Source organism: Ranitomeya variabilis, chromosome 1 (genome assembly GCF_051348905.1).
Source record: "Ranitomeya variabilis isolate aRanVar5 chromosome 1, aRanVar5.hap1, whole genome shotgun sequence".
NCBI classification, from domain to species: domain Eukaryota; kingdom Metazoa; phylum Chordata; class Amphibia; order Anura; family Dendrobatidae; genus Ranitomeya; species Ranitomeya variabilis.
Window position 1 is genome coordinate 113,521,979 of NC_135232.1, and position 288,358 is coordinate 113,810,336.

The 288,358-nt window shown below is 45.2% G+C and overlaps 1 protein-coding gene across 1 annotated transcript; it reads left to right on the plus strand.

Annotated features, from left to right (window-relative positions):
- Window positions 1-176,480: 176,480 nt before the first annotated feature.
- On the plus strand, window positions 176,481-181,238 carry LOC143806838 (uncharacterized). The gene is made up of 6 exons (XM_077287797.1): window positions 176,481-176,778; window positions 176,860-176,928; window positions 177,124-177,316; window positions 177,477-177,633; window positions 177,754-179,873; window positions 180,014-181,238. The coding sequence occupies exons 1-5, from the start codon at window positions 176,707-176,709 to the stop codon at window positions 179,390-179,392; spliced, it is 2,130 nt and encodes a 709-aa protein (XP_077143912.1). The 5' UTR covers window positions 176,481-176,706; the 3' UTR covers window positions 179,393-179,873; window positions 180,014-181,238.
- The last annotated feature ends 107,120 nt before the right edge of the window (window positions 181,239-288,358 follow it).

Below are 288,358 nucleotides of genomic sequence, written 5' to 3' on the forward strand. Positions count from 1 at the left end.
GCTTTTTTATATGAACAGCACTCAGACTTCTGTTATTCATTTGGGCGGTGCTTATTACTGATTTTTTTCACTGACAGAATTTTTCACTGACAGAATCTGTCTCTAAAATAGAAATCACGGCATGCTGGGTTATCACTCTGAAATCAGAAGACACTCACTGGTTTAAATCTCTGGATGCATAGAAAACATTGGACTGCACTTGGATGACATCCGTGTACTCACAATGGAGAATTTGGAGAAATTTTGTTCTCCTTCTTCTCATCCCCAAGAGAATCATATCACAGTACGCGGACACTTGGATAAAACTCTGAGCAGACTTTGATTGGAGGTTCATTAACATAATCAACCCGAGTCTCTTGAATGAAATATCTACGGTCCTGTGACCCTGACTTTTGGGAGGTTTTGCACACAAGTGTTTTTTGGATTTATGCTACTGCAGTGTTTGATCTGTTATTTCTTTCAGCCAAAGCCAGCAGCAGATTCATAGACAAGAAGAAGTGTAAAGTTGGCCATACACAATAGATAGCTGTTGTCCAAATGATCATTACAGCTATCCTTCCCAAGGCCGAGCACTTCGGTGTTTTTATGAAATAACCACTACTAGAATCACCTGACTGCATCTCACCACAGGACAAAAGGATTCGCCACTGAAATTGAAGAGGCTGCATCCTTCTCTCCCCGAATATCATCTGTCAGGGAAGAGTGGGGCAATCACCATACATATTAGGTAAGGTGCAGACAACCGTTTTTTCTCCATCAGCAAAAATTGTACTGATCACGCTAATCGCACTCTGATCAGAGTGGGATCCGATTTTCTTGGAGGCGGAGAGAAAAAGAAAAGTTTCTTCACCTTCCCTATTATGTTAGTACGTGGACTGTCATCGGATATGTCATCGGAGCGTGATCCAATTTCTTTCACAGACCCATAGACATGAATGGGCAAGTGCCTTCCTATTCTGGGAGGCAAATTTTTTCTCAGATCATAGAATAACATGGATGGGTCATCTCATCAATGTTTGATCAGCCGAGGTCCAACACCCGACATCCCTGCCAAACAGCTGTTATCGGTGTTGGCGGCGGTAGCTACCGGCCGGAGTTACTTATATGCCAAGATGCTCTGTATTCAGGTATTGGCCGAAGCTTGGTACTACACATCCGCCTCCTATTCAAATCAATAGAAGGCATGTGTGTAGTACACTGCGGAGGAGCAGCTCGGTAACCGAGTACTTCCGGCTGGTGCCTGCTGCCGCCAGCACCAATAACAGCTTATCAGTGGCGGTGTCAGACCCCTGCTAATCAGACATTAATGACTTATCCTCAGGATAGGTCAATGTAAAAGTAGTGGACAAACACTTTAAGTTTTGACTTTATATTTCCAATTTTGTTAATTTATTACTGGCTAGGGCTCTAAATAATGCATGAAAAACTGGCCCAAACATTATAGCTTTTTTTTTCTAAAAATTCTGTGTGCAAAATCACCAATATGTGGAATAAAAAATTAGTGGACTATGGTTTATGCATTTTTGTTACGACTCAGTGGCTATAAAATTTAGCAAAACTGCAAAGTGTGAACTTGATCTTGTTCTTTGACCTTTTTTGGTATAAACAAGAGCCTTGTCAAGCTAACCACATCCCTCTATCAATCTATCAACAATAAAAGAGGGAGGCAGCAAGTATTAAGTCTGTTCATATAAGCATGTGCTAGTGTGTGCAAAAGCTGTGCAATGCCAAAGATAACTGCAGCAGATAAAATCATACAATGTTTTTACACAATAATATTTCTTACTATAATATTTCTTTGCTGAGAAAACTGAAAACATTTTTAAATAATTGGTCTTTTTCCACCCCTGAACTCTGGCAATAGACTACAATATTCCTGCCATGTACAAAAATAAGCAGAATTGCATCATAAATCTTGTACGACCATTGGAGCTAAATCAGGAGAAAGAATAAAGTAAAGTTGTAATTAATCACATATACAAGCACCATTGTACTGGAAGAGACTGCATTATATTCATAATCATAGAACAAAGTGAGAGATACAGTTTTCATAGATCTATAATGTTTTTTCTGGTAGATCCACTCTGTAACCCGCCCGAAAAAGTGCTAACTATATGCTAAACAGAATGGCCTCATACACCGCACCGTAAAGACAACTTGCTGTTCATTTGTTCAGTCTTTTGAAGTTGTTTTAACCACTTCAAGTTTCCTAAGACATAAAGCAGCTAAAATAATTGACCTGTCCATTTTAAAAAAAATAAACAAAAACTGATGGCTAAAACATGTCGGAAAAGACGACTAAAAAGAAAAGCAAAAAAAAGTTACCTAAGGACAAAATGACAATAAAGTGTCCAGAAACGTCTTCCATCTGAAAAACTCCACAAATGCCTAGAAGTCTAAAAGAAGTCCTGTGCACACGTTCGGACAGTGTTCATACCCTTCAGATAGTAGTTAAAACCCCATACGGATTATACTAAATTTGGCCAAACCGGCTGATACCAACAGGCTCCGCTAAAGGTACCGTCACACTAGGCGATATCGCCAGCGATCCGTGACGTTGCAGCGACCTGGATAGCGATATCGCTGTATTTGACACGCAGCAGCGATCTGGATCCCGCTGTGAAATTGCTGGTCGCTGCTAGAAGGTCTGCACTTTATTTGGTCGCTAGGTCGCCGTGTATCGCCGTGTTTGACAGCAAAAGCAAGGATACCAGCGATATTTTACACTGGTAACCAGGGTAAACATCGGGTTACTAAGCGCAGGGCCGCGCTTAGTAACCCGATGTTTACCCTGGTTACCAGCGTAAAAGTTAAAAAAACAAACAGCACATACTCACCAGCGCGTCCCCCAGCCTCTGCTTCCTGACACTGACTGAGCGCCGGCCCTAAACTGAAAGTGAAAGCACAGCGGTGACGTCACCGCTGTGCTGTTAGGGCCGGAGCTCAGTCAGTGTCAGGAAGCAGAGGCTGGGGGACGCGCTGGTGAGTATGTACTGTTTGTTTTTTTAACTTTTACGCTGGTAACCAGGGTAAACATCGGGTTACTAAGCGCGGCCCTGCGCTTAGCAACCCGATGCTTACCCTGGTTACCCGGGGACCTCGGCATCGTTGGTCGCTGGAGAGCGGTCTGTGTGACAGCTCTCCAGCGACCAAACAGCGACGCTGCAGCGATCGGCATCGCTGTCGCTATCGCTGCAGCGTCGCTTAATGTGACGGTACCTTAACAGTCCAATGAGTTTGGGTGGCTCTGACTGATGATTGTCAGGGTAGATAAGAATCTAGCTTGTCTGATTTCAGACTTTAGATCCTTTTGTTCTCTAAGTGATAAGCTGTTGCCAGAGATGTCTTACTGCGGCTCTCATAGAGAACACAGGAACGCTCAGCAGAGTGAGCGATCATGTACAGTTAGGTCCATATATATTTGGACAGAGACAACATTTTTCTCCTCCGCCGTGTTTTACAGATGATGTGGTATACTTTGGATCATGAGCTGTACCATGCCTTTGCCATACTTTTCTCTTTCCATCATTCTGGTAGAGGTTGATCTTGGTTTCTTCTGTCCAAAGAATGTTCTTCCAGAACTGTGCTGGCTTTTTTAGATTTTTTTTTTAGCAAAGTCCAGTCTAGCCTTTCTATTCTTGATGCTTATGAGTGGCTTGCACCGTGCAGTGAACCCTCTGGATTTACTTTCATGCAGTCTTCTCTTTATGGTAGATTTGGATATTGATACGCCGACCTCCTGGAGAGTGTTGTTCACTTGGTTGGCTGTTGTGAAGGGGTTTCTCTTCACCATGGAGATTATTCTGCGATCATCCACCACTGTTGTCTTCTGTGGGCGCCCAGGTCTTTTTGCATTGATGAGTTCACCAATGCTTTCTTTCTTTCTCAGGATGTACCAAACTGTAGATTTTGCCACTCCTAATATTGTAGCAATTTCTCGGATGGGTTTTTTCTGTTTTCGCAGCTTAAGGATGGCTTGTTTCACCTGCATGGAGAGCTCCTTTGACTGCATGTTTACTTCACAGCAAAACCTTCCAAATGCAAGCACCACACCTCAAATCAACTCCAGGCCTTTTATCTGCTTAATTGAGAATGACATAACAAAGGGATTGCCCACACCTGTCCTTGAAATAGCCTTGGAGTCAATTGTCCAATTACTTTTTGTCCCTTTAAAAACAGAGTGGCACATGTTAAGGAGCTGAAACTCCTAAACCCTTCATCCAATTTTAATGTGGATACCCTCAAATGAAAGCTGAAAGTCTGAACTTCAACTGCATCTGAATTGTTTTGTTTACAATTCATTGTGGTAATGTCTATAACCAAAATTAGAAAAATGTTGTCTCTGTCCAAATATATATGGACCTAACTGTATATGGGAGAGCCAGGAAAGATAGCTGCCAGCCAAATGATCGGACAGCTGTCCATAGTGTATGAAGGCTGTAGTCAATTTCTTGTTCAGATGACATATATTCAGACAGCTGTGTACTTCTTCAGTACAATAATACATCTCCAGAACCTCCTTCAGTACAATAATACTCCACCAGAACCTCAGTCACTGCAGTAAAACATCACCAGAAGCTTTGTCAATGCAGTAATATATCACCATAACCTTAGTCAGTGCAGTAATACATCACCAGAACCTCCATCAGTGCAGTAAAATAGTAAAACATCACCAGAACCTCCATCAGTGCAGTAATTCTTCACCAGAAGCTCCATCAGTGCAGTAATATATCACCAAAAGCTCTGTCAGTGCAGTAATACATCACCAGAACCTGAGTCAATGCATATACATTACCAGAAGAATATATTTCACCTGAAGAGGCCATGCATGTACCAGGCGATACGCGTGGGGTCTTCTCCTCCACAAATTTTCTACTGCCAAAAATGGTTCCAAAGAGGAATTTTACATCTTAAGGCTGCCAGCACACTAGCAGTATTTGGTCAATATTTTACATCAGTATTTGTAAGCCAAAACCAGGAGTGGAACAATTAGAGGAAAAGTAAAATAGAAACATATGCACCAATTCTGCATTTATCACCCACTCCTGGTTTTGGCTTACAAATATTGATGTAAAATACTGACCAAATATTGCTACTGTGACGGCAGCCCAATACTCTTAATACCAGCAGGTTTGAACCCTGATAATTTTTCAATAATATTTTTTTTTTGCTAGCAAGGTTTTCTTGCTCTTAATAGGTTTTTCAATTTTTTTCCTTATGCTAACTTATGTATTTTTGTTTGGGATAATCACTTTATGGGTTAAACCTTCTGGTAGTCCACAACCAGCTGCATTTTCTTGTATTTCAGTCACAGATGCTGTTCCTTCAATACTGACTTGGTGTTGCGAATAGGGTTATTTAGCCTTCTACTGTCTTCATATTGTGCGTGTTTTTTTGCGCATCTATGAGTGCATGGGTTTAACCATTTAGTAAGAGTATATATGAATGTTCTGTTTTGTCATGAATCTTTGTTTACATTATTTTTTTCTGATGGTATTATATACTAATATACTGCCATTTGAATTTTTGTGAACTTCTGTGGAGGTAGGTTACTGCCATATCAAGGGCATAATCAGCTATTGAACCTGTTTTTGTTTTTTAAATGTTTTTATGAGTCTGTCTTGTTGCATGTGATTTGTTGTTGTTTACATTAATAAGTTCAAATTTTACATATTTTCATGGGAGTTCCCTATTTTTTAGCATGTATCTTTTTTTCTCTATTTTCTACATTACCAGAAGCTCCATCAGTGCAGTAATACATCATCAGAAGCTCCATCAGTGCAGTAATACATCACCAGAACCTCTGTTAGTGCAAGAATACATTGCCAAGTTTAGTACATCAGTCAATTGTAGTGTCAGGTCAGCCCCAAATACAATTGTAAGCAGATATCTCAAGTTTGAAAGTTTTTCTCTATCTGTGGGACAGGAAATTATTTTCAGATCATTGGGGGTCCAACTGCCATGATTCCCACTGATCCTGAGAAATGGGGATCTTAACAGCCTCAGTTAAATGGAGCACAGGCATCTGCACTACCGCTCTTTTCATTCTAATGAGAACGCAAAAGATCAGCAGAGTGCTGAGCTCGGTAATCTCTGGCACTCCTATTAAGAATGAATGGAGGGGTAGGCGGATGAATGACCTCTGCTCCAGTTTTCAGAAATGTTGGGGATTTCACCACCTATGGATAGAGAATAACTGGAAGCAACCTCATTAAGGAGCAATAAAGGGGTTGTCCGGTTTAAAACTACTAATCTGCAGTCACTATGCAGTATGTTCTCTTGGACTCAACGAAAATCTTAGTTTTGTCCCCTTCTTGTAAACCTCTAAGTATTATCCATTTAGACCATTGTTGTTTATTTATTTGTTTTTAGTTACTTGTTTTGTTGCTGTTTGATTTTAGATTATTTATTTCCAAACATATTTGGCCATTTTGAGTCCGTGGGTTCACCTGGTAATGATGCTCATCTCTGGATGCCCTCATCTCTCATCAGTGTTATGAGGAAGATGGCTATCGCGTTCACTAGTAATCATTATTTAATGTTAAGGTTTTAATATTATCTTGCACCTTCATTCACACATACGCCCCTATTATTTATTTTCCCATTCACATCTCAATTGTTGTTTTCTCACACTATACTGTATAGATATGCTACATTTTATTTGTTCATGCACATTTGTCTTTATTGCTAATTTTTTCCCACTTTCTATTAATGTACATTCGTGGTTTTCAGGCACAGTCAGATTTTGTGCTGTTTACATAATCTATCCACACCTTCTTGGCACCATTTATATTAGAGTACATGTAAAAATTCATCATGTGTTGTAATACACACGTTATCTTTTGCCTGTTAGTATATATCTCCAAAACCTTACTTTATCTTAAGATGCTTATATCGGAACCTCAGATACCCCTTTCGACCCTTATAGCCTCACATTATATTAATTTGGAAAAAGAGGCGAATTATCCACCATATGCAAAATATGAAGGAAGGAACACAGGTGTACACAGATAAACTTCTGCTTCAACGTTTCGGAAATATAATGCCTTTCTCAAGCCAAATCTGTTATAGAAATATATACAAAAAATATATATATATTGCACTGCTCAAAAAAATAAAGGGAACACTAAAATCCCACTTCCTAGATATCACTGAATGAAATATTCCAGTTGTAAATCTTTATTCATTACATAGTGGAATGTGTTGAAAACAATAAAGCCTAAAAATTATCAACGTAAATCATAACTAATATCCCACGGAGGTCTGGAGTTGGAATGATGCTCAAAATCAAAGTGGAAAATTAAGTTACAGGCTGATCCAACTTCAGTGGAAATGCCTCAAGACAAGGAAATCATGCTTAGTAGTGTGTGTGGCCTCCACGTGCCTGTATGACCTCCCTACAATGCCTGGGCATGCTCCTGATGAGGTGGCAGATGGTCTCCTGAGGGATATCCTCCCAGACCTGGACTAAAGCATCCGCCAACTCCTGAACAGTCTGTGGTGCAACGTGACGTTGGATGGTGCAAGACATGATGTCCCAGATGTGTTCAATCAGAGTCTGGGGAATGGGCGGGCCAGTCCATAGCTTCAATGCCTTCATCTTGCAGGAACTGCTGACACACTCCAGCCACATGAGGTCTGGCATTGTCCTGAATTAGGAGGAACCCAGGGCCAATCTCTCTAGCATATGGTCTCACAAGGGGTCTGAGGTTCTCATCTCAGTACCTAATGGCAGTCAGGCAACCTCTGGCGAGCACATGGAGGGCTGTGCAGCCCTCCAAAGAAATGCCACCCCACACCATTACTGACCCACTGCCAAACTGGTCATGCTGAAGGATGTTGCAGGCAGCAGATCGCGCTCCATGGCATCTCCAGACTCTGTCACATCTGTCATATGTGCTCAGTGTGAACCTGCTTTCATCTGTGAAGAGCACAGGGTGCCAGTGGCGAATTTGCCAATCCTGGTGTTCTGTGGCAAATGCCAAGCATCCAGCACGGTGTTGGGCTGTGAGCACAAACCCCATCTGTGGACGTCAGGTACTCAGACCATCCTTATGGAGTCCATTTTTAACCATTTGTGCAGACACATGCACATTTGTGGCCTGCTGGAGGTCATTTTACAGGGCTCTAGCAGTGCTCCTCCTGTTCCTCCTTGCACAAAGGCTGAGGTAGCAGTCCTGATGCTGGGTTGCTGCCCTCCTCTGGCCCCCTGCACATCTCCTGGTGTACTGGCCTGTCTCCTGGTAGCGCCTCCAGCCTCTGGACACTACGCTGACAGACACAGCAAACCTTCTTGCCACAGCTGCATTGATGTGCCATCCTGGATGAGCTGCACTACCTGAGCCACTTGTGTGGGTTGTAGAGTCCGTCTCATGCTACCACGAGTGTGAAAGAACAACCGACATTCAAAAGTGACCAAAACATCAGCCAGAAAGCATTGTTACTGAGATGTGGTCTGTGGTCCCCACCTGCAGAACCACTCCTTTATTGATTGTGTCTTGATAATTGCCAATACTTTCCATCTGTTGTCTATTCCATTTGCACAACAGCATATGAAATTAATTGTCAAACAGTGTTGCTCCCTAAGTGGACAGTTTGATTTCACAGAAGTTTGAATTACTTGGAGTTATATTCTGTTGTTTAAGTGTTCCCTCTATTTTTTTGAGCAGTGTACATAATTTTTTTTTGCCTAAAATGCAAAGGAAATGTGTCATGTTTAACTTTAGGCCTTTTAGAGATCATTTCATCTTCAACTTGTTTCACAATACCAGTAATTTTGACGGGGTGCTCAAATTCTGACATGCCATTGTAGTGCATAATGTATTTTGAATTACGGCCTGTATTATAGTCTGAAGCTGAATTCACAGTCCTGTAGGCTACAATGCAATGCAATGTCAGTGCATATGCAGATCTTCCTCTGATGCTTTGAATTCTGGTAAGTGTAGCCTTTACTTCTTGTTGGCCTAAAATATTGGCAGCAAACAATATACCTTCAGAAATAATTCAAAACTACCAATCTCATCTTCATTGAGTTCTCCATGAAAGCTGAAGAACATCTGGAAGCCCAAGGTTAGATATAATTGATATGGCCTGGGCATAAGTGATCCCAAGACTTTGAAATCACTCATCCCCAGACTGAATTTACACAACATGAATTCCCATTACTGTAAAGAACACCCGTGTCCATCAACTGCTGGAAATGTCAAACTCTTTCATCACTATTATCACTCAATAGTTGCAACAAGCTGACTCTGCAAGCTGAAATAACAGCTGAATATTTGCACTACGCATGAAATAAAATAAGTTATGGTGGCATTTTACATTTCTACAAACTTGCTTCCATGTATGATGGATATAACAAAAGAAAATGAAAAAGCCACATGGCCTCCAGAATCTTATAGTCTTTGAATGAATGGCATCACATAAGTATGTATTTATAGCATGTGTGCCTTGAAGTCAGCAAATGGAGATAAATAAGTTTTAATCCTATTGTTCCTTTAAATTTTATCCCTAATAAGTACAGTTTAACTCAGCATAGAATAATAATGTCTTGATAAAATAAATGATTAATTCTATATTGAGATGGTATTGGTTGAAGCTGAAGGCACAATACTTTTTGGTCCTTGGGCCAAATTGTCATACTGAACCAATCCCAAATGCTGCAATTTTTCTTTTTTAGAAAGGTATTGACATGAATCCATGACCAGAACCACCATCAGTGCATTAATACATAATCAGAAGTTTTATGTATTTCAGATGGATATGGAGAGTTTCTGCTCAGTTTCTGCTAAACAATATATGAACACACCCAAATGTACACTGAGTTTTTGGAGAAGAAACTCAAGCAAATCCTTATTATCAAAAAAACAAGCTTTAACATGAAGCATATTATGGATTGCTACATATGTACAAAATCAGAACCACTCTCAGTACATGAATGTAGTGCCAGAACCACCATCAGTATATGAATACATGACTAGGACCACTGTCAGTACTTGAATACATCACCAGAACTAATGTCAGCACATGAATACATGATCAGAACCCCTGTCAGTACAGGAATACATCAGCAAGTTTAGTGCAGTGATCAATTGCAGTTTCAGGTCAGCCCCATAAACACTTATACCATGTGAACTTCCAACTCACATTATGTCCTTAACAATGGTAAGGAGATACTTGGAGTTTCTGATAGCAATCATCCTCAGACTGCAGATCAAACAGTAGCCACAGTACTAATGAAAGGTAATCAGTATCACATAACATTTACATCTAGGTACCATATATGTGGCATCTTCTCTGATTGAAGTTGCTGCCATCTCTTTTGTCTCAAACCTTTTTGCAATAGTACAGATGCCATGATGAAATTTAATGCCTAGAGCTCATTATTGATGCCTTTAAAAAAAAGGTATGATTATAATACCCCATGACTAAAAATATCTTGCATGCTAGGCTTCTGAATAAATACACTAATTGCCAACTGCCTCTTATTATGCTTCCTGCGCAAAATGCCCCCCACTCTGACCCTCTGAGGGAGATGATAACTTCAGCTGGACAGCACACACACACACATACTGCCAGACTGGACAGCACTGCATGTCATCAGCCTGCACTGTCCATAGCATCTGGTTCCAATATCTTTTCTATCACCAATACCACCACAAAAGACGTCGAAGAAGCAGGTCCTGGTGGAGATGTGACATCTCCATAATACCCCCTCCCACACTGCCCTTTTCCATAATGTCCCCCAACACAGCCCCTCTCCATATTGTCTCCTCACACTGCTCCTATCCATAATGTTCCACATTGGGGTAGGGCCTGAAGAGCTCTGCTCTGCTGCTGTCCCAGCGTCAAAGAGTTCAAATGTATTCATGTCTGAAAAACATTGATACATTTCGAATCTTTCATACACAAGAAAAACTTGTGCTGCTTATTGAAACCTGTGAGATTTTGCAGGGTTACCACCTATAAAGCACTTTTGCACCTTGGATTTTTAAAGTACCCAGCTTGTAGCATCGATCTGTTTATTGGTGGTCATACATTTTTGGCAACTTTAAGCACCTTACACCGTGCATAGCTTCAATCCATTTACCTGCCTTATAAAACAGATACTTTGCTGGATCTCAGCTAGGAGGCAGAGAAGACTTTGGCCAAACCATTGGATCACAAGATTGGATCATTGGATTACCACAGAAGAACATAAAAGCAATCAATTACTACAAATCAAAACACGTAATGACAAGGTCAACATGGCTGCTACAGTATAACAGTTTTATAAATTGGTAATCAAATTGCTTGTAGTATGTGTGGGCAGTGCCAAGCTTCAGATGTTTGCCCAATCTCGCTTTTAAGAATATAAAATGCTTTTGTCATGACTTACATCTTACAATTTTTAATCAACTTCATTAAACAAGCTTCAATCAGAACCATAAGACTGACGTGTGGATGGAAGATTAGAGCCATTTAGAGTATGGGAAGAATAATCTTTGAAAATGTGTGCAAGTTTCTCCAACAATCTCAGACTCATTTTCCACTTGATCGCTCCATGAGTGAACTGTAAACTAACTATGACATGGGCTCATTAATTTGGCAGCAATGGCAAGATGTAGCCATTTAGCGCACCCAAAAAGCTATTGTTTAGGGCAGGGTCAGGTTAGAGGGCAACTTAAACATAGTTAAACCTCTGATGGGATAGAGACCATTAGTGTTACAAACTAACTCCTCTATTGCCAGAGCGACTGATCACAAAAATGATCCAAAATTCTCCCGATATTCGTTGAGTGGAGCAAAGTCATTTTTGTGTTAAAAACAGCTTCCATGGTCAAAAACTGCATTTAATCGGATATTTTAAACTTATCTATCAGAGATATTAACACCAAAACAAAATCTGTATGTATCCAATAATCAATGTTTTCATTAGTTTTTTTTTTTATATATTTTTGCTAATGTGGTCTTTTATTGACTAAAGATAAAAAAAAACAACATACCATTGTTTGGAAATCTGAAAATAGTTCTTACAAAAAATTACTAACACTTTAATTATAAATGATAGAAACTCATATTATACAGTATGCTGTCATTCTATTCTTCTGACAGTATTATGATTCTGGGTGTAAATTATCACTTCAGGTATCAGTAAAAATCCAAAATAAAGCAAACAAAACTATAACATTAAAATGTATAATTATGTACGGTAATAATTTTTCTTCCCGATATCTATATGAGTAGTATTCTCTCCCAATATGGCTTTTTGATGAAGTATTGACAATTTTTTAAAACTAATTATTCAATACATTGAGAGCCATCTGAATTATCACTTTGCCTGTGTATTAAATATGGTCATACGGGAATACAGTAATGACTGGTGCTACTATTGTGGTGACAAGTTATATCATTATCATAGTTGAGAATAAAGATTCCCCGAGCACTGGTCTACTGCCAATACAGTAATCCAGTGCCCTGACAATTTCCTCCTAGCTGCCAGCATGCTTGGTGCCTCTTCTGAATAGTTCACTTGGCGAAACGTTATCATTGTGGTGCAATGAAAATGCTCTGGATCTAGTAATGAGAAGAAGTGCCAGGAATACCAACAAGTTAGGAGAAGGTTCATGGGGCTTATGTCTGGAGGCTACCGACTACCAATACGGCCACTGGACTAGGGCCCTGCTTTTTTCTCAACTTTAGTCATTATTCTTATCCATTATTTATACTCCTTTACACAGTATTGCATTGATCTTCATTCATACCAAAGATGACATTTCAATGGTCCACATTTATCAAAAGTGGCACTAATTTAGCCCATGTCTATGTTAACTCTAGACTAATTTTTTGATTATTGTGAAAAATGTAACAGTATGTGTCTTTGTCAAATTTGTCACAACATGCACATCTGTTTGCTTTCACACAAATGACTCTAAATTCTGCCAGAAATGCTTAATAAATATGTCACAACAGATAAAACATTAACAAAGTGTAACACATAGCAGTAATTTCATGGTAGATTTTAGACATAATGAATTTCTATGTTGTGGTCAGAAGATTTCTGAACCATATTTAGATCCCTCAAGATGAAGATCTCAGACTAGAAATGTGGAAAGCCCAAATGTTGAACTTGTAAGTAAGTAACATGGATGCTAACGATGTTGTTGTGTGAAAACGTCAATCTACCAATATAAATTATTAATTATATATTTATCAGAGGAAAAGGACTGGTAATGTGTATAAGTTAGTATCTGACATTTTAATTGTCATCTAATTGCTTCTCGGCCATTCATACAAGGGTTAAATACTTTTTCAAAGATTTTAGCTTAGAAATATTTTTGTGGCATTTCCATGTGCTTTTTTTCCCCCAAGGTTTCAAACAAGGTCTGTGTTTACCATCCTGTCTGCAAAATTGGTTTCTATATAGAGTAAGTGTGACATGACATCAAAATATTCCCTTGAACTAGTAAGGGGGCTGCACCGCACTTTGTACTCAGACCAGACCCTCATTACCGATGTCAGGAGAAATTTACATAGTCATTATAGATGATTTCGGAAGGGAAATTGAGATCTTAAGTTTATCAAAACTATTTGGAAACCAATTCATATCTGTTGATAAAACGTATACATAGAGACCTGCTGCAAGCAGTTGTTCCAGATTGCTTAATGAGCTTGTTAGCCTTAATGGGGCCATACTATTGAGCATCAGAAGAACCTATTTATCAAAATCCAGGCTGCTGTGTTTAGTAAACTGGTATTTATTTGCCATATGGGTCTGTAGATCTATTTGAGCTGTAGAGAAAACAACCTAATTATCATTAAATTAGGAGTTATGCTAAGATATACAATTCTATTTAACAACCTTTGTAGCCCCAGGGTCGAAATACAGATTATAACATCTCATAGTGGTAAATTAGGGTTATCATTTGACCATGTTACTGCTAACGCTCTGCTGAGGCATTAGTATAGCTTCACCCTACACTTATACTGGGGATTTACTTTTGAAGAGTGCTGCTGAATGTAATGCCTCAGTAATGCTGTACAGGCTCTATACAATATCATTTTTTTTTATTATTTCTCATTAAAATAAATGTATGTGCTCTACCAGTTCTGATGAGGTCAGTAAGCCCCCATGCACATTAAATGCTAATCCTGGCAAGTTTGCACTAGAATCTTCTGCCTCGGATTGTTCACAGCATACAACCATTATTTAATCAAAAAGAAGAATGCAACTCCCTCATGGTTTTTGTCCTTGGAATCCACATTCAGAAAGAAGAACTCCCACACTGCATGCATTATGAAAGTAGAGTCTTTTCCTAAAACTTTCCCTTCTATTTACGTCCCCTTCTTCTATCATTCTCCAAACGGTTTGGTGTGGTTGATCACAACGTGTTGAAATGTAAGAGCTCTATGCTCAAGTATGGCTCTTTAAGCATGCAGCAGAAATATGCCAGAAACATAACCCCTGTTATAGATGAGTGACACCCCAGGGTCCTGGTTGTCACAGTGGCATTGCTTTCCTCAAGGGGAGAGTGATGTCACGCTTGGAAGCGAAGAAAGATGTTCTTTATCAGGTAAACATACAACATGTTCACACTCCAGGCCAGAAGGGGGGAGCTCTGATCCTGCTTATGGGTGGCTCCCCTATATATATATATTTTAGTCTGGTGGGAAAGTTAGTTAGTTAGTACCAGACAGCAGACTGGAACAGTCTGAGGCAAAAAGACGTGTGAGGGGCCGTGCAGCCAAGAGGGTGCTGCAGCTCCTGGATAGAGAGAATGCAGAGAGAAGAACACATTGTAGTGAGCGTGCAGGAGAGCGAAGCACAGGAGAGTGTCAACTGGGGAGGACAGCTGCAATTGGACTACCTCCCTGCAGAGCGCAGATTCCAGTAGCCGGACGACAGAGGTTGTGTCGGACTCTAGGAGGCACAGCAGAAACCAGCAGGACAGCTGGACTACACGTAACCTGTCTACCCTAATACCCAGGAGACACAGTGGCGCATAGAGCCCGGGTCATGATAGCGACCCTGTAAAAAGGCTCAAGCCACCTGTCATATGAGTTAGTGTCCCACCTTTAAGAAGGACAGAGAGAACAGCGAGGACTTTGAAAGATGCCACAGGCAGCAAGGGACTATACCACAGCGCTAGTAGGAAGGCTTCTAACTCCACCTGGTAAAGGGGTCTCTGAACTCGCTTCAAAGCCGGCCGGATCCTGCATGTACCCTTGATCTGGTGTCCTGGACTGTGGCTGCCTGAAGTCTTCAGGAAACCAGGTAAAGAGACTATAAACCTGTGTCCTATGTTTCTTACCGCACTACCCACCATCTTCATCTACACACTGGGAGCCCTGGGGACCCAACTTCATCTGTGGGAAGTTATACCATCTTAGCTGCCATAACATCACCCCAGAGGACCCCTTTAGCAGCGTCGGTCCCCACTGACCGAATACTACAAGTGGCGTCTCGAACACAAACTTTACCCCTTAAAGGACATTCCCTTTAACATGGGCTTCCAGGGCCACAGACCTTGTCGCCGCCACCATGATATCCCCCCTATAAGTACTGGACCCGGCACCGAGTACCCCTAGGCCCTGGCGGGCGACTCATTTTGGCATCATGAACAGGATGGACCGACCCAGTGAACTGGGTCATGTGCTCCTAAGAGACTGTGCTTAACTGTGTGACTATTGGACTGTAAATTGCCTCCAAAACTGCCGCCATTACAGCACCATGTTGCGTGCAGGAGGAAAAGGGCGCGTTGTTGTGGGCGGCACCTGGAGGATCGGTGCAAAAACCATGGCCGCCCCTCATTAATACTACTACATCCGGCGGAAGACCCGATGGATAGGCCCGACTCACTTACACACCCGACCAGGGTTTTGGGGCCCTTGGTGAAATGCCACCATATACTGAGGGTACCCCGGCCACCAGTCCTGCAGCCACCCCTGGACTCAATGACACCCTGGTGGGTCCCCTTCCAATCCCACTGACTGCGAAGCCTGAGGGAGTACGCTATCGGCTACGCTGGGACCGGGGGGACAGTGGCCTGGGTCAGATGGCAGCCCCACTTATCCCAACTTGTGGACCCCAGGCTAGCTTTCTGGAATCCATGGTGTTCACAGAGGGACCTGATAGCGCTCCAAGGGGAAATCCCCACTATAACATGGTGGGAGCACTGTAGACGTTGTGAGGAGCAGGAGAGGCAGCAATCCCTGGCCCGACAGGCAGCATATGAAGAAAGGAATATGCAGGCCAAAGCCCAGACCCCAGATACTGGACTAAAACCATTTGAGTCACCTGTTGTGACATTTGAAGGAAGCTTTTCCCAGTCAGGGAGTAGCAGCCGTCCAGAGCTACCCTGGCAAAATAAATAAACAGTTTCTGATTGCAAGTTTAAATATGACTGTGAATAGTTAAACGTTTGAAAGTTCATTTAACCTAGCCAGGTTTCCATTTAAAGAAAGTTCATTTGTTAAAGACACTGAGGCCATGGACAGTGAATGGTCCACAAACTTTCTCTGTAAATAGTTGGCACCTCTTTAGGTGCCTTCTACTGGTTTTACGTGGAATATTTAAAGAAACAGTTGCTAATGTTTACCTTAAAAATTGATTTGTTTACAGACCGAAGAAAAACCTGTTTGGCGTGGCCGAAGACAAGGTTTGGATGTTACACCTTGTAGCCTGCCCAAGCCCTATATTGGGGTTTATGATGGGGTCCCCCACATTGTTGCTGTTGTTCAAAATGTTGAGTTATTGACTTGAATATTAATTCCTAAAGATAGTATACCCCTAAAGGGTAGTCGCCATTTCATAGTATGTTGTAGTAGGTACTACTATGTTGTAGTATGTAGTATGCTTTTCATTAATTCCTCCGTGGTTTACAGCCCGGCCGGTAGCATTAGCACCACTCCGGTTTATAAACTATTTAACCCCTTGAGATGGATTGCAGCGTGGGACTTGACTGTACAACGGACAGGTATGGGATATTGCTGCTTTTTTATTTTGATTTTTTTACATTAGAACGAGGACTTCACTTGGATTGAGCATGCAATAAAGATGTTAAACCTGTGTGTTTCATTATTTCATCAAAAAACTTTATTCTTAATGTGAGTATGTATTTTTAACCCTTTCATACTATTGGATTAATAATGGATAGGTGTCTTATTGACCTCTCCATTATTAACCAGGTTTAATGTCACCTTACAATAGCAAAGTGACATTAACCCCTTATTACCCCATATGCCACTGCAACAGGGCAATGAGAGAGACTAAGTGCCGGAATAGGCGCATCTTACAGGTGCGCTTTTGCTGGGGTGGCTGTGGGAAGATTTTTTTAGCCACGAGGGGGGCAATAACCATGGTCCCCTCTAGGCTATTAATATCTGCCCTCAGTCACTGGCTTTCCCTCTCTGGCGGAGAAAATTGCGCGGGAGCCTGTTATGATCCCAATGGCTGAGGATCTCTGATATTCCGGCAAGAAAGCAAAAATATAAGTACTGCTCTAGGGAGGTGGAAACTGGGCTAACCGCATACCTGATCCTAACACAAACAACTAGAAGTAGCCGGTGAACGTGCCTACGTTGGTTCTAGACGTCTTGAGCCAGCCGGAGAACTGACTACCCCTAGAGAGGAAAAATAAGACCTCACTTGCCTCTAGAGAAATTTGAACCCCAAAGATATAGAAAGCCCCCAACAAATAATAACGGTGAGGTAAGAGGAAAGCACAAACGTAGAGATGAACTAGATTCAGCAAAGTGAGGCCCAATAGTCTAAATAGTAGAAAATAGATAGTGGACTATGCGGTTAGCAGAAAACCCTACAAAAACATCCACACTGAACATTCAAGAACCCCCACACCGACTGACGATGCGGAGGGAGAATATCAGCCCCCTAGAGCTTCCAGCGAGTCAGAAAATCAAATGTAAAGCAAGCTGGACAAAAACACTGAATAATGCAAACGATCCAAATGTACAAAACAGACTTAGTTTTTCTTGCATGAGGCAGACTGAAAGGAATCCGGAGGAGACCATATAGGTCTGGATACAACGATGCCAGGCAAGAGACTGAGTCCAGAGGAGACTCAAATAGGGAACACCCGCTGCTTAACGACACAGCTGGAGCTCAGGCCTGCAACAAGACATGCCTAACACAATACCGTTAGTGACCACCAGAGGGAGCCCAGAAACACAGTTCACAACAGTACCCCCCCCCTTGAGGAGGGGTCACCGAACCCTCACCAAGACCCCCAGGGCGATCAGGATGAGCAGCGTGAAAGGCATGAACCAAATCAGCTGCATGAACATCAGAGGCAACAACCCAGGGGTTATCCTCCTGACCATAGCCTTTCCATTTAACTAAATACTGGAGTTTCCGTCTAGAGATACGAGAATCCAGAATCTTCTCCACCACGTACTCCAACTTGCCCTCAACCAAAACCGGGGCAGGAGGCTCAACAGCAGGAACCATAGGCACCACGTACCGCCGCAACAAGGACCTATGGAACACATTATGAATAGCAAATGACGCTGGAAGGTCCAAGCGAAAAGACACCGGGTTAAGGATTTCCAAAATCTTATAAGGACCGATAAAGCGAGGCTTGAACTTAGGAGAGGAGACTTTCAAAGGAACATGCCGAGAAGACAACCAAACCAAATCCCCAACACGAAGTCGGGGACCCACACCGCGGCGGCGGTTGGCAAAACACTGGGCCCTGTCCTGTGACAATTTCAAATTGTCCACCACATGGTTCCAAATCCGCTGCAACCTATCCACCACAGAATCAACCCCAGGACAGTCAGAAGGCTCAACCTGACCCGAGGAGAAACGAGGATGAAAACCAGAGTTGCAGAAAAAGGGTGAAACCAAGGTGGCAGAACTAGCCCGATTATTAAGGGCAAACTCGGCCAGTGGCAAAAAGGTAACCCAGTCGTCCTGATCAGCAGAAACAAAACATCTCAAATAAGTCTCCAACGCCTGATTAGTTCGCTCGGTCTGGCCATTAGTCTGAGGATGAAAAGCCGACGAAAAAGACAAATCAATACCCATCTTAGCACAAAAGGATCGCCAGAATCTGGACACAAACTGGGATCCTCTGTCAGATACAATATTCTCAGGGATGCCATGCAAACGAACCACATTCTGAAAGAACAAAGGGACCAAATCAGAGGAGGAAGGCAACTTAGGCAAGGGCACCAAATGGACCATTTTAGAAAAACGATCGCACACCACCCAGATGACAGACATCTTCCGAGATACCGGAAGATCCGAAATGAAATCCATGGAAATGTGCGTCCAAGGCCTCTTTGGGATAGGCAAGGGTAAAAGCAACCCGCTGGCACGAGAACAACAAGGCTTAGCCCGAGCACAAATCCCACAAGACTGCACAAAAGAACGCACATCCCGCGACAAGGAAGGCCACCAAAAGGACCTAGCCACCAAATCTCTGGTACCGAAAATCCCAGGATGTCCCGCCAACACCGAAGAATGAACCTCAGAAATAACCCTGCTGGTCCATCCATCAGGGACAAACAATCTCTCTGGTGGACAACGATCAGGCCTATCAGCCTGAAATTTTTGCAGCCCTCGTCGCAAATCTGGGGAAATGGCAGACAAAATCACTCCCTCTCTGAGAATACCAGCCGGCTCAGAGACTCCTGGAGAGTCAGGCACAAAACTCCTAGAAAGTGCATCAGCCTTCACGTTCTTCAAACCAGGCAGGTACGAGACCACAAAGTCAAAACGGGAGAAAAACAACGACCAACGAGCCTGTCTAGGATTCAGGCGCTTGGCAGACTCGAGGTAAATCAGATTTTTATGATCAGTTAAGACCACCACACGATGTCTAGCTCCCTCGAGCCAATGTCGCCACTCCTCAAATGCCCACTTCATAGCCAACAACTCCCGATTACCAACATCGTAGTTCCGCTCAGCAGGCGAAAATTTCCTTGAAAAGAAGGCGCATGGCTTCATCACGGAGCCATCAGAACTTTTTTGCGACAAAACAGCCCCTGCACCAATCTCAGAAGCATCAACTTCAACCTGGAAGGGAAGAGAGACATCCGGCTGGCACAAGACTGGCGCTGAAGCAAACCGACGCTTCAGCTCCCGAAAGGCCTCCACGGCCGCAGGAGACCAGTTCGCAACATCAGAACCCTTCTTAGTCATATCAGTCAAAGGTTTAACCACGCTGGAGAAATTAGCGATAAAACGATGGTAAAAATTAGCAAAGCCCAAGAACTTCTGCAGGCTCTTAACAGACGTGGGCTGAGTCCAGTCGTGAATGGCACGGACCTTGACTGGGTCCATCTCCACAGTAGAAGGGAAAAAATACAACCCAAAAAAGAAACCTTCTGTACCCCAAAGATACATTTTGAGCCCTTCACAAATAGAGCATTCTCCCGCAGAACCTGAAACACCATCCTGACCTGGTTCACATGGGACTCCCAATCATCAGAAAAAACCAAAATATCATCCAGATAAATAATCATAAATTTATCCAGATATTTCCGGAAGATGTCATGCATGAAGGACTGAAACACAGAAGGAGCATTAGATAATCCGAAAGGCATCACCAGGTACTCAAAATGACCCTCGGGTGTATTAAATGCCGTTTTCCATTCATCTCCCTGCTTTATGCGCACAAGGTTATAAGCACCACGAAGATCTATCTTGGTGAACCAACTGGATCCCTTAATCTGAGCAAACAAATCAGACAACAATGGCAAAGGATACTGAAATTTAACCGTGATCTTATTCAGAAGACGATAATCAATACAAGGTCTCAGAGACCCGTCTTTCTTGCCCACAAAAAAGAATCCTGCACCAAGAGGGGACGAGGATGGGCGAATATGTCCCTTCTCCAAAGACTCCTTTATATAACTCCGCATCGCGGCATGCTCTGGCACAGATAAATTAAAGAGTCGTCCCTTAGGAAACTTACTACCAGGAATCAAATCTATAGCACAATCACAGTCCCTATGAGGAGGAAGGGCACTGGACCTGGCCTCATTAAATACATCCTGAAAGTCTGACAAAAACTCAGGGATCTCAGAAGGAGTAGAAGAAGCAATAGACACCAATGGAGAATCGCCATGAATCCCCTGACACCCCCAACTAGACACAGTCATAGCTTTCCAATCTAAAACTGGATTATGGGCCTGCAACCATGGCAGACCCAAAACGACAACATCATGCATTTTATGCAGTACCAAAAAACGAATCACCTCCTGATGTACAGGAGTCATGCACATGGTCACTTGCGTCCAATACTGAGGTTTATTCTCTGCCAAAGAGAATGCTAAGAGGAATAGGATTTTCCAAAGGCTCCAGGACAAAACCGCAGCGCTTGGCAAACGACAAATCCATCAGACTTAAAGCAGCACCAGAATCCACAAAAGCCATAACTGAGTAAGAAGATAATGAACAAATGTCACCGACAAAATAAACTTAGGCTTAAAAGTACCAATGGCGACAGGATTAACTTCCTTTTTTAAACGTTTAGAGCATGCTGAGATAACGTGTTGAATCACCACAGTAAAAACACAACCCACTTTGACGTCTATGATTTTGTCGCTCGGCTCTGGTCAAAATTCTGTCACATTGCATAGAATCAGGTGACTGTTCAGACAGCACCGCCAAAGGATTAACAGATTTGCGCTCCCGCAAATGTCGATCAATTTGAATGGCCAGAGCCATTGAGTCATTCAGACCTGTAGGGATAGGAAACCCCACCATCACATCTTTAATGGCTTCAGAAAGACCATTTCTGAAATTTGCGGCCAGTGCACACTCATTCCATTGAGTAAGCACGGACCATTTCCGAAATTTTTGGCAATATACCTCAGCTTCATCCTGACCCTGAGAGATAGCCAGCAACATTTTTTCAGCCTGATTTTCAAGATTAGGCTCCTCATAAAGCAAACCAAGCGCCAGGAAAAACGCATCAACATTCACCAATGCAGGATCTCCTGGCGCCAGAGAGAAGGCCCAATCCTGAGGGTCGCCGCGCAAGAAGGAAATAACAATCTTAGCTTGCTGAGCGGAATCACCAGAGGAACGAGGTTTCAGAGACAGAAACAATTTACAATTATTCCTGAAATTCAGGAATTTAGATCTATCTCCAAAAAACGGCTCAGGAATAGGTATTTTTGGTTCAGACATAGGACTATGGATAACAAAATCCTGAATGTTTTGCACCCTAGCAGCAAGCTGATCCACACTAGAAGTCAGAGTCTGGACATTCATATCTGCAGCAGAGTTTCAGCCACTCAGAGAAAAAGGGGATGAAAGAAGCTAGGCAAAGTGCAGCAAAAAAAAAAAAAAAAAACCTCAGAACTTCTTTTTAATCCCGCTTCTGCGATGCATTAAACATTTTCTTTTGGCCTGGCATTCTGTTATGATCCCAATGGCTGAGGATCTCTGATATTCCGGCAAGAAAGCAAAAATATAAGTACTGCTCTAGGGAGGTGGAAACTGGGCTAACCGCATACCTGATCCTAACACAAACAACTAGAAGTAGCCGGTGAACGTGCCTACGTTGGTTCTAGACGTCTCGAGCCAGCCAGAGAACTGACTATCCCTAGAGAGGAAAAATAACACCTCACTTGCCTCTAGAGAAATTTGAACCCCAAAGATATAGAAAGCCCCCAACAAATAATAACGGTGAGGCAAGAGGAAAGCACAAACGTAGAGATGAACTAGATTCAGCAAAGTGAGGCCCAATAGTCTAAATAGTAGAAAATAGATAGTGGACTATGCGGTTAGCAGAAAACCCTACAAAAACATCCACGCTGAACATTCAAGAACCCCCACACCGACTGACGATGCGGAGGGAGAATATCAGCCCCCTAGAGCTTCCAGCGAGTCAGAAAATCAAATGTAAAGCAAGCTGGACAAAAACACTGAATAATGCAAACGATCCAAATGTACAAAACAGACTTAGCTTTTCTTGCATGAGGCAGACTGAAAGGAATCCGGAGGAGACCATATAGGTCTGGATACAACGATGCCAGGCAAGAGACTGAGTCCAGAGGAGACTCAAATAGGAAACACCCGCTGCTAAACGACACAGCTGGAGCTCAGGCCTGCAACAAGACATGCCTAACACAATACCGTTAGTGACCACCAGAGGGAGCCCAGAAACACAGTTCACAACAGGAGCCAACACCAGTTTTTTCCGTGAATTAATACTTTAATTTAACACCTACAGCTCCAAAATTTTACACACACACACTACTAACATTGTTAGTGAGGGACATATAAAAATCTAACTGTTCTGTAATGGTTTACTGTATGTAAAACATGTCTTATATCCTGTTGGGTTCTGCAATGATTTTACAGGACCCGCCAATTGAATTATCGGCTATTCTGCCAACTAACTCTCTATGAAATATAAAGATATATAGATATATATATGTGTGTCAATGACATATATGTATATATATATATATACAGTATATATATATATACATATATCTACCTATACTATGTGTAGAAATTTATTTTATCTATTCTATTTTAACCTGTCAGTGTGATTTTACATTACACATCAGTGAATTACCGGCTTTTCTAAAGGACACCCGTGTGTATTTCTCGTAAGTCACACTGATGGTCAGTGTGGTGTGCGAGTTTTTCTCTCACCCATAGACTTGCATTGGCATATTTCGGGCGTAATACGGCCGAGAAAACAACAGATAATAGGAGCTGCCCCATAGATTAACATTGGTCCAAGTGCTATGCGATTTTTTATCGTATAGCACTCATCCGTGTTACGCTCTAGTGTGACTCCGGCCTAAGATAGATCCTCCAGCATAAGCGGACAGTTTACAGTTCAACAAGTATAAACTGCCAATTTCAGGCTAATTTTTTCCTGACAGGCAATGTCAGCAATAGAAGTGTTGGAAAGTTAAATTAAAATGTTTGATCCTTTTGTTCTCATTGGGGATAAACCACTGCAGGAGGACTCTGGCAACCTCTTTCTCCCTAACTTTTCTTAAAGGAAATATGTTATGTAATCCGAGAGCAGCACAATGCAGTGAAAGAGACACTGATTCCAGCGATATCTCACTTAGTTTACTGGGTTCAGCAGTTGTGACATAATTAGAGTTTTTAGATGTAGCGCATAGCAGAGCTCAAAAGCCACCCCCATGCACACCACAGCTTTCTGTGTACATTGTATAGCAAGCAGCTAATTAGTGCTGGGGAGCGGAGCTGGACTAGGATGCACATGAGCTGCAGTCCTATAGTGATAATATCCTACTGATAAAATACTCATTGTTTTGAAACCACAGCACACAGCTCAATAAATGACACATCCCCAAAAATAGTGTCTTATCCCCTGCCTCATGATGCCTTCAGATTACATTGCAAAAGCAGAATGTTAATGATCGTCCTCCAGCTATCTAAGGTCTATGGACATCTTCAGACTATAGAGCATTTCCACTGAAAACAGTTACACTTTATAAAAATAGTTTAAAAAAATGAATATTGTTTTTTCTGACATGCCTTGTGAGAATGTTGATGGGGTTCAGTCCTAAACTACAGATGATATTCTTTTTTTTAACATTGTGCAGTGTCTCAGATCAAAACCTAAAGAACAAAGTGGCTGATGTTTAAACCATAGACCAGCCCCCTACAAAGCGCTCACCATAGTGGCATGAACATTATTAACAACATACGTGAAATGTATACAATATACATATACAGGAATTCAATTTCTTTATGTCCTGAAGCATCAAGAATGCAGATCAGGGAGCATCAAAAGCTCACTGATATGTCATTGCTTTGATCTCTTGCAGCATAGACTTATAACAACCATGGAACAGCTTGTAGTTATTTTGACTTTACGTGGCTTCTTGTGTTTGAAAAATGAGCCCTGTCCATCCATTGACAGAAACAAAGACATTACGGTTCTCACAATCTCCATGGATATAATAGCGGAGGTTTTACTTTGTCTAGCTTTACTGCCGGATTCCAAAATGATGCATAATGCAAAGGGGAAGTCAACATGTACGGAGATGTAGCATTTTTTTCTGCATATTTGCGGTCTGATAATATTTGATGACATTTGTAAGGTCACCGGATCGTACATACAGATGAGAGTCTGGCACATGTGGTAATCAGATGTTATCTGCAGGTACAAACCATTTTTGTTGTAATCCAGAGCCCCCAGTGAATGGCAAAAATGCGAACAAAACTTGACACTTTCCATTTAGCCAAGAGCCTGCACTAATACAACACACAAATATGGGATCTGCCAATGGATGATGAAATTGCAACGTACAAACTCATTGCTTTGTCACTTTCCGCAATTAGCCGTGCTGCTTTGATATGTAAATGACCATGTCACAGTCCTACCCCTGGTGGTCCTCAACTAGAGACTGGTTTGTAACTGGAGAAATTGGTTTAGAATCCCCTAATCGTTGGGAGTTTGCTCTGAAGAGGTCTGGCTCCAATCATTTCACCATGTGTGTGAGGGCTCATTTTATTTCTCTGGGAAATTCACTTCTCTGGTGGTATTTTCCTTCAGGCTGCAGAAATACTCTGGGTGCAATAATAATTATAACATTATCGATACGTTCTCCTTTATGTCACTAAATTGTACGGGCGATTGTTTACTGTGCAGCACCATAAATAACTAGTAGAAAGCACATAAATCAGTAACATTTTTATTTTTCTTTCCCTGTATTGGTCTTACAATTATCACTTTTTTTATTTTAAGTGATTAAAGTGATTTTTGCATTTTTTTCCAACAAATATGACATTATTATCTTATCATTTTTAAGCCAACAGTTGATTTTTTTTTTAAGATATTGTCATTTTCTTGCTTGAAATAAAGCGATAATATATTTTTATTATGTTAAAACCTATTTCTAAAATAAAACATTTTTGCATTATTGTACAATGCTTATGTTGATCTGTGACATGCTCTAACTAAAAGGGTTGATATGAAGAACTAGAGAGTTGATAGAAAAATTGAGGTGAAGTCATTTCCGCAATCCAATATATATGACGTTTTGGTCAATAAATTAAGCCTTCTTCAAATATACTATTAAGTCAAAGTAACGTAAAGAAAATGTAACATATTGCAAAATAATAATAATAATGATAGCAAGAAAACATAAATAACGTAATACACAGATATATATATAGGTTTATATATATATATATAGGTTTAGCCAAATGTTGAAACATTAATGAACAGAGACACTGAGGTACATTGAAGGCAAAATATTAATATGGCTTATTCTGACTTCATAGATAGGCTGCGAGTGTGGGGCTCTTGTGACACCATTTCAGTGGTTGTCTGTATTAAACCAGTACTCACACAAAGAAACTTCATCAGATAGCTTGACTCGACTGCAGAGGCATGTATGAAGATTCCAGAAGAATTTTTATTCTCAAACTAAATTCTTGTATTATTCACAAAAGTATCAGCAGTAGCTGCAGCAGGTGCAGTATGTATAAAGGCAATTGTGAATCAGAGAACTACAGTGATGAACCTTAGATTATAATAGATGACAAACACTGACATGGGAGGAAGAAGTGAGGAGTAATTTACATCTCATTGGGGCTACTGGAAGAGAAATGACAAATTCCAAAAGATAAACTGATTCCATAGCAGTGTAACAGCAATACAATGGCAATGCAATAATACAATACTGTATGACTTCCAAGTTGTGGGACATGACATGGCTGATGTCACATATTCAAGTGTGTGCTAATGTGGCAAGTGTTGCTTCGACTGTGTATAAGGCCTCATTCAGATATCAATGAAATTCGGTCTGAGTCCCGACTGTAATCCACGGACTGGCGGTGGTTCTGCCGGCCAGAACAGAGCAGCCTCATATACACATATAAGGCCGCTTAGTTAGGGTCAGGAGACTCACGGCCAGTCCGTGGACTGCGGCCCGTGGTCAGACACAATTTCATTGATATCTGAATGAGCCCTTAGATGTATGATCACGTGGAAAAAGTTAGGAAATACTTATGCGCCCAGTAAGTCTAATAAGTATAAAGTAGGAAGAATATGGCATCATATACATGGATATGGATAGCCAGGATATGCCCGCACAGTGGTAGACCTAATGCATGCAGTGTCTGGTAGAATATACCAAGTAGCACAACAGAGTATGGAAGGTAGGATACATGATGTGATGAGATCAGTATACAAATATAAGGATATGTTCTTGAAGAAGGTCAGAAAAATATAGCAGCAAACTAATAATATATTGACCGCCATGGTAAGGCACTGAAACATGGTTCTGAGAGTGATGAAAAAGAAGCAGCCAGCCTATTGTGGACAACCCCTGAATAACGACAGGTGAAGAAATGAAGAAAAGATCCTCACCTCTTGGACTGGCACCACTCCTCTGTATTCAGTGCTGCAAACCCCTCTGTATTCAGTGCTGCAATCGACTGTTCAACATCTGACAGGGTTGTAACATGAGTCCTGCAGCCAGTCAGGGGTCACTGATCGACTGCAGCGCTAACATTTCATCTGAGTAGAACAAACAAGGTGAGTATCTACTTTTTTACCAACTCACTGTGTACATGAATAGTTTTTTTTTCAGTAGTGAATGCTACTGCATCTGGGGCAGAACTTTGTTTGTTGTTGGTGGGTTATTATTATTTGTTATGATCACTTTTTATTGTACATTACTTTTTATGATGTTTTTCTATGATGTGTCTCCCAAAAGGTTAAATGTGACCTTTTGGGAATTGATTTTCTTTTTACTTACCTTTATATTACCTTTTCCACAACAGTTACAGCATAAAACATGCTGAGGCTAAGATCACAAGACCGTATAAAAAATTGTCAGAGTTTCATCCAGAAAATTTGGATTTTTTTTTTTTTCAATTGTCATCTGTGTGCAATCTGTATGCAATCTATTTTTTTTTCAGCAAATGTTATTAATCATTTACAAGACCATTTATAGTTTCTGATAAAGAATTGCAATGAATCCGTAATTAAAAAAAAGGGTGCTATAGGGTGGCTCTGTATGACACTTGATTTTTTTTCTTTGTGTGCACCCATAGACTTGAATGGAAGAAACTCGCGCAGACTGTGAAAAAAATCGCTCATCTGCACTGATAACATTAGCCCGTGTGCAGCCTGTTTTTTCACAGACACCACTTGGACTAAAAATACAGTGGTGTGAACCTACGCTGACAAACATTTCCAATATTTTTAGAAATACATTTGATCCAGTGGTTCCTGCAAGCCTGTATAACTAGTCTGATAACAACCACATCTAACCACGTGATTACTGAAGCCAATCACATGGGTAGCCAGGAACGTCATCAACGCAGTAGGGTAGGCAAAAAGTGGCAGAGAGCAGTGTTGCTGGATTATATATACGCTATATTATTTTTATTATTTATTTTTCCCTTTAGGCCATTTTCTACACTTAGGCAAATTTCTCGTGATTTCTTTAATGCTTTAAGTTTATGTTATGTGCCATCAAATGTTGAGGCATGTACATCAGGTATAAAGCAATAAAGCAAAGTTAAAGCTATAGTCCATTATATGAGTCGTATAAAAAAAAAAATCTCATCTGAAAACAATTACTCACTATTTCTGTTTAACGAGTGTTTTTTTCCCCTGTCAATCCTCTAATTACTTCTTGATCCAATAATTCCTGACACACTTGCATAAACATTGTGATACAGGTGGATGTTCCACTATCTGCAACTATAATCACATAATCATGTTCTCATTCTGATGATGGGTTTGGTGTGTCAAAAAATATTCAGACTTGTAGTTCTACTGCTTCGTGACTGCATATATTTATTTTATTCTGCCTTTTTGCTATTATTATGAGATTGTCTAACTGCTTCATGATTGCATATATTTATTTTAGTCTGCCTTTTTTGCTATTACTGAGGGATTGTACACCTTAATAAACAATCCACATAAATGTCATAGAATGATATAATAGCGAAAATGTTCACATACCTGTATTTTACTTTTGGGGGGGATTTTAGTTTTTTTCATTGGTGCCGTACATGTCAACATTTTATACAGTAGGAAAATAAGTATTTGAAACAGTGCTGACTTTCCAAGTTTTCCCATCTACAAAGAATGGAGGTCTGTAATTTTTATCGTAGGTACACTTCATCTGAGAGACTCTAACAATGAAAAACAGAAAATCACATTGTATTATTTTTATATAATTAAACTAGATGGCAGCCCGATTCTAAAGAATCGGGAGTCTAGAATCCATATATACTTTATTTATTCAAATGTAAGAATAATTTGGTGGGCGGGGACCCTCGGCCTCCGATTTGGTTGGCGGGGCCCCACGGCCTCCGATTTGGTGGGCGGGGTCCCTCTGCCTCCGCTTTGGTGGGCGGGGCCGCTCGGCCTTCGATTTGGTGGGCGGGGCTCCTCGGCCTCCGATTTGGTTGGTGGGGCCCCTCGGCCTCCGATTTGGTGGGCGGGGCCCCTTATCCTCCGATTTGGTGGGCGGGGACCCTTGGCCTCCGATTTGGTGGGCGGGGCCCCTCGGCCTCCGATTTGGTGGGCGGGGCCCTTGGCCTCCGATTTGGTTGGCGGGGCCCCTCGGCCTCCGATTTGGTCGGCAGGGACCCTCGGCCTCCGATTTGGTGGGCGGGGCCCCTCGGCCTCCGATGTGGTGGGCGGGGCCCCTCGGCCTCCGATGTGGTGGTCGGGGCCCCTCGGCCTCCGCTTTGGTGGGCGGGGCCGGGCCCCTCGGCCTCCGCTTTGGTGGGCGGGGCCGCTCGGCCTTCGATTTGTTGGGTGGGGCTCCTCGGCCTCTGATTTGGTTGGCGGGGACCCTCGGCCTCCGATTTGGTGGGCGGGGACCCTCGGCCTCCGATTTGGTGGGCGGGGACCCTCGGCCTCCGATTTGGTGGGCGGGGACCCTCGGCCTTCGATTTGGTGGGCGGGGCTCCTCGGCCTCCGATTTGGTTGGTGGGGCCCCTCGGCCTCCGATTTGGTGGGCGGGGCCCCTTATCCTCCGATTTGGTGGGCGGGGACCCTCGGCCTCCGATTTGGTGGGCGGGGCCCCTCGGCCTCCGATTTGGTGGGCGGGGACCCTCGGCCTCCGATTTGGTGGGCGGGGACCCTCGGCCTCCGATTTGGTGGGCGGGGACCCTCGGCCTCCGATTTGGTGGGCGGGGACCCTCGGCCTCCGATTTGGTGGTCGGGGACCCTCGGCCTCCGATTTGGTGGGCGGGGCCCATCGGCCTCCGATGTGGTGGGCGGGGCTCCTCGGCCTCCGCTTTGGTGGGCGGGGCCGCTCGGCCTTCGATTTGGTGGGCAGGGCTCCTCAGCCTCCGATTTGGTTGGCGGGGCCCCTCGGCCTCCGATTTGGTTGGCGGGGCCCCTCGGCCTCCGATTTGGTGTGTGCTCTGCCTGGGGCCACTGTGCTCTGCCTGGGGCCCCATATGCTGCCTGGGGCCCCTGTGCTCTGCCTGGGGCCCCATATGCTGCCTGGGGCCCCTGTGCTCTGCCTGGGGCTCCTGTGCTCTGCCTGGGGCCCCATATGCTGCCTGGGGCCCCTGTGCTCTGCCTGGGGCCCCATAAGCTGCCTGGGGCCCCTGTGCTCTGCCTGGGACCACTGTGCTCTGCCTGGGGCCCCATATGCTGCCTGGGGCCCCTGTGCTCTGCCTGGGGCCACTGTGCTCTGCCTGGGGCCCCATATGCTGCCTGGGGCCACTGTGCTCTGCCTGGGGCCCCATATGCTGCCTGGGGCCCCTGTGCTCTGCCTGGGGCCCCATATGCTGCCTGAGGCCCCTGTGCTCTGCCTGGAGCCCCTGTGCTCTGCCTGGGGCCCCATGTTCTGCCTGGGGCCCCTGTGCTCTGCCTGGGGCCACTGTGCTCTGCCTGGGGCCCCATATGCTGCCTGGGGCCCCTGTGCTCTGCCTGGGGCCCCATATGCTGCCTGGGGCCCCTGTGCTCTGCCTGGGGCCCCTGTGCTCTGCCTGGGGCCCCATATGCTGCCTGGGGCCCCTGTGCTCTGCCTGGGGCCCCATGTTCTGCCTGGGGCCCCTGTGCTCTGCCTGGGGCCACTGTGCTCTGCCTGGGGCCCCATATGCTGCCTGGGGCCCCTGTGCTCTGCCTGGGGCCACTGTGCTCTGCCTGGGGCCCCATAGGCTGCCTGGGGCCCCTGTGCTCTGCCTGGGACCACTGTGCTCTGCCTGGGGCCCCATATGCTGCCTGGGGCCACTGTGCTCTGCCTGGGGCCCCATATGCTGCCTGGGGCCACTGTGCTCTGCCTGGGGCCCCATATGCTGCCTGGGGCCCCTGTGCTCTGCCTGGGGCCCCATATGCTGCCTGGGGCCCCTGTGCTCTGCCTGGGGCCCCTGTGCTCTGCCTGGGGCCCCATGTTCTGCCTGGGGCCCCTGTGCTCTGCCTGGGGCCACTGTGCTCTGCCTGGGGCCCCATATGCTGCCTGGGGCCCCTGTGCTCTGCCTGGGGCCCCATATGCTGCCTGGGGCCCCTGTGCTCTGCCTGGGGCCCCTGTGCTCTGCCTGGGGCCCCATATGCTGCCTGGGGCCCCTGTGCTCTGCCTGGGGCCCCATGTTCTGCCTGGGGCCCCTGTGCTCTGCCTGGGGCCACTGTGCTCTGCCTGGGGCCCCATATGCTGCCTGGGGCCCCTGTGCTCTGCCTGGGTGTAGGACACTGGTGACGTCACTTATCTCCGGACATTAGCTCCGGACATTAGCTCCGGACATTAGCTCCGGACATTAGCTCCGGACAAAGCCACGGAAGTTGGCACAAATTGCAGGAAGTAGTATTCTAGGCAATTATATATTAGATTGCATTGTATTGCAGGTAATAAGTATTTGATCACTGACCAACAGGCAGGAATTCTGGCTCTCTCAAACTCATTAGTTTTTCTTTAAGAAGCCCTCCTACTCTGCATTCATTACCTGTATTACTTAGAGATGGGCGGGCACCTGGATGTTCGGGTTCGGCTGAACAGTTACAAAAAGTTTGGGTTCAGGTACCAGTACCTGGACCTGGACCCAGACCTCATTCACTTCAATGTGGGGCCCAAACATCTAGTGTTTACGATGCTGTCATGTGCATGACAGTGCGGTAAACACCGCTTCTGATCGGCGGTAAAATCACCGCCGATCAGATAACCACGGTTCCCACACTGTCAAATGACAGCGCAAGCCTGCAGTTGCGATCGGAGGAATAAAGTTTACCTCTGGTCACTGGTGTCAGCTGATGGGAATACTGCTCCCATCAGCCAATGCCTGCTACTGCTAATAAAAGTGAGAGCTGGAGAAGCTGATGGAAGTATTCATCAGCTGGCACCTACGCTCTAAATAAATAATTAAAAAATTATGCCATGGGCTCCCCTGTATTTTTAATAACCAGCCAGGCAAAACTCATAGCTGGGGGCTGCAACTCTCAGCTGTCAGCTTCAGGAAGGCTGGTTATCAAGAATAGAGGGGTCCCCACTCTGTTTTTTTAATTATTTAAATAAATAATTTAAAAAACGACATGGGGTCTCCCCCATTTTTGACAAACAGCCTTGCTAAAGCAGACAGCTGGGGGCTGGTATTCTCAGACTGATAAGGGGCAATGAATATTGGCCCCACAGCCTTAAAATAGCAGCCCGCAGTCGCCAGGAAAAGGCACATCTATTAGATGTGCCAATTCTGGCACTTTGCCTGGCTCCTCCCACTTGCCCTGTAGTGGTGGCATGTGGGGTTCACATATGTGGGGTTGATGTCACATTTGTATTTTACGGTGACATCAGTCCCACAGATTAGTAAGAGGCATTAATAAGACACCTATCCATTACTAATCCTATAGTTGTATAGTAAATAAACACACACTCAGAATAAAGTCCTTTATTTGAAATAAAGAAAAATGCACTTTAACTTTTTATTTAATCAGGGATTTTTGTGTACTTACCGTAAAATCCTTTTCTCAAAGAGGCTCATTGGGGGACACAGGACCATGGGTGTATGTTGCTGCTGCTAGGAGGCTGACACTTAAGGTACCTTCACACTAAACGATGCTGCAGCGATATCGACAACGATGCCGATCGCTGCAGCATCGCTGTTTGGTCACTGGAGAGCTGTCACACAGACAGCTCTCCAGCGACCAACGATCCCGAAGTCCCCGGGTAACCAGGGTAAACATCGGGTTACTAAGCGCAGGGCCGCGCTTAGTAACCCGATGTTTACCCTGGTTACCAGTGTAAATGTAAAAAAAACAAACAGTACATACTTACATTCACGTCCCCCGGCGTCCGCTTCCCTGCACTGACTGTGATTGCCGGCCGTAAAGTACAGCACAGCAGTGACGTCACTGCTGTGCTCTGCTTTCACTTTACGGCCGGCGCTCACAGTCAGTGCGGGAAGCAGACGGCGAGGGACGTGTGACAGACAGCAGAAGGTGAGTATGTACTGTTTGTTTTTTTTACTTTTACACTGGTAACCAGGGTAAACATCGGGTTACTAAGCACGGCCCTGCGCTTAGTAACCCGATGTTTACCCTGGTTACCACTGTAAAACATCGCTGGCATCGTTGCTTTTGGTGTAAAACACGACAATACACGCCGATCTGACGACCAAATAAAGTTCTGAACTTTCAGCAACGACCAGCGATATCACAGCAGGATCCTGATCGCTGCTGCGTGTCAAACACAATGATATCGCTATCCAGGACGCTGCAACGTCACGGATCGCTATCGTTATCGCTGCAAAGTCGTTTAGTGTGAAGGTACCTTAAGTGAATGTTAGCTCCTCCTCTGCAGTATATACCTTCGTGCTGGCTCCACAAGAACCAGTTTAGTGCAAAAGAAGTAGGAGAAAACAATATTTAATATAAGGTACAACATGTGTAAAAAAGATCCAAAATATCAAACAGAGCCATCAGGCCAAAGGGTGGGAGCTGTGTCCCCCAATGAGCGTCTTGGAGAAAAGGATTATACGGTGAGTACACAAAAATCCCTGTTTCTCCTTCGCCTCATTGGGGGACACAGGACCATGGGATGTCCAAAAGCAGTCCCTGGGTGGGAAAATTGGCCCAATGGAACAAGCCACAAATACCAGTTTTCTACAGGTGTGCTACTACCGCCTGCAGACTTTTTATGCCCAGACTTGCCTCAGCTGAGGCCTTGCAAACCTGTTCAGCTGACTCCTGGTGCCGAAGGGCCCAAGAGGCGCCCACCGATCACGTTGAGTGCACTCTGATCCCTGAAGGAATAGGCTTGCCTTTGACACGATAGGATTCCTGAATCGCTGACCGAATCCACCTGGCTATCGTTGACTTTGAAGCCACGCATCCCTTCTTGTGACCTTCTGGGAGCACGAACAGTGCATCTGTCTGGTGAGAAGGTGCTGTCCTTGACACATACCTCCTGAGAGCTCTCACTAGATCCAAGGTGTGAAGGGCCTTTTCCACCTGGTGTACTGGTGCTGGACAAAACGAGGGCAAGACAATGTCCTCGTTAATGTGGATGGAGGAAACAACCTTTGGGAGAAAAGGAGGGGCTGGCCTTAGAACCACCTTGTTCTGGTGAAAAATAAGAAACGGGGCTCGGCAGGATAGAGCAGCCAACTCCGAAACCCGCCTGATAGATGTTATCGCGACAAGAAAAACAACCTTCCATGAAAGGTAAGTTAACGAGATATCCTGTAGTGGCTCGAAGGGAGATTCCTGTAGAACACCTAGGACCAGATTAAGGTCCCAGGCATCCAGGGGAGCTCTATAGGGTGGTACCACATGGGAGACCCCCTGAATGAAAGTCTTCACCTGCAGATTGGATGCAATCTTTCACTGAAATAGGACGGATAAGGCTGAGATCTGTTCTTTGAGGGAACTTGGTGCTATACCCGAGACCAGGCCAATTTGAAGAAACTCCAAAATGATAGGAATCGAAAAAATGAGAGGAGGATGATCGTGGTCTCTGCACCACACAAAAAAGATTTTCCAGGTGCGGTGATAGATGTGCGCTGAAGCGGGCTTTCGAGCGCTAATCATTGTGGTAACTAAATCCTGGGAGAACCCGGCCTGAGTCAGGACCCAGGATTCAATAGCCAAGCCGTTTAACACAGAGTCCCTGAATTTGGGTGGTAGATCGGGCCTTGGGAAAGTAGATCCGGACAATCTGGTAGCCACCAGGGGACCTCGGTGACTAGTTGCATTAGCTCTGCGCACCATGCCCGACGAGGCCAGTCCGGGGCGACCAGGATTACTGTGACCCCTTCTGATTTGACCTTCTGGATGATTTTTGGAAGCAGCGGCAATGGGGGAAACACGTACGGTAGCCGGAACTGGTTCCACGTAAGGACCAAGGTGTCCATGTTGATGGCCTTTGGGTCTTGGGATCGAGCGACGAACCCGGGGACCTTGTTGTTCAACCTGGAGGCAATCAGATCCACAGCTGGGGTTCCCTAGCGTTGAAAAATGTGCTGAAAAAACTCTGGATGGAGAGACTATTCCCCCAATGAGAGACCCTGCCAGCTGAGAAAGTCCACTGCCCAGTTCTCTATGCCTGGTATGTGAACTGCTGAGATCACTAAGTTGTTTTTCTCTGCCTAGCGAAGGACATGTTCTATTTTGCGTATGGTCGCTCTGCTGCGGGTGCCCCCCTGGTGATTTATATAAGCCACGGCCGTCGCATTATCCGACTGAATCTAGATTGGGTGGCCTGCCAGAAGATGATGGAAGTGCCGAAAAGCCCACCGAATCACCGTATCTCTAGGAGATTGGAAGATGTGACTCCCGAGGTGACCAACACCCCTGAGCCGTGTGGTGATGGAAAACCACTCCCCAACCAAGGAGACTGGTGTTGGTAGTGACCACCAGCCAATGGTCCGGGGAGAAGGGTTTCCCTTGAAGGAGGGAGGAGCTCAACATCCACCATCTGAGTGCCTGCCTGACCCGTGTGGACAGACTGCATGGGCGGTCGAGAGAAAATGGGCTCTTGTTCCAAGTTGCCAGCAGCGCATGCTGCAAGAGGCGAAGGTAAAACTGGGCAAACGGAATAGCTTTCGTTGCCGCCACCATTTTTCCTAGGACCCTCATGCCGAATCGAATGGAACAAGGAATTAGCCAACAGAGTGCCTGGACTCCCAGGCAAATGGCTAGGACCTTGTCTCGTGGGAGAATCACCAACCCTTGGGAGGTATCCAAGATCATTTCTAAGAAGGAAATCTTCTGAGCTGGGATGAGAGAAGACTTACTCAAGTTTATGAGCCACCCCAGGCTAGACAATGTATCTAAAGTGATGTGTGTTGTGAATTCCGTTCTTGGACTCCCTCCTGTGGTCATGAATGGTACTTTGGTTGGTTCTGCTCTTGGACTCCCTCTGGTGGCTTCGAGCGGAACTGCTGGTCACTGAGGTTGGCTTTATCAGCTGCTCTCGTTTATTGCTATGCTGCTTCCCTATTTAACTCCACTCAGATCGTTACTTCATGCCAGCTGTCAATGTTTCAGTATTGGTTCAGATCTCTCTTGGACTTTTCTGAGGACCTGTCTACTCCAGCAGAAGCTAAGTCTTTGCTAGTTCATTTGTTGTTACTGCTTCCTGAATATATTTCTTAGTACTGCTAATTTCTAGTCCAGCTTGCTATCATGATATTCCCTTGCTAGCTGGAAGCTCTGGGGTGCAGAGTGGCACCTCCACACCGTGAGTCGGTGTGGGGAGTCTTTTTGCTTACTCTGCGTGGTTTTTTGTAGTCTTTTGTGCTGACCGCATAGTTCCCTTTTCTATCCTCTGACTATTTAGTGAAATCTGGCCTCCTTTGCTAAAACCTGTTTCATTCCTGTGTTTGTGACTTTCCTCTTAACTCACAGTCAATATATGTGGGGGTCTGCCTTTACCTTTGGGGAATATCTCTGAGGCAAGTTAAGGCTTCTATTTCTATCTTTAGGTGTAGTTAGCTCTTAGGCTGTGAAGAGGCGTCTAGGGAGAGTTAGGTACGCTCCACGGCTATTTCTAGTGTGTGTGTGATAGGAGTAGGGTTTGCGGTCAGCAGATTTCCCACGTACCCAGAGCTAGTCCCGATTTTGAGTTTACTCATCAAGTCATTCCGGGTGCTCCTAACCACCAGGTCCATAACAGTACAGCTGGCCATAAAGTGTTAATGCATCTCAAAAGAGGGATAAGAGAAGCTCTGAACCCATTTTTTTTTCTTTGCAGTGTGTTTTGTCTCTCTTTTCCCCTTAACCTCTGGGTGGTTCAGGACTCAGGTGTAGATATGGATATTCAAGGTCTGTCCTCTTGTGTGGATCATCTCACTGCAAGGGTACAAAGCATTCAAGATTATGTAGTTCAGAATCCGATGTTAGAGCCTAGAATTCCAATTCCTGATTTGTTTTCTGGGGATAGATCTAAGTTTCTGAATTTCAAAAATAATTGTAAACTGTTTCTTGCTTTGAAACCACGCTCCTCTGGTGACCCCTTTCAGCAAGTAAAAATTATTATTTCTTTGCTGCGTGGCGACCCTCAAGACTGGGCATTCTCCCTTGCGCCAGGAGATCCTGCATTGCTTAATGTAGATGCGTTTTTTCTGGCGCTTGGATTGCTTTATGACGAACCGAATTCTGTGCATCAGGCAGAGAAAATCTTGCTAGCTTTGTGTCAGGGTCAGGATGAAGCGGAGATATATTGTCAGAAGTTTCGAAAATGGTCTGTGCTTACTCAATGGAATGAGTGTGCCCTGGCAGCAATTTTTAGAAAGGGTCTTTCTGAAGCCCTTAAGGATGTTATGGTGGGATTCCCCATGCCTGCTGGTCTGAATGAATCAATGTCCTTGGCCATCCAAATTGATCGGCGTTTGCGCGAGCGCAAAATTGTGCACAATTTGGCGGTGTCCTCTGAGCAGAGGCCTGAGCTTATGCAATGTGATAGAACTTTGACCAGAACTGAACAGCAAGAACACAGACGTCAGGATAGGCTGTGTTTTTACTGTGGTGACCCTGTTGTGAATTTGCTTTTTGCTCCCTCTAGTGGTTACTAGTTTTTTGACTCTGGTTTTTCTGTCATTCCTTTTATCCGCACCTGGGTCGTTAGTTAGGGGTGTTGCTATATAAGCTCCCTGGACCTTCAGTTCAATGCCTGGCAACGTAGTTATCAGAGCTAGTCTGCTGTGCTCTTGTCTACTGATCCTGGTTCCAGTTATATCAGCTAAGTCTGCCTTTTGCTTTTTGCTATTTGTTTTGGTTTTGTATTTTTGTCCAGCTTGTTCCAAATCTATATCCTGACCTTTGCTGGAAGCTCTAGGGGACTGGTGTTCTCCCCCCGGACCGTTAGACGGTTCGGGGGTTCTTGAATTTCCAGTGTGGATTTTGATAGGGTTTTCGTTGACCATATAAGTTACCTTTCTTTATTCTGCTATCAGTAAGCGGGCCTCTCTGTGCTAAACCTGGTTCATTTCTGTGTTTGTCATTTCCTCTTACCTCACCGTCATTATTTGTGGGGGGCTTCTATCCAGCTTTGGGGTCCCCTTCTCTGGAGGCAAGAAAGGTCTTTGTTTTCCTCTACTAGGGGTAGCTAGATTCTCCGGCTGGCGCGTGTCATCTAGAATCAACGTAGGAATGATCTCCGGCTACTTCTAGTGTTGGCGTTAGGAGTAGATACATGGTCAACCCAGTTACCACTGCCCTATGAGCTGGATTTTTGTATTCTGCAGACTTCCACGTTCCTCTGAGACCCTCGCCATTGGGGTCATAACAGTTTGCCAGGCCAGTATTAAATGTTTAATGCATTGCAGAAGAGGGATTATAAGAAAGAAGATTCTGAGTTTTTTTTTTTTTTTCTTCTTCCCCTTTACCTCAGAGTGGCTATGCTTGCTGCAGACATGAATGTCCAGACCTTGATTACAAGTGTGGACCAGCTGGCTACTCGTGTGCAGGGCATACAAGACTATGTTATCAGAAATCCTAGGTCAGAACCTAAAATACCGATTCCTGAACTGTTTTCCGGAGACAGGTTTAAGTTTAGGAATTTCGTGAATAATTGTAAATTGTTTTTGTCCCTGAGACCCTGTTCATCAGGAGATTCTGCTCAGCAAGTAAAAATTGTTATTTCGTTCTTACGGGGCGACCCTCAGGATTGGGCTTTTTCGCTGGCGCCAGGAGATCCGGCATTGGCTGATCTTGATGCGTTTTTTCTGGCGCTCGGTTTACTTTATGAGGAACCCAATCTTGAGATTCAGGCAGAAAAGGCCTTGCTGTCTATGTCTCAGGGGCAGGACGAGGCTGAAGTGTATTGCCAAAAATTTCGGAAATGGTCCGTGCTGACACATTGGAACGAGTGTGCACTGGCCGCTAATTTTAGAAATGGCCTTTCTGAAGCCATTAAGAATGTTATGGTGGGTTTTCCCATTCCCGCAGGTCTGAATGATACTATGGCACTGGCTATTCAAATTGACCGGCGGTTGCGGGAGCGCAAAACCGCAAATTCCCTCATGGTGTTGTCTGAACAGACACCTAATTCGGTGCAATGTGATAGAAAAACCGCAAATTCCCTCATGGTGTTGTCTGAACAGACACCTGATTTAATGCAATGTGATAGAATCCTGACTAGAAATGAGCGGAAAATTCATAGACGCCGGAATGGCTTGTGCTACTACTGTGGTGATTCTACACATGTTATCTCAGCATGCTCTAAACGTATAGCTAAGGTTGTTAGTCCTGTCACCGTTGGTAATTTGCAACCTAAATTTATTCTGTCTGTAACTTTGATTTGCTCACTGTCATCTTATCCTGTCATGGCGTTTGTAGATTCAGGTGCTGCCCTGAGTCTCATGGATCTCTCATTTGCTAAGCGCTGTGGATTTACTCTTGAACCATTAGAAAATCCTATTCCTCTTAGGGGTATTGATGCTACACCATTGGCAGCAAATAAACCGCAGTATTGGACTCAGGTTACCATGTGCATGACTCCTGAACACCGCGAGGTGATACGTTTCCTGGTTTTACATAAAATGCATGATTTGGTCGTTTTGGGGCTGCCATGGTTACAGACCCATAATCCAGTCCTGGACTGGAAGGCTATGTCAGTCTCAAGTTGGGGCTGTCGTGGTATTCATGAGGATTCCCTGCCTGTGTCTATTGCTTCTTCTACGCCTTCGGAAGTTCCGGAGTATTTGTCTGATTATCAGGATGTCTTCAATGAGTCTGAGTCCAGTGCACTGCCTCCTCATAGGGACTGTGACTGTGCTATAGATTTGATCCCAGGCAGTAAATTTCCTAAGGGAAGACTGTTTAATCTGTCGGTACCTGAACATACCGCTATGCGTTCATATATCAAGGAGTCTCTGGAAAAAGGACATATTCGTCCGTCTTCTTCCCCTCTTGGTGCGGGATTCTTTTTTGTGGCAAAAAAGGACGGATCTTTGAGACCTTGTATTGATTATCGGCTTTTAAATAAGATCACTGTCAAATTTCAGTATCCTTTACCGCTGTTGTCTGACTTGTTTGCCCGGATTAAGGGTGCCAAGTGGTTCACCAAGATAGACCTTCGTGGTGCGTACAACCTTGTGCGCATTAAGCAAGGTGATGAATGGAAAACCGCATTCAATACGCCCGAAGGTCATTTTGAGTACTTGGTGATGCCTTTTGGGCTCTCCAATGCGCCTTCAGTTTTTCAGTCCTTTATGCATGACATTTTCCGGAAGTATCTGGATAAATTTTTGATTGTTTATCTGGATGATATTTTGGTTTTTTCTGATAATTGGGATTCGCATGTGGAGCAGGTCAGGTTGGTCTTTAAAATTTTGCGTGAAAATTCTTTGTTTGTCAAGGGCTCAAAGTGTCTCTTTGGTGTACAGAAGGTTCCCTTTTTGGGGTTCATTTTTTCCCCTTCTGCTGTGGAGATGGACCCAGTCAAGGTCCGAGCTATTCTTGATTGGACTCAGCCCTCGTCAGTTAAGAGTCTTCAGAAGTTCTTGGGCTTCGCTAACTTCTACCGTCGTTTTATCGCTAATTTTTCTAGCATTGTGAAACCTTTGACGGATATGACCAAGAAGGGCTCCGATGTAGCTAACTGGGCTCCTGCTGCCGTGGAGGCTTTCCAGGAGTTGAAACGCCGGTTTACTTCGGCGCCTGTTTTGTGCCAGCCTGACGTCTCACTTCCCTTTCAGGTTGAGGTGGATGCTTTGGAGATTGGGGCAGGGGCCGTTTTGTCGCAGAGAGGCCCTGGTTGCTCTGTTATGAAACCTTGTGCCTTTTTCTCTAGGAAGTTTTCGCCTGCCGAGCGAAATTATGATGTGGGCAATCGGGAGTTGTTGGCCATGAAATGGGCATTTGAGGAGTGGCGTCATTGGCTCGAGGGTGCTAAGCATCGTGTGGTGGTCTTGACTGATCACAAAAATCTGATGTATCTCGAGTCTGCTAAACGCCTTAATCCGAGACAGGCCCGCTGGTCATTGTTTTTCTCCCGCTTTGATTTTGTTGTCTCGTATTTACCAGGTTCAAAGAATGTGAAGGCCGATGCTCTTTCTAGGAGCTTTGTGCCTGATGCTCCTGGAGTCGCTGATCCTGTTGGTATTCTTAAAGATGGAGTTATCTTGTCAGCTATTTCTCCGGATCTGCGACGTGTGTTGCAGAGATTTCAGGCTGATAGGCCTGAGTCTTGTCCACCTGACAGACTGTTTGTCCCGGATAAGTGGACCAGCAGAGTCATTTCCGAGGTTCATTCCTCGGTGTTGGCAGGTCACCCGGGAATTTTTGGCACCAGAGATCTGGTGGCCAGGTCCTTTTGGTGGCCTTCCTTGTCAAGGGATGTGCGGTCATTTGTGCAGTCCTGTGGGACTTGTGCTCGAGCTAAGCCTTGCTGTTCTCGTGCCAGCGGTTTGCTCTTGCCCTTGCCTGTCCCGAAGAGACCTTGGACACATATCTCCATGGATTTCATTTCTGATCTTCCGCTATCTCAGGGCATGTCCGTTATCTGGGTGATATGTGATCGCTTCTCCAAGATGGTCCATTTGGTTCCTTTGCCTAAGCTGCCTTCCTCTTCCGATCTGGTTCCTGTGTTTTTCCAGAACGTGGTTCGTTTGCACGGCATCCCTGAGAATATTGTGTCAGACAGAGGATCCCAGTTCGTTTCCAGGTTCTGGCGATCCTTTTGTAGTAGGATGGGCATTGATTTGTCGTTTTCGTCTGCTTTCCATCCTCAGACTAATGGACAGACGGAGCGAACCAATCAGACTTTGGAGGCTTATTTGAGGTGTTTTGTCTCTGCTGATCAGGACGATTGGGTGACATTCTTGCCGTTGGCTGAGTTTGCCCTTAATAATCGGGCTAGTTCCGCCACCTTGGTTTCGCCTTTTTTCTGCAACTCTGGTTTCCATCCTCGCTTTTCTTCGGGTCATGTGGAGCCTTCTGACTGTCCTGGGGTGGATTCTGTGGTGGATAGGTTGCAGCAGATCTGGAATCATGTGGTGGACAACTTGAAGTTGTCACAGGAGAAGGCTCAGCGCTTTGCCAACCGCCGCCGCGGTGTGGGTCCCCGACTACGCGTTGGGGATTTGGTGTGGCTTTCTTCCCGCTTTGTTCCTATGAAGGTCTCCTCTCCCAAATTTAAACCTCGTTTTATTGGGCCTTACAAGATATTGGAAATCCTTAATCCTGTATCTTTTCGTCTGGATCTTCCTGTGTCGTTTGCTATTCACAATGTATTTCATAGGTCCTTGTTGCGGCGGTACATTGTGCCTGTAGTTCCTTCTGCTGAGCCTCCTGCTCCGGTGTTGGTTGAGGGCGAGTTGGAGTACGTGGTGGAGAAGATCTTGGATTCTCGCCTCTCCAGGCGGAGGCTTCAGTACCTGGTCAAGTGGAAGGGCTATGGTCAGGAGGATAATTCCTGGGTGGTCGCCTCTGATGTTCATGCGGCCGATTTAGTTCGTGCCTTTCATGCCGCTCATCCTGATCGCCCTGGTGGTCGTGGTGAGGGTTCGGTGACCCCTCACTAAGGGGGGGGTACTGTTGTGAATTTGCTTTTTGCTCCCTCTAGTGGTTACTAGTTTTTTGACTCTGGTTTTTCTGTCATTCCTTTTATCCGCACCTGGGTCGTTAGTTAGGGGTGTTGCTATATAAGCTCCCTGGACCTTCAGTTCAATGCCTGGCAACGTAGTTATCAGAGCTAGTCTGCTGTGCTCTTGTCTACTGATCCTGGTTCCAGTTATATCAGCTAAGTCTGCCTTTTGCTTTTTGCTATTTGTTTTGGTTTTGTATTTTTGTCCAGCTTGTTCCAAATCTATATCCTGACCTTTGCTGGAAGCTCTAGGGGACTGGTGTTCTCCCCCCGGACCGTTAGACGGTTCGGGGGTTCTTGAATTTCCAGTGTGGATTTTGATAGGGTTTTTGTTGACCATATAAGTTACCTTTCTTTATTCTGCTATCAGTAAGCGGGCCTCTCTGTGCTAAACCTGGTTCATTTCTGTGTTTGTCATTTCCTCTTACCTCACCGTCATTATTTGTGGGGGGCTTCTATCCAGCTTTGGGGTCCCCTTCTCTGGAGGCAAGAAAGGTCTTTGTTTTCCTCTACTAGGGGTAGCTAGATTCTCCGGCTGGCGCGTGTCATCTAGAATCAACGTAGGAATGATCTCCGGCTACTTCTAGTGTTGGCGTTAGGAGTAGATACATGGTCAACCCAGTTACCACTGCCCTATGAGCTGGATTTTTGTATTCTGCAGACTTCCACGTTCCTCTGAGACCCTCGCCATTGGGGTCATAACATGACCCCACTCATGCTATCTCTGATTGTCCTAAGCGCACCAAGCGGTTCGCTAGGTCTGTCACCATTGGTACTGTACAGCCTAAATTTCTTTTGTCTGTTACTCTGATTTGCTCTTTGTCATCCTACTCGGTTATGGCATTTGTGGATTCAGGCGCGGCCCTGAATTTGATGGACTTGGAGTTTGCCAGGCGCTGTGGTTTTTTCTTGGAGCCTTTGCAGCATCCTATTCCATTAAGGGGAATTGATGCCACGCCGTTGGCCAAGAATAAACCTCTGTACTGGACTCAGTTGACCATGTGCATGGCTCCTGCACATCAGGAAGATATTCGCTTTTTGGTGTTGCATAATTTGCATGATGTGGTCGTGTTGGGTTTGCCATGGCTACAGGTTCATAATCCAGTATTGGATTGGAAATCAATGTCTGTGTCTAGTTGGGGTTATCAAGGGGTACATGGCGATGTTCCGTTGGTGTCAATTTATGCTTCCACTCCTTCTGAAGTCCCTGAGTTTCTGTCGGATTACCAGGATGTATTTGATGAGCCCAAATCCAGTGTCCTACCCCCTCATAGGGATTGTGATTGTGCTATCAATTTGATTCCTGGTAGTAAGTTTCCTAAGGGCCGACTTTTTAATTTATCTGTGCCAGAGCACGCCGCTATGCGGAGTTATATAAAGGAGTCCTTGGAGAAAGGGCATATTCGCCCGTCTTCATCACCGTTACATAGTTACATAGTTATTAAGGTTGAAGGAAGACTTAAAGTCCATCTAGTTCAACCCATAGCCTAGCATGCCCTAACATGTTGATCCAGGGGAAGGCAAAAAAAACCCATGTGGTTAGAGTAAGCTCCATCATGGGGAAAAAAATTCCTTCCCGACCCCACATACGGCAATCAGACTAGTTCCCTGGGTCAACGCCTTATCAAGGAATCTAATATATATACCCTGTAATATTATACTTTTCCAGAAAGGTATCCAGTCCCCTCTTAAATTGAAGCAATGAGTCACTCATTACAACATCATACGGCAGAGAGTTCCATAGTCTCACTGCTCTTACAGTAAAGAATCCGCGTCTGTTATTATGCTTAAACCTTTTTTCCTCCAGATGTAGAGGATGCCCCCTTGTCCCTGTCACCGGTCTATGATTAAAAAGATCAGCAGAAAGGTCTTTGTACTGTAGCCTCATGTATTTATACATTAACATAAGATCACCCCTTAGTCTTCGTTTTTCCAAACTAAATAGCCCCAAGTGTAATAACCTATCTTGGTATGGCAGACCCCCCAGTCCTCTAATAACCTTGGTTGCTCTTCTCTGCACCCGCTCCAGTTCAGCTATGTCTTTCTTATACACCGGAGACCAGAACTGTGCACAGTATTCTAAGTGTGGGAGCAGGGTTCTTTTTTGTGGCCAAGAAGGATGGTTCTCTGAGACCCTGTATAGATTACCGCCTTCTCAATAAAATCACGGTCAAATTTCAGTACCCTTTGCCTCTGCTGTCTGATTTGTTTGCTCGGATTAAGGGGGCTAGTTGGTTCACAAAGATAGATCTTCAAGGGGTGTATAACCTTGTGCGTATTAAACAGGGCGATGAATGGAAAACAGCATTTAATACGCCCGAGGGCCATTTTGAGTACCTGGTAATGCCATTCGGGCTTTCAAATGCTCCATCTGTGTTTCAGTCCTTTATGCATGACATCTTCCGAAAGTATCTGGATAGATTCATGATTGTATATTTGGATGATATTTTGGTCTTTTCGGATGATTGGGAGTCTCATGTGAAACAGGTCAGAATGGTATTCCAGGTCCTTCGTGCTAATTCCTTGTTTGTGAAGGGGTCTAAATGTCTCTTCGGAGTTCAGAAGGTTTCCTTTTTGGGCTTCATTTTTTCCCCTTCTACTATCGAGATGGATCCTGTTAAAGTTCAGGCCATTTATGATAGGACTCAACCTACATCTGTGAAGAGCCTCCAGAAATTCCTGGGCTTTGCTAATTTTTACCGTCGCTTCATCGCTAATTTTTCTAGTGTGGTTAAACCTTTGACTGATTTGACAAAGAAAGGTGCTGATGTGGTGAATTGGTCCTCTGCGGCCGTTGAGGCTTTTCAGGAGCTGAAACGTCATTTTTCTTCTGCCCCTGTGTTGCGTCAGCCTGATGTTTCGCTCCCTTTTCAGGTCGAGGTTGATGCTTCTGAGATTGGAGCAGGGGCTGTTTTGTCTCAAAGAAGTTCTGATGGCTCTGTGATGAAGCCATGTGCCTTCTTTTCTAGAAAGTTTTCGCCTGCTGAACGTAATTATGATGTTGGCAATTGGGAGCTGCTAGCTATGAAGTGGGCATTCGAGGAGTGGCGACATTGGCTTGAGGGAGCCAAGCACCGTGTGGTGGTCTTGACGGATCACAAAAATCTGACTTATCTCGAGTCTGCCAAGCGGTTGAATCCTAGACAGGCTCGATGGTCACTGTTTTTCTCCCGTTTCGATTTTGTGGTCTCATACCTTCCAGGTTCTAAGAATGTGAAGGCGGATGCCCTTTCTAGGAGTTTTGTGCCTGATTCTCCGGGAGTCCCTGAGCCGGCTGGTATTCTCAAAGAGGGGGTAATTCTGTCTGCCATCTCCCCTGATTTGCGGCGGGTGCTGCAGGAGTTTCAGGCTGATAGACCTGACCATTGTCCAGCGGAGAAATTGTTTGTCCCTGATAGATGGACTAGCAGAGTTATTTCTGAGGTTCATTGCTTGGTGTTGGCTGGTCATCCTGGGATTTTTGGTACCAGAGATTTGGTGGCTAGGTCCTTTTGGTGGCCTTCCTTGTCACAGGATGTGCGTTCTTTTGTGCAGTCCTGTGGGACTTGTGCTCGGGCTAAGCCCTGCTGTTCTCGTGCCAGTGGGTTGCTTTTGCCCTTGCCAGTCCCGAAAAGGCCTTGGACGCATGTTTCCATGGATTTTATTTCAGATCTTCCTGTCTCTCAAAGGATGTCTGTCATCTGGGTGGTTTGTGATCCCTTTTCTAAGATGGTCCATTTGGTACCCTTGCCAAATTACCTTCTTCCTCTGATTTGGTGCCATTATTTTTTCAACATGTGGTTCGTTTGCATGGCATTCCGGAGAACATTGTGTCGGACAGAGGTTCCCAGTTTGTCTCTAGGTTTTGGCGGTCCTTTTGTGCTAAGATGGGCATTGATTTGTCTTTTTCTTCGGCTTTCCATCCTCAAACAAATGGCCAAACCGAACGAACCAACCAGACTTTGGAAACCTATCTGAGATGCTTTGTTTCTGCTGATCAGGATGATTGGGTGACCTTCTTGCCATTGGCTGAGTTCGCCCTTAATAATCGGGCTAGTTCGGCTACTTTGGTTTCGCCTTTTTTTTGCAATTCTGGTTTTCATCCTCGTTTTTCTTCGGGGCAGGTTGAGCCTTCTGACTGTCCTGGTGTGGATTCTGTGGTGGACAGGTTGCAGCAAATTTGGACTCACGTAGTGGACAAGTCCCAGGAGAAGGCTCAACGTTTCGCTAACCGCTGTCGTTGTGTTAGTCCCCGACTTCGTGTTGGGGATTTGGTTTGGTTGTCTTCTCGTTATGTTCTTATGAAGGTTTCTTCTCCTAAGTTTAAGCCTCGTTTCATTGGTCCTTATAAGATTTCTGAAATTCTCAACCCTGTGTCATTTCGTTTGGTCCTTCCAGCTTCTTTTGCCATCCATAATGTGTTCCATAGGTTGTTGTTGCGGAGGTACGTGGTGCCTATGGTTCCCTCCGTTGATCCTCCTGCCCTGGTGTTGGTTGAGGGGGAGTTGGAGTATGTGGTGGAAAAAATTTTGGATTCTCGTATTTCGAGACGGAAGCTTCAGTACCTGGTTAAGTGGCAGGGCTATGGTCAGGAGGATAATTCCTGGGTTGTTGCCTCCGATGTCCATGCTGCCGATTTAGTTCGTGCCTTTCATTTGGCTCGTCCTGATCGGCCTGGGGGTCCTGGTGAGGGTTCGGTGACCCCTCCTCAAGGGGGGGTACTGTTGTGAATTCCGTTCTCGGACTCCCTCCTGTGGTCATGAATGGTACTTTGGTTGGTTCTGCTCTTGGACTCCCTCTGGTGGCTTCGAGTGGAACTGCTGGTCACTGAGGTTGGCTTTATCAGCTGCTCTCGTTTATTGCTATGCTGCTTCCCTATTTAACTCCACTCAGATCGTTACTTCATGCCAGCTGTCAATGTTTCAGTATTGGTTCAGATCTCTCTTGGACTTCTCTGAGGACCTGTCTACTCCAGCAGAAGCTAAGTCTTTGCTAGTTCATTTGTTGTTACTGCTTCCTGAATATATTTCTTAGTACTGCTAATTTCTAGTCCAGCTTGCTATCATGATATTCCCTTGCTAGCTGGAAGCTCTGGGGTGCAGAGTGGCACCTCCACACCGTGAGTCGGTGTGGGGAGTCTTTTTGCTTACTCTGCGTGGTTTTTTGTAGTCTTTTGTGCTGACCGCATAGTTCCCTTTTCTATCCTCTGACTATTTAGTGAAATCTGGCCTCCTTTGCTAAAACCTGTTTCATTCCTGTGTTTGTGACTTTCCTCTTAACTCACAGTCAATATATGTGGGGGTCTGCCTTTACCTTTGGGGAATTTCTCTGAGGCAAGGTAAGGCTTCTATTTCTATCTTTAGGTGTAGTTAGCTCTTAGGCTGTGAAGAGGCGTCTAGGGAGAGTTAGGTACGCTCCACGGCTATTTCTAGTGTGTGTGTGATAGGAGTAGGGTTTGCGGTCAGCAGAGTTCCCACGTACCCAGAGCTAGTCCCGATTTTGAGTTTACTCATCAAGTCATTCCGGGTGCTCCTAACCACCAGCTCCATAACAGATGTGGATGCATTCCTCGCAGGCCTGAAACGACGATCCCTTGATCAGGAGATCATCTAAGTATGGCAAGATGACCATGATGGCCGCCAAGACCTTTGTAAACACCCTGGGATCGGTGGCTAGCCTGAAGGGCAGGGCTGTAAACTGGAAGTGTAAGCCACGGACAGCAAAACGTAGGAACCTTTGATGCGAAGGAAAAATGGGAATATGAAGGTAGGCATCTTGGATCTCGATAGACGCCAAGAACTCTCCCCTTTCCATCGAAGAGATGACGGAACGGAGGGACTCCATCCCGAAATGTCTGATTTTGACAAATCTGTTTAAGAGCTTTAGATCCAGAATGGGCCTTACAGTTCCGTCCTTTTTTAGGACCATGAACAGGTTCCAGTAGAACCCCTGGAATCTTTTGTTTTCCGGCACAGGAATGATAACCCCATTGTGCTGGAGAGACTCGATGTCCTGAAAAAAGGGTCAGATGTGTGTCTCTGCTTTGGGGGTATGAGAAAGAAAAAAAACTATTTGGGGGAGTGAGCAAAACTCTATTCTGTGTCCAGAGGACACCAGATCTCTGATCCATGCGTCGTGAATGACAGAGAGCCAGACGTTGCAAAAACAGAGCAGGCAACCACCTACTTTGCTGATGTCGACTGGAAAAGCCTTGAGTCATTTGGTTGAAAATCTGTGGGACCTGGATTCCTTAGATTTGGACTGGTTGGGAAGGTTCTTCCATAATGTGTTGCTTTTGTAAGAGACTTGACCATCTCTGTTCCCCTGAGTGGAGCGGCCCGAGCCAGAGGGATTGGTTGAGGTGGCCCACGCAGGGCTGCGAGAGGGCCTGAAAACGCATCTGTTTCTAGCGACGAAAAGGTCGCCTAACCTTCTGTTGGGAGAGAAAGTTAGTTTTTCTGCCTGTGTTGTATGAGATAAGCTGGTCTAGCTTCTCACCGAATAACAGGCCGCTTTGGTAAGGCAGAGAGGTTAGGGACTTTTTTGATGTATAGTCTGCTCGCTATGTCCTGAGCCACAAAGCTCTCCTAATAGAAACAGCATTCGTGGCTGCAAGCGCTGTACAGTTAGCCGTGTCCAGGGATGCATTGACTAGTGTTGAGCATTCCGATACCGCAAGTATCGGGTATCGGCCGATATTTGCTGTATCGGAATTCCGATACCGAGATCCGATACTTTTGTGATATCGGGAATCGGTATCGGGATCGATATTAATGTGTAAAATAAAGAATAATAATAAAAAATATTGATATACTCACCTCTCCGACGCAGCCTGGACCTTACCGATGTAACCGGCAGCTTCCGTTCCTAAGAATGAGCGCTTGAAAGACCTTAGATGACGTCGCGGCCTGTGATTGGTCGCGTGAGGGGTCACGTGACCGCCACGTGACCAATCACAAGCCGCGACGTCATCGGAAGCTGCCGGTTACATCGGTAAGGTCCAGGCTGCGTCGGAGAGGTGAGTATATCAATATTTTTTATTTTTATTCTTTATTTTACACATTAATATGGATCCCAGGGCCTGAAGGAGAGTTTCCTCTCCTTCAGACCCTGGGAACCATACAGGATACCTTCCGATACTTGGTGTCCCATTTACTTGTATTGGTATTGGGTATCGGTATCGGCGATATCTGATACTTTTCGGGTATCGGCCGATACTATCCGATACCGATACTTTCAAGTATCGGACGGTATCACTCAACACTAGCATTGACCAAATAGTCCCCAGCTAAGGATATTTGGTTAGCAAGCTCAGCGACCTCTGGTGGAAGGTCAGTACCCTGCAAGGCTCTGCTCAGAGAGTCTGCCCAGGATACCATGGCCTTAGCTACCCATGTTGCCGTGAAGGAGGGGGAGAGTGCTGAGCCCGAAGCCTCGAAGACTGAGCGAGCGAGGCTCTCTATTAGGCGGTCTGTTGTATCCTTAATGGAAGATCCGTTAGGTAAGGACAGCAGGGTTTTGGAGGCCAAACGTGATATGAATGGATCCACTGTGGGAGATTCTGCCCAGTTTTTGCGAAGATACGAAGCAAAAGGGTATCTTGCTTCAATCGCTTTCTGGCCTATCAAATGCTTGTCTGGCCACTCCCTATGCCGCTGCACTATGTCCTCGAACTCGGAATGACTGCCGAATGTCCTATGGGGGCGTTTGGCCCTTTTAAATGACACTTTGTGGCTCGTAGTAAGCGTGGGTTCCTCATCAATCTGCAAGGTCTGATTGACAGCCATCAACTGACTCCTGATAACTAGGTGCATCTAGACTGAAGAGCCCATCAGAATCATAGTCCGAGTTCTGCTTGCTACCAACCTCTGGTGAGGGGGAGCGAGAATCAGACCTCATGGGTACTGAGGTGCCAGAGGGTCTGGGAGATGCAGTATGGGATTATTTTCTGGCTGCCTGTGCATGCTTTGAGTGAGAGCGGCCCCTGCAGGCCGACGGATCCAGTGGGATGAAATATTTCTCTGAGACAGGCGAGCTGTCCCTATCTCTGCCGGGGGCCTGAAGGGACTCAATTGCTCTAGCCAGTGATGCCATGGATTGCGACAGAGATGAGGCCTATTCAGGAGGGCCAGGTACATTGGGATCAGTCGCAGCGGAGGTCGAGAGAGATCTGCTGCTTGTCGGGGGTTCCCCTGTTCAAATTCAAAAGAGGCGCCTCTCTGAGAAGCGCCACCAGGTGAATGGAGCCACCAGATATACGCACGCTTGGGGCGGGCCTGCCGGAAGAATGCGTGCTAGGGGGGCAGAGCCTATTAGAGGCCGAAGCTGGGGAGTAAAGTTTAGAACACCAGCGCGACGCGAGGCGCGAATGCATGAATGCGAAGCCGCAGATAGGAACGATGCAGGAGCCCTCCCAGCCCCCCTACTTCATATACTTACTGCGTGAAGATCCAGGTTAGAGGGGAGGGGGGCTCTAATATGGACGGCGCAGGTACCCTCAATCCATCCTCCCTTGTAAGAGATGAGGAGAGGGACCGTCTGCCTCCTTCCATCACCGCAGTAAAAAACATTGGTGATGCCGTGGCGGCTGTATGGACTAAATCTGTGCCTCTGTGCAGCCTAGGGTTTCACTACCTTAGGGGGGACAGGGCTGTGTCCGTCAATTTGTCCCACGTTGCAGGAGAGGATACGTGGAGGCAACACTCCACGTGCTCACCTGTTGTTGGTTTGGGGAGATCGGTCCCTTTCAATAGGGTCCGTCACCCCGATCTCATCTTCGTAGGAAGGGGAAAAAAAAGAGATGGTCTGAAAAAGCAGACCAGTGTGCCTCCTACAGACACTAAACATGAACTGGTTCTTGTGGAGACAGCATGAGGGTATATACTCCAGAGGAGGAGCTAACTTTTTTTCGTATTCACTTAGTGTCAGACTCCTAGCTGCAGCAGCATACACCCATGGTCCTGTGTCCCCCAATGAGGCGAAGGAGAAAATAACAAATACAATTATACTCATCTAATGTCCATTCCATTGAATACCTCGTCTTCTGTAATAAAGCAAAAATAAAAAATTATGGATAGAACACATACGTGACTCACAGACGTCTGAACGAGGTCTTAGTAAGAAGGCATTCCACAGATCTGCAAACTAGAAGCAATTTCTCCTAAGTGACTGTACCTCATCACAATAATAATAATAATAACATTTGTTTATATAGCACCATCATATTCTGCCACGCTTTTCAATTCAGAGGATCATATACAACAGTCATAAGTAACATAGTTAAAGATAATACAATAATTAAAGCAAATATAATGACGATCCTGCTCATAAGAGCTTACAATCTACAATGAGGTGGGGGAGACACAAAGTACAGGGGCTTATTTACAATGATGGTCCAGCCAACTTGTGGAAATGGGGGATAGATAAAGGCTACACGAGTTAGTCACCAGCCAATCAATATTTGTAGTGCTTTTTGGGGGCGGTGGAGTTTGATGGAGAATTATGTTCAGAGAAATAGTGAATGGGCTATATAAAAGGACTTTGATTAGGGATTGTGATAGGCCATCATAAACAGATGTGTTTTTAGGGAGTGCCTGTGAAAGTTGTTGTTAGTCCTAATTTCTTGTGGTAGAGCATTCCAGAGAATTGGTGCAACTCGAGAGAAGTCTTGAAGTCAGGAGTGAGATGTACAGATTAGTGTAGATGTTTGTCAAAAGTCTAACAACAAGAATGCAAATATAAAATGTGCCAAACAAAAAGTTCCTTCAGTGAAAATAATTCTCTTTTTCTGTTTACTTAATTTAGTTTTACATATCCAACAACAAACGTTCCTTCCAAATTTGTAATTTCATCAAAATATAAAACAAATGTTTAGAGGGCAAAAAAAATTCCTCTGACCTCCCAGCCTCTGTGTGATGCATGCACGTTCACAGAAAAAAAAATTACTAAAATGTATGTATAAATTTCAAGTAGGCGAACATTTCAGTTTTACACGTTACAATCAGGGAACAATAAGGCTGCTTTATTTCAAACATATTACTGATTTTGCCCTCCTCCCCCCCAGAATACCACAAACGCAGCAGTCACAGGACGTTTGGATTAGCCCAACATAGGTTTGTTTAAAGCAGAATCAGTGCATGAGATGAGATAGAGAAATGTTAAATGTCTTCATCTCTTCTCAAGACTTTGAAGGTTGAGTTACAACACACAGACCTGACTCATGGTAACTAATTACAACAGACTCGGCCTCTTGTGTTTTTCACGATTTAATACAAATATATCCCATGTCTGAGTGTGCTTTCCATCACTTTTGCTGTGTGATAAAACCTACTGTTCAAAGAAAATAAATAATTTATGTAGATCACTTACATATACAGCAATATATAACCTTACGAATGTACACTAAGGCTACGTGCACACAACGTCCTTTTCAGGCAGATTCCGCTTGGGAAAGAAAAGCCGCAAAAGCACCAAATAGATTTAACATGGTGCACAAAACAACACTGCCTTGCATATGTTCTGGAATGCCACATTCATATGTTCAGTATTGGCCAGAATTTTACCTCAGTTTTTGTAAGGTAAAACCAGGAGTGGGTGATAAATACAGAAGTGGTGACGTGTTTCTATTATACTTTCCCTCTGATTGTTCCACTCTTGGTTTTGCATTCCAAATACTGAGGTAAAATACTGACCAAATACTCAACATGTGAACGTGGCCAATGTTATGTTCCCCCAATGAGTATTTGTTGAGTTTTTTATTTTTTTGCAGCATTTGTGCACCTATTATGTAAGGCCATGTGCACATGTTGAGTATTTGGTGAGTTTTTTACCTCAGTAAACTAAAACCAGGAGTGGGTAAAAAATGCTGAAGTGGTGATGGTGACGTCTTTCTATTATACTTTTCCTCTGATTGTTCCACTTCTGGTTTTGGCTTACAAATAATGAAGTAAAAAAATTACCAAATACTCAAGGTATGTACGTGGCCTAAGGCTGGTTTCACATTTGCGTTTGTTGCCGCAGCGTTTGTACCGCATATAAACGCATGCGTCGTGTTTTCCTATATTTAACATTAAAAACGCATGCGTTTTTTTGGATCGCGTTTTGCCGCTTTTGACGACGCATGCGTCGTCTCGTCGTTTGCAGCTTGGCGCGGAAATGCAACATGTAGTAATGTCTAGAGGCATCTATTTGCCACCAGGAAACGCATGCGGTCGATTGCGCAAGGATTGCGACCAAAAAACGCATTGCTGTCTATGTAAACGCATGCATTTTTTAGCACATGCGTTTGGTTGCGTTTTTGAACGCATGCGTTTCAATTGAGAAAAACATGTCTAGACACTGATAAGTCACCCCCCACCATCAAGGTGATAAAAGGGAGGGTGTGGACAGTTGCAGGTCACTTCTCAGCAGACAGCCAAGCAGAGCAGACGGACCACAGTGGACTGCCAAGCAGAGCAGACGGCCCACAGCGGACAGCCAAGCAGAGCAGACGGACCACAGCACCTTGGAGCAAACAAGCCTCAGAACAATGTGAGTATATCCTAGCCAATGCCTTTATTTTCTATTTTCTGTCTCTACATGTCCTAATTTCTGCAATTTCTTTCTTTCTACATGTATCAGAATGTCTTCTTCGGATTCTTCTTCTGGTGAGGAGTTTCGGCCAGGACAGTCGGAAGTGGAGCATGTCAGTGAGGTGAGTACTTGCCTCGTCAGATTGGTAAGTATTCACTGTCACATCGACACATGTGACAATTAAAATTTTTCTTTTAGAGCTCTTCTACTGTGGCAGAGACAGGGCAGGAGCAGCGGGGTCAAGGTCCGGTGGCAAGACGGCAGCGGGTACGTATACAAGGCTGACTGTCCTCAGTGTAATATTCTTGAATCTTCCTGGCATGGCCTTCCGTACCGCCACCTCCACGATGCAGCAGGACCCTGGAATGGCCTTCCGTACCGCCACCTCCACGATGCAGCAGGACCCTGGCATGGCCTTCCGCTCTACAAGCGCTATGGACTCTGGCATGGCTGCATGCTCTACGAGCGCTATGGACTCTGGCAGGCATGACTGCACGCTCTACGAGCGCTATGGACTCTGGCATGGCTGTCATGTTCCCAATGGCAGGGAATTTAACAAATAACATGGGCAAAAACAGGACGAGCTCTAGGGTGATGGAACCTGAGCTGACCGCGATCCTGAACCTCAACACTCAACTAACAGTAGCCGGGGAGCGTTCCTGGGGGGACTCTAGACACCTCGCGCCAGCCGGAGATCTAGCTTCCCCTATCAGAAGAATCACAGACCTATCTTGCCTCCAGAGAAATATTCCCACAGAAATAGCAGCCCCCCACATATAATGACGGTGAAATGAGAGGAAGGCACAAACGTAGTTATGAAAATAGATTCAGCAAAATGAGGCCCGCTTTAAGCTAGATAGCAGAGGATACAAAAGGTGCACTGCGCGGTCAGCTTAAAAACCCTTCAAAATACCATCCTGAAATTACTTGAACTCATGTGCCAACTCATGGTACATGAGTGGTAATTTCAGCCCACCAGAGCAACCAGTAGCAGAGAATTACATATCTGCAAGCTGGACTAAAAACATGAAAGCAAACATGAAACAGGGAAATCAGAACTTAGCTTGTCTTGAAGGCTTTAGGAGCAGGTAACAGAGACACACTGATACATTGATAGCCGGCAAGGGAATGACAGGAAAGCCAGGTTAAATAGGAAACACCCAGCCTCTGATGGACAGGTGGAAACCAGAGACCGCAACCCACCAAAGTCACCCAGTACCAGTTGTAACCACCAGAGGGAGCCCAAAAACAGAATCCACAACAGTACCCCCCCCTTGAGGAGGGGTCACCGAACCCTCACGAGAACCCCCAGGGCGATCAGGATGAGCTCTATGGAAGGCGCGGACCAAATCAGTCGCATGAACATCAGAGGCGACCACCCAGGAATTATCCTCCTGACCATAACCCTTCCACTTAACCAAATACTGGAGTTTACGTCTGGAAACACGAGAATCCAAGATCTTCTCAACAACATACTCCAATTCTCCCTCCACCAGCACCGGAGCAGGAGGCTCAACCGAAGGAACAACGGGCACCTCATATCTCCGCAATAACGACCGATGGAACACATTATGAATAGCAAACGATGCTGGGAGAGCCAAACGAAAAGATACAGGGTTAAGAATCTCCAAGATCTTATAAGGACCGATGAACCGAGGCTTGAACTTAGGAGAAGAGACCTTCATAGGGACAAAACGAGAAGACAACCACACCAAGTCCCCAACACGAAGTCGGGGACCCACGCAGCGACGGCGATTAGCAAACTGCTGAGCCTTCTCCTGAGACAACTTCAAATTGTCCACCACCTGATTCCAAATCTGATGTAGCCTGTCCACCACCACGTCCACTCCAGGACTATCTGAAGGCTCCACCTGACCAGAGGAAAAACGAGGATGAAACCCCGAATTACAAAAGAAAGGAGAAACCAAAGTAGCAGAACTAGCCCGATTATTAAGGGCAAATTCGGCCAGTGGCAAAAAGGCAACCCAGTCATCTTGATCAGCAGAAACAAAACACCTTAAATAAGTTTCCAAGGTCTGATTAGTTCGCTCCGTCTGGCCATTCGTCTGAGGATGGAATGCAGACGAGAAAGACAAATTAATGCCCATCTTAGCACAAAACGTCCGCCAAAATCTAGACACAAACTGGGATCCCCTGTCAGAAACGATATTCTCCGGAATCCCATGCAAACGAACCACGTTCTGAAAAAACAAAGGAACCAACTCAGAGGAGGAAGGCAACTTAGGCAAGGGTACCAAATGAACCATCTTAGAAAAGCGGTCACACACAACCCAGATAACGGACATTTTCTGTGAGACAGGGAGATCTGAAATAAAATCCATGGAAATGTGCGTCCAAGGCCTCTTCGGGATAGGCAAGGGTAACAACAACCCACTGGCCCGAGAACAGCAAGGCTTAGCCCGAGCACACACTTCACAAGACTGCACAAAGGTGCGCACATCCCTTGACAAGGAAGGCCACCAAAAAGACCTGGCCACCAAATGTCTAGTACCAAATATTCCAGGATGACCAGCCAACACAGAAGAATGGACCTCGGAGATGACTCTACTGGTCCAATCATCCAGAACAAACAGTCTTTCTGGTGGACAACGATCAGGTTTATCCGCCTGAAACTCCTGCAATGCACGTCGCAAGTCTGGGGAGACGGCGGACAATATTACCCCATCCCTAAGGATACCAGTAGGCCCAGAGTCTCCAGGAGAGTCAGGCACAAAACTCCTGGAAAGAGCATCCGCCTTCAAATTCTTTGAACCTGGCAGGTATGAAACCACAAAATTGAAACGAGAAAAAAATAACGACCAACGAGCCTGTCTAGGATTCAGACGCCTGGCAGACTCAAGGTAAATCAGATTTTTGTGGTCAGTCAAGACCACCACACGATGTCTAGCACCCTCAAGCCAATGACGCCACTCCTCAAATGCCCACTTCATGGCCAAAATCTCCCGATTACCCACATCATAATTGCGCTCGGCGGGTGAGAATTTTCTAGAAAAGAATGCACATGGCTTCATCACCGAGCCATCGGAACTTCTCTGTGACAAAACCGCCCCCGCTCCAATCTCAGAAGCATCAACCTCAACCTGAAAAGGAAGTGAAACATCTGGTTGACACAACACAGGAGCAGAAGAAAACCGGCGCTTAAGTTCCTGAAAGGCCTCCACAGCCGTAGGAGACCAATTAGCAACATCAGCACCCTTTTTAGTCAAATCAGTCAAAGGTTTAACAACACTGGAAAAATTAGTAATGAACCGACGATAGAAATTAGCAAAACCCAAAAACTTCTGAAGACTCTTAACAGATGTAGGTTGTGTCCAGTCACAAATCGCCTGAACCTTGACGGGATCCATCTCAATAGTAGAAGGAGAAAAAATGTACCCCAAAAAAGAAATCTTCTGGACTCCGAAGAGACATTTTGAGCCCTTCACAAACAGAGAATTGGCCCGCAGGACTTGAAACACCTTCCTGACCTGTAGAACATGAGACTCCCAGTCATCAGAAAACACCAAAATATCATCCAAATACACAATCATAAACTTATCCAGATATTCACGGAAAATATTGTGCATAAAGGACTGAAAGACTGAAGGAGCATTAGAAAGTCCAAAAGGCATTAGCAAATACTCAAAATGGCCCTCAGGCGTATTAAATGCGGTTTTCCACTCATCACCCTGCTTTATCCGCACAAGATTATACGCACCGTGAAGATCTATCTTAGTGAACCACCTAGCCCCCTTAATGCGAGCAAACAAATCAGTCAATAATGGCAATGGATACTGATATTTGACTGTAATCTTATTCAGAAGGCGATAATCTATACAAGGCCTCAGGGAACCATCTTTTTTAGCCACGAAAAAAAAAACCTGCTCCCAGAGGGGACGAAGATGGACGAATATGTCCCTTTTCCAAGGACTCCTTAATATAATTCCGCATAGCAGTATGCTCTGGCACTGACAGATTAAATAAACGACCCTTAGGGAACTTACTGCCAGGAATTAATTCTATAGCACAGTCACAATCCCTATGAGGAGGGAGCGAATTGAGCTTAGGCTCCTCAAAAACATCCCGATAGTCAGACAAAAACGCAGGGACCTCAGAAGGAGTAGATGAAGCGATTGAAATCAGAGGTGCATCATCATGAACCCCCTGACATCCCCAGCTTAACACAGACTGTCATGATCTCAATGGCAAGAGATCATAGCATAAGCATATATAGGAACTAGCTCTTGGAAGATGGGAACTGAGCTGACCATGAACTAAACCTAACACACAACTAGCAGTGGCCGGGTAGCATGCCTACGTTGATTCTAGATGCCCATCACCAGCCGGAGGACTAAATAATGCTAGCAGAGGAAAATATTAGTCCTAGCTCACCTCTAGAGAAATACCCCAAAAGGAGACAGAGGCCCCCCACATGTATTGGCGGTGAATTAAGATGAAATAACAAACGTAGGATGAAAATAGGTTTAGCAAATTTGAGGTCCACTTACTACATAGCAGAAGACAGAAAGGACACTTTCATGGTCAGCTGAAAACCCTAATCAAAAACACCATCCAGAAATTACTTTAAAACTCTGTCATTAACTCATAACACCAGAGTGGCAATTCCTGTTCACAAGAGCTTTCCAGACACAGTAACAAAACTACAGCTGTGAACTGGAACCAAAATGCAAAAACAAACATGGACAAAAGTCCAACTTATCTAGTAGTTGTCTAGGAGCAGGAACAAGCACAGAGAGGCTTCTGATAACATTGTTGACCGGCAAGCAACTAACAGAGCAGCAAGGTTATATAGCGACTCCCACATCTTGATGGGAACAGGTGAACAGAGAAGATGAAGACACCAGTTCAATTCCACCAGTAACCACCGGGGGAGCCCAGAATCCAAATTCACAACAGTACCCCCCCCTCAAGGAGGGGGCACCGAACCCTCACCAGAACCACCAGGGCGATCAGGATGGGCCCTATAAAAGGCACGAACCGGATCGGAGGCATGAACATCAGATGCATTCACCCAAGAATTATCCTCCTGGCCGTATCCCTTCCACTTGACCAGATACTGGAGTCTCCGTCTGGAAACACGAGAGTCCAAGATTTTCTCCACAACGTACTCCAACTCACCCTCAACCAACACCGGAGCAGGAGGCTCAACGGAAGGCACAACCGGTACCTCATACCTGCGCAATAATGACCGATGAAAAACGTTATGAATAGAAAAGGATGCAGGGAGGTCCAAACGGAAGGAAACAGGGTTAAGAATCTCCAATATCTTATACGGGCCGATAAACCGAGGCTTAAACTTAGGAGAAGAGACCCTCATAGGGACAAAACGAGAAGACAACCACACCAAATCCCCAACAGAAAGCCGAGGACCAACACGACGGTGGCGGTTGGCAAAAAGCTGAGTCTTCTCCTGGGACAACCTCAAATTGTCCACCACCTGCCCCCAGATCTGATGCAATCTCTCCACCACAGCATCCACTCCAGGACAATCCGAAGATTCCACCTGACCAGAGGAAAATCGAGGATGAAACCCCGAATTACAGAAAAACGGGGACACCAAAGTGGCAGAGCTGGCCCGATTATTGAGAGCGAACTCCGCCAATGGCAAAAAAGCAACCCAATCATCCTGGTCAGCAGACACAAAACACCTCAGATATGTCTCCAGGGTCTGATTAATCCGCTCGGTCTGGCCATTCGTCTGAGGATGGAAAGCGGACGAAAAAGATAAATCTATGCCCATCCTAGCACAGAATGCCCGCCAAAATCTAGAGACGAATTGGGTCCCTCTGTCAGAAACGATATTCTCAGGAATACCATGCAAACGAACAACATTTTGAAAAAACAGAGGAACCAACTCGGAAGAAGAAGGTAACTTGGGCAGAGGAACCAAATGGACCATCTTAGAAAAACGGTCACACACCACCCAGATGACAGACATCTTCTGAGAAACAGGCAGATCTGAAATAAAATCCATCGAGATGTGCGTCCAAGGCCTCTTAGGAATAGGCAAGGGCAACAATAATCCACTAGCCCGAGAACAACAAGGCTTGGCCCGAGCACAAACGTCACAAGACTGCACAAAGCCTCGCACATCTCGTGACAGGGAAGGCCACCAGAAGGACCTTGCCACCAAATCCCTGGTACCAAAAATGCCAGGATGACCTGCCAACGCAGAAGAATGAACCTCAGAGATGACTCTACTGGTCCAATCATCAGGAACAAACAGTTTATCAGGTGGGCAACGATCAGGTCTCTCCGCCTGAAACTCCTGCAAGGCCCGCCGCAGGTCTGGAGAAACGGCTGACAATACCACTCCATCCTTAAGGATACCTGTGGGCTCAGAGTTACCAGGCGAGTCAGGCTCAAAACTCCTAGAAAGGGCATCCGCCTTAACATTCTTAGAACCCGGTAGGTATGACACCACAAAATTAAACCGAGAGAAAAATAATGACCAGCGCGCCTGTCTAGGATTCAGGCGCCTGGCGGTCTCAAGATAAATCAAATTTTTGTGGTCAGTCAATACCACCACCTGATGTCTGGCCCCCTCAAGCCAATGGCGCCACTCCTCAAAAGCCCACTTCATGGCCAAAAGCTCCCGATTCCCAACATCATAATTCCGCTCAGCGGGCGAAAATTTACGGGAAAAGAAGGCACAAGGCCTCATCACGGAGCAGTCAGAACTTTTCTGCGACAACACTGCCCCAGCTCCGATCTCAGAAGCGTCGACCTCAACCTGAAAAGGTAGAGCAACATCAGGCTGACGCAACACAGGGGCAGAGGAAAAACGGCGCTTAAGCTCCCGAAAGGCCTCCACAGCATCAGGGGACCAATCAGCAACATCAGCACCCTTCTTAGTCAAATCGGTCAATGGCTTAGCAATATCCGAAAAACCAGCAATAAATCGACGATAAAAGTTAGCAAAGCCCAAAAATTTCTGAAGACTCTTAAGAGAAGAGGGCTGCGTCCAATCACAAATAGCTTGTACCTTGACAGGATCCATTTCAATGGAAGAGGGGGAAAAAATATATCCCAAAAAGGAAATCCTCTGTACCCCAAAAACACACTTAGAACCCTTCACACACAAAGAATTAGACCGCAAAACCTGAAAAACCCTCCTGACTTGCTGGACATGAGAGTCCCAGTCATCCGAAAAAATCAGAATATCATCCAGATACACAATCATAAATTTATCCAAATAATCGCGAAAAATATCATGCATAAAGGACTGGAAAACTGACGGAGCATTAGAAAGACCAAAAGGCATCACTAAATACTCAAAGTGGCCCTCGGGCGTATTAAATGCGGTTTTCCACTCATCCCCCTGCCTGATTCGCACCAAATTATACGCCCCACGAAGGTCAATCTTAGAGAACCACTTGGCCCCCTTTATGCGAGCAAACAAATCAGTCAGCAACGGCAATGGGTATTGATATTTAACAGTGATTTTATTCAAAAGCCGATAATCAATACATGGTCTCAAAGAGCCGTCTTTTTTTGACACAAAGAAAAAACCGGCTCCTAAGGGAGATGACGATGGACGAATATGTCCCTTTTCCAAGGACTCCTTTATATATTCTCGCATAGCAGCATGTTCAGGCACAGACAGATTAAATAAACGACCCTTTGGGTATTTACTACCCGGGATTAAATCTATGGCACAATCGCACTCTCGGTGCGGAGGTAACGAACCAAGCTTGGATTCTTCAAAGACGTCACGATAGTCAGACAGGAACTCAGGAATTTCAGAGGGAATGGATGATGAAATGGAAACCACAGGTACATCCCCATGAGCCCCCTTACATCCCCAGCTCAACACAGACATAGCTCTCCAGTCGAGGACTGGGTTGTGAGATTGCAGCCAAGGCAATCCTAGCACCAAATCATCATGTAGATTATACAGCACCAGAAAGCGAATAATCTCCTGGTGATCCGGATTAATACGCATAGTTACTTGTGTCCAGTATTGTGGTTTATTATTAGCCAATGGGGTGGAGTCAATCCCCTTCAGAGAAATAGAAGTCTCCAAAGGCTCTAAATCATACCCACAGCGTTTGGCAAAGGACCAATCCATAAGACTCAAAGCGGCGCCAGAGTCGACATAGGCGTCCGTGGTAATAGATGACAAAGAGCAAATCAGGGTCACAGATAGAATAAATTTAGACGGTAAGGTGCAAATGGAAACAGATTTACCAAGCTTTTTAGTGCGCTTAGAGCATGCTGATATAACATGAGTAGAATCACCACAATAGAAACACAACCCATTTTTCCGTCTAAAATTCTGCCGCTCGCTTCGGGACAGAATTCTATCACACTGCATACTCTCTGGCGACTTCTCAGTGGACACCGCCAGATGGTGCACTGGTTTGCGCTCCCGCAAACGCCTATCGATCTGAATAGCCATTGTCATGGACTCATTCAGACCCGCAGGCACAGGGAACCCCACCATAACATCCTTAATGGCATCAGAGAGACCCTCTCTGAAAGTCGCCGCCAGGGCGCACTCATTCCACTGAGTAAGCACAGACCATTTACGGAATCTTTGGCAGTAAATTTCCGCTTCATCTTGCCCCTGAGATAGGGACATCAAAGTTTTTTCTGCCTGAAGCTCCAAATGAGGTTCGTCATAAAGCAACCCCAAGGCCAGAAAAAACGCATCCACATTGAGCAACGCAGGATCCCCTGGTGTCAATGAAAAAGCCCAGTCTTGAGGGTCGCCCCGGAGCAAGGAAATCACAATCCTGACCTGCTGTGCAGGGTCTCCGGCAGAGCGAAATTTCAGAGACAAAAATAATTTGCAATTATTTCGAAAATTCTGAAACCCGGATCTATTCCCCGAGAAAAATTCCGGCAAAGGAATTCTCGGCTCAGATACAGGTGCATGACAAACAAAATCTTGCAAATTTTGTACCTTCGTGGCGAGATTATTCAAACCTGCAGCTACACTCTGAAGATCCATTACAAACAGGTGGACACAGAGCCATTCAAGGGTTAAGAGGAGGTAAGAAGCAGCTAGACAGCAATTAAGGGCTAGGCAGCAAAACTCTGAGGGGGGGAAAAAAAAAAAAAAAAAAAATTTCCCTTCAACACTTCTTTTTCTCCTGCTTCAGCCCAAACAATTAACACTTTGCGGGCCGGTCAAACTGTCATGATCTCAATGGCAAGAGATCATAGCATAAGCATATATAGGAACTAGCTCTTGGAAGATGGGAACTGAGCTGACCATGAACTAAACCTAACACACAACTAGCAGTGGCCGGGTAGCATGCCTACGTTGATTCTAGATGCCCATCACCAGCCGGAGGACTAAATAATGCTAGCAGAGGAAAATATTAGTCCTAGCTCACCTCTAGAGAAATACCCCAAAAGGAGACAGAGGCCCCCCACATGTATTGGCGGTGAATTAAGATGAAATAACAAACGTAGGATGAAAATAGGTTTAGCAAATTTGAGGTCCACTTACTACATAGCAGAAGACAGAAAGGACACTTTCATGGTCAGCTGAAAACCCTAATCAAAAACACCATCCAGAAATTACTTTAAAACTCTGTCATTAACTCATAACACCAGAGTGGCAATTCCTGTTCACAAGAGCTTTCCAGACACAGTAACAAAACTACAGCTGTGAACTGGAACCAAAATGCAAAAACAAACATGGACAAAAGTCCAACTTATCTAGTAGTTGTCTAGGAGCAGGAACAAGCACAGAGAGGCTTCTGATAACATTGTTGACCGGCAAGCAACTAACAGAGCAGCAAGGTTATATAGCGACTCCCACATCTTGATGGGAACAGGTGAACAGAGAAGATGAAGACACCAGTTCAATTCCACCAGTAACCACCGGGGGAGCCCAGAATCCAAATTCACAACAACAGACATTGTTTTCCAATCCAGGACTGGATTATGAGTTTGTAACCATGGCAGACCAAGCACTAGTACATCATGTAAATTATACAGTACAAGGAAGCGAATCACCTCCTGATGAACGGGAGTCATGCGCATGGTCACTTGTGTCCAGTACTGCGGTTTATTCATAGCCAATGGTGTAGAGTCAATTCCCTTCAAAGGAATAGGAACTTCCAGAGGCTCCAGACTAAAACCGCAGCGTTTGGCAAATGACCAATCCATAAGACTCAGGGCAGCGCCCGAATCCACATAGGCATCGACGGAAATGGATGACAGTGAACAAATCAGAGTTACAGACAAAATGAACTTAGACTGCAGAGTACTAATGGCAAAAGATTTATAAACCTTTTTTGTGCGTTTAGAGCATGCTGATATAACATGAGCTGAATCACCACAATAAAAACACAATCCATTTTTCTGCCTATAATTTTGCCGTTCACTTCTGGACTGAATTCTATCACATTGCATAGTCTCAGGTGCCCGTTCAGAAGACACCGCCAACTGGTGCACAGGTTTGCGCTCCCGTAAACGCCGATCAATCTGAATGGCCATAGCCATAGACTCATTCAGACCTGTAGGCGCAGGGAACCCCACCATAATATCCTTAATGGCCTCAGAAAGACCATCTCTGAAGTTTGTAGCCAGGGCGCACTCATTCCACTGAGTAAGCACCGACCATTTCCGAAATTTTTGACAATATACTTCCGCTTCATCTTGCCCCTGAGAGAGGGCTAATAAAGCCTTTTCAGCCTGAATCTCCAGATTAGGTTCCTCATAGAGCAATCCCAGTGCCAGAAAAAACGCATCCACACTGAGCAATGCAGGATCCCCTGGTGCCAATGCAAATGCCCAATTCTGAGGGTCGCCCCGCAGGAAAGATATTACAATCTTGACCTGCTGAGCAGGGTCTCCAGAGGAGCGAGATTTCAAAGAAAGAAACAATTTGCAATTGTTCCTGAAATTCAGGAAGGTAGATCTATCTCCAGAAAAAAAACTCTGGAATAGGAATTCTAGGTTCAGACATAGGAGTGTGAACAACAAAATCCTGTATGTTTTGAACTTTTGCAGCAAGATTATTCAGGCTGGAAGCCAAACTCTGGACATCCATGTTAAACAGCTAAGGTCAGAGCCATACAAGGGTTAAGAGGAGGTAAGAAGCAGCTAGACAGCAATTAAGGGCTAGGCAGCAAAACTCTGTCTAACAGAGACACACTGATACATTGATAGCCGGCAAGGGAATGACAGGAAAGCCAGGTTAAATAGGAAACACCCAGCCTCTGATGGACAGGTGGAAACCAGAGACCGCAACCCACCAAAGTCACCCAGTACCAGTTGTAACCACCAGAGGGAGCCCAAAAACAGAATCCACAACACATGGCTGCACGCTTTACGAGCGCTATTGTCATGTCGGATGCTGTTCATACTAGGGGGTTCGACAGACAGCGGTAATTCTGCTTTTGTCCACTATGCGCTCAGTGGCGTCAGCTAGATTTTGTCTAGCTGGTCCGGGGTTAATTTAGCTGGTGCTCAGATTGGAAGCTGGGCCAAGCCCACTGCCTTTAAATAGTTCTTCTGAACATTGGGTGTCGCCGATTATAGCTTCTGTCTAGTGATTGGTTATCTCGGTCTGGAGTGGTGAGCTAGGAGTTGGAGTATCATATCTGGTGGTGTATTTCCCTTTGTCTTATTTACTCCTTCCTATATTTGTATTTGTTTTGCCCTGTGCATTTATAGTGTATTCCTGAGTGACTGCGGCTTGGTTCATATTTTCAGTTATCCTTGTATGTGCCAACTGTGGGTATTGGTGTAAGATCTCTTCACTGGGTGGTGGGTGGTGGTTTCAGCCTAGGGTTGAAACAGGAGATAGGGTGAGGGTGGAGGCCTTGACATGCACACCATCAGTGTAAACTCTAGGAGAGGGTCGGTCAGGATTTCCCTAGTCTGAGGGAAATTGCAGGGGCCCGGGTTATTAGCTCTTGCCCACCTAGGCTTCCCGTGACAGCTATGGACTCTGGCATGGCTGCATGCTCTACGAGTGCTATGGACTCTGGCATGGCTGCACGCTCTAAGAGCGTTATGGACTCTGGCATGGCTGCACACTCTACGAGCGCTATGGACTCTGGCATCGCTGCACGCTCTACGAGCGCTATGGACTCTGCCATGGCTGCATGCTCTACGAGCACTATGGACTCTGGCATGGCTGCACGATCTATGAGCACTATGGACTCTGACACAGTGCAGCCAGACCCTGACAGGTCACCCGCCACCACGCCACGCCATATGAGCCCACCAAGACCTCCCACAACCAGGCAAACCCAAAAAAACAACAGAAAAAAAAAACAGAGGACTCTTAGCATTCCTCCCCCTTCACCTCCCAATGTGTCTGTAATGTCAGGTTTGTCTCACCCTTCCAGTGAGTCTCAAGCCTCTCATGTGTCAAGCCCCATCCCCGAACTTCCAGACCCTTCTAGTTTCATTGCCCCTTCTCCTGCCACCTCTGCGTCATCCACGGTTAGCCAGGCCTCAGTTCTTCACACACCCCGTTTACATCACTCTACCCCAAGCCATAGCAGTAAAAAATAATTTTTTGAGTAGTTAACAAAATAAAAAAAGTTTGATTTGCCACAATTGTGTTTGGTTTATTGTGTCTTCCGCCACCGGCAACACACACCATGCGCCAAGAAACTTCGCCACACACTTACTTTTTGGGCCACATCATATCTCCACTAGTTAAAAATAAAAAGACTGCAGCTTTGTGTGTCTTTAGTGTACAGATATGAGGTGGCCCAAAAAATATTACATGTATCTCCATAATCTCTTTTTGTCTGTGCCTAGTGTGGCAGTCTGAAGAGAAAATGGTGGCAATACAGTGCAGACCTCTACTGAACAGGTCAGGTGTCAAAAAACTCATTAGTTATGACACCTGACCTGGTGAGTAGAGAACTGCCTTGTATAACCACCATTTTCTCTTCTTTATACAGTACTTAATCTATTACACACAAATTGAGGGACAATGGTGGTCACACACTACATATCTATGCTCACATGTACAGGTGACAGAAATAGTGAATTCATGACCCTGTATATGTTTGTCATGTATTCATTATTTCTGACAACTGACTTGATGAGTATAGATAGTGTGACAGTGATTGTCTCTTCAGTTTGTGTCCAATGGATACAGGAGAAGAGAATCATGACGCAATGACGTCAACAAGCTTACCAATAAAGCAACATGGCTGCCATTACTAGCAGTATGTGGCCAGTGTTTTATATCAGTATTTGTAAGCCAAAACAAGGAGTGGAACAATTAGAGGTAAATTATGATATTAACATAATAACTAGCACCTCTGCTTTTATCACCCTCTCCTGGTTTTGGATTACAAAAACTGATATTAAATACAGATCAAATACTGCCAGTTTTAGGACAGCCTTGGTTTGTAGAGGAAAAAGATAGGAGACACGGTCAACACAACCAAAACTAAAGTTTATTAATGAGAAATATTATTATCATTGTAGAAAATTACTGGTACAGATGTAATTACAACAGGACATTTACACAACATTGTCCTGCCATGACACACGTCCAATATCTGAATCAAAAAAGCAGCAAATTGGTCCCGCATGTGACCAACGGCTGCAGTTGACCGCAGTGGGTGATGCTGGAAATCGGGCAGTGGGTGTGCAACTGGTTCATCCAGTTCAATGTTGGGTTGCTCCTTAACCATTATATAATTGTGCAGAACCACACAGGCTTTGACCACCTCGTCGACTGTTTCCACTTTTAGATTTATGGCTGATGCAAGAATGCGCCATTTAGCGACCAGAATGCCAAAGGTACACTCTACAGTTCTTCGGGCCCTGGTCAGTCTGTAGTTAAAGATCCTTCTAGTGTGGTTCAAGTCCCGACTGGAATAGGGCTTCAGGAGGTTTTCACACATCTGAAAGGCCTCATCCCCAACCATAACAAATGGCATCGGTGGACCTTGAGTGTTGGGGAGAGGTTGTGGCGGGGAAAATTGAAATTGTTGCCATACACACGGCGGCCAATATCTGAGTTCTTGAAAGTCTGGGAATCGTTGCCACGTTCAAAAGCTCCAAAGTCCACGGCGATGAAGCGACAGTTCGCATCAGCTATTGCCATGAGCACAACAGAAAAATATTTTTTGTAATTGAAGTACTCCGATCCTGTTCTGGCTGGTTTGATAATGCGAATGTGCTTTCCATCCACTGCTCCTAAACAGTTGGGGAAATCACACACACTCCAGAATTTCTCCGCAATTTCTAGCCACATGTCGACGGTGGGTAGGGGTATAAACTCATCCCGGAGTACATTCCACAAAGCCTGGCTGGTGACCACAACTATTCCGGACAGCGTGGATATTCCAAGCCGGTATTGGAAGTGGAGGGATGATAAACTCTCTCCGGTGGCCAGAAATCTGGAAGAAAAACAAACACAAAAAACAATACAATCTATTCTTTTTATGGTGTGGTTACACTAAAGAAAGAAAGGAAAATACCCAAAAAATACATGTCAGAAAACACAAAATTTGGACTGTCATTGGTGTAGATTTTGAACGTACCTTAATGTAACCAGCAGACGTTCCTCGGGTGGAATCGCTCTACGGAGCTGGGTGTCCTGTCGCCGTATGGCTCCTTGGACACGAGAAAGCAAATCCCGGAACGAGTCTTGCGACATTCGTGTGTATTCCTGGAATTTCTCCGGGTTGGCATTAAGCTTGGCATAGAGCATGCGGTAGGCTCCACGGCTCTCACGTAGTTCGATAATGGGGTGCCTCCAAAAACGCCTACGTTGTCTCCTTCTCCATCTTTGGCGATTTCTGTCTTGCTCCCAAGCAAAAGCATAGGCAAGAAACAGTTTGAAGCTGAAATCCAGGTTGAAATAAAAGCTCTCCATGCGAAGATCCATCATGACACAGGATACAGTAGTAAACTATTAAAATTTCAGTAGCCCTAGGGTCTATATATAGAGATTCCATAATACACGCCCTCTGTAGTCCCATTGGCGTTGTCTGGTTATCTAGATTTTTCTCTTGTGAAATTTCTCATCATGCGCACCAAAAACGCAAACGCAGGAAAAAACGCATGTAAACGCGTACAAACGCGTCTTTTTTTTAACCGCATGCGTCAACGCATGCGTAAAAAAAACACAGCGTTTGTACGCATTTACATGCGTTTTTTCCATCACTTGCGGATGCGTTTTAAACGCTGCGGATTTAGACGCAAATGTGAAACTAGCCTAAATCAGGTTAGTTGAGTTTTAATTCACTCCATTTTTAGTGTATTTTCCATGACTCACACCCACTTTGTTCGGACTGTGAGATATACAGCAAGACTATCCAGCATCCAAAACTCACAAAAACTCATTGTGGGAAAGTAGCATTATCTCACTTCTTTAACCCCTTAGTGACGGAGCTAAGCAATCACCAGGCCAAATTTTTGAAATTTGACCAGTGTCCCTTTATGTGGTAATAACTCTGGAACGCTTCAATGGATCCTGCTTATTCAGAGATTGTAATTTCGTGACCAGGGCCGTTTCTTCAACAGGGCGGGCAGGGCGGCCACACGGGGCGCCGTGGGGCCGGGGGGCGCAGGAGAGGCCTCGGGCCCCGGTGGTCCCCTGCCCGCTGCTGCTGCTGTTTAAGGGCTGTCAGGGGCGCGGATGCCGCGCTCAGTGCTGAGCGCGGGCGCGCCCTGCCCGAACTCAGCTGCAAATCTGACAGCTGAGCGGTCAGATCATCGCCTCGCGTCGCCGCGCCCCCCCCCCCGCACCGCACATAATGGTTGCGGCCACCTCGGCGCCGCCACTCACCTCCGCTCCGCGCTGGATGAACAGCGAGAATGAACAGCCAGGATGAGGCAGCTCGGCCACTCCCACACTGATAGTATTATTTTCGGTGCCGGGGGGGGGGGGGGGGGGAGAAATTTCCTACTCTCGCCCTGTGTCATTTTTGGGCTAGAAACTGCCCTGTTCGTGACATATTGTACTTCATGATAGTGGTAAAAATTTTGTCAATATGATTTCAGTATATTTGTTAAAATATTGAATATTTGACAAAAAATGTGAAAATGTTGCAATTTTAAAACTTGAATTTTTTTATGCCTTGCTAAAATTGCTACATTTTCACCAAATTTCCAATATTTTCACAAATAAACGCAAATCATATCGAACAAATGTTACCACTATCATGAAGTGCAACTTGTCAGGAGAAAACAATATCAGTATCAGGGGATCCGATGAAAAAAAAATTAGGCCCGGTCATTAACCTTCAGGTGGCTTGGTCCTTAAGGGGTTAACAGCTCTGTCACCATACATTGTACACAGAAAGCTGAGGTGTGGACAGGGAGTAACATTCTGACTCTTGAATAGAGAAAACTGTGACTATCACAACTGCTGCACCCAATAAACTAAGTGAATAGTGATACATCGCTGGAATAAGGGTCTCAGACCTTTCATCATGCTGTTCTCAGATTACAGTGTTGGATGTTCTATCGTTAGTTCCTAGTCACATGGAAAACACTTGTCATAGACTTCACTGCAAGGTGCATGCAATATACTACTTGTGTGCGTCTTACAGCGAAATCAAAGATCTAAAATAGTTGAGTGACACCAAGTCACAGACAAGTTACGCATGTGTTTTTTTCAGGTGACTTTTTAGAGAACTTTTGCGTGACACATGTCACTGAGTAGCCCTAGCCTAAAGGGGTTAACCATTATGATACTGATTACCTACCTTATGACGTCACCGCTGTGCTGTGCTTTACGGCCGGCACTGACACAGTCAGTGCGGGAAGCTGACGGCGAGGGACGTGACAGACACCGGAATGTAAGTATGTAGTGTTTTGGTTTTTTTTACATTTACAATGGTAAACAGGGTAAACATCGGGTTACTAAGCGAGGCCCTGCGCTTAGTAACCCGATGTTTACCCTGGTTACCCGGGGACTTCGGCATCGTTGGTCGCTGGAGAGCTGTCTGTGTGACAGCTCCCCAGCGACCACACAACGACTTACCAACGATCACGGCCAGGTCGTATCGCTGGTCGTGATCGTTGGTAAATCGTTTAATGTAACGGTACCTTAAGGAATAGTTGTTACACTTGGAACAGAACAGAGCTAATATACAGCTCTGGCAAAAATTAAGAGACCACTGCAAAATGTTCAGTTTGTCTGATTTTTCTCTTCATAGGTATATTTTTAAGTAAAATGTAAATTGTTCTTTTATTCTATAAACGACTGACAGCATGTCTCCAAAGTTCCTAGCAATAAATTTTGTATTTATTTTCTGAAAATGAGAAATGGTCAAAATAACAAAAAAATGCATTGCTTGCAGACCTCAAATAATGCAAAAAAAAAAAACAAGTTCATAATCATTTAGAAACAACAATACTAATGTTTTAACTCAGGAAGAGTTCAGAAATCAATATTTTGTGGAATAACCATGATTTTTAATCACAGCTTTCATGCGTCTTGGCATGCTTTCCACTAGTCTTTCACACTGCTTTTGGCGCAAAAATGTAAGCAGTTCTTCTTTGTTTGATGGCTTGTGACTATCCATCATCCTCTTGATTACATTCCAGAAGTTTTCAATGGGGTTCAGGTCTGGAGATTGGGCTGCCCATGACAGGGTTTTGATGTGGTGGTATCTTAATTTTTGCCAGAGCTGTAGATCCACACACTGTTTACATTCTGTCACTGACGCAGCTGTTAATGGCCGAACAATGGTGGTGTCAGGTGTCGGACTCTCACTGATCTGATATTGAATTAGTCACGATCACAAATAACATTTACATTCAGGTAACTGATGGATGTCATTGTCTCTGGAGTCATTCTCTTTCTTTTCTTCACTTTGTCCAAACGCCATGATGAGTTTTCTCATCCACAGCTCGTCACTGCAGACTTCCATCTTTTTCGGTCTTCAGCAGCACATCCCCACGCGATGCCCTTAAAGATAGCTGTGTCATTATAATGCTCCAAAATAATCTGCCCTACACTGAGCCCCTGAGTAAATAATTGGCCCTCACTATATTCCCTGCACAAAATATGACCCCCACACTGTCCCTCTAATGGTACATGCTCTCCACATTGCCCTCTCCTTTCCATACTGGGCTCCCTCTTCACACTGTTTCTCCCCTATAGGGCCCAGGGTCTATACTGTACACCCTCATCACATTCCCCCCCTTGGCATACTGTCCCCTCCTGGCTGTGACCTTACACTGTCCCCGCACGCTACGCCCCCCCTAGTCAGTCTCTATTCTGTGCCCACTCACTTTTCTCCCCATACTGTCTCCTCAGACTATTCCCCTCCCTCCTCATGCTGTTTCCTCTCACATCCCAATTGTTCACCATATTGCCTCCTCATATATTTACCCCGCATTCTCTATACTGCCTACTCACATATACCGCTGACTTCCATTACTGTGTCTGCATACATTCTGTCACTCTCACTCCCCATACTGTCAACATACATTTTTCCAATCACTACTCACACTGTGTCTGCATACATTCACCCTTCACTCCCCATACTGTCTGCACTCAGCCCCCACTCACCATACTGTGTGTGAACCCATCTCCATACTGTTTCTTCATACATGCCCTACATTCCCGCTTACTGTTTCCTCCTACATGCCCCCATCCCCACACACTGTTTCCTCATACATGTTCCGCATCCCCATACTGTTTCCTCATATATGCCCCATTCCACCATACTGTTTCCAAAAATTGAAAGGAACGGATATCACTCACCGGTTAAAAAAATTATTTTGGAATGGACGACAGCCATTTTGCGCTTCAGTGGCACTTCCACTGGTCTACTGGTCACCGACGCCGATGTTTTAAATTATTGGAATAAAAAAGTTTTTTTAACCGGTGAGTGCCATCTGTTCCTTTCAATTTTTGTATCCATTGTGGCTATTTTCTTTGAAGTGGCACCTTGGCTCAAGGAGCACTAACTGCTGTATATATGCAACACCCCATGTAACCGGTTGTTGCAGTGATCTTGCCTTCCTTTTGGGGAGGGTGATGTCATGCTTGGAGGCAAGAAAGAGTCATTCTATCAGGTAAGGCAATCACATTCAACACATCTGAATCTAGGCCAGGAGGGGGAGTTCAGGACCCGGATTCAGGGGAGCTTCCTTAGACTTTATGTATCTTGGTCTGGAGGAGGACTCAGTCAGTCTGTGGGAGTCTGGGAGAGGAAAGTAGAAGAATGTCTGGAGCAGATGTAGGGGCCGAGCAGCCATGAGGGAGCTGCTACCTCAGGAAAGAGGGAGAATCTGAAGGAGAGTTGAATAGTGGAGGAGCTTAGAGGGAAGAAGCACAGAGGAGGAAAAGGCTCAAAAGGGGAACAGCGGAATGACACCTGTTATGATCCGGTGACCTTGGAGCCGCATGAAAACTGTCTCTGGAGTCGGTGGAACCTGCCCTGCCGCAAATCCTGAACTAACACCGCAACTAGAAGTAGCCGTGGGGTGTGCCTAACAAACCCTAGACACCTCGACACAGCCGGAGGAATAAATACCCCTATAGATGGAAATAGGAATGCTATCTTGCCTCAGATCAGACCCCCAAAGGATAGGCAGCCCCCCACGAATAATGACTGTGAGTAGGAGAAGAATAGACACACGCAGGTAGAAAACAGGATTTAGCAAAAGAGGCCACTCTAGCTAAATAGGAAAGGATAGGACAGATTACTAGGCGGTCAGTATTAAAACCCTTCCAAAAATATCCACAACAGATAATACAAAAAGTTCCACAATCTAACTAAAGACATGGAATGTATATCTGCCACTCCAGAGAATCCAGCAAGACTGAGAAAATACTGACACAATCTAAGCTGGACAAGAAAACACAAAGAATAGCACTGAATTGTGAAGCACACAGAATGTGTGCCACAGGAAAAAAAACAACCAGACACTTATCTTTTGCTGATTTGGCAGAATGACAGGAGGAACCAGGCAGAGGTTCAACACCTCCCAACAACAATTGACAACTGGCAAGGACTAATGAATCCTGCACACCTAAATACCCCAGTCAGAACTGCAATCAGCAGACACACCTGACCAGGACTGCAACCCAGGGACAACTGCATTACCACCTACTACCACCGGAGGGAACCCAAAAGCAGAATTCACAACAGTACCCTCCCCTTGAGGAGGGGTCACCGAACCCTCACCAGCGCCCCCAGGCCGATCAGGACGAGCCAGATGAAAGGCACGGACCAGATCAGCAGCATGGACATCAGAAGCAAAAACCCAAGAATTATCCTCCTGGCCATAACCCTTCCATTTGACAAGGTACTGAAGCCTCCGCCTCGAAAAACGAGAATCCAAAATCTTCTCAACCACATACTCCAACTCCCCATCAACCAAAACAGGGGCCGGAGGATCAACAGAGAGAAAAACGGGCACCACATATTTCCACAATAAAGATCTATGGAAGACATTATGGATAGCAAAAGAGGCCGGAAGCGCCAATCGAAAAGACACCGGATTAATAATCTCAGAAATCCTATAAGGACCAATAAACCGAGGCTTAAACTTAGGGGAAGAGACCTTCATAGGAACATGATGGGAAGACAACCAAACCAAATCCCCAACCCGAAGCCGGGAACCAACACACCGACGACGGTTAGCAAAACGTTGAGCCTCCTCCTGAGACAACACCAAATTGTCCACCACATGAGCCCAAATCTGCTGCAACCTGTCAACCACAGAATCCACACCAGGACAGTCAGAAGGCTCAACCTGCCCAGAAGAAAAACGAGGATGAAAACCAAAATTACAAAAAAAGGCGAAATCAAAGTAGCTGAACTAGCCCGATTATTAAGGGCAAACTCGGCCAATGGCAAAAAGGCCACCCAATCATCCTGATCGGCAGACACAAAGCATCTCAAATAAGTCTCCAAAGTCTGATTAGTTCGCTCGGTCTGGCCATTTGTCTGAGGATGAAATGCAGAAGAAAAAGACAAATCAATGCCCAGCCTAGCACAAAAGGCCCACCAAAACCTAGAAACAAACTGGGAACCTCTGTCGGACACAATATTCTCCGGAATACCATGCAAACTAACCACATGCTGAAAAAACAACGGAACCAACTCTGAAGAGGAAGGCAATTTAGGCAAAGGCACCAAATGAACCATCTTAGAAAACCGGTCACAAACAACCCAGATAACCGACATCCTCTGGGAAACCGGAAGATCAGAAATAAATCCATAGAAATATGCGTCCAGGGCCTCTCAGGGACCGGCAATGGCAAAAGTAACCCACTAGCACGGGAACAACAAGGCTTGGCCCGCGCACAAGTCCCACAGGACTGCACAAAAGAACGCACATCACGTGACAACGAAGGCCACCAAAAGGACCTACCAACCAAATCTCTGGTACCAAAAATACCAGGATGACCAGAAAACACAGAACAGTGAACCTCAGAAATCACTCTACTAGTCCATCTGTCAGGAACAAACAATTTCCCCACAGGACAGCGGTCAGGTCTATCAGCCTGAAATTCCTGAAGAACCCGCCGTAAATCAGGGGAAATGGCAGAAAGGACCACCCCTTCTTTCAGAATGCTGACCGGTTCAAGGACCTCAGGAGAATCAGGCAAAAAACTCCTAGAAAGGGCATCAGCCTTAATATTCTTAGAACCCGGAAGATACGAAACCACAAAATCAAAATGGGAAAAAAACAAGGACCATCGAGCCTCTCTAGGACTCAGCCGTTTGGCAGACTCGAGGTAAATCAAATTCTTATGATCGGTCAGGACCACAATACGGTGCTTAGCTCCCTCAAGACAATGTCGCCACTCCTCAAATGCCCACTTCATAGCCAACAACTCACGATTGCCGACATCATAATTGCGTTCAGCAGGCGAAAACTTGCGGGAGAAGAAGGCACACGGTTTCATCAAGGAACTGTTATGATCCTAGTGGCAAGGATCGCAGGTCGGACTAGCTAAGTAACTGAACAGACTACTAGCTCTGGGGAAGTGGTAACTAGATTGACCGCAACCTGATCCTATCCGCAAACAACTATAGGCAGCCGTGGAACGTTACCTAAAAATCCTAGACGTCTCGTCACGGCCTGAGAAACTGACTATTCCTGGAGGGAAAGGAAGTCCTCACTTGCCTCAGTGGAATGACCCCAAAGATATAGAATAGCCCCCCACAAATATTAACGGTGAGTTAAGGGGAAAGCACAAACGCAGAGATGAAATCAGATTTAGCAAATGAGGCCCGTTAATACTAGATAGCAGAAAATAGGAAGAAAACTGTGCGGTCAATAAAAAACCCTATTCAAAATATCCACGCAGAGATTGCTCGAGCCCCCGCACCAACTAACGGTGCGGGGGAAGCAACTCCGTACCCCAGAGCTTACCAGCAAAAAGAAATCACATGTTAGCAAGCTGGACTAGACTCATCATACACAGAAATCATATTGCAGGCAGATGAGCAAAAAATATTCAAACAGAACTTAGCTTATCCTGAAGAGGCAGAAAACGAGATAATCAGGAGTAATCAGAATAGCACTGAATACATTGACAGCCGGCAACAAGTGGAAGTGAAGCAGAGCTAAATAGGAGCCTCCCTGGTGAATAACAAGGCAGCTGATCCAGCAGACCCGCAGGATAATAAACCAAACCACCGGGGGAGCCAAAAAACCAAAGTCACACAATACCATCTGTGACCACAAGAGGGAGCCTGAAAACGGAGTTCACAACAGTACCCCCCCCTTGAGGAGGGGTCACCGAACCCTCATCAAAACCCCCAGGGCGATCAGGGTGAGCCACATGGAAGGCACGAACCAAATCGGCCGCATGAACATCAGAGGCGACAACCCAGGAATTATCCTCCTGACCATAGCCTTTTCACTTAACCAAATACTGAAGCCTCCGTCTAGAAATACGAGAATCCAAGATCTTCTCCACCACGTATTCCAATTCTCCCTCAACCAGCACAGGGGCAGGAGGCTCAACCGAAGGAACCACAGGCACCACATACCTCCGCAACAACGACCGATGGAACACATTATGAATAGAAAACTATGCCAGGAGGTCCAAACGAAATGACACAGGGTTAAGGACTTCCAAAATCTTATAAGGACCGATAAACCGAGGCTTAAACTTAGGAGAGGACACCTTCATAGGAACAAAGCGAGAAGACAACCACACCAAATCCCCAACGCGAAGTCGGGGACCCACACAGCGACGGCGGTTGGCAAAGCGCTGAGCCTTCTCTTGTGACAGCTTCAAATTGTCCACCACATGATTCCAAATCTGATGCAACCTATCCACCACAACATCCACTCCAGGACAGTCAGAAGACTCCACCTGACCCGAGGAAAAACGAGGATGAAACCCTGAATTACAAAAAAAAGGCGAAACCAAAGTAGCAGAACTAGCCCGATTATTAAGGGCAAACTCGGCCAATGGCAAAAAAGTCACCCAGTCGTCCTGATCAGCAGAAACAAAACATCTTAAATAGGTTTCCAAAGTCTGATTAGTGCGCTCGGTTTGGCCATTCGTCTGAGGATGGAAGGCCGACGAAAAAGACAAATTAATGCCCATCTTAGCACAAAAGGTCCGCCAAAATCTAGACACAAACTGGGATCCTCTGTCGGAAACAATATTTTCAGGGATCCCGTGCAAACGAACCACATTTTGAAAAAACAGAGGAACCAACTCGGAGGAGGAAGGCAACTTAGGCAAGGGCACCAAATGGACCATTTTAGAAAAACGATCACACACCACCCAAATGACCGACATTCTCTGAGAGACAGGGAGATCTGAAATAAAATCCATGGAAATGTGCGTCCAAGGCCTCTTCGGGACAGGCAAAGGCAACAACAAGCCACTGGCACGAGAACAGCAAGGCTTAGCCCGAGCACAAATTCCACAAGACTGCACAAAGGAACGCACATCCCGCGACAAGGAAGGCCACCAGAAGGACCTAGCCACCAAATCTCTGGTACCAAAAATCCCAGGATGGCCTGCCAACACCGAAGAATGAACCTCGGAAATAACTCTGCTGGTCCATCTATCCGGGACAAACAGTCTCTCCGGTGGACAACGGTCAGGTCTATCCACCTGAAACTCCTGCAGCACTCGTCGCAAATCTGGGGAGATGGCAGACAAAATCACCCCTTCTCTGAGGATACCAGCTGGCTCTGAATCACCAGGAGAGTCAGGCACAAAACTCCTAGAAAGAGCATCAGCCTTCACATTCTTCGAACCAGGCAGGTATGAGACCACAAAATCAAAACGAGAGAAAAACAACGACCAACGAGCCTGTCTAGGATTCAGCCGCTTGGCCGACTTGAGATAAATCAAATTCTTGTGATCAGTCAAGACCACCACACGATGCTTAGCTCCCTCGAGCCAATGTCGCCACTCCTCAAATGCCCACTTCATAGCCAACAACTCCCGATTATCAACATCATAATTCCGCTCGGCAGGCGAAAACTTTCTTGAAAAGAAAGCACATGGCTTCATCACAGAGCCATCAGAGCTTCTCTGTGACAAAACAGCCCCCGCTCCAATCTCAGAAGCATCAACCTCGGCCTGGAAAGGAAGGGAGACGTCTGGCTGACATAAGACCGGAGCTGAAGAAAACCGGCGCTTCAGATCCCGAAAGGCCTCCACAGCCACAGGAGACCAATTAGTAACATCAGAACCCTTCTTGGTCAAATCCGTCAATGGCTTAACAACACCAGAAAAATTAGCGATGAAGCGACGGTAAAAATTAGCAAAACCCAAGAACTTCTGAAGACTCTTAACAGATGTAGACTGAGTCCAGTCATGAATAGCCTGAACCTTGACTGGGTCCATCTCAATAGCAGAAGGAGAAAAAATGAAACCCAAAAAAGAGACCTTCTGGACTCTAAAAAGACATTTTGAGCCCTTCACAAATAAAGCATTGGCACGCAGGACCTGAAACACCATCCTGACCTGCTTAACATGGGACTCCCAATCATCCGAAAAAACCAGAATATCATCCAGATACACAATCATAAATTTATCCAGATATTCGCGGAAGATGTCGTGCATAAAGGACTGAAAGACAGAAGGAGCGTTAGAAAGTCCAAAAGGCATCACCAAGTACTCAAAATGGCCTTCGGGCGTATCAAATGCAGTTTTCCATTCATCACCCTGCTTAATACGCACAAGGTTATACGCACCACGAAGATCTATCTTGGTGAACCAACTAGACCTCCTAATGCGAGCAAACAGATCAGATAACAAAGGCAAAGGATACTGAAATTTGACCGTGATTTTGTTTAGAAGGTGATAATCAATACAAGGTCTCAAGGAACCATCCTTCTTAGCCACAAAAAAGAACCCCGCACCAAGAGGGGAGGAGGAGGGGCGAATAAGTCCTTTCTCCAAAGACTCCTTTATATAACTCCGCATAGCAGCATGCTCCGGCACTGACAAATTGAAAAGTCGTCCCTTAGGAAACTTACTACCAGGAATCAAATTTATAGCACAATCACAATCCCTATGAGGAGGTAGAGAACTGAGTTTGGGCTCATCAAATACATCCTGGTAATCTGACAAAAACGCAGGGACCTCAGAAGGAGTGGATGAAGCAATTGACACCACAGGAGCGTCGCCATGAATTCCCTGACAACCCCAACTTGACACAGACATTGCTTTCCAATCCAGGACTGGATTATGAGTCTGCAACCATGGCAGGCCCAACACGACAACATCATGCAAATTATGCAATACAAGAAAGCGAATCACCTCCTGATGAACAGGACTCATGCACATGGTCACTTGTGCCCAGTACTGAGGTTTATTCGTAGCCAATGGTGTAGCATCTATTCCCCTTAGTGGAATAGGGAATTTTAAAGGCTCCAAAACAAAACCACAGCGCCTGGCAAATGACAAATCCATCAGACTCAGGGCAAAACCTGAATCCACAAAAGCCATAACCGGGTAAGATGACAGGGAACAAATCAGGGTAACAGACAAAATAAACTTAGGCTGTAAAGTACCGATGGTGACAGATTTATCAATCTTTTTTGTGCGCTTAGAGCATTCTGAGATAACATGAGCTGAGTCACCACAGTAAAAGCACAACCCATTTTGCCGTCTATAATTTTGCCGTTCACTTCTGGTCAGAATTCTATCACATTGCATAGACTCAGGTGTCTGTTCAGAAGACACCGCCAAATGGTGCGCAGGTTTGCGCTCCCGCAAACGCCGATCAATCTGAATGGCCAGAGTCATTGACTCATTCAGACCTGCAGGCGTAGGGAACCCCACCATGACATTCTTAATGGCTTCAGAAAGACCTTTTCTGAAATTTGCAGCCAGGGCACACTCATTCCATTGAGTAAGCACCGACCATTTCCGAAATTTCTGGCAGTACACCTCTGCTTCATCTTGCCCCTGAGAGAGGGCCAACAACGCTTTTTCAGCCTGGTTCTCAAGATTAGGTTCCTCATAGAGCAATCCAAGGGCCAGAAAAAACGCATCCACACTGAGCAATGCAGGATCCCCTGGAGCCAATGCGAAAGCCCAATCTTGAGGATCGCCATGCAAGAAAGAAATAATAATCTTAACTTGCTGAACAGAATCCCCAGAGGAACGAGGTTTCAAAGAAAGAAACAACTTGCAATTGTTCTTAAAATTCAGGAACCTAGATCTATCTCCAGAAAACAACTCCGGAATAGGTATTCTAGGCTCTGACATAGGACTGTGCACAACAAAATCCTGAATACTTTGTACCCTTGCAGCAAGATGATCCACACTGGAGGCTAAACTCTGGATATCCATATCAGCAGCTGAACTCAGAGCCACACCAAGATTAAGAGGAGGAGAGAAGCCAGACACACAGCAGCTAGACACACGGCAGCAAAAAAAAAAAAAATATCTCCAAGCATCTTTTCTCCTGCTTCTGCCATGCAATTAACACTTTATTGTCCGGCTGTACTGTTATGATCCTAGTGGCAAGGATCGCAGGTCGGACTAGCTAAGTAACTGAACAGACTACTAGCTCTGGGGAAGTGGTAACTAGATTGACCGCAACCTGATCCTATCCGCAAACAACTATAGGCAGCCGTGGAACGTTACCTAAAAATCCTAGACGTCTCGTCACGGCCTGAGAAACTGACTATTCCTGGAGGGAAAGTAAGTCCTCACTTGCCTCAGTGGAATGACCCCAAAGATATAGAATAGCCCCCCACAAATATTAACGGTGAGTTAAGGGGAAAGCACAAACGCAGAGATGAAATCAGATTTAGCAAATGAGGCCCGCTAATACTAGATAGCAGAAAATAGGAAGGAAACTGTGCGGTCAATAAAAAACCCTATTCAAAATATCCATGCAGAGATTGCTCGAGCCCCCGCACCAACTAACGGTGCGGGGGAAGCAACTCCGTACCCCAGAGCTTACCAGCAAAAAGAAATCACATGTTAGCAAGCTGGACTAGACTCATCATACACAGAAATCATATTGCAGGCAGATGAGCAAAAAATATTCAAACAGAACTTAGCTTATCCTGAAGAGGCAGAAAACGAGATAATCAGGAGTAATCAGAATAGCACTGAATACATTGACAGCCGGCAACAAGTGGAAGTGAAGCAGAGCTAAATAGGAGCCTCCCAGGTGAATAACGAGGCAGCTGATCCAGCAGACCCGCAGGATAATAAACCAAACCACCGGGGGAGCCAAAAAACCAAAGTCACACAATACCATCTGTGACCGCAAGAGGGAGCCTGAAAACGGAGTTCACAACAAGAACCAACAGAATCCCTCTGAGACAAAACAGCCCCTGCCCCAATCTCAGAAGCATCAATCTCAACCTGAAACGGAAGAGAAACATCTGGTTGGCGCAACACCGGAGCAGAAGTAAATCTGCGTTTAAGCTCCTGAAAGGCAGAGACAGCCGCAGAGGACCAATTCGCCACATCAGCGCCTTTTTTCGTCAAATCAGTCAAGGGTTTAACCACGCTGGAGAAGTTAGCAATGAACCAGCGATAAAAATTTGCAAAACCCAAAAATTTCTGAAGGCTCTTCACAGATGTGGGTTGAATCCAATCATGAATGGCCTGAACCTTAACCGGATCCATCTCCATAGATGAGGGAGAAAAAATAAAGCCCAAAAAAGAAACCTTCTGCTCCCCAAAGAGACACTTAGACCCCTTCACAAACAAAGCATTGTCACGAAGGATCTGAAATACCATCCTGACCTGTTCCACATGAGACTTCCAATCATCGGAAAAAATCAAAATATCGTCCAAATATACAATCAAGAATTTATCAATATAAGTCCGGAAGATATCATGCATGAAGGATTGAAAAACAGATGGAGCGTTAGTGAGCCCGAATGGCATCACAAGGTATTCAAAATGGCCTTCAGGCATATTAAACGCAGTTTTCCATTCATCACCCTGCTTAATACGAACAAGATTATATGCCCCCCGAAGGTCAATCTTCGTAAACCAACTAGCCCCCTTAATCCTAGCAAACAAATCAGAAAGCAAAGGTAAAGGGTATTGAAACTTGACCGTGATCTTATTCAAGACGCGATAATCAATACAAGGTCTCAAGGAGCCATCCTTCTTAGCAACAAAAAAAACCCTGCTCCCAACGGTGAAGAAGATGGCCGAATATGCCCTTTCTCCAAAGACTCCTTAACATAACTCCGCATGGCGGTATGTTCAGGCACAGACAGGTTGAAAAGTCGGCCCTTAGGAAACTTACTGCCTGGAATCAAGTCAATCGCACAATCACGGTCCCTGTGCGGTGGAAGGGAACTGGACTTGGGCTCATCGAATACATCCTGAAAATCAGACAAAAACTCTGGAATTTCAGAAGAGGAAGAAGAGGAGATTGACATCAAAGGAACATCATTATGAACCCCCTGACAACCCCAACTAGTCACAGACATAGATTTCCAATCCAACACAGGATTATGTACCTGCAACCACGGGAAACCCAGCACGATAACATCATGCAAATTATGCAACACCAGAAATCGACAATCTTCCTGATGGGCTGGCGCCATGTGCATGGTCACCTGTGTCCAAAACTGGGGCTTATTTTTAGCCAACGGTGTAGCATCAATCCCCCTTAACCCCTTCCCGACCTGTGACACAGCGTATGCGTCATGAAAGTCGGTGCCAATCCGACCTGTGACGCATATGCTGTGTCACAGAATGATCGCATCCCTGCAGATCGGGTGAAGGGGTTAACTCCCATTTTACCCGATCTGCAGAGACAGGGGGAGTGGTACTTCAGCCCAGGGGGGGGTGGCTTCACCCCCACCGTGGCTACGATCGCTCTGATTGGCTGTTGAAAGTGAAACTGCCAATCAGAGCAATTTGTAATATTTCACCTATGAACATGGTGAAATATTACAATGCAGCCATGGCCGATGCTGCAATAACATCTGCCATGGCTGAAGACCCCGATCTGCCCCCACCCCACCCCACCGATCACCTCCCCAGTCATCCTTTTTGCCCCGATCTCCGTTCCGCTCCCCTCCTCCCTCCTGTCGGCTCCGCCGGTCCTCCTGTCTGCTCCCCAGGTCCTCCGATCCCCCCCCGTGTTCCAATCCCACCCCCCCATACTTACCTAGCTCCGATGTCCCTCCCGGTGTCCGGCCGTCTTCTTCATGGGCGCCGCCATCTTGGAAAATGGCGGGCGCATGCGCAGTGCGCCTGCCGAAACTGCCAGCCGGCAGATTCGTTCCTGCACATTTTGGTCGCTGTGATAAGTTCTATCACAGCGATCAAAAAAAAAAAAATTGTAAATAAATCCCCCCTTTATCACCCCCATAATAAAATATAGAAAATATAATTATTTTTGTTTTTCCATTAGGGTTAGGGTTAGGGGTAGGGTTAGGGGTAGGGTTAGGGGTAGGGTTGCACTTAGGGTTGCACTTAGGGTTGCACTTAGGGCTAGGGTTGCACTTAGGGTTGCACTTAGGGCTAGGGTTGCACTTAGGGTTGCACTTAGGGTTGCACTTAGGGCTAGGGTTGCACTTAGGGTTGCACTTAGGGCTAGGGTTGCACTTAGGGTTGCACTTAGGGTTGCACTTAGGGTTGCACTTAGGGCTAGGGTTGCACTTAGGGCTAGGGTTGCAGTTAGGGCTAGGGTTGCACTTAGGGTTGCACTTAGGGTTGCACTTAGGGCTAGGGTTGCACTTAGGGTTGCACTTAGGGTTGCACTTAGGGCTAGGGTTGCACTTAGGGCTAGGGTTGCACTTAGGGTTGCACTTAGGGTTGCACTTAGTGTTGCACTTAGGGCTAGGGTTGCACTTAGGGTTGCACTTAGGGTTAGGGTTGCACTTAGGGTTGCACTTAGGGCTAGGGTTGCACTTAGGGCTAGGGTTGCACTTAGGGTTGCACTTATGGTTGCACTTAGGGCTAGGGTTGCACTTAGGGCTAGGGATGCACTTAGGGCTAGGGATGCACTTAGGGCTATGGATGCACTTAGGGCTAGGGTTGCACTTAGGGCTAGGGTTGCACTTAGGGCTAGGGTTGCACTTAGGGTTAGAATTAGGGTTAGAATTAGGGTTAGGGTTGGAATTAGGGTTAGAATTAGGCTATGTGCACACAGTGCGGATTTGGCTGCGGATTCGTATCAGTTTTCCATCACGTTTACAGTACCACATAAACCTATGGAAAACCAAATCCGCTGTGCCCATGGTGCGGAAAATACAGCGCGGAAACGCTGCGTTGTATTTTCCGCAGCATGTCAATTCTTTGTGCAATTCCGCAGCGTTTTACACCTGCTCCATAATAGGAGTCCGCAAGTGAAATCCACACAAAAAACACTGGAAATCCGCGGTAAATCCGCAGGTAAAGCGCAGTGCGTTTTACCTGCAGATTTTTCAAAAACTGCGGAAAAATCCACACAAATCCGCAACGTGAGCACATAGCCTTAGGGTTAGGGTTGGAATTAGGGGTAAGACTAGGGTTAGGGGTGTGTTGGGGTTAGGGTTGTGGTTAGGGTTGGGATTAGAGTTAGGGGTGTGTTGGGGTTAGTGTTGGAGTTAGAATTGAGGGGTTTCCACTTTTTAGGCACATCAGGGGGTCTCCAAACGCGACACTGCGCCACCATTGATTCCAGCCAATCTTGCGTTGAAAAAGTAAAATGGTGCTCTCTCCCTTCCGAGCCCCGACGTGTGCCCAAACAGTGGTTTACCCCCACATATGGGGTACCAGCGTACTCAGGAGAAACTGATCAACAACTTTTGGGGTCCAATTTCTCCTGTAACCCTTGGGAAAATAAAAAATTGCGGGCTAAAAAATTATTTTTGAGGAAAGAAAAATGATTTTTTATTTTCACGGCTCTGCGTTATAAACTTCTGTGAAGCACTTGGGGGTTCAAAGTGCTCACCACACATCTAGATAAGTTCCCTTGGGGGTTTAGTTTCCAAAATGGGGTCACTTGTGGGGGGTTTCTACTGTTTAGGCACATCAGGGGCTCTGCAAACGCAACGTGACGCCCGCAGAGCATTCCATCAAAGTCTGCATTTCAAAACATCACTACTTCACTTCCAAGCCCTGGCATGTGCCCAAACAGTGGTTTACCCCCACATATGGGGTATCAGCATACTCAGGAGAAACTGGACAACAATTCTTGGGGTCAAATTTCTCCTGTTACCCTTGGGAAAATAAAAAAATCAGGGCTAAAAAATTTTTTTTGGAGGAAAGAAAACGTATTTATTATTTTCACGGCTCTGCGTTATAAACTTCTGTGAAGCACTTAGGGGTTCAAAGTGTTCACCACACATCTAGATAAGTTCCTTTGGGGGTCTAGTTTCCAAAATGGGGTCACTTATGGGGGGTTTATACTGTTTAGGCACATCAGGGGCTCTGCAAATGCAACGTGACGCCGCAGAGCATTCCATCAAAGTCTGCATTTCAAAATGTCACTACTTCCCTTCCGAACCCCGACGTGTGCCCAAACAGTGGTTTACCCCCACATATGGGGTATCAGCATACTCAGGAGAAACTGGACAACAACTATTGGGGTCAAATTTCCCCTGTTACCCTTTGGAAAATAAAAAATTCAGGGCTAAAAAAAATTTTTTGAGAAAAGAAAAATTATTTTTTATTTTCATGGCTCTGCGTTATAAACTTCTGTGAAGCAGTTGAAGGTTCAAAGTGCTCACCACACATCTAGATTAGTTCCTTGGGAGGTCTAGCTTCCAAAATGGGGTCACTTATGGGGAAGCTCCAATGTTTAGGCACACAGGGGCTCTCCAAACGCGACATGGTGTCCGCTAATGATTGGAGCTAATTTTCCATTCAAAAAGCCAAATGGCGTGCCTTCCCTTCCAAGCCCTGCCGTGCACCCAAACAGTGGTTTGCCCCCACATATGGGGTATCATCGTACTCAAGACAAACTGGACAACAACATTTGGGGTCCAATTTCTCCTGTTACCCTTGGGAAAATAAAAAATTCTGGGCTAAAAATCATTTTTGAGGAAAGAAAAATTATTTTTTATTTTCACGGCTCTGCGTTATAAACTTCTGTGAAGCACTTGTTGGTTTAAAGTGCTCACTATGCATCTAGATAAGTTCCTTGGGGGGTCTAGTTTCCAAAATGGGGTCACTTGTGGGGAAGCTCCAATGTTTAGGCACACAGGGGCTCTCCAAACGCGACATGGTGTCCGCTAACGATGGAGATAATTTTTCATTCAAAAAGTCAAATGGCGCTCCTTCCCTTCCGAGCCTTACCATGTGCCCAAACAGTGGTTTACCCCCACATGTGAGGTATCAGTGTACTCAGGAGAAATTGCCCAACACATTTTAGGATCCATTTTATCCTGTTGCCCATGTGAAAATTAAAAAATTGAGGCTAAAATAATTTTTTTGTGAAAAAAAAGTACTTTTTCATTTTTACGGATCAATTTGTGAAGCACCTGGGGGTTTAAAGTGCTCACTATGCATCTAGATAAGTTCCTTGGGGCGTCTAGTTTCCAAAATGGGGTCACTTGTGGGGGAGCTCAAATGTTTAGGCACACAGGGGCTCTCCAAACGCGACATGGTGTCCGCTAAAGATTGGAGCCAATTTTTCATTCAAAAAGTCAAATGGCGCTCCTTCCCTTCCGAGTTCTGCCGTGCGCCCAAACAGTGGTTTACCCCCACATATGAGGTATCAGCGTACTCAGAACAAATTGGACAACAACGTTTGTGGTCCAGTTTCTCCTTTTACCCTTGGGAAAATAAAAAAATTGTTGCTAAAAGATCATTTTTGTGACTAAAAAGTTAAATGTTCATTTTTTCCTTCCATGTTGCTTCTGCTGCTGTGAAACACCTGAAGGGTTAATAAACTTCTTGAATGTGGTTTTGAGCACCTTGAGGGGTGCAGTTTTTAGAATGGTGTCACTTTTGGGTATTTTCAGCCATATAGAACCCTCAAATTGACTTCAAATGTGAGGTGGTCCCTAAAAAAAATGGTTTTGTAAATTTTGTTGTAAAAATGAGAAATCACTGGTCAAATTTTAACCCTTATAACTTCCTAGCAAAAAAAAATGTTGTTTCCAAAATTGTGCTGATGTAAAGTAGACATGTGGGAAATGTTATTTATTAACTATTTTGTGTCACATAACTCTCTGGTTTAACAGAATAAAAATTCAAAATGTGAAAATTGCAAAATTTTCAAAATTTTCGCCAAATTTCCATTTTTTTCACAAATAAACGCAGAAATTATCGACCTAAATTTACGACTAACATGAAGCACAATATGTCACGAAAAAACAATCTCAGAATTGCTAGGATCCGTTGAAGCGTTCCCGAGTTATTACATCATAAAGGGACACTGGTCAGAATTGCAAAAAACGGCAAGGTCATTAAGGCCAAAATAGGCTGGGTCATGAAGGGGTTAAAGGAATAGGGTTCTGCAAAGGCTGCAAGGGAAAACCACAACGCCTGGCAAACTCAAAATCCATTAAGTTCAAGGCGGCGCCTGAATCCACAAACGCCATGACAGAAAATCATGACAATGAGCAGATCAAGGACACCGATAACAGAAATTTAGGTTGTACAGTACTGATAGTAAATGAACTAGCGATCCTTTTTGTCCGCTTAGGGCAGACTGAAATGACATGAGAAGCGTTGCCACAATAATAACACAACCTATTCTGACGTCTGAATCCTTGTCGTTCCGTTCTAAAATCCTATCACACTGCATTGGCTCAGGACTTTGCTCTAAGAACGACGCCACAGCGCGCGCAGTTTGACGCTCCCGCAAACGCCGATCAATCTGAATGGCCAGAGACATAGAATCACTCAGACCGGATGGCGTGGGAAACCCCACCATAACATTTTTAACGGATTCAGAAAGACCCTTTCTGAAAATTGCCGCCAAAGCATCATCATTCCATTTAGTCAACACAGACCATTTTCTAAATTTCTGACAATACAATTCTGCCACCTCTTGACCCTGAGACAGGGCCAACAAGGTTTTCTCCGCTTGATCCACAGAATTCGGTTCATCATATAATAATCCTAAAGCCTTAAAAAAGGAATCTACATTATGCAACGCCGGATTCCCAGATTCCAGGGAAAATGCCCAATCCTGTGGATCGCCACGCAGCAGGGAGATGACAATTTTAACCTGCTGAATGGAATCACCGGAGGATTGCGGTCTCAGAGCAAAAAACAGTTTACAATTGTTTTTAAAACCCAAAAATTTGGACCTATCACCAAAAAACAAATCAGGAGTAGGAATCTTCGGCTCTAAAGCAGGAGTCTGAACAATATAATCAGAAATATCCTGTACCCTAGCAGCAAGCTGGTCTACACGAGAAGCTAATTCCTGAACATCCATGCTGGCACAAGACTCCTCAGCCACCCATAAATAAAGAGGGAAGAGAAGACAAAACAGACTGCAGAAAAAAAAATGGCTCAACACCTTTCTTCCCTTCTTCTGAGATGCATTTAACTCATTATTGGCCAGTTGTACTGTTATGATCCGGTGACCTTGGAGCCGCATGAAAACTTTCTCTGGAGTCGGTGGAACCTGTACTGACCGCAAATCCTGAACTAACACCGCAACTAGAAGTAGCCGTGGGGTGTGCCTAACAAACCCTAGACACCTCGACACAGCCGGAGGACTAAATACCCCTATAGATGGAAATAGGAATGCTATCTTGCCTCAGAGCAGACCCCCAAAGGATAGGCAGCCCCCCACGAATAATGACTGTGAGTAGGAGAAGAATAGACACACGCAGGTAGAAAACAGGATTTAGCAAAAGAGGCCACTCTAGCTAAATAGGAAAGGATAGGACAGATTGCTAGGCGGTCAGTATTAAAACCCTTCCAAAAATATAGATAATACAAAAAGTTCCACAATCTAACTAAAGACATGGAATGTATATCTGCCACTCCAGAGAATCCAGCAAGACTGAGAAAATACTGACACAATCTAAGCTGGACAAGAAAACACAAAGAATAGCACTGAATTGTGAAGCACACAGAATGTGTGCCACAGGAAAAAAAAAACCAGACACTTATCTTTGCTGATTTGGCAGAATGACAGGAGGAACCAGGCAGAGGTTCAACACCTCCCAACAACAATTGACAACTGGCAAGGACTAATGAATCCTGCACACCTAAATACCCCAGTCAGAACTGCAATCAGCAGACACACCTGACCAGGACTGCAACCCAGGGACAACTGCATTACCACCTACTACCACCGGAGGGAACCCAAAAGCAGAATTCACAACAGACACCCTAGGAGCCAAAGCGCAGAAGCCGGGTACCGGGAGCCCGAGGTCATTTTGTTCTCCAGGACGCACGGCAGAACCGGAAGGCATAGGACTGTATGTCAATTGCCTGCATCAAGTCTGAGGTGAAGCAGTAACCTTGGAGCCTGGGTCATGATAGAGACCCTATAAACAGGCTCGAACTGCCTATCCTACAGACATCTCTCACAGGACAGGAGAGCGGTGACTTGCAATAAGCTTCAAGCAGCAGGGACATCGCCATCTAGCGCAGCACAAGTAGTAAAGGCTTACGGACCTCACCTGGGAGGGGGAACTCCTATTGCCTCCAAGCCGGCCGGACCACAGCTACCCTGCACTTGGTACCCTGGACTGAGGGCTACTACCATCAGTAAACCAGGTAAAGACTGTAAACCGGTGTCCTCATTGTTTACCATACCATCCACCACACCATCGGTGCCCTACACCTGGGAAGCCCTGGGGACCCCGCTTCACCTGTGGGAAGCGTCACCATCTTGCTGCATACCATCACCCCAAAGGACCCCTTTAAGCAGCGTCGGTTCTCACTGACTGAACACCATAGGTGGCATCACGAACAATAGACTTTATTCACTAATCCCCTTAAATACCTTCCCCTTTAATTGGGCACCCAGGGCCACAGACAGGGTCGCAGCCACCGTGACATCCCCTTTAAGACCGAACCTGGTACCGAGTAACCCGCTGCCCTGGTACGGCGACTCAACTACGCTTGCAGCATCAGTTCATGCAATTACCTGTGCACTGAGTGGGCTTCGCCTGCTGTGCGGATTAACACTTTGTTGCCACCATACTGTTTCTAATACATGCCCCCATCTGATCCTTTGCTCCTCATTTTGTGTTCTCAAATCTCCCCCCCCCAGATTAAATCCCCCATCCCCACACTAAATCTCCCCATAAAAATCAACTCCCCCCATCCTACTATTCTACACTGCTGTGAGCAGGTTACATGCAATGTGGCATCAGAACAGTGGGGAGCACATATACTGTAGCGGTAAGGATATCTGGAGTTCAGGTGAAGGATGTGTTCTTGTGTCTTGAACAGACATAACAAAAGATCAAAACCTCACAGGAAACTACAGTAAGGCTATGTGCACATGTTGCGGATTCGTGTGGTTTTTGTGTGGATTTAACCTGCATTTTTACCACCTGCGGATTCCTATTAAGGAACAGGTGTAAAACGCTGCGGAATCCGCACAAAGAATTGACATGCTGCAGAAAATACAACGCAGCGTTTCCGCGCGGTATTTTCCACAGCATGTGCTCTGCGGATTTTGTTTTCCATAGGTTTACATGGTACTGTAAAGCAGATGGAAAACTGCTGCGAATCCACAGCGTCAAATCCGCTGCGGATCCGCAGGCAAATCCGCAATGTGTTCAAGCAAGCAGCAAAAGAAATACAATAAAGGTAAATTCCTAATTTCACTGCAAAAAGCATCAAATATTCTAACATATACTCATCTGCCAAACCTAATTTATTGTGGACGCTACCAAGAAACACATTTTAATACAAGGGAATTATGGCTCAGTTGGAAAAAAACATATTTTAGAAACATATATTTATATTTGATTTTCCACAGCTCATATTTTAGTATTTTTATTATATCGGTACCTATAAAATATATAAACATGCCGAAAAACCACATCCAGGATTATGTTGGCGAGCGTAAAACAAGGAACAGTATGATGACAAGTTCAGTCATCTTCTGTGAAAATAACTTTGCAGCCAAGAATGATCAAGATACTGCACTGCTTTCCTCACAGAAGGTCTTGTAGTAAACAGTTGCAGATCTGAATATCATAGCTCCAATAACCGTGTAGTGGCCGCTGATAAGTGCTGTAGAACAGTTCTTGTTACAAGGAGTGTGGAGCTTATCTGCAGTACCCAGCTGCGGTCACCAAACAATTGATGGAGCTGTGAGGTTCAGTTCCGTAACTGTTCTCACCTTCAGAGCTGAGATTAGCTGATCTCCTGGGGTGCTGAACCCCCATAGATCTGATATTAATGACCTATCCTACCAGGTTTTTCAGAGACCCTGATTCCACTAATATGTCACTTACTTGGCTGCTTGTGGTAGTTTTGATAAAATCAGTGTTGAGTTATCACTAGAGTACTAGTAAACCTGGTGCCATGTAGTCCTCCATATTCATGAGCTCTACATAACTCCACCCCAACACTGATTGACAGCTTTTTGCCTATGCACAGTGTACACAGAAAGTTGCCAATCAGTGGTGTGGGTAAGGTTACACACAGCTGAACATTCCGAGAAATGGTAGATCTGCAGCATATAAAACTGTGATTGTATTAAAACTGCAGTAAGCAGCAAAGTAAGTGACCCAGGGGCTGGAATAAGGGTTTCTGTCTCTACATTAGGCCTGTTTCACACGTCAGTGGCTCCGCTACGTGTGGTGAGTTTTCTCACGTACCGGAGACACTGACTCACGTAGACACATTAAAATAAATGTGTCTCTGCACATGTCAGCATGTTTTCACGGACCGTGTGTCCGTTTGAAAAACACGGAGACGTGTCAGTGTTCGTGGAAGCGCACGGATCACACGGACTCATTAAAGTCAATGGGTCCGTGTAAGCACGTACCGCACAAGGATGCTGTCCGTGTGCCGCCCGTGTGCCGACTGAGGACCACACGGACCGTGCAGGAGACAGCGCTAGAGTTAAGTGCTGTCCCCAGCATCACTGTAATGAGCGGTACCACGTGACCGCTCATACAGGACAAGCTGCGGCGCTGAGAGGAAGCATCGCGGGAGCTGGGTGAGTATTTTAATGCCAGTGGGCGGGCACACAGGGGGTGGGAGGTGACCGGGAACTTTATTTTAAAAACAACAAAAATAAAAAAAACATGATTTTTCATTCCTTCTCTCCAGCGAACGCTGCTGGGGAGAAGGAATGAATGGCGGCTTCAGCACCACATGCTGGGGACAGCGCTTACTGTAGCGCTGTCTCCTGCACGGTCCGTGTGGTACTCAGTTGGCACATGGGCGGCACACGGCTGCCGCACGTGTGCCACACTGATGTGCCACGTGAGCTCACGGATACACGGACACGGATAACTCCGGTACCGATTTTTCCGGTACCGGAATTATCTGGACGTGTGAGACTGGCCTTATTCTGACTTTGATATGGGGTAGAAAAAACCTATTGACAGATTCCTTTTAATGAGGTCTGTACCCCTTTCATATAATTCCCACTAGCAAAAAAATATTGAACTAACTGCAGAGGTGATCAGTTCAACATGTGTGAATAGAACATGTAGACTACATCCGCACGCTCCTTTAGGCCGGTTTCACACGTCAGTGGCTCCGGTACGTGAGGTGACAGTTTCCTCACGTACCGGAGCCACTGACACACGTAGACCCATTAAAATCAATGCATCTGTGCAGATGTCATTGATTTTTTGCGGACCGTGTCTCTGTGTGCCAAACACGGAGACATGTCAGTGTTCGTGGGAGCGCACGTATTACACGGACCCATTAAAGTCAATGGGTCCGTGTAAAACATGGACCACACACGGACCTTCTCCGTGTGCGGTCCCTGTGGCGTGCAGGAGACAGCGCTACAGTAAGCGCTGTCCCCCCACATGGTGCTGAAGCCGCGATTCATATCTTCTGTGCAGCAGCGTTTGCTGCATAGAAGATATGAATAATAGTGTTTAAATGAAAGATCTACCTGTCCATAGCCCCCCCACCCCCTGTGCGCCCCCCCGCTGTTCAGAAAATACTCACCCTCTCCCATGTTGGCTGTCGCTCCTTCCTGGTCTGGCCGCGGCTTCTACTGTATGCGGTCACGTGGGGCCGCTCATTTACAATCATGAATAGTCGGCTCCGCCCCTATGGGAGGTGGAGCCGCCTATTCATGACTGTAAATGAGCGGCCCCACGTGACCGCATACAGTGGAAGCCGCGGCCTGACCAGGAAGGAGCGACAGCCAACGAGGGATGCGGGTGAGTATTTTCTGAACAGCGGGGGGGCGCACAGGGGGTGGGGGGCGGCGGACACATAGATCTTTAATTTAAACACTATTATTCATATCTTCTATGCAGCAAACGCTGCTGCACAGAAGATATGAATCGATGCAGGGGACAGCGCTAAACTTTAGCGCTGTCTCCTGCACGCTCCGTGTGGTACCCACTCGCCACACGGGCGGCACACGTGTGCTGCACGTATGGCCTACGTGAGCTCACGGGCACACGGACACGGATAACTCCGGTACCGATTTTTTCCGGTACCGGAATTATCTGGACGTGTGGGACAGCCTTTAGTTAACATCCAGGAAATGCAAAAATTCATAGAGTAGAAGATAAAGAGCCAAAACTCCAACTTTCCTGACATCAGGACAACAAGTAAACATTTTAGACTAGGATATTTGCTTACTTATTTTCTATAACTATATTTTTTAAACCTTTTATGTGTTTAATTTATTACAACTTTTCTCTTCTGCCATTGCGTTGAAGTCATGCTTCACTGGTTTTAGCAGATCTCATCAAACATAATAGGTATTCATAAATAATACTAGGTATTTTAAATTTAGCATTTATAATTTTTGGAAAGATTTTTACTTTTATGCCGGCATCACACACAAAAGTATAAAAAATTGGTCAGTTTTTTACCGCTGAGATATGCAGTAATGTTCATGAATAGAGTTGAGCGACTTCCATTTTTTTAAGATCGAGTCGGGTTTTGTGAAACCCGATTTTGTCCAGAGTCGAGTCGAGTGCAGTCGGCCGATTATCGCTAAAAGTCGGGGATCGACCGAAACACGAAACCCAATGCAAGTCAATGGGGAAGCATAGTCGGCAGTGAGTGGAGGCCAGGAAAACACCTACAGTGCCCATTTTAATGCCAAAAACATCCATTCTTGTTTCTGAAGCTTGTCAATCTTAATTAACTTTATAATAATAGTTGGGCATAGGGAATTGGGGGTCATTTGGCAAAAGTTGTGGGGGGAGTAGGGCTGGCTCAAGTTTTTCGTGGGCCCAGGAAATGCGGACTACGTCACGGCGGTGTTGCAGGGAAAGGTAAGTATTTCAACGTTGCAAGTGCTGTGATCCTGAGCAAGCAGGGGGGGCCCACTCGTTCGCATTGGCACTGGCACAGGTGTTTGCATGGCGGGGGCGCCTCCCACCAGCAGCGACACTTTTGCGTACTCTGAGGGGCCCTGTGCCAGTGACGTCGCCAACGAGTATGCCCCCCCACCTGATGAAGGAACCTGCACTTTCATCTGCACCTTCCTCTCTGTCCCTGTGTAAGGTGGTATAACATGCGGGAAGGGGAACCTTACTTTCAGCAGGGTCAGATTCTGGCTGTGTAGAGTATAAGGGGAATGTAGTGGTCTAGGTCAATGTACCAGCAGACTCATCTAGCAGTGGCTGGGCAATGGGCAGGATGAGGAGGAAACAGATATAGGGCCAAAGAATAAAGTAGGCTAAATGCAGTTCAAAATTGGTAACAGGACTAAACAGGCGGCATTGCTTTGTTCAGTGGAGTAGCAAACCCAAGAGCAGCAGACACTGTTTCAAGGGCCTAACCACACTAGTAGGCCAAATGCAGTTTAATATCTGATAGTATAGGGCGAAAGCCAGAATGTGGAAGCTCAGCTTTGTTCAGTTGAGGACAACACCAGGCAGGGGCAGACAGACACCTTTAGTAGGCCGGAACAGCCAATTTTTTTAAAAAACAGCAGTTAGTAAGAGGCAGAAGGTAGAAGCTCAGCTTTATTCAGTTGAGGACAACACCAGGCAGGGGCAGACCCCTTTAGTAGGCCGGAACAGCCAATTGCATTTTTAAAAATGGTAATTTGGAACTGAAGGTTGAAGCTCAGCTTTATTCAGTTGAGGACAACACCAGGCAGGGGCAGACAGACACCTTTAGTAGGCCGGAACAGCCAATTGCATTTTTAAAAATGGTAATTTGGAACTGAAGGTTGAAGCTCAGCTTTATTCAGTTGAGGACAACACCAGGCAGGGGCAGACAGACACCTTTAGTAGGCCGGAACAGCCAATGGCATTTTTAAAAATGGTAATTTGGAACTGAAGGTTGAAGCTCAGCTTTATTCAGTTGAGGACAACACCAGGCAGGGGCAGACAGACACCTTTAGTAGGCCGGAACAGCCAATGGCATTTTTAAAAATGGTAATTTGGAACAGAAGGTTGAAGCACAGCTTTGTTCAGTTGAGGACAACACCAGGCAGGGGCAGACAGACACCTTTAGTAGGCCGGAACAGCCAATTTTTTTTAAAAAACAGCAGTTAGTAAGAGGCAGAAGGTAGAAGCTCAGCTTTATTCAGTTGAGGACAACACCAGGCAGGGGCAGACCCCTTTAGTAGGCCGGAACAGCCAATTGCATTTTTAAAAATGGTAATTTGGAACTGAAGGTTGAAGCTCAGCTTTATTCAGTTGAGGACAACACCAGGCAGGGGCAGACCCCTTTAGTAGGCCGGAACAGCCAATTGCATTTTTAAAAATGGTAATTTGGAACTGAAGGTTGAAGCTCAGCTTTATTCAGTTGAGGACAACACCAGGCAGGGGCAGACAGACACCTTTAGTAGGCCGGAACAGCCAATTGCATTTTTAAAAATGGTAATTTGGAACTGAAGGTTGAAGCTCAGCTTTATTCAGTTGAGGACAACACCAGGCAGGGGCAGACAGACACCTTTAGTAGGCCGGAACAGCCAATTGCATTTTTAAAAATGGTAATTTGGAACTGAAGGTTGAAGCTCAGCTTTATTCAGTTGAGGACAACACCAGGCAGGGGCAGACAGACACCTTTAGTAGGCCGGAACAGCCAATTGCATTTTTAAAAATGGTAATTTGGAACAGAAGGTAGAAGCTCAGCTTTATTCAGTTGAGGACAACACCAGGCAGGGGCAGACAGACACCTTTAGTAGGCCGGAACAGCCAATGGCATTTTTAAAAATGGTAATTTGGAACTGAAGGTTGAAGCTCAGCTTTATTCAGTTGAGGACAACACCAGGCAGGGGCAGACAGACACCTTTAGTAGGCCGGAACAGCCAATTGCATTTTTAAAAATGGTAATTTGGAACAGAAGGTAGAAGCTCAGCTTTATTCAGTTGAGGACAACACCAGGCAGGGGCAGACAGACACCTTTAGTAGGCCGGAACAGCCAATGGCATTTTTAAAAATGGTAATTTGGAACAGAAGGTTGAAGCACAGCTTTGTTCAGTTGAGGACAACACCAGGCAGGGGCAGACAGACACCTTTAGTAGGCCGGAACAGCCAATTTTTTTTAAAAAACAGCAGTTAGTAAGAGGCAGAAGGTAGAAGCTCAGCTTTATTCAGTTGAGGACAACACCAGGCAGGGGCAGACCCCTTTAGTAGGCCGGAACAGCCAATTGCATTTTTAAAAATGGTAATTTGGAACTGAAGGTTGAAGCTCAGCTTTATTCAGTTGAGGACAACACCAGGCAGGGGCAGACCCCTTTAGTAGGCCGGAACAGCCAATTGCATTTTTAAAAATGGTAATTTGGAACTGAAGGTTGAAGCTCAGCTTTATTCAGTTGAGGACAACACCAGGCAGGGGCAGACAGACACCTTTAGTAGGCCGGAACAGCCAATTGCATTTTTAAAAATGGTAATTTGGAACTGAAGGTTGAAGCTCAGCTTTATTCAGTTGAGGACAACACCAGGCAGGGGCAGACAGACACCTTTAGTAGGCCGGAACAGCCAATTGCATTTTTAAAAATGGTAATTTGGAACTGAAGGTTGAAGCTCAGCTTTATTCAGTTGCAGCTTCTTGGCAATAATATAAAGAAGACGAGACAGGACAACACTCGTTGGATGCCATATCTGTGTTTTCACTGGAAAAAAAACTGTCATTTAACTACTTGTAGGAGAAAGTTTTTGTAGCTGGAGGCCACTTTTTGTATTGTACCAGTTTTTGGTTGTATGTTTGGAACTGAAGGTTGAAGCTCAGCTTTATTCAGTTGAGGACAACACCAGGCAGGGGCAGACAGACACCTTTAGTAGGCCGGAACAGCCAATGGCATTTTTAAAAATGGTAATTTGGAACAGAAGGTTGAAGCACAGCTTTATTCAGTTGCAGCTTCTTGGCAATAATATAAAGAAGACGAGACAGGACAACACTGGTTGGATGCCATATCTGTGTTTTCACTGGAAAAAAAACTGTCAGTTAACTACTTGTAGGAGAAAGTTTTTGTAGCTGGAGGCCACTTTTTGTATTGTACCAGTTTTTTGTTGTATGTTTGGAACTGAAGGTTGAAGCTCAGCTTTATTCAGTTGAGGACAACACCAGGCAGGGGCAGACACCTTTAGAAGGACGGAAAAGCCAATTTTTTTAAAAACAGCAGTTAATCTGAGCCAGAAGGTAGAAGCTCAGCTTTATTCAGTTGAGGCCAACTTGAATTAGGGACTGCAGACAGACTTTGCAGGCTGTCCCTTGTGTGGACCATGCATCCAATACATTAACCCATTGAGCCACAAAGGACACGTAACCTTCCGTGGCCAGGCCTACAGGTCCATGTGTCTGTTGTCAGGTATACCTTTGGACTGACAAATTGACAGAATGCAAGGACAATGCGGTCTTTAACATGCAGGTGGAGGGGTGGGATGGCTTTTCTCGCAAAATAATTGTCAACTGGGTAGCTCATAGCGTGGTATATCGTAGTTCATCCTGGCTTTATTAATATTAAATTAAATTAAAAAATAGGCTCTATGCACTTTATAATTGGTTCCAGGGGTACACGGGCAGCAGTGGTCTGGTCAGTGGAGGCCTAGTGGAAGGAGGGACCGCAGACAGGCTTCGAAGGCCTAACATAATTAAATTGGGCTGGCTGTAGGCACTTTATAATTGGTTCCAGGGGTACACGGGCAGCAGTGGTCTGGTCAGTGGAGGCCTAGTGGAAGGAGGGACCGCAGACAGGCTTCGAAGGCCTAACATAATTAAATTGGGCTGGCTGTAGGCACTTTATTATTAGTTACAGGGGTACACGGGCAGCAGTGGTCTGGTCAGTGGAGGCCTAGTGGAAGGAGGGACCGCAGACAGGCTTCGAAGGCCTAACATAATTAAATTGGGCTGGCTGTAGGCACTTTATAATTTGTTCCAGGGGTACACGGGCAGCAGTGGTCTGGTCAGTGGAGGCCTAGTGGAAGGAGGGACCGCAGACAGGCTTCGAAGGCCTAACATAATTAAATTGGGCTGGCTGTAGGCACTTTATTATTAGTTACAGGGGTACACGGGCAGCAGTGGTCTGGTCAACGGAGGCCGATTGTAATGAGTGTCTGCCAGTTAGTAGTCCAAAACAACAACTAAATGTGAATGTCTCGCATTAAAACAAAACAAAAACACTAAAGGGTGCAATCATTAGGTTCAGGGGTGGGATCCTCTGCGTTGTTTCAGACCTACTAATTTTGCGCAAAGTATTTACTGTGGTAAATAGAGGACACTGCCCCTGACTATGTTAAGTACCATCATACATGTCAACACAATGGTATTGTCAGTGGCAGGTATGGAAGGATGTCAGCGCATAGACTTAACATTGGTGGAAGTGTGAGAGATAACTGTGGAAGTGGTAGAGCAATGTTTGACCTGGGGGTGGGTGAACTCTCTTGTGGCCGGCGTTACAGGCCCAAGGCCCCTCATGTTACAACAGTGTGTCTGACGTTGGGTGCGCACCACCACCGCCAGAGACACTTTATTGTACTATGAGGAACCCAGTAGCAATGCCGTCGACCAAAAGCGAGTACACCCACCTCTTCAGACAAACAGCAGTCTCACGGGTGCTTGCGCCAAGTCGCGATACCACGGCCCCGTGTGGGGAGTTTGGCCATTTAGGGAGGTGTAAACATGTCGTATGCTGGACAATCAGCTGCAGCAAATTAGACATTAGAAAAGTAATTCACAGTAGTCCACAGGCAAGAGCTTTTCATAGGAAAGCTAGGTGTCGGCCGGGCAAGGTGGGGCAAAAGATTTCGAAATCCAGTTGTGGTTCATTTTAATGAATGTTAGATCGTCAACATTTTGGGTAGCCAGACGAGTCCTTTTTTCGGTTAATATTGAACCTGCAGCACTGAATACTCTTTCTGATAGGACACTTGCTGCCGGGCAAGCAAGCTCCTGCAATGCATATTCTGCCAATTCTGGCCAGGTGTCTAATTTTGATGCCCAGTAATCAAATGGGAATGACGGTTGAGGGAGAACATCGATAAGGGATGAAAAATAGTTAGTAACCATACTGGACAAATGTTGTCTCCTGTCACTTTCAATTGATGCAGCAGTACCTGTCCTGTCTGCGGTCATAGCAAAATCACTCCACAACCTGGTCAGAAAACCCCTCTGTCCAACGCCACTTCTGATGTGTGCACCCCTAACACTCCTAGTCTGTTGCCCCCTTGAGCTCGTGTGAGAACGATCACGTGCGCTGTGTGCTGGGAATGCCTGAAGCAAATGGTCAACAAGAGTTGATTGTTTGGTTGCTAATATTAGTTCCAAGTTCTCATGTGGCATAATATTTTGCAATTTGCCTTTATAGCGTGGATCAAGGAGGCAGGCCAACCAGTAATCGTCATCGTTCATCATTTTCGTTATGCGTGTGTCCCTTTTTAGGATACGTAAGGCATAATCCGCCATGTGGGCCAAAGTTCCAGTTGTCAAATCTCCGGTTGTGATTGGGTGAGGGGCAGTTGCAGGCAAATCTACGTCACTTGTGTCCCTCAAAAAACCAGAACCCGGCCTTGACACGCAACCAATTTCCAGTGCCCCCGGGAAAGGTTCCGCATTAAAAATATACTCATCCCCATCATCCTCCTCGTCCTCCACCTCCTCTTCGCCCGCTACCTCGTCCTGTACACTGCCCTGACCAGACAATGGCTGACTGTCATCAAGGCTTTCCTCTTCCTCTGGTGCAGACACCTGCTCCTTTATGTGCGTCAAACTTTGCATCAGCAGACGCATTAGGGGGATGCTCATGCTTATTACGGCGTTGTCTGCACTAACCAGCCGTGTGCATTCCTCAAAACACTGAAGGACTTGACACATGTCTTGTATCTTCGACCACTGCACACCTGACAACTCCATGTCTGCCATCCTACTGCCTGCCCGTGTATGTGTATCCTCCCACAAAAACATAACAGCCCGCCTCTGTTGGCACAGTCTCTGAAGCATGTGCAGTGTTGAGTTCCACCTTGTTGCAACGTCTATGATTAGGCGATGCTGGGGAAGGTTCAAAGACCGCTGATAGGTCTGCATACGGCTGGCGTGTACAGGCGAACGTCGGATATGTGAGCAAAGTCCACGCACTTTGAGGAGCAGGTCGGAGAACCCAGGATAAGTTTTCAATAAGCACTGCACCACCAGGTTTAAGGTGTGAGCCAGGCAAGGAATGTGTTTCAGTTGGGAAAGGGAGATGGCAGCCATGAAATTCCTTCCGTTATCACTAACTACCTTGCCTGCCTCAAGATCTACTGTGCCCAGCCACGACTGCGTTTCTTGTTGCAAGAACTCGGACAGAACTTCCGCGGTGTGTCTGTTGTCGCCCAAACACTTCATAGCCAATACAGCCTGCTGACGCTTGCCAGTAGCTTGCCCATAATGGGACAACTGGTGTGCAACAGTGTCATCTGCCGATGGAGTGGTTGGCCGACTGCGGTCTGTGGAAGAGCTGTAGCTTCTGCAGGAGGACGAGGAGGAGGAGGAGGAGGGGGTGCGAACGCCTACAGCCAACTGTTTCCTAGACCGTGGGCTAGGCACAACTGTCCCGAAATTGATGTCCCCTGTGGACCCTGCATCCACCACATTCACCCAGTGTGCCGTGATGGACACATAACGTCCCTGGCCATGCCTACTGGTCCATGCATCTGTAGTCAGGTGCACCTTTGTACTCACAGATTGCCTGAGTGCATGGACGATGCGCTGTTTAACATGCTGGTGCAGGGCTGGGATGGCTTTTCTGGAAAAAAAGTGTCGACTGGGTAGCTCGTATCGTGGTTCAGCGTACTCCATCAGGGCTTTGAAAGCTTCGCTTTCAACTAACCGGTAGGGCATCATCTCTAACGAGATTAGTCTAGCTATGTGGGCGTTAAAACCCTGTGTACGCGGATGCGAGGATAAGTACTTCCTTTTTCTAACCAGAGTCTCATGTAGTGTGAGCTGAACTGGAGAGATGGAGATCGTGGAACTTGCGGGTGTGCCGGTGGACATGGCAGACTGAGAGACGGTTGGAGACGGTATTGTTTCCGCCGGTGCCCTAGATGCAATATTTCCGCCTACAAAACTGGTGATTCCCTGACCCTGACTGCTTTTGGCTGGCAAAGAAACCTGTACAGATACTGCCGGTGGTGCGGAAAATGGTGGCCTTACAGTGACGGAAGGGATGTTGCGTTGATGACTAGCTTCATTGGCCGAGGGTGCTACAACCTTAAGGGACGTTTGGTAGTTAGTCCAGGCTTGAAAATGCATGGTGGTTAAGTGTCTATGCATGCAACTAGTATTGAGACTTTTCAGATTCTGACCTCTGCTTAAGCTAGTAGAACATTTTTGACAGATGACTTTGCGCTGATCAATTGGATGTTGTTTAAAAAAATGCCAGACTGCACTCTTCCTAGCATCGGATCCCTTTTCAGGGATTGCAGACTGAGCTTTAACCGGATGGCCACGCTGTGCTCCAACAGGTTTTGGCTTTGACACGCGTTTTGGGCCAGATAGGGGCCCGGCAGATGGAACCTGTTGCGATGTTGATGCCTGCTGCGGCCCCTCCTCCACCTCCGCTTCTGAACTACTGCTGCCTGCACCCTGTTCCCCCAATGGCTGCCAATCGGGGTCAACAACCGGGTCATCTATTACCTCCTCTTCGAGCTCATGTGCAACTTCGTCTGTGTCACTGTGTCGGTCTGTGGTATAGCGTTCGTGGCGGGGCAACATAGTCTCATCAGGGTCTGATTGTGGATCTGTACCCTGAGAGGGCAATGTGGTGGTCTGAGTCAAAGGAGCAGCATAGTACTCTGGCTGTGGCTGTGCATCAGTGCACTCCATGTCAGAATCTACTTGTAATGGGCATGGCCTGTTAAGTGTTTCACTTTCTAAGCCAGGGACGGTATGTGTAAAGAGCTCCATGGAGTGACCCGTTGTGTCGCCTGCTGCATCCTTCTCTCTTGTTGTAGTTTTTGCTGAGGAGGACAAGGAAGCGACTTGTCCCTGACCGTGAACATCCACAAGCGACGCGCTGCTTTTACATTTACCAGTTTCAGAAGAGGAGGCAAAAGAGCTAGAGGCTGAGTCTGCAATGTAAGCCAAAACTTGCTGTTGCTGCTCTGGCTTTAAAAGCGTTTTTCCTACTCCCAGAAAAGAGAGCGTTCGAGGCCTTGTGTAGCCAGACGACGAACCTGGCTCCACAGCTCCAGACTTAGGTGGAATATTTTTATCCCCACGACCACCTGATGCTCCACTACCACTACCATCATTACCAGCTGACAATGAACGCCCACGGCCACGACCTCTTGCACCAGACTTCCTCATTGTTTTAAAAAATTAACCAAAGTAACTTTATTTGTTGCTGTCAAACAACTTACACGGTGAGCTATAACTTCATTATGATTTCTATATCCCTTAACAGGTTGGTGAGACCACAAGGAAAATCAGGCACAATGTTACACACTCTGTTTTCTGTGGCACAAAATCACAGAGATGACACACACGCAGGACTGTCACTCAAGCACTAATGTCAATATTATTCTCCCACCTAATTTTTTATTTTTTTTTTCTCAGGGAGACTTTAGAAACCAAATAAGATAAAATGTTTTTTTCAGGGACAATTTAGAAACCAAATACTAATAAAAAAAATAAAAAAATAAAATAGCCTTTCTATGGCCCACAATTAGAGAGAGAGAGGTGGCACACCCAGGAGTCAAGACTGGCACACAAGCTGAAAGGGCAATATTACTCTCCCACTGTTTTTTTATGTATTTTTTTTTTTTCAGGGAGACTTTAGAAACCAAATAATATTAAACAAAGCAAAAAAATAAATAGGCTTTCTATGGCCCACAATTAGAGAGAGAGAGGTGGCACACCCAGGAGTCAAGACTGGCACACAAGCTGAAAGGGCAATATTACTCTCCCACTGTTTTTTTATGTATTTTTTTTTTCAGGGAGACTTTAGAAACCAAATAATATTAAAAAAAGCAAAAAAATAAATAGGCTTTCTATGGCCCACAATTAGAGAGAGAGAGGTGGCACACCCAGGAGTCAAGACTGGCACACAAGCTGAAAGGGCAATATTACTCTCCCACTGTTTTTTTATGTATTTTTTTTTTTTCAGGGAGACTTTAGAAACCAAATAATATTAAACAAAGCAAAAAAATAAATAGGCTTTCTATGGCCCACAATTAGAGAGAGAGAGGTGGCACACCCAGGAGTCAAGACTGGCACACAAGCTGAAAGGGCAATATTACTCTCCCACTGTTTTTTTATGTATTTTTTTTTTTCAGGGAGACTTTAGAAACCAAATAATATTAAACAAAGCAAAAAAATAAATAGGCTTTCTATGGCCCACAATTAGAGAGAGAGAGGTGGCACACCCAGGAGTCAAGACTGGCACACAAGCTGAAAGGGCAATATTACTCTCCCACTGTTTTTTTATGTATTTTTTTTTTTCAGGGAGACTTTAGAAACCAAATAATATTAAAAAAAGCAAAAAAATAAATAGGCTTTCTATGGCCCACAATTAGAGAGAGAGAGGTGGCACACCCAGGAGTCAAGACTGGCACACAAGCTGAAAGGGCAATATTACTCTCCCACTGTTTTTTTATGTATTTTTTTTTTTCAGGGAGACTTTAGAAACCAAATAATATTAAAAAAAGCAAAAAAATAAATAGGCTTTCTATGGCCCACAATTAGAGAGAGAGAGGTGGCACACCCAGGAGTCAAGACTGGCACACAAGCTGAAAGGGCAATATTACTCTCCCACTGTTTTTTTATGTTTTTTTTTTTTTTTCAGGGAGACTTTAGAAACCAAATAATATTAAACAAAGCAAAAAAATAAATAGGCTTTCTATGGCCCACAATTAGAGAGAGGGAGGTGGCACACCCAGGAGTCAAGACTGGCACACAAGCTGAAAGGGCAATATTACTCTCCCACTGTTGTTTTATGTATTTTTTTTTTTTCAGGGAGACTTTAGAAACCAAATAATATTAAAAAAAGCAAAAAAATAAATAGGCTTTCTATGGCCCACAATTAGAGAGAGAGAGGTGGCACACCCAGGAGTCAAGACTGGCACACAAGCTGAAAGGGCAATATTACTCTCCCACTGTTTTTTTATGTATTTTTTTTTTCAGGGAGACTTTAGAAACCAAATAATATTAAACAAAGCAAAAAAATAAATAGGCTTTCTATGGCCCACAATTAGAGAGAGAGAGGTGGCACACCCAGGAGTCAAGACTGACACACAAGCTGAAAGGGCAATATTACTCTCCCACTGTTTTTTTATGTATTTTTTTTTTTTTAGGGAGACTTTAGAAACCAAATAATATTAAACAAAGCAAAAAAATAAATAGGCTTTCTATGGCCCACAATTAGAGAGAGAGAGGTGGCACACCCAGGAGTCAAGACTGGCACACAAGCTGAAAGGGCAATATTACTCTCCCACTGTTTTTTTATGTATTTTTTTTTTTTCAGGGAGACTTTAGAAACCAAATAATATTAAACAAAGCAAAAAAATAAATAGGCTTTCTATGGCCCACAATTAGAGAGAGAGAGAGGTGGCACACCCAGGAGTCAAGACTGGCACACAAGCTGAAAGGGCAATATTACTCTCCCACTGTTTTTTTATGTATTTTTTTTTTCAGGGAGACTTTAGAAACCAAATAATATTAAACAAAGCAAAAAAATAAATAGGCTTTCTATGGCCCACAATTAGAGAGAGAGAGGTGGCACACCCAGGAGTCAAGACTGGCACACAAGCTGAAAGGGCAATATTACTCTCCCACTGTTTTTTTATGTATTTTTTTTTTTTTCAGGGAGACTTTAGAAACCAAATAATATTAAAAAAAAGCAAAAAAATAAATAGGCTTTCTATGGCCCACAATTAGAGAGAGAGAGGTGGCACACCCAGGAGTCAAGACTGGCACACAAGCTGAAAGGGCAATATTACTCTCCCACTGTTTTTTTATGTATTTTTTTTTTTTCACGGAGACTTTAGAAACCCAATAATATTAAAAAAAAACAAAAAAATAAATAGGCTTTGTATGGCCCACTGAATGAGAGATGGCACACACAGGAGTGGCACACAAGCCCTGACTGAGGCCAATATTTTTCTCCCACTGATTGATGTAGTGTTTTTGTGTTGAGGTAGATTTTAGAACACAAATCAAGGAAAAAAATAAATAGGCTTTCTATGGCCCACTCAGTGAGAGATGGCACACACAGGGATGGCACTGTAGCAGAAATGTCAATCTTAATCTTCCACAAAAAAAAAAAAAAAAAAACAGGGACTGTCCTACAATTACTATCTCCCTGCAGTAATGTAAGCCAGGTATGGCAGGCAGCAATAGGAGTGGACTGATGCACAAATTAAATAAAAAGTGTGGACAAACAAAAAAGATAGCTGTGCAGAAAGGAAGGAACAAGAGGATATGTGCTTTGAAAAAAGCAGTTGGTTTGCACAGTGGCGTACACACAGCAATACAGCTATCACGGAGCCTTCTAGGGCAGCCCAATGAGCTACAGCGCTGAGGGAAAAAAAAAAATGTAGCTTCCAGTGTCCCTGCACACCGAAGGTGGTGTTGGACAGTGGAAATCGCTACAGCACAAGCGGTTTGGTGGTTAGTGGACCCTGCCTAACGCTCTCCCTGCTTCTGACGAAGCGGCAGCAACCTCTCCCTAAGCTCAGATCAGCAGCAGTAAGATGGCGGTCGGCGGGAACGCCCCTTTATAGCCCCTGTGACGCCGCAGACAGCAAGCCAATCACTGCAATGCCCTTCTCTAAGATGGTGGGGACCAGGACCTATGTCATCACGCTGCCCACACTCTGCGTTCACCTTCATTGGCTGAGAAATGGCGCTTTTCGCGTCATTGAAACGCGACTTTGGCGCGAAAGTCGCGTACCGCATGGCCGACAAGCACAGGGGTCGGATCGGGTTTCATGAGACGCCGACTTAGCCAAAAGTCGGCGACTTTTGAAAATGAACGACCCGTTTCGCTCAACCCTATTCATGAACAATGATCCGTATGTCATCCATATGCAATGCGAGGATGCGATTTTTTCTCAAAAAAGTATCCGTGTGACATCCATATGGCATCCGTATAGCATCCGTATGGCGAGATTTTCTCGCCGGCTTGCAAAATGGACATATAATGGATTCATGGGCTGAAATATTCGTGAAAACATATATACACTCTCTATATATATATCAGTGAGACATATATATATATTTATATTTCATACAGAGCTAGATAGCCGAATAGCCAGTAATTCAATTGTCAGCTTTTGTTAAATCATTACCGAACAAGACAGGATATGAGACATGGTTTACATACAGTAAACCATTGCATATCCATTAGATTTTTATATGTCCTTCACTAATAATGTTAACAATGTGTGTGTGTAAAATTTGGGCTTTATAGGTGTTAAATTAAAGGATTAATTCACGGAAAAAACTGGAGTGGGCTCCAGCGCAATTTTCTCCACCAGAGAGGGAAAGCCAGTGACTGAGGGCAGATATTAATAGCCTAGAGAGGGTCCATGGTTATTGCCCCCCCCCCCTGGCTAAAAACATCTGCCCCCAGCCACCCCAGAAAAGGCGCATCTGTAAGATGCGCCTGTTCTGGCACTTAGCCTCTCTCTTCCCACTGCCCTGTGGCATTGGCATATGAGGTAATAAGGGGTTAATGTCATCTTGCTATTGTAAGGTGACATTAAGCCTGGTTAATAATGGAGAGGTGTCAATAAGACTCCTATCCATTATAATTCCAATAGTATGAAAGGGTTAAGAATACACACACATTCAGAATAAAGTATTTTAATGAAATAATGAAACACACAGGTTTTTAATATCTTTTTTGCACGCTCAATCCAAACGAAGCCCTCGTTTTCCTGTAAAAAATGTCAAAATAAAAAAGCAACAATATACCATACCTGTCCTCTGTACAGTCAAGTCCCACGCTGTAAATTCATCTCAAGGGGTTAAATCCATTTTACACTTGCGTATTTCTCACAAGTCACACTGATGGTCCGTGTGGTGTGCAAGTTTTTCTCACACCCATAGACTTTCTTTGGCATTTCTCGGCCAAAATATGATGGCATGCTGTGATTTTTCTCGCACGTAGAATACAGCCGAGAAAACAACGGATGATGGGAGCTGTCCCATATATTAACATTTTTATCGTATAGCACTCGTCCGTATTACGGTCTAGTGTGACTCCAGCCTTAAGAACATAACTGCCTTTTACCTAGAAATATCAAAATGATAGACATACAAGCCGCTAGCCCTCTTTGTGTGAGATAGTGAAAAGCACTAATTTGCTTTAAAATAGGCCTTTCTTGTTAGATACCCTGGCTGGAATGAAAATGGGGCTTTCATCCGAAATACCAGATTGGTCTTTTCTGGCAGCTAGATCAAGGTAGTATTCACTGTGTCGCCGTCAATCTTCTGCCTGGCATCCTGGAGGCGCATCTGCCACTTACTAGCCTCACCCATCACCATTCTATCTCTAAGTGGAGGTCTTTCTCTGTATTCATATGTGCGCTCTGTATATATATATATATATATATATATATATATATACACTCACTGGCCACTTTATTAGGTACACCTGTCCAACTTCTTGTTAACACTTAATTTCTAATCAGCCAATCACATGGCGGCAACTCAGTGCATTTAGGCATGTAGACATGGTCAAGACAATCTCCTGCAGTTCAAACCGAGCATCAGTATGGGGAAGAAAGGTGATTTGAGTGCCTTTGAACGTGCCATGGTTGTTGGTGCCAGAAGGGCTGGTCTGAGTATTTCAGAAACTGCTGATCTACTGGGATTTTCACGCACAACCATCTCTAGGGTTTACAGAGAATGGTCCGAAAAAGAAAAAAAATCCAGTGAGCGGCAGTTCTGTGGGTGGAAATGCCTTGTTGATGCCAGAGGTCAGAGGAGAATGGGCAGACTGGTTCGAGCTGATAGAAAGGCAACAGTGACTCAAATCGCCACCCGTTACAACCAAGGTAGGCCTAAGAGCATCTCTGAACGCACAGTGCGTCGAACTTTGAGGCAGATGGGCTACAGCAGCAGAAGACCACACCGGGTACCACTCCTTTCAGCTAAGAACAGGAAACTGAGGCTACAATTTGTACAAGCTCATCGAAATTGGACAGTAGAAGATTGGAAAAACGTTGTTTGGTCTGATGAGTCTCGATTTCTGCTGCGACGTTCGGATGGTAGGGTCAGAATTTGGCGTAAACAACATGAAAGCATGGATCCATCCTGCCTTGTATGGAGCATCTTTGGGATGTGCAGCCGACAAATCTGCGGCAACTGTGTGATGCCATCATGTCAATATGGACCAAAATCTCTGAGGAATGCTTCTAGCACCTTGTTGAATCTATGCCACGAAGAATTGAGGCAGTTCTGAAGGCAAAAGGGGGTCCAACCCGTTACTAGCATGGTGTACCTAATAAAGTGGCCGGTGAGTGTATATATATATATATATATATATATATATATATATATATATATATATATACAGTATATATATATATATATATATATATATATATATATATATATATATATATATATATATATATATACAGCTCTGGCAAAAATTAAGAGGCCACCATATCAAAAACCTTGTCATGGGCAGCCCATTCTCCAGACCTGAACCCCATTGAAAACCTCCGGAATGTAATCAAGAGGATGATGGATAGTCACAAGCCATAAAGCAAAGAAAAAAACTGCTTACATTTTTGCGCCAGAAGCAGTGTGAAAGACTGGTGGAAAGCATGCCAAGACGCATGAAAGCTGTGATTAAAAATCATGGTTATTCCACAAAATATTGATTTCTGAACTCTTCCTGAGTTAAAACATTAGCATTGTTGTTTCTAAATAATTATGAACTTGTTTTTTTTACATTATTTGAGGTCTGAAATCACTGTTTTTTTTTAAATTTGACCATTTCTCCTTTTCAGAAAAAAAATGCAAAATGTATTGCTTGGAACTTTGAAAACATGTTGTCAGTAGTTTATAGACTAAAAGAACAATTTACATTTTACTCAAAAATATACCTATAAAGAGAAAAATCAGACAAACTGAACATTTTGCAGTGGTCTCTTAATTTTTGCCAGAACTGTATATACTGTATATTGTAAGGTGGCAGCTGGACAGGTCATGAATAGGAGGTATGTGTCCCCGAGGTGCCAAGCCTCGGTAATGTAGGACCCAAAGAAGCAGGCTCTAGCACACATAGTGCTGAGAGGTGTTTAATTGGGCCCGGATTATGGGTTTCGGTTTTACAAGCAGCTGAAATGAAAGAGCTGGATGGGATCAGCAGCTCACTTACCTCCAGTCTGGTTCTTGGAGTGTCTGATTTAAGTCAGCTGAGGTCGTCGTCGACAGGCTTTGCATGTGGTGCTCAGACCCTGCTGGAGTCTGAGATAAAAGAACTGACATTTAAATGGCTGAGCCCGGGTGTTATATGGACTGATTATTTTCCATTTTTGTTCTGTGAGGCTGTGTGCACACATATAATGGTCCTCTGCGGATTTTTCCGCAGCGGATTTGATAAATCTGCAGGGCAAAAATGCTGCATTTTTGCTGCAGATTTATCGCGGATTTACCGTGGTTTTTCTGCGGATTTCACTGCGGTTTTCTATTGGAGCAGGTGTAAAGCCGCTGCGGAATCCGCAGAAAGAAGTGACATGCTGCGGAATGTAAACTGCTGCTTTTCCAGTCGTTTTTTTCTGCAGCATGGGCACAGTGTTTTCTGTTTCCCATAGGTTTACATTGTAATGTAATCTCATGGGAAACTGCTGTGGACTCGCAGCTGCGGATCCGCAGCAAAATCCGCAGCTTGTGCACATACCCTTATACCTTTTTGCACCTGGAATAGGTTGTTTTATTTTGTTAAACCTGACAGTTTATAAACTTATATTAAATCGCCTGTTTGTTTTGAATCAACAAACTGAATCCTGTGTGTGAACCAGCATCTACCACAAAGCCGATCTCTCACTATATACTATGCTCTGTGGATATAAATGTCTATCTGTTCTATGCTTATATATGTGTGTTTTTGATATGCGTGTATACATATGTGAGTGTGTGTGTGCAGCGCCCCAGAGTCCTGGTCGTTGCAGTACTGTGGCTCCGCCGCTAAGGGGGGCTATGGTACGTCTGATGGCACTGAAGGAGTTCATCTGACCAGGTATCACATACACCAATACATTTCACAGTCGGGCCTCCAGGGGGAGCTAAGGGTGCTATTTATTAGGCCACTCCTCACCACTGTGGGTAAACTGGGGGTCAGGCAGGAAGTGAGTGGAAAAAAGCTGACTGGGTTGGACCAGACAACACCTGGTGGCAGAGGGTGTTGTAGGGGAAGATTCGGTAGGGTCCCTGTCAGGTTTGGGACCCTGACAGAGGCCTGGCTACAAAAAGGAACGTCACGGGACCGTGCCTGCTCAGCATAGCGGCGGTGCCCTAAGAAAGGATCAGAAGCAAGATATATTGTGCTGAGTGAGAAACGAGATCAAAGCAAGAAGGAGAATACCAGTAGGAGTCGTGCTGTAAGACCGAGGCAACATCCTACTGAGGCGCACAACCGGCGGCCAGAACGCCGAGGAAGTATTACTATATTCAGCTTCAGGCAATACTTCAAACCAACGGCAGGACAGTCAGTCAAAGGCGGGCTGTCTCACCTAAATCACCTATGCAGTCTTGGGGGGCAACTTGTGGAGAGGGGCGACTCTAGGGTCCCGGAAGAGCTCCGAGCCTACCCGTCATACGGGTGCCGTCCTAACCGTAACATCAGGGAGGGAGGGAGGATTAGCAGAACATCATCTAATCGAGTTGTGAGGGAACTTAAGAAACAGACACAACAGTTGTGGGGACTTTCTGTAAGCACAGCAGGGAAGGACCACAACACATAGCGCTAGCCGGTAGGCACAGATTTCCACCTGCAACGAGAACTCTGGAGGTGCCATTGGACCGGCCGGACTTGCGCAGCCTGGTGAACCGTATTCCGGACTGAGGACCCAGAGATCTTCAGTAAAGAGGTAAAGAGACTGCAACCTGGTGTCCTCGTTATTTACTGCACCGCACCACCACCACCATCCACATCTATCATTTACTGTACGCCCCTCAGCAGGGTCACGGACCGGGCCTAGCCACCGTGACAACCCCAGAGCAGAGACTCAGAGGCCCGGTACCGGGTACCCCTCGGCCCTGCGGCAGTGGGGGCGCTACAAACTTGGCGTCACGAACAGGATCTACTTAAGCCTGAGGAATCGGGTCATGTGTGCCTTGGAACTGTGATTTATCGTGCTTGGACTGTGCTTTATTGAGAGAACTGTGTGCTGCTATTACTACAAGGATTGCTGCCAAAACCGCCACCATTACAGCGCTGAGGAGAGCGCAGGAGAAGAAGAGGGGTGTGGAGTAGGCGTAGACAAGCTGGAGAGCGCGAACGACAATGGCCGCCCAGTCTAAATATTTCTGTGTCCTGAGGACGTGTCCGTCAACAGCCGAGGTCCGCCTCCTGATCCTGTTTGGAGGGTGGAGACCATGGAGACGGGGCCGCCCACGAAAGAGACCGCGGGAAGAAGACGCTGGGGAGGAGATAAAGATGGCGACACCAGGAGCACCGCGTGGGGATGACCTGACTCGGCATGGAGCCGCATCACCGGACACAGCCTCGGAGACGCCATCGTTGCGGGGACTGGCCCTCACGGAACCATCGATGGGTCGACCTAACTGGCAGATGTCCGAGGAGTGTGTGGCCGCAGCCGAGGCCCGACAGATAGCACGCCGCTTGGAGGCTGATGCCCGCGTGCTCGCTCAGCTGGGCCAGCCCACGGAGGTCCGTCTATCTCCGGTGTCCCCGGCTCCTCTCAACCCGGCCGCGGCTGAAGGTACGCTGCAAACACAGGGCATGAGGATCTTGCCGGAGGCCGAACACCTGCGGTGCTTGATGACGGCGTGGCGGAGCCGGCCCCAGCCTGCAGCCCAGATTGACTTGACCAGCGTAGAAGAAACCCCGCCGTCACACTGGGGTGTAGTGGTATCCTTTAACTCCCGATGCGGAAGGGGAGTTATACAGGAGATTGGGGAGCCGTTACAGGTCCGTGTGGACCGGGAGGAAGTGGAGTCCTGCGGAGGAAGGTTCGCCCGTGACCTGGAGCCAGGTGACGCTGTGACCTACACCAGGTGGAGGAGGGAAACCGGTGAAGCTGACTGGGTAGCTCGGGGCGTCCAGCGGTGCGTCGCACTCCAGGCCGCTGCCGGAACATCAGAAGATGAACCTCCTGCTGAAAAGGCAACGGAACCTGTCCCTGCGGAGCAGCGGGGAACCCGGACCCACCATGTACCTTGGGGGCGTGCTGGTCCATCAGTGAGAAGGGCATCACGGCGAGGGATCCTGTCATTGCTGGGGCAGGAACCGCTCCTTGGATCGGCAGCGCGACCCGTTGGTCTGGTGAGGCCCGGAAGGAAACCACCTTCTGCACCACAAGAGTAAGATCTTAAAATTCTGAACATGTACATAATTCTTTAAACTGTTTGTTTCCTGATTTTGCTGCTAAACCCGTCCAGGGTTAACTCTTAAAGGGATCCCTTTGTTGACCCGGGATCCCTATTGTTTCTGCTTTTTGTTTGTTTTTCTACCTTTTGTTCCGTTACCAAGAACTACCGCAATCATGAACAGTGCATGATACAAACTGCTTGTAAATAGTTTGCACCTTATTAAAGGTGCTCCCTACTGGTTTTACTTAAAGAAGGACTCTTTGCGAAGATACCGCACCGGAGCCTTTGACGAGTACGGACTGGTAGCTTGAGAAGATGTGCTACCTCATACAGACTGGATCCCCTCTTAAAGGGGATGTTCACTTGTTGCACTTAAAGAATGGTATTGCTTTAAGACAGGTAGATGGCAATAGTGTCTTGACAAAAAGAAAATGATGATGATGCTCACGTATAAAAGTTATATGTATACAACTAGTTGATTGTAAGATGTGTTCAATAATGTTGATAGAAGAATTAGGACAGGAAGTGAACCTGTAGGGGTTAGTGCGAGTCGTCTTAGGAGCCATATAGAGATGGCTCAGTGATCTCAAACTGAAAGAAAAACATGTTCTATACTGTGTATAGTAGTGGAAGGACAGAAGGCTCGGGCTGAAGGGAGCGGTCCTGTCATAGAAAGGAGAGGCAGTAGGAGAATGTAGCACAGTTGCTCAAGCCTTATAATGTGTTATAAGAAGGTCTTTAGTGGATTTAGAGTGTACATCCTTAAAGGCAATGTTGAATTAATGTTTAAAAATTTTGCACTTAGTAGAATACCCGGTTGGGTAAGAAGAGTTATTTATAGGAAAGTTATTTAAAAGTATTTAACTATGTTTGAAAATTTCAAGTGTCCTCACCTCCCATAAAGGGAAGCTCTGTTCAAGTATGCTTATTGTTATTGCACTCACAAAAATTGTATGTCTTTTTGCTGACATGTATTGTTGTTTTCTTCCCAGTCCCGGAGTACTGGATTTAACCGGGGGGAGTGCAGCGCCCCAGAGTCCTGGTCGTTGCAGTACTGTGGCTCCGCCGCTAAGGGGGGCTATGGTACGTCTGATGGCACTGAAGGAGTTCATCTGACCAGGTATCACATACACCAATACATTTCACAGTCGGGCCTCCAGGGGGAGCTAAGGTTGCTATTTATTAGGCCACTCCTCACCACTGTGGGTAAACTGGGGGTCAGGCAGGAAGTGAGTGGAAAAAAGCTGACTGGGTTGGACCAGACAACACCTGGTGGCAGAGGGTGTTGTAGGGGAAGATTCGGTAGGGTCCCTGTCAGGTTTGGGACCCTGACAGAGGCCTGGCTACAAGAAGGAATGTCACGGGACCGTGCCTGCTCAGCATAGCGGCGGTGCACTAAGAAAGGATCAGAAGCGAGATATATTGTGCTGAGTGAGAAACGAGATCAAAGCAAGAAGGAGAATACCAGTAGGAGTCGTGCTGTAAGACCGAGGCAACATCCTACTGAGGCGCACAACCGGCGGCCGGAACGCCGAGGAAGTATTACTATATTCAGCTTCAGGCAATACTTCAAACCAACGGCAGGACAGTCAGTCAAAGGCGGGCTGTCTCACCTAAATCACCTATGCAGTCTTGGGGGGCAACTTGTGGAGAGGGGCGACTCTAGGGTCCCGGAAGAGCTCCGAGCCTACCCGTCATACGGGTGCCGTCCTAACCGTAACATCAGGGAGGGACGGAGGATTAGCAGAACATCATCTAATCGAGTTGTGAGGGAACTTAAGAAACAGACACAACAGTTGTGGGGACTTTCCGTAAGCACAGCAGGGAAGGACCACAACACATAGCGCTAGCAGGTAGGCACAGATTTCCACCTGCAACGAGAACTCTGGAGGTGCCATTGGACCGGCCGGACTTGCGCAGCCTGGTGAACCTGGATCTTCAGTAAAGAGGTAAAGAGACTGCAACCTGGTGTCCTCGTTATTTACTGCACCGCACCACCACCACCATCCACATCTATCATTTACTGTACGCCCCTCAGCAGGGTCACGGACCGGGCCTAGCCACCGTGACAACCCCAGAGCAGAGACTCAGAGGCCCGGTCCCGGGTACCCCTCGGCCCTGCGGCAGTGGGGGCGCTACATGTGTGTACGTGCTCTGTGTATACATCTGTGTGCACATATGTGCTATGTGTAGATACATACAGTATGTGTGTCTGCCATGTGTCAGTACATATGTATGTAGCATATAGTGCATGTGTCACACATACTGTGTGTGTTTTGCGTAGTACCTACATTTATAAATACTAGTAAAATGGTGCAGATTCATCGGATGATTGGACTGTTTACAAAAATGATTGTTCTCAGCAGCACATTGCCTGATGTAAACAGGAGTTGAAATGCTGATAAAATGATAGTGTTTGGGGACCGAATGATCTATTATTAGAAATCGTTCTGTCCCCATCATTCTTTGTCAGCCAGTGTAAAGAGGCCGCTAAACAAGCCCCAAATATTTTCATTACAGCCAATCACGCTCGTTTTATGGTCTGAAATAAGCTTGTGTAAATGCAACTTACATATTTCTGTGTGATTGTATAATATGTTACCATTTGGAGCCCTGCGTTTGACTTTTGCCCAGGTCCCCACTTTATCTAAAACTGACCTTGGCAACAAGGGATACTTTAGAGAATAAAACGCACTAAAAGCAAACATTAAGCACTAGAAAAGCACTAAAGAAGTTTCCAAATATATGCTGGCCTTAAGGGTTGCTTTCACTCATAAGGAGATAAAAAAAACATTTTAAAATGTCATACGGCAGGTGGCAGCCCTAATACATATTTTATATGGGGGCACAAGAACTTTCAGATACACCCATGAGCTAATTATTGGGGCCCTATAGGAAAAGTCCTAATTGAGACTGACCCCCAAAAAAACAAGTATTTGATGGAGTACGTGTAGTCATGGTTCAAAGGCACAACCAGAAGAGAGCATAACTCCCATCTTAGGCTACGTTCACATTTGCGGTCTGCGCCGCAGCGTCGGGCGCCGCAGCGTCGCCGCATGCGTCATGCGCCCCTATATTTAACATGGGGGCGCATGGACATGCGTCGCACTTGCGTTTTGCGCCGCATGCGTCGCTGCGGTGCCTGCGTCTGGGCGCAGAGGACGCAGCAAGTTGCATTTTTGCTGCGTCCAAAATCAATTAAAAAAAGGACGCATGCGGCGCAAAACGCAGCGTTGTGCATGCGTTTTGCTGCGTTTTTGTTTGCGTCGTGCGCTGCGGCGCCGACGCTGCGGCGCACAACGCAAATGTGAACGTAGCCTAAGTGCATGTATTGCTGCACATACACAATTATTGTGACCCTAATGAAATCCATTAGTGTCATCATTATTATTATTATTATTATACATTTTTATAGCGCCATTTATTCCATGGCGCTTTACATGTGAAAAGGGGGCAAATATAGACAAATACAATAAACATGAGCAAAAACAAGGCACTAACAGGTACAGAAGGGCAGAGGACCCTGGCCACGAAGGCTCACAGTCTGCAGGGGATGGGTGAGGATACACTAGGAGAGGGTAGAGCTGGTTGTGCGGCAGATACCATATGTTTCTTGATGAGTGATGGAATAATACTAGGATGATAGATTGAATGCAAACAAAGAACAAAATACTAAAACGTCTGTAATGTTGACTATCAAGTTATGAAGTTAGATTTGCACAAAAACTTCTCTATTCACACTGTGCGAATCAGGGCTGTGGAGTCGGTAAGCCTAACCTCCGACTCCAACATTTCCATGACACCGACTCAGACTCCACAACTCCGACTCCCTCATACCAGGACTGTGGAGTCGGTAAACCAAACATCCAACTCCAACTTCTCAATTTCCATGACACCGACCCAAACTCCGACTTCACCAAAATGGACTCCGACTCCACAACCCTGGTTCAAATTCTTTAGATTTTCTTTTGCCAACTTTGACCTGGCATACAGTTGTCCAAATAGACGCAAAAATGTTACCCTTCTTCTAACGTATCCGTTATAATGATATTTATCAGCTATATGTCTCTTTCCCTGATGAAGCTGGATTACAGTTGAAACCTGGCAGTGAGGAGGAGGTGAGGATGTTTTGCATACACATCGCCATTGCAGCAGTATAAGATTTGGAGAATGGTGATCTCAATTAGACGGCGAAATTGAGACTTTGGTCCACCAGTTAAATTTTAATAATTTTGTTAATTTTGGGTATGTCACATTATTCATTTTAAATAATACCCAATAAAAGTGAGGGCTTTACACGCACCTTGTAATTGTACAGCTCTTCCCTTGCACTTTCTTTTTGCCACAATGTGGATTTCAACTTCACATGAAAAACATTGACATCCATGATATTTAAAGGGCAAGGCATATTTCTTGTGAATTTTGATATGGAATATATACACCCAAAATATTAGAATGGTAGGAGTCAATCAGCCTGGTCTCTCTGTCCCATGATTCCTCTTTAATGGCACCAATAGACTATAATGCCCCCGACGCACAGTAAAATACTCCTACAGCGAATTCCACTACACAATTTTCCCCCACACTACCTCTCATTACCCCTCACAGGGACTCCAGCAAAGTATGAGGCTGCAACAGTGCTCCCAATACAGTATATCCCCACAGTACCACCAACACAGTATATTGCCTCTACAATGTTCCCCCCATAAATTGATACAGCCACAATGCCCCCTATGCAGTTTGATGCCTCCACAGTGCTCCCCCAACACAATATAATGCCGCCTACTACCTACCAAAAACAGTAAGCTGCCCCCACAGTCCCCCCAAAAAACCTACTCTCTAAGTCCCTTTCCCCCAATTTGATACTCCGGTATGTGCAGTGTGCAGACTGTGAACTGAAGCTCTATGCAGCAGGCGAGTCTAGTTTATGTTATCATAACTAGAGATGAGCGATCCTCTCAAGTTTCGGTTCAGTTTGCTGAACATCACAATGTTTGAATTGAAGTTTCATTGAAGACCTGGTGATTAAGGGAGCGGTGTAAGCCTTCTTTGCTGGGAGACCTGATATCTCATGCAACGGCTCCAATTTAATTTTTTTCCCAGCCACTCTCAGATGGCCCAAGTGGAGCGCCCCCACACCGCCGCAGGGCCTAGGGGTACCCGGAGCCGGGCCTCTGGGTCTCAGTCCTGGGGTTGTCACGGTGGCTAGACCCGGTCCGTGGCCCTGTCTGTCAGTGGGGGACGTCCGGTAGAATAAGTGATGATGATGGTGCAGTAACGGTGGTGTAGCGGTGCAGTTGTGGGGTGCAGGTCGCGGTAAATAACGAGGACACCAGGTTGCAGTCTCTTTACCTCTTTACTGGAGATCTCTCAGTCCGCAGTCCAGAATACGGTTCACCAGGCTGCGCAAGTCCGGTCGGTCCGATGGCACTTCCAGAGTTCTCCTCACAGGTGGAAATCAGTGCCCTCCTTCTTAGCGCTATGTGTTGTAGTCCTTCCCTGCTGTGCTCACGGAAAGTACCCCACAACTGTTGTGTCTGTTTCTTAAGTTCCCTCACAACTCAATTCACTGATGTTCTTCTCGTATTCCATCCCTCCCTGTTATTCAGGTTGGAACGGCACCCGTTTGTCAGGTAGGCCTGGAGTTCTTCCGGGACCCTAGAGACGCCCCTCTCCCGCAATTGCCCCCCAAGACTTCATAGGTGATATGTGGTAGACAGCCCGCCTTAAACTGACTGCCCTGCCGCTGTTTGGAGTATGGCTTGAAGCTGTATGCTATTCCACTCCCTCGGCGTTCCGGCCACCGGTAATGCGCCTCAGTAGGATGTTGCTCCGGTCCTACAGCATGACCCCTACTGGTATTCTCCTTTTTGCTTGATCTCGTTTCTCACTCAGCACAATCTATCTCGCTTCTAGTCCTTTCTTGGGCACCGCCGCTATGCTGAGCAGGCACGGTCCCGTTACGTTCTTTCTAATGCCAAGCCTCTGTCAGGATCCCACCCCTGACAGAGACCCTACTGTCTCTTCCTCCACAACACCCTCTGCCACAAGGTGTTGCTTCGTTCAATCCAGTCAGCTTTCTCTCCTAACTTCCTGCCTGACCCCCAGTTTACCCACTATGGTGGGGAGTGGCCTAATGAATAGAACCCTTAGCTCCCCCCGGAGGCCCTGCTGTGAAACATATTGGTGTCTGTGATACCTGGTCAGATGAACTCCTTCAGTGCCATCGAACGCACCATGGCTCCCCATAGTGGCGGATCCACAGTACTGCAACGACCAGGACTCTGGGGCGCTGCACTCCCCCCTGGTTAAACACAGTACTCTGGGACTGGGAAGAAAACAACAATACAGGTTAGCAAAAAGACATACAATTTTCGTTGAGTGCAAAACAATAAGTATACTTGAACAGGCTTCCCTTTATGGGAGGTGAGGACACTTTAACGTTACAAACATAATTAAATATCATAGCAACAGGCTACAATTAGCTCTCATTACCCAACCGGATATTCTACTAGATGCAAACATTATTGACCAATAATTTAACTTTGCCTTTAAGGATATACACTCTTAATCCGCTAAAGACCTTCCTATAATCACATTATAAGGTATTTTAACTTTGCATTCGCCTTCTTTGGAATCTGCAGGACCGCCTGTCCTAACGGCACCAGACCTACTGCCTCTCCTTTCTATTACAGGACCGCCCCGTTCAGCCAGGGCCTACTGCCTTTTCAACTACTATACACAGTATAGAACATAACTTTTCTTTCAGTTTGAGAACACTGAGCCGGCTCTACTTGGCTCCTATAAGGACTCACTCACTAACCCCTACGGGTTCACTTTCTGTCCTTAGTAACACATTATTAACTTTCTATGGGGACTCAGGGTTTACCTTCTATCCTCACCTTCGTTATTACTTCCTTTCTTTCAACTATGCAGGACTCTAATTCCTCCCCTACGGGCTCTCTGCATCTTTCTTTTTAAAGAACATTATCTAGGTTTCACATTTCAAACAGATTAAACACACATAACTTTTCTTTATGGAAAAACAGTTACATTTCTTCCAGAGCATCATCATATTACTGTTCTAAAACAGTATCACTTTTCAAGTTCAGGTCAAACATCCCCTTTAAGAGGGGATCAAGTTTTTCTGAGGTAGCTCGTCTTCTCAGCCTACCAGTCTTTGCTCAGCAAAGGTTCCAGAACGGTATCTTCGCAAAGAGTCTTTAAGTAAAACCAGTAGAAAGCGCCTTTAAGAAGGTGCAAACTATTTACAAGAAAGTTTGGATCATGCACTGTTCATGATTTCTCAGTTTGTAAAACTTGTGCAAAACTGGTAGGAAAAGCAAACAATAGGGATCCCGGGTCAACTAAGGGATCCATAAAGAGTTAACCCTGAGCGGGTTTAGCAGCAAACAGTTCACAAACAGTTAACGGGAAAACTATTTACATTTTCAGGTTTCCGAGGTTTACTCTTGTTCAGGTGGCCGGGGGTCCGGGCCTCCGGCTGCTGTGGCGCCGGTGCCCGTGGCCCGAACGTGAAGGTGAACTCGGCTGGCCAACTCGGTGGCTGCTACCAGGCGCACCGTTGCAATGGTGACAAGGTCGGGTGCTCCTGGGACCAGGTCCGGAGTAGTGAGTGTCGCGGCTCCAGACATACACCGCCGAACGTTCCGTGCATACCACCCGAGCGGGTTCTGGTGGCGGTTGTAGGTCACCTGATCCCCCTTTTGCAACGGTTCTCCGCCTCGGCCACAGCAGGGAGTCCTTACGTTACAGTGCGCAACAAAAACATCAGTATCCAATCCCGGCTCATGTATGAGGCCCCATCCCCTTTTTACATGGTAGGCCAACACAGTTCCCCGCCTGACCGCGTCTCGGTCATCCCATGCCGGAGGGGATTGTTGTACTTTCAATGGACCCATCAACTCGACCTCTTTCCGTCCTTCCCAATGTAGGATCAAGCACTGTCTATATTGTTCCCACGTAAGCACCGCAAGAGTGAATCCGTTCTCCCGGGATCCATCTGTCCCAACCTAGGGGTTGTCCCACCGAAGAACTACCCCGTCTGGGCTCACATCCACAGGTTCCCCCATTCTAGTCGGCAGCGGTGGCACCATCCTTCCCAGGGCATCGGGGGGTAATACCATTAACCCCGCCGAGAAGCGTCGACCCTCACTGAGATGGGGGCCGATCGTGGAAGCGGGCTCGTGGGGGGGCGCAGGGGCGCTCTCCGTACCTGCGCCTGATGTGGTTCCATCGATGCCGATCTGGTCCATTAACAAGGGTGCTGGAATCGGCCGTAGCCCGGACCGCGGCTCCTCCGATGCGGTCCCCGAACGCTGTTCCGCTCGCTGTGGTTCCTCCTCCGCTGACTCCGAGGCCAGGATTGGGGGACTCGGCTCCGCTATCTGTTCCAAAGGCTTCGGATCCGCCGGCTGTAGAGGACACGGGTCCACCTCTAGTGAACGAGGGTAAGCCGGGACTGCTCCTTCCCCGTTCCGGCACTCGCTGTTCTTCATCATGATCTGCTGATCGGTGGCAATGCATGCATCTGACTCCGCCATTTCTCCGAGGTCGGGCTTCTTCATCACCCGCTTCCCGCCGTTGCAAATCAGGAGGTTGTCCTCTGCTTTGGGGCAGGTCATCTCCTTGCAGCCAGAAGCGCAGGGGGCGGTATCCATTTCTCGCGCCATTCTGGTAGTCTCCTCCCATAGCACGCCCTCCTTCTTCTCCGAAGTAGCAATGGCGGCGGCTTTTGGCGGGAACTTCTCTTGGTCAATGGTAGCACACAGTCTTCGCAATAAAGTACAGTTCAAGCACAACAAATCACAGTTCCAAGGCACACATGACCTGATTCTTCAGGCTTAAGTAGATCCTGTTCGTGACGCCAAGTTGGAGCGCCCCCACACCGCCGCAGGGCCTAGGGGTACCCGGAGCCGGGCCTCTGGGTCTCAGTCCTGGGGTTGTCACGGTGGCTAGACCCGGTCCGTGGCCCTGTCTGTCAGTGGGGGACGTCCGGTAGAATAAGTGATGATGATGGTGCAGTAACGGTGGTGTAGCGGTGCAGTTGTGGGGTGCAGGTCGCGGTAAATAACGAGGACACCAGGTTGCAGTCTCTTTACCTCTTTACTGGAGATCTCTCAGTCCGCAGTCCAGAATACGGTTCACCAGGCTGCGCAAGTCCGGTCGGTCCGATGGCACTTCCAGAGTTCTCCTCACAGGTGGAAATCAGTGCCCTCCTTCTTAGCGCTATGTGTTGTAGTCCTTCCCTGCTGTGCTCACGGAAAGTACCCCACAACTGTTGTGTCTGTTTCTTAAGTTCCCTCACAACTCGATTCACTGATGTTCTTCTCGTATTCCATCCCTCCCTGTTATTCAGGTTGGAACGGCACCCGTTTGTCAGGTAGGCCTGGAGTTCTTCCGGGACCCTAGAGACGCCCCTCTCCCGCAATTGCCCCCCAAGACTTCATAGGTGATATGTGGTAGACAGCCCGCCTTAAACTGACTGCCCTGCCGCTGTTTGGAGTATGGCTTGAAGCTGTATGCTATTCCACTCCCTCGGCGTTCCGGCCACCGGTAATGCGCCTCAGTAGGATGTTGCTCCGGTCCTACAGCATGACCCCTACTGGTATTCTCCTTTTTGCTTGATCTCGTTTCTCACTCAGCACAATCTATCTCGCTTCTAGTCCTTTCTTGGGCACCGCCGCTATGCTGAGCAGGCACGGTCCTGTTACGTTCTTTCTAATGCCAAGCCTCTGTCAGGATCCCACCCCTGACAGAGACCCTACTGTCTCTTCCTCCACAACACCCACTGCCACAAGGTGTTGCTTCAATCCAGTCAGCTTTCTCTCCTAACTTCCTGCCTGACCCCCAGTTTACCCACTATGGTGGGGAGTGGCCTAATGAATAGAACCCTTAGCTCCCCCCGGAGGCCCTGCTGTGAAACATATTGGTGTCTGTGATACCTGGTCAGATGAACTCCTTCAGTGCCATCGAACGCACCATGGCTCCCCATAGTGGCGGATCCACAGTACTGCAACGACCAGGACTCTGGGGCGCTGCACAAGCATCAGTTTTATTAAGTACTAATGGTAGAAAAATGTAAGGAAAGTAAAACAAATTGTTTACTGATCAATTGATCCACAGTATAACATTTTATAATGTAAGCAATTTTTTTTCCAGCCACACGCAGATGGCACAAACATTAGTTTCATAGAGTACTATTGAAAGTAAGGATAGTAACACAGGTAGTTGAGTGTAAGTAAGTGCAGGCCTGCCTGTCTGAGAGCTCTACTTCTACAAGCAACACACACATGACCCAACTTGGAGTGCAAACATTTCAAAAAAATATTGTCACATACCACTAAAGTGGCATTAATTTCCACAGAGTTAAAATAGTATAATAGGCCTCTGACACACCTTCCACTGCAGGCAACCCACCAGATGGAGACCCAATTTGGAGTCTCCACATTTAAAAAATTTGTTTGTAACATCAGCAACAGTAGCAACAGCAGACACAGAAGCCATGAAAAAGGTGGCACAGATTGCAATAACGCAAGATCAATTCATAACACTAAAAACAACACCATCGCCTAGTCTGCCCAGTCTGCGACTGGGGTGTAAAAGTCATTGGAGATCCATGACTTGTTAATTTTGATGACAGTTAGGTGGTCTACACTTTCAGGAAACAGCCGGATGGCTTATCCATCAGGACTCCACCAGCAGACAGAACGCTGGCTGCCAGGCATGACAAGAAATCCAAGGCATGACAGGCATTGATATTGAGCTCAAGATATTCTCCAGTCGTTCACAACGTATCACACTTGTACTCTGTTCTGCTAGTGCACTGGCTGGTGTAAAAAATGTGTGAAATGACTCTCAGAAATTAATCAGCACTATTTCTAACCCTAAGAGTATGGGCATTATGTTGAAGATAGTGCAGCAAGAAGGTGCTCATGAGTCGGGCACTTCCATGAGGTCCATTTCCATGATGTGTTGGTGGCAGGCTAACAGTCAAGGTTAGTTGCTCCATCCCCTCCCATCATCCATGGACAACTGAGAGGGGATCCTATTCCTCTTCATCTCTTGATTATTACGTGCCCATTACCTCTTCCGTCTCCATTTGTTCCTTGGATCCTGCACCTTCACTAACAGTTTGTCTGGTACCATGAGCCCCCCTTGGTCACTGTAATCCACCCTCTCATGGCACCAGACAGTCCACAACTTAGAGATATTAATATCTCTTCCGCATCCTCCTCTGCTTCCTCTTTCTCTGGGACCACCACCTCCTCACGCAAACTATTCAAAATGTGCTCCAACATGTAGATGACCGGAATAGTGATGTTGAAGACAGCATTGTCAGAGCTAGCCATCTTAGTAGCCATTTCCAAATTGTGCAGAAGGGTGCAGAGGTCCTTCATCAGTGCCCACTCCGCAAGCGTGATTTACACCACATCCTTACTGCAAGCCATGCAAAAGGACATACTTCACAATTGCTTGTCGCTGCTTCCACAGTCGCTGCATCATGGGTAGAGTGGAATTCCACTGTGTCAGAACATTGCAAATGAAATGGTTAATCGGTAGGCTGAAAGACCTCTGTAGCAATGCAAGTCAATAACCTGTGGGGTTAGCAACCATGCTTTCTGCAGCAGCATATCCAGGCCGACATAGTGGCAGAGAAATTTCTGTATCACCCAGTTAAAGACGTGAGCCATGCAAGGCACATGTGTGAGGTTACTCGGGCATAGGGCCACCACCAGGTTTGCACCATAGTCACACACGGCCTTTCCTGGCTCCAGGTTCAATGGAGACAGCCATTGCTCTAACTCGATCTGGATAGCGGTCCACAGTTCTTGAGCTGTGTGACTGTGATCTCCAAAGCATATTCATTTTAACACTGCCTCATTGCGGTGAGCCCTGGCTGCTCAGTATGGAGGTGGGGGGATTCTCGCAGCACTGTTGGATTGCATGTCTCATTAAGGGAGAGATTGAGAGCTCAGGTGGAAGTCCTAGATGAGGTGGAGGAGCAAGAAACAGTGGAGGAAGTATTAGATTCAGAGGTTTGTCCCGCATGCCTTGGGGATTTCAAGACTTGTGGAGCAACCCCTTGACCAACTGCCCCCACAGCCACCAGAATCACCCAGTGTCCAGTCAGCGAGATATAATGCTCCTGCCCATGTTTGCTCATCCAGGTGTCAGTGGTAAAATGCACCCTGCAGACATAGATTTTTTCAGGGAATGGGTGTCGTTGTCTGCATCATGCTGGCACAGCTTTCTTAGAGAGGTAATGGTGACTGGGCAAAAGGTACTGGGGGACTGTGATGGCCATCAACTTTCAGAAACCGTTTGTATCCATGGGTGGAATGCCAGCATTTCTGTGGCTAACAGATTGGACATAGTGGAGTTCAAGCTCTTAGCTTTGGCATGTGTAGGAGGAAACATTCTTTTATGTAACCACAACTGCGGGACCGAGGGCTGGCTGCTGTGCTGAGAGAGGTTGGAGTAGGGTAAACAGGGCAAACCACAGGACTGGATGGACAGATGACAGATGGATTGAGAAAGATTTGTTGTGCTAGGAGACACAAAAACAGCAGGCATGTCCACTTCTGTAACAGCTGATGAGCTTTCACTCACCCCGACTGTAGGGGGTAAACAAGTGGAGTTTCTGCGGCCAGAGACCTGTATGAGAACACTTGGTACGGTGATGGAGAAGTAAGAAGTAGCCCATGTAGTTGATGGGACATCCGGTGATTGGCAAGGCCTACTAGTCGACATTTTAGCACAGTGAAATTCCCAGACTAAGGCCATGTGCTGGTTCATGCGTGTAGTTGTCATATTATTGCAATTTTTGCCTGCACTGAGGTGTTTTTTCACATTTGGCAGATAATGTTAGTTGGGTCATCTTTTGTGGTCTTAAAAAAGGCTCAGGCTAGGCAATCCTCAACAAAAACCCTCACTGTCGCATTGATCCAGTCCCGCCTGGACTACTGTAATGCTCTATTAATTGGCTCCCCCTCACTCGACTTTCCCCTCTCCAGTCTATCCTTAATGCAGCAGCCAGGGTCATCTACCTGGCTAATCGGTATTCAGATGCAGCCGCTCTTCGCCAGTCATTACACTGGATGCCCATTCATTATAGGATCCAATTCAAAGTACTTCTTCTCACCCACAAAGCTCTTCACAGTGGAGCACCCCCTTACATCTCCTACATTATTTCTGTCTATCGGCCTAGCCGACCCCTGCACTCTGCAAAGGACTTCTGACTAACCTCTTCACTAAAGCTACTTTCACACTAGCATCGTGCACTGCACGTCGCTATGCGTAGTTTTGCAGAAAAACGCATCCTGCAAAAGTGCTTGCAGGATGCGTTTTTTCTCTATAGACTTTTATTAGCGACGCAGTGCGACGCATTGCCACACGTCACAACCGTCGTGCGACAGTTGCATCGTGTTGCGTCGGACCGTCGCCACCAAAAAACGTTGCTTGTAACGTTTTTTAGTGCGTCGTCTGCAGCATTTCCGACCGCGCATGTGCGGCCGGAACTCCGCCCCCGCCTCCCCGCACCTCACAATGGGGCAGCGGATGCGTTGGAAAACTGCATCTGCTGCCCCCGTTGTGCGGCGCATTCACAGCTAGCGTCGGTGTGCTGCAACGTCGCATAGAGACGTGCAGTGCACGACGCTAGTGTGAAAGTAGCCTAATCTGTACCTCTCACTCCCGTCTCCAAGACTTCTCCAGCACTGCACCAATCCTCTGGAATGCTCTACCCCAAGAAATTAGGACCATCCACAATTTGCATAGTTTTAGGCGTGCCCTCAAAACATATTTGTTCAGAGTGGCCTATCATATTCCCTAATCAAGTAATTTTATGTGTATGGGCGCGTGTGTAGCCCATTCACTATCTCCATCTATCTCCCACTCCCTCAAGATGGCTGGACCATCATTGTAAATACATCATTGTAAATAAGCTTCTGTACTTTGTATCTCCCCCACCTCATTGTAGATTGTAAGCTCTCACGAGCAGGGTCGTCTTATTGTGCTTTAATTATTGTATTGTTAACGTTGTTACTTATGACTTGCGTTTGAAACTGTTAACCTGTAAAGTGCTGCGGAATATGTTGGCGCTATATAAATAAAGATTATTATTATTATTATTAACCCTTGCCACCCCTGTAAACTGCAGACTCGTGACTGGTGCTGGCCACAGCCAGAGTTGTGGCTGAGGATGCAGTGCTTGTTGTGGTTGCACCACTCTGTGTCTGTGCAGGATGCCGTAATGTAACCTCCTCATCTTCCTCCTCCTCCACCTCCTCTGCTGAGCTACTCAGCTGCATACCTCTGGGTTCACACCAAGTGAGATCTGCAATCTCATTGTCATCCTCTCTGTACTCTCTCTCCTCACCCTGAGAGTCACCGTCCTCCTCTGCATGCCCTGACACCACAGTACAGTCCATGTGCACCGCTAGTATCTGAATCTCATCAGGATCACCTCCACCCCTGTTGGTTAACTTCTGGTGATGAGAGTCTGGATTCTGCTCGGACCATACATGAAAAGATTTTAGGCATAGGTGCAGATGCTTTCCTCCTCTGGATTCTGTTAATATTTGGAGCAGACCTCTAATGCCCATGAAATAGAATGTGTGATCAGCTCTGCAGAATGGCCTATCTGTGGTTCCCCACAGTCAGTTGGAAATTTGTGATGCGTGGAGAAACACCTCTGAGGATTGTACTGTGTGTGATATTATGATGGAGGAAAAGGGGAAGAGGCTACTTGATGCAGCACTTGCCATCCACTGGAGCACATGCTCTTTCTGGCCCTCATCTACAAGGTGTACCACTATGTGGCTGCCAAAGAAAGGGAGTAGAGTAGCTCATCCAATAACAGATGTTGTCAGTAGTCTTTGGATAGGATGTGACCATGTTTGTTCAGTTGAATTTTCATCAACATTATTATTATTATTATTATTTATTGTTATAGCGCCATTTATTCCATGGCGCTTTACATGTGAGGAGGGGTATACATAATAAAAACAAGTACAATAATCTTAAACAATACAAGTCATAACTGTTACAGGAGGAGTGAGGACCCTGCCCGCGAAAGCTCACAATCTACAAGGGATGGGTGAGAATACAGTAGGTGAGGATAGAAGGATAGAGGATAGAGGATAGACATTAACACCTAACCCATGTACACATTGAACACCAAGGCCCCTTCCACCACAATCTCACTTTTTTCATGTTGTATGTACCTTTCCCCTCTTGTAACCTGCTGTTTCACAACCTTAGGCCCACAGCTGTCACTCACTTGTCGCTAATTGAGCAATCACCTTTTATTTTCTTAGTTTGCCTGAATCTAACTTAATGATTTTTAAGAGAAAATGTGTACTCCTAATTCCTCACTGCAACCCAGTTTTATCCCAAATGATTTGGATTAGCCAATTGGGCCTCCTTTCTGAACCTCAATATTAGACCTAATGATTTTTAAGAGGAAATGGGGCCTCCTTATTCCTCTCTGCAACACAGTTTTCACCCAAATGATTTTGAGTAGCAAATGGTGCCTCCAGAGTCTGCCACACCGATTTAGCACAATCAAATTATATGCTGGAATATCAATTTCATACAGGACAGGATTCTATCTAGCTAATTAACAAGTTCAGTTTCAGCAGCAGCAACAGGAACGGCCTCTCTGCGTTGTTACACTGCGAAAATGGCAACAGAAAAACAAGATGTCTGCTTTTTATATGGACAGGGACATGTGATTTCGGCAGCCAATCACAGAAGACCTTGTGTCATGACATTGTGGATTGTTTCTGCGCCCTGATTGGCTGCCGGAATGTACACACATTGTTATTACACAACAAACAAAAAAATTACACTCCGCTGTTCCACTGACCTAGACACACTCCCCTCCTCTCTTAAAACATGTCCAACCTGCTCATCATAAAGAACCACTATCCTAGACATAGTCAAAACAAAAGCATTAGTGGAAACGCGATCATTTACTGATCTGTGACCAAATTTTGCCGACTTTGAGGAAAAAAACTTGGGAAGCCAAACACAAATCTGAATGTGCTACCTTTGTGACGAATTTGAGATTGGCAAACGTTTTCCGAACAAGTTCGCTCATCTCTAGTCATGACTGCTATACTGATTATTGATACATGCATAGGCTGAATGGTGGAGCAGGTTACTAACTTTTCCTTGTTCCTTGTATTTGACACTGCATCCTGAGAATAAAGAAAAAAAAAGTTGAAATCAAGATGGGGATGGACTGTCTTGTGTGTCCCCCTCTACTCACGGGACCCATAGCGACTAAGTGTTCTGCTTCTATTAGTGGTACAAAAATTGAAAGGAACGGATGGCACTAAAAGGTCAAAAAACTTCTTTATTCCAATACTTTAAAACATCGGCGTCGGGAGGATGGGAGCAGGAGTGGAATGGACGACAGCCGTTTCGCGCTGCAGTGGCGCTTCTACTGGTCACAGTACAATACATGCTGTATACATGCTTGCAGCATCAGTTCATGCAATTACTTGTGCACTGAGTGGGCTTCCCCGCTGTGCGGATTAACACTTTGTTGGTTGTATTAGGCTAAGTTCATGCGTCATGCGCCCCTATATTTAACATGGGGGCGCATGGACATGCGTTGTGCTGCGTTTTGCGCCGCATGGCCGCAAGCGTTGGACGCAAGAAACGCATCAAGTTGCATTTTTTTTGCGTCCAACTTTCGGCCAAAAACGACGCATGCGGCGCAAAACGCAGCGTTTTAGCGTGCGTTTTGCCGCATTTTTGTTTGCGTTGTGCGCTGCGGCGCCGACGCTGCGGCGCACAACGCAAATGTGAACGTAACCTTAGTGGTACGCCACTAGTTATATCTCTTTTCTCAGCAAAGTGTGAAGAACATAGAAGAAACAAATTGAGAGTGCAAACAACACCGCAGGTTTGCCAGTTTGTATAGTAGAGTCAGAATGACAACAGCATAACAGCATACTTCGTCTTTGTACAATATTTGATGACTAGTAACATACTGCTGTTTTGGTCTCTTTGGCTGACATGGACATAAAAGCCCTCAGTGCAATATTAGAATAATTCAAAGCACTTCTATGTTCAAAGGTAACTTATTACTATTATTATTTAAGGTAGCACCCAAGTTAATTGCTTTCATTGTTTGTGACCAGGTTAGAGTGACAAAAATGTCACTGCTTGTATTCACTAAGGTATTTTGAAGCGGGCACCTAGAAGTAAACAGATGTTTTTAATGTGTGGTATTGTGTAGGAAAATTAGGAAAAAATCTTTTGAAGTGCAGATTAGTTTTCCCTTAAAGTGTACCTCTAGACTTGTGATTTATGGAGACATCAATGCATGCATTATTTTGCAATATACTCTCTGTAACTTACTTAGGCTCAGTACACACTGCACTTCAGCTCTGTGTCTGATATGTTTGATATAGACATCAGGAAAAGTTCACGTTGTGTACACAGAGGCTTTTTGCTCCTGCTGAAAGTTTTAGTAATCATTGTTATTTAATGACAAATACAAGTATTCACCAAATTAGACAAGTCAGGAGATATGAGTGATAGATTCTCTTTATTATTAGTTATGCCTCAATGCACTTACACTAGATTTGCTGGTACTTTCATGACGATTGTCATACAGAGTATGTAAAGATACTTTGCAGGAAATCACATAAAGATTTACTAAGGTCACCATGTATAACTCCTCGCCATAGTGGCACATGTACATCCAATCTAGTTCTAACCTGCTGCTCCTTGAAAAAGGTTGTCTCATAAATATATATTATCTGTCCACAGGAAAAATGATAAATGTACAATCACTGTAAGTTCGGCTACTGAGAATCCCCTCTGCTCACTGATCCAGAAAATGTCGGTCCCAAAGTCCACTGAGGCAATGGAACAGTCGTGAGCATGAGCAACCATTGCTCCATACACTGTCCATAGAAGTGGTAGATGCATATACATTTCCCCTCCCTTTTCATAAAGGACATTAGGATCTAAATACGTGGAATCGGTGGGGTCTCTGCAGCCAGACTCCAGTCATGGTACGTTTATCATGGGACTCAGCAGCTGTCCCTGTGGATAAGTTTATGGGACAACCTCTTTTATTAATACTGTCACCTTTAATATGGAGCTGGTAATACAACCAAAATGCAGAATTTAAGTACACTATGCCCCCAAAATATGCCACACACAAAATCTCACCACAACAGTGTCATACACTGTATGCTTAACTGGTTCCATACATTTAAAGAGGTTAACTAGTGATGTGTGAACGTGCTCGCCACTACTCGGTACTCGCCCCAGTATCACTATGCTCGGTGTACTCGGCGAGTACCGAGTATTTCCATGATTTTTCTGCGAAGCTCAGGTCTCTGCCCTGCAATTCTGGCGCTCTTTAGAGCACCAAAGACAGTGCAGGGATTGTCAGCCATGCACTGTAATGCCGCAACCATCTTTGTTGTGGTATTACAGTGATTGGCTGGCCGCACAGCGTCATCAGGTCTATAAAAGACCTGACGCCGCCCTGCTGCAATCTGCTCCGGACTTAGCGTGCTTTAAATTGTTAGTGTAGGTCTGCAACTGTTCAGTCCACAACTTCTGCAAACCCAATAGTCCTTTTTAGGGCTAATTTCGGGGTCCAGAGATTGCAGCGCTAGGTAGGCAGGGGAGTCTATGTGCACATATCCACATCAGTGCAGGGCCTGCAGGCACTGTATGTGAGTACATAGCTCTTACTGCATACCTCCAAAAGCTCCATTACTGTCTACTGCTGCTTATTTAATATATATCTAGCTGCAGTTTTCTGTGGCTTTTTTTTCTTCACCTTATACCTGCTCCTTTTATTCTAAAGCAATCCATAGCCCCCTTATTTCAACATTTATTTGCTTGGTCACACTGCCTACTACAGCCAGGTTATTGTAATCAAAGAACGTGCAAATCTACAATTTTGTTTGTCCCAGACACCAGATGTGAGTGCGCCAAAAAATCTTTTTTTTGTGTGTGTGTCATAGCCAACTTGTTGACACAATTTTGTTGTGCCTCAAAGAATCAAGGCCACATTTAGATCAGTCTGTTATCTGAGGTTAACGGCTGGTGTATCTGTGGTGAAAAAATCGTAGCTTCGCAGGCATAAGTTTCATAGTTCTGTCTGATATCCTTGTTGTACTCATTTTTAATTTTTTGCGAACTTTCACATACAAGAGAAAAAAAAATTATACAGTCTGTTATCTGTGGCTGCGGCCTGGTGTATCTGTGGTGGTAAAATCGTTGTTTCACAGGCATACGTATCACAGTTCAGTGTGCTAGCCTTGTTCTCCTTTTTTTTTTTTTCAAAAATTCACCCCCCAAAAAACACAAAATTTTATACAGTCTGTTACGTCAGGCTGAGGTCTGGTGTATCTGTGTTTAAAAAATAAAACCTTCGCAGGCATAAGTTGCATATTTCTATCTGCTAGTCTTGTTCCACTCTTTTTTTAAATTCTCCAAGAACCAAAATTTTTTTTTTATACAGTCTGTTATGTCAGGCTGAGGCCTGTTGTATCTGTGGTTGAATAATTATAGCTTCGCAGGCATAAGTTGCATAGTTCTGTCTGCTTGCCTTGTTCCACTCATTTTTTTTTTTATCAAAAAATCACCAAAAATAAAAAAAATGATACAGTCTGTTATGTCAGGCTGAGGCCTTGTGTATCTGTGGTGGAAAATTGTAGCCTCACCAAACAGGGGAAGTCTGACATCGGTGTACTATTACGTCCAATGTCGGAAACCAGTTAAAGCATGATTGTAATGCATCTAAAAACTTAATTGAAAAAATACACTGATAAATGAACACTGCAGAAAAATATATATTTTGTCACCATGCACTAAAAATTCAACACATACTAACAAGAAAGCAAGTGCTGGCATGAAAAAGTGATATAAAATACATAAACATTTATTCATAAATACTATTAATGTTGTTCATCACTAATATGCTGCTTTACTAGCTAACATACTTTTATGCACCATGTGTTACGAGAGTTGTTTCCGGCACAACCAACTTGATAAAAACTGTACGTTTATTGAATCAAATTAAAAGCCCATAAAAGTTAAAACCTTAATACCTAGATTGAGGTTTTTAACTTTTATGAGCCTTTAATTTGATTCAATAAACTTACAGTTTTTATCCAGTTGGCTGTGCTGGAATCGACCCTCATTTTTTTCTCTAGAGAATGAAATGCTGCAACAAATTAAAAAGGCAGCAAATAATAATAGGGTCCTTATTATGGGGGATTTTAATTAGCCAGACATTTAATGGGACATAAAATCTTCTGGTTGTACTAAAAAGCTTTAATACAGCAGAAAAGGGGCAGCAGGGCTTACTCTGCCCAGGTCTCCGAACAAATGCACTATCATGATGCAGACAACCCATGTAGTAAAGATGGCGGCAATACAGGTGCAAAATACTAATAAGACAACCACTCAAAGCCTACCAATTCATGAAGGGGGTGATTGCTCAGTGTATGATTGCACAAAAGAGGCTCGCTGCTCAGATGTACAGTGTTCTGGTTTACAGCCTATTAGTCAGGCCCAGACTATTCGATCAGGCGGGCTGCCCAGGCCTATCTAAATGCATCCCTTGTGGACACCCCAGTATACATGACTTAACGTGCTGGGCCTGGCTGCACCCTGAAAAAGAAAGTGCAAAAAATGCATATAAATATGTGAGGTTTTTGTCGATATTTTGGCCAAGACATGCAAGCTTGCAACCCGCATCAAGGGTCCTCACGCATGCAAGTCTTAACTCTGAACGAAAGAGAAGTAAAAATCCTCCAAAAATTCAAGAATTAATACAGCAGAAAAGGGTCAGCAGTGTTTACCTGCAGAGGTCTCCAAAGTGGTTGTCGTATTAGTATTTTGCACCTGTGTTGCCGCCATCTTTACTACATGGGTTTGCTGTATCCTGCTAGTGCATTTGTTCGGAGACCTGGGCAGGTACGCACTGCTGCCCCTTTTCTGCTATATTATTTCTTGAAATTTTGGAGGGTGTATAAAAAGAGAGATAAAATCCAGTGATCCCAGCGCATTGTTTCCCCTTTCTAAATCACTGGTGAGGCCACATCTAGAATATGGAATCCAGTTTTTGGCTCCACATTTTAAAAAGGATATTTAGAAGTTAGAGTCAGTTCAAAAGTGGGCCATTAGATTATTACAAAGGATGGAAGGCCTCTCATTTGATGAGAGGTTGGAAAAAATGGGCTTGTTTATCTTAGAAAAAAGATGCCTCAGAGAGGATTTCATTTACATGCATAAATATATGTGTGGTCAGTACAAAGGACTGGTCCATGCCTTATTCCTTCCAAGGACCATACTAAGGACCACGGGGCACTCATTATGGGTGGAAGAAAGGTGATTCTGGCAGCTAAATAGGAAAGAGTTCTTTACCGTTAGAGTAGTCAGACTGTGGAATGTCCAACAACAAGAGGTTGTAATGGCAGATACTATAACATCTTTTTAAAAAGGCCTGAATGATTTACTCAGTGCACATAACATTGTGGATTATAGTTAATTTAGTTATAAAATGTATAATTGGTGGAGAAAGGTTGAACTTGATGGACCTAGATTTTTGTTCAACCTGTGTAATTATGTAACTATGTAAATGGCTAACCAAATTATGATTCATTTATAGAAGACCTGTCATTTCCCATAAATGTAACTATTTTTACTAATTGCCAAGGTCACTGTTGTTCTGAATCTGGAGTTATATACTTACACAAGTTGACATAGGTCCATCATGTTCAACCTTTCTCCACAAGTGATACACTCTCTATAGGTAGATATTTATTATTTTTTACTTTGTTTTGTGCCTCTTTCTTCCTGAAAAATAGTCCTATTTAGCCTATAAATCTTGTCTTTTTAGCCAACTGGAGGTGGCCCTCAAGAAGATTCATATATAGGAGAGTTCAGGACCATGCCCCCCTTAACTAAAATTATTAGATTTACATACAGGTAAGAAGGAGCCATATCTAGTGAATGGAGAGGCGCAGAAACAAAAGAAAAACAACTTCAAATTCAGGAGAAAGCAACACTTACACCAGGTAAGAAAGATTAAATATTTATGGCAAATTTTCTTTAAGACTCTTCTAAGCCTCCAGTATCACCAGCAGAGCAACAAAACCACTATATCCATCCCCAAGCTCTCTTATATGTCAAAGTGTTTTACATATTGACAAAAGATACACTATATATTATTAGCTTGTCTCCTGTGCCTTCTACGGAACGGCTCAATACTGTTGTAAAGGCCTAATCTGAAATTCATCTGTCAATGGTTTGAGGAAAAAATGAATTGCACTGTCCCGAAAGGAACAGAAGCCCTTAATCTGTTATAGTTTCCACCATAAAGATTACAATGGGTAGCTTTAAAAGCAAATATCATATGGAAAGTCTGTGAAAATCTCGATGTATTTATAGATGTGGAAGTAAAGCAGAACAAAGAAAACAAGTGCTTGAAACATTAATGCCAAAGTCATAATTCACACCATTTGATTTCTTCAAGGAAAAAATATTTACATTCATAAGAAGGGTTTATATAACTGAATTTCAAAGAGAATCTCACTCTCCCTACTTCATAATGCTGAGCCTTTCCAAACATTTCTGCATATTTTTCTTGTTCGGATGTTAGACATTCTTCAGCTTTAGAAAATTATTTTGAACTCTCCTTGGACTTTTCTGAGAACTAAGCTGCTGGAAGTTTAAGATTGGATATTGAAGCTGTAGTGCTGAAAAGAAAGCCTACAGGAGTAGTGATATTACCTGGATTGTAAAGTACATTTTGTTTGGAGGTTGGAAAGGATTGAAAATCGTTGGTCTTAATAGCTTTCATAGGGTTGTTTTCCTGGGTGCAGCTAAACCAATTCTACAGTATGTGGCTAATTATATAAGAGAAATTTGTGTGTGTTCCACCTGTAATTAGATAAAAGAAACATTTTTTGCCATCTGCAATCCACCAGAAAGCTGCTGTTGACTCATCTGTAATTCTTATTATGTGTCTCTAATTAAAGAGGTTGTCTCATTTCAAATAATCTTGGTCCATCAGTGGAATTTTGTAATTAAAAAATAAACCATGCTTTACTCACATTCCTTGGGTCCGGCACTGAGTCTCTACCACTACTACCAGTCTCCGGTATTGGCTACAGCATTGATCTCATGTCCACAGTGCAACAGCCAATCAATGAGTATGGAACATAGCCGCTGTGCTCTCTTATTGGCTGGCGAATTGTCAACATGGTCTTAACGCCGCAGATAATACTGGACACTGGGTGTTCAGGGTTGAAATCAGGGACTGTGAGAAAAGATGGGGTAGTTTTTTATACTCATGAGTAAGGTTGAGCGACTTTTATTTTTATAGGATCGGGTCGGGTTTCACGAAACCCGACTTTCTCAAAAGTCGGGTCGAGTGAAATCGTCCGATCCTATAAAAAAGTCGGGGTCGGGGTCGGCCGAAACACGAAACCCAATGCAGTGCAATAGGATACTATGGTTCCCAGGGTCTGAAGGAGAGGAAACTCTCCTTCAGGCCCTGGGATCCATATTAATGTGTAAAATAAAGAATCAAAATAAAAAATATTGACATACTTACCCTCGGACGCACCCTGGTACTAACCGGCAGCCTTCCTTCCTAAGAATGAGCGCGTGAATGACCTGCGGTGTCGTCGCGGCTTGTGATTGGTCGCATGAGCGGTCACATGGGCGGTCACGCGACCAATCACAAGCCGCGTCGTAATCTAAGGTCCTTCACGCGCTCATTCTTAGGAAGGAAGGCTGCCGGAAAGAAGCAGCGCGCGTCCGAGGGTGAGTATATTCCTATTAGGTATATACTCACCCTCGGACGCGCCCTGCTTCTTTCCGGCAGCCTTCCTTCCTAAGAATGAGCGTGTGAAGGACCTTAGATGACGTCGCGGCTTGTGATTGGTCGCGTGACCGCCCATGTGACCGCTCACGCGACCAATCACAAGCCGCGACGTCACCGCAGGTCATTCACGCGCTCATTCTTAGGAAGGAAGGCTGCCGGTTAGTACCAGGGCGCGTCCGAGGGTGAGTATATCAATGTTTTTTATTTTGATTCTTTATTTTACACTTAAATATGGATTCCGATACCGATTCCCAATATCGCAAACATACCGGAACTCGGTATCGGAATTCCGATACCAGATTCAGAAGATCGCCGACCTCATGGCCGACCCCACACAGGGGTCGGGTTTCATGAAACCCGACTTTGCCAAAAGTCGGCGACTTCTGAAAATGGCCGACCCGTTTCGCTCAACCCTACTCATGAGGATGAGGATTATGTGAAAAGAGGACAGCCTCTTTAATACTCTGAGTATAAGATTGTTTCTTTCTACTCTTTTCATTAAAGGAATTATCCGGTTCTTTAAAATTGTTAGCATTTCCTTAGGATATCTGAATAATATTAGATCGATGGAAATCTGACTCTTTGCACCCCTTCTGATCAGCTTTATCAGTGGAATTGGATGTAGATACAGGAAACTGCAATGCTATTCACATATGCTATAGATCTGTGCTTGGCATGCAATAAACCAGTCTTCTACTAAGGTATATCAATGCCCTTTTCTAAGAATAGAACATCAGTTTTTGAAGACCTGGATAATTCATAGAATATGCCATTCAGTCTTGTTCAACAACACGTCAAGTATTAAATATTAATTAGTCACATTGCTTTTCCACAAAAGAAATTTCTAATGTATACACTCATAAATAGCTTAAAATAGTGTTTAATATAAACATTTATTATTTTTAATAAGAAAAATATATCATACTTTACATAAACATAAGTGATCTATTTGAAGCTTCTAGCTTTTATTTTTGCATGCACATTTCGAAAGTTTCGGTATCGGATTGGATCGGCCGATACCGTCAAAATATCGGATCTCGCCGATACCGATACCCGATACCAATACAAGTCAATGGGACACAAATATCGGAAGGTATCCTGGATGGTTCCCAGGGTCTGAAGGAGAGGAAACTCTCCTTCAGGCCCTGGTATCCATATTCATGTAAAAAATAAAGAATAAAAATAAAAAATATGGATATACTCACCCCTCCGGCGGACCCTGGACCTTAGCGATGTAACCGGCAGCCTCCGTTCCTAAGAATGCAGAGTGAAGGACCTTCGATGACGTCGCGGCTTGTGATTGGTCGCGTGACCGCTCATGTGACCGCTCACGTGACCAATCACAAGCCGTTACGTCATCGCAGGTCCTACACACTGCATTCTTAGGAACGGAGGCTGCCGGTTACATCGCTAAGGTCCAGGATCCGCCAGAGGGGTGAGTATATCCATATTTTTTATTTTTATTCTTTATTTTTTACATGAATATGGATCCCAGGGCCTGAAGGAGAGTCTCCTCTCCTCCAGACCCTGGGAACCGTACACTGGGAACTTCCGATTCCAATTTCCGATATCACAAAAATATCAGAACTCGGTATCGGAATTCCGATACAGCAAATATCAGCCGATACCCGATACTTGCGGTATCGGAATGCTCAACACTAGTTACTGCTGCTTTTCCAGCTTCTGCCATTGAAGCCAGTGCTGGGCAGCGGCGAGCAGATGCTTTTGGGACTAAGTCCTGCTTTTTCCCTTCTGAGCATGCCCAGGGTAAGATCTCTCATTGGACTTCGAGGGTCACATGCTTGGATACTGTAGCAAAGCTGTTGTGAATTTGCTTTTTGCTCCCTCTAGTGGTTACTAGTTTTTTGACTCTGGTTTTTCTGTCATTCCTTTTATCCGCACCTGGGTCGTTAGTTAGGGGTGTTGCTATATAAGCTCCCTGGACCTTCAGTTCATTGCCTGGCAACGTAGTTATCAGAGCTAGTCTGCTGTGCTCTTGTCTACTGATCCTGGTTCCAGTTATATCAGCTAAGTCTGCCTTTTGCTTTTTGCTATTTGTTTTGGTTTTGTATTTTTGTCCAGCTTGTTCCAAATCTATATCCTGACCTTTGCTGGAAGCTTTAGGGGGCTGGTGTTCTCCCCCCGGACCGTTAGACGGTTCGGGGGTTCTTGAATTTCCAGTGTGGATTTTGATAGGGTTTTTGTTGACCATATAAGTTACCTTTCTTTATTCTGCTATCAGTAAGCGGGCCTCTCTGTGCTAAACCTGATTCATTTCTGTGTTTGTCATTTCCTCTTACCTCACCGTCATTATTTGTGGGGGGCTTCTATCCAGCTTTGGGGTCCCCTTCTCTGGAGGCAAGAAAGGTCTTTGTTTTCCTCTACTAGGGGTAGCTAGATTCTCCGGCTGGCGCGTGTCATCTAGAATCAACGTAGGAATGATCCCCGGCTACTTCTAGTGTTGGCGTTAGGAGTAGATATATGGTCAACCCAGTTACCACTGCCCTATGAGCTGGATTTTTGTATTCTGCAGACTTCCACGTTCCTCTGAGACCCTCGCCATTGGGGTCATAACAGTTTGCCAGGCCAGTATTAAATGTTTAATGCATTGCAGAAGAGGGATTATAAGAAAGAAGATTCTGAGGTTTTTTTTTTTTTTTTTTTCTTCCCCTTTACCTCAGAGTGGCTATGCTTGCTGCAGACATGAATGTCCAGACCTTGATTACAAGTGTGGACCAGCTGGCTACTCGTGTGCAGGGCATACAAGACTATGTTATCAGAAATCCTAGGTCAGAACCTAAAATACCGATTCCTGAACTGTTTTCCGGAGACAGGTTTAAGTTTAGGAATTTCGTGAATAATTGTAAATTGTTTTTGTCCCTGAGACCCTGTTCATCTGGAGATTCTGCTCAGCAAGTAAAAATTGTTATTTCGTTCTTACGGGGCGACCCTCAGGATTGGGCTTTTTCGCTGGCGCCAGGAGATCCGGCATTGGCTGATCTTGATGCGTTTTTTCTGGCGCTCGGTTTACTTTATGAGGAACCCAATCTTGAGATTCAGGCAGAAAAGGCCTTGCTGGCTATGTCTCAGGGGCAGGACGAGGCTGAAGTGTATTGCCAAAAATTTCGGAAATGGTCCGTGCTGACACATTGGAACGAGTGTGCACTGGCTGCTAATTTTAGAAATGGCCTTTCTGAAGCCATTAAGAATGTTATGGTGGGTTTTCCCATTCCCACAGGTCTGAATGATACTATGGCACTGGCTATTCAAATTGACCGGCGGTTGCGGGAGCGCAAAACCGCAAATTCCCTCATGGTGTTGTCTGAACAGACACCTAATTCGGTGCAATGTGATAGAAAAACCGCAAATTCCCTCATGGTGTTGTCTGAACAGACACCTGATTTAATGCAATGTGATAGAATCCTGACTAGAAATGAGCGGAAAATTCATAGACGCCGGAATGGCTTGTGCTACTACTGTGGTGATTCTACACATGTTATCTCAGCATGCTCTAAACGTATAGCTAAGGTTGTTAGTCCTGTCACCGTTGGTAATTTGCAACCTAAATTTATTCTGTCTGTAACTTTGATTTGCTCACTGTCATCTTATCCTGTCATGGCGTTTGTAGATTCAGGTGCTGCCCTGAGTCTCATGGATCTCTCATTTGCTAAGCGCTGTGGTTTTACTCTTGAACCATTAGAAAATCCTATTCCTCTTAGGGGTATTGATGCTACACCATTGGCAGCAAATAAACCAAAGTATTGGACACAGGTTACCATGTGCATGACTCCTGAACACCGCGAGGTGATACGTTTCCTGGTTTTACATAAAATGCATGATTTGGTTGTTTTAGGGCTGCCATGGTTACAGACCCATAATCCAGTCCTGGACTGGAAGGCTATGTCAGTCTCAAGTTGGGGCTGTCGTGGTATTCATGGGGATTCCCTGCCTGTGTCTATTGCTTCTTCTACGCCTTCGGAAGTTCCGGAGTATTTGTCTGATTATCAGGATGTCTTCAGTGAGTCTGAGTCCAGTGCACTGCCTCCTCATAGGGACTGTGACTGTGCTATAGATTTGATCCCAGGCAGTAAATTTCCTAAGGGAAGACTGTTTAATCTGTCGGTACCTGAACATACCGCTATGCGTTCATATATCAAGGAGTCTCTGGAGAAAGGACATATTCGTCCGTCTTCTTCCCCTCTTGGTGCGGGATTCTTTTTTGTGGCAAAAAAGGACGGATCTTTGAGACCTTGTATTGATTATCGGCTTTTAAATAAGATCACTGTCAAATTTCAGTATCCTTTACCACTGTTGTCTGACTTGTTTGCCCGGATTAAGGGTGCCAAGTGGTTCACCAAGATAGACCTTCGTGGTGCGTACAACCTTGTGCGCATTAAGCAAGGTGATGAATGGAAAACCGCATTCAATACGCCCGAAGGTCATTTTGAGTACTTGGTGATGCCTTTTGGGCTCTCCAATGCGCCTTCAGTTTTTCAGTCCTTTATGCATGACATTTTCCGGAAGTATCTGGATAAATTTTTGATTGTTTATCTGGATGATATTTTGGTTTTTTCTGATAATTGGGATTCGCATGTGGAGCAGGTCAGGTTGGTCTTTAAAATTTTGCGTGAAAATTCTTTGTTTGTCAAGGGCTCAAAGTGTCTCTTTGGTGTACAGAAGGTTCCCTTTTTGGGGTTCATTTTTTCCCCTTCTGCTGTGGAGATGGACCCAGTCAAGGTCCGAGCTATTCTTGATTGGACTCAGCCCTCGTCAGTTAAGAGTCTTCAGAAGTTCTTGGGCTTCGCTAACTTCTACCGTCGTTTTATTGCTAATTTTTCTAGCATTGTGAAACCTTTGACGGATATGACCAAGAAGGGCTCCGATGTAGCTAACTGGGCTCCTGCTGCCGTGGAGGCTTTCCAGGAGTTGAAACGCCGGTTTACTTCGGCGCCTGTTTTGTGCCAGCCTGACGTCTCACTTCCCTTTCAGGTTGAGGTGGATGCTTCGGAGATTGGGGCAGGGGCCGTTTTGTCGCAGAGAGGCCCTGGTTGCTCTGTTATGAAACCTTGTGCCTTTTTCTCTAGGAAGTTTTCGCCTGCCGAGCGAAATTATGATGTGGGCAATCGGGAGTTGTTGGCCATGAAATGGGCATTTGAGGAGTGGCGTCATTGGCTCGAGGGTGCTAAGCATCGTGTGGTGGTCTTGACTGATCACAAAAATCTGATGTATCTCGAGTCTGCTAAACGCCTTAATCCGAGACAGGCCCGCTGGTCATTGTTTTTCTCCCGCTTTGATTTTGTTGTCTCGTATTTACCAGGTTCAAAGAATGTGAAGGCCGATGCTCTTTCTAGGAGCTTTGTGCCTGATGCTCCTGGAGTCGCTGAACCTGTTGGTATTCTTAAAGATGGAGTTATCTTGTCAGCTATTTCTCCGGATCTGCGACGTGTGTTGCAGAGATTTCAGGCTGATAGGCCTGAGTCTTGTCCACCTGACAGACTGTTTGTCCCGGATAAGAGGACCAGCAGAGTCATTTCCGAGGTTCATTCCTCGGTGTTGGCAGGTCACCCGGGAATTTTTGGCACCAGAGATCTGGTGGCCAGGTCCTTTTGGTGGCCTTCCTTGTCAAGGGATGTGCGGTCATTTGTGCAGTCCTGTGGGACTTGTGCTCGAGCTAAGCCTTGCTGTTCTCGTGCCAGCGGTTTGCTCTTGCCCTTGCCTGTCCCGAAGAGACCTTGGACACATATCTCCATGGATTTCATTTCTGATCTTCCGCTATCTCAGGGCATGTCCGTTATCTGGGTGATATGTGATCGCTTCTCCAAGATGGTCCATTTGGTTCCTTTGCCTAAGCTGCCTTCCTCTTCCGATCTGGTTCCTGTGTTTTTCCAGAACGTGGTTCGTTTGCACGGCATCCCTGAGAATATTGTGTCAGACAGAGGATCCCAGTTCGTTTCCAGGTTCTGGCGATCCTTTTGTAGTAGGATGGGCATTGATTTGTCGTTTTCGTCTGCTTTCCATCCTCAGACTAATGGACAGACGGAGCGAACCAATCAGACTTTGGAGGCTTATTTGAGGTGTTTTGTCTCTGCTGATCAGGATGATTGGGTGACATTCTTGCCGTTGGCTGAGTTTGCCCTTAATAATCGGGCTAGTTCCGCCACCTTGGTTTCGCCTTTTTTCTGCAACTCTGGTTTCCATCCTCGCTTTTCTTCGGGTCATGTGGAGCCTTCTGACTGTCCTGGGGTGGATTCTGTGGTGGATAGGTTGCAGCAGATCTGGAATCATGTGGTGGACAACTTGAAGTTGTCACAGGAGAAGGCGCAGCGCTTTGCCAACCGCCGCCGCGGTGTGGGTCCCCGACTACGCGTTGGGGATTTGGTATGGCTTTCTTCCCGCTTTGTTCCTATGAAGGTCTCCTCTCCCAAATTTAAACCTCGTTTTATTGGGCCTTACAAGATATTGGAAATCCTTAATCCTGTATCTTTTCGTCTGGATCTTCCTGTGTCGTTTGCTATTCACAATGTATTTCATAGGTCCTTGTTGCGGCGGTACATTGTGCCTGTAGTTCCTTCTGCTGAGCCTCCTGCTCCGGTGTTGGTTGAGGGCGAGTTGGAGTACGTGGTGGAGAAGATCTTGGATTCTCGCCTCTCCAGGCGGAGGCTTCAGTACCTGGTCAAGTGGAAGGGCTATGGTCAGGAGGATAATTCCTGGGTGGTCGCCTCTGATGTTCATGCGGCCGATTTAGTTCGTGCCTTTCATGCCGCTCATCCTGATCGCCCTGGTGGTCGTGGTGAGGGTTCGGTGACCCCTCACTAAGGGGGGGGTACTGTTGTGAATTTGCTTTTTGCTCCCTCTAGTGGTTACTAGTTTTTTGACTCTGGTTTTTCTGTCATTCCTTTTATCCGCACCTGGGTCGTTAGTTAGGGGTGTTGCTATATAAGCTCCCTGGACCTTCAGTTCATTGCCTGGCAACGTAGTTATCAGAGCTAGTCTGCTGTGCTCTTGTCTACTGATCCTGGTTCCAGTTATATCAGCTAAGTCTGCCTTTTGCTTTTTGCTATTTGTTTTGGTTTTGTATTTTTGTCCAGCTTGTTCCAAATCTATATCCTGACCTTTGCTGGAAGCTTTAGGGGGCTGGTGTTCTCCCCCCGGACCGTTAGACGGTTCGGGGGTTCTTGAATTTCCAGTGTGGATTTTGATAGGGTTTTTGTTGACCATATAAGTTACCTTTCTTTATTCTGCTATCAGTAAGCGGGCCTCTCTGTGCTAAACCTGATTCATTTCTGTGTTTGTCATTTCCTCTTACCTCACCGTCATTATTTGTGGGGGGCTTCTATCCAGCTTTGGGGTCCCCTTCTCTGGAGGCAAGAAAGGTCTTTGTTTTCCTCTACTAGGGGTAGCTAGATTCTCCGGCTGGCGCGTGTCATCTAGAATCAACGTAGGAATGATCCCCGGCTACTTCTAGTGTTGGCGTTAGGAGTAGATATATGGTCAACCCAGTTACCACTGCCCTATGAGCTGGATTTTTGTATTCTGCAGACTTCCACGTTCCTCTGAGACCCTCGCCATTGGGGTCATAACACAAAGCCCATTGGTTCTTCAGGAAGGTCCTGAAGGTGCTCACGCTCTGTGGCAGCCTCTCATTGGTCCTTCTAGGAAGGTCTTGTACTTGCTGCAGCTATAAAAGTTTTGCATGGCCGCACGGCCACGCGCTAGTATCAAATCTAAGTTATGTACTTTGCGCCAGTGTGGTTACGTTGCATGTGTTCAGGGACCCGGCTGAAATAAGCCCCTAGAATACCGGCACCTCCGGTGAGGAGATTGTGTGTTTGGATTCAGGGCCCTGGCTGAAATAAGCCCCTAGAATACCGGCTCCTCCGGTGAGGAGATTGTATGATTGAGTAACCACAAACTGCTATCTGCTCGGCAGTCGCTGTGTACTCCTGTGAGGTTAACAGGACACAGTGCTTTCTTTAGGTGACTCTGTGAAGTAACAGAGTTCACTTCTACTGCCATTTAGGGCCGCCATTTGCCAGCAGCAGGTTCTCTCCTGCACGGTGGACCCCGGGCTGCGAACGCACCAAATAACATCTCTCTATTTACTCGGTGCGTTCCGCCAGCCCTAACACCGATGAGCCTAAACAGTGGATACCCCCACTCATGATTCTATATTGGAATTCATCTACTGTTTTCTTGTTATCTGAATTTTTATGGTGGCATATGTGAGTTATGTAAAGTGCATCAGGTTGTCATACGCGAGTAATGTAGAGTGCATCAGTTAGCATATGAGTTGTGTTGAGTGCATCAGGTTGGCATATGAGAGTTTTGTAAGTCAGAAATACATTCATTAGTCTATGGGTGAGAGGTAGACTCTTAAACAGTCATTCATACACAGACGGGGTTTGTCAGGGCAGCTGTCACACTGATAAATGGTGTTGTTTCGTATCCCCCTTCTGTAATACACTTTCCACTTTTTTTTGTGACCTTCCTCTCTTTCCAGTTTGAGAGACGTCACCCATGAAATTTTGGCCTTGTACAACACAGTCACCTTCAGTTCCGAAAGTACTGGGGCCTGCTCCTTCCTGACTGTCAAATATTAGGGCCTTGATCTCTACTTCCTGGAACTGAAGTAGGTAGTCTGGCATGTACATCGTGATAGCACATAAGCGTTTTACATTGCCACGTGTAGGATGTGCATGGCCAGCTCATGTACCACACCTTGGCTTTTCCCAAAGCACTATATGGCTGTTGGACTTTATCAGAGAGATCAACTCCACCCATGTTCTTGTTGTACACCAGTACACAGTTTGGTTTGTGAACCTGTGCATAGGTACCTCGTACAGCAGTGGGTGGGCTGCCGTCACCATGTATGGTGATCAAGAAAGGACATCCCTCTTGTCCTTTTACTTGACCACCAGCATGTTGTTGCTACATTGGACTCTGCTCTCATGATTTCTGAGCAGCTGCCCAATTAGTGTCCTAATGAGGCCTCTCTGATTTTTGTATTGCATGCTAAAGTAGCTCGCGCAGAGGGACTTGAAGAGTGTGATGCTGGTATAAAAGTTATTTACATAGAGGTGATAACCATGATCCAGCAGAGGGTGAACCAAATCCCACACAATTTTCGCACTCACTACCAGGACATGGGAGCATTCAGTTGGTTGATTCCATGTGTTCTTCCCTTCATAAACGCCAAACTTGAGGGTGTACCCTGAGGTACTCTCACACAGTTTGTAGAGATTAATTCCATACCTGGCCCATTTACTGGGCATGTATTGCCGGAATTTTAAATGGATTAGGGACTCTTCCATGCAGCTGTCCCTTTGGGCAACGTACACCTCAGCAAACTTGTTGCTGAAGTGGTCAATGACTGGCAGAACTTTGAAACGTCGGTTAAAGTTGGGGTACAGCAAAAATTTGTGGATGGCATCAAAGTGTGTCCGGGGCATAGCCTTGGGAACAGTGGAGTGTTATACAAAACATCAACACTCCAATATTGCCGAATTTCTGGCTTCACTATCCCCACGTGAAGAATAATTCCACAAAACTTAATTATTTCTACTGTGTCTGCAGGGGTCCAGTTGGCAAATGATGAAGTGGGATTTTGGGATAAAAATTGCTGGGCATACAATTTGTCTTGGACATCATGATATTTATAAAATCCTCAGAGAAAAAGACTTTGATAATGAGGCCGGTGGTGTCAAATTGGATTCTGATTGCACCACAAAATCAGGAATCCGTGTAATTTTCAGAAGTTGAGGTTCATAGAGGGTCACTAATGGTAGGTGCTGGTTCACTTTCTGTCCTGGAGCATCTGCGTTGAAGTTCGTTATCACTTGAGGAAGAGGAGTAGGAGTCTGAAAAATAAAGCAAGGTGGGATCCTCTCCCTCGCTGTCAGTGTCGGAAGCAAGAGAAGCCTATGGCTCCTCATATGAATACCAGGTTTGGAACAAGTGGGGTGACATTTTTTCAAATATACTGTAGATGTTTATGCGTACCAAATTTTATTCAGGTGTGTGTGTTTGGTGTAAACTTTTTTTTATGTAGAAAAGACCAAGAAAGAAAGAAAAGAATCTAGAATGAAAAAGATAAAAAATAAAATAAAAAGAATAAAAAAAAATTTGGTAAAATAAAAAATTAACTTACGAAACCGACATCAGTAAAAAATAAATTACTGAGTGTCCGCAACTATCTGACTCTAACCCTGACTATATTCAGTAGATAATACTGTAGTAATCGTCGATTACTTCGGTATATTTTTACTGTCCCTAATTTAGTCCTACAAACTAATTACATTTTTTTTGTTTATTCTTTTTTTCATATGTAGAAAAAAAGCAACAACTAGAGGTCAGTCACTGTTGTGCATCAGCGATCAGCGCTCGATGGCTGTTGGGACGCACGCACGGATGTAATTCCTTTTTTTGGACACTAACTCTAACTAAATTCAGTAAAAAATACTGTAGTGGACGCTGATTACTGCAGTATATTTTTACTGCCCCTAATCTAGTCCCATCAACTAATCTAAATTATTTGTTATTTGATTCTTTTTCACACAAAAAAAAAGCCAACTGGAGGCTAATCACTGATGTGATCAGCACTCGACGGCTGTAGGATGCACGCATGGATGTGGTGTAAAAAGAAGATAAAAAAAGAGAAATAAAAATAAAAGTCCTTGTCAAAAGCAGGGGCCCGGCTGAGAACGCAGTCTCAGTGTCCGGTGGTAACCTCAATGATGTCATCGCTAGTCACTGAGGTTGAGCTCACTGCAGCTTTCTCCCAATGATTCTCAGCCTGGACGGTGGCATCTTTGCATCATCCAGGTTGAAAATTGTTTATCTCCAGACACGGATTACAGCATACAGACAGGTGAGGGATTTGGATGTTTTTTATTTTCTATTTATTACAGGAGACGAGGACTTCAATGGAATAGGCGTTAGGTGAGTATAACTGTGTTTGTTATTTTTAAATAAAAACAGTCAATACAAAGGTGACATCATCGCCACAAATATGAACCCCACTCGCCACCACCACAGGGTAAGTGGGAAGAGCCGGGCAAAGTGCCAGGATTGGTGCATATAATAGATGCGCCTTTTCTGAGTGGCTGCAGGCTGCTATTTTTAGGCTGGGGGCAACATCCATGGCCTCTGACCAGCCTAAGAATACCAGCAACAAGCTATTTGCTTTAGCAAGGCTAGTTGTCAAAAGTGGGGAAATAAAATTATTTATTTAAATAATGGCATGGGGACCCCTCTGTTAGGCGCCAGGATTTTTCTGCTGCGCATGATAGATCCCAAGCCTTGTCTGGTGCTGTGGTCTCCCATTCAGGCTTGGCTGCTGGGATGACTGCTCAGCACAGACTCTGGTCCCAGTACCTTGCTCAGGCTCATGCTGTATATGTAGTTACTGCTGGCTCTCCAGCTAAGCCTATGGTGACTACTGGTATACACGTGCAGCGTTGTGCTCTGGAGCCTAAGTCCATATTTCACCCTGCTGAGCATGTCCATGATGTGGCGCCTTCTCATTGGTGCTCGGACATCAGCTGCTCTGGTGATGTGGCAGCTTCAGATTGGTCCACAGGCAAGGTCCTGTCTGACTGGACTTGAGCTTGAGGTATAAAAGGGTCTCAATGGCGCACGCCAGTGCTCTAGTATCAACTTATAAAAAAATAATAATAACTTATGTTCATGTGTGTATGAACTTTGCATCTGCGTGGTCTGTGTCAGCATGTGCTCAGGGTTGGCTATAAGCCGTTAGAATTCCGGCACCTCCGGAGAGGAGTTTGCTTGTATGAATTCAGGGCTGGTGTATAGCCACTAGAATTCCGGCTGACTGTATGACCACTGTATGCTACCTGTTCCATTAGTGAGCTTTGATCCTCTATGAGGTTAACAGGGATCGTATCTAGCATTATTTCTATTCTGTTTCTGTGTGCGAGTGACACAGCTTCTTGTGCAGTTCACTGAGTGACGTTTAACTCTGTGAGTGCAAGCAATCGCTTGCTGTGTGTTCCGCCATTGTTCATATTAGCTGCAGTTTAACATCTCTGTACGGTGGACCCCGGGTTGCGATTGCACTTTATCATCATATTTATTTAGTGCAATCCGCCAACCCTAACAGCCTCTAATCTTGATAACCAACCTTAATAAAGCTAACAGCTGAGGGTTGCAGCCCACAGCTGTCAGTTTTGCCTGGCTAGTTATCAAAAATACAGGGCAACCCATGCCGTTTTTATAAAAACAATATTTATTTAGAGTGCAGGCACCTGCTCATGAATATTCCCATCAGCTGCACCTGCTCTCGCTGTTATTAGCGGCAGCAGGCGTCGGCTGATGGATGTAGTAGTCCCTTCAGCTGACGCCAATGACCGTAGATAAACCTTTTAGTCTGTTCAGAATTGATCAGCCAATCACAGTGATCATAGCTGTGGGGGGAGGGTGACTCCATGTACTCTGCTGTGAGAAACAGGGTCCTCTCTGTCTTTTGTAGAGTGTAAGTTCTTATGATCAGTCTGGTCCACCATCTCTTTCTCCTACAGAGTATAAGCTCAAATGGTCAGCAGGTTTTCTCTCTTTCTCCTTTGGAGTGTAAGCTCTTATGATTAGCGAGGTCCTTTCTGTAGAATACAAGCTTTTATGATCAGCAGAGTCCTCTCTTTTGTAACTCTTATGGTCATTGTGTTCTCTTTCATTCTTCTACCCCGCAAGTATAACTTGAATCTCAAAAGATCCTCTCATTTCTAGTGAACATGACACGTGCAGAGATAGGTCTTAGCTTAGACAATCCAGTTCAGATGGAATCCTATAGTGATTGTTCTTATCTTTCTAAAAGTTATTGAATGCGGTGATATCATTAACTCGAATAACTGAGATTCAAAAAACTTCTCCCTCATAGAGAAAAAAACTAAAAAAAGTGTTAGCCAATATGCTCACAATAATGAAGCCTTCCAAATAGAACTTATAAAGCGCAAGTCTTTTTTAATTCACTTACAAGAGGTAAAATAACCATCAGCATAACATACAGTATAACACAAAAAGTCCGTCTGAGTTTCACCATGTCGGTTTCAGGGCAGAGTCAACAGTTTTATTTCTTCACAAAATTATTCCATCTCATTTGGATTGTCTAAGCTAAGTCCCATCTCTGCACATGTCATATTTACAGTATGTATCCTATGTGTAGCAGTACCATTAAAGTAGATCTCAAATTTCTCCAAATCATATACAGTATACAGCTCTGACAAAAATTAAGAGACCACTGCAAAATTTCAGTTTGTCTGATTTTTCTCTTTATAGGTACCGTATTTTTCGCTTTATAAGACACTCTGGATTATAAGACACACCCCAAATTTTGAGGAGAAAAGTAGGAAAAAACTTTTTTAATAAAATGGTGGTGCTTCTTATAATCCATGCATCTTATTGCTTACCGGGGGTGGTGGCTGTGGTGAAGAGGGGTCTCAAGGTTGCTGCTGGAGGAGGTGGGTGTTGCCGTCACACTCTGTCCCATGCTGCCGGGTGCTGCCGCCATGCTGTGTCCCCGAAGCTTGCCATCGCATTCTGTCCCTTGCTGCCGGATGTTGCCACCATGCTGTGTCCCCGATGCTTGCTGCCACGCTCTTTTACTGGGTGCTGCTGCTGTGCTGTATCCCTGATGCTTGCTGCCGTGCTCTTTTACCGGGTGATGCTGCCATGCTGTGTCTCCGATGCTTGACGCCATATTCTGTCCAATCCTGCCGGGTGCTGCCGCTGCTCTCTGTCCCCTGCTGCATGGGGGAGCAGTTCCATCCATGATTTCCTTTGCGGTAGATTCCTTCTGGGAAACTGGCCGCCGGGAGGTGGCACATGCGCAGATGGAGATCTCGGCAACAAGATCTCAGGAGATGAGATTTCAGCGCTGAGATCTCATCTCCCGAGACCTCCCGGCGACCATTTTCCCAGAAAGAATCCACCGCACAGGAAAGCATGGATGGAACTGCAGAGCCCCCCCACGCAGTATGGGACAGAGAGTGGGAGCAAGCACCGGTGACATAGCGTGGTGGCAGCAGCACACGGCAGCACCAGCACATGGCAGCACCGGGGATAGTGTGGCGGCAAGCATCAGACACCCGCAACGACAGCACTGATAAGGTATATCCGCACCCCCCATTTTCCCCCCAAATTTTTTGGGGAAAAAGTGCATCTTACAAAGCGGAAAATATGGCATATTTTTGAGTAAAATGTTTTTTTATTCTATAAACTACTGACAACATGTCTCTGAAGTTCCAAGCAATACATTTGTATTTATTTTCTGGAAATGAGAAATGGTCAAAATAAAAAAAAATGCATTGCTTTCATTTTTGCAAATTTAATAAAAAAGAAAAACTGAAATATCACATGGTCATAAGTATTCAGACCCTTTACTCAGACACTCATATTTAAGTCACATGCTGTCCATTTCCTTGTGATCCTCCTTGAGATGGTTCTACTCCTTCATTGAATAACAGCTGTGTTTAATTAAATTGATAGGACTTTGATTTGGAAAGACACACACATGTCTTTATAAGACCTCACAGCACACAGTGCGTGTCAGACCAAATGAGAATCATGAGGTCAAAGGAACTGGCCAAAGAGGTCAGGGACAGAATTGTGGCAAGGCACAGATCTGGCCAGATTACAACAGAATTTTTGCAGTACTCAAGCTTCCTAAGAGCACAGTGGCCTCCATAATCCTTAAATGGAAGAAGTTTGGGACCACCAGAAGTCTTCCTAGACCTGGCTGTCCAGCCAAACTGAACAATCGTGGGAGATGAGCCTTGGTGAGAGAGTGTTGTGAATTCTGCTTTTGGGTTCCCTCCAGTGGTAGTAGGTGGTAATGCAGTTGTCCCTGGGTTGCAGTCCTGGTCAGGTGTGTCTGCTGATTGCAGTTCTGACTGAGGTATTTAGGTGTGCAGGATTCATTAGTCCTTGCCAGTTGTCAATTGTTGTTGGGAGGTGTTGGACCTCTGCCTGGTTCCTCCTGTCTTTCTGCCAAATCAGCAAAGATAAGTGTCTGGGTTTTTTTTTCCTGTGGCACACATGCTGTGTGCTTCACAATTCAGTGCTATTCTTTGTGTTTTCTTGTCCAGCTTAGATTGTGTCAGTATTTTCTCTGGATTCTCTGGAGTGGCAGATATACATTCCATGTCATTAGTTAGATTGTGGAACTTTTTGTATTATCTGTTGTGGATATTTTTGGAAGGGTTTTAATACTGACCGCTTAGTAATCTGTCCTATCCTTTCCTATTTAGCTAGAGTGGCCTCTTTTGCTAAATCCTGTTTTCTACATGCGTGTGTCTATTCTTCTCCTACTCACAGTCATTATTCGTGGGGGGCTGCCTATCCTTTGGGGGTCTGCTCTGAGGCAAGATAGCATTCCTATTTCCATCTATAGGGGTATTTAGTCCTCCGGCTGTGTCGAGGTGTCTAGGGTTTGTTAGGCACACCCCACGGCTACTTCTAGTTGCGGTGTTAGTTCAGGATTTGCGGTCAGTACAGGTTCCACCGACTCCAGAGAAAGTTTTCCTGCGGCTCCAAGGTCACCGGATCATAACAGTACAACTGGCCAATAATGAGTTAAATGCATCTCAGAAGAAGGGAAGAAAGGTGCTGAGCCAATTTTTTTTCTGCAGTCTGTTTTGTCTTCTCTTCCCTCTTTATTTATGGGTGGCTGAGGAGTCTTGTGCCAGCAAGGATGTTCAGGAATTAGCTTCTCGTGTAGACCAGCTTGCTGCTAGGGTACAGGATATTTCTGATTATATTGTTCAGACTCCTGCTTTAGAGCCGAAGATTCCTACTCCTGATTTGTTTTTTGGTGATAGGTCCAAATTTTGGGGTTTTAAAAACAATTGTAAACTGTTTTTTGCTCTGAGACCGCGATCCTCCGGTGATTCCATTCAGCAGGTCAAAATTGTCATCTCCCTGCTGCGTGGCGATCCACAGGATTGGGCATTTTCCCTGGAAGCTGGGAATCCGGCCTTGCTTAATGTAGATTTCAGGCTTTAGGCTTTAGGATTATTATATGATGAACCGAATTCTGTGGATCAAGCGGAGAAAACCTTGTTGGCCCTGTCTCAGAGTCAAGAGGCGGCAGAATTGTATTGTCAGAAATTTAGAAAATAGTCTGTGTTGACTAAATGGAATGATGATGCTTTGGTGGCAATTTTCAGAAAGGGTCTTTCTGAATCCGTTAAAGATGTTATGGTGGGGTTTCCCACGCCTTCCGGTCTGAGTGATTCTATGTCTCTGGCCATTCAGATTGATCGGCGTTTGCGGGAGCGTCAAACTGTGCGCGCTGTGGCGTCATCCTTAGAGCAAAGTCCTGAGCCAATGCAGTGTGATAGGATTTTGTCTAGAACGGAACGACAAGGATTCAGACGTCAGAATAGGTTGTGTTATTATTGTGGCGACGCTTCTCATGTCATTTCAGTCTGCCCTAAGCGAACAAAAAGGATCGCTAGTTCATTTACTATCAGTACTGTACAACCTAAATTTCTGTTATCGGTGTCCTTGATCTGCTCATTGTCATCATTTTCTGTCATGGCGTTTGTGGATTCAGGCGCCGCCTTGAACTTAATGGATTTTGAGTTTGCCAGGCATTGTGGTTTTCCCTTGCAGCCTTTGCAGAACCCTATTCCTTTAAGGGGGATTGATGCTACACCTTTGGCTAATAATAAGCCCCAGTTTTGGACACAGGTGACCATGCACATGGCGCCAGCGCATCAGGAAGATTGTCGATTTCTGGTGTTGCATAATTTGCATGATGTTATCGTGCTGGGTTTCCCGTGGTTGCAGGTACATAATCCTGTGTTGGATTGGAAATCTATGTCTGTGACTAGTTGTGGTTGTCAGGGGGTTCATAATGATGTTCCTTTGATGTCAATCTCCTCTTCTTCCTCTTCTGAAATTCCAGAGTTTTTGTCTGATTTTCAGGATGTATTCGATGAGCCCAAGTCCAGTTCCCTTCCACCGCACAGGGACTGTGATTGTGCGATTGACTTGATTCCAGGCAATAAGTTTCCTAAGGGCCGACTTTTCAACCTGTCTGTGCCTGAACATACCGCCATGCGGAGTTATGTTAAGGAGTCTTTGGAGAAAGGGCATATTCGGCCATCTACTTCACCGTTGGGAGCAAGGTTTTTTTTTTGTTGCTAAGAAGGATGGCTCCTTGAGACCTTGTATTGATTATCGCCTCTTGAATAAGATCACGGTCAAGTTTCAATACCCTTTACCTTTGCTTTCCAATTTGTTTGCTAGGATTAAGGTGGCTAGTTGGTTTACGAAGATTGACCTTCGGGGGGCATATAATCTTGTTCGTATTAAGCAGGGTGATGAATGGAAAACTGCGTTTAATACGCCCGAAGGCCATTTTGAATACCTTGTGATGCCATTCGGGCTCACTAACGCTCCATCTGTTTTTCAATCCTTCATGCATGATATCTTCCGGACTTATATTGATAAATTCTTGATTGTATATTTGGACGATATTTTGATTTTTTCCGATGATTGGAAGTCTCATGTGGAACAGGTCAGGATGGTATTTCAGATCCTTCGTGACAATGCTTTGTTTGTGAAGGGGTCTAAGTGTCTCTTTGGGGTGCAGAAGGTTTCTTTTTTGGGCTTTATTTTTTCTCCCTCATCTATAGAGATGGATCCGGTTAAGGTTCAGGCCATTCATGATTGGATTCAACCCACATCCGTGAAAAGCCTTCAGAAATTTTTGGGTTTTGCAAATTTTTATCGCCGGTTCATTGCTAACTTCTCCAGCGTGGTTAAACCCTTGACTGATTTGACCAAAAAAGGCGCTGATGTGGCGAATTGGTCCTCTGCGGCTGTCTCTGCCTTTCAGGAGCTTAAACGTCGATTTACTTCTGCTCCGGTGTTGTGCCAACCAGATGTTTCCCTTCCGCTTCAGGTTGAGATTGATGCTTCTGAGATTGGGGTAGGGGCCGTTTTGTCTCAGAGGGATTCTGTTGGTTCTTTGATGAAACCGTGTGCCTTCTTCTCCCGCAAGTTTTCGCCTGCTGAACGCAATTATGATGTCAGCAATCGGGAGTTGTTGGCTATGAAGTGGGCGTTTCAGGAGTGGCGACATTGGCTTGAGGGAGCTAAGCACCATATTGTCGTCCTGACCGATCATAAGAATTTGATTTACCTCGAGTCTGCCAAACGGCTGAGTCCTAGACAGGCTCGATGGTCCTTGTTTTTTTTCCCATTTTGATTTCGTGGTTTCTTATCTTCCGGGTTCTAAGAATATTAAGGCTGATGCCCTTTCTAGGAGTTTTTTGCCTGATTCTCTTGAGGTCCTTGAACCGGTCGGCATTCTGAAAGAAGGGGTGGTCCTTTCTGCCATTTCCCCTGATTTACGGCGGGTTCTTCAGGAATTTCAGGCTGATAGACCTGACCGCTGTCCTGTGGGGAAATTGTTTGTTCCTGACAGATGGACTAGTAGAGTGATTTCTGAGGTTCACTGTTCTGTGTTGGCTGGTCATCCTGGTATTTTTGGTACCAGAGATTTGGTTGGTAGGTCCTTTTGGTGGCCTTCGTTGTCACGTGATGTGCGTTCTTTTGTGCAGTCCTGTGGGACTTGTGCGCGGGCCAAGCCTTGTTGTTCCCGTGCTAGTGGGTTACTTTTGCCACTGCCGGTCCCTGAGAGGCCCTGGACGCATATTTCTATGGATTTTATTTCTGATCTTCCGGTTTCCCAGAGGATGTCGGTTATCTGGGTTGTTTGTGACCGGTTTTCTAAGATGGTTCATTTGGTGCCTTTGCCTAAATTGCCTTCCTCTTCAGAGTTGGTTCCGTTGTTTTTTCAGCATGTGGTTCGTTTGCATGGTATTCCGGAGAATATTGTGTCCGACAGAGGTTCCCAGTTTGTTTCTAGGTTTTGGCGGGCCTTTTGTGCTAGGCTGGGCATTGATTTGTCTTTTTCTTCTGCATTTCATCCTCAGACAAATGGCCAGACTGAGCAAACTAATCAGACTTTGGAGACTTATTTGAGATGCTTTGTGTCTGCCGATCAGGATGATTGGGTGGCCTTTTTGCCATTGGCCGAGTTTACCCTTAATAATCGGGCTAGTTCGGCTACTTTGGTTTCGCCTTTTTTTTGTAATTTTGGTTTTCATCCTCGTTTTTCTTCTGGGCAGGTTGAGCCTTCAGACTGTCCTGGTGTGGATTCTGTGGTTGACAGGTTGCAGCAGATTTGGGCTCATGTGGTGGACAATTTGGTGTTGTCTCAGGAGGAGGCTCAACGTTTTGCTAACCGTCGTCGGTGTGTTGGTTCCCGGCTTCGGGTTGGGGATTTGGTTTGGTTGTCTTCCCGTCATGTTCCTATGAAGGTCTCTTCCCCTAAGTTTAAGCCTCGGTTTATTGGTCCTTATAGGATTTCTGAGATTATTAATCCGGTGTCTTTTCGATTGGCGCTTCTGGCCTCTTTTGCTATCCATAATGTCTTCCATAGATCTTTATTGCGGAAATATGTGGTGCCCGTTGTTCCCTCTGTTGATCCTCCGGCCCCTGTTTTGGTTGATGGGGAGTTGGAGTATGTGGTTGAGAAGATTTTGGATTCTTGTTTTTCGAGGCGGAGGCTTCAGTACCTTGTCAAATGGAAGGGTTATGGCAAGGAGGATAATTCTTGGGTTTTTGCTTCTGATGTCCATGCTGCTGATCTGGTCCGTGCCTTTCATCTGACTCGTCCTGATCAGCCTGGGGGCACTGGTGAGGGTTCGGTGACCCCTCCTCAAGGGGAGGGTACTGTTGTGAATTCTGCTTTTGGGTTCCCTCCGGTGGTAGTAGGTGGTAATGCAGTTGTCCCTGGGTTTCAGTCCTGGTCAGGTGTGTCTGCTGATTGCAGTTCTGACTGGGGTATTTAGGTGTGCAGGATTCATTAGTCCTTGCCAGTTGTCAATTGTTGTTGGGAGGTGTTGGACCTCTGCCTGTTTCCTCCTGTCTTTCTGCCAAATCAGCAAAGATAAGTGTCTGGTTTGTTTTTCCTGTGGCACACATGCTGTGTGCTTCACAATTCAGTGCTATTCTTTGTGTTTTCTTGTCCAGCTTAGATTGTGTCAGTATTTTCTCAGTCTTGCTGGATTCTCTGGAGTGGCAGATATACATTCCATGTCTTTAGTTAGATTGTGGAACTTTTTGTATTATCTGTTGTGGATATTTTTGGAAGGGTTTTAATACTGACCGCCTAGTAATCTGTCCTATCCTTTCCTATTTAGCTAGAGTGGCCTCTTTTGCTAAATCCTGTTTTCTACCTGCGTGTGTCTATTCTTCTCCTACTCACAGTCATTATTCGTGGGGGGCTGCCTATCCTTTGGGGGTCTGCTCTGAGGCAAGATAGCATTCCTATTTCCATCTATAGGGGTATTTAGTCCTCCGGCTGTGTCGAGGTGTCTAGGGTTTGTTAGGCACACCCCACGGCTACTTCTAGTTGCGGTGTTAGTTCAGAATTTGCAGTCAGTACAGGTTCCACCGACTCCAGAGAAAGTTTTCATGCAGCTGCAAGGTCACCGGATCATAACAAGAGAGGTAAAGAAGAACCCCAAAATCACTGTGGCTGAGCTCCAGAGATGCAGTGTGGAGATGGGAGAAAGTTCCACCAAGTCAACTATCACTGCAGCCCTCCACCAGTCAGGCCTTTATGGCAGAGTGGCCTGATGGAAGCCTCTCCTCAGTGCAAGACATATGAAAGCCATACACAAAGAAAAGACGCTGCTCCAAAGGATGCACACCACAGAAAATAAAACAAAGATATGTATATGTAAAATGTAAACAAGGGATTTTTATTGACACACAGCAACTTCAATACACATAAAACATAATTAAAAACAATGCAAAGTACAATTGGCACATAGACAGATCACGTGTGCAAAATACAGAATACAAGTCTGCAAAAACCAGCATGTAAATAGCAAGAGTAACCCTCTGGCTCATGGAGCTGATAATAAATGACCATACAAGAGCACCACCTTTATGAATAGCCAAAGAAAACTATCCTCCAACCTGGGAAAACTACTGAAGTGTGGACGCCCAACGTGCGGGGCAGGACCACCCAATTTCAGTGATATCTATGATAACTTATGCAGTCCCAGTGACTCCCATATCTCTAATAAGATGGGTAGGCTGAACATACCCAAGGCGGAGAAGGCAGGCAAGCTCCAGACGCAGACGAAGTATGTGCCAAAAAGAGAGAACTCTCTTTTTGGCACATACTTTGTCTGCGTCTGGAGCTTGCCTGCCTTCTCCGCCTTGGGTATGTTCAGCCTACCCATCTTATTAGAGATATGGGAGTCACTGGGACTGCATAAGTTATCATAGATATAACTGAAATTGGGTGGTCCTGCCCCGCACGTTGGGCGTCCACACTTCAGTAGTTTTCCCAGGTTGGAGGATAGTTTTCTTTGGCTATTCATAAAGGTGGTGCTCTTGTATGGTCATTTATTATCAGCTCCATGAGCCAGAGGGTTACTCTTGCTATTTACATGCTGGTTTTTGCAGACTTGTATTCTGTATTTTGCACACGTGATCTATCTATGTGCCAATTGTACTTTGCATTGTTTTTAATTATGTTTTATGTGTATTGAAGTTGCTGTGTGTCAATAAAAATCCCTTGTTTACATTTTACATATACATATCTTTGTTTTATTTTCTGTGGTGTGCATCCTTTGGAGCAGCGTCTTTTCTTTGTGTATTCCTCATGCTTGGCTGCTTGGTTGCACCCCGTTGGGATATTTTATTATAACCTGTATTGGTAGTGCGCTCTATCTTTTGGTTTTCATGGAGACATATGAAAGCCCTCACAGAGTTTGCTAAAAAACACATGAAGGACTCCCAGATTATGAGAAATAAGATTCTCTGATCTGATGAGACAAAGATAGACCTTTTTGGTGATAATTCTAAGCGGTATGTGTGGAGAAAATCAGGCACTGCTCATCATCTGCCCAATACAATCCCAACAGTGAGACATGGTGGTGGCAGCATCATCATACTATGGGGGTATTTTTCAGCAGCAGGGACAGGATGACTGGTTGTCATTGAAGGAAACATGAATGTGGCCAAGCACAGAGATATTCTGGATGAAAACCTCTTCCAGAGTGCTTCTGGACCTCAGACTTCGCCGAAGGTTCACCTTCCAACAAGACAATGACCCTAAGCACGACATCAAAATAACAAAGGATTGGCTTCAGAACAACTCTGTGACCATTCTTGACTGGCCCAGCCAGAGCCCTGACCTAAACCCAATTGAGCATCTCTGGAGAGACCTGAAAATGGCTGTCCACCAATGTTCACCATCCAACCTGATGGAACTGGAGAGGATCTGCAAGGAAGAATGGCAGAGGATCCCCAATTCCAGGTGTGAAAAACATTTGGCATCATTCCCAAGATGACTCATGGCTGTACAAGCTCAAAAGGGTGCTTCTACTCAATACTGAGCAAAGGGTCTGAATATTTATAACCATGTGATATTTCAGTTTGTCTTTTTTAATAAATTTGTTAAAAATTACTACATTTCTGTTTTGTTTCAGTCAAGATGGGGTGCAGAGTGTACATTAATGAGAAAAAAAAATAACTTTTTTGAATTTAACAAATGGCTGCGGTGAAAAAAAAAGTGAAAAACTGAAAGGGGTATGAATACTTTACATACCCACTGTATATGTCTGTGTGCGTATGGGATTCAGAGTGATGAGAGATTTGAGCCCTTCTCCAACTGCTACATCTAGAACTGCAATTAGTCAACCCCATTGAATTGTACCAGTATTGCTTTTTGTACAAATGTCTTAACTGAAGAAAAGTAAGAAATGTAACATAGACTTTATGGAGCTCTGTCATTAATAGGTTAGTTATAGATCTGTAGTCAAATGATTTTTCACATCATATAATAGTCAGGATTTAACAAATAACAATTATAATCTTTCTACTCTTAATAGGCTATCCCAGGAGTATAATTCTCTTTAAAAACTTTTTGGGCAGTAGTTCAACTATGTCTGGCAATAGTGTTATTTGTGTTGTAGTCTGTCAATAGTTGAGTCGTGGTGCCCTTTGCATCCTTTTGCCAATGCCATTGTACGTAAAATGTTCCTTTGAAGTGATAGATTTGGATGTTCAAATAGAGCAGCTTGTAGTGTTGCCAGTAGGTAGAAAATATTATAATTCTACCTGTAAAAGAAATACCACATTCCAGTGGAGCAAATACATTTCAGATAATTAAATACACTGAGTTGGCGTGGTCATGCACATAAACCATTGTGAAACAATAATATTACTGGACTGAATCTAAACTTTGCAACACCATGCCTTCCGACCTTCAAGTACAGTAAGAAAGCCATCTGCTTCCCTCAAAGTGTATAATATTGTACTAATAAACATACAGAATTGTTAAATTGAAGGGATTGTCTGTCATGATAATTACAGCAGCTTTTTTGTGTTTCGCTTTTCACATTTGCCTTGGAGTAACAGCAGGTTTGCACTGGTCCATATATTCAATTTCACAATCGTGTCTGTGGAGGAGGCAGAACACCTGCCCTGGGTGCAGCAGCAGGGTGCGGCTATCCTAGGTGTCTCCCCAGTAGCTGCATTTTGCAGCCTCCCCCCCTGTAGTGTCAGTCAGGCATTCTTTGAGCCTGCTGCCAACCTGTCATCCAGCTCAGAGAAGATGCAGCATGCCCACTTCCAGTGATTAATTGTACGCATGTATTTCAGACGTGAGTACATTTGAAGCACTGACTGCCACACTTCCAGGTCAGGGCAACGTCAGCACAGTGGTCTGGTCATGTGATCAATCGGGTGATGTTACTTCTCAGTGCAGCATAGAGCGCAGAAGTTTGGTGTGATAAGTGCTTTAATGGAGTTGAAGACACTGAAAATGTATTGTAATTAGGGGAGGAGGAAATATATTTAAGTACAAATAATGGGGAAAGAGGGTGGGGGAATGTATGTGGATGCAATATGGGGAGTGAGGGGGATGGGTGCAGACACATTATGGGGAGTGAGGAGAGTGTATGTGGACTCAGTATCAGGAGCAAAGTGGGGATAGGTGCAGACAGCATGAAGAGCAAGGGGGGAGTGTATGTGGACACAGTATGGGGAGCAAACAGGGAAAAAATTTGAGGACACAGTATGGGGAGTGAGGGGGCGTGATGGGTACACAGTATGGGGAGCAAGTGGGATGAGTTAGGAAACAGTATGGGGAGTCAGAGGGAATGGGTGTGGACACAGTATGGAGAGAAAGGGGGATGAGTGCAGAAATAGTATGAGGAGCGAGAGGATGTGTCAGGAGACTATTGGCATAAATAGTGTGAGGAGACAGTATGGGATGAGAAAAATGTGAGTGAGCATGGAATAAAGACTGAGTAGTATGGGGGTGATGCTATGAAGAAGGGTCTATATGAGGAGTGGGAGGACACAACAAAGAAGGACCAGAATGCTGAGGAAGGGAATTGTGATGAGGGGGCACAGTCTAGAACAGTGTTCCCCAAGTTCGGTCCTCAAGAGCCACCAACAGGTCCTGTTTTCAGGATTTCCTTAATAATGCCCAGGTGAGCATTCCATCATCTAGACAGGCAACAATTCTATCACCTGGGCCATACTAAGGAAATCCTGAAAACACGACCTGTTGGTTGCTCTTGAGGACTGGAGTTGGGGAACACTGGTCTAGAAACTGGGCAGTATTGGAGACACAGTGTTAGAGGACAGTATAAAGAGAGGGCCTAGTATGGAAAGGAGAGGGCAGTGTGGAGGGCATGTTCCATAAGAGGGACAGTGTGGGTGTCATATTTTGAGCAGAGAACACCACGAGGAGCAATTACACAGGTATGCCCTGACATAAAAAAACACTTCTATTGTTAACCATCATATATGGAATTTGCACAAAACACGGGTGAAATTATGTACAAGCGAGATGAACAAGAAAAATCTTTATTTTTATCCTTTTATGTTCAAAGCTTCTCTTGATACTAGTGTTGAGCATTCCGATACCGCAAGTATCGGGTATTGGCCGATATTTGCGGTATCGGAATTCCGATACCAAGTTCCGATATTTACCGCATATCGGATACCGGAATCGGAAGTTCCCAGAATTCAAACTGCACGTATTCAGCCAATGAGCAATGATTACAAGTGTGGGCACATCCTGTTCAGCATGGTGGGCATGTAACTACTGGCAAGGCTGTGATTGGCTGCTGAAATGATGTCATGATGCAGTATAAAAAACGCTGCCGCCATTTCGGGCTCACTCTGCTGTGAATTCAGTTAGGCATAGGACGCTGTGTTCTGACTGAGGGCCAGTTGAGATAGCGATTTGCTTCATTGTGCTTTCCCCAGGCTAATTTAGCAACCGCTGTGTGTTCACCTAGATTTTGCCTTGCAGCGCTGTTTTCACAGCTATCTGCAAGGTCTCTGTGTGTGTGTGTGTGTGTGTGTGTGTGTGAGTGCAGCTCACTCTGTAGTCTGTGTGCAGCCACAGACGGTTGTATTCAGCTCAGAGTGCTTCACTGCCTCATACTGTTCTATCCATTGTCCTTTTTTGCTATTAGTGCAGCCTGCTGCACATTTTTTCAAATATTTCCTATTAGTGGCTTTCCACCCGTATCCAGCTAAATTGTGAAAAAACACTACATAGGATAACCTAGAGGAAGTTTTTTGGGCCTTGCAGTGCTGTTTACGGCTGTCTGCACGGTCTCCGTGTGAGTGCAGCTCGCCCTGTAGTCTGTGTGCAGCCACAGCCGGTTGTATTCAGCTCAGGGTGCGTCACTGCCTCATACCGTAAAATCCATTGTCCTTTTTTGCTAATAGTGCAGCTTGCTGCACATTTTTTCTAATAGTTCCTATTAGTGGCTTTCCACCCGTTTCCAGCTAAATTGTGGAAAAACACTACATAGGATAACCTAGAGGAGGTTTTTTGGGCCTTGCAGCGCCGTTTACGGCTGTCTGCACGGTCTCCGTGTGAGTGCAGCTCGCCCTGTAGTCGGTTCTGCCAAAAAAAAAAATAATAATAATAAAGTTCACCAAACACACCACTTTACAGTTGTGTAGGCCACATTAGCTCATATTAAAGTGTAGTCCACACTTTAGAAAATTAGTGTTTCTTATACCTGTTAGGACTGGAGCTGTTCAGGAATAAGCACACTAAGCCCTTAGTACTTTTCTGCTTATCTTTATCAGTCAACCAAGATGAAGAGGGCAGGGAGTAAGGCACGTGGGCGTGGGCGCGGAGCAGGGAGAGGACGTGGGGATTCTGTGCCTGCTGCGGGCACCGGTGACTCATCATCACCCAGTTTCAGCAGGGAACAGTCCTTCATGCGCAGCTTTGTCGGAGAGCGCCGTGCACCGCTGCTGCGTGAAGACCAAATGGAAGCCGTTGTCGGATGGATGGCAGCTAACGCATTGACTTCAATTAGTGCCACATCCTCTCAGGCACAGAGCACTGGAGAGCACCTATCTGTCTCTTCACCACCTGCCAAATTGCCCAGGCAGTCAGAGAGCCCATCTCTACTTCTGTTCTCTGAACTCTTGGCTTGGAAACGGGGCCAGCCAAGCAGCATTGGAGAAATGGAAGAAGAGGCAGTGTGCAGTGATGCGCAACAGCTTTTTCTCTCTGAGTCTGAAGAGGCGGGTGGGCCAGCGCCTCTGGTCACCACACTGCAGTACGCATCTGATGATGACACTCAGGTGCCACTTTCTGGTGCGTGCTGTGCTGCTGAGACTACCCAGGAGGAGCAGTTGGTGGCAGAGGGTAGTGTAGATGATGAGGTCCTTGACCCATCGTGGCGTGAGGTACAGGAAGGTGGTGGGAGCAGCTCTGAGGAAGAGATTCCCCGAACGGGCCAAAGAGGGAGAGGGAGGGGGAAGACTGCGGAGCCTGTAGCCTCCACTTCAGCACCCGTTAGGAGCATGCCTCTTCCAAAAGCCAAAAAGGGCGCTCCCAAGACTTGCAGCGCCTGGTCCTTTTTTTACACAGTTGCAGATGACATTTGCTTTGTCAAATGCAAGGTGTGTCATCATAAAATCAAAAGAGGGAGAAATGTCAGCAACCTCAATACCTCAAATATGTGGAAACATGTGCGGACCAGGCACGCGGTAGAGTTACAAAAACACACTGAAGACCTAGGCCAACCAACAGCGGCAGCTACCACCTCTTCAGCTCGTGTTGCCTCTTCCTCCAGCTCACACACAGCTGGTTCGGCTTCCTCCCAGAATCGCCATGGAAGAACCTCTGGCACTGTTGTCCAGAGACCCACTGTAACTCCACCCACAGCACCATGTTCCCAGTCATCCTCACACTCCCAGCCCAGTCTACAGCCATCGGTAGTACAGGCATGGGAGAAAAGGTGGTCATTCTCGGCAAACCACCCCCGAGCACAGGCTCTGAATGCTGGCATTGCAAAATTACTGTCCCTTGAAATGCTGTCATTCAGGCTGGTGGAGACTGACAGCTTCTGTGACTTGATGGCATTGGCAGTCCCACAGTACAATATTCCCAGCCGCTTTTATTTCAGCAGGCAAGCAGTCCCTGCCCTGCACAAGCATGTGGAGGGACACATAAAACACGCGCTACTGAACGCCGTCAGTAGCAAGGTCCACCTCACCACCGATGCGTGGACCAGTCACCATGGACAGGGGCGATACCTTTCCCTCACTGCCCATTGGGTTAATGTTGTTGAGCCGGGTACAGATCGTGCGAGTGGTGCAGGACGTGTCCTGCCCACTCCAAGGATTGCAGGAATCCAGTCTGTACGCATTGACTCCTCCTCAAACACAAGTTCCTCAGAATCATCGCTGCAGAAGCCATCACAGTCCACCTCCACATGGACCCGTGAACGTTTACCTGTTACAACCGACATGAGCACAGCCGTGGCCAAACGTCAACAGGCCGTCTTGAAATTAATTTCTTTGGGGAATCGAAGCCACACAGCGCAGGAGCTCTGGAATGCCATCAAGCAGGAGAGCGATGTGTGGTTTGTGCCAGCGAATCTCCAACCAGGCATGGTAGTGTATGACAATGGCCGAAATCTGGTGGCAGCTCTGGGCCTCGGCAACCTCACTCACATCCCATGTCTGGCACATGTGCTCAACTTGGTCGTGCAGAGTTTTTTGAGGGACTATCCGGATCTTGATGCACTGCTGCACAAGGTCTGCCTAGAGTGTGCTCACTTGCAGCGTTCCAGCACGGCAAGATCGCGCATTGCAGCTCTGCAGCGCCGATTCGGCCTTCCGGAACATCGCATCATATGTGACCTACCTACCAGGTGGAATTCCACGTTACATATGTTGGAGCGGTTGTGTGAGCAGCAGCAAGCAGTAATGGAGTACCAGCTGCATCAGGCGCAAAGAAGTCGCACTCCGCGCCGTTCAGACTTCACAACCACAGAGTGGGCCACTATGAAGGACGTCTGCCAGGTTTTGCGTCCCTTCTATTATTCCACGTGGATGGCGAGTGCAGATGATGCACTAGTCAGCATGACTGTCCCCCTTATCTGCCTGCTTCAACAAACACTGCAAGCGCTAAGGGATGATGTTGTGGAAGAGGTGGAGGATGAGGAGTCACCATTTCCATCAGCTTCTGGACAGTCAGCGCCACGTGGTTCCTCACAAAGGCGTAGGCAGGGGACACTTTGTGAGGAGGATGAGGAGGAGTCAATGGAGGAGGAAGACATCCGTCCAGAGGAGGGAGTTACACAGTTGTACAGTAGTCAGTGTGTACAGCGAGGGTGGGGTGATGAAGAGCGGGCAGATATCACGCCTCAAGCAGGGGACAGCGTTTCTTGGCCAGTTGGCAGTCTGCAGCACATGGTTGATTACATGCTGCAGTGCCTGAGAAACGACCGCCGCATCGCCCACATTCTCAACATGGCTGATTATTGGGTGTACCCCCTCCTCGATCCTCGCTACTGGGACAACGTACAAAGCCTCATCACACTGTTGAACCGGGAGCGTAAAATGCGGGAGTACCAAGACACACTGGTGAATTCCATCATCTTCTCCATCCAACTGAGAGCAGTGCTGCTAGTGCTTTACAAAGCAGCTCAGTGCGTCGAGGCAGTGGAGGAGGCTCTGCACAAAGAGGGAGCAGAAGCAGTGCCTCTGCCCAAGGCAAGACCAGTATGGCCCAACTGTGGCACAGTTTTGTGTGCCCACCACAAATGTCTACACCATCACAGGCGGCTCCAGTCAGCAGGAGGCAATGGTTCCGTCAGATGGTGACAGACTACATATCTTGCCCTCTTACTGTACTCCCAGACGGCTCTTCTCCTTTCAAGTTTTGGGTCTCTAAGCTGGATACATGGCCAGAGCTAAGCCAGTATGCATTGGAGGTGCTGGCATGCCCTGCGGCTAGTGTATTATCGGAACGCTTCTTTAGTGCCGCAGGTGGTGTACTAACAGACCATCGCATGCGACTATCCTCCGATAACATTGACCGGCTTACTTTTCTGAAAATGAACCAGGCCTGGATCTCACAGGAATTTGCCACTCCTCTTCCTGATTAAATAATTGGGTGACTGTCTACAGTATCCAGGTCTCCTGTTGTGTTCATCTTTCTACCACCTGAACTGTAATTCCTGGGCTCCAACACCGCCAGTTGAGGCTCAGAAGTGCAGGCAGCACAGTCAAAACATACGACCCAGTGTTATTGGGTTTCAGTAACGTCAGCTGATCTTCAGCTGTGTAGCCGGCAGTGTGTCCTGCGACCGCCATGCTGACACAACAACTGAAATTTAAGGGAACCTGTGTCCCCCCCCATGCGTTTGTTACTGAAAGAGCCACCTTGTGCAGCAGTAATGCTGCACAAGGAAAAGGTAGCTCTTTTAGTTTAGCTCCTTGCACACGGAGAACTTAACACTTATAAAATGTGTCCACTGATACCGTAAAACCGTCCCGGAGGTGGGACTTTCCTTCGTAATGTGATGCAGCACAGCCGTCATTCCTACCCCCTTGGTGCCGTGCGCGGCCTCCTCAGCGTTGTTTGATTCTGTCCCGGAGCCTGTGCTGTTATGTTATCCCTTGGCCAGGCACACTTAGCGCTGCCAATCTTCTGACATCATTTGGTGTCAGGCTGGCTGCGCCTGTGCGGCCGTGCTGCCCGAGATCCCGCCTCGCAGTGTCTTCTGATTTAATCACACTGCGGGCCTGGGATCCATGGGCATGCGCAGTGCATATCTTAACCTCAGGCTCTCACTCATCTCCCTCCACCTTCTTCAGACTGTGCGCCGTCAGCTGATCTCTAATAGCATGTCACGGCCGTGACGCCGCAGAGTCTGAAGAAGCCGGAGGGACGGGAGTGAGAGGCGAGGATATGCACTGCGCATGCCCATGGATCCCAGGCCCGCAGTGGGATTACATTAGACGACACTGCGAGGCGGGATCTCAGGCAGCGCGGCCGCACAGGCGCAGCCAGCCCGACACCAAATGATGTCAGAAGATGGGCAGCGCTAAGTGCGCCTGGCCAAGGGATAACATAACAGCGCAGGCTCCAGGACAGAATCAAACAACGCTGAGAAGGCCGCGCACGGCATCAAGGGGGTAGGAATGACGGCTGTGCTACGTCACATTACGAAGGAAAGTCCCACCTCCGGGACGGTCTCACGGTATCAGGGGACACATTTTATAAGTGTTTAGTTCTGTGTTTGCAAGGAGCATAATTAAAAGACCCACCTTTTCCATTTGCATCCTTAGTGCTGCACAAGATGGCTCTTTCAGCTACAAACGCCTTGGGGGGGGGCTAAAGGTTCCCTTTCGACTTGCTCCAATCAGGCTTCGGCCTACACTGTGTTCCTCCGCTCCTCCTGCTGTCCCTGTGCTCTAACACTGCCAGTTGGTGCCTGGAAGTGCTGTCCGCACAGTCAACAGTCGTTCCTCTGTTATTGGGGTTCAGTAACGTCAGCTGTTCCCCAGCTGTGTGTGCGGCAATACCTCCAATCTGCTCCTCCTGCTGTCCCTTGGCTCTAATACCGCCAGTTGGTGCCTGGATGTGCTGGCTGCACAGTCAATAGTCTCTCCTCTGTTATTGGGGTTCAGTAACGTCAGCTGCTCCCCTGCTGTGTATCTGGCAAAACAAATCTGCTCCTCCTGCTGTCCCTGGGCTCTAACACCGCCAGTTGGTGCCTGGAAGTGCTTTCCGCACAGTCAACAGTCGCTCGTCTGTTATTGGGGTTCAGTAACATCAGCTGTTCCCCAGCTGTGTGTGTGGCAATACCTCCAATCTGCTCCTCCTGCTGTCCCTGGGCTCTAACACTGCCAGTTGGTGCCTGGAAGTACTGTCTGCACAGTCAACAGTCGCTCCTCTGTTATTGGGGTTCAGTAACGTCAGCTGTTCCCCAGCTGTGTGTGTGGCAATACATCCAATCTGCTCCTCCTGCTGTCCCTGGGCTCTAACACCGCCAGTTGGTGCCTGGAAGTGCTGTCCGCACAGTCAACAGTCGCTCCTCTGTTATTGGGGTTCAGTAACGTCAGCTGTTCCCCAGATGTGTGTGCGGCAATACCTCCAATCTGCTCCTCCTGCTGTCCCTGGGCTCTAACACTGCCAGTTGGTGCCTGGAAGTGCTGTCCGCACAGTCAACAGTCGCTCCTCTGTTATTGGGGTTCAGTAACGTCAGCTGTTCCCCAGCTGTGTGTGCGGCAATACCTCCAATCTGCTCCACCTGCTGTCCGTGGGCTCTAACACCGCCAGTTGGTGCCTGGAAGTGCTGTCCGCACAGTCTACAGTCGCTCCTCTGTTATTGGGGTTCAGTAACGTCAGCTGTTCCCCAGCTGTGTGTGCGGCAATACCTCCAATCTGCTCCTCCTGCTGTCCCTGGGCTCTAACACCGCCAGTTGGTGCCTGGAAGTGCTGGCTGCACAGTTAACACTTGCTGCCGTGTTATTGGGGTTCAGTAACGTCAGCTGCTCCCCTGCTGTGTATCTGGCAAAACATATCTGCTCCTCCTGCTGTCCCTGGGCTCTAACACTGCCAGTTGGTGCCTGGAAGTGCTGTCTGCACAGTCAACAGTCGCTCCTCTGTTATTGGGGTTCAGTAACGTCAGCTGTTCCCCAGCTGTGTGTGCGGCAATACCTCCAATCTGCTCCTCCTGCTGTCCCTGGGCTCTAACACCACCAGTTGGTGCCTGGAAGTGCTGTCCGCACAGTCAACACTCGCTCCTCTGTTATTGGGGTTCAGTAACGTCAGCTGTTCCCTAGCTGTGTGTGCGGCAATACCTCCAATCTGCTCCTCCTGCTGTCCCTGGGCTCTAACACCGCCAGTTGGTGCCCGGAAGTGCTGGCTGCACAGACAAAAACACCCGCCAATGTGTCAGTGGGGTTCAGCAACGCCAGCTGTTCCCCTGCTGTGTAGCCGGCATCGTGTCCTGCAAACGCCACGCAGACACAACAGACCTAAAACTGCCTCCAGTGCAGGCTTCGGCCTACACTCTGCTCCCTCTACTCCTCCTGCTGTCCCTGGGCTCTAACACCGCCAGTTGGTGCCCGGAAGTGCTGGCTGCACAGAGAAAAACACCAAGCCAATGTGTCAGTGGGGTTCAGTAACGCCAGTTGTTCCCCTGCTGTGTAGCCGGCATTGTGTCCTGCAAACGCCACGCAGACACAACAACTGAAATTGAAGGGAACCTGTCCCCCCCCAGGCTTTTCCATGTATAACAGCCACCTTGTACAGCAGTAATGCTGCATTTGTACAAGGTGGCTCATTAAGTTATTCTCCTTGCACACTTCGAACTCAACACGTATAAAATGTGTCCCCTGATACCATTAAACCGTCCCTGAGGTGTGACTTTCCTTTGTAATGGCACGCAGCAACCCCCTTGGTAGCGCTGCCCGTCTTCTGACATCATTGGTTGGCAGGCTGGCTGCGCCTGTGCGGCCGCCCTGCCCGACACAACGCCCCTCAGTGTCTTATTTATTTTGACTGCGAGGGTGTGATTGATGGGCATGAGCAGTGCATATCTTCGCCTGTCACTCATCTCCTTCCGCCTTCTTCAGACTGTGCAGCTTCATGGCCGTGGCATGCGATAAGGGATCAGCTGATGCCGCACAGTCTGAAGCAGGTGTAAGGACATGAGTGAGAGGCGAACATATTTACTGCGCAAGGCCATGAATCCCAGCCCCGCAGTGTGAATAAATGAAAAGACACTGCGGGGCTGGGATTCATGGGCATCGCGAACCGCACCGGCCGACATGAAATGATGTCAGAAGACGGGCAGCGCTAACAGCGCATGGCCATGGGATAACAAAACAGCGCAGTCTCCTGTACAGCAACACACCACACTCAAGAGGCTGCGCCCAGCACCAAGGTGGTATTTTTGACAGCTGTGCTGCATCTCATTAAGAAGGAAAGTCCCGCCTCCAAGACAGTTTGACGGTATAAGGGGCTAAATTTTATACGTGTTTCATTCAGCGTTTGCAAGGAACAAAATTAAAAGAGCAACCTTTCACTTGTGCAGCACTTCTGCTGCACAAGGTGTGGCTCTTCGAGTTTGTAACTGAGGGGGGGTTAAAGGTTACCTTTAAAATTGGTTCAATTAGGCTTCGGCCTACACTATGCTCCTCCTGCTGTCCCTGGGCTCTAACATCGCGAGTTGGTGCCCGGAAGTGCTGGCTGCACAGAGAAAACACTCACCACTGTGTCAGTGGGGTTTAGCAACGCCAGCTGTTCCCCTGCTGTGTAGCCGGCATCGTGTCCTGCAAACGCCACGCAGACACAACAGACCTAAAACTGCCTCCAGTGCAGGCTTCGGCCTACACTCTGCTCCTCTGCTCCTCCTGCTGACCCTGGGCTCTAACACCACCAGTTGGTGCCCGGAAGTGCTGGCTGCACAGAGAAAAACACCCGCCAATGTGTCAGTGGGGTTCAGCAACGCCAGCTGTTCCCCTGCTGTGTAGCCCGCATCGTGTCCTGCAAACGCCACGCAGACACAACAGAACTAAAACTGCCTCCAGTGCAGGCTTCGGCCTACACTCTGCTCCCCCTGCTGACCCTTTGCTCCAACACCGCTAGTTGGGGCTCTAGGAAGACAAGCTTGAATAGGTCCCCATCCTGGTTCCAGTACTGTCAGCTGGTTCCGGGTAGAGCCTTTGGCTTAGGTGCCTTCTTCTGGGTATCCGAGTTCCACCAACGTCAGGTGGTCCTTGGTAGTGCTTTCAGGCACGGGTACCTCCTGCTTAGTAACTGGGTTCCAGTAACGTCAGCTGGTCCTCGGTAGTTCCATTGGCTCTTGGACCTTCGACTACCCATCCGGGTTCCAGTACCGTCAGCTGGTTCTCGGCAGTGTCTTTTGGTCTTGTACCTTCTTCTCCCCATCCTGTTTCCAATACCATCAGCTGGTTCCGGGAAGAGCCTTTGGCTTAGGTGCCTCCTTCTGGGTATCCGAGTTCCACCAACGTCAGGTGGTCCTTGGTAGTGCTTTCTGGCATGGGTACCTCCTGCTTAGTAACCGGGTTCCAGTAACATCAGCTGGTCCTCGGTTGTTCCATTGGCTCTTGGACCTTCGGGTAGCCATCCGAGTTCCAGTTCCATCAGCTGGTTCTCGGCATTTTCTCAGCCTTCTTGTACCTTCTGCTACATTTCCAAGTTCAAGACCCTAAAGACGACGACCCGGAAGACCACCCCTAAGATGACGACGACACCAGAGATGACAACCACTGAGATGACGACGACCCTGGAGACGATGACCCTGAAGACCACCCCGATGACGACGACCCCGGAGACGACAACCCTGGAGACGATGACATGGAAGACCGAGAAGCAGAAGAACAAGAGGCTGCAGAACAAAGAGCAGAAGAACATTAAGCATAACACTAAACATCAGAGCAAAAGATATTTTCTAAATTATAAGCAGAAGAAGACTAAGCAGTGTATGGGGGTGAGTCCGTTCCTCCTCGTGGTGCCCCTGGATAAAGCCTGCTGCTGCAGGCCAAACTGAACGCGGACAAATCCTGTTGTAACTCTTTTGTGACAGGCAGAACGGAAGGTGTAATCTTCAAACTTTTATAGATAACACCTACAGGAATGCCTGTCACAAATAAGAATATGATGAAGTAGAATATGAAGAAGAATAATAGTTGAATAAAAAGAATATGAAGAATGTAACAAAAAAAGAAAATGGAAAAAGATGAAGAAGATGAAGAAGGTGAAGAAGAAGTTGATGTCAAAGATGCTGCTGCTGAGGATGATGAAGAAGAAAGTGTGAGAGAAGTAAAAAAAAAAGGTGAAGGGCGTGAAAGTAGTGAAAACATCAATATCTGACAAAATAAAAAAAATATTAACATAGTCAATATCTTGGTAAATCCGAACGTCTTAAAAAAAATTAAATAAAATTCCTGCTATTCTATTTGATTGGGCTAAACCTCTATGCCTTTAATGTCTCCGCCACCTCCCCCAATACATCCTACATTATTCTTAGTTGTTTTCCTTCACGTAGAATGAACCTACAAGGAAAGAAAGGGTTTATTTTAATTCCGATATTTTTGTCCCATTGACTTGCATTGGTATCGGGTATCGGTATCGGCGAGATCCGATATTTTGCCGATATCGGCCGATCCAATCCGATACCGATACTTTCCGATATCGGAAGGTATCGCTCAACACTACTTGATACCTTTTCTCTTATAGAAGGTCTTCGGATCTTCTCTGTGAAACATCCAGCAGTAGTCCCCCATCATGTTCACGCTCCATCTACCTTGGTATTGTCGTTCCACCTCCTTGATATCCCGCTGAAATCTTTCTCCGTGGTCTTTGGTAACAGCACCACAGTTTTCAGGAAAGTAGTCAATATGGTAATGTAAAAAATGTAACTTTAAATTCATCAGTAGTGGCAGTAGAACTTTAGTGGGATCAACTAAACTTTCCCAACTATGTTCTTGAGTCTAGGTTGCAAAGATGTTCTCGTTGGCCAACTTTTTTGGCTCCAGTGTGAGTCTTATCTCAGCTGTCCAATTCACACAAAGAGCATGGGTAGTATGTGTAATCTCCAAGCTGCCCAAAGAGCAAAGAGAGAACTTTTAGATCACCACATATTGACCATCCTTAATCCTTGTTGTTAAGTTTATTGAGAAGAAAGTCTAAATTCTCATAGCTTTCCTTCAATTGCACAGAATATCCTATAGGCACTGAAGCATACTTGCTGCAATTGTACAGTAGCACGGCTTTCAGACTTTTTTTGGATGAATCAATAAAGAGTCTCCACTTGCTCACTTTGTACTCAGTGTTAAATTTTTCCATCAGCACAGGAATATCACTGAAATACACTAGAGCACCATCTTGAGAAAAATATGGAAGGAATTCCTTTTATCAGCTTCTGTGCCATGAGAAACATTCCTAACCAAACTCATGACAACAAAATCATGGACTAAAGGTCACACAAAGGGGTCAAAGTATGGTACAAGAAAAAACCTACGCAGTTAGTGTTTGTGAAAAAAACTGTTTGTGATGGAATATTTCCAATATTTTTACTGCTTTCAATGATCAAAAGTATCTAAAAATCAAGTCTTTTCAAATAATTTTTCCCTTGCAGACCTGTTTTATTTATTCAGGGGCTCAGCGTAGGGCAGATATTTTTATTCAGAAGCATTTTAATAACACTGCTATTTTTAAGGGTATCATGTGGGATGTGCTGCACAAGACTGGAGAAGATGGAACCTGCAAAGACGAGCAGTGGATATGAAAAGTCATCATGGAGTCTGGACAAGATGAAGGAAGAAATGTAAGAGAACGACTCCAATCAGAGACAACTTCATCTATAAGGTACCTGGATGTAAATGTTTATTTGTGATGTGATACTGACTAATTCTCAACAATACTGTGGTTGATGTATGGTCCACAGTCTGATGATGACTGATGGCAACATCTCCCAGTATCTCGTTACCATTAGTGTTGAGCGATACCTTCCGATATTTGAAAGTATCGGTATCGGATTGGATCGGCCAATATCCAAAAAATATCGGATATAGCTGATACCGATACCCGATACCAATACAAGTCAATGGGACACAAATATCGGAAGTGATCCTGGATGGTTCCCAGGGTCTGCAGGAGAGGAAACTCTCCTTCAGGCCCTGGGATCCATATTCATGTAAAAAATAAAGAATAAAAATAAAAAATATGGATATACTCACCCCTCGGACGAGCCCTGGCTGTCACCGCTGCAACCGGCAGCCTCCGTTCCTAAGGATGCAGAGTGAAGGACCTTCGATAACGTCGAGGCTTGTGATTGGTCGCGTGGCCACTCATATGACCGCTCACGCGACCAATCACAAGCCGCGACGTCATCGCAGGTCCTACACTCACTGCATTCTTAGGAACGGATGCTGCTGTTTGCACCGCTGAGGTCCAGGGTCTGTTGGAGGGGTGAGTATATCCATATTTTTTATTTTTATTCTTTATTGTTTACATGAATATGGACCCCAGGGCCTGAAGGAGAGTCTCCTCTCCTCCAGACCCTGGGAACCATACGCACCGCACACGCCTGGGAACTTATAGGAACTTCCGATTCCGATTTCCGATATCACAAAAATATCGGAACTCGGTATCGGAATTCCGATACAGCGAATATCGGCCGATACCCGATATTTGCAGTATCGGAATGCTCAACACTAGTTACCATCGATAAGGACATAGTGGATGTTGTAGGTTCATGGGACACAAATGTATATAGGTCTGACCTGACATTTCAATTGATATACCATATACGGATAGTTGTTCTGTTGCTCCCTTGAGTTTTCTGTTTTTAGTTGTATTGTTTTTTTCAAATCCATCATTAAGTTCCAGAGATATGCGTCTGTTTAATTAGTTCTAATTTTTGTGGTCTTTATCAAGAGGCCGTTGCTCATAGAGTAATAAAGCAGAGCAACCTGAAGACCTGACCCCACAGAATACTGTGAGCAATGCCCTTCAGTAAAGACCATAAAAATTAGCACTAAATAAAAAAGCACATAACTCTGTAACTGTATCGTGGATTTGAAAATACATACAATGGGAGGGAAACCCATCCAATTTTGACCCAGTGGTAAAGATCTTTAAGAAAAAGAGAAATATCCAGTTACACAGATCCATTATGTATTGAGTGAGAAGTTGGACACTGTCAGGGCAGATGGGCTCACACAATTTGATTAAAATATGCCTTAAGTACATCATATATTTATAGCACTATACCATTTTAAAATAACCAAAAATTACTTCTGCAAAAATGTTAGTGGCCGGAGGTTGCTGCTGTATCTTTGTGATTTATTTTGCACATTTTCATTCATTTCAATTGGAGATGCTGACTATTGCAATACAAAAAAACAATCCAAAGGTATCAACTGGGATATAAATTGGTGTGCATGGAGCATGTAAGGCTGCTTTCACACTTGCGTTTTTGAACGCTGCGTTTTTTACCAAAAAAACGCATGCGTTTTTTTCCCCTATATTTAACATTGAAAACGCATGCGTTTTTTGGTGTACGCGTTTGCATGCGTTTGTGAACGCATGCGTTTTTTAACTGCATGCGTTCATTTTATAAAATGCAACTTGTAGTATTTTGAGGGGCGTTTTTTTTTCCTAAAAAAACGCATGCGTTTACATGCGTTTTTTTTGGACAAAAAAATGCATTGGAGTCAATGGAGACGCATGCGTTTTTTTTGACATGCGTTTGCATGCGTTTGCATGCGTTTTTTTGACGCATGCGTTTTTTTTGGCACCACTGAATTAACTGTAGATAAAGATGTCTAGACACTGATAAGACTCTCCCATAGCAGCAAGGTTATAAAGGGAAGGTGGGGGGAAGTTTCTGGTCACTTCTCATCAGACTCCAAAGAAGACAGCACCCTGCCCGGACGCATTCTTGGACAAGACACAGAGCAATGTGAGTATATCCTAGCCAATGCATTCATTTTCAATTTTTTGGATCTACATCTCCTAATTTCTTCTATTTTTTTTCTTTCAACACGCATCAGAATGTCTTCTCCGGTTTCCTCGTCTGATGAGGAGTTCCAGCCACGTCAATCAGAAGTGGATCACGTGAGCGAGGTATGTTTTTTGTACGTCAGCTTGGTAAGTATTGACTGTCACATCGACACATGAGGCAATTTTTTTTTTTTAATTTTATAGAGCACTTCAACAGAGGGACAGAGAGGTACTGAGCAGCGGAGTCAAGGTCCAGGTGGAAGACGGCAGCGGGTATGTATACCAGGCAGACTGTCCTTATTGTAATATTCTTTTAACTTCCTTTCTGTACCCTTGTTTTTCTATACATATTTCTTATATCATCCTTTTCTGAAAGTTGTCTTTCATATTCCTGCCCTTTCTCATCTTCGTGTCTTATTTTTTACAAATGTGGTTGAGCAAACTTAAATGATTTTGTTTTAATTTTAGGTTTCACAACGGGACGACGACCGGATTGATAATGACCTGCTGATCAGTCTGGTCCAGGAGCGAGTCCCGTTGTGGGACAGCCGGGATAAACAGCACGCCGTCAATAGTGTTCTCCGTCGTTTGTGGAGTGAGGTGGCCCAAGCGTTGTGGGATGGCTGGGAGAATTCCACGCCACGGGTCCGTAATGCATTTGGTAAGTATTGCACGGTAGTGTGAAGCAACAGACCTTGGCCATGCTCTCTTGACTGTGTGTGATGAAAGAAACTTTTCGTAGTTTCTGTCATCACACACAGTCACAAGAGCACGGCCAAAAGTTCTTATTCTGACCATTATATTTTATTGTTATTTCACAGTGGAAAAAGTAAGGACACGTTGGCGTTCCATGAAGGACCGCTTCAACTGTGACCTACGTGCAGAGAAGAGTGCAGCTAGTGGTTCCGGAGCAAGGCACCGGCTCTACAAATACCACCGTGTGTTGGCCTTCCTGAGACCGGTCCTTCTCATGAGAACGTAAGTATTTCTCACATGCCTCCGGTTGTATTGCATTGACATAATCTGTCACTTTTAATTCCACAGGATGTACCGTCTTGTTGTAGTTTGGTATTAATTTTCTGTTTTGTTTTTTCACAGCACACACTGCACGACTGTCGCCACAGGTGCTGGAGCGGTCCTTCAGCCGGAAGCCACGGACCCGTCCCAGCCATCCAGCAGCGCAGCACCAGGTGGGTCTTCCACACTCACTGGAGACCAGGGGGCTGGCCCATCAGGTCTTCCCCTTTCGCAGTCCTCTTTCGCTGCACCCATTTTGGCGGGCTCATCCCGGCAGCGACAGAGGGCTTCGGATAGGTCCCTCATGCCCGAGTTTTTACACTTGAGCTCGGTTTTACATGATGCTATCAAGGCTTTAGGTGACAGAATGGATGCGAACCATAATCTCTTAAATTGCCGCATCCAGGATGTCGCCAAAAGCGTTGATCAATTGAAAGCCGACCTCAATAAGCCAGCTCAGCATTTTTTCAATCAAATCCTAGAGGGCATGTCGGAACACCTTAGCCCTGATCTCCAGCTGAGTGTGATGCAGGCCTGCAATGTTGCTTTTGTGCAGGCTATGCAGCAGAGTCAGAGTCGTAATGTGGCGGCCTATCCAACTGTGCCGTCACTGTCACAAGTAAACACTATTCCTACCTCTGCTGCATACCACTGCACGGCCACCTCTATTCCCTCTACAGGTGTACTCCACTACAGCGCCAACACGATGACGAGTGCTGTTGGACATCCCACCGCCACCACCGTGACGACCGCTGCTCCGGCTTGGACCTCCTCCGCTGACACCACGAGGACGCAGGACCCTGGCATGGCTTATCGGGCCGGCACCCTCCCGATGCAGCAGGACCCATCCATGCAATATCGGACCGGCCCACCCCAGATGCAGCAGGACCGAGGCCTGGCATACCGGACCGGACCCACCCCGATGCAGCAGGACCGAGGCGTTGCATACCGGACCGGACCCACCCCGATGCAGCAGGACCGAGGCGTTGCATACCGGACCGGACCCACCCCGATGCAGCAGGACCGAGGCGTTGCTTTCCTGGCAGGACACCCCCCGATGCAGCAGGACCCATCCATGGCGTATCGCACCGGGCCCCCCATGATGCAGCACGACCAAGCCATACCTTTCCAGGCAGGACCCACCCTGATGCAGCAGGACACATCCATGGCTTTATGTTCCCCCCCACCAGCAATGCAGCAGGACACTGTTATGGGATTTGTTTCCCCCCCCCCCCCAACGAGGCACCAGGATCCTGGAAGGGTTTTTGTTTCCCCACCCCCAACGAGGCACCAGGACCCAGGCGTGAGTTTATCTTTCCCCCCATTGGACTCAGACATTGCCGAGCGCTCCACAATGGAGACTGACTGTGTGGAGCCGGGTCCTGACGTGTCTCCCGCCCACACTGTACAACATAGCCCAAGAAGACTTCCCCCAACCCGGAAAACCCAACGTAAAACTGGCAAAACGCATAAAAAACAAAAAACTTTGATTATTCCTCCCCCATCACCTACCGATGTGTCTCAACATTCCAGTGTGTCTCAAGCCCCTCATGTTTTAAGCCCCATCCCCGAACTTCCAGACCCTTCAAGTTTTGTTGCCCATTCTCCTGCCACCTCTGCCTCCTCCATGGTGAGCCAGGCTTCAGTTCTGAATACCCCCCAGTTACGTTACTCAACCCCAAGCCGGCGTGGTTCAACCCGGCGCGGTACCAAAAAATAAATTTGTTTTCTTTTTCCTCAATAAAAAAAAAGTTTATTTGAAAAAATTATGTTTGGTTTATTGTGTCTATCACCTCTCTCAATACACACCAATAAACTTCATCACACACTTATTCTTTTGGCCTACACATATCTCCAGTAGTATAAAATACAAGACAACATCTATATGTGTTTCTTTAGTATACAGATATGAGTTGGCCAAAAAAATAGTATTTATTTCCATACTCTTTTATTTTTGTACCTAGTGTAGTGTCACTGTACAAAGAGAAAATGGTGGAAATCAAGTTCAGAAATTAACTGAAACGGTCATATGTCAAAATATATACCTGACCGATTAAGTTGATTACTGCCTTGTATATTCACCATATTCTATATAGCTCATTATGTGACAATGGTTGTCAAACAGATGGGACAAGTGTTCTCACACTCTACATATCTATGCTCACCAGGCCAGGTGTAAGAAATTGTGAATTCATGATCATGTATATGTTTATCATGAATTTATTATTGCTTACACTTGACTTGATGGATATAGAGACCGTGACAGTCTTGACGCAATGACGTCAACAATATTAGAATTAATAAATAAAAATAATTAAAAATTTTGTACCATTATTATAAGTATGGGGCCCGTGGTTTATATCATTCTTTGAAAACCAAAATAGGGAGTGCAACATAGGTAAATTACGATGAAAAATTTAAAATTTATTACCTCAACAACTATCACCCACTCCTGGTTTTGGATTACAAAATATGATATACATATCTACTGCCCATCTTTGGTCAACCTTTGTTTAGACAGGAAAAAGATATTAGACATGGTGAACACAAAAAAGTTTATTAATTAGAAAAATGTTTATCAGTGTTTAATAATTGGTAAACATAAACATACAACAGGACATTTAAACAACATTGTCCTGCCATGACACACGTCCAATATCGGACACAAAATAGGCCGCAAATTGGTCCCGCATAAGACCAACGGCTGCAGTTGACCGCATCGGGTGATGCTGAAAATCAGGCAATGGGTGTGCAACAGGTTCATCAAGTTCAATGTGGGGTCGCTCCTTAGCCATTATATAATTGTGTAGCACCACACAGGCTTTGACCACCTCGTCCACTGTTTCCACTTTTAGATTGATGGCTGTTGCAAGAATGCGCCATTTAGCAACAAGAATGCCAAAGCTGCACTCTACGGTTCTTCTGGCCCTGGTCAGTCTGTAGTTGAATATTCTTCTAGTGTGGTCCAAGTCCCTACTAGAATAGGGCTTCAGGAGATTTTCACACATTTGGAAGGCCTCATCCCCAACCATAACAAATGGCAGCGGTGGGCCTTGAGTGTTGGGGAGAGGCTGTGGAGGGGGAAAATTAAAATTGTTGCCATACAACCGACGGCCCATATCCGAGCTCTTGAAGGTTTGGGAATCATTGCCACGGCCAAAAGCTCCAATATCCACGGCGATGAAGCGACACTCCGCATCCGCTATTGCCATAAGCACTACCGAAAAATATTTTTTATAATTATAAAACTCAGATCCGGTTCTGGCCGGTTTGACAATGCGGATGTGCTTTCCATCCACCGCCCCTAAACAGTTTGGGAAATCACACACGTTCAAAAATGTAGTTGAAATTTCCCGCCACATGTCCACGGTGGGTACGGGTATAAACTCCTCACGGAGTGCATTCCATAACGCACGACAGGTGTCCACAACAATTCCGGAGAGGGTTGAGATTCCAAGGCGATATTGGAAGTGCAGGGAAGATAAACTCTCTCCTGTGGCAAGAAATCTAGAAGAAAAAGAAACAAAAACAAAAAAAATTAAAAATCGGTTCTAATGGTGTGTTTTAAAAAAAAATAAATAATAAAAAAAAAAAAACATAGAAAACATGTCATAACAACAAAGTTGACGGTCATTGGTTTAGTTTAGGAACGTACCGTAATGTCACTAACAGACGTTCCTCAGGTGGAATCGCTCTACGGAGCCGTGTGTCCTGTCGCCTTATGGATCCTTCAACACGAGCCAGTAAATCCCGGAAAGAATCTTGAGACATTCTGGTATAATCCTGGAATTTCTCCGGGTTGGCATTCAGCTCCGCATAGAGCGTGTGATATGCTCCACGGCTCTCACGCACTTCAATGATGGGGTGCCTCCAAAAACGCCGACGCTGTCTCCTTCTCCATCTTTGGCGGTTTCGGTCTTGCTCCCAAGCAAAAACACAGGCAATGAAAATCTTGAAGCTGAACTCCAGTTTGAAATAAAAGTTATCCATAGAAAGATCCATCGTGACACCGGAAACAGTAGCAAGCTCTGAAAATTTCTGTTCCCCTAGGGTCAATATATTGAGAGACAATCATATACGCCCTCTCTATTCCCATTGGTTGTGTCTGGGGTTTTTTTTATTTATTTTTTTTTTTTTTGGAAAAATGTTAAAAAAACGCAAACGCATGCAAAAACGCATGTAAACGCGTGTAAACGCTGCGTTTTTTGGACACACGCGTTTAACGCATGCGTCAAAAAAACGCAGCGTTTACATGCGTTTACATGCGTTTTTGCACCATGCGTTTTTTTAAAAAAACGCATGCGTTCAAAAACGCAAGTGTGAAACCAGCCTAAGCGCATGTTCACACTAGGCACTGAACAGAAAAAAAACAAAGACAAAAACATAATGATTAACCAATTCATGACTTGAGCTTTTTTCGATTTCGCATTTTTGTTTTTCGCTCCCCTTCTTAACAGAGCCATAACTTTTTTATTTTTCTGTCAATATGGCCATGCGAGGGCTTATTTTTTGTGGGACGAGTTGTACTTTTGAATGATACCATTGGTTCTACCATGTCGTGTACTCGAAAATTTGAAAAAAATTCCAAGTGCGTTGAAATTTATCTCTTCAGAAGATAAAAGGCAAAGGAGGGAGGGATGTGAGCAGTCAATTGCTGTATAGAAATCAATGAACTGGAGAGATCTGACTGGGTTCTCCTGGAATGTACCTACTGCACACTCTCAGCCAGGGATTAGAAGCGGGGCTCCATGGAAACCTGCTGTACACTATTAAAGATAAAGGCTCTCACTACAGGAGAATGGCAGTGGATAGAAAAAGCAAGTCAGTTGTAAACTTCCTAATTTTCACATTGCTTATCTAATTAAAGCAATTTAAAAACTTGAGAACACCCTTTTAAAGTTTAGTAACACTTTGACATCCTGCCACAGGGTACAATAGCATCTGCAGAATGGGCGGTCACATTCGGAGTTGGAGAACAGCCAACATTTTCTCAGTGTTCCTTTATTGTTTGCTTTATAAAGTAATCATGTGCCTGTCCATATTTGATCTTGAAGCCCATAGTAAATCAAAATTAACTTCACAATCAATTCATACTAGAGGATTGATGACATAATGGTCAGGGATCTTGGCCCAACATGAATAATACATCCTGGAACGAACATGGCTCTTAATCACCAAGTAACTCAGTTTAATTCTTACACTGCTTCTTTTTTTTATAAATCAATATGAATATTCACAGTCCAAGGAGAAATGAACATTTTGCAATAACTCAACAGCATAGAAATAATATATTCTGTTGGGTTTCCTTACACGTCCTTGTGCATTAGAGACTAAACTGATTGTGTAATTATGCTCCCAGCGCTGCGATCTGCATGTATCTCTGTTTATTTGAGCAATGATTTCATCCAAATGCCCCGACAGTGAAAAGCTGCTGAATTCAACAGACCATTTTTTTTTTTGACAATTATTTTTTTAAGGATAGTTTAAGTTATGCGTTGCAAATATTAATGTCTGTTGTGATTAGGAACCTCTCGTCACGGTGTTTGAAAAGAGAATCCAGCGTGACCAAATCTCCAGTTCTGTACAACAGGGTGCTGATAAACTGATTTTTCTGATGATAAATGTTATGTCTGACCCTGTTTAGAGCTGGTGACTAACAGCGAGAGAGAGGATAATGCAATGTTCTTACTGCCCTTTTAGGAATTCAAAGGGGAAAATGCTCATTCTTTAATTTTCTGTTGCATACTTTGTATAAATATTAGGTTTCTGTTATTATAACATGGCACATATTAATCACTGTATTTATAATGTGATCTATTTAACATAATATTTAATACGTCCTGGCATATTGGACAATGCCAGATGCTCTAAAGTATATTTTTTAGAATGCCTAATGGATTTCATTTATTTTTATATTAAAATAGATAAGCAAAGAAAACCTTTATATTCTTCCAAATGTTTAATCTTCTCTTTCCCCTAATTGGTTTATAAAGTGCACAATGATTGGGTCCAGCAGTGTCTTGTGAGAACTTTAGATAAAGGGTTAGTCCTTTTTGGTTCTTCAATTAGGACATCACTATAGACCCAATTCATCATTTGCGATTTTTTTTAAGCCTCTTCTCTTTTTTGCCTTGGTGGTATTTGCTGACGTTTTTCACTCAACCGCCACACCTGGCTCATGAATTTTGTGCAAAGTAAAAAATGCTCTTTTTTTCTGTCTTTAACCTGTTTTGAAACTTTTTATTGCACATTACACTGATATGTCACAAAAACAACTTGCGACAAAGTTTCAGGCGTACATAAAATCACCTTTTGCAAGTAAAAGAAAAGTTGCAAATAATGAATCAAGTGAGATCTGGAAACCTTAAATCTTTCCTATTGTGGTGAATAAAATAAAAAAAAACGTAAAAATTGATTGGAAAATGGAATGCATTAACCCCTTCATGACCTTGGACGTATACATACGTCCAGGTTGGACAGGACTTCCCGACCTTGTACACATGGAATCGTCATGATGATTTTGCACGCACAGGAGCTGTGTGCGCGCAATTACCGCTGGGTGTTCAGTGATTCTGACAGCTGACACCCGGCTCTCACTGCCAGGAGCAGTGCCCTCACTGCTACCTGGTTAAATACCCTAAATGCTGCCATCAATATCAATTGCAGTATTTAGAAGACTGGGATAGGGCTCCTTCTCCCCTCTGATGGGGACTTCATCGCTAGAGATCGATCGTTGCCATGGTGACCAGATGTCATAATGATGATATCTGGGTCACCAGGGCTGCTAGCAAGCTAGTTAGATAATGTGCAGTGCATGGTGCAGCTAGCTTGTTTCAGTGCAGCACTAACGGCTATAAAGCATATCAATGCTCCTGCATTGCTATGCTTTATGACTGCGATCAGAGCTGTGAAAGTGAAAGTCCCAAAGCGGGAATAAGCAAAAAAAATTCTAAAAATATATATTTTTTAAGTTTCACAAGTATATGTGTACAAAGAAAGCACAATCAAAGGTGATAAAAAAAAGTATGATCCTATAGTAGTAGGTAAAATAACTGCCTGTTTGCATGTACATGAAACGTTTAATAGAATTATTTAGCTGGTAAAGTCAAATGTACAAATATCCCAAAGGTATATAATAATGAATATTAGTAGTATTAAAGTAATATTTACACATACCCAGGGGAAAAAAGATAGTACTTGCATGACAGAGATTAGCTCACCTACCACAAGATCTGACACGTGTTTCACCACTGCTTCATCAGTGGGAGGTTTCCACTGTTTAAGAACATTGGGGTCTCTCCAAATGTGACATGGCATTCATTAAAGGGGTTGTCCACTACTTTCAATTAACCCCCCAATGTATCCCCCCGGGGCCCCTGATGAATTGTGCAAATACCTTTTGTTGCCGTTTTTGCCTGTGAGCGGCGCTGTAGCGGCGGCTGAGTCCGGGTCACGTGACCCCCAGGCTGCAGCCGCCGCTTATTTCCGCCGACGTCACGTCAATTTCCAGGCTCTGGAAATTGACGTGACGTCAGCAGCAGGTGTGTCCCAGCCGCACAGTCAGAGCAGTCACTCATCAAGAGTGACTGGGCTGTGGGCGGGGTTGGTGGCTGCCTGCGGGGCTGTGCTGGGGGCGGGCGGGGCTAGGCAGGGATGATGAAGGTGCGGGTGCTGGGGTCTGTATGTTCGTGCCGGCGCCGGTGCTCTGCGTGCCAGCGCCGGTATGTGGGTACAGCGCCGGGCTCTGCGCCGGCATGTGGGGGTGGGTGCCGGTGCCCTGCGTGCCCGCGCCGGTATGTGGGTACAGCGCCGGGGCTCTGCGCCGGTATGTGGGGGTGGGGGCCGGCGCCGGTGCTCTGCGTGCCAGCGCCGGTATGTAGGTACGGCGCCGGGGCTCTGCTGCCGGTATGTGCTGGGTCTGCTGCGGGGGGTGGGGTGGTCTTTGGTGTGTGTGTGTGTGTGTGTGTGTGTCTCTGTGTGCAGGCATTGTCTGATGGGACTACAAGTCCCATCGGGCTCTGCCTGCTACAGTGACAGTCAGTGACACATTAGCCAATGATGGGACAGTAGTAGTCCCATCATCCGGCTAATGTGTTGAATGTAAAAAAAAACAAAACAAACAAAAAACACACATATACAGTACATACACACATACAGAACATGCGCCGACATGCGCCATGCGACGACATGCGCCATGCGACTGCATGCGACGACATGCGCCATGTGACGACATGCGCCATGCGACGACATGCGACGACATGCGCCACGTGACGGCATGCGCCATGCGACTGCATGTGCCATGCGACTGCATGCGCCATGCAACGGCATACGACGACATGCGCCATGCGACGACATGCGCCATGCGACTGCATGCGCCATGCAACGGCATACGACGACATGCGCCATGCGACGACATGCGCATACATACATACAGACATACAGTACATATAACAGATTACATACTCACCATCACTTGTCACTTTGATCCCCGAAGCCAGTGTCATAAAAAATATTAAAATAATAAACAACCAATATACTCCCTGATCCGCAGAAATCCAATTAAAACGAGTGTCCCACAACGATCTCCCGTGGAGAACAGGAGCATCTGCTGATGCAACCACTCTCCAGGGGCTCCAGGAAGACAATGAGGGGAGGAAGGTATCCTTCCACAATGTAATCCCCACAATGTATTCCTACGCCCCTGTGAGAAAATAGTCCCTAGTCTCACTTTATGGCATGCTGTATGAGAAAGTTCCCACGCAGCTTTTTGCCATAAAGTGAGACCAGTGAACTATAGTAACCTCAGTGATGCACTGCATGAGCCATTGTCCTTAAATACGTGGCACGTGGCACTTACATACGTGGCACTTATATACATGGCACGTGGCAATTGCATACGTGGCACTTATATACGTGGCACTTACATACGTGACACTTACATACGTGGCACTTACATACGTGGCACTTACATACGTGGCACGTGGCACTTACATACGTGGCATTTAAATACGTGGCACGTGGCACTTACATACGTGGCACTTACATACGTGGTACTTACATACGTGGCACTTAAATACGTGGCACTTAAATACGTGGCACGTGGCACTTAAATACGTGGCACTTAAATACGTGGCACGTGGCACTTACATACGTGGCACTTACATACGTGGCACTTACATACGTGGCACTTACATACGTGGCACGTGGCACTTACATACGTGGCACTTACATATGTGGCACTTAAATATCGTGGCACTATGTCATAAAATGTTCATTACACGGTTAGGGGTGAGGTTATAGGGGTAGGGTTAGGGTTTGGATCCCTTTATCACCCTGATGGTGGTGGGTGGTTTTTCAGTGTTTTTTCTGTTTTTTTTCTATAAAAACACATGCGTTTTTAACGCAAACAAACGTGCGCGTTCAAAAACGCATGCGTTGCCGAAAACGCGTCAAAACGCATGTGAAAAAACGCATGCGTTTTTAATGTTAAGTATAGGAAAAAACGCATGCGTTTTTTAGCACTAAAACGCAGCGTCCAAAAACGCAAGTGTGAAACCAGCCTCAGTGCCGGAATTGGCGCATCTAAGGCTACGTTCACATTTGCGTTGTGCGCCGCAGCGTCAGAGACGCAACGCACAACGCAAACAAAAACGCAACAAAACGCACGCTAAAACGACGCATGCGTCCTTTTTGGCCGAAAGTTGGACGCAAAAAATATGCAACTTGCTGCGTCCTCTGCGCCCAACGCTTGCGGCCAAAAAAACCCATGCGTCGCAAAACGCAGCACAATGCATGTCCATGCGCCCCCATGTTAAATATAGGGGCGCATGACGCATGCGGCGACGCTGCGGCGCCGAACGCCAACGTTCACATTTGCGTTGTGCGCCGCAGCGTCAGAGACGCAACGCACAACGCAAACAAAAACGCAACAAAACGCACGCTAAAACGACGCATGCGTCCTTTTTGGCCGAAAGTTGGACGCAAAAAAAATGCAACTTGCTGCGTCCTCTGCGCCCAACGCTTGCGGCCAAAAAAACCCATGCGTCGCAAAACGCAGCACAATGCATGTCCATGCACCCCCATGTTAAATATAGGGGCGCATGACGCATGCGGCGACGCTGCGGCGCCGAACGCTAATGTGAACGTAGACTTACAGATGCGCCATTTCTGGGGTGGCTGCGGACTGGTATTTGTAGCCGGGGGGGGGCAATATCCATGGCCCCTCTCTAGGCTATTAATATCAGCCCGCAGCTGTCTGCGTAGCCTTTCTGGCTATAAAATATAGGGGGACCCCACGTCATTTTTTGGGGGGGTCCCTCTATTTTAATAGCCAGTAAAGGCTACGCAGACAGCTGCGGGCTGATATTCATAGCAGGCTACAAATATTGGCCTCGGCCGTCGGCTTTCCCCCTCTGGCGCAGAAAATTGCGCGGGAGCCCACGCCATTTTTTTCAGTTTTTTATTAAATTAAACGCTCATTAAGCCCTGTTTCACACTTGCGTCGGCACGGGTCCATCGCTATGCGTTGGGCCGACGTACCGACGCACGTTGTGAAATTTGTGCACGTCGTGTGCAGCGGATGCAGTTTTTCAACGCATCCGCTGCCCATTCTGAAGTCCGGGGAGGAGGGGGCGGAGTTTTGGCCGCGCATGCGCGGTAGAAAATGGCAGACGTGACGGATGTGCCAACGGTCCGCCAAAACACGACGCATCCGTTGCACGATGGACGCGACGTGTGGCAATCCGTCGCGATCCTTCACTAATACACGTCTATGGGTAAAAAACGCATCCTGCGAGCACATTTGCAGGATCCGTTTTTTTCCCAAAAAGACGGATTGCGAAAAACGCAAGTATGAAAGTAGCCTTATAGAAACATCGGCCTTTCTATTATATATCTATGGATATATCTATCTATAGATATATTTATCTATAGATATATCTATAGATACATAGATGTATCTATCCATATATTTGGCTGCTTTCACACATCAGGTTTTTGCCGTGAGGCACAATCCGGCGAGTTTTGAAAAAAACGGATCCATTTTTTTCCGACGGATCCGTCTTTTTCTCATAGAGTTTCATCCGTTTTTTGCCGGATCCGTCAAAAAAGCTGTTTCCGCCGGATGGAAAACACATACAGAGGAACGTTTTTTCTGTCCGGCGAAAAGACGCACAGCGACGGATCCGGCAAAAAAAGTATGAAACTGAGCTGTGAAATGATGAATCCGGCCTTGGAATCCGTTTTTTCATGCATGTTATGTTCCAATCAAATCATGCACATTTTCCGTTTATTTACTTATTTCCAAAAACGGCATTAAAACCGCGCATAAACTGCACCCAAAAAAGCATAAAAACTGCACCAAAAACTGCATCAAAACTGCACCAAAAACTGCATCAAAACCTGGTGCAGTTTCGCAGTTTTGGTGCGGTTTTGATGCAGTTTTTGGTGCGGTTTTGATGCAGTTCTTGGTGCGGTTTCGGTGCGGCTTTTTCCGCAGCATGTGCACAACAAGTCTGCGGCTCCCATAGACTTACATTGGTAGTACACTACACTGCGGATTTGATGCAATTCAGTGCAGCAAAAAACGCTGCGGATCTGCAATCAGATCCGCAACGTGTGCACACAGCCTTAGCATTTAGTGAACCTAGCCAAAAAGCCAAGCAAAAAACAAGCGTGGGATTGCACTTTTTTGCCATTTCATTGCACTTTGAATTTTTTTCACATTTCCTGCTACACGACATGGTAAAACCAATGATGGCGTTCAAAAGTAGATTTTGTTCTGCAAAAGATAAGCCCTCACATGGCCATACTGACGGAAAAATTATGGCTCTGGAAAGAAGGGGAGCGATAAACGAAAACAAAAAAGCTCCAGGGGGTGAAGGGGTTTAGAAACATGGATATGGACATATCTATGGAAATAGATATATAGATATATATCTGTATCTATCTATCTATCTATCTATCTTTCCCTCTATCTGTGTAATGGAGTGTGGACAAATGTAAAAGAGGAGGTTGGACAGAAATGACATCACAAATCTTTTTGAAGATAGAAGAGGGAGAGGAGGGAGGGGTTGGGTGTGTTTTGGAGAGGGTGTGCTAGGTTCAGGCTTAGTAGCAGTGCAATGCATCATGGAACTTGTAGTATTAGAGCACAATGACTCAGGAGAAAGGAAGTTGTCGATTAACCCCATGAGAGCTGAATCCAGCACTAAAATGTGCTGCTACAGCATGATAAAAGGTAATATTGCTAAAATAAACACAGTAGATGTTTTCAGTGGCCCATAATAGCAAGATTTATGAAAAAAAAAAAAAAGGTTATAGTAGTGGACAACTTCTTTAATGATTCCAGCAAATTTTGCATTCAAAAAGTCAAATGGTGCTCCTTCCCTTCCAAGCTCTGCTGTGCACCCAAACAGTAGTTTTCCTCCACCTATTTAAGTAACGGTGTTCTCAGGAGAAATTGTACAAATTGTATGATGAATTTTCTGCTGTTACCCTTGTGAAATAGCAAAATTTGGAGCTAAAAGATCATTTTGGTGGAAAGATGTGATTTTTTTTTTATTTTCACTAATCTACATTATAAACTTTTAACATTAAACTAGAAAGCGGCATATGATATGGAACATAGCAAAAGAAGTTTGCTAGTTTGCTAAATATAATACACACATATCTACCAGGATATATTTGAAAGACCACTCGGAATAATTGAAAAAGCAATAATGGGAAAACCAAACCGTTTACTCATACATGATTAAGAAGATAAAAACCTTTATTAAGAACATGGTTGATATAGTGGTGGTGTTACATGGATAGGTTCACATATTACACAAAAAATACATAAAATCAATGAAAGAAGATATATACAAGATATCGATGACTGGACACAATTGCCAAGTAAAGGATCACAAGAGGTGAGTAAATGGATAGGCTTAGTATGGTATATATTCAAAGGGATGGGCATAAATACAAACAGATATTACCCTACAGACAACAAAACAGTCTTAAATAATAGAACAAGGACTGAATGTTCCAAAATATGTACACTGTCTGGTCATAAATATAAACATGTATAGCCTATTAATTGTAAAATCAGTCTACAGTAATATGAAATAATGTATCAGAAACTCAATTTTCTAGAGTATAAATGCAATCTGGTATACTATAAGTATCCCTCAAAATGCGAGGTATATGTAGATAGTTAGCTAACATGTACTGTATATATTCCCAATAATGGTTTCCATGTTATAAGCAGAATATCATTTAGTGAGGGGCATATGGGTAGACTATTATGTTAAAACATAGATTACATAGAGTTGAATTGAACATGACAAACAAAGGAAGACTGAAAATAAGAAACCAGTAATATCCAGAGAGTGCGTCCACCCGATGCACGTTTTGGTATGAACCTTCCTCAGGGGGTGGCGTCAAGATGGAGGCTTGTGGTATAAAAGGAAGTGTCAGCCAATAGGAATATCCATCATATGGGGAAGCACGGAAATCTGCCGTCACTGTCGTCATGTGACCTGTCGCGTCAGGTCACATGTAGACCACATGACCCGACGTGGCAGATACACATATAGATAAAGGCGCCATGAGTGAACCAGGCCGCTGGCGGTGCATGTATGCTGCTTTGTTCGTGCATATGGGCTCATGGACAAATGTAAAGAAGTAGTATAACAATAAGGGGATAATAATGGTATGTAGTTATGACATATGAGGTCAATAGAACAAAAGATTGTTGTAAAAACAAAGGAGTGCTATTAAGACCTGAATGGTCGAAAGGCGTTGGCTTCAGACCACTAGGGACCCCATCATGTCTTTCCAATTTTGATGCTGGATTTTTAAATTTGTTATCAATAAAACATTGGACTTTTTACTGAAATGGAGATTCACGCTGGAGATTTCTTTTACTAATAAAATAAACAAATGATAAGAAATTAAAAGGAAATAAGGGAAGGTATGTTTTACTGTAATATTGATGATAAATAGTGTAAAATAAAAAGTGGCAAGTGTGAAAAAGAGTGAGGTAACCACATTAATGCATCAATATTGCTTAGACTGATTGTGACTAAATATACTAAATATATTTATCAATAAATCAAAAATAAAATAAAAAAAAATTAAAAAGAGGTGATGTGCCAGTGAATGTATAAAAATATAATGAACAGAAAAATGAGAGGTGAATGAGGAAGTGTGTGCAAGGGAAATAGTGATGTAATATATGTATAGGAAGCATAAAAAGTGTTTTAAAATATATACAGAAATAAATGACATAGTTGAGTGTATATTATAAAGCAGAGGTGTATCTAGGTTTTCTGGCACCCAGGGCAAGAATTCAGTTTGGCACCCCCTCCCCCCCCCCCTCCCAAGCACATATGCGATTTGAACACTTAGTCATGTACCGACAGGTGCCTCTCCCTAATGCTCTCAATGTTCAGTGAAAAACAGAGAAGCAGGAAGAGAAGCTCGTTGTCATAGGACCATAAGTATGAAAATCACATGAGTGAAGTGTCCATGTGATGACTACTGGAACCTTAAGAGCTGAATCCTGACAGTGAGCTGAATACTGGCATTGCAGGCTTCTGAATTCTCACAACGAAAGCACTGCACACTTTTAGGATTCTCCCTTGCTGGTGGCAAGAGTGGACGGTCATGTCAGCATAAGTATGTGATTTGTTTACTTCTGATCACATTCTGACTAGACATGCCCGGCCTCACTCACTCAGTTCATTTTCATTGAGTGAGGCCACACATGTCTAGTCACCATGTGACTGCATGAATGTAAATCGTGGGTACGAGAGAATCCTGTGTGCAGTAATCACTGTGAGAATTCATAAGTCTGCAGTCACATAGAATGGCTGCAGACTCAACACAAACCTGCACAACCCCCTTAATGCTCCTAACATAAATAAAAACATGAGAATTAGTCAGTATTACAAATAACATTTACATCCAGGTACCTTATAGATGACGTCATCTCTGGAGTCATTCTTCTTTTCTTCATCTTGTCCAGACACCACAATGAGTTTTCTCATCCACAGCTCGTCTCTGCAGACTTCCATCTTCTCCAGTCTTCTGCTGCAAATCTCCGTATGATGCCCTTAAAGATAGCAGTGTTATTATAATGCTCCTGAATAAAAAATATCTGCCCTACTCTGAGCCCCTGAATAAATAATTGCCCCTCACTATATTGTCTGCACAAAATATGACCCCCAAACTGTCCTTCTTATGGTACATGCTTTTCACACTGACCTCTCTTTTCCATACTGGGCCCCCTCTTCACACTGTCCTCTCATACTGTGTCTTCCCTATAGGGTCCAGTCTCCATATTGTTTCCTCTCATCATACTCCCCCCTCCTTGGTATACTGCTCCCACCTGGCTGTACCCTTACACTGTTCCCCTATGCCATGCCCCCTCTGCTCAATGTCTATTCTGTGCCCACTCACTTTTCTCCCCCCATACTGTCTTCTCACACTATTCGCCTCCCTCACTCCTCATACTGTGTCCATATACATTTTTCCCATCATTATTCATACTGTGTCCACATACATTCCCCCTTTCACCCCCCATATTGTCTCCACCCATCCCCAGTCCAAATCTCCCCACACATTAAATCCCCCATCACCACTTCAAATCTCCCCACACACATTGAATCCCACATCACCACTCCAAATCTCCTCCCACACATTAAGTCCCCACCTCAAATCTCCCATGACACATTAAATCCCTCATTCCCACTACAAATCTCCCACCACAAATTAAATCCCCCCATCCCCACTCCAAATCCCCCCATCCCTACTCCAAATCTCCCCCATCCCCACTCCAAATCTCCCCACACGCATTAAATCTCCCATCCCCACTCCAAATCTCCAACCACAAATTAAACTCCACCATCCCCACTCCAAATCCCCCATCCCGACTCCAAATATAACCCACTAGATGGTGGCCCAATTCTAACGCATCGGGTATTCTAGAATATGTATGTATGTATTTAGCAGCCACATAGTATATAGCACAGGCCACGTAGTATATAGGAGACATGTAGTATATAGCAGACAAATACTACGTGGCCTGTGCTATTTACTATGTGGCTGCTATATACATACATACATATTCTAGAATACCAGATGCGTTAATACAGGCCACGCAGTACTATATAACACAGCCCACATACTATATAACACAGCCCACGCAGTATATAGCAGCCACGCAGTTTATAACACAGGCAACGTAGTATATAACACATGCCACGCAGTATATAACACAGGGCATGTAGTATATAGCACAGCCCACGCAGTATATAACACAGCCAATGTAGTATATAGCACAGCCCCTGCAGTATATCACACAGCCCACGCAGTATATAACACTGCCCATGTAGTATATAGCACAACCCCCGCAGTATATCACACAGCCCATGCAGTATATCACACTGCCCATGTAGTATATAGCACAGCCCCGGCAGTATATCACGCTGCCCATGTAGTATTTAGCACAGCCCATGCAGTATATCACACTGACCATGTAGTATATAGCACAGCCCCCGCAGTATATCACACAGCCCACGTAGTATATCACACTGCCCAAGTAGTATATAGCACAGCCCCTGGCTGCCGCGCGGCTGCCGCCATCTTCCGTTCCCAGGATGCATTGCAAAATTACCCAGAAGACTTAGCGGTCTCACGAGACCGCTAAGTCTTCTGGGTAATTTCGCAATGCATCTCTGGGGACAGAAGTGTTATGATCTGGTGACCTTGGAGCCGCATGAAACTTTCTCTGGAGTCAGTGGAACCTGTACTGACCGCAAATCCTGAACTAACACCGCAACTAGAAGTAGCCGTGGGGTGTGCCTAACAAACCCTAGACACCTCGACACAGCCGGAGGACTAAATACCCCTATAGATGGAAATAGGAATGCTACCTTGCCTCAGAGCAGACCCCCAAAGGATAGGCAGCCCCCCATGAATAATGACTGTGAGTAGGAGAAGAATAGACACACGCAGGTAGAAAACAGGATTTAGCAAAAGAGGCCACTCTAGCTAAATAGGAAAGGATAGGACAGATTACTAGGCAGTCATTATTAAAACCCTTCCAAAAATATCCACAGCAGATAATACAAAAAGTTCCACAATCTAACTAAAGACATGGAATGTATATCTGCCACTCCAGAGAATCCAACAAGACTGAGAAAATACTGACACAATCTAAGCTGGACAAGAAAACACAAAGAATAGCACTGAATTGTGAAGCACATAGCATGTGTGCCACAGGAAAAAAAAAACAGACACTTATCTTCGCTGATTTGGCAGAAAGGCAGGAGGAACAAAGCAGAGGTCCAACACTTCCCAACAACAATTGACAACTGGCAAGGACTAATGAATCCTGCATGCCTAAATACCTCAGTCAGAACTGAAATCAGCAGATACACCTGACCAGGACTGCAACTCAGGGGCAACTGCATTACCACCTACAACCACCGGAGGGAGCCCAAGAGCAGAATTCACAACAGTACCCTCCCCTTGAGGAGGGGTCACCGAACCCTCACCAGAGCCCCCAGGCCGATCAGGACGAGCCAGATGAAAAGCATGAACCAAATCAGCAGCATGGACATCAGAAGCAAAAACCCTAGAATTATCCTTCTGGCCATAACCCTTCCATTTGACAAGGTACTGAAGCCTCCGCCTCGAAAAACGAGAATCCAAAATCATCTCAACCACATACTCCAACTCCCCATCAACCAAAACAGGGGCTGGAGGATCAACAGAGGGAACAACGGGCACCACATATTTCCGCAATAAAGATCTATGGAAGACATTATGGATAGCAAAAGAGGCCGGAAGCGCCAATCGAAAAGACACCGGATTAATAATCTCAGAAATCCTATAAGGACCAATAAACCGAGGCTTAAAATTAGGGGAAGAGACCTTCATAGGAACATGACGGGAAGACAACCAAACCAAATCCCCAACCGGAAGCCGGGAACCAACACACAGACGACGGTTAGCAAAACGTTGAGCCTCCTCCTGAGACAACACCAAATTGTCCACCACATGAGCCCAAATCTGCTGCAACCTGTCAACCACAGAATCCACACCAGGACAGTCAGAAGGCTCAACCTGCCCAGAAGAAAAACGAGGATGAAAACCAAAATTACAAAAAAAAGGCGAAACCAAAGTAGCCGAACTAGCCCGATTATTAAAGGGGTTGTCCACTACTTTCAATTAACCCCCCAATGTATCCCCCCGGGGCCCCTGATGAATTGTGCAAATACCTTTTGTTGCCGTTTTTGCCTGTGAGCGGCGCTGTAGCGGCGGCTGAGTCCGGGTCACGTGACCCCCAGGCTGCAGCCGCCGCTTATTTCCGCCGACGTCACGTCAATTTCCAGGCTCTGGAAATTGACGTGACGTCAGCAGCAGGCGTGAGCCAGCCTCACAGTCAGCAGTCACTCATCAAGAGTGACTGGGCTGTGGGCGGGGCTGGTGGCTGCCTGCGGGGCTGTGCTGGGGGCGGGCGGGGCTAGGCAGGGATGATGAAGGTGCGGGCGCTGAGGTCTGTATGTACGTGCCGGTGCTCTGCGTGCCAGCGCCGGAATGTGGGTACGTCGCCGGGGCTCTGCGCCGGCATGTGGGGGTGGGGGCCGGCGCCGGTGCCCTGCGTGCCAGCGCCGGTATGTAGGTACGGCGCCGGGGCTCTGCGCCGGCATGTGGGGGTGGGGGTGGGTTGGCCGGCGCCGGGGCTCTGCTGCCGGTATGTGCTGGGTCTGCTGCGGGGGGTGGGGTGGTCTTTGGTGTGTGTGTGTGTGTCTCTGTGTGCAGGCATTGTCCGATGGGACTACAAGTCCCATCGGGCTCTGCCTGCTACAGTGACAGTCAGTGACACATTAGCCAATGATGGGACAGTAGTAGTCCCATCATCCGGCTAATGTGTTGAATGTAAAAAAAAACAAAAAAAAAAACACACATATACAGTACATACACACATACAGAACATGCGCCATGCGACGCCATGCGCCATGCGACGACATGCGCCATGCGACTGCATGCGCCATGCGACGACATGCGCCATGTGACGGCATGCGGCGGCATGCGCCACGCGACGGCATGCGCCATGCGACGACATGCGACGACATGCGTCGTGCGACTGCATGCGCCATGCGACAGCATGCAACGACATGCGCCATGCAACGGCATGCGACGACATGCGCCACGCGACGGCATGCGCCATGCGACGACATGCGACGACATGCGACTGCATGCGCCATGCGACGGCATGCGACGACATGCGCCATGTGACGGCATGCAACGCCATGCGACGGCATGCGACGACATGCGACGACATGCGCCATGCGACTGCATGCGCCATGCGACGGCATGCGACGACATGCGCCATGTGACGGCATGCGACGACATGCACCATGCGACGACATGCGCCACGCGACGGCATGCGCCACGCGACTGCATGCGCCACACGACTGCATGCGCCGACATGCGGCATGCGACGACATGCGGCATGCAGTACATACATACAGTACATACATACAGACATACAGTACATATAACATAGATTACATACTCACCATCACTTGTCACTTTGATCCCCGAAGCCAGTGTCATAAAAAATATTAAAATAATAAACAAACAATATACTCCCTGATCCGCAGAAATCCAATTAAAACGAGTGTCCCACGACGATCTCCCGTGGAGAGCAGGAGCCTCTGCTGATGCAACCAATCTCCAGGGGCTCCAGGAAGACAATGAGGGGAGGAAGGTATCCTTCCACAATGTATTCCCCACAATGTATTCCTACGCCCCTGTGAGAAAATAGTCCCTAGTCTCACTTTATGGTATGCTGTATGAGAAAGTTCCCACGCAGCTTTTTGCCATAAAGTGAGACCAGTGAACTCTAATAACCTCATTGTGATGCACTGCAGGAGCCATTGTCTCCTGTCAGTGTGTCACTGAGGGTCCTATAGAGCAGTGACATCACCCGATGTCTCTGTTCTATAGGGGAGATCGTCGTGGGACACTCGTTATTAATTGGATTACAGCGGACAGGTAGTATACGGTTTATTATTTTACGTTTTTTGCAGGGGCTGAAGTATGGTAAGTATGGTGAAATGAAGAATATTAAAATACTTTTTCCTAATGTGTGTGTGTTTTATTAACCCTTTATTAATATTGGATTAATAATGGATAGGCGTCTTATTGACGCCTCTCCGTTATTAACCCGGCTTAATGTCACCTTACAATAGCAAGGTGACATTAACCCCTTATTACCCCATATCCCACCGCTACACGGGAGTGGGAAGAGAGGGGCTTAGGCTGGTTTCACACTTGCGTTTTTATCTGCATGCGTTTTTTAAAAAACCGCATGTGTGAAAAAACGCATGTAAACGTGGTAAAACGCTGCGTTTTTTAGACGCATGCGTTTTTGCATGTAGAAAAAAAACGCGGCGTTTTGCCGCGTTTACATGCGTTTTTTCATGCGTTTGCGTTTTTAAAACGCATGCTGAGAAGTGTGTGACAGCTGCCAATCATCAAAATCCACAAGAAAACCCACTATAAATAGAAATAGCTAGGGGTAGGGTTAGGGCCTAACCCTAACCCTAAACGTGACAGAAATACGTGGCACTGAAATACGTGGCACTGAAATACGTGGCACTTACATACGTGGCACTTAAATACGTGGCACTGAAATACGTGGCACTTACATAGGTGGCACTTAAATCCGTGGCACTGAAATACATGGCACGTGGCACTGAAATACGTGGCACTTAAATCCGTGGCACTGAAATACGTGTCACGTGGCACTTAAATACGTGGCACTTACATACATGGCACTTACATACATGGCACTTACATACGTGGCACTTACATACGTGGCACTTAAATACGTGGCACGTGGCACTTACATACGTGGCACTTATATACGTGGCACGTGGCACTTGCATACGTGGTACTTATATACGTGGCACTTACATACGTGACACTTACATACGTGGCACTTACATACGTGGCACGTGGCACTTACATACGTGGCACTTACATACGTGGCACTTACATACGTGGCACTTATATACGTGGCACTGAAATATCGTGGCACTATGTCATAAAATGTTCATTAAACGGTTAGGGGTGAGGTTAAGGGGTAGGGTTAGGGTTTGGATCCCTTTATCACCCTGATGGTGGTGGGTGGTTTTTCAGTGTTTTTTCTGTTTTTTTCTATAAAAACGCATGCGTTTTTAACGCAAACAAACGCGCGCGTTCAAAAACGCATGCGTTGCCAAAAACGCGTCAAAACGCATGCGAAAAAACGCATGCATTTTTAATGTTAAGTATAGGAAAAAACGCATGCGTTTTTTAGCGCTAAAACGCAGCGTCCAAAAACGCAAGTGTGAAACCAGCCTCAGTGCCGGAATTGGCGCATCTAAGGCTACGTTCACATTTGCGTTGTGCGCCGCAGCGTCGGAGACGCAACGCACAACACAAACAAAAACGCAACAAAACGCACGCTAAAACACTGCGTTTTGCAATGCATGCGTCCTTTTTGGCCGAAAGTTGGATGCAAAAAAAATGCAACTTGCTGCGTCCTCTGCGCCCATCGCTTGCGGCCAAAAAAACCCATGCGTCGCAAAACGCAGCACAATGCATGTCCATGCGCCCCCATGTTAAATATAGGGGCGCATGACGCATGCGGCGACACTGCGGCGCCGAACGCTAATGTGAACGTAGACTTACAGATGCGCCATTTCTGGGGTGGCTGCGGACTGGTATTTGTAGCCGGGGGGGGGGGACCAATATCCATGGCCCCTCTCTAGGCTATTAATATCAGCCCGCAGCTGTCTGCATAGGGGGACCCCACGTCATTTTTTTTGGGGGGTCCCTCTATTTTAATAGCCAGTAAAGGCTACGCAGACAGCTGCGGGCTGATATTCATAGCAGGCTACAAATATTGGCCTCGGCCGTCGGCTTTCCCCCTCTGGCGCAGAAAATTGCGCGGGAGCCCACGCCGTTTTTTTCAGTTTTTTATTAAATTAAACGCTCATTAAGCCCTGTTTCACACTTGCGTCGGCACGGGTCCATCGCTATGCGTTGGGCCGACGTACCGACGCACGTTGTGAAATTTGTGCACGTCGTGGGCAGCGGATGCAGTTTTTCAACGCATCCGCTGCCCATTCTGAAGTCCGGGGAGGAGGGGGCGGAGTTTTGGCCGCGCATGCGCGGTAGAAAATGGCAGACGTGACGGATGTGCCAACGGTCCGCCAAAACACGACGCATCCGTTGCACGATGGACGCGACGTGTGGCAATCCGTCGCGATCCTTCACTAATACACGTCTATGGGTAAAAAACGCATCCTGCGAGCACATTTGCAGGATCCGTTTTTTTCCCAAAAAGACGGATTGCGAAAAACGCAAGTGTGAAAGTAGCCTTATAGAAACATCGGCCTTTCTATTATATATCTATGGATATATCTATCTATAGATATATTTATCTATAGATATATCTATAGATACATAGATGTATCTATCCATATATTTGGCTGCTTTCACACATCAGGTTTTTGCCGTGATGCACAATCCGGCGAGTTTTGAAAAAAACGGATCCATTTTTTTCCGACGGATCCGTCTTTTTCTCATAGAGTTTCATCCGTTTTTTGCCGGATCCGTCAAAAAAGCTGTTTCCGCCGGATGGAAAACACATACAGAGGAACGTTTTTTCTGTCCGGCGAAAAAACGCACAGCGACGGATCCGGCAAAAAAAGTATGAAACTGAGCTGTGAAATGATTAATCCGGCCTTGGAATCCGTTTTTTCATGCATGTTTCCATTCAAATCATGCACATTTTCCGTTTATTTACTTATTTCCAAAATGGCATTAAAACCGCGCATAAACCGCACCAAAAAAAGCATAAAAACTGCACCAAAAACTGCATCAAAACTGCACCAAAAACTGCATCAAAACCTGGTGCAGTTTTGCAGTTTTGGTGCGGTTTTGATACAGTTTTTGGTGCGGTTTTGATGCAGTTCTTGGTGCGGTTTCGGTGCGGCTTTTTCCGCAGCATGTGCACAAGTCTGCGGCTCCCATAGACTTACATTGGTTGTGCACTACACTGCGGATTTGATGCAATTCAGTGCAGCAAAAAACGCTGCGGATCTGCAATCAGATCCGCAACGTGTGCACACAGCCTTAGCATTTAGTGAACCTAGCCAAAAAGCCAAGCAAAAAACAAGCGTGGGATTGCACTTTTTTGCCATTTCATTGCACTTTGAATTTTTTTCACATTTTCTGCTACACGACATGGTAAAACCAATGATGGCGTTCAAAAGTAGAACTTGTTCTGCAAAAGATAAGCCCCCACATGGCCATATTGACGGAAAAGTTATGGCTCTGGAAAGAAGGGGAGCGATAAACGAAAACAAAAATGCTCCAGGGGGTGAAGGGGTTTAAAAACATGGATATGGACATATCTATGGAAATAGACATAGATATATCTGTATGTATGTATGTATCTATCTATCTATCTATCTATCTATCTATCTATCTCATATCTATCTATCTATCTTTCCCTCTATCTATCTGTAATGGAGTGTGAGTTGGACACATGTAAAAGAGGATGTCGGACAGAAATGACATCACAAATCTTTTTGAAGCTAGAGGAGGGAGAGGAGGGAGGGGTTGGGGTGTGTTTTGGAGTGGGTATGCCAGGTGCAGTTACAGGCAGTGCAATGCATCATGGAACTTGTAGTATTAGAGCACAATGACTCAGGAGAAAGGAAGTTGTCGATTAACCCCATGAGAGCTGAATCCAGCACTAAAATGTGCTGCTACAGCATGATAAAAGGTAATATTGCTAAAATAAACACAGTAGATGTTTTCAGTGGCCCATAATAGCAAGATTTATGGAAAAAAAAAAAAAAAAAAGGTTATAGTAGTGGACAACTTCTTTAAGGGCAAACTCGGCCAATGGCAAAAATGCCACCCAATCATCCTGATCAGCAGACACAAAGCATCTCAAATAAGTCTCCAAAGTCTGATTAGTTCGCTCGGTCTGGCCATTTGTCTGAGGATGAAATGCAGAAGAAAAAGACAAATCAATGCCCAGCCTAGCACAAAAGGCCCTCCAAAACCTAGAAACAAACTGGGAACATCTGTCGGACACAATATTCTCCGGAATACCATGCAAACGAACCACATGCTGAAAAAACAACGGAACCAACTCTGAAGAGGGAGGCAATTTAGGCAAAGACACCAAATGAACCATCTTAGAAAACCGGTCACAAACAACCCAGATAACCGACATCCTCTGGGAAACCGGAAGATCAGAAATAAAATCCATAGAAATATGCGTCCAGGGCCTCTCAGGGACCGGCAATGGCAAAAGTAACCCACTAGCACGGGAACAACAAGGCTTGGCCCGCGCACAAGTCCCACAGGACTGCACAAAAGAACGCACATCACATGACAACGAAGGCCACCAAAAGGACCTACCAACCAAATCTCTGGTACCAAAAATACAAGGATGACCAGCCAACACAGAACAGTGAACCTCAGAAATCACTCTACTAGTCCATCTGTCAGGAACAAACAATTTCCCCACAGGACAGCGGTCAGGTCTATCAGCCTGAAATTCCTGAAGAACCCGCCGTAAATCAGGGGAAATGGCAGAAAGGACCACCCCTTCTTTCAGAATGCCGACCGGTTCAAGGACCTCAGGAGAATCAGACAAAAAACTCCTAGAAAGGGCATCAGCCTTAATATTCTTAGAACCCGGAAGATACGAAACCACGAAATCAAAATGGGAAAAAAACAAGGACCATCGAGCCTGTCTAGGACTCAGCCGTTTGGCAGACTCGAGGTTAGTGTTGAGCATTCCGATACCGCAAGTATCGGGTATCGGCCGATACTTGCGGGTATCGGAATACCGATACCGAGATCCGATACTTTTGTGGTATCGGGAATCGGTATCGGGATTAATATCAATGTGTAAAATAAAGAATTAAAATAAAAAATAGGGATATACTCACCTCTCCGGCAGCTCCTGGACTTTACCGCCGTAACCGGGAGCCGTTGTACCTAAGAATGCGCGCTTGAAGGGCCTTAGATGAGGTCACTGCGCTCTGATTGGTCCGTAGCGGTCGCGTGACCGCTACGCGAACAATCACAAAGCAGTGATGTCACCTACGGTCTTTCAAGCGCTTGAAATACCTTAGAAGACGTCACTGCTTTGTGATTGGTCGCGTAGCGGTCACACTACCGCTACGCGACCAATCAGAAGCTGCGGACGTCTTCTAAGGTATTTCAAGCGCTTGAAAGATGTTAGGTGACGTCACTGCTTTGTGATTGGTCGCGTAGCGGTCACGTGACCGCTACGGACCAATCAGAGCGCAGTGACCTCATCTAAGGCCCTTCAAGCGCGCATTCTTAGGTACAACGGCTCCCGGTTACGGCGGTAAAGTCCAGGCTGCGTCGGAGGGTGAGTATATCCCTATTTTTTATTTTAATTCTTTCTTTTACACATTGATATGGATCCCAGGGCCAGAAGGAGAGTTTCCTCTCCTTCAGACCCTGGGAACCATACAGGATACCGTCCGATACTTGGTGTCCCATTGAGTTGTATTGGTATCGGGTATCGGTATCGGATTAGATCCGATACTTTGCCGGTATCGGCCGATACTTTCCGATACCGATACTTTCAAGTATCGGACGGTATCGCTCAACACTACTCGAGGTAAATCAAATTCTTATGATCGGTCAGGACCACAATATGATGCTTAGCTCCCTCAAGCCAATGTCGCCACTCCTCAAACGCCCACTTCATAGCCATTAACTCCCGATTTCCGACATCATAATTGCGTTCAGCAGGCGAAAACTTGCGGGAGAAGAAGGCACACGGTTTCATCAAAGAACCAACAGAATCCCTCTAAGACAAAACAGCCCCTGCCCCAATCTCAGAAGCATCAATCTCAACCTGAAACGGAAGAGAAACACCTGGTTGGCGCAACACCGGAGCAGAAAAAAATCGACATTTAAGCTCCTGAAAGGCAGAGACAGCTGCAGAGGACCAATTCGCCACATCAGCGCCTTTTTTCGTCAAATCAGTCAAGGGTTTAACCACGTTGGAGAAGTTACCAATGAAACGGCGATAAAAATTTGCAAAACCCAAAAATTTCTGAAGGCTCTTCACGGATGTGGGTTGAATCCAATCATGAATGGCCTGAACCTTAACCGGATCCATCTCCATAGATGAGGGAGAAAAAATAAAGCCCAAAAAAGAAACCTTCTGCACCCCAAAGAGACACTTAGACCCCTTCACAAACAAAGCATTGTCACGAAGGATCTGAAATACCATCCTGACCTGTTCCACATGAGACTTCCAATCATCGGAAAAAATCAAAATATCGTCCAAATATACAATCAAGAATTTATCAATATAAGTCCGGAAGATATCATGCATGAAGGATTGAAAAACAGATGGAGCGTTAGTGAGCCCGAATGGCATCACAAGGTATTCAAAATGGCCTTCTGGCATATTGAACGCAGTTTTCCATTTATCACCCTGCTTAATACGAACAAGATTATATGCCCACCGAAGGTCAATCTTCGTAAACCAACTAGCCCCCTTAATCCTAGCAAACAAATCGGAAAGCAAAGGTAAAGGGTATTGAAACTTGACCGTGATCTTATTCAAGAGGCGATAATCAATACAAGGTCTCAAGGAGCCATCCTTCTTAGCAACAAAAAAAAAAACCTGCTCCCAACGGTGAAGAAGATGGCCGAATATGCCCTTTCTCCAAAGACTCCTTAACATAACTCCGCATGGCGGTATGTTCAGGCACAGACAGGTTGAAAAGTCGGCCCATAGGAAACTTACTGCCTGGAATCAAGTTAATTGCACAATCACAGTCCCTGTGCGGTGGAAGGGAACTGGACTTGGGCTCATCGAATACATCCTGAAAATCAGACAAAAACTCTGGAATTTCAGAAGAGGAAGAAGAGGAGATTGACATGAAAGGAACATCATTATGAACCCCCTGACAACCCCAACTAGTCACAGACATAGATTTCCAATCCAACACAGGATTATGTACCTGCAACCACGGGAAACCCAGCACGATAACATCATGCAAATTATGCAACACCAGAAATCGACAATCTTCCTGATGGGCTGGCGCCATGTGCATGGTCACCTGTGTCCAAAACTAGGGCTTATAATTAGCCAAAGGTGTAGCATCAATCCCCCTTAAAGGAATAGGGTTCTGCAAAGGCTGCAAGGGAAAACCACAACGCCTGGCAAACTCAAAATCCATTAAGTTCAAGGCGGCGCCTGAATCCACAAATGCCATGACAGAAAATGATGACAATGAGCAGATCAAGGACACCGATAACAGAAATTTAGGTTGTACAGTACTGATAGTAAATGAACTAGCGATCCTTTTTGTCCGCTTAGGGCAGACTGAAATGACATGAGAAGCGTCGCCACAATGACTTTGCTCTAAGGACGACGCCACAGCGCGCACAGTTTGACGCTCCCTCAAGCGCCGATCAATCTGAATGGCCAGAGACATAGAATCACTCAGACCGGAAGGCATGGGAAACCCCACCATAACATCTTTAACGGATTCAGAAAGACCCTTTCTGAAAATTGCCTCCAAAGCATCATCATTCCATTTAGTCAACACAGACCATTTTCTAAATTTCTGACAATACAATTCTGCCGCCTCTTGACCCTGAGACAGGGCCAACAAGGTTTTCTCCGCTTGATCCACAGAATTCGGTTCATCATATAATAATCCTAAAGCCTGAAAAAAGGAATCTACATTAAGCAAGGCCGGATTCCCAGATCCCAGGGAAAATGCCCAATCCTGTGGATCGCCACGCAGCAGGGAGATGACAATTTTAACCTGCTGAATGGAATCACCGGAGGATCGTGGTCTCAGAGCAAAAACAGTTTACAATTGTTTTTAAAACCCCAAAATTTGGACCTATCACCAAAAAACAAATCAGGAGTAGGAATCTTCGGCTCTAAAGCAGGAGTCTGAACAATATAATCAGAAATACCCTGTACCCTAGCAGCAAGCTGGTCTACACGAGAAGATAATTCCTGAACATCCATGCTGGCACAAGACTCCTCAGCCACCCATAAATTAAGAGGGAAGAAAAGACAAAACAGACTACAGAAAAAAAAATGGATGAACACCTTTCTTCTCTTCTTCTGAGATGCATTTAACTCATTAATGGCCAGTTGTACTGTTATGATCTGGTGACCTTGGAGCCGCATGAAACTTTCTCTGGAGTCGGTGGAACCTGTACTGACCGCAAATCCTGAACTAACACCGCAACTAGAAGTAGCCGTGGGGTGTGCCTAACAAACCCTAGACACCTCGACACAGCCGGAGGACTAAATACCCCTATAGATGGAAATAGGAATGCTACCTTGCCTCAGAGCAGACCCCCAAAGGATAGGCAGCCCCCCACGAATAATGACTGTGAGTAGGAGAAGAATAGACACACGCAGGTAGAAAACAGGATTTAGCAAAAGAGGCCACTCTAGCAAAATAGGAAAGGATAGGACAGATTACTAGGCGGTCAGTATTAAAACCCTTCCAAAAATATCCACAGCAGATAATACAAAAAGTTCCACAATCTAACTAAAGACATGGAATGTATATCTGCCACTCCAGAGAATCCAACAAGACTGAGAAAATACTGACACAATCTAAGCTGGACAAGAAAACACAAAGAATAGCACTGAATTGTGAAGCACATAGCATGTGTGCCACAGGAAAAAAAAACAGACACTTATCTTTGCTGATTTGGCAGAAAGGCAGGAGGAACCAAGCAGAGGTCCAACACCTCCCAACAACAATTGACAACTGGCAAGGACTAATGAATCCTGCACGCCTAAATACCCCAGTCAGAACTGCAATCAGCAGATACACCTGACCAGGACTGCAACTCAGGGGCAACTGCATTACCACCTACAACCACCGGAGGGAGCCCAAAAGCAGAATTCACAACACAGAAGATGGCGGCAGCCGCGTGCGGCTCGGCGGACTACGGAGGGTGAGAATAGCAGGTTTTTTGTTTTTTTATTATTTTTAACATTACATTAATATTTTTTTACTATTGATGATGCATAGGCAACATCAATAGTAAAAAGTTGGGGACACACAGCGTTAATAGCAGCGGTAACGGAGTGCGTTACCCGCGGCATAACGCAGTCTGTTACCGCTGCCATTAACCCTGTGTGAGCGCTGACTGGAGGGGACTCGGGAGTATGTAGCGGGCACTGGGCACCGGGCACTGACTGCGGGGAGTAAGGAGCGGCGATTTTGCCGCCGGACTGTGCCCGTTGCTTATTGGTCGTGGCCATTTTGCTGCGACCAATCAGCGACTTGGATTTCCATGACAGACAGAGGCCGCGACCAATGAATATCCGTGACAGACAGACAGAAAGACAGACAGATGGAAGTGACCCTTAGACAATTATATAGTAGATACCCACTACAAATCTCCCACACGCATTAAATCCCCCCATCCCCACTACAAATATCCCCACACATTAAATCCCCCATCCCCACTCCAAATCACCATGCCCACTCCAAATCTCCCCACAAACTAACCCCTTCATGACCTTGGGATTTTCCATTTTTCCATGTTCGTTTTTCGCTCCCCTCCTTCCCAGAGCCATAACTTTTTTATTTTTCCGTCAATATGGCATAGGTATATTTTTGAGTAAAATGTAAATTGTTCATTTATTCTATAAACTTCTGACAACATATCTCCGAACTTCCAAGCAACATATTTTTTTTTTCTAAAAAGGAGAAACAGTCAAAAGTTTTTAAAAAGAACAGTGCTTTCAGACATCAAAAAATGCAAAGAAAACAAGTTCACAATCATTTAGAAATAACAATACTAATGTTTTAACTCAGGAAGCGTTCAGAAATCAATATTTTGTGGAATAACCATGATTTTCGATCACAGCTATCATGTGTCTTGGCATGCTTTCCACCAGTCTTTTGCACTGCTTCTGGCGCAAAAATTTAAGCAGTTCTTCTTTGTTTTATGGCTTGTGACTATCCATCATCCTCTTGATTACATTCCAGAGGTTTTCAATGGGGTTTAGGTCTGGAGATTGGGCTGCCCATGACTGGGGTTTGATGTGGTGGTCTCTTAATTTTTGCCACAAGGTCTCAGGTAGATGGACATCGGCATTAAATACAAGGCCGTTCCGGGCCGATGTCCATCTACCTGAGACCACGCCCCCTTAAGAAAGCAAGAATCAGTCTTGCAAAATGCGCGTCGGGGAGAGTGGTCATTCCCTGTACTGAATTAAGATCACAATGGGTAATTAACCTTTTACCATAATATTACCTCGTGCAGCGTCTTAATGCATTTTATGTGTGGTATTTACTTTTGACTGTAACTATTCTAATCTACATAAGGGATGAATTTCCTTCTCTTTCAGCACATGCGTGGTATGAGATTATTCTTTGTTTCATGTCTATATATACAGTTAGGTCCATATATATTTGGACAGAGACAACATTATTCTAATTTTGGTTCTAGACATTACCACAATAAATTTTAAACAAAACGATTCAGATGCAGTTGAAGTTCAGACTTTTAGCTTTCATTTGAGGGTATCCACATTAAAATTGGATGAAGGGTTTAAGAGTTTCAGCTCCTTAATATGTGCCACCCTGTTTTTAAAGGGACCAAAAGTAATTGGACAGATTAAATAATTGTAAATAAAATGTTCATTTCTAGTACTTGGTTGAAAATCCTTTGTTGGCAATGACTGCCTGAAGTCTTGAACTCATGGACATCACCAGACGCTGTGTTTCCTCCTTTTTGATGCTCTGCCAGGCCTTCACTGCAGTGGTTTTCAGTTGCTGTTTGTTTATGGGCCTTTCTGTCTGAAGTTTAGTCTATAACAAGTGAAATGCATGCTCAATTGGGTTCAGATCAGGTGACTGACTTGGCCATTCAAGAATATTCCACTTCTTTGCTTTAATAAACTCCTGAGTTGCTTTGGCTTTATGTTTTGGGTCATTGTCCATCTGTAGTATGAAACGACAACCAACCAGTTTGGCTGCATTTGGCTGGATCTGAGCACACAGTATGGCTCTGAATACCTCAGAATTCATTTGGCTGCTTCTGTCCTGTGTCACATCATCAATAAACACTAGTGACCCAGTGCCACTGGCAGCCATGCATGCCCAAGCCATCACATTGCCTCTGCAGTGTTTTACAGATGATGTGGTATGCTTTGGATCATGAGCTGTACCACGCCTTCGCCATACTTTTCTCTTTCCATCATTCTGGTAGAGGTTGATCTTGGTTTCATCTGTCCAAAGAATGTTCTTCCAGAACTGTGCTGGCTTTTTTAGATGTTTTATAGCAAAGTCCAGTTTAGCCTTTTTATTCTTGATGCTTATGAGTGGCTTGCACCGTGCAGTGAACCCTCTGTATTTACTTTCATGCAGTCTTCTCTTTATGGTAGATTTGGATATTGATACGCCGACCTCCTGGAGAGTGTTGTTCACTTGGTTGGCTGTTGTGAAGAGGTTTCTCTTCACCATGATTATTCTGCGATCATCCACCGCTGTTGTCTTCCGTGGGCACCCAGGTCTTTTTGCATTGATTAGTTCACCAGTGCTTTCTTTCTTTCTCAGGATGTACCAAACTGTAGATTTTGCCACTCCTAATATTGTAGCAATTTTTCAGATGTTTTTTTTTCTGTTTTCGCAGCTTAAGGATGGCTTGTTTCACCTGCATGGAGAGCTCCTTTGACCGCATGTTTACTTCACAGCAAAACCTTCCAAATGCAAGCACCACACCTCAAATCAACTCCAGGCCTTTTATCTGCTTAATTCAGAATGACATAATGAAGGGATTGCCCACAACTGTCCATGAAATAGCCTTGGAGTCAATTGTCCAATTACTTTTGGTCCCTTTAAAAACAGGGTGGCACATGTTAAGGAGCGGAAGCTCCTAAACCCTTCATCCAATTTTAATGTGGATACCCTCAAATGAAAGCTGAAAGTCTGAACTTCAACTGCATCTGAATTGTTTTGTTTAAAATTCATTGTGGTAATGTCTATAACCAAAATTAGAAAAAGGTTGTCTCTGTCCAAATATATATGGACCTAACTGTATATATGTCCATTTGGCATTAATCTTGAATGCTGCTTTATAATCAGCCTAGGGTAGCGATCACTTTGCGTCTTCACCAACCAGGATCACACTATTTTCCATACGAATGTAAAATCATCTTATTTATATTTGATGCGGAAATTTCTTTGTCTTTTGCTGTCTTATATTTAATAAATGGTATTTTTATATATACAAAAACTCAAGTTCTCCTAATTTCAAAAATGATTATGAACTTGTTTTCTTTGCATTATTTTAGGTCTGAAAGCACTGGTTTTTTTGGGGGGATTTTGACCATTTATCCTGGAAATTCAGAGACTTGTTGTCAGAAGTTTATAGAATAAATTAACAATTTACATTTTGCTCAAAAATATACCTATAAAGAGAAAAATCAGACAAACTGAAAATTTTGCAGTGGTCTCTTAATTTTTGCCAGAGATGTATATCCTAGACCCAGTAGCATTATTGAAGGTCTGGGTCCGCACAATATTCGGACATGAGACACATTTGCCACAAGGTTCAAAACCCAAAGTGTGTTCAAGAAACGTCATGGGTTCGTGAATATAATGACTTTTCACTAAGCTATCACCTAAATTTGGAGATCTTCGAAATGTAATGTTTGATATTTTACCTAAATATTTAGGCCAAAGAAGATCAGCTAATAAAATAGGCCAAAAGTCTTGTAAACTTTTGTGCATCAAGTCAGTCTGGCCATGGTTTGGTCTCATACAATAACGGATGGCGTGATGCATGACGGGCTCTATTATAGGCCCTCTTGACAGAACGGTGGCTATAACTCCTACCATAGAATCTATGTTTGAGGTCAAGGGCTTGTCAGTCAAAGTAGTTTGCATTAAAACAGATCCTACGAAGATGGAGGAACTGACTAGTTGGACTAAATCTAGTCATAGCCTGAGTGTCAGATGAAGATGCATGTAACAAGACATTAACTGACGTGGTGTTCAGATAGAGATAAGTTTGAAAGCAATTGTTAGCATTACTGGTTACTAGAACATCTAAGAGCGCATTAGAGTTCTTATCCCAATGACAGGTGAGAAGGATTGTGTATGGATTTTGGTTTAGAGATGACATAAAAGAATGTAATGATTAAATGGGGCCCAGCCAAATCAGAAATATGTTATCAATGTACCGCGTCCAAAAGGGGATGCGGTCCATTGATGCATACCGACCCAACAGGAATAGGTCACTCACCCACAGGCCCAAGAAAATATGGGATATGCTGGTGCAAATGAGGCCTCCATAACCATGCCTTGGAGATGCAGGAAGAAGGACTTCTTAAACAAAAAGAAATTATAAGATAAAGTAAACTAATAGTTGGATGAGAAAATTGGTAAACATGGTAGAATATGAAGATGATAGATGATCATAGAAAAAATGGGTTGTCTGTACACCATCCATGTGACTTATATTGGTGTACAGGGACTCCATATCACAGGTGACCAAGACTGCATCGTCATCTGTGTGAAGGCTATCTACCTTTTTTAGCAAATCCCAAGCATCTTTTGCGTATGATGGTAGCAGTTAAATGAACAGCTAATTTGAGATCGATTCCTTTATTTACATTTTCAAGGTAGTTTCCCCAACCGGAAACCATGGACCTTCCCTGTGGTGGTGTGATGTTCTTGTGTATTTTTGGTAGCAGATATAATGTGGGAATAATGGGTTCCCACACAGTAAGAGATCTTTGTAATTCCTTAGTGATGATCTCATTTTCTCTTGATGTTTGTAAGATTGATGATAGTTCAGTCTGAAATTTAGAAAGAGGATTATACAGTATGTTATTTTGAGATAACATTTTTATACCGTAATTGCCTAAAAGCCTCCGTCTCATGCATAGCTTTCGGCCACATGACTATATTAGCCATTTTAGTCCCTGTCTTTCATCCCAGTTTAGATTGCTCAATGTAGGGCAACAGCAAATTTTTCACGAGTTGAACAAAAAGATCAATGAGGACCATGATGACGGGGGTGGGGGATTTTTTTTTTAGATCTGGGCCTGATGGATAATGGGAGCTTACCTCCTGGTTGGGTATTATGTTCTTCAGCCAGACTTTCCAAAGTGGCTAACGCCTCCTGTTCCATCTCTCTTGGAAACAATTTTAATGATCATTCGTCATGAAATATCTTTTAAAAATTAAAGATCAGGTGAATAGATCAGGCTAAAGGAACATTTTTGTAGGAAAATTTTAATATTTGTTTTATTTTCACGGCTCTACTGGGTTCAAGGTGCACACCACATGTCAAGATACATTCCTTAAGGGGTCTAGCTTCCAAAATTGCATAATTTGTGGGGAGTTTCCACTGTTTAGGCACAGCAATGGCTCTCCAAATGCGACATGGCATCTGCTAATGATTCTAGACAATTTTACGTTCAAAAAGTCCAATGTTGCTCCTTTTCTTTCGAGCCATACCATGCGCCCAAACAGTAGTTGTTCCCAATATATGGGGTATCAGCGTTACCCTTGTTAAAATAAAAAAATTGGAGCCAAAAGAACTATTTTGCTAAAAAGTGATTTTTTTATTTTCATGGCTCAACGTTATATATTTCTATGAAGCACCTGGGAGTTCAAGGTGATCACCACACATCTAGATAAGTTCCTTGATGGGTCTAGTTTCCAAAAATGCTATCACTTGTGGGCAATTTCCTCTGTTTAGGCACATCACATCTTTTAACCCTTCAAACTGCCTAACAAAAAAAAATTGTTTCAAAAATTGTGCTGATATAAAGTAGACAAGTGGGAAATGTTGCTTATTAACTATTTTGTGTGACATAACTTTCTGGTTTAAGGGCATAAGAATTAAAAGTTTGAAAATTGCTACTTTTTTTCAAATTTCGGATTTGTTCACAAATAAGTCATAGTGAACAAATTTTACCACTGTCATGAAGTACAATATGTCACAAACAGTCTCAGAATCAGTGGAATCCATTGAAGCATTTCAGATTTTTACATAAAGTGACACTGGAGAGAATTTTAAAATTTGGCCTGTTCATGAAGGTGAAAACAGGCTTGGGGGTGATAGGGTTAATGCAAAGATGAAGATAGCGCAATCCAAAGCAAACATCTACTATATAATTGTCTAAGGGGTACTTCCGTCTTTCTGTCTGTCCTGTCTGTCTGTCTTTCTGTCTGTCAGGGATATTCATTGGTCACGGCCTCTGTCTGTCATGGAATCCAAGTCGCTGATTGGTCTCGCCAGCTGCCTGTCATGGCTGCCGCGACCAATCAGCAACGGGCACAGTCCGATTAGTCCCTCCCTACTCCCCTGCAGTCAGTGCCCGGCGCCCACTCCTTCCTCCCCGCAGTCAGTGCCCCCTCCATACTCCCTGCAGTCACCGCTCACACAGGGTTAATGCCAGCGGTAACGGACCGCATTATGCCTCAGGTAACTCACTCCGTTATCGCCGCTATTAACCCTGTGTGACCAAGTTTTTACTATTGATGCTGCCTATGCAGCGTCAATAGTAAAAACATCTAATGTTAAAAATAATTAAAAAAATAAAAAATCATTATATTCACCTTCCGCTGCCTTTCCCGCTCCATGCGACGCTCCGGTGACCGCTCCATGCAAGCATCAGGTTCCGGTGGCAAGGATGGTATGCGCGAAGGACCTGCAATGACGTCACGGTCATGTGACCACGACGTCATCACACCCTGGGACCAGAAGCTGCCGCCTGCATGCACACAGGCGACAGAACTACAAGGGGCCCTCGGAAGATGAGTATATGTTTATTTTTTATTTTTTAACCTGTGACATACGTGGCTGGGCAATATACTACGTGACTGGGCAATATGCTATGTGGCTGGGCAATATACTACGTGGCTCTGTGCTGTATACTACGTGGCTGGGCAATATACTACATGGCTGGGCAATATACTACGTGGCTGGGCAATATACTACATGGACATGCATATTCTAGAATACCCGATGCATTAGAATCGGGCCACCATCTAGTTCAGCATAAAACTGGCTCAATTGCAATAATGAATTGGGTTCTGTATGTTGTTTTTTTTGCTTTTGAGGAACTGTATTGCTGAACATTGCTGTGATGCCTATTCACTTCCATTCTACAGGGCACCCAGTTATCTTAGTGTAAATGGAGTTTCCAATCTACACATTATTTAATTATTTGAGCTTTCTGTGGATAAATATAACGAAATTAGCTATGCTCATCAAATCTTGCTCAAGTGCTGATTGTCCACCACTGTTTAAAGTTTGCTGACTGGCTGCAATGGTGATGTCATGGCTACAGAACATGTGACTGCTGCAGGCAATCACTGGGCTCAGCATTTCCTGAAGTATACATCGGGGATTAAAAAATTACACATGGACTTTAAGAACATAAGTGTCTAGTGTTTGACACCCTTGTCTTAATGATTAATCAAATTGTTTTCTAGCACTTAAGTTCCTCTGGACATAGCAATGTTGCACTTACAGGTTGTTTCATCTTTTGACTCTTCAGGAGCGCACCGCTCCCCTGCCTTCCAGCTTTCTGTTTTCCCAGAGGTGGTGCGCTCCTGATTGATTAACAATTTGGACTAGTGACATTAGTGCAGGGCCAAGTCTCCCATGCTGCTCTCCCAGCCAGCTTCAGAACAGTACTTGAAAACTGCTTATGGAAGAACTTGTAAGCGCTGAGCATCTTGCTTAGGAGACAGCAAATCACTGATAGACTGCAGCGGTGACTGATTTCCTAAGAAAAGCAGTAAGCAATAAAATTAAAAAAAATCTCCTTTCTCTAAAATATAGAGGTTTCTTAATAACAGGTAAATTGCAAAGTTGCTGGTTTTTACAATTACTTTGAAATGTTACCTATTTATGATGCTAACCCCTTTTAATAGGGAATGGAACCAGCTAGGCTTGGACTCCTTTAGTCAAACACCCTGTTTCAGCAGCAAGAGATATCTCTATAGTACAGATATCTTTGCTTGTCTCCTACTAATGGTTCTTGCAAAGAAATGGTGGAAATATGTAATCTCCCTCAGCCTTGAATGTTATTTGAGAGAAGTTTTCAACTAATTTCAATATTAGTATTATATTAGTGACCTTTTCATGATCAGTCATGATCAATAACCCCTTAACATCCAATGACAGACACAGTTTGTCATGGCCGGGTGTCAGTTCTCGCACCAGGACGTAGTGATAGTTCAGTGCCGACAGCTGTCTGTGACAGCTGAGAGGCACAGGAAGAGGTTCTGTTGCTCCTCGCACCAAGATCGCTGTGATCAGTCAGTCAATCTGACTGACCAATCACAGCATGATCGGGCAGGAGATGCAGAAATATCAGCACTTCCTGCCCAATCAGTGCAGCAGTCCAGCTCTACTAGTGGCTGAGCATCTGCACTAACAGCCAGGAGCGGTGTCAGCACCACCCCTGGCTGTTAACTCCCTAAATGCTGCGATCGAGCGTGATCGCAACATTCAGGAGGGAGGCAGAGGGACGGGAGCTCTGCCTTCAGATTGGCGTCCCCGCGACTTCATCGGGCTAAAACAAAATTTTGGTGGTAAAAATGTAGTTATTTTTTCTTCACTGCCCAATGGTACAAAATTCTGTGACACACCCTTTGTATCAATATGATCAATACACCCCTAGATTAATTCACTGAGAGGTGCAGTTTGTAAAATAGGGTCACTTATGGGGTGTTCTACTGTTTTAACACCTCAGGGGCTCTTCCAGTAGGTCACGGCACCCTCAAACCATAATAGCAAAATCTGCAGTTTAGTATGGAGCTCCTTCCCTTTTGAGCTTTGCACTGTGCCTCAAAAGAGGTTTTCACCCACACATGGAGTATTGGCACACTCAGGAGAAATTGCACAACACATTCTGGGGTCCATTTTCTCCTGTAACCCTTGAGAAAATAAAAAATTGAGGCTAAAAGAAAAATTTTGACGCAAATTTTTTTTTATATTTTCTTAGCTCTGTTATAAACTTCTGTAAAGCACCTGGTGGTTCAAGATGCTCACCATGCATCTAGATAACTTCCTTGAGGGGTCTAGTTTCCAAAATGGTATCACTTGTTGGGGGTTACACTGTTTAGGCACATCCGGGGCTCTCCAAAAGTGACATGGCATCCCTCTCGATTCCAGCCAATTTGGTGTTCAGAAAGTCAAACCTTTCTCCCATCCAGGTTTTGCTGTGCGCTCAAATAGTGGTCTTCCTCCACACATGGGGTATTAGCTTACTCAGGAGAAATTGCACAACAATTTTTGCCATCCATTTTTTCCTGCTAACTTTGTTAAAATTAAAATTTAATTTGATACTAAAAGATGATTTTTGCAGAAAAATTTTTATTTTAAAATTTGCACGGCTCTACGTTATAAACTTATGTGAAGCACCTGGGGGTTCAAGGTGCTCACCAAACATCTAAATAAGTCCCTTGAGGGATCTAGTTTCCAAAATTGGGTCACTTGTGAGGAGTTTCCACTGTTTAGGCACATCAGGAGCTCTCCAAACGCAACATGGTGTCCGTTCTCGATTCCAGCCAATTTTGTGTTCAAAACATTAAATGGTGCTCCTTCCTTTCCGAACCCTGCCGTGCGCCCAAACAATGGTTTTCCTCCACACATGGGGTATCGACATACTCAGGAGAAATTGCACAACAAATATTGTGGTTAATTTTCTCTTGATACCCTTGAGAAAATTAAAAAAATTGAGTCCGAATTAAAATTATTGTGAAAAAAAGTTAAATGTTCTTTTTTTCCTTCCACATTGCTTAAATTCTTGTGAAACACCTGAAGGGTTCATAAACTTCTTGAATGTGATTTCCAACACCTTGAGGGGTGCAGTTTTTAGAATGGTGTCACTTTTGGGCATTTTCTGTCATATACACTCACTGGCCACTTTATTAGGTACACCTGTCCAACTTCTTGTTAACACTTAATTTCTAATCAGCCAATCACATGGCGGCAACTCAGTGCATTTAGGCATGTAGACATGGTCAAGACAATCTCCTGCAGTTCAAACCGAGCATCAGTATGGGGAAGAAAGGTGATTTGAGTGCCTTTGAACGTGGCATGGTTGTTGGTGCCAGAAGGGCTGGTCTGAGTATTTCAGAAACTGCTGATCTACTGGGATTTTCACGCACAACCACCTCTAGGGTTTACAGAGAATGGTCCGAAAAAGAAAAAAAATCCAGTGAGCGGCAGTTCTGTGGGCGGAAATGCCTTGTTGATGCCAGAGGTCAGAGGAGAATGGGCAGACTGGTTCGAGCTGATAGAAAGGCAACAGTGACTCAAATCGCCACCCATTACAACCAAGGTAGGCCTAAGAGCATCTCTGAACGCACAGTGCGTCGAACTTTGAGGCAGATGGGCTACAGCAGCAGAAGACCACACCGGGTACCACTCCTTTCAGCTAAGAACAGGAAACTGAGGCTACAATTTGTACAAGCTCATCGAAATTGGACAGTAGAAGATTGGAAAAACGTTGCTTGGTCTGATGAGTCTCGATTTCTGCTGCGACATTCGGATGGTAGGGTCAGAATTTGGCGTAAACAACATGAAAGCATGGATCCATCCTGCCTTGTATGGAGCATCTTTGGGATGTGCAGCCGACAAATCTGCGGCAACTGTGTGATGCCATCATGTCAATATGGACCAAAATCTCTGAGGAATGCTTCCAGCACCTTGTTGAATCTATGCCACGAAGAATTGAGGCAGTTCTGAAGGCAAAAGGGGGTCCAACCCGTTACTAGCATGGTGTACCTAATAAAGTGGCCGGTGAGTGTAGGTCCCCAAAATCACTGGTCCCTAAAAAAAAATGAGTTTGTAAATTTTGTTGGAAAAATGAGAAATCGCTGGTCAACGTTTAACCCTATAACTTCCTAACAAAAAAATTATGTTTCAAAAATTGTGCTGATGTAAAGTAGACATGTGGGAAATGTTATTTATATATTTTTGTGTGACATACAGTATCTCTCTGATTTTGGGGCATAAAAATTTAAAGTTTTAAAATTGTGAAGTTTTCTAAATTTTTACCAAATTTACATTTTTTCACAAATAAACACAATAAATTTTGATGAAATTTTACCACTATCATAAAGTACAATATGTCATGAAAAAATAATCTCAGAATCAGTGGGATCTGTTGAAGCGTTCCAGAGTTATAACCACATAAAGTGACAGTGGTCAAATTTCACAATTAACCCCTGGTCATGAACTTACAAATTGGCTTGGTCCTTAAGGGGTTAAAATGACTTTGTGATAATTATTTTGTTTGCTAACTTCAATGCAAGCCATTCTTCATCATATCAGTACTTCTTCGCTGGCCATGTTAGAAAATTTATAGTGTTATTTTGTTTTTATATTTTTGTCCAGTTCCACACACTTTAAACTATCATGTGTATCTCATTTTCTGTTTCATATATATAGACACAAATAAAACTGATTTATTCCCATAAGTCTGTTTAACAGGCTCAACAAATAAATTATCTCACACATATGTCAGATTTACATCTTACATCCCTCAGCCAACTACAGTTTGGATCAGTTCCTGAAAACTTCAGGTATCATAGTGATCTCCAAATTCTTAATGCAACACATCAACTCCTGGATTGTATTGTTGAATTCACATAACAGATTTGTGAAAATGCTTTCAACAGCATTAACTGAATAAGTAATGCCAAGGGATGGAAGTGAATACAGTCCTAAATAAACAACCCCATAAAGTCAGCATTGGTTGGAATTTGGATGACTTTTCCATAGTCATCCTCATTACTTGCAAAAAAATATATATTGATGGTGGTCATGCAAAGCAGATTCCTGTTAGCCAGGCATACATGTGTTCAGAGTAGGGAGAGATGAGTACGCCAATGAATTCCTTCTATTTATGGTATTTTGAGTGTGTGAAATTGTTGATTTGGCGTTCTCAAAATTACTGCTATCTTTTTTCAGACTAATGATGACCACTTTCAAAGCACAAGAGAAAAACAAAATAAGTAAACACCCTGCAGTAAATAAATATACAGCAAAATTGCATGAAAATAATATAGGGTGCTTAGTTAACATAATTTTGATTAAAAAAAACCTAGAAGCCATCCCACCACATCAAGGTGACCCGATTTGGGACAGTCCTAACCTCAAGCATTAAAACCTTACAATTTGTTCACACTGAACACTAAACATATAAAACCCAAGACAAAAGCTAAATAAGCAAACACTCTGCAGTAAATAAATAAACAGCAATAGTGCATGAAAATAATATAGGGTGCTTAGTTAACATAATTTTGATAAAAAAAAGACTAAAAGCCATCCCACCACATCAAAGTGACCCTATTCGGGACTGAGATCCAGATACTGAACACCCAGCCATTTGGAACTATAAGAATGTAATATCTGGCTCAAGGAAAAGGCAGGACACAACCCTATTAACACAAAGCGCAAAAAAAAAAACCTGTTAAAAGTTATACACATATTCCCGTTCATCTTTTTAGGTTTTTGTTGCAGTTTTTTTTGCGCTTTGTGCAAATAAGGGCGTGGTTTCCCCTTTCCTTGAGCTGGGCATTAAATTCATATAGTTCCTCACAGCTGGGCTGGCTGGCCCTTAGTCAAGGTCTCACTCCTTCTCAGCCCTCATTCACATTACGTTACTTGACATATGGTAAGGTTCTAATAATAGAGGTTAGGACCATCCCCAGTAGGGTCACTTTGACATGGTGGGATGGTCAGGTCTGTAACCTCTCCTGTATGTTGGATTTTCCACCAATGCAGATTGATGGTATTACCCTCCCAGCTCAGACAGCAGGATGACGTTTCACTGCCGCTACACTGTACCACCACTATAAACTCAACTACTTCTACACTGTAGACATCAACTCTGTTATTCCAGACATTGTTGTCTCAGCAAGTCACATCAGTCACCCCTAATACAACTCTGGAATTTCAGTTAGAATTGTTCCTGAACTGCAATACTAGCCACTGTTGATACAACCCTGCTATTCTGGTCAGCAAAGTTCCAACTTTGCTACATCAGTCATTGCTGTTCCTGCTCTAGCACACCAGTTTGATATGTCCTTTTCAGCTCCTTACAATTTTAATATCACTTCACCCCATCTCTCCCATTGCCAAAACTCGAAGCCAGCAACTCCTGTGAACCAGACTGAAGCTCTACCACTTGAGCTATTCAGTTCTCTGGACAGTTCCTTGCTAATCCAGATATTAGTACCCTGCACTGCTCCTAAGTACTCTACCCTGTGATTTTCCGATTGAGCACCCTGTATAAACTTGGCCTGGCACCTCCTTTGTTGTGAGATTTTAGAACTCCCACCTTCTAGTCCAGCTCACTCACCCGCTGCTGCTCCATACCATACTGCTATGGACTTCGCGACCTGTTAATTCTCCAATACCGTACTTTCATGCCTGTGTACCGACCTCTGGCTTCCTTTGACTATGCTACCAGCCTCTGCTCCCCCTAATGGTTGAAATAGTATAAACTCCAATCCAGACTGGATCAGAACATCCATGCTACTATATCAGCCACACCCTGTTAAGAGTTTATTTGCTTCACCTATACTTTTTCCAGAAGATGAATACAGCAACTTCAACTACAACAAGCAAGATAATGTGTTGAAGCACTCTTGATCCTTGCACACTAGCAATCATCAGACTTATCTTGCTTGTAAGGATTTGTGAAAAAGGACATCCTCTTGTGGACCTTGAGTTGAGTTGTGTAGACATGTGAAGGACACTAGTCTGGCTGTGAAATTATCTAACAATGAAGTTGTTTAACAACAACAAGAAGAAAGTGGGCAATTTGTCTTTAACCAAGATAAGCCAAAACTATAGACACAAGGTTAGGGTTTATGAACCACATTCAAAGGCACACTGTCTAAGCATGTCTAGTGGGATATGACATGTGTCTGATTTTTGGTTACATGATTCAGGTATTTTCTGGTTATATTGGCTCTCACAATTATATGTTCTTGATCAATGAAAAACTGGACATTCTGCAACCATTAGTTACTATTGAACTCTTTTGGCTCCTACAGGAAATATTCAGATAACTGGTAGTCTGTTTGACTATGCAAGCTTGTAGAAAGGAAAAATCACTGTGAGCAAATGTCAAAAGTACTGCAACAATTATTTCTAATGTAAAGGCAATGAATTGTTACCTAGATCTGTGCTTTTCAGTGTTTTAATGCTAAGACTCCCAAGACAAAGAAATGTTTTCTGAAAAGGTGCAAGGCTAAGAAACAGTGCTCAGCATAGAGTACACCGTCTTTAAAAAGTAAGATTTTAATCAGTATCTCACTGAATATAAGAACAATTTCCAAAAATTTGACAAGACTGAGTGTCAAAGAACATTTTTTTAACTCATAACTAGTGATGAGCGAATATACTCGTTACTCAAGATTTCTCGAGCATGCTCGGGGGTCCTCTGAGTATTTTTAGTGCACAGAGATTTAGTTTTTCTTGCCACAGCTGAATGATTTAATCTGTTAGCCAGCTTGATTACATGTGGGGATTCCCTATTAACCAGGCAACCCCCACATGTACTTATGCTGGCTAACAGATGTAAATCATTCAGCTGCAGCAAAAAAACCTAAATCTCCGAGCACTAAAAAATACTCGGAGGACCCCTGAGCATGCTCAAGAAATCTCGAGTAACGAGTATATTCGCTCATCACTACTCATAACATGAAAGTAAGGTTAATAATGTAACTTTCATTTTGTTCGTATTAGTGTTCAGTTTCTCCAGGAGTCTACATGATACCGGTAGCATTAGGTCGGTACCTGCCTTTCATTTGGGTGGTACAGGAAGTCCAACTCCTCCAGGAAGACATATACGTATGGGCCATGGTTTTCTGTGTCTCCCAACACAATCTCAAGAGCATGAAGCAAATATCATGGACAGTTACAACATGAGGAGAGACGTAAAAGGATATTAACCCAGAAGCAAGACTTATGTGTGAGAAGGAATAGGAGCAGCAATGCCATAACCCTACAAAATGCCCAGTGGGCTACTTGTGTGCATATTTCTGGCCAAATTGTTAGAAGCAGACTCTACTAAGCAAGCATTAGGGCCTTCCACTCACAGACAAGTATTGTCTGGCTTGATTGGGATTTACAAGAATGTACCAGAATCAGCAGTTCCCTCAATACTGCCCCATTTTCTTCACAGAGCAGGTTCAAACTGAGCTCTTTTGACAGATGTGAAAGAGTCTGGAGATGCCATGGTGAGCATTAAGCTGCCCGCAACTTCATCCAGCATGACTGGTTTTGTGCTGGTTCAGTTATTGACTGTGGAAGTCATGATAGCCAATTATACCCTGAGTACTGTTAGTTACAGACTGTTGTGAATTCCGTTCTTGGGCTCCATCCTGTGGTCATGAATGGTATTTTTGGGAGTTCTGCTCTTGGGCTCCCTCTGGTGGTTTCAAGTGGAACTTAGCAGCTGCTTTCACTAATCGGTGCCCTGGCCTTGTTATTTAACTGGGCTTTAGGCTGTAGTTGATGCCAGCTGTCAATGTTCCTTCCTGTGGATTCAGTCCTTTCCTGGAAGTTCTCTGTTGGCCAGTCCATTTCAGCTTAAGATAAGTTCTGCTAGTTTTTGGGTGTTTCCCTGCCTATGACCTTTTGTTCAGTTTAAGTTATGTCTCTTTTGTCCAGCTTGTCATCATGAAATATTCCGGCTAGTTGGAAGCTCTGGGGTTGCAGATTTGCCCCTCCACACCGTGAGTCGGTGTGGAGATTATTTTTGTAAACTCTGCGTGGGCATTTACTTTTTATACTGACCGCACAGTAGCCTTTTCTTTCTCTGTCTATTTAGATAGTAGTGGCCTCCTTTGCTAAAATCTAGTTTCATTTCTGAGTTTGTCATTTCCCTCTTCACTCACCGTCAATATTTGTGGGGGGCTATCTTTCCTTTGGGGGTTTCTCTGAGGCAAGATAGTTTTCCGTTTCCATCTTCAGGGGTAGCTAGTTCTTAGGCTGTGAAGAGGCATCTAGGCAGAGATAGGAACGCTCCACGGCTATTTCTAGTGTTGGTGTTAGGAGTAGGGATTGCGGTCAGTAAAGTTACCACCTCCTCAGAGCTAGTACATTATTTGTTTACTCACTAGGTCATTTCAGTGCTGCTTCGTAATCACTAGGTCATATAAGTGATTACTGTCTGTAGAGCTGCCACCTCCTCTGAGCTTGTCCATGATTGGTTTTACCCACCAGGTCATCTCAGTACCACTCCGTAACCACCAGGTCATAACAGTACAGCTGGCCCGCAAAGTGTTAAATGCATCTCAAAAGAGGGAAGAGAAAGTTCTGAGTCATAGTTTTTTTTTCCTTGTTGCTTGTTTCGTCTTTTTTTTTCCCCTTGATTTTTGGATGGTGCAGGAGCTTGGTACTGATATGGAGGTTCAGGGTCTGTCTGCGCGTGTTGATCATCTCGCTGCAAGGGTACAGAGTATCCAAGATTATGTTGTTCAAACTCCTGTTTCTGAGCCTAAAATTCCTATCCCTGATTTGTTTTCTGGGGATAGATCTAGGTTTTTGAATTTTAAAAATAATTGCAGATTGTTTTTTGCTCTGAGACCCCGTTCCTCTGGTGACCCCATTCAGCAGGTGAAGATTGTTATTTCTCTGCTGCGTGGTGACCCGCAGGATTGGGCATTCTCTCTTGAGCCAGGGAATCCTGCATTGCTCAATGTAGATTCATTTTTTCAAGCACTTGGATTGCTTTATGACGAACCCAATTCTGTGGATCAGGCAGAAAAAATTTTGCTGGCTCTGTGTCAGGGTCAGGAAGCGGCAGAGATATATTGTCAGAAATTTAGGAAGTGGTCTGTGTTTACAAAATGGAATGAGGATGCCCTGGCGGCTATTTTCAGAAAGGGTCTTTCTGAAGCTCTTAAAGATGTTATGGTGGGGTTTCCCACACCTGCTGGTTTGAACGAATCAATGTTTCTGGCCATTCAGATTGATCGGCGCCTACGTGAACGTAAGGTTGTGCACCATATGGCGGTGTCCTCTGGACAGAGTTCTGAGCCTATGCAATGTGATAGAGTTTTGACAAGAGCAGAACGGCAGGAGTTCCGACGTCAGAATAGGCTGTGTTTTTACTGTGGTGACGCTACTCATGCTATCTCTGATTGCCCGAAGCGAACTATGAGGGTTGCTAGTTCGGTTACCATCAGTACTGTACAGCCTAAATTTCTCTTGTCTATTACCCTGATTTGCTCACTGTCGTCCTTTTCTGTAATGGCATTTGTGGATTCTGGCGCAGCACTGAACTTAATGGACCTAGAATTTGCCAAGCGCTGTGGTTTTTCCTTGGAGCCTTTGCAGAGTCCTATTCCCTTAAGGGGGATTGATGCTACGCCATTGGCCAAGAATAAACCTCAGTACTGGACACAGTTAGCCATGAACATGGCTCCAGCACATCAGGAAAATATTCGTTTTTTGGTGTTGCATAATTTGCATGATGTGGTTGTGCTGGGGTTTCAAAGGTTACAGGTGCATAATCCAGTACTGGATTGGAAATCTATGTCTGTGACTAGTTGGGGTTGTCAGGGGATACATAGTGACATTCCTCTGATGTCAATTTCCTCGTCCCCTTCTTCTGAAGTTCCTGAGTTTTTGTCGGATTTCCAGGATATATTTGAGGAGCCTAAATCCAGTCCTCTGCCTCCTCATAGGGACTGTGATTGCGCTATTAATTTGATTCCTGGCTGTAAGTTCCCTAAGGGTCGACTTTTCAATCTGTCTGTGCCAGAGCATGCCGCTATGCGGACTTATGTAAAGGAGTCCTTGGAGAAGGGGCATATTCGCCCGTCTTCGTCACCGTTGGGAGCAGGATTCTTTTTTGTTGCCAAGAAGGATGGTTCCTTGAGGCCCTGTATAGATTATAGCCTTCTCAATAAGATCACGGTCAAATTCCAGTACCCTTTGCCTTTGCTCTCTGATTTGTTTGCTCGGATTAAAGGGGCTAGCTGGTTTACCAAGATTGACCTTCGAGGGGCGTATAATCTGGTCCGCATCAAACAGGGTGATGAATGGAAAACAGCATTTAATATGCCCGAAGGCCATTTTGAATATCTTGTGATGCCTTTCGGGCTCTCTAATGCTCCATCTGTGTTTCAGTCCTTTATGCATGATATTTTTCGGGAGTATCTGGATAAATTTATGATTGTATATTTGGACGATATTTTGTTTTTTTCCGATGATTGGGAGTCTCATGTGAAGAAGGTCAGGATGGTATTTCAGATTCTTCATGCTAATACACTGTTTGTGAAGGGGTCTAAATGCCTTTTTGGAGTTCAGAAGGTTTCTTTTCTGGGCTTCATTTTTTCTCCCTCGGCTATTGAAATGGACCCTGTTAAGGTCCAGGCTATTTATGATTGGACGCAGCCCACATCTGTGAAGAGCCTTCAGAAGTTTTTGGGCTTTGCTAATTTTTATCGCCGCTCCATTGCTAATTTTTCTACTGTGGTTAAACCTCTGACCGATTTGACCAAGAAAGGTGCTGATGTGGTGAATTGGTCCTCTGCGGCTGTGGAGGCCTTTCAGGAGCTTAAGCGTCGTTTTACTTCTGCCCCTGTGTTGCGTCAGCCAGATGTCTCTCTCCCTTTTCAGGTTGAGGTTGACGCTTCTGAGATTGGGGCAGGAGCTGTTCTGTCTCAGAGAAGTTCTGATGGCTCTGTGTTGAAACCGTGTGCTTTCTTCTCCAGAAAGTTTTCACCTGCTGAGCGTAATTATGATGTCGGCAATCGGGAGTTGTTGGCTATGAAGTGGGCATTCGAGGAGTGGCGACATTGGCTTGAGGGAGCCAAGCATCGTGTTGTGGTCTTGACCGATCATAAGAATCTGATTTACCTTGAATCAGCCAAGCGGTTGAATCCTAGACAGGCTCGGTGGTCTTTGTTTTTCTCCCGTTTTGATTTTGTGGTCTCGTATCTTCCGGGATCTAAGAATGTGAAGGCTGATGCCCTGTCTAGGAGTTTTTTGCCTGATTCTCCTGGAGTCCGTGAGCCGGCTGGTATTCTCAAGGAGGGGGTGATTCTTTCTGCTATCTCCCCTGATTTGCAGCGGGTGCTTCGGGAGTTTCAGGCTGATAGACCCGACCGCTGTCCTGTGGGGAAATTGTTTGTTCCTGATAGATGGACTAGTAAGGTGATTTCTGAGATTCATTGTTCAGTGTTGGCTGGTCATCCTGGGATCTTTGATACCAGAGATTTGGTTGCCAGGTCCTTTTGGTGGCCTTCTTTGTCACGGGATGTGCGTTCCTTTGTGCAGTCCTGTGGGATCTGTGCCTGGGCTAAGCCCTGCTGTTCTCGTGCTAGTGGGTTACCTTCTTGCCGTTGGCCGAGTTTGCCCTTAATAATCGGGCTAGTTCTGCTACCTTGGTTTCGCCTTTTTTTGTAATTTTGTTTTCATCCTCGCTTTTCTTCAGGGCAGGTTGAGTCTTCGGACTGTCCTGGGGTAGATTCTGTGGTGGACAGGTTGCAGCGGATTTGGGCTCATGTGGTGGACAATTTGACATTGTCTCAGGAAAAGGCTCAACGTTTTGCTAACCGTCGTCGGTGCGTTGGTCCCCGGCTTCGGGTTGGGGATTTGGTCTGGTTGTCTTCTCGTCATGTTCCTATGAAGGTCTCTTCCCCTAAGTTCAAACCTCGTTTTATTGGTCCTTATAGGATTTCGGAAATTATCAATCCGGTGTCTTTTCGTTTGGCCCTTCCAGCTTCGTTTTCCATTCATAATGTGTTCCATAGATCTTTGTTGCAGAGATATGTGGTGCCCGTGGTTCCCTCCGTTGACCCTCCTGCTCTGGTGTTGGTTGGGGGGGAGCTGGAGTATGTGGTGGAGAAGATTTTGGATTCTTGTCTTTCAAGGCGGAAACTTCAGTATCTGGTCAAGTGGAAGGGTTATTTCCAGGAGGATAACTCTTGGGTTTTTGCCTCCGATGTCCATGCTGCCGATTTGGTGCGTGCTTTTCATTTGGCTCGTCCCGATCGGCCTGGGGGCTCTGGTGATGGTTCGGTGACCCCTCCTCAAGGGGGGGTACTGTTGTGAATTCCGTTCTTGGGCTCCATCCTGTGGTCATGAATGGTATTTTTGGGAGTTCTGCTCTTGGGCTCCCTCTGGTGGTTTCAAGTGGAACTTAGCAGCTGCTTTCACTAATCGGTGCCCTGGCCTTGTTATTTAACTGGGCTTTAGGCTGTAGTTGATGCCAGCTGTCAATGTTCCTTCCTGTGGATTCAGTCCTTTCCTGGAAGTTCTCTGTTGGCCAGTCCATTTCAGCTTAAGATAAGTTCTGCTAGTTTTTGGGTGTTTCCCTGCCTATGACCTTTTGTTCAGTTTAAGTTATGTCTCTTTTGTCCAGCTTGTCATCATGAAATATTCCGGCTAGTTGGAAGCTCTGGGGTTGCAGATTTGCCCCTCCACACCGTGAGTCGGTGTGGAGAATTTTTTTGTAAACTCTGCATGGACATTTAGTTTTTATACTGACCGCACAGTAGCCTTTTCTTTCTCTGTCTATTTAGATAGTAGTGGCCTCCTTTGCTAAAATCTAGTTTCATTTCTGAGTTTGTCATTTCCCTCTTCACTCACCGTCAATATTTGTGGGGGGCTATCTTTCCTTTGGGGCTTTCTCTGAGGCGAGATAGTTTTCCGTTTCCATCTTCAGGGGTAGCTAGTTCTTAGGCTGTGAAGAGGCGTCTAGGCAGAGATAGGAACGCTCCACGGCTATTTCTAGTGTTGGTGTTAGGAGTAGGGATTGCGGTCAGTAAAGTTACCACCTCCTCAGAGCTAATACATTATTTGTTTACTCACTAGGTCATTTCAGTGCTGCTTCGTAATCACTAGGTCATATAAGTGATTACTATCTGTAGAGCTGCCACCTCCTCTGATCTTGTCCATGATTGGTTTTACCCACCAGGTCATCTCAGTACCACTCCGTAACCACCAGGCCATAACACAGCCATTGTCATACCTTACAGTGGACTCTGGGACTTCCCGGTGCAGGACAGTACCTTCTCATGGTCAGATGTCACACACGTGGATCGTCGACCCACTGTGCAATGAGCTGGGCTTACAAAGGAGCTTACGCTGCAGGTTGCTGCCAGGTACCACTCTGGGGCAGTCCTAGGTCCAACAGCAGCTGAACCCAAAGGCCAGGAATGCAGTCAGGGACATGGACTCTGAGTCACTGGTAGGACAAGATTCGAAATCATAGGGAGACTAGATCAGAATCTGTTCAGATGGTACAGAGTGCAGGTTAAGGGGACACAGGTTTTAGGAATAGGTTCTGGTTCAGACAACATGGGTTTCAGGAATATGTTTTGGTTCAGACTACACAGGTTTCAGGGACAGGTTCTAGTTCAGACAAGTTTTTTCAGATTCAGGTTCAGACAACACGGGACTTAAGGAAAGGGACTTGGCAACATACTAGTTGCACACACTAAGTAGGAAAACTACAGGGGTTGCTCAGGTACCTTGATACTGGGGAGGGTGCCTAAAATACCTGATGCCTCCAAATGTTTGCTGGGGGCATTACCAAAGTGCACAAGCTGCCCCTTTAACCCCTTCATGACCCAGCCTATTTTGACCTTAATGACCTGGCCGTTTTTTGCAATTCTGACCAGTGTCCCTTTATGAGGTAATAACTCAGGAACGCTTCAACGGATCCTAGCGATTCTGAGATTGTTTTTTCGTGACATAATGGGCTTCAAGTTAGTGGTAAATTTAGGTCGATAATTTCTGAGTTTATTTGTGAAAAAAATGGAAATTTGGCAAAAATTTTGAAAATTTTGCAATTTTCACATTTTTTATTTTTATTCTGTTAAACCAGAGAGTTATGTGACACAAAATAGCTAATAAATAACATTTCCCACATGTCTACTTTACATCAGCACAATTTTGGAAACAAAATTTTTTTTTTGCTAGGAAGTTATAAGGGTTAAAATTTGACCAGTGATTTCTCATTTTTACAACAAAATTTACAAAACCATTTTTTTTAGGGACCACCTCACATTTGAAGTCAGTTTGAGGGTTCTATATGGCTGAAAATACCCCAAACTGACACCATTCTAAAAACTGCACCCCTCAAGGTGCTCAAAACCACATTCAAGAAGTTTATTAACCCTTCAGGTGTTTCCCAGCAGCAGAAGCAACATGGAAAAAAAAATGAACATTTAACTTTTTAGTCACAAAAATGATCTTTTAGCAACAATTTTTTTGTTTTCCCAAGGGTAAAAGGAGAAACTGGACCACGAACGTTGTTGTCCAATTTGTCCTGCGTATGCTGATACCTCATATATGGGGTTAAACCACTGTTTGGGCGCACGGCAGGGCTTGGAAGGGAAGGAGCGCCATTTGACTTTTTGAATGAAAAATTGGCTCCAATCTTTAGCGGACACCATGTCGCGTTTGGAGAGCCCCCGTGTGCCTAAACATTGGAGCTCCCCCACAAGTGACCCTATTTTGGAAACAAGATCCCCCAAGGAACTTATCTAGAAGCATAGTGAGCACTTTAAACCCCCAGGTGCTTCACAAATAGATCCGTAAAAATGAAAAAGTACTTTTTTTTCACGAAAAAAATTATTTTAGCCTCAATTTTTTCATTTTCACATGGGCAACAGGATAAAATGGATCCTAAAATTTGTTGGGCAATTTCTCCTGAGTACACCGATACCTCACATGTGGGGGTAAACCGTTGTTTGGGCACATAGTAAGGCTTGGAAGGGAAGGAGAGCCATTTGACTTTTTGAATGAAAAATTATCTCCATAGTTAGCGGACACCATGTCGCGTTTGGAAAGCCCCTGTTTGTGTACCTAAACATTGGAGCTCCCCTACAAGTGAGCCCATTTTGGAAACTAGACCCCCCAAGGAACTTATCTAGATGCATAGTGAGCACTTTAAACCCCCATGTGCTTCACAGAAGTTTATACCGCAGAGCCGTGAAAATAAAAAATAATTTTTCTTTCCTCAAAAATGATTTTTAGCCCAGAATTTTTTATTTTCCCAAGGGTAACAGGAGAAATTGGACCCCAAATGTTGTTGTCCAGTTTGTCCTGAGTACGATGATACCCCATATGTTGGGGTAAACCACTGTTTGGGCGCACAGCAGGGCTTGGAAGGGAAGGCACGCCATTTGGCTTTTTGAATGGAAAATTAGCTCCAATCATTAGCGGACACCATGTCGCGTTTGGAGAGCCCCTGTGTGCCTAAACATTGGAGCTCCCCCACAAGTGACCCCATTTTGGAAACTAGACCTCCCAAGGAACTAATCTAGATGTGAGGTGAGCACTTTGAACCCCCAAGTGCTTCACAGAAGTTTATAACGCAGAGCCATGAAAATAAAAAATAATTTTTCTTTTCTCAAAAATGATTTTTTAGCCCACAATTTTTTATTTTCCCAAGGGTAACAGGAGAAATTGGACCCCAAAATTTGTTGACCAGTTTCTCCTGAGTACGCTGATACCCCATATGTGGGGGAAAACCACTGTTTTGGCACATGCCGGGGCTCGGAAGGGAAGTAGTGACGTTTTGGAATGCAGACTTTGATGGAATGGTCTGCGGGCATCATGTTACGTTTGCAGAGCCCCTGATGTGCCTAAACAGTAGAAACCCCCCACAAGTGACCCCATTTTGGAAACTAGACCCCCCAAAGAACTTAACTAGATGTGTATTGAGCATTTAGAACCCCCAAGTGCTTCATAGAAGTTTACAATGCAGAGCCGTGAATATAAAAAATCATTTTTCTTTCCTCAAAAATGATGTTTTAGCAAGCAATTTTTTATTTTCACAAGGGTAACAGGAGAAATTGAACCCCAATAGTTGTTGCCCAGTTTGTCCTGAGTACACTGATACCCCATATGTGGGGGTAAACCACTGTTTGGGCACAAGTCGTGGCTCGGAAGGGAGGTAGTGACATTTTGAAATGCAGGCTTTGATGGAGTGGTCTGCGGGCGTCACATTCCATTTGCAGAGCCCCTGATGTGCCTAAACAGTAGAAACCCCCCACAAGTGACCCCGTTTTGGAAACTAGATCCCCAAGGAACTTATCTAGATGTGTGGTGAGCACTTTGAACCCCCAAGTGCTTCACAGAAGTTTATAACGCAGAGCCGTGAAAATAAAAAATAATTTTTCATTCCTCTAAAATTGTTTTAGCAAGCAATTTTTTGCTGATGTGCCTAAACAGTGGAAACCCCTCAATTCTAACTCCAACATTAACCCCAACACACCCCTAACCCTAATCCCAACTCTAGCCATAACCCTAATCACAACCCTAACCCCAACACACCCCTAACCACAACCCTAACCCTAATCCCTAACCCTAATCCCTAACCCCAACCCTAACCACAACTTTAACCCCAACACACCCCTAACCCTAACCATAACCCTAACCACAAGCGTATTCATAACCCTATTTCCCTAGCCTTAATTCCAACCCTAACTCTAATTCCAACCCTAAGGTTATGTGCCCACGTTGCGGATTCGTGTGAGATTTTTCCGCACCATTTTTGAAAAATCCGCAGGTAAAAGGCACTGCGTTTTACCTGCGGATTTACCGCGGATTTCCAGTGTTTTTTATGCGGATTTCACCTGCGGATTCCTATTGAGGAACAGGTGTAAAACGCTGCGAAATCAGCACAAAGAATTGACATGCTGCGGAAAATACAACGCAGCATTTCCGCACCATGGGCACAGCGGATTTGGTTTTCCATAGGTTTACATGGTACTGTAAACCTGATGGAACACTGCTACGAATCCACAGCGGCCAATCCGCTGCGGATCCGCAGCCAAATCCGCACCGTGTGCACATAGCCTAATTCTAACGCTAACCCTAGTTCTAACCCTAACCCTACACCTAACCCTACCCCTAACCCTACCCCTAACCCTAACCCTACCCCTAACCCTAACCCTACGCCTAACCCTAGTTCTAACCCTAGTGGAAAAAAAAAATATTTTCTTTATTTTATTATTGTCCCTACCTATGGGGGTGATAAAGGGGGGGTTCATTTACTATTTTTTTAATTTTGATCACTGTGATAGGTTTTATCACAGTGATCAAAATGTACATGGAACGAATCTGCAGATTCGGCGGGCGCACAACAAGCCGTGACGTAATTTTGAGGTCCTGAATGCCTAATTCTAGGCATTCAGGATTTGAAAATTACATCACGGCTTGTGATTGGTCGCGTCGCGGTCACATGGGCGGCACGCGACCAATCACAAGCCGTGACGTAATATTCAAATCCTGAATGCCTGGAATTAGGCATTCAGGACCTGAAATTACGTCACGGCTTGTTGTGATTGGTCGCGTCACGGTCACATGGGCGGCACGCGACCAATTAGAAGCCGTGACGTCACGGAAGGCAGTAAACGCGCGCATTTTAAGCAAAGAAGGCTGCCGGTTCCCTCGGTGAGGTGCAGGCTGCATCGGAGAGGTGAGTATAGCAATATTTTTTATTTTAATTCTTTATTTTACACATTGCTATTAATCCCGATACTGATTCCCGATATCACAAAAGTATCGGATCTCGGTATCGGAATTCCGATACCCGCAAGTATCGGCCGATACCCGATACTTGCGGTATCGGAATGCTCAACACTAGTCATGGGTCGGATTGGCACCGACTTTCATGACGCCTACGTGGCGTCAAGGGTCGGGAAGGGGTTAATAATCAGGGAGCATGCACGCACAAGGCACATCGCCAGGAGACCTGCAAGGCATGCGCAGTTTCAAGGAAGCAGGAAGCCACAGCAGAAAATGGGGATACCGCTGTGTGGCCAGGGAGGGGAGTATGTTGGCGTACCTACCGGGAGGAGGGATAGGCACCACACAGTGACACAGGCATTGGCGTTACATCAGAGTGTGTATGCAGTTCGTAGATAATCAAGGTATTGCAATTCACTTTTTCCCTTACTTTCCCCAGACCTGAATTCAAGCGAGTACTTCTGGGGCCATATGTATCAGTGCATCTGAAATCGCCAAGAAGCATCACTCACTATCCAGGATGTTGTTGTTTGCCTAATTTAGGAGCACATCACTACCATCTGCCATCTGAATCATGGGGCCATTCACACTACAGTCGCATTATTACTTCTGTGATAATGTTCAAGCTAACTAGAGTCTCCTAAAATTTAAACTTTTTACTCTGATTTTCAGGGTCATTTGGAGCTACATTGACCATATAGACTTTATTTCATTCTCAACCGATTATCCAGCTTTTTTATCAGTACAAATTTTTAACTTCAATCTCTCATTTATTGAGATGAAGTTAAAATTGTTCTCTTAGTTTTCTGAGAAGTGTATATGTGAAGTGTGAAGCCGTTGTGGGATGGTGCCAGCTTATGTTCTATCACTTGTGCTACATTAAGAGATTAGCAAATACCCCTTCAAAATATATTACTAGTAACAAAAGAAAAAAAAAAGATTTTGCTTTGTTTGTCTAATTTCTAAACACAAAGTAAAAGCAGAAACACATTTCACATCTAGAACCTGACAACCAGCCACAAAGAACAGTTGGTTTTCATTTGTCATAAAAACAGCTATCGACATTGTATAATGAACCAGCACAAAGAGGAGAAAGCACCAAAGTTTATTTTATGATTTTTTTTTTGTAGTTGAATATGTGGTTGGGCAGGAAAACAACATTTCTAAGGTATCATTCTGGTATGGAACTGAATTATTGCTCAATATGTTTTGTTTTCACTAACTGTATTAAACACGTAGACAATTTCTATACATTTTTCTATTTGGATCAAAAAGAAAGTTTTGTTTATAGAAAATATAACTCCCTAATTATTTTCTTCTCTTTTTAAACAAGACAATTTAACTGTATCTGCATTTCAGGAAACATTTCGGAATATGCTGTGGGTAAATGAAGAATAACCCTTTATTTGGTCATTACACCTTACACACAAATAGATTTCTTCAGATAGTGGCCACACAGACAGACAGCAGTATTAGCATGGAGGATATTATACAGCATAAGTGAGCTGTGTTGCTGTGAATTCAGAACTAAAGTGAAAATAATTTTCTTGAAGCTGTAGTACGCACTTGTGTCTGCCTGATCTCTTATTGTGCTGAATGATCTTAACTTATCCCCCTCTCCTTCCCAGAGAGTTTAAAAGGACCACGTGGTTGTTGCCACTTAATCATAATGTAGGGTGTGATGCAGTGACCCCTGTTACAGGTAGGGGGTGCTGCATGGTTTTCCCAGAATACGCATTGAGGCGTATTGAGGCCATGGAAATGCATGGCAATTGCAGGCATAACGGTGGTAATTAGTCAAAACCCGGCAGTATTGTGAATGGCCAGTATGTGTGTCGCAGAGGAAGACACTCTGCACTGTCAGCCTGAAGTAAGGATGTTCTGGGACCTGTAGTCCTACAAGTAAATTGTTTTGTTTATCAAGGGAGGCTGGCAGGGCTATTTATGAGAGATGGGCGGGTCAAACTAGCCACACACACACCTCCCACCTGTGGGAGTGGTTACAGTTTCATAATGTGACTAGGGTGTGGATCACATGGTCTCTGAGTGTGGACCTGAATGGTTCTGTGCTGGAAGGTCCTGGAAGGCTATGTGTTGGGAGTGTTGTCTCCCTGTAGAGCACGTGGTGGGACTCTTGTACTGGTGGCCTGGGGTGTTGGACGGTCCCAGCCGAGGACGGACGTCCTGAATAGCACCCGGACAGGTCACCTGTGTTGAAGACCTTGGACTGATGAGGAGTCAGCCTGTGGAGCAGGAGCTCCTAAGAGGTAACCCCAGGTATGGGGAAAGGACTATGTGCCCTGATAAAAGGACAGTTACTGAACTGTGCAGTCACCCCACCGGGGGTGGAGAGATACAGGCGTGACTATGTGTAAACTAATAATGTGAATTCTGCAACGCTGACAAGCAGGAAATCCAGACTGTGTGTTCTTGGCTCCAGAGCGAGCCTGAATATTGGTCTCTACCAAGTGTGTATGGTCACAGACCTGATGGAGCAGAGCCATGCTATGAACAATGTTACTTTGTGTTTTGTGCTACTGGAGTTTATGGAGTAATAAAACCCAGTTGAACTTTTTAAAGAAAATGTGGTCTGGCTGTGTGCTAAAAACCATACCCGTGTGCACTTATATCGCTGCCAAGCGAGTGTCCCCCAACACATGCAGTAAGCGTAATGTTACAAGGGGCACAGACCTTGATTCTAGTGATGTGTTACTTACAAGGCTGTGTGTTGTTTTTGCTTTCAATAAAATCAGTGTTTTTCAGCAGGATATTATCACTAGAGGCCTAGTAGTCTCACACCATATAGTCCTCCATATTTATGTACTCTGTGTAATCTTACCCTCACCACTGATTACCAACTTTCTGCCTATGCACAGTGTACACAGAAGACTGCCAATCAGTGGTGTGGGTGGGGTTATACAGAGCATAGCATTCTGCTCACTGCACATACAACTGATCTTATCAAAACTGCGCCAAGCAGCCCAGTAAGTGACACATTGTTGGAATCAAGGTCTCTGTCTCTACAATATGCTGCTATTTGATTGCATTGCAAAAATCTGGTGACAAATTCCCTTTAAAGTGGTTTCTCCTTTTTCCTGTCAAGAGGCCAGTGGATGCCTCTCCTCCTCTGCTCCTAGTGATTTCTTATAGGCTGCGGCAGTGTTGTCACAAATACAGTGTCCTTGACCGCTGTAGCCAATCACCGGGAATAACAGCACTGCCTATATCAACGGCCCAAGTCAATACAGTTATGTCAGTGTAAATGTATGCACAATGGCCGGAATTATGCAAAAAAAGGAGAATCTCCGGATGTTTCGATAATATTGTGCTAAGTTCTGATAGAGAGCACAGAGCCCAAGCAGTGTCAGCAAAGCCTATTGCAGTTGTTGTTTCAGGCTATAGATTGTGGAGGATGCAGACTCGGCATTGCCATGATTTGAAATGTATCTAAACTAATAAATGTGGATGTAAATGAGTCCGTTGTTTAGTATCGAGTGTCTTCTGTTATTGCTTTGTGTTTATTTTATGCACTAGATCAGTTTTCTGTTTTTGTTTCACTGTAATAAATAAACCCCATCCTAGAACTGTCAGATGCAAAGCCGCAGCAAGTTAGGGATACAGATCCTCAACATGAAAGACTATTTATCTTTTGATTTCATGTTGATGGTCTGTTGGAAGCTGATGTCATTCCCCAAATCTCTTTTTCAGTTTTAAATATTAACATTTATGAAACTTTATACCACATACACAAGATGAAACTCACCAGCCGCTCTGTGCCAGAAATATCTTCTCAGAAATAAAGCAGATACAGTTGTCAGTCACTGATTTTTTGTGGCACATAACTGTGAGTGAGTCATCCAGTCTCACTTTTTCTATCCTGTGTCACTTAAGAAATTATCTACTTACAGAAGTTGTTTTATGTATTTGCATGTTTTTCTTATTCTTAATTAATACAGATGCCAAAGACTACTTGGGTATTGCTTAGAAATGAGCAAACCCCAACTGTAAAGTTTTGGGTTTGTACCAGACCCTAGTCTTAGGTGTTGAACTCAGAACACAGACTTCTCCCAGAAGACCATTTTAGTGTTGAGAGGTAGGGTTGAGCGAAACGGGTCGGCAATTTTCAGAAGTCGCCGACTTTTGGCAAAGTCGGGTTTCATGAAACCCGACCCGACCCCTGTGTGGGGTCGGCCATGAAGTCGGCGATCTTCTGAATCTGGAATCGGAATTCCGATACCGATTCCCGATATGTTTAAGATATCGGGAATTGGTATCGGAATTCAGATTTAAGTGTAAAATAAAGAATTAAAATAAAAAATATCGCCATACTTACCCTCTGACGGGCCCTGGTACTAACCGGGAACCTTCCTTCCTTAGAATCAGCCTTCCAGGACCTTGCGGTGACGTCGCGGTGACGTCGCGGCTTGTGATTGGTCGCGCGGCCGCCCATGTGACCGCTGCGCGACCAATCACAAGCCGCGACGTCACCGTGACGTCACCGTAGGTCCTGGAAGGGCTGATTCTTAGGAAGGAAGGCTGCCGGAACGAAGCCTAGGGTGAGTATATTCCTATTAGGTATATACTCACCCTCGGACACGACCTGCTTCTTTCCGGCAGCCTTCCTTCCTAAGAATCAGCCCTTCCAGGACCTTCGGTGACGTCGCGGTGACGTCGCGGCTTGTGATTGGTCGCGCGGCCGCCCATGTGACCGCTCGCGCGACCAATCACAAGCCGCGACGTCACCGTGACGTCACCGTAGGTCCTGGAAGGGCTGATTCTTAGGAAGGAAGGCTGCCGGAACGAAGCCGAGGGTGAGTATATTCCTATTAGGTATATACTCACCCTCGGACACGCCATGCTTCTTTCCGGCAGCCTTCCTTCCTAAGAATCAGCCCTTCCAGGACCTTCGGTGACGTCACGGTGACGTCGCGGCTTGTGATTGGTTGCGCAGCGGTCACATGGGCGGCCGTGCGACCAATCACAAGCCGCGACGTCACCGTGACGTCACCGCAAGGTCCTGGAAGGCTGATTCTAAGGAAGGAAGGTTCCCGGTTAGTACCAGGGCCCGTCAGAGGGTAAGTATGGCGATATTTTTTATTTTAATTCTTTATTTTACACTTAAATATGGATCCCAGGGCCTGAAGGAGAGTTTCCGCTCCTTCAGACCCTGGGAACCATTGGAAACCCAATGCACTGCATTGGGTTTCGAGTTTCGGCCGACCCCGACCCCGACTTTTTTATAGGATCGGCCGATTTCACTCGACCCGACTTTAGAAGAAGTCGGGTTTCGTGAAACCCGACCCGATCTTATAAAAGTAAAGGTCGCTCAACCCTATTGAGAGGCTCTCTCTGTGGGGGTATGCTGCTTCCTTTGGCAGCCCCCTAGCCTTTGCTGTTAGGGTTGGCCGATCGCAATAAATATAAATAATGATGAACTTCGATCGCAAACCGGGGTCCACCGTGCAGAGATGGAGAACTGCAGCTAATGTGAATAATGGCGGAACACACAGTGAGCGATAGCTAGCATGCACTGAGGTAAATGTCACACAGTGTATAGCAAAGAGGCTGTGTCAGTTGCACACAGTAACGGAAAAGATGCTCTGCAGTAGAGCTGTGTCAGTCGCACACATTAACAGAAGCCTGTTAATCTCACAGGAGAACGCAACCCTCACAGGGACAAGTGAACAGGTCGTGGACACAAACGCAGTGTGAGCACGCACATGAACTCCTCTATGGAGGTGCCGGAATTCAAAAGACTATAAGCCTGCCCTGAATTCACTCAAACTCCTCTCCGGAGGTGCCGGAATTGTAAAGGCTATACGTCTGCCCTGAGCACACGCAGGCAAGTCCACACTACCGCTATGTTCACACACTCATAAGGTATAAATGATCTTAGTGTGCCAGCGTGCGCTCCAGGAAACCTTTTATACGTTCCTGTTCAAGTCCAGTCAGACAGGACCTTGCTCGTCAACCAATCCAGAACTGCCACATCATCCGAGCAGCTGATGACCGACCATCACAAGCATGCTCAGTAAGGAGATTTCTGGACTTGGCCTCTGGAAGGCCTGTTCGCTGCTGCCTATTGCTAGTTACTATTGCTTTGGCTGGGTAAGACTCTGAGACTGATGTCTTTGCTGAGCAGCTCCCACTGCGGGGTAGAATGGGAGACCGCAGAGGCAGACAAGGCTTGGGATCTACCCCGTGCAGTGGAAGAATCCCGGTATCTAACACTTACTATGACCATTTTACAGCACCAAAGTTCAGGTCCCCATTGACTTCGATGAGGTTCAGGTTCAAGTTCTGGTACCCGAACAAAACTTTGGACTAATGTTCAGTCAAACCTGACAAAATCCAAACATCCACGGGTCCGCTCGTCCCTAGCTTTACATACTGAGTCTGCGCATTGGCAAATTTGACATAACAATTAGAGTAGTAATTAAATCCCTACTAATTTTACATCAGCACATAGTGTGTAGAAGAATATGTAGAAAAAGACAATATGTTTTACCATATACTGGTCTACAATTGCATACTGTAAGCCTTTGAGATGCTCTTTGAGATGATTTCCATTTCCCAACCCTTGTCTCATAAGGCGGTCTCCACATCCAAATAGAAAAGAATGCTGAGATGGTCATAGCTAGGGTTGAGCGACTTTCATTTTTTTAAGATCGAGTAGGGTTTTGGGAAACCCGATTTTGTCCAGAGTCGAGTCGAGTGCAGTCGGCCGATTATCGCTAAAAGTCGGGGATCGACCGAAACACAAAACCCAATGCAAGTCAATGGGGAAGCATAGTCGGCAGTGAGTGGAGGCCAGGAAAACACCTACAGTGCCCATTTTAATGCCAAAAACATCCATTCTTGTTTCTGAAGCTTGCCAATCTTAATTAACTGTATAATAATAGTTGGGCATAGGGAATTGGGGGAAAGTTGTGGGGGGAGTAGGGCTGGCTCAAGTTTTTCGTGGGCCCAGGAAATGCGGACTACGTCACGGCGGTGTTGCAGGGAAAGGTAAGTATTTAAACGTTGCAAGTGCTGTGATCCTGAGCAAGCAGGGGGGGGGCCCACTCGTTCGCATTGCCACTGGCACAGGGCCCCTCAAAGTACGGCAGTGTGTTTGCATGGCGGGGGCGCCTCCCACCAGCAGCGACACTTTTGCGTACTCTGAGGGGCCCTGTGCCAGTGACGTCGCCAACGAGTATGCCCCCCCACCTGATGAAGGAACCTGCACTTTCATCTGCACCTTCCTCTTTGTCCCTGTGTAAGGTGGTATAACATGCGGGAAGGGGAACCTTACTTTCAGCAGGGTCAGATTCTGGCTGTGTAGAGTACAAGGGGAATGTAGTGGTCTAGGTCAATGTACCAGCAGACTCATTTAGCAGTGGCTGGGCAATGGGCAGGATGAGGAGGAAACAGATATAGGGCCAAAGAATAAAGTAGGCTACATGCAGTTCAAAATTGGTAACAGGACTAAACAGGCGGCATTGCTTTGTTCAGTGGAGTAGCAAACCCAAGAGCAGCAGACACTGTTTCAAGGGCCTAACCACACTAGTAGGCCAAATGCAGTTTAATATCTGATAGTATAGGGCGAAAGCCAGAATGTGGAAGCTCAGCTTTGTTCAGTTGAGGACAACACCAGGGAGGGGCAGACACCTTTAGTAGGCCGGAAAAGCCTATTGCATTTTTTAAAATGGTAATTTGGAGCAGAAGGTTGAAGCTCAGCTTTATTTAGTTGAGGGCAACACCAGGCAGGGGCAGAAGCCGTTAGTAGGCCCTAACCACCATTTTTTTTTTTTAAAACCACTTAATGAGAGCCGGAAGGTTGAAGCTCAGCTTTATTTAGTTGAGGACAACACCAGGCAGGGGCACACAGACAGACACCTTTAGTAGGCCGGAAAAGCCTATTGCATTTTTTAAAATGGTAATTTGGAGCAGAAGGTTGAAGCTCAGCTTTATTTAGTTGAGGGCAACACCAGGCAGGGGCACACAGACAGACACCTTTAGTAGGCCGGAAAAGCCTATTGCATTTTTTAAAATGGTAATTTGGAGCAGAAGGTTGAAGCTCAGCTTTATTTAGTTGAGGGCAACACCAGGGAGGGGCAGAAGCCGTTAGTAGGCCCTAACCACCATTTTTTTTTTTTAAAACCACTTAATGAGAGCCGGAAGGTTGAAGCTCAGCTTTATTTAGTTGAGGACAACACCAGGCAGGGGCACACAGACAGACACCTTTAGTAGGCCGGAAAAGCCTATTGCATTTTTTAAAATGGTAATTTGGAGCAGAAGGTTGAAGCTCAGCTTTATTTAGTTGAGGGCAACACCAGGGAGGGGCAGAAGCCGTTAGTAGGCCCTAACCAAAGTTGAAGGCCAAATGCAGTTTAATTTCTGATACTATAGGCCGAAAGCCAGAAGGTGGAAGCTCCGATTTAGACAGTGGAGGACAATTTGAATTAGGGACTGCAGACAGACTTAGTAGGCTGTCCCCTGTGGACCATGCATCCACCACCTCAACCCATTGCGCCGTAATGGACACGTAATCTTCCGTGGCCATGCCTACAGGTCCATGCGTCTGTTGTCAGGTGCACCTTTGTACTCACAGATTGCCAGAGTGCATGGACAATGCGGTCTTCTACATGCTGGTGGAGGGTTGGGATGGCTTTTCTCGCAAAAGAAGTGTCGACTGGTTAGCTTGTAGCGTGGTACAGCGTAGTCCATCATGGCCTTATTAATAGTAAATAAAATATATAACTAGGCTCTATGAACTTTTAAATAGGTTCCAGGGGTACACGGGCAGCATTGGTGTGGTCAGTGGAGGAGTATTGCAAGTAGGGGCTGCAGACAGGCTATCAAAGGCCTAAAATAACAAACAGTAGGCAGTCATGGCAGTTTTACATCGGTTACATGGATACACAGGCAGGCACTCCAGGCAGCATTGTGGTCAGTGGAGGAGTATTGCAAGTAGGGGCCGCAGACAGGCTATCAAAGGCCTAAAATAACAAACAGTAGGCAGTCATGGCAGTTTTACATCGGTTACATGAATACACAGGCAGGCACTCCAGGCAGCATTGTGGTCAGTGGAGGAGTATTGCAATTAGGGGCCGCAGACAGGCTATCAAAGGCCTAAAATAACAAACAGTAGGCAGTCATGGCAGTTTTACATCGGTTACATGGATACACAGGCAGGCACTCCAGGCAGCATTGTGGTCAGTGGAGGAGTATTGCAAGTAGGGGCCGCAGACAGGCTATCAAAGGCCTAACATAACAAACAATAGGCTCATGGCAGTTTTACAGCGGTTACATGGATACACGGGCAGGCAGCTTGGTGGTCAGTGGAGGAGTATTTAAAGTAGGGACCGCAGACAGGCTTCAAAGGCCTAACATAAGAAAATGGGCTGGCTGTAGGCACTTTATAATTGGTTCCAGGGGTACACGGGCAGCAGTGGTCTGGCCAGTGGAGGACTAGTGGAAGGAGGGACCGCAGACAGGCTTCAAAGGCCTAACATAAAAAAACGGGCTGGCTGTAGGCACTTTATAATTGGTTCCAGGGGTACACGGGCAGCAGTGGTCTGGTCAGTGGAGGACTAGTGGAAGGAGGGACCGCAGACAGGCTTCAAAGGCCTAACATAAAAAAACGGGCTGGCTGTAGGCACTTTATAATTGGTTCCAGGGGTACACGGGCAGCAGTGGTCTGGTCAGTGGAGGACTAGTGGAAGGAGGGACCGCAGACAGGCTTCAAAGGCCTAACATAAAAAAACGGGCTGGCTGTAGGCACTTTATAATTGGTTCCAGGGGTACACGGGCAGCAGTGGTCTGGTCAGTGGAGGACTAGTGGAAGGAGGGACCGCAGACAGGCTTCAAAGGCCTAAAATAACAAACAATAGGCTTATGGCAGTTTTACAGCGGTTACATGGATACACGGGCAGGCAGCTTGGTGGTCAGTGGAGGAGTATTTAAAGTAGGGACCGCAGACAGGCTATCAAAGGCCTAAAATAACAAACAATAGGCTTATGGCAGTTTTACAGCGGTTACATGGATACACGGGCAGGCAGCTTGGTGGTCAGTGGAGGAGTATTTAAAGTAGGGACCGCAGACAGGCTATCAAAGGCCTAAAATAACAAACAATAGGCTCATGGCAGCTTTACAGCGGTTACATGGATACACAGGCAGCTTGGTGGTGAGTGGAGGAGTAGTGCAAGGAGTGTCTGTCCCAGTACTCCCAAAATATAAATAGATGTTAATGTCTCGCAAAACAACCAAAGCAAAAAAAAAGGTGGCATACTTAGGTACAGGGGTGGGCTCATCTACTGAGTTTCTGACATAGTAATTTGGCAGTAACTATTTAATGGTGCCAATATAGGACACAGACACAGACTACTTTAAGTTGCATCATAGATGTCTACAAATTTGTATTGTCAGTGCCAGACATTGAATGATGTCAGCGAATAGACTAAAGATTGGTGGAGCTGTGCAACATAATTTTGCACGTGGTAGAGCACATTTTGAGCTGGGGTAGGGGGGAACTCTCTTGAGGCCGGCGGGACCGCCCCAGGGCCCCTCATGTTACAACGGTGTGTCTGACGTTGGGTGCGCACCACCACCGCCAGAGACACTACATTGTACTATGAGGGACCCAGTAGCAATGCCGTCAACCAAAAGCGAGCACACCCACCTCTTCAGACAAACAGCAGTCTCACGGGTGCTTGCGCCAAGTCGCGATACCACGGCCCCGTGTGGGGAGTTTTGCCATTTAGGGAGGTGTAAACATGTCGTATGCTGTACAATCAGCTGCAGCAAATTAGACATTAGAAAAGTAATTCACAGGCAAGAGCTTTTCATAGGAAAGCTAGGTGTCGGCCGGGCAAGGTGGGGCAAAAGATTTCGAAATCCAGTTGTGGTTCATTTTAATGAATGTTAGATCGTCAACATTTTGGGTAGCCAGACGAGTCCTTTTTTCGGTTAATATTGAACCTGCAGCACTGAATACTCTTTCTGATAGGACACTTGCTGCCGGGCAAGCAAGCTCCTGCAATGCATATTCTGCCAATTCTGGCCAGGTGTCTAATTTGGAGGCCCAGTAATCAAATGGGAATGACGGTTGAGGGAGAACATCGATAAGGGATGAAAAATAGTTAGTAACCATACTGGACAAATGTTGTCTCCTGTCACTTTCAATTGATGCAGCAGTACCTGTCCTGTCTGCGGTCATAGCAAAATCACTCCACAACCTGGTCAGAAAACCCCTCTGTCCAACGCCACTTCTGATGTGTGCACCCCTAACACTCCTAGTCTGCTGCCCCCTGGAGCTCGTGTGAGAACGATCACGTGCGCTGTGTGCTGGGAATGCCTGAAGCAAACGGTCAACAAGAGTTGATTGTTTGGTTGCTAATATTAGTTCCAAGTTCTCATGTGGCATAATATTTTGCAATTTGCCTTTATAGCGTGGATCAAGGAGGCAGGCCAACCAGTAATCGTCATCGTTCATCATTTTCGTAATGCGTGTGTCCCTTTTTAGGATACGTAAGGCATAATCCGCCATGTGGGCCAAAGTTCCAGTTGTCAAATCTCCGGTTGTGATTGGTTGAGGGGCAGTTGCAGGCAAATCTACGTCACTTGTGTCCCTCAAAAAACCAGAACCCGGCCGTGACACGCAACCAATTTCCTGTGCCCCCGGGAAAGGTTCGGCATTAAAAATATACTCATCCCCATCATCCTCCTCGTCCTCCACCTCCTCTTCGCCCGCTACCTCGTCCTGTACACTGCCCTGACCAGACAATGGCTGACTGTCATCAAGGCTTTCCTCTTCCTCTGGTGCAGACGCCTGCTCCTTTATGTGCGTCAAACTTTGCATCAGCAGACGCATTAGGGGGATGCTCATGCTTATTACGGCGTTGTCTGCACTAACCAGCCGTGTGCATTCCTCAAAACACTGAAGGACTTGACACATGTCTTGTATCTTAGACCACTGCACACCTGACAACTCCATGTCTGCCATCCTACTGCCTGCCCGTGTATCCTCCCACAAATAAATAACAGCACGCCTCTGTTCGCACAGTCTCTGAAGCATGTGCAGTGTTGAGTTCCACCTTGTTGCAACGTCTATGATTAGGCGATGCTGGGGAAGGTTCAAAGACCGCTGATAGGTCTGCATACGGCTGGCGTGTACAGGCGAACGTCGGATATGTGAGCAAAGTGCACGCACTTTGAGGAGCAGGTCGGAGAACCCAGGATAAGTTTTCAATAAGCACTGCACCACCAGGTTTAAGGTGTGAGCCAGGCAAGGAATGTGTTTCAGTTGGGAAAGGGAGATGGCAGCCATGAAATTCCTTCCGTTATCACTCACTACCTTGCCTGCCTCAAGATCTACTGTGCCCAGCCACGACTGCGTTTCTTGTTGCAAGAACTCGGACAGAACTTCCGCGGTGTGTCTGTTGTCGCCCAAGCACTTCATAGCCAATACAGCCTGCTGACGCTTGGCAGTAGCTGGCCCATAATGGGACAACTGGTGTGCAACAGTGTCATCTGCCGATGGAGTGGTTGGCAGACTGCGTTCTGTGGAAGAGCTGTAGCTTCTGCAGGAGGACGAGGAGGAGGAGGAGGAGGGGGTGCGAACGCCTACAGCCAACTGTTTCCTAGACCGTGGGCTAGGCACAACTGTCCCTAAATTGATGTCGCCTGTGGACCCTGCATCCACCACATTCACCCAGTGTGCCGTGATGGACACATAACGTCCCTGGCCATGCCTACTGGTCCATGCATCTGTAGTCAGGTGCACCTTTGTACTCACAGATTGCCTGAGTGCATGGACGATGCGCTGTTTAACATGCTGGTGCAGGGCTGGGATGGCTTTTCTGGAAAAAAAGTGTCGACTGGGTAGCTCGTATCGTGGTTCAGCGTACTCCATCAGGGCTTTGAAAGCTTCGCTTTCAACTAACCGGTAGGGCATCATCTCTAACGAGATTAGTCTAGCTATGTGGGCGTTAAAACACTGTGTACGCGGATGCGAGGATAAGTACTTCCTTTTTCTAACCAGAGTCTCATGTAGGGTGAGCTGGACTGGAGAGCTGGAGATCGTGGAACTTTCAGGTGTGCCGGTGTACATGGCAGACTGAGAGACGGTTGGAGACGGTATTGTTTCCGCCGGTGCCCTAGATGCAATATTTCCTCCTACAAAACTGGTGATTCCCTGACCCTGACTGCTTTTGGCTGGCAAAGAAACCTGCACAGATACTGCCGGTGGTGCGGAAAATGGTGGCCTTACAGTGACGGAAGGGATGTTGCGTTGCTGACTAGCTTCATTGGCCGAGGGTGCTACAACCTTGAGGGACGTTTGGTAGTTAGTCCAGGCTTGAAAATGCATGGTGGTTAAGTGTCTATGCATGCAACTAGTATTTAGACTTTTCAGATTCTGACCTCTGCTTAAGCTAGTTGAACATTTTTGACAGATGACTTTGCGCTGATCAGTTGGATGTTGTTTAAAAAAATGCCAGACTGCACTCTTCCTAGACTCGGATCCCTTTTCAGGGATTGCAGACTGAGCTTTAACCGGATGGCAACGCTGTGCTCCAACAGGTTTTGGCTTTGACACGCGTTTTGGGCCAGATACGGGCCCGGCAGATGGAACCTGTTGCGATGTTGATGCCTGCTGCGGCCCCTCCTCCACCTCCGCTTCTGAACTACTGCCGCCTGCACCCTGTTCCCCCAATGGCTGCCAATCGGGGTCAATAACTGGGTCATCTATTACCTCCTCTTCGAGCTCGTGTGCAACTTCGTCTGTGTCACTGTGTCGGTCGGTGGTATAGCGTTCGTGGCGGGGCAACATAGTCTCATCAGGGTCTGATTGTGGATCTGTACCCTGAGAGGGCAATGTGGTGGTCTGAGTCAAAGGAGCAGCATAGTACTCTGGCTGTGGCTGTGCATCAGTGCACTCCATGTCAGAATATACTTGTAATGAGCATGGCCTGTTAAATGTTTCACTTTCTAAGCCAGGGACGGTATGTGTAAAGAGCTCCATGGAGTGACCCGTTGTGTCGCCTGCTGCATCCTTCTCTCTTGTTGTAGTTTTTGCTGAGGAGGACAAGGAAGCGACTTGTCCCTGACCGTGAACATCCACAAGCGACGCGCTGCTTTTACATTTACCAGTTTCGGAAGAGGAGGCAAAAGAGCTAGAGGCTGAGTCTGCAATGTAAGCCAAAACTTGCTGTTGCTGCTCCGCCTTTAAAAGCGGTTTTCCTACTCCCAGAAAAGAGAGCGTTCGAGGCCTTGTGTAGCCTGACGACGAAACTGGCTCCACAGCTCCAGACTTAGGTGGAATATTTTTATCCCCACGACCACCTGATGCTCCACTACCACTACCATCATTACCAGCTGACAATGAACGCCCACGACGACCTCTTGCACCAGACTTCCTCATTGTTTTAAAATCTTAACCAAAGTAACTTTATTTGTTGCTGTCAAACAACTTACACGGTGAGCTATAACTTCAGTATGATTTCAATATCCCTTAACAGGTTGGTGAGACCACAAGGAAAATCAGGCACAATGTTACACACTCTGTTTTCTGTGGCACAAAATCACAGAGATGACACACACGCAGGACTGTCACTCAAGCACTAATGTCAATATTAATCTCCCACCTAATTTATTTATTTTTTTTTCTCAGGGAGACTTTAGAAACCAAATAATATTAAAAAAAAAAGAAAAAAAAAAAGGCTTTCTATGGCCCACAATTAGAGAGAGAGAGGTGGCACACCCAGGAGTCAAGACTGGCGCACAAGCTGAAAGGGCAATATTACTCTCCCACTGTTTTTTTAAGTTTTTTTTTTATTTCAGGGAGACTTTAGAAACCAAATAATATTAAAAAAACCAAAAAAAAAAAATAGCCTTTCTATGGCCCACTGAATGAGAGAGAGAGGTGGCACACCCAGGAGTCAAGACTGGCACACAAGCTGAAAGGGCAATATTACTCTCCCACTGTTTTTTTATGTATTTTTTGTTTTTTAAGGGAGACTTTAGAAACCCAATAATATTTTAAAAAAAAAATAAATAGGCTTTCTATGGCCCACTGAATGAAAGGGAGAGAGGTGGCACACCCAGGAGTCAAGACTGGCACACAAGCTGAAAGGGCAATATTACTCTCCCACTGTTTTTTTTTGTATTTTTTGTTTTTTAAGGGAGACTTTAGAAACCCAATAATATTTTAAAAAAATAAATAAATAGGCTTTCTATGGCCCACTGAATGAGAGGGAGAGAGGTGGCACACCCAGGAGTCAAGACTGGCACACAAGCTGAAAGGGCAATATTACTCTCCCACTGTTTTTTTAGGTTTTGTTTCTTTTTCAGGGAGACTTTAGAAACCAAATAATATTAAAAAAACAAAAAAAAAAATAGCCTTTCTATGGCCCACTGAATGAGAGAGAGAGGTGGCACACCCAGGAGTCAAGACTGGCACACAAGCTGAAAGGGCAATATTACTCTCCCACTGTTTTTTTATGTATTTTTTGTTTTTTAAGGGAGACTTTAGAAACCCAATAATATTTAAAAAAAAATAAATAAATAGGCTTTCTATGGCCCACTGAATGAGAGGGAGAGAGGTGGCACACCCAGGAGTCAAGACTGGCACACAAGCTGAAAGGGCAATATTACTCTCCCACTGTTTTTTTATGTTTTTTTTTTTTTTTTCAGGGAGACTTTAGAAACCAAATAATAAGAAAAAAAATAAATAAATAAATAGGCTTTCTATAGCCCACTGAATGAGAGATAGCACACACAGCAGTGGCACACAAGCCCTGACTGAGGCCAATATTTTTCTCCCACTGATTGATGTAGTGTTTTTGTGTTGAGGTAGATTTTAGAACACAAATCAAGGAAAAAAAAAAAAAATGCTTTCTATGGCCCACTGAATGAGAGAGAGGTGGCACACCCAGGAGTCAAGACTGGCACACAAGCTGAAAGGGCAATATTACTCTCCCACTGTTTTTTGTATGTTTTTTTTTTTTTTTTCAGGGAGACTTTAGAAACCAAATAATATTAAAAAAACCAAAAAAAAAATAGCCTTTCTATGGCCCACTGAATGAGAGAGAGAGGTGGCACACCCAGGAGTCAAGACTGGCACACAAGCTGAAAGGGCAATATTACTCTCCCACTGTTTTTTTAGGTTTTTTTTTTTTTTCAGGGAGACTTTAGAAACCAAATAATATTAAAAAAACCAAAAAAAAAATAGCCTTTCTATGGCCCACTGAATGAGAGAGAGAGGTGGCACACCCAGGAGTCAAGACTGGCACACAAGCTGAAAGGGCAATATTACTCTCCCACTGTTTTTTTAGGTTTTTTTTTTTTTTCAGGGAGACTTTAGAAACCAAATAATATTAAAAAAACAAAAAAAAAAATAGCCTTTCTATGGCCCACTGAATGAGAGAGAGAGGTGGCACACCCAGGAGTCAAGACTGGCACACAAGCTGAAAGGGCAATATTACTCTCCCACTGTTTTTTTATGTATTTTTTGTTTTTTAAGGGAGACTTTAGAAACCCAATAATATTTAAAAAAATAAATAAATAGGCTTTCTATGGCCCACTGAATGAGAGGGAGAGAGGTGGCACACCCAGGAGTCAAGACTGGCACACAAGCTGAAAGGGCAATATTACTCTCCCACTGTTTTTTTATGTTTTTTTTTTTTTTTCAGGGAGACTTTAGAAACCAAATAATAAGAAAAAAAATAAATAAATAAATAGGCTTTCTATAGCCCACTGAATGAGAGATAGCACACACAGCAGTGGCACACAAGCCCTGACTGAGGCCAATATTTCTCTCCCACTGATTGATGTAGTGTTTTTGTGTTGAGGTAGATTTTAGAACACAAATCAAGGAAAAAAAAAAAAAATGCTTTCTATGGCCCACTGAATGAGAGAGAGGTGGCACACCCAGGAGTCAAGACTGGCACACAAGCTGAAAGGGCAATATTACTCTCCCACTGTTTTTTTATGTATTTTTTGTTTTTTAAGGGAGACTTTAGAAACCCAATAATATTTTTTAAAAAAAATAAATAGGCTTTCTATGGCCCACTGAATGAGAGGGAGAGAGGTGGCACACCCAGGAGTCAAGCCTGGCACACAAGCTGAAAGGGCAATATTACTCTCCCACTGTTTTTTTATGTATTTTTTGTTTTTTAAGGGAGACTTTAGAAACCCAATAATATTTAAAAAAAAAAAAAAATAGGCTTTCTATGGCCCACTGAATGAGAGGGAGAGAGGTGGCACACCCAGGAGTCAAGACTGGCACACAAGCTGAAAGGGCAATATTACTCTCCCACTGTTTTTTTATGTTTTTTTTTTTTTTTCAGGGAGACTTTAGAAACCAAATAATATTAAAAAAAACAAAAAAAAAATAGCCTTTCTATGGCCCACTGAATGAGAGAGAGAGGTGGCACACCCAGGAGTCAAGACTGGCACACAAGCTGAAAGGGCAATATTACTCTCCCACTGTTTTTTTAGGTTTTTTTTTTTTTTTCAGGGAGACTTTAGAAACCAAATAATATTAAAAAAAAAATAAAAAAAAAATAGGCTTTCTATAGCCCACTGAATGAGAGATAGCACACACAGCAGTGGCACACAAGCCCTGACTGAGGCCAATATTTTTCTCCCACTGATTGATGTAGTGTTTTTGTGTTGAGGTAGAATTTAGAACACAAATCACGGAAAAAATAAATAGGCTTTCTATGGCCCACTCAGTGAGAGATGGCACACACAGGGATGGCACTGTAGCAGAAATGCCAATCTTAATCTCCCACAAAAAAAAAAAAAAAAAAAAAACAGGGACTGTCCTACAATTACTATCTCCCTGCAGTAATCTAAGCCAGGTATGGCAGGCAGCAATAGGAGTGGACTGATGCACAAATTAAATAAAAAGTGTGGACAAACAAAAAAGATAGCTGTGCAGAAAGGAAGGAACAAGAGGATATGTGCTTTGAAAAAAGCAGTTGGTTTCCACAGTGGCGTACACACAGCAATACAGCTATCACGGAGCCTTCTAGGGCAGCCCAATGAGCTACAGCGCTGAGGGGAAAAAAAAAAAAAAATAGCTTCCACAGTCCCTGCACACCGAAGGTGGTGTTGGACAGTGGAAATCGCTGCAGCACAAGCGGTTTGGTGGTTAGTGGACCCTGCCTAACGCTCTCCCTGCTTCTGACAAAGCGGCAGCAACCTGTCCCTAAGCTCAGATCAGCAGCAGTAAGATGGCGGTCGGCGGGAACGCCCCTTTATAGCCCCTGTGACGCCGCAGACAGCAAGCCAATCACTGCAATGCCCTTCTCTAAGATGGTGGGGACCAGGATCTATGTCATCACGCTGCCCACACTCTGCGTTCACCTTCATTGGCTGAGAAATGGCGCTTTTCGCGTCATTGAAACGCGACTTTGGCGCGAAAGTCGCGTACCGCATGGCCGACAAGCACAGGGGTCGGATCGGGTTTCATGAGACGCCGACTTAGCCAAAAGTCGGCGACTTTTGAAAATGATCGACCCGTTTCGCTCAACCCTAGTCATAGCCTTCTTCATTCACTTATATGGGAGAGAGCTAAACACACTTGTTCGACTGTTTACAAAACTTGCATAGAAAGGAATAGAGAGAAACATCCACATGCACCTTTCTATTCATTCTCTGCATGTGACGATCAGTGAAAAAGTGAGACCACATCTATTAGGCTACGTGTAGTGATGAGCGAATATACTCGTTACTCGAGATTTCTCGAGCATGCTCGGGTGTCCTCCGAGTATTTTGTAGTGCTCGGAGATTTAGTTTTTCTTGCCGCAGCTGAATGATTTACATCTGTTAGGCTAGGTTCACATTGTGCTAGGTGAGTCCATCTAACGGACACGTTTTTAAGTAGTGAAAACGCAATATAACGCACATACTAACGCGCCCATAGACTTGCATTGTCTGACACATCGTGACACATGCCAAATTTGGCATGCGTTTGTCACATAACGTTTTTTTCTGACGGACCTTGGAACGCGGCTTGCAGCATTTTCGGGTCCGGCAAAGCTAACGCAATACTAACGGAAGCGTTAATTCTGCCATTGAAGGCTATGGCAAACGCAGCCAGACGCAAATCGTGAAAAATTTCCAAATAGAACCATATGTTTTAATAGCATTTGAGGGTGGTCCATGTGGTCATGTGACAGGAAACATGATTTCGGCCATTAATGTCCCTAGCACACATTTTTCCTGAGGCCTGCTGCACGTGAGAGAGAAAGTGTCTTGCAAGAGATCACAGGAAATGTAAGTACATTTGTGTATATATATATATATATATATATATATATATCTGTATACATCATGGGAGTCTGTATTGTCCGTCGGATGTGTGTGTACTAAAAATGTATTGCTTTGTTGCAGATGTCGGATAGTGAGGGAAGCAGCAGCAGCAGCGTGTCTGCGGTTTTTTCTTCTCAATCGGTAGGCTTGCACTTTAAAAAACCACTAAAAGTTGTGTGAAACTCCAGTGTATTGCGCTAAGCACATGTATAATCATGTTTTTATTGCAAATAGGAGTCTTTGGAGCCCGAGGCTGCTAGGCCCCCCCCAAAAAAACAGGCAAAACCCACAAAGGTACATGGCAGACATTTTTAGTTTTGCAAGCATAAATTTATTGATCCAAGAAATGTAATTTTATTTTTTTCCATTTAAATACACAATAGGTTGTGGCACACGGAGAAAGAAGAGAAAGAAGGTTCCTCGCCGTCTGTCATCGCCACAACTGCCAGTGGTAAATATAAAACTAGAAATTTTCTATCCAATACTTATCTACAATCTATCTATTCACTTTCTATCTACTATATCTATAAACTATCTATCCACTATCTATCTCGCTCTCTCTATCTTTCACTTTATCTATGTATCTATCTATCTATCTATCTATCTATCTATCTATCAGTCCACCAATAAAGTGAAATTGAACCTTTCAACATAACGTTTTGTGTTTACATAGTTTAAGTCAGCGAGCCAAAAAAAAAGGATTGTGGTTGACGAAGAGCCGTTGACCATTCACAACGAGACACTGATCAACCTTGTGGAAGCCAACCCCTCAATATGGGACCAAAGCGACAGCTCCCACCATGACATCGTGAAGAACCGCAAGTTGTGGGATAAAATTATCTGTCACTTCGATCCCCGATACATGGAGAAGTCGTCAATCTCAAAGAAAAAAATTGGTAAATATTGGTGATGTTACATTGTCTACTCAACATCTCTCAACTCTCAACTATATATATACACTATTTCTTAAACTATTTCTCTATCATCTATCTAATAACTACTATCTATCAACTATCTATTTACTATCTATATATCAACTATCTTAACTAACTATACACAATTTTAAAACTATCAATATAAGAACTATCTATCTACTATTTATATATCTATTTTTTAATTTTTTTTTTAAATTTAAAGCCGATGCGGTCCATACCCGTTGGAAATTAATAAGGGATCGCTTTGTCCGTGACTACCGGAACAGTCAAAATGCACCAAGCGGATCAGGTGCCAAACGGGTGACCCCGTATGTGCATTACGAGCAATTGCTCTTTCTGCAAAAAACAGTGTCTCAGCGCTCGTAAGTACAAATAGGTCTGTGTGCAAGACCAAATTGTTTAATTAAAGAAAAATAATTTATTTTTTGGGGGGGTTACAGCACGATATGCAGTACCGCCGCGCCTAGACAGGCAGAGGAACTGGAGCCATCTCCACTGGAACTGAGCCAGCAGACGGGCGCTGAAGATGTGTCTGGCATCAGCGAGCCACGATCTGGGGAGAGAAGCACTGTTGCTTCTGGTGTGAGTGCCCGGTTGCAATCACAGCGTGGACGCAAGCGTGCATCACAAAAAGATGAAGCTGATGCCATTATTGTCGATGGACTCCAAAGGGTAGAGGACATGTGTCGTAGTGAACTGAAAGACCTGAGGCGGGAAATTACCGACTTGCAATCCCGCGAGTCTGTATATTCTGCAAATGAGTGGAAGCTACTTTTTTTGTCCTATGTGCCTGTAGCACAAAATATCCCGGCACACAGAAACCTTTTGTTTAGGCAAAGACTGAATGACCTTCTTGAGGAATTTGTGGGCCCCCAGGAACCCGCTCCATCGAGAACAAGAAGCATAGACATGCCGGCCTACAACCCTCAATATAGAGTCCGGGGTGAAACGAGCATGGAACATCAGAGACAAAGTAGCAGTCCATCATACAGTTGGGCAGACAATACGCCCGTGCAATACCAGAGTCTATAGTACTGCTCACGGTCCCCAGCCAGGTGCAATTACTGCGTTTCACGTTTTGTTGGTTAATTTTTTTTTTTGCACCCAATTTCGTGTGTTTTTTTACATCCCTATGGGATATCATATGTTAAACATGTCTAGCAACAGTTTTTTCATACAAATTCCAAAACTTTAGTAAACAGTTTAAAATTTAAGATTCTTGTATGACTTTAACTTTGAGCACAACATAATAACATGAATGTAACTTTTTACAAGAAATAAAGGTTGTGGGAAATAAAACAAACAAAAAAAACCCCTCACATTTCAGCAAAACATCAGGACACAACTTCAGACTTTAAATAATTTTCACACGTGTCTGTCTTGCCATGGAACATGGCCTTCATGTGTGAAGTACTGTGCAAATTGATCACAAATCCTCATTATTTGAGCTGTAGACCGAACAGCAGTAGATTCAATGCTAATGAGGTTCGACTCACATTCATCGGGGTCAACCACCTGGGGTTCATGTCTGGCAACAAAATTATGCAGACAGATGCATGCCTTCACAACACAGTCCACATTTTCTGGTTGCAGTTGCATGCAAGTTAGTAAAATTCGCCATTTTAATGTCAAAATACCAAAGGCACACTCTACATAACGTCTTGCCCGGCTCAAGCAATAATTAAAAATGCGCCTGGTGGAGTTCAGACTACGGCTTGAGTACGGCTTGAGGAGATTTTGTCCAAGTTGGAATGCAGCGCCCCAGAGTTCTGGTCGTTGCAGTACTGTGGCTTCGCCGCTAAGGGGAGCCATGGTACGTTCGATGGCACCGAAGGAGTTCCTCCAATCAGGTATCACAGACACCAATATGTTTCACAGCTGGGCCTCCGGGGGGAGCTAAGGGTGCTATTCATTAGGCCACTCCCCACCATAGTGGGTAAACTGGGGGTCAGGCAGAAAGTTAGAGAGAACGCTGACGGGATTGAACGGAGCAACACCCTGTGGCAGGGGGTGTTGTGAAGGGAGAGACTGTAGGGTCTCTGCCAGGGGTGGGATCCTGGCAGAGGCTTGGCATTGAAAGAACGTAACGGGTCCGCGCAGGCTCCTGGAAGCGGCGGGACTCAAGGAAAGGACTAGAAGCGAGACAGATTGTGCTGAGTGAGAAACGAGATCAAGCAGAAGGAGAATACCAGCAGGGGTTTTGTTGAAAGAGGCAGCACCCTGCTGAGGCGCAATACCGGTGGCCGGAACGCCGAGGGAGTGGATTAGAATACAGCTTCAAGCCATACTCCAAACAGCGGCAGGACAGTCGGTCTCAGGCGGGCTGTCTACCACATATCACCTATGAAGTCTTGGGGGGCAATTGCGGGAGAGGGGCGACTCTAGGGTCCCGGAAGAACTCCAGGCCTACCTGACAAACGGGTGCCATTCCAACCTGAATACAGGGAAGGGGTGGATTACAGAGGAACATCAAATCGAGTTGTGAGGGAACTTAAGAAACAGACACAACCGTTGTGGGGTTACTTTCCGTAAGCACAGCAGGGAAGGACTACAACACATAGCGCTAGAAGGAAGGCACAGATTTCCACCTGAGAGGAGAACTCTGGAGGTGCCATTGGACCGGCCGGACTTGCGTAGCCTGGTGAACCGTGTTCTGGACTGAGGACTCAGAGATCTCCAGTAAAGAGGTAAAGAGACTGCAACCTGGTGTCCTCGTTATTTACCGCGACTTACACCCCACAAGTGCACCGCTCCATCGTTATCATTACTACCATCTATTACACCGGACGTCCCCCACTGACGGACAGGGCCACGGACCGGGTCTAGCCACCGTGACAACCCCGAGACTGAGACCCAGAGGCCCGGCTCCGGGTATCCCCTCGGCCCTGCGGCGGTGTGGGGGCGCGCCGCAGACTTGGCGTCACGAACAGGATCTACTTAAGCCTGAAGAATCAGGTCATGTGTGCCTAGAGACTGTGATTTACTGTACTTGAACCGTACTTTATTGAAAAGACTGTGTTGTGCCATTTGCCGCCAAAATCCGCCGCCATTGCAGCGCTGAGGAGAGCGCAGGAAGAGAAGAGGGGCGTGGAGTGGGCGTAGACGAGCTGGAGAGCGCGAACAGTAATGGCCGCCCAGTCTAAATATTTCTGTGCAGTGAGGACGTGTCCGTCAGCAGCAGAGATCCGCCTCCTAATCCTTAATGGGGGGCGGAGGCAGAGAAAACGAAACTGCTCACGCAGGAGAGAGCGGGAAAAAGACCAGGAAGCGACCCACGTGGAGGACGCTATGGCCAGCAGCTCCGAACCCGACAGCGGGGTTGAAGTGGAAGTCTCCCCTGACTACCCGGCTGAGCCCAGCAGCTTGTCCTCCGTGGATAACACCAAATTCCTGAGAGCCGAGATGGAGGATTTATATAACCAGCTCCTCCAACTGCATGTAAGAGTCCAGGCCCCGCATCAGGTGGGACCGGCAGTGGATTCCCGGACATCGGAAGAACCAGCGGGACCTGTCGCGGAAGGTGGAATCGTACCAGTGGGTGAGTCCGCCGATCCTACCCCACTAGCAGAGGGTGTGTTAGTGGGTCCCGTAGCAGCACCACCTCTCCCGGGGACCCATAGACTTCAGCGCCTGTTACCATGGGAGGAAGCCACGGGCATGGAACACCGTATGCGAGCCCCAATCACCCCTACTCCCTTGCCGTGTGAGGTCAGCGCGGAGCGCACGGTGTGCCGCTGGGTGAACCCTGGATCCAATCTCATGGGGTTCCCCGGGGTGGAGACCCAGAAGGGAGAAATGGTACAGGCCCTAAGCTGGAAGGAATACCAGATCCAGCTAGAACAGCGGTGGCGAGAGGAAGAGAAAACACATCAGGCTAAACGGGAGGCCTATCATCAAAAAGATTTGGCGGTCAAGGACCGGGCCCATAAGGACCCCACCACTCACCAGGCCCCGCGCAGGCAGGGCATCATCACCGTCTTTAAACTCCAAGGAGGCTGGGGCTTCATTAAAGAACCGGGGCTATACGCAGAGGTCTTTGTTAACCGACGGGATGTCGAGTCACACCTTAGAGAGGGTCACCCCGATCGAGACCTCTATCCGGGAGACAGTGTTACCTACACCCGGCACCTTGGGGAAAAGGGGTGGTTCGCTCTGAACGTCTACAAGAAAGAAAAACCAGCCCCTGTGGCCAAAGTGCCGCCGTGTGATCGATCTGTAACCACCCTGGTCGGCCCCACCTGCCTGACCACAGAACTTGCGATCTGCCACCCAATCGCCGCCACCACTGTCGTGCCTAAAGAGGTGCCCCTTCTAGTGACCGATGTTCCGGATGTGCCAGCACAGAGAGAAGTGGGAACACAGACTTTGATCGCCGCGCACGACCTGGTCGTGCAACAGACCCGAACCCATGGGGTGTATCTGGCAGCGGGAGTGGACCTGAAACCTGGATTGCAGGGGTCCGCCCGCCAGGAGGCGCCTCATGGAAACTTCTGAAAGAAGAGTCACTTTGTGAAAATGTAAATAGTTACTGTTTGTCTTTTATTCCTTTAAGTTGCTGCTAAACCCGCCCAGGGTTAATGGATCCCTCTGTTGACCCGGGATCCTCTTTGTTTGTTTTCCCTTTTCTGAAGTTGTTGCACAAAAGTTACACGAACTGCAGAAATCATGGACTGTGCATGATTCGAACTTCCCTTGTAAATAGTTTGCACCTTCTTGAAGGTGCTCCCTACTGGTTTTAGCCAAAGACACTTTGCGAAGATATTTGCCCTATTTGTTTGAGCCAAAGACACTTTGTGAAGATACCTTTCCTACCGGTTCTAGTTAAAGACACTTTGCGAAGATACCATGCCGGAACCTTTGCATGGGCCGGTAGGCTGAGAAGACGAGCTACCTTAGAAAGATTTGGTCTCCTCTTAAAGGGGATGTGAGAAACTGAACTTGAGAGAGATACTGTTGCAGAACAGTAATGCCATAATGATGCCTTGAAAAGAAATGTAACTGTTTTACATGCTAAGTTATATGTGTTGAATTTGTTGAAATGTCTAAATAATGTTTTGCAGAAAGAAAAGATGCAGAGAGCCCGTAGGGGTAGAGATAGAGGTCTGCATAGTTGAAAGTAAGCAAAGTAATAATGAAGGTGAGGATAGAAGGTAAACCCCGCATCCCCATTGAAAGTTACTTTGTTACTAAGGACAGAGAGTGAACCCGTAGGGGTTAGAGAGTGAGTCCTTAAAGGAGCCGAGTAGAGCTGGCTCAGAGTTCTTTAAACGAAAGGAATGTTATGTCTATACCATGTATAGTAGAGAAAGGCAGTAGGCCCTGGATGAACAGGGCGGTCCTGTAAAAGAAAGGAGAGGCAGTAGGTCTGGTGCCATAGGGACAGACGGTCCTGCAGGTTCAAAGTAGGAGAATGTGAAGTTACCTTACCCTGTAATGTGATTATAGGAAGGCCTTTGGTAAACTAAGAGTGTATGTTTCCTAAAGGCAATGTTAATTTATTGTTTCAGAATTTGCACTAAGTAGAATACCCGGTTGGGTAACAGGAGTTATGCATAGCCTGTAATTTATAATGTTGACCATGTTTGTAACGTTAAAAGTGTCCTCACCTCCCATAAAGGGAAGCCTGTTCAAGTATACTTATTGTTTTGCACTCAACAAAATTGTATGTCTGTTTACTAATCTGTATTGTTGTTTTTCTTCCCAGTCCCGGAGTACTGTGTTTAACCAGGGGGGAGTGCAGCGCCCCAGAGTTCTGGTCGTTGCAGTACTGTGGCTTCGCCGCTAAGGGGAGCCATGGTACGTTCGATGGCACCGAAGGAGTTCCTCCAATCAGGTATCACAGACACCAATATGTTTCACAGCTGGGCCTCCGGGGGGAGCTAAGGGTGCTATTCATTAGGCCACTCCCCACCATAGTGGGTAAACTGGGGGTCAGGCAGAAAGTTAGAGAGAACGCTGACGGGATTGAACGGAGCAACACCCTGTGGCAGGGGGTGTTGTGAAGGGAGAGACTGTAGGGTCTCTGCCAGGGGTGGGATCCTGGCAGAGGCTTGGCATTGAAAGAACGTAACGGGTCCGCGCAGGCTCCTGGAAGCGGCGGGACTCAAGGAAAGGACTAGAAGCGAGACAGATTGTGCTGAGTGAGAAACGAGATCAAGCAGAAGGAGAATACCAGCAGGGGTTTTGTTGAAAGAGGCAGCACCCTGCTGAGGCGCAATACCGGTGGCCGGAACGCCGAGGGAGTGGATTAGAATACAGCTTCAAGCCATACTCCAAACAGCGGCAGGACAGTCGGTCTCAGGCGGGCTGTCTACCACATATCACCTATGAAGTCTTGGGGGGCAATTGCGGGAGAGGGGCGACTCTAGGGTCCCGGAAGAACTCCAGGCCTACCTGACAAACGGGTGCCATTCCAACCTGAATACAGGGAAGGGGTGGATTACAGAGGAACATCAAATCGAGTTGTGAGGGAACTTAAGAAACAGACACAACCGTTGTGGGGTTACTTTCCGTAAGCACAGCAGGGAAGGACTACAACACATAGCGCTAGAAGGAAGGCACAGATTTCCACCTGAGAGGAGAACTCTGGAGGTGCCATTGGACCGGCCGGACTTGCGTAGCCTGGTGAACCGTGTTCTGGACTGAGGACTCAGAGATCTCCAGTAAAGAGGTAAAGAGACTGCAACCTGGTGTCCTCGTTATTTACCGCGACTTACACCCCACAAGTGCACCGCTCCATCGTTATCATTACTACCATCTATTACACCGGACGTCCCCCACTGACGGACAGGGCCACGGACCGGGTCTAGCCACCGTGACAACCCCGAGACTGAGACCCAGAGGCCCGGCTCCGGGTATCCCCTCGGCCCTGCGGCGGTGTGGGGGCGCGCCGCAGGAACGCCTCATCACCAACTAAAACAAAGGGCAAACTTGGGTCTTCTGTCCCCGGCAGAGGTCGTGATGAGGGTATGTTGAAATTGTTGCTGTACAAACATCTCCCCATGTTGGAGTCTCTGAAGATTCTGGAATCGTTAGTCCAGCCATACGCACCAATATCCACAGCTACGAAACGGTATCTTGCATCCGCAATAGCCATCAATATAATCGAAAAGTATTTCTTATAGTTATAGTAGAGGGATCCACTATGCGCTGGTTTCTGAATCCGAATGTGCTTGCCGTCCACGGCACCAATACAATTGGGGAAATTAGCCACATCCTCGAACTGTTGGGAAATCGCTAGCCACATTTCTGATGTCGGGGTTGGTAGCACAAGTGGTTGCAAGTTGTTCCAAATGGCCTCACAAGTTTCCCGAACCAGTTGGCAAATTGTTGACTTCCCAAGTCTAAATTGATAATGCAGTGACGAAAAAGATTCTCCGGTAGCCAGATATCTGTCGGCATTCAAAAAGAAAAAAAAAAAAAATTGTTTAGGATTTTAAAGGACAACTAAAAGGCTACATACAATAGAATATACAATTGCCTTAAATGAACATAATTATGCCCCACGATACCTACATCTAGTGTTTGTCAATAGAATGATAAAAAAATTTATAATTACCTCACAGTCACTACTAAACGTTCCTCCGCACAGATGCTTTCACGGAAAGTGCTGCGAAGATGATGTATCTCATCCTTCACATGTGAGAGCAGAACATCAAAGGTCTCAATGGACATCCGTAGATAGCGTTGGAATTTGGAGGTATGATCCCGAAGCTGAACATACAGGGTGTGAAAGGCACCATATGTATTCCGCAAGAAATTCACTTCGTGGATAGTGTTGAGCGATACCGTACGATACTTGAAAGTATCGGTATCGGAAAGTATCGGCCGATACCGGCAAAGTATCGGATCTAATCCGATACCGATACCCGATACCAATACAAGTCAATGGGACTCAAGTATCGGACGGTATCCCTGATGGTTCCCAGGGTCTGAAGGAGAGGAAACTCTCCTTCAGGCCCTGGGAACCATATTAATGTGTAAAATAAAGAATTAAAATAAAAAATATTGCTATACTCACCTCACCGAGGGAACCGGCAGCGTTGTTTGCTTAAAATGCGCGCTTTTCCTTCCTTCCGTGACGTCACGGCTTCTGATTGGTCACGTGCCGCCCATGTGGCCGCAACGCGACCAATCACAGCAAGCCGTGACGTAATTTTCAGGTCCTTCTAGGCATTCAGTATTTTAAAATTACGTTCCGGCTTTGTGATTGGTCGCGTCGCGGTCACATGGGCGACGCGACCAATCACAAGCCGTGACGTCACGGGAGGCAGGAGATGCGCGCATTTTAAAATGCGCGCGTGTCCAGCCTCCCGTGACGTCACGGCTTGTGATTGGTCACGTCGCCCATGTGGCCGCGACGCAACCAATCACAGCAAGCCGTGACGTAATTTCAGGTCCTTCAGGATTTTAAAATTACGTTCTGGCTTGTGATTGGTCGCGTCGCGGTAACATGGGCGACGCGACCAATCACAAGCCGTGACGTCACGGGAGGCTGGACACGCACGCATTTTAAAATGCGCGCGTCTCCTGCCTCCCGTGACGTCACGGCTTGTGATTGGTCGCGTCGCCCATGTGACCGCGACGCGACCAATCACAAAGCCGGGACGTAATTTTAAAATACTGAATGCCTAGAAGGACCTGAAAATTTACGTCACGGCTTGCTGTGATTGGTCGCGTCGCGGCCACATGGGCGGCACGCGACCAATCAGAAGCCGTGACGTCACGGAAGGAAGGAAAAGCGCGCATTTTAAGCAAACAACGCTGCCGGTTCCCTCGGTGAGGTCCAGGCTGCGTCGGAGAGGTGAGTATAGCAATATTTTTTATTTTAATTCTTTCTTTTACACATTAATGTTGTTTCGATACCGATACCCGATACCACAAAAGTATCGGATCTCGGTATCGGAATTCCGATACCCGCAAGTATCGGCCGATACCCGATACTTGCGGTATCGGAATGCTCAACACTATTCGTGGATCCAATATCTCCTTTGCGAACTACGCTTTCTCTGCCGAAGTCGCAACCGCATCAAGCGAAATCTAACGAGCTCAGACACAAACATCTTGCTAGCAGAAGTTCGCTCAATGCTTTCAAAATGGAGAATGAGTCTACACCCACAACCCGACGATGACAAAAGGAAAAAAAAAAAAAAAACTTTATTGACAGTGACAAACGCAGACAAACGGATACTTCGCGAACGGACATCCAAATGAGAAAAACGCGGTCACGTGCGTTAACGCAAGCGTTAACGTGATGCCGATTTTTCAACAAATTGGATCCTTTTCTGTACATGCGTTTAACGGATCCGTTTAACGCCATGTACTTGACGCAATGTGAACCTAGCCTTAGCCAGCATAAGTACAGGTGGGGATTCCCTAGCAACCAGGCAACCCCAACAGGTACTTATGCTGGCTAACAGATGTAAATCATTCAGCTACAAGAAAAACTAAATCTCCGAGCACTAAAAAATACTCGGAGAACCCCCGAGCATGCTTGAGAAATCTCGAGTAACGAGTATATTCGCTCATCACTAGCTACGTGCCAATCATAAGGAATAGTAGTGTTTTGGACGCAGTATATTTTCGCTGGGTCCAAAACGCTGAGTTCTACATTATAACACTTGTTTTTTAGAACTATGCGGATTTACCGCATCTAATGACTGTTTATTGTGGGATGGTAGATAGAGGAGACTAGTGTCTCCACTACAAAAATTAACATGCTGCGGTTCAGAAACCCGTACCATGGATGAGTTTACTCAGCATTAAATGGAAGCACAGTGGGCTTGGGATTTCTATAAATCCATCCAATGTGCTTATAATGTAGAACGCAGCCTTTTGCACACAGTTAAAATACTCTGTGTCCAAAACGCTACTATTCCTGATCGTGTGCATGCAGCCTTAGAAATTTATACCATAAATACACGTTCAGTATTTGGTTAGTATTTTGCAAGTAGTGGTGAGCAAATTTGTTCGGAAAACGATCGCTAAACATAAATTCAGCACATCCAGCTCTGGCAAAAATTGAGAGACCACTGCAAAATTTTCAGTTTGTCTGCCTTTTCTCTTTATAGGTATATTTTTGAGTAAAATGTAAACTGTTCTTTTATTCGATAAACTACTGACAACATGTCTCCGAAGTTCCAAGCAATATATTTTGTATTTATTTTCTGAAAAGGAGAAATTGTCAAAATAACAAAAATATGCATTGCTTGCAGACCTCAAATAATGCAAAAAAACAAGTTCATAATCACTTAGAAACAACAATATTTAATGTTTTAACTCAGGAAGAGTTCAGAAATCATTATTTTGTGGAATAACCATGATTTTTAGTCACAGCTTTCATGCGTCTTGGCATTCTTTCCACCAGTCTTTCACACTGCTTTTGGGTGACCTAATGCCACTTCTGGTGCAAAAATGTAAGCAGTTCTTTGTTTGATGGCTTGTTGTGACTATCCATCTTCCTCTTGATTACATTCCAGAGGTTTTCAATGGGGTTCAGGTCTGGAGATTGGGCTGGCCATGATGTGGTGGTCCTTCATCCACACCTTGATTGACCTAGCTGTGTGGCATGGCACATTGTCCTGCTGGAAAAACAGTTCTCAGAGTTGAGGAACATTGTCTGAGCAGAAGGAATCAATTGTTTTTCCAGACTAACCTTGTATGCGGCTTGATTCATATGTCCTTCGCAAAGATTAACCTGCCAAATTTCAGCCCTGCTGAAGCATCCCCATTTCATCACCAGTCCTACACCAAATTTCACTGTGGGTGCAAGACACTGTGGCTTGTATGCCTCCCCAGGTCTCCGTCTAACCATTAGATGACAAGGTGTTGGGCAAAGCTTTAAATTAGACTCATTAGAGAAGTTTACCTTACTCCAATCCTCTATGATCCAATCCTTATGGTCTTTGGCAAATTTCAGCCTGGCTCTCCTTTGTTTCTCATTGATGAAAGGCTTTTTTCTAGCTTTACATGACTTGAGTCCTGCCTCCAGGAACCTGTTACGAACTGTTCTTGCTGTGCATTTCACCCCAGCTGCCATTTGCCATTCCTTTTGTAGGTCACTTGATGTAATCCTGCGGTTGCTGAGAGACATTCGAATAAGATGATGGTTGTCCCGGTCAGTGCAAAGTCGTTTTCGCCCTCTGCTGGTCGGTAGCTTTGTTGTCCCCATTGTCTGCTGCTTGACCTTGTTGTAATGATATGCTTTCTTTGAAATTTTAAGGATGGAGGCAACATGACGCTCATTGTGTCCCTCTGCTAGTAAAGCCAGAACTGAGCCCTTCTTTTCCTCACTTAAGACTTTTCTTTTCAACTCCTTTGGCATGGTTAAAAGTTATTTTTTCATTCCTATTACTTTTGGGATATTACAAGGACTTGTTTTGCCATCCAGCTTGTCCTATTGCAAGAGGATTGTGAACACCACAGCAGTGTTTTTTATACTTTCCTTCATTAAATAAGATTTGGTTCAGGTGATCACCTAATCAGAAGCACATTAAGTAGAATGCGGTGTACGCTGGTTGGAATTCAACTGACACTGGAATGGAATGGCTGTCAGACATGTAGAGAAGCTAATTTTTACAAAACTCTGCAGTGTTCTCTTTATTTTTGCCAGAGCTGTATATGGCACATTCAGATTCGTGATCAGAAACACAAACAAAATTTTATAAAATCAGGAAAAAATCGGTAACATTCGATAAAAAGTGCAGGGAAATATTTGCATTGCCACAAAAGTATTTTCATCACTTTTGCAATGATAATGGTGATGTATCATGAGTGTTTGGCATGTGTTTCATGAGGGGAGGGGGTTTGCAGAGCTTAACCCCTTAACGACTGCCGATACGCGTTTTAACGGCGGCAGTTAAGGGTACTTAAACCACAGCGCCGTTAATTAACTATGGAATTTGTGGTGGAAAAAGTGAATAGCGCCCCCCCAGAGTCGGACTTTCTCTGTGGTCTTGGTTACCGGGGGTAGCCGAGACCCCAGAGAACATGATTCGGGGGTTTTTTTTATCGACCCCCGAGTTGCAATCGCCGGTAATTAACCGTTTACCGGCAGTCGCAAAAAAAAAGCAAAAACGCGATTTCCCATTTAATTTCTCTGTCCTCTGATGTGATCGCACATCAGAGGACAGAGAAATGGGGCCCCCGATCGCCCCCGATACTCACCTGTCTCCCTCCGGTGCTCCTCGTGGCTCCCGATGGGCGCCGCCATCTTGTTCCGGCCAAACAATGGCGGGCGCATGCGCAGTGCGCCTGACGGCCGGCACCCGGAACTTGATCGGGGTCGGTTTTTACCGACCCCTGTTTTGCGATCGCCGGTAATTAACTGTTTACCGGCGACTGCAAAAAAAAAAAAAGCGATGTGTAATTCTCTGTCCTCTGATGTGATCGCACATCAGAGGACAGGGAAATAAAGGGATTCAGGGACCCTGTTATACTTACCGGTGTCCCTGGGTCCTCCTGTGTCTCCTCCTGGCTGCCGGCTTCTTCCTTCAGTAAGAAAATGGCAGGCGCATGCGCAGTGCACCCGCCATGATCTGGCGGCCGGCAGCTAGAGGAGTTGGGGCTAAAATTAGGGTTAGGGTTAGGGTTGGGGCTAAAGTTAGGGTTAGGGTTGGGGCTAAATTTAGGGTTAGGGTTGGGGCTAAATTTAGGGTTAGGGTTAGGGTTGAGGTTAAAGTTAGGGTTAGGGTTGGGGCTAAATTTAGGGTTAGGGTTGGGGCTAAAATTAGGGTTAGGGTTGGGGCTAAAGTTAGGGCTAGGGTTAGGGTTAGTGTTGGGGCTAAATTTAGGGTTAGGGTTGGGGCTAAAGTTAGGGCTAAGGTTGGGGCTAAAGTTAGGGCTAGGGTTGGGGCTAATGTTAGGGCTAGGGTTGCAGCTAAAGTTAGGGTTAGAGTTGGGATTAGGGTTAGGGTTTGGATTAGGGTTGGCATTAGGGTTACGTTTGGGATTAGGGTTAAGATTAGGGTTGGGATTAGGGTTAGGGGTGTATTGGGATTAGGGTTAGGTTTGAGGTTAGGGTTGAGATTAGGATTAGGGGTGTGTTGGATTTAGGGTTCTGATTAGGGTTATGGTTGTTTTGGGGGTTAGGGTTGTGATTAGGATTATGGATCGGGTTGGGATTAGGGTTAGGGGTGTGTTGGCATTAGGGTTGGAGTTAGAATTGGGGGGTTTCCACTGTTTAGGTACATCAGGGGTCTCTAAACGCCACAGCCAATTTTGCACTCAAAAAGTCAAATGGTGCTCCCTACCTTCTGAACTCTGCCGTGCGCCCAAACAGTGGTTTACCCCCACATATGGGGCATCAGCGTACTCGGGATAAAACGGACAACAACTTTTGGGGTCCAATTTCTCCTGTTTCCCTTGTGAAAATAAAAACTTGGGGGTTAAAAATCTTTTTTGTGGAATTTTTTTTTTTATTATTTTCACGACTCTGCATTAGAAACTTCTGTGAAGCACTTGGGCATTCAAAGTTCTCACCACACATCTAGATAAGTTCCCTGGGGGGTCTAGTTTCCAAAATGGGGTCACTTGTGGGGGGTTTCTACTGTTTAGGTACATCAGGGGCTCTGCAAACGCAACATAATGCCCGCAGATCATTCTATCAAAGTGTGCATTCCAAAACGGTACTCCTTCCCTTCCGAGCTCTGCCATGCGCCCAAACAGTGGTCCCCCCACACATGGGGTATCAGTGTACTCAGGACAAATTGGACAATACATTTTGGGGTCCAATTTCTCCTGATACTCTTGTGAAAGTAAAAATTTTGGGGTGAAAAGATCTTTTTTGTGGAAAAAATATGATTTTTTTTTATTTTCATGGCTCTACATTATAAACTTCTGTGAAGCAGTTGGGGGTTTATAGTGCTCACCACACATCTATATAAGCTCTTTGGGGGTATAGTTTCCAAAATGGTGTCACAATGGTTTCTACTGTTTAGGTACATCAGGAGCTCTGCAAATGCAACACGACGCCCGCAGACCCTCCCATTAAAGTCTGCATTCCAAGCGGCGCTCCTTCCCTTCCGAGCCCCGATGGGTGCCCAAACAGTGCCCCCCACATATGGGGTATCAGCGTACTCAGGGCAAACTGGTCAACAGATTTTGGGGTCCAATGTCTCCTGTTACCCTTGAGAAAATAAAAAATTGCAGGCTAAAAATCATTTTTGAGGAAACAAAATGGATTTTTTATTTTCACGGCTCTACGTTATAAATTCCTGTAAAGCACTTGGGGGTTTAAAGTGCTCACCACACATCTAGATAAGTTCCTTAAGGGGTCTAGTTTCCAAAATGGGGTCACTTGTGGGGGGTTTCTACTGTTTAGGCACATCAGGGGCTCTCCAAACGTGACATGGTGTCCGATCTCACTTCCAGCCAATTCTACATTGAAAAAGTAAAACGGCACTCCTTCTCTTCCAAGTTCTGCGGTGTGCCCAAACAGTGGTTTACCCCCACATATGGGGTATCGGCGCATTCAGGTGAAATTTCACAACAAAATTTATGGTTAAATTTCTGTTTTTACACTAGTGAAAATAAAAAAAAATGGTTCTGAAGTAAAATGTTTGCAAAAAAAAGTTAAATGTTCATTTTTTGCTTCCACATTGTTTCAGTTCCTGTGAAGCACGTAAAGCAGAGGTGTCAAACTGCATTCCTCGAGGGCCACCAACAGGTCATGTTTTCAGGATTTCCCTAGCATTCCACAAGGTGCTGGAATCATTCTGTGCAGGTGATTAAATTATCACCTGTGCAATACAAGGAAATCCTGAAAACATGACCTGTTGGCAGCCCTCGAGGAATGCAGTTTGACACCTCTGACGTAAAGGGTTAATAAACTTCTTGAATGTGGTTTTGAGTACCTTGAGGGGTGCTGTTTTTAGAATGGTGTCACACTTGGTTATTTTCTATCACATAGACCCCTCAAAATGACTTCAAATGTGATGTGGTCCCTAAAAAAAAATGGTGTTGTAAAAATGAGAAATTGTTGGTCAACTTTTAACCCTTATAACTCCCTAACAAAAAAAAAATTTGTTTCCAAAATTGTGCTGATGTAAAGTAGACATGTGGGAAATGTTATTTATTAACTATTTTTTGTGATATATCTCTCTGATTTAAGGGAACAAAAATACAAATTTTCACCATATTTCAGTTTTTTTCATAAATAATCGCAAGTAATATCGAAGAAATGTTACCACTAACATGAAGTACAATATGTCACGAATAGTGTTGAGCGATACCTTCTGATATTTAAAAGTATCGGTATCAGATTGGAGTGGCCGATATCAAAAAAATATCGGATATCGCCGATACCCGATACCAATACAAGTCAATGGGACACAAATATCGGAAGGTATCCTGGATGGTTCCCAGGGTCTGAAGGAGAGGAAACTCTCCTTCAGGCCCTGGGATCCATATTCATGTAAAAAATAAAGAATAAAAACAAAAAATATGGATATACTCACCCCTCCGACGGACCCTGGACCTTAGCGGTGCAACCGGCAGCCTCCGTTCCTAAGAATGCAGTGAGTGAAGGACCTTCGATGACGTCGCGGTCACGTGAGCGGTGACATGAGCGGTCATGCGACTAATCACAAGACCGTAACGTCATCGCAGGTCCTGTACACTCACTGCATTGTTAGGAACGGAGGCTGCCGGTTGCACCGCTAAGGTCCAGGGTCCGTCGGAGGGGTGAGTATATCCATATTTTTTATTTTTATTCTTTATTTTTTACATGAATATGGATCCCAGGGCCTGAAGGAGAGTCTCCTCTCCTCCAGACCCTGGGAACCATACACTGGGAACTTCCGATTCTGATTTCCGATATCACAAAAACATCGGAACTCGGTATCGGAATTCCGATACAGCGAATATCGGCCGATACCCGATATTTGCAGTATCGGAATGCTCAACACTACTCACGAAAAAACAATCTCAGAATCAGCAGGATCTGTTAAAGCATTCCAGAGTTATAACCTCATATAGTGACAGTGGTCAGAATTGTAAAAATTGGCTCGGTCATTAAGTACCAAATTGGCTCTGTCACTAAGGGGTTAAAGGTGCGGCATGCTTGTAAACAGTATTTGTTTTTCCTAACTTTGTGTGCACATTGCGGCTGGCCAATCAGAGAGCAGGAAACCTCAACAATGTCCTGACACAACGGCTTGTATCATTGGCAGCTGAAATCACATGTCCCTCTCCATATAAAGAGCAGACATCTTATTTTAGCACCATTTTGACAGTGCAACAGCACAGAGAGGCTGCACTGTTAGCAGATTTTAGCTAGTTAGCTAGGTGGTTGTTTCTTCTCAGATAGTTTAGCTAGATAGGGTCCTGTGACCTTCCATCATTTTTTGTTTTCCATTACTGAGGTCCACAGACAAAGGCGGCAGGGCACATGTCATGCAAGTGTGTTGTGCACTGCTTCTATTGTGCTCCATGCATGAGTATAGCATTCTAAATCTTATTTTTTCACTTGCTAAATGTGAAACAGCATGCCATATCTCACCTTTTCATTTAGTGATGTGGTGACATTGTTCTGTGATTTGAGCTGTTGTGCATGAAGAAATTTTTTGGGGGGCAGTTGCTACCGTGATTCACCATGCCATAACTCACCTTGTTATTTAGTGGCTGTGAAATTCCAGAGTGCAACATATCTCATGCACATTAGCAAAAATATATTTATTTTTTCTGTTGCAAAATGTGATACAGCCCGCCATATCCCACATTGTCATTTTGATGGGTTGAAATTAAGCTGTCTGCAGACCTCATGCACATAACAAAAAAAGATTCTGTTGCTAAACATGATACAGCCTGCCATATCCTATGTTGTGATTTTGTGGTGGTGAAATTGTTACGTGTGCAGAGCTGTTGCACGTAAAAAAAAACATTTTTGGGGTTATAGAAACGTGATATAGCAGGCTACATCTGAATTTGAAATTGTTTGGAGCCTATATTCTAGGCTATACAGGCATCACCCACACTAAAAAAATTCTTCTAACACTGTACAATAGGGGGGCATCTCACTTTTTAAATTGTTTGGAGCATCTAATCTATTATAGTGGCCACATCCACTGCCCCCCCCCAAATTCTTGTGTTACTAACATCATACAGTAGAGGACATCTCACTTTTAAATTGTTTGTAGCATCTACTCTGTTATAGAGGCCTAATCCACAGGCACCAAAAAAAATATTCTGTTACTAACGTTGTACAGTAGGGGACATCACACTTTCAAATTGTTTGTAGCATCTAGTCTGTTATAGAGGCCTAATACACAGACCTTAAAAAAATATTCTGTTACTAACATCATACAGTAGGGGACATCTAACTTTCAAATTGTTTGTAGCATCTAGTCTGTTATAGAGGCCTTATCCACAGGCACCCCAACAATTCTTGTGTTACTAATGTCATACAGTAGGGAACATCTCACTTTCAAATGGTTTGTACTATCTAGTCTGTCAGAGACCTCATCCACAGGCCCTCCCAAAATTCTTGTGTTACTAGCATCATACAGTAGGGGAGATCTCATTTTAAAATAGTTTGAAGCATATCTTCTTTGTCATACAGGCCTCATCCACACTCAAACAATTCTTTCTTCTGTGACTAATGTGATTCAGCACACCATATTTCACCTTGTCATTTACTGCTGCTGAAAGGTGTACGTGGGGTAGGTGATAATCTTTCTGAAGGCACTAGTGAACCAGCAACATCACATCCTATGCAAAGAAAACTGACAACTTCTGTTACCGTACTGGCTACTCCACTACCTTTCTTTGGCAGATGCACAACGGTATGCCTTGCTGATGAAGCCCAGAAAGAGCATGTGCTCGAGTGGATGGCAAGTGTAGCTTCAAGACGCCTCTCCTCCTCTTCCTCCACCTCAACATGACACCCAGTACAGTCCACAGAGGTGGCACCCAAATTACCCTTGCTTCCCAACTCTCCAACCGTACAACTGATTGTACGAAACCACAGATAGATGAGTCTGAAGAGCTGTTCACACATTCTATGCCATTTTCATCAGAAGTGTACTCAAAAGCTTCACAGGGTCAAGAGGAGGAAATCTGCACCGATGCCCAAATTTTTTTTAGATTGGATCTGAGGCAGGACAAAGTAGGGTCCGAGCAGCATTCTGACCCCCGCAACCACACGTTAATCCTTGGGGGAGATGATCCTGATGAGACTCAGATATCTAAGGCTCACGCAGACTGTATTGTGCTGTCAGGGCAGGAAGAGGGGGAGGGCAACTCCAAGGGCGAGGAATGTGATAGCACAGAGGATGATGATGATGTGTTAGATCCCTGTTGGGGTGAACATAGAGGCACACATCTGAGTAGGTAATCTGATGAGGAAGACAAGGAGGTTACGTCGATGACACATAGCGATGCAGCTATGATGAGCAATGCATCTTCAGCCATCACTGTGGCTGTGAACAGCAGCATCCGCAGGGGTGGCAAGAGTTGCCTATCCTGGGCCTTTTTTGACACTGCAAAGGATGAGTCAACTCACGTAATCTGCCAATCTTGCAAAAAAAGTACAACAGTAGAGGCAAAAGTGCAATAATTTGACTACTACATGTATGAACCTTCACATGCGTAATCAACATGTGTTACACTGGGAATCCCACTGTGCTAAAATGCGGACCTCAACAACCTTCAGCCACCCCATTAATTGCATCTGCTGCTTCTTCCTCCTACTCTGTTACCGTGCCAACTATTGAGACACAGGTCTCCGACTGCAGAGCCTCGGGTTCTTTACCCACTTCAGTCAATCTGACTGAGAGCCCGCCGTCAGCTGTAACGGAAGCGGACATGCATGCTGTTTTTGACCAATCTCAGAGAACAAGCACACCACAACGTTCTCAATCCACCGTAACATCTCCACCTGCACCTCCTTCACGGTCTAGCAGTTTGTCCAGTTCACCGCACACCACCTTCTCTCAACACTGCAGCCAGCCCACAGTACCACACTTGTGGTAACGTAAAAGATTGTTTCCTCCTATGCATGACAAAGCTAAGAGGTTGAACTCCACAATCTCCAATCTGTTGGCCACAGAAATGCTGCCTTTCCACCTGGTAGATACAGATGTTTTCCAAAAGCTGATGGCCGTCAAAGTCCTCCAGTACCAGTTGCCCAGTCGCCATTACTTTTCTAGGAAAGCTGTGCCTGCACTACACCAGCATGTCGCAGACCAGATCGCCTGTTCCTTGACTAAATCTATGTCTGCTAGGGTGCATTCTACCACAGACACTTGGACGAGTAAGCACGCCAAGGGCATTACTTCTTGCTGATGGGCAATGGGTGACTCCGGTGGATGTGGGACAGGCGCTGCTCTACAAGTCTTGGAACCCCAAGGCTTGCTGGACAAACCTCTACTGCCTCCACCTGTGCCTTCAACCTCTGCTTTAATGAGACACATGTTCCAACAGTGCAGAGCGAATCCTCACCACCTGTGTACTGTGCAGTTAGGTCTCACCGCAATCATTCAGTGTTAAAATTGATATGCCTTGGAGATCACAGTCAAACAGCTAAAGAGTTGTGGGCAGCTCTCCAGGCCGAGTTTGAGCAATGGCTGTCTCTGCTGAATCTGCATCCAGGGAAGGCTGTGTCCAATAACTGTGATGGCCCTACGGCGAGGCAAGCTCAAACACGTGCCTTGCATGGCTCACGTCCTCAACCTGGTGGTACAGCATTTTCTCTGCCATTATTCTGGCCTGAGTGAGCTGCTGCAGAAAGCACGGGAGGTGTGTGTTCACTTTCGCCATTTGCATCCTTCAGGTCATCGACTTGCATCGATACAGAGGTCTTTGTCCATACCAGTTAACAGGCTGATATGTGATGTGCCGACACACTGGAATTCCAATCTGCACATGTTGAAACAACTATGGCAGCAGCAATGAGCCCTGATGCAGTATATCATGTCGTATAGCCTGGGCCAATACAGTACGGATGTGGAGCATATCATGTTTATGTAGTGGGCACAAATTAAAGACCTCTGCACCCTTCTGCACAGTTTTGAAATGGCTACTAAGATGGTTAGCGCTGACTCTGCCATCTTCATCATCACTAGTGTTGAGCGATACCGTCCGATACTTGAAAGTATCGGTATCGGAAAGTATCGGCCGATACCGGCAAAGTATCGGATCTAATCCGATACCGATACCCGATACCGATACGAGTCAATGGGACTCAAGTATCGGACGGTATCCCTGATGGTTCCCAGGGTCTGAAGGAGAGTAAACTCTCCTTCAGGCCCTGGGATCCATATTAATGTGTAAAATAAAGAATTAAAATAAAAAATATTGCTATACTCACCTCTCCGACGCAGCCTGGACCTCACCGAGAGAACCGGCAGCGTTCTTTGCTTAAAATGCGCGCGTTTACTTCCTTCCGTGACGTCACGGCTTGTGATTGGTCGCGTGCCGCCCATGTGGCCGCGACGCGACCAATCACAGCAAGCCGTGACGTAATTTTCAGGTCCTCAATGCCTAATTCTAGGCATTCAGGATTTTAAAATTACGTTCCGGCTTGTGATTGGTCGCGTCGCGGTCACATGGGCGACGCGACCAATCACAAGCTGTGACGTCACGGGAGGCAGGAAACGCGCGCATTTTAAAATTACGTCACGGCTTGTGATTAGTTGCGTGCCGCCCATGTGACCGTGACGCGACCAATCACAGCAAGCCGTGACGTAATTTTCAGGTCCTGAATGCAAAATTAGGCATTCAGGACCTGAAATTACGTCACGGCTTGCTGTGATTGGTCGCGTCGCGGTCACATGGGCGGCACGCAACCAATCACAAGCCGTGACGTAATTTTAAAATGCGCGCGTTTCCTGCCTCCCATGACGTCACGGCTTGTGATTGGTCGCGTCGCCCATGTGACCGCGACGCGACCAATCACAAGCCGGAACGTAATTTTAAAATCCTGAATGCCTAGAATTAGGCATTGAGGATCTGAAAATTACGTCACGGCTTGCTGTGATTGGTCGCGTCGCGGCCACATGGGCAGCACGCGACCAATCACAAGCCGTGACGTCACGGAAGGAAGTAAACGCGCGCATTTTAAGCAAAGAACGCTGCCGGTTCCCTCAGTGAGGTCCAGGCTGCGTCGGAGAGGTGAGTATAGCAATATTTTTTATTTTAATTCTTTCTTTTACACATTAATGTTTCGATACCGATACCCGATACCACAAAAGTATCGGATCTCGGTATCGGAATTCCGATACCCGCAAGTATCGGCTGATACCCGATACTTGCGGTATCGGAATGCTCAACACTAATCATCACTATTCCGGTCATTTATATCCTGGTCCCAGAGAAAGCGGAGGAAGCAGAGGAGGAGGTGGAAGGGATAAAATTGTCTCAAAGTCCCAGACTGTTGTCACACAGGCGGGGCCAAGGGAGGGTGGATTACTGCGATCGAGGGGGGCTGATGTTAGTAGACAAGCTGTTAGTGAAGGTGCAAGATCCGAGGAACAAACGGAGGATGAAGAGGTGATGGGCGAGCAACTGTCAGGAGATGAAGATTATAATCATCCCCTCTCTGCTGTTTGTGGTTGGCGGTAGGGGACAGAGGAAAAAAGCATCAGTGTTACCCAGCCCGACATATGAGTGTCTTCTTCCTGCACTATCTGCAACTTGATCCCCGTATAGTTATGATTAGAATTAGTGCTGACTACTGGGTTGCCACTCTGTTAGATCCACATTATAAAACCAAATTTTGCCTGATGCTTCCTGTCCTGTAAAGGGACCCGCGAATGCTGGAGTATCGAAACACACTTTTACACAATCTTAAGAGAAGTTTTCCTCAAGGCAGCAGTGAAGCACACAGTGTGCATTGCAGCTCTAGATTTTCAACATCTGGCATGTCAATTCGTCAATGCCAAAACATTAGCAGCAGCAGTAGTGTAAGTGGAAGAAGCAATTTCTGTGAGTCCTTTAACACTTTTTTTTTTTAGATCAGCTTGTGCACCAGCACAACAGAGTCCAAGTCTTACACGTAGTGAACGAATGGAGAGGATGGTGCAGGAGTATCTAGCACTGAATATAAATACCATCAGGGAGGGTTTGGACCCTTTCACATTTTGGTCTTCCAAAGTGGATGAGTTGCCTGAGCTTGCCTCAAATGACTTGGAGGCTTTATCATGCCCGACAGCCAACATTCTCTCAGAACGTGTTTTCAGCGTTGCTGGTGGTATCCGGAAGGATAAGCACAGCAGGCTGTCCCCTGAAAGTGTAGACCACCTCAAGATGAACAATTCATGAATTTCCAAGGACTTTTGCACCCCAATCGCACATGGTACAGATAATGTTAACACAATCGTCAGTAAATATATAAACATAAGGCGACTCAAAATCATATTATTACTTTTGGAGAACAAAGAGTCAAAAACTGGCCAAAAAGGTAACATTAAAACATGTTTATTAGTAATTCAACTTTGCATATAAGCACATATATAGCACATATGGAAAAAACTTCATATAATAAAATGGTAGATTGTGACTGTGTCCTTTGGTGCAACCAGTACACCAGGTTCACAGATCAGGGCACGATTGTAAACATAGTGTGAATTATATGTTGCAGCAATAAATAACAATAAACTCCATATAAGTAAGGAGAATTAAACCTGATGCATGGCAACCAAAACAAATATTAGCAGCTAACAATGGTGCCGGTCATATGACCATACATACATATATACCTCGCAACATATATGACATAAAGGTGTAAAGACTAGGTACCCATGAATGTTCAGACGAGCCCGACTGGATCCTGGATGTGTACCCCAACGCGCGTTTCGCGTCTATGTGTAACCGCTTCCTCAGGGGGCGTGGATAATACGGGATCCTGATCTAATATATATCCAGACCAAATCCGGTCATGTGACTAACAGGTGCGCTAACGTGGAACGCAGAAACTACATCCTCGCTGTATTCCAAGCCTCAGATTCAGCGGTGGGACCCGGTCATGTGAGCGGGTCGGCGCCACGCCCACAACACACAACACAGGATCGCCGCTGAACAAGAAGCCCGGAACAGCAAGAATTGCATTCCCACGTATAAAGTGACTTAGTGCTGGTGAGGTAGTTGGTTCTGTGCAATAATTAAGATAATATTAAGAGCCTAAAATATTTAGGCATTATAACAAGAGTGTGCATGCATGAACAGTAATTAACATTAACGACATGCACCATAATCTACTAAGTTCCCAGGTTTACCCTGCGTCTACCCTGTCGAGACATAAAACATCCCTAGGAACAAACCGTGCATGTCAAAGTGTAATAAGTGCGTGATAAATAAAATTAAGCTTATTCCACTATGTATAATATTTAAATTCATTTACATACTATAACTCACACATAAAGAAGAAAAGAAAGGGGGAAAGAAAAGAACCAGAGCCGTAAAAATACACTGCGGTCATAATCACTACGAATCAACCCAAAAGTCAATAAGACTATATATCTAAGTATGAGGATATTATGCACATAAATTCAATACTTATAATGGATATACCAGTGCTGTAGAGGAAAATATATAATTATTATTGTTTTTTATGTATAAGTAACATAGTCCATTTTCATTTATCAATCTTCTCCTCTTCCGAATGGTAAGTGTTATTCTCATCCATGTATATTTTCTCCCCATATATCCTCTCGGCATGGATAGTCATGTGAAAAAATGACCGAAGGTATGAACACACTAAAAATGACAGATCAAGAAATACCGAATTAAAATCTGACAGGTAAGTGACAGAGACAAAAGATAAAATATAAAATGGTGATAATAGCCCCGGGCATTAAACTTAGAGAAAAGAAGAAAAACCATGTGCCTCATTCAGGCCCCTAGGTATCATGGTTCCGAGAGTGTTAATCCAGCGGCACTCTCGCTGTGCCAGGATGCGCTTGACATCACCACCTCTGATGCCACAAGAAACATGATCAATCCCACGTGCCATAAAGGATTTAGGGTTGCAATCATGAAACTGTCTATAGTGCCGTGGTATGGTCTTCAGTTTCAAAGGTTCCTTCTCACCTCTGGCCGCCATAATGTCGCGCACATGTTCGCGTATTCGCGTACCCAGTCGGCGAGAGGTGAGCCCAACATATACTTTGGGACAACTACACACAACATAGTATATAACCTGCGTAGTATTGCAGGTTATATGGTAATTGATTTTGAAAGTCCTTGCACTATCGACAGTTTCAAAGGTGGTAGTGCGACTGATGTTAGAACATGAGATGCAACTACCACACGGAAAGCAACCCCTTGGTGGTCCACCTGATCCAAAATTATATCCCATGGCCCTGGGAACATAATGACTAGACACCAAGAGATCCCTCAAATTTCTACTTCTTCGGGCCGTCATTGAGGGATATTCTTTAAGGTATTTGGAAAATAATGGGTCACTCGTGAGGATGCCCCAATGTTTTTGGAGACAACTCCTCATCGAGGCCCATTCGCCATTGAAGGTAGAGATGAAACGCACTGTCCCTTGTTGTTCAGATGCTTTTTTAAAATTTACTCTGGGGCACAGCAACTCATCACGAGTCATAAATTTTGCCCTACGGTATCCCTTTCTTATATTACGATTACTATATCCCCTATTTTGGAACCTGACCCTGAGGTCAGCTGCCTGTGCCTCAAATTTAGTGGCTGAGGAGCAGATCCGCCTCATCCTAAGATGCTGACCAACTGGGATGGCTGCAATGGTACTATATGGGTGACCAGAACTGGCGTGTAACAGGGAGTTGACCGACGTGGACTTTCTAAAGACATCAGTCTGTAAATAAAGTTCACCATCCACCTGTATTTTGATGTCAAGAAAGTCCACCTCGGTCTTACTCACCTGATATGTTAATTTGATATTGAGTGTGTTGTCATTCAACTGTTGCATAAATTGATGAAGAGTGTCCTCGGACCCCTGCCATATAATGAACAGGTCATCAATATAACGCAGCCAGCACTGCACATGGTCCGTGGCCTGCGGCCCACCCCCACCAAAGACACCCCTCTCCCAAAATCCTAGGAAGAGGTTGGCGAAGGAGGGCGCACAGGCCGCGCCCATGGCAGTGCCGTGCTGCTGCAAATAAAAAATGTCCTTAAACACAAAAAAGTTTTTTGTCAGTATGAATGACAACAGTTCCATAATTAGGTCACAAATGCCAGTTACTGGCATCCAGGAAGAAGCGGACCGCCTCCAAGCCATCACTGTGGCAAATACAGGTATACAAAGATTGTATATCTGCTGTAACCAGGTACATATCCGGTTCCAGTTGGATCCCATTGATCCGACGGAGGACGTCCGACGTGTCCCTGGCATAGGAGGGGAGCGATTCAACCAAGGGTTTTAAATAATAGTCCACAAATTTACAGATGGGATCACTCAAACCCCCTATGCCAGAGACAATCGGACGGCCTGGTGGGTCAATGGGATCTTTATGTATCTTAGGTATAAAATAGAGTGTTGGAATTTTGGGGAATTTAGTTAGTAGGCCATCCAAAACATGCTTAGGTATGATACCCCTATCATGAGCATCAGTCAAAATCCTCTCTAACTCGAGAGAAAATTTAGTGACTGGATTGAAATCAAGTTTTTTATATGTTTCTTTATCCCTAAGATGTCTTGATGCCTCTTTTTCATAAAGGACACTGGGCCAAAGCACCACGTTTCCCCCCTTGTCCGCTGGTTTAATTACCAAATCATCATAGCTCCTAAGTTGTTCAAGGGCTAGTCTTTGGTTAGCTGTTAAATTGTCATGTCTGCGCCTGGTGGATATGCGCTGGAAATCTTGAATTACCATCCTAGTGAAAATTTCCACTGCAGGACACAGGGACAAGGAGGGAAACGTGGTAGACCTAGGTCGACAATCACGTGGAAAAGTACTTACTGTGCCAGATGTTTGTTCATCGAGAAGATCCTCCAGCGCCATCAATGCCTCCCTCTCCATGTCACTGCTAACTGGTTCCTGGCCACCTTTTTCAAATAATTTCTTAAGGATTAATTTTCTTGAGAATAAATAAAGGTCTTTGGTGGCTGTAAAGAGATCAAATCTATTAGTGGGGGAGAATGTTAAACCTCTTTGGAGCACATCCATCTGGTCAGTCGTGAGGACATGATGGGAAAGGTTAATTACCTCAAGACCTTTCTTGTCTTTTTTGTGCTGATTACTCTGGAGGTTTCTACGTCTCCCACCATTTCTTTCACGACTGAAACCGGTGTTACGTAGATCATAGAACCTTGGTTGCGTTTTAATTGATTCCTCACTAGATGCAATTGACACTGAGGAGGCAGATCTGGCGCGGGAGGATCCCCTGGACTGATTTCCCCTCCTGTTCCATCTGTAGGTGGTATTGGATTGATGGTCATTCATATCCCTTTGGAATTTCCTAGCCTTGTTTTCACAGATGCCCTTTTCCCATTTAGCAAATTCAGCTTCCAACTCTACATTAAATTGGGTCAGGGTTTCACTAGGTAGATCCTGCTTCAATTTGGTCTGTAGTTCCTCAATGTTCTTATCCAGGCTCTCCAGGTTCACCTGATTATTTTGAGCTAACAGCTCCATGAAGCCTCTAGAGCACCCTGTGGCTAGTGTCTCCCATTTCTGTTTAAAAACGACATCCTCAACTTCAAAGGAGGGGAATACCTGCACCCTGAGTCCCCTGGGTATAAGACCTTTCTCCAAATATTTATTCAAAAATGCCCGGTTCCACCATATTCGTAAGCGTTTATTAAGGTGATCCTTCAGTTGCCTGAATATCTCTTGTTTGTCTCTGCCATTACCCATCAAGGATGCACCAGGATCATCACAAAAGACATCATTAAGCTGTGTCAGCCACGTTTTTTCACGGGCTTTATAGTCCATACTAAGACTGACTTTAGAGGCTGTAAATATGCAGAAATGAGCATATGTTAACACAATCGTCAGTAAATATATAAACATAAGGCGACTCAAAATCATATTATTACTTTTGGAGAACAAAGAGTCAAAAACTGGCCAAAAAGGTAACATTAAAACATGTTTATTAGTAATTCAACTTTGCATATAAGCACATATATAGCACATATGGAAAAAACTTCATATAATAAAATGGTAGATTGTGACTGTGTCCTTTGGTGCAACCAGTACACCAGGTTCACAGATCAGGGCACGATTGTAAACATAGTGTGAATTATATGTTGCAGCAATAAATAACAATAAACTCCATATGAGTAAGGAGAATTAAACCTGATGCATGGCAACCAAAACAAATATTAGCAGCTAACAATGGTGCCGGTCATATGACCATACATACATATATACCTCGCAACATATATGACATAAAGGTGTAAAGACTAGTTACCCATGAATGCTCAGACGAGCCCGACTGGATCCTGGATGTGTACCCCAACGCGCGTTTCGCGTCTATGTGTAACCGCTTCCTCAGGGGGCGTGGATAATACGGGATCCTGATCTAATATATATCCAGACCAAATCCGGTCATGTGACTAACAGGTGCGCTAACGTGGAACGCAGAAACTACATCCTCGCTGTATTCCAAGCCTCAGATTCAGCGGTGGGACCCGGTCATGTGAGCGGGTCGGCGCCACGCCCACAACACACAACACAGGATCGCCGCTGAACAAGAAGCCCGGAACAGCAAGAATTGCATTCCCACGTATAAAGTGACTTAGTGCTGGTGAGGTAGTTGGTTCTGTGCAATAATTAAGATAATATTAAGAGCCTAAAATATTTAGACATTATAACAAGAGTGTGCATGCATGAACAGTAATTAACATTAACGACATGCACCATAATCTACTAAGTTCCCAGGTTTACCCTGCGTCTACCCTGTCGAGACATAAAACATCCCTAGGAACAAACCGTGCATGTCAAAGTGTAATAAGTGCGTGATAAATAAAATTAAGCTTATTCCACTATGTATAATATTTAAATTCATTTACATACTATAACTCACACATAAAGAAGAAAAGAAAGGGGGAAAGAAAAGAACCAGAGCCGACTATCCATGCCGAGAGGATATATGGGGAGAAAATATACATGGATGAGAATAACACTTACCATTCGGAAGAGGAGAAGATTGATAAATGAAAATGGACTATGTTACTTATACATAAAAAACAATAATAATTATATATTTTCCTCTACAGCACTGGTATATCCATTATAAGTATTGCATTTATGTGCATAATATCCTCATACTTAGATATATAGTCTTATTGACTTTTGGGTTGATTCGTAGTGATTATGACTGCAGTGTATTTTTACGGCTCTGGTTCTTTTCTTTCCCCCTTTCTTTTCTTCTTTATGTGTGAGTTATAGTATGTAAATGAATTCAAATATTATACATAGTGGAATAAGCTTAATTTTATTTATCACGCACTTATTACACTTTGACATGCACGGTTTGTTCCTAGGGATGTTTTATGTCTCGACAGGGTAGACGCAGGGTAAACCTGGGAACTTAGTAGATTATGGTGCATGTCGTTAATGTTAATTACTGTTCATGCATGCACACTCTTGTTATAATGTCTAAATATTTTAGGCTCTTAATATTATCTTAATTATTGCACAGAACCAACTACCTCACCAGCACTAAGTCACTTTATACGTGGGAATGCAATTCTTGCTGTTCCGGGCTTCTTGTTCAGCGGCGATCCTGTGTTGTGTGTTGTGGGCGTGGCGCCGACCCGCTCACATGACCGGGTCCCACCGCTGAATCTGAGGCTTGGAATACAGCGAGGATGTAGTTTCTGCGTTCCACGTTAGCGCACCTGTTAGTCACATGACCGGATTTGGTCTGGATATATATTAGATCAGGATCCCGTATTAGCCACGTCCCCTGAGGAAGCGGTTACACATAGACGCGAAACGTGCGTTGGGGTACACATCCAGGATCCAGTCGGGCTCGTCTGAACATTCATGGGTAACTAGTCTTTACACCTTTATGTCATATATGTTGCGAGGTATATATGTATGTATGGTCATATGACCGGCACCATTGTTAGCTGCTAATATTTGTTTTGGTTGCCATGCATCAGGTTTAATTCTCCTTACTTATATGGAGTTTATTGTTATTTATTGCTGCAACATATAATTCACACTATGTTTACAATCGTGCCCTGATCTGTGAACCTGGTGTACTGGTTGCACCAAAGGACACAGTCACAATCTACCATTTTATTATATGAAGTTTTTTCCATATGTGCTATATATGTGCTTATATGCAAAGTTGAATTACTAATAAACATGTTTTAATGTTACCTTTTTGGCCAGTTTTTGACTCTTTGTTCTCCAAAAGTAATGGTACAGATAATGTTGCATTTTTTAGTATGCTGCATTAATCTTGCGTAACTGCACTCTGTGATATATTTACAGTAGTTGGGCTTCTGCACCTGCTGTTGCTGCTGCTGTAGTTGTTAACACAAATTTGTGGAAATGTGAACAGTCATGGTTTGTTTACATCTGATTGGTTGCCTGCAGTGAAGACGTGTCGGTCCCTATTACACTATTTCTACTCTCGTGAAACTTGTGCCACTTTGGTGGTGTCAGGCCCTCATTTTTTGAAATTTGAAAACTCCTGGTTTGGCGTAGTGGAAGACCTGTCGGTCCCTATCATACTACTTCTACTCTTGTGAAATTTATGCCACTTTGATGGTGTTTGCCAATAATTTTTGAATATGTAAACATTCCTGGTTGGGTATCCATCTGCTGGGTTGGGCGTAGTGGAAGACCTGTCGGTCCTTATTATACTATTTCTACTGTGGTGAAATTGATGGCAATTTGTTGGTGTCTGCCACTAATTTTTGTAAATGTGTAGACTCGTGGTTGGGTCTCCTTCATGTGTGTTGCCTGTAACATTAGGCCTCAGAGACCATCAGGCCTCCCCTTCATTGGAGTCAACTACCCGTTACTGCTATCCTTAGATTTTTCTGACAATTGTAGCCTACGAAACTGATATTTTTGCCACCTGAGTGTGGCTCAGCATGAAAGCAGGTTGAGCTGTTGTATGTGGTATCAGGGCTCCCAGCACAGCAGGTTTACTGATCCCTCACCCACCTCGTCTTACTTTGACGTTCAGTTGAAAGCTGTAAATGCTGGGCCAGACCATGATACCTCATGCATAGCTGATTGTTGCAGTGCCATGCTACAATTTGTACTGTAGGTGAATTGAGGCCACTTTCCTTGTGTCTGTCCCTCATTTGGTGTGTTTTGGCAGCTTTTGGTGCCGTTAGTAGGTATTGTTTGTTTTTGCCTCCCATTGACTTGAATGGCGTTTGGCTATGTTCAGCGAATATTCGTCGAATAAACCAGCAAATATTGCAAATTTGGTGATCGTAATCTGAACCGAACATTGAAATATTCACTCATCTCTATTTGTAAGACAAAACCAGGAGTGGAACAATCAGAGGAAAAGTATAAGGCTATGTGCACACGTCAGGATTTTTTGCGTTTTTTTCGTGTTTTTTCCGCTATAAAACCGCGATAAAAACGTGAAAAAAACGCTAACATATGCCTCCTATTATTTACAGTGTATTCCGCATTTTTGGGGGAAATGTTGCGATTTTTTCTGCGAAAAAATCGCATCGCAGAAAAAAAAGCAACATGTTCATTAAAAATGCGGAATTTCGGGGATTCCGCACACCTAGGAGTCCATTGATCTGCTTACTTCCCGCACGGGGCTGTGCACACCATGCGGGAAGTAAGCAGATTATGTGCGGTTGGTACCCAGGGTGGAGGAGAGGAGACTCTCCTCCACGCACTGGGCACCATATAATTGGTCAAAAATAAAAGAATTAAAATAAAAAATAGTCCTATACTCACCTTCGATGTCCCCTGCAGTGTTCCCGCCTCACCGCTGCATGCTGCCGCTTCGGTTCCTATAGCTGGTGTGCGGTGAAGGACCTGTGATGACGTCACTGTCTTGTGATTGGTCGTGAGCGGTCATGTGACCGCTCATGTGACCGCTCACATGACCGCGACGTCATGGAAGGTCCTGCGCGCACACACCAGCTATAGGAAGAGGAACGGACGCCGCTGAGGAGATCGTCTGGGTGAGTATAAGCATTTTTTTTTTTTTTTAATTATTTTTAAACATTCTATCTTTTACTATAAATGCTGCATAAGCTGCATCTATAGTAAAAAGTTGGTCACACTTGTCAAACAGTATGTTTGACAAGTGTGACCAACCTGTCAGTCAGTTTTCCAAGCGATGCTACAGATCACTTAGAAAACTTTAGCATTCTGCAAGCTAATTACGCTTGCAGAATGCTAAAAAAACCGCAAAAAAAACGGGAAAAAACGCAAAAAAAAATGCGGATTTCTTGCAGAAAATTTCCGGTTTTCTTCAGGAAATTTCTGCAAGAAATCCGGACGTGTGCACATACCCTAATAGAAACATGTCACCTCTTCTGCATTTTTTACCCACTCCTGGTTTTGGCTTACAAATACTGATGTAAAATACTGAACAAATGTCAATGTGAAAATGGCCTTCAGAAGAACTTCAGCCATAAAACCAAAACAGCAGATGACCAATGTGGAGTCTTAGGCTGCCGTCACACTAGCAGTATTTGGTCAGTATTTTACATCAGTATTTGTAAGCCAAAACAAGGAGTGGGTGATAAATGCAGAAGTGGTGCATAGGTTTCTATTATACTTTTCCTCTGATTGTTCCACTCCTGGTTTTGGCTTACAAATACTGATGTAAAATACTGACCAAATACTGCTAGTGTGATGGCAGCCTTAGAGCTCGCTCACATACAGTGTAAGAAGGCCAAGTGTTATCCCATGTTTTATCGGATAGGACTCAGAACAATGTCATACTATGGGGCAGTGCAGAGCTGCAATTTTATTTACAAGCCAAATTAGTCCGTGGAAAAAATTGCAACATCCTATGAGTGGCTCCCGAATTCGGATCACGCGCACCCATACAAGTCATCCATGAATACAGCTTTCTTGTTCAGAATAGTCACTATTTTTAGATACACTAAAAGTTTTTCCATAAATAATCTGATCAAATTGCACATTTTTCCAAAAATGTTTTAAGGTTTCACTTACGCCTTGCATTTGCGGCCTAACACCTTGTATCTTCCTGCTTGCAAGGGGGAAGCAAAGCTGAACTTAGGTATCGTGAAAACCCCCCCAGCAAATACGCAACAGAAAAGCAGCAAAACTGCAGCAAAATCAGTTTTTTTGCAAGCAGCTTCTTTACTGCAAAGAGAGCAGGTTTTGCCTCCAGAAAAAAATCAGCAAAAAAGCAACATGTGAACATAACCTTAGGGCATGTGCATCCTGCGTCTTATAAATTCTTTGTCATCTTTGGCATTTTTGCAAAGTCTTTTCTTTTTCATGTCCTATCTAAAATAGTGGCAGCTTCCAAGAGGCAGGGGTCTGAAGAATGGTCAGATCACTTCTTCTAATTGCTTCATGGCTTGCTTTTTTTTAAACTCGTTTTATTGAATTTTCAGCTCAAAAGTATTTAACAAATCAAATACAAAAAAAAGTCAACATATACAGGACACCTGTATTCAATAGAAGACCGTAAAGGTATGTGCAGACGATCCGGAAGTGACAACAATTTGGACACAGTATGTTCGCTGCGTCCAAAGTGCTGTCATCCGTTGAACGCAGGTGAATTTGCATGTGTGGATTTACCCCATCCAATACATTCTATTGGTGAAATTTCTCTTGCGTAAACTAACGTCTCCACAAGAGAAATTGACATGCTGCGGTCTGGAGAGATGCGTTGCATGTCTGTCTCCGTGGGTCAGCAGCGGGTGTCTGTGGACGTATAATGAGCATGGGATTTCTCGAAATCCCATCCACCATTCTGTAACATCTGGATACTGCAAGTTGGACGCTGCACAAATTTACATAGGGAATTGTCATATTAAATAACTTTTTCCATTGAGAAAAGGAAGGGATTCTATCCCCCTTCACCCTGAGAGAAGCAATTAAAGAAAGTTAAGAAAAATGGGAAGGGCCCAGTAAATCGTTTTCACCTTGTGCATATGATCATCATTTTTAGATCATTTTTAATGTTTATTGAGCTAATCATTCACGTGATAAGTAGTTGGTGTGTTTGTTCCACAGTATAATTTTGTGTGCAAAAAACACAGCATCTAATAGTTCTTACAATGTACATGAAATTTATATAAATCTCAAGTGCTTTTTTTTTACACTGTGAAAACTCACCTGCGCCTTGATTTTGAAATCCGCAGAATGTCAATTTCTATTGCGGTAGATATGTTTTATTTGCAGATTTATTCCATGGACCCGAGTAAGATGAGGAAAACCCGCAGATATAAAAAGCATAAGTGATTTTATTATGTTTCAACATCAGAAATGCAATAAAATTGCATGCAATCCACACATGACTGAATCAATAAAGTTTTTTCAAAGCTAATTAGCAGGAAATTTCCAAAGCAAAGCAGTTGCATTTAAAACTTGACATACCAAAGGGAGACAAAGCCGCAGCAAAAAAAAGGTGCTAAAAACACATGTAAAAAATGCACAAAGGAACTCAATGAAAATACAAAGAGCTAACCTAAGGGCTTATTTTTTTAATGGCCTTTGGCTCAAACTTGGGTCATGGCGACTTGATGAATGAATGATCTGTAGGAAGTTTGATCTTGATCAAGCCTAGATAGGTCCACCAGGGTCTTAAGGCCCCGTCTCACATAGCGATTTACCAACGATCACGACCAGCGATACGACCTGGCCGTGATCGTTGGTAAGTCGTTGTGTGGTCGCTGGGGAGCTGTCACACAGACAGCTCTCTCCAGCGACCAACGATCAGGGGAACGACTTCGGCATCGTTGAAACTGTCTTCAACGATGCCGAAGTCCCCCTGCAGCACCCGGGTAACCAGGGTAAACATCGGGTTACTTAGGCTAGTTTCACACTTGCGTTTTTGTCTGCATGCGTTTTTAAAAAAAACGCATGTGTGAAAAACGCATGTAAACGCGGTAAAACGCATGCGTTTTTAGACGCATGCGTTTTTATAGAAAAACACAAGAAAACACAAGAAAACACAAGAAAAAACAAGAAAACCCTAACCCTAACCCTACCCCTAACCCTAACCCTAAACGTGACTGAAATACGTGGCACTGAAAAACGTGCAACTGAAATACGTGGTACTTAAATATGTGGCACTTTAATACGTGGCACGTGGCACTTAAATACGTGGCACTTAAATACGTGGCACGTGGCACTTTAATACGTGGCACGTGGCACTTTAATACGTGGCACGTGGCACTTAAATACGTGGCACGTGGCACTTATATACGTGGCACGTGGCACTTATATACGTGGCACGTGGCACTTAAATACGTGGCACGTGGCACTTAAATACGTGGCACGTGGCACTTAAATACGTGGCACGTGGCACTTAAATACGTGGCACGTGGCACTTAAATACGTGGCACGTGGCACTTAAATACGTGGCACGTGGCACTTAAATACGTGGCACTTAAATACGTGGCACGTGGCACTTATATATGTGGCACGTGGCACTTATATATGTGGCACGTGGCACTTATATATGTGGCACGTGGCACTTAAATACGTGGCACGTGGCATACGTGGCACTGAAATACGTGATACGTGGCACTTAAATACGTGGCAATATGACTGTCAGAAAATGTTCATTAAACGGTTAGGGGTGAGGTTAGGGGTAGAGTTAGGGTTAGGGTTTGGATCCCTTTATCACCTTGATGGTGGTGGGTGACTTTTTAGTGTGTTTTCTGGTTTTTTTCTATAAAAACGCATGCGTTTTTAGCGCAAACAAACGCATGTGCTTAAAAACGCATGCGTTTACATAGACAGCAATGCATTTTTTTGCCGCGAAAAAACGCATGCGTTTTTTCGCGGCAAAAAAACGCGCAAGAAAATACTGCAGGTAGCATTTTTGAAAATGAACGCATGCAGTCAAAAAACGCATGCGTTTGAAAACGCGACCAAACGCATGTGCAAAAAAACGCATGCGTTTTCAATGTTAAATATAGGAAAAAAAAACGCATGCGTTTTTTGTGCAAAAAACGCTGCAGACAAAAACGCAAGTGTGAAAGCAGCCTAAGCGCAGGGCCGCGCTTAGTAACCCGATGTTTACCCTGGTTACCAAAAAAAACAAACAGTACATACTCGCCTTTCGGTGTCCGTCAGGTCCCTTGCCGTCCGCTTCCTGCTCTGACTGAGCCGCCGTACAGTGAGAGCAGAGCGCAGCGGTGATGTCACTGCTGTGCTGTGCTCTCACTGTACGGCGGCAGTCAGTCAGAGCAGGAAGCGGACGGCAAGGGACCTGACGGACATCAGATGGTGAGTATGTAGTGTTTGTTTTTTTTTACATTTACGCTGGTAACCAGGGTGTAAACATCGGGTTACTAAGCGTGGCCCTGCACTTAGTAACCCGATGTTTACCCTGGTTACCAGTGAAGACATCGCTGGATCGGTGTCACACACACCGATTCAGCAATGTCAGCGGGACCTCAACGACCAAAAAAAGGTCCAGGCCATTCCGACACGACCAGCGATCTCGCAGCAGGGGCCTGGTCGCTGGTACGTGTCACACATAGCGAGATCGCTACTGAGGTCGCTGTTGCGTCACAAAACTAGTGACTCAGCAGCGATCTCGCTAGCGATCTCGCTATGTGAGACGGGGCCTTTACTCACCATTATCTTAATTGTATTAATCCATCAGGTTTGTGGTCTTCCTCTTCGCCTTATTCCTTCATGTCTTCTGACCAAGATGTCCTTCTCCAGTGATTGCTCTCTTCATATCATGTGTCCAAAGTAGGCAAGTCGTAGCTTGGTGATCTTTGCTCCAACACTTCTTGCATGATTTGTTAGAAA

Excerpts from the sequence above, each read along its gene's own strand:
- LOC143806838 (XM_077287797.1), top strand. The coding sequence starts at position 176,707 with ATGTCTTCTCCGGTTTCCTCGTCTGATGAGGAGTTCCAGCCACGTCAA. Across the intron at positions 176,779-176,859 it reads AAGTGGATCACGTGAGCGAG|AGCACTTCAACAGAGGGACA; the intron begins GTATGTTTTTTG and ends TTAATTTTATAG. Across the intron at positions 176,929-177,123 it reads CAGGTGGAAGACGGCAGCGG|GTTTCACAACGGGACGACGA; the intron begins GTATGTATACCA and ends TTTTAATTTTAG.